The 264,203-nt window shown below is 44.9% G+C and overlaps 4 protein-coding genes, 34 non-coding genes and 10 pseudogenes across 38 annotated transcripts; 33 read left to right on the top strand and 15 right to left on the bottom strand.

Moving 5' to 3' along the window:
- The first annotated feature begins 1,234 nt into the window (after positions 1–1,234).
- On the top strand, positions 1,235–1,307 carry TRNAT-UGU. Its single transcript has one exon. It is a non-coding gene; the product is annotated as a tRNA-Thr (tRNA).
- A 6,628-nt stretch (positions 1,308–7,935) lies between these two features.
- LOC120933893 lies at positions 7,936–8,094 on the bottom strand. Its single transcript, XR_005748151.1, has one exon. It is a non-coding gene; the product is annotated as a U1 spliceosomal RNA (small nuclear RNA).
- Positions 8,095–21,834: 13,740 nt separating this feature from the next.
- Positions 21,835–21,907, top strand: TRNAT-UGU. The gene has a single exon. It is a non-coding gene; the product is annotated as a tRNA-Thr (tRNA).
- Positions 21,908–24,628: 2,721 nt separating this feature from the next.
- Positions 24,629–24,713, bottom strand: TRNAR-UCU. Its single transcript is given in 2 exon segments — positions 24,629–24,664; positions 24,677–24,713. It is a non-coding gene; the product is annotated as a tRNA-Arg (tRNA).
- A 6,711-nt stretch (positions 24,714–31,424) lies between these two features.
- LOC120930949 (ADP-ribosylation factor 1-like) lies at positions 31,425–32,833 on the top strand. Its single transcript, XM_040342082.1, has one exon. It carries the CDS (start codon positions 31,660–31,662, stop codon positions 32,236–32,238), a length of 579 nt encoding a protein of 192 aa, XP_040198016.1. The 5' UTR covers positions 31,425–31,659; the 3' UTR covers positions 32,239–32,833.
- Positions 32,834–40,604: 7,771 nt separating this feature from the next.
- Positions 40,605–40,678, top strand: TRNAT-AGU. The gene has a single exon. It is a non-coding gene; the product is annotated as a tRNA-Thr (tRNA).
- Positions 40,679–44,156: 3,478 nt separating this feature from the next.
- LOC120930948 (ADP-ribosylation factor 1-like) lies at positions 44,157–45,203 on the top strand. Its single transcript, XM_040342081.1, has one exon. It carries the CDS (start codon positions 44,491–44,493, stop codon positions 45,067–45,069), a length of 579 nt encoding a protein of 192 aa, XP_040198015.1. The 5' UTR covers positions 44,157–44,490; the 3' UTR covers positions 45,070–45,203.
- A 3,540-nt stretch (positions 45,204–48,743) lies between these two features.
- On the top strand, positions 48,744–48,817 carry TRNAT-AGU. The gene has a single exon. It is a non-coding gene; the product is annotated as a tRNA-Thr (tRNA).
- A 6,067-nt stretch (positions 48,818–54,884) lies between these two features.
- On the bottom strand, positions 54,885–71,976 carry LOC120933527 (zona pellucida sperm-binding protein 3-like). Its single transcript, XM_040346778.1, has 8 exons — positions 71,456–71,976; positions 68,985–69,097; positions 65,386–65,489; positions 65,140–65,317; positions 64,474–64,594; positions 64,289–64,380; positions 59,065–59,204; positions 54,885–55,132 (listed from the first exon to the last, which is right to left on the bottom strand). Exons 1-8 carry the CDS (start codon positions 71,927–71,929, stop codon positions 54,903–54,905), a joined length of 1,452 nt encoding a protein of 483 aa, XP_040202712.1. The 5' UTR covers positions 71,930–71,976; the 3' UTR covers positions 54,885–54,902.
- An 8,685-nt stretch (positions 71,977–80,661) lies between these two features.
- TRNAT-AGU lies at positions 80,662–80,735 on the top strand. The gene has a single exon. It is a non-coding gene; the product is annotated as a tRNA-Thr (tRNA).
- Positions 80,736–85,984: 5,249 nt separating this feature from the next.
- Positions 85,985–86,116, top strand: LOC120934151. Its single transcript, XR_005748301.1, has one exon. It is a non-coding gene; the product is annotated as a U8 small nucleolar RNA (small nucleolar RNA).
- Positions 86,117–93,492: 7,376 nt separating this feature from the next.
- On the bottom strand, positions 93,493–93,623 carry LOC120933998 (annotated as a pseudogene).
- A 470-nt stretch (positions 93,624–94,093) lies between these two features.
- Positions 94,094–94,270, bottom strand: LOC120933867 (annotated as a pseudogene).
- Positions 94,271–95,158: 888 nt separating this feature from the next.
- TRNAI-AAU lies at positions 95,159–95,232 on the top strand. The gene has a single exon. It is a non-coding gene; the product is annotated as a tRNA-Ile (tRNA).
- A 1,732-nt stretch (positions 95,233–96,964) lies between these two features.
- Positions 96,965–97,101, bottom strand: LOC120933943 (annotated as a pseudogene).
- A 3,763-nt stretch (positions 97,102–100,864) lies between these two features.
- LOC120934163 lies at positions 100,865–100,996 on the top strand. The gene has a single exon (XR_005748312.1). It is a non-coding gene; the product is annotated as a U8 small nucleolar RNA (small nucleolar RNA).
- A 247-nt stretch (positions 100,997–101,243) lies between these two features.
- Positions 101,244–101,372, top strand: LOC120933936 (annotated as a pseudogene).
- Positions 101,373–103,805: 2,433 nt separating this feature from the next.
- Positions 103,806–103,934, top strand: LOC120933927 (annotated as a pseudogene).
- Positions 103,935–107,766: 3,832 nt separating this feature from the next.
- TRNAI-AAU lies at positions 107,767–107,840 on the top strand. Its single transcript has one exon. It is a non-coding gene; the product is annotated as a tRNA-Ile (tRNA).
- Positions 107,841–111,973: 4,133 nt separating this feature from the next.
- Positions 111,974–112,105, top strand: LOC120934149. The gene has a single exon (XR_005748299.1). It is a non-coding gene; the product is annotated as a U8 small nucleolar RNA (small nucleolar RNA).
- A 268-nt stretch (positions 112,106–112,373) lies between these two features.
- Positions 112,374–112,477, top strand: LOC120933945 (annotated as a pseudogene).
- A 1,866-nt stretch (positions 112,478–114,343) lies between these two features.
- On the top strand, positions 114,344–114,417 carry TRNAI-AAU. The gene has a single exon. It is a non-coding gene; the product is annotated as a tRNA-Ile (tRNA).
- Positions 114,418–120,006: 5,589 nt separating this feature from the next.
- TRNAS-GCU lies at positions 120,007–120,088 on the bottom strand. Its single transcript has one exon. It is a non-coding gene; the product is annotated as a tRNA-Ser (tRNA).
- Positions 120,089–123,679: 3,591 nt separating this feature from the next.
- Positions 123,680–123,751, top strand: TRNAW-CCA. Its single transcript has one exon. It is a non-coding gene; the product is annotated as a tRNA-Trp (tRNA).
- A 3,508-nt stretch (positions 123,752–127,259) lies between these two features.
- Positions 127,260–127,341, bottom strand: TRNAS-GCU. Its single transcript has one exon. It is a non-coding gene; the product is annotated as a tRNA-Ser (tRNA).
- Positions 127,342–129,485: 2,144 nt separating this feature from the next.
- On the bottom strand, positions 129,486–129,567 carry TRNAS-GCU. Its single transcript has one exon. It is a non-coding gene; the product is annotated as a tRNA-Ser (tRNA).
- Positions 129,568–129,824: 257 nt separating this feature from the next.
- Positions 129,825–129,896, top strand: TRNAW-CCA. Its single transcript has one exon. It is a non-coding gene; the product is annotated as a tRNA-Trp (tRNA).
- A 5,559-nt stretch (positions 129,897–135,455) lies between these two features.
- Positions 135,456–135,604, top strand: LOC120933892 (annotated as a pseudogene).
- A 1,180-nt stretch (positions 135,605–136,784) lies between these two features.
- On the top strand, positions 136,785–136,933 carry LOC120933888 (annotated as a pseudogene).
- A 14,595-nt stretch (positions 136,934–151,528) lies between these two features.
- On the top strand, positions 151,529–151,600 carry TRNAW-CCA. Its single transcript has one exon. It is a non-coding gene; the product is annotated as a tRNA-Trp (tRNA).
- Positions 151,601–154,068: 2,468 nt separating this feature from the next.
- On the top strand, positions 154,069–154,140 carry TRNAW-CCA. The gene has a single exon. It is a non-coding gene; the product is annotated as a tRNA-Trp (tRNA).
- Positions 154,141–158,713: 4,573 nt separating this feature from the next.
- Positions 158,714–158,785, top strand: TRNAW-CCA. Its single transcript has one exon. It is a non-coding gene; the product is annotated as a tRNA-Trp (tRNA).
- An 8,371-nt stretch (positions 158,786–167,156) lies between these two features.
- TRNAW-CCA lies at positions 167,157–167,228 on the top strand. Its single transcript has one exon. It is a non-coding gene; the product is annotated as a tRNA-Trp (tRNA).
- Positions 167,229–168,841: 1,613 nt separating this feature from the next.
- On the bottom strand, positions 168,842–168,915 carry TRNAI-AAU. The gene has a single exon. It is a non-coding gene; the product is annotated as a tRNA-Ile (tRNA).
- A 721-nt stretch (positions 168,916–169,636) lies between these two features.
- LOC120934148 lies at positions 169,637–169,768 on the bottom strand. Its single transcript, XR_005748298.1, has one exon. It is a non-coding gene; the product is annotated as a U8 small nucleolar RNA (small nucleolar RNA).
- A 2,371-nt stretch (positions 169,769–172,139) lies between these two features.
- LOC120933869 lies at positions 172,140–172,316 on the bottom strand (annotated as a pseudogene).
- A 1,732-nt stretch (positions 172,317–174,048) lies between these two features.
- Positions 174,049–174,120, top strand: TRNAW-CCA. The gene has a single exon. It is a non-coding gene; the product is annotated as a tRNA-Trp (tRNA).
- Positions 174,121–180,764: 6,644 nt separating this feature from the next.
- Positions 180,765–190,601, top strand: LOC120933526. Its single transcript, XM_040346777.1, has 2 exons — positions 180,765–180,887; positions 187,678–190,601. The coding sequence occupies exon 2, from the start codon at positions 187,679–187,681 to the stop codon at positions 190,454–190,456; it is 2,778 nt and encodes a 925-aa protein (XP_040202711.1). The 5' UTR covers positions 180,765–180,887; position 187,678; the 3' UTR covers positions 190,457–190,601.
- A 12,883-nt stretch (positions 190,602–203,484) lies between these two features.
- TRNAS-GCU lies at positions 203,485–203,566 on the bottom strand. Its single transcript has one exon. It is a non-coding gene; the product is annotated as a tRNA-Ser (tRNA).
- A 1,025-nt stretch (positions 203,567–204,591) lies between these two features.
- On the top strand, positions 204,592–204,663 carry TRNAW-CCA. Its single transcript has one exon. It is a non-coding gene; the product is annotated as a tRNA-Trp (tRNA).
- A 14,920-nt stretch (positions 204,664–219,583) lies between these two features.
- Positions 219,584–219,781, top strand: LOC120933935. Its single transcript, XR_005748164.1, has one exon. It is a non-coding gene; the product is annotated as a U2 spliceosomal RNA (small nuclear RNA).
- A 3,221-nt stretch (positions 219,782–223,002) lies between these two features.
- TRNAS-GCU lies at positions 223,003–223,084 on the bottom strand. The gene has a single exon. It is a non-coding gene; the product is annotated as a tRNA-Ser (tRNA).
- A 539-nt stretch (positions 223,085–223,623) lies between these two features.
- Positions 223,624–223,695, top strand: TRNAW-CCA. Its single transcript has one exon. It is a non-coding gene; the product is annotated as a tRNA-Trp (tRNA).
- A 2,265-nt stretch (positions 223,696–225,960) lies between these two features.
- LOC120934178 lies at positions 225,961–226,095 on the top strand. Its single transcript, XR_005748325.1, has one exon. It is a non-coding gene; the product is annotated as a U8 small nucleolar RNA (small nucleolar RNA).
- A 1,658-nt stretch (positions 226,096–227,753) lies between these two features.
- TRNAS-GCU lies at positions 227,754–227,835 on the bottom strand. Its single transcript has one exon. It is a non-coding gene; the product is annotated as a tRNA-Ser (tRNA).
- Positions 227,836–228,119: 284 nt separating this feature from the next.
- TRNAW-CCA lies at positions 228,120–228,191 on the top strand. The gene has a single exon. It is a non-coding gene; the product is annotated as a tRNA-Trp (tRNA).
- An 18,149-nt stretch (positions 228,192–246,340) lies between these two features.
- Positions 246,341–246,412, top strand: TRNAW-CCA. The gene has a single exon. It is a non-coding gene; the product is annotated as a tRNA-Trp (tRNA).
- Positions 246,413–251,950: 5,538 nt separating this feature from the next.
- On the top strand, positions 251,951–252,051 carry LOC120933994 (annotated as a pseudogene).
- The last annotated feature ends 12,152 nt before the right edge of the window (positions 252,052–264,203 follow it).

The following is a 264,203-nucleotide window of genomic DNA, read 5'->3' as shown; positions in this document are numbered from 1 at the left end:
AATGTTAGAACAAAAGGGGATAGTGAATTGGATTATGACTGTGCCTAAGCACGTAAAGCAGTAGAAATTACTTGTCTGGTCTCTTGTGTTTGTTTTTCAGGGGGGGGGGGGTCATTTTGGGTTGGTAGATATTATGAGCCATGTTATGCTGCCAGTTCTATACAGTGAAAGATGTAGAGAATTACGTTTATAATGTATGTTTTTTATGACTATTTAACATGTTGTATTCTTGCCTTTTTAGAGCCATTTATACAACATTGGTTACTACTATTTCCCCTGAAGAAGTCAATGTTTGGCGAAACGTGTAGGGATTAATGAACTGTAACTGTAGTAGGCCATTAATATCTTGGCCAGTATTAAATGTATACTATTGCTCTGCTGTTTTTATGCACCTTTGAATGTATTGTATGTCATAAACAATTGTGTATAAAAATATGAGTTTTTACTACCATTTGTAATTTCTACTGCTTAGGCACTGTCATAATCCCAATTCCCTATCCCCTTTTGTTCTAGCAAATACTCAGGATGAGGTGCAAGATCTATGGAGGACACTAGATCCACGTTCCAATACACGAGTACCAAAAAGTGGAGGCAGAATGCCAAAATGTTTTAGGGCACAATATTCCAGTTGTAAGTGGAAATTCAAATGTAGGCTCTTATACCTGTACTTGGAGCAGTAGAAAAACTAAATAATTTGCTCTCCAACAACTAAGCCCCCATTCACACCTAGGCGTTTTGTCGCCTGTAGTGTGACGCCGCAGCAGCCCCGAGACGCTGGAGGGATGAAAACACATTGCCCTCTATGGAGATGGTTCACATCTCCACGCCGAACGCTGAAAGCTGTACGCCTGCCGCCTCAAAAAAAGTCCCGGACCTTTTTTTCAGGCAGCTTTCAGCGTTCGGCATAGGAGATGTGAACCATCTCCATAGAGGGGGTGAGGCTGCATTCACAATCGCGGCGTTTTGTCGCCGCAAATCGCGGTACAAAACGCCACAATTTGTCGCTGCAATTCGCGGGACAAAACGCCACGATTTTGTACGCCTAGGTGTGAATGCAGCCAAAGGCTCCATCACAGGAAAGCCGTCCGTCAGCTCTAAAAAACAGTCCAACGATTTGAAGCAGAAGGCCGTTTATATGCGTTATGTCAGCGTGAAGGGATTAAAAAAAAATTGACCTATACATTCATGGCCATGAGAAGTTAATGTATGTGTATGTTTGATAGAATGTTAACAGGGCTCCATAGCTCAGGGGTTAGAGCACTGGTCTTGTAAACCAGGGGTCGCGAGTTCAAATCTCGCTGGGGCCTAGCTTACTTTTGGCAACTGTATTTCGCATAGTAAAAGAAAATTGTATCAAATACCATAATTTTCCCTTCACTGGGCCAGTCCGATACATGTCACAGCATCCTGCCATGATTTCACCAGAAAAAATGGAAAATAGTCTCAAAAACTTACCCCAATTTTCCTTTCTTGGCACCAGTTTACAGCAGCATACTACCCCATGTATTGCCATGCTTGGGCCAGGAAAATCAGTTTCTTGAAAAGTCCACAGGAATGTTCAGATTGTAAATGATAAAAAGGCCTTTAGATTACGAAAAACTTGACTTTCTGGAAATATTGACATAGGAATTATCAACTGGAAACACTAACAGGACTCTGTGTTGAAGCAAAATTAAATTTGTGGTGAAATGTGATATCTTGTGAATTATAAGATGCAAATTTGATCTTGTATTAGGAAACTACTTTGTTTGTATTTGGAATCTTATGTAAGCCCTGGATGTCCGTCAGACTTTCGCAAAAGTGACAGCCGGGACTCCGGCAGCTGCTCCAATGTACAATTACATGTCATTCATATGTAGACAAAGGGATGGCCTTTCATCAATTAAAGTTAAAGTAACAAAAAAAAAAAAAATTGATTAAAAAAATGTTTTTCTATTTACCCCTTATTAACCGCTAATTTTACCCTAGTCAGCCCTTTTTTTTCCTTCCTACCCTTTTTTCCCCTAGCTATTATTTTTCAAATGAATTTCATAGTCTCATAGTCGGTAAGGCTGAAAAAAGACAATAGTTCATCCAGTTCAACCTGTGTAGGTGTTATGTGTGTCAGTGTCTATAATGATTTCCCATATGCCTGTATGTTGTGTCCATTAAGACGTATATCTAAAGCCTCGTACACAATCGGACAAACAAACTTTTCTGTGGCATTTTGTTTCGAAGGGCGTTGGCCGTGAACTTGGTATGCATACATACGGCAGGACTTTTTCAGAAAACGTTCCCAAAATCACGTGGTTTTTCAGCTCTTTACCACCACCCTTTGGTTAACTTCTGTATTGTTGTCTGATGTTTTGCATTAGTTCTGAGCATGCGTGTTTGTACTTTGGACTTAAGTCCGATGGATTTCTGTTGTCAAATTTGTTTATTGGGGTCCGATGGATTTCTGTACACATGGCAGGATTTTGCACCATAGGACTTTTGTTGCAGGAAAGTTTGTCCGTTTTCAGAGTGAACTATTGTCCGATGAAAACCAAAAAAGTTTGTCCGATGGAGCGTACACGCGGTTGGATTTTTTTAACCACTTAAGACCCGGACCAATATGCAGGTAAAGGACCTAGCCCCTTTTTGCGATTCGACACTGCGTCGCTTTAACTGACAATTGATCACCTCTGCCGGTTTTATTTTTTTTGTGCTATAAACAAAAATAGAGCGATAATTTAAAAAATTCAATATTTATACTTTTTGCTGTAATAAATATCCCCAAAAATATATAAAAAAACATGTTTTCCTCAGTTTAGGCCGATACATATTCTTCTACATATTTTTGGTAAAAAAAATCAGAATAAGCGTTTATTGATTGGTTTGCGCAAAAGTTATAGCGTTTACAAAATAGGGGATAGTTTTATGGCATTTTTATTAATATTTTTTTTTACTAGTAATGGCGGCGATCAGCGATTTTTTTCATGACTGCGACATTATGGCAGACACATCGGACACTTTTGACAAATTTTTTGGACCATTGTCATTTTCACAGCGAAAAGTGCTATAAAAATGCACTGATTACTGTGAAAATTACAATGGCAGTGAAGGGGTTAACCACTAGGGGGCGCTAAAAGGGGTTAAGTGTGTCCTATTGTGTTTCTTACTGTAGGGGGGCGTGGCTGGACGTGTGATGTCACTGATCGTCGTTCCCTATGACAGGGAACAGATGATCAGTGACAAGCCACAGAGAAGAACGGGGAAGGTTTGTTTGCACTCACCTCTCCCCGTTCTTCAGCTCCTGTGACCCGATCACCGACGACGATTGGGTCCGGGGGTCCCGCAGGCGCGGTCACGCGTTTACAACCCACGGCTGGGCTCTTGAAGGTGACGTACCTGTACGTCCATATGCCCAGCCGTGCCCTTCTGCCTTATATCGGTGTGAAGGGGTCCTTAAGTGGTTAAAGATATCCATACTCCCTGCATCCACCACCAATTGTGGGAGAGAGTTCTGCATCCCTTTTACCCTAACAGTGAAGAACCCCCTACGCAGTTTAAGGTTAAACCGCTTCTCCTCCAGTCTCATTGTGTGGCCTCCGTGTCCTTTTACACTCCCTAGGACTGAATAGTTTATTTCTTATGCTGGGATCCCCATTGACATATTTGTAGATTGATATCATCAAGCGTCTTTTCTCCAGCGATAATACATTTAGTGTTTGCAGCCATTCCTTGTAATTGAGGTCCTCCACTCTCCTTATTAGTTTTGCTGCCCTTCTTTGGACTCTCTCCAGCTTCAGCACATCCCTTCAGAGGGCTGGTGACCAGAACTGAATGGAGAACTTCAGATCTGACCAGAGATTTATAAAGTGTCAGAATTATAGTTTTGGAGTATATCCCTTTTTGTATGCATGCTAATATTCTGCCTGCTTTGGTAGCTGCATGCTGTTGCTCAATCTGTCATCTATAAGCACCCCTAGATCCTTCTCTATCCTTGATTCCCACAGCTGATCCCCAGCTGGTGAATATTTTTCATTCATTTATTTTGCCCCCAAGTGCATTACTTTACATTACTCAACATTAAACCTCACATGCCATTTGTCTGCCCACTCTTTAATTATGTTCAGGTCGTTCTGCAAACTTTCTATGTCCTGATTTGAGTTTATTACTCTAATTATCTTTGTGTCTGAGACTGAGACTGAACTAGTTATCCCATACGCTATATCATTTATGAATATGTTGAATAGAATTGGTCCCAACACAGAACTTTGGGGTACACCACTCGCCACTCCAGACCAGTCTGAGTACATGTTATTTATCACTACCCTTTGGACCCGTCCCTGTAATCATTTTTCTCAAATCGTCTTCCAGGACAGCACCCTGAGAGATGACTGGCTCCACCTGACAGGAAACACAATCAAAAAGAGGTTAAAAACCCAGCCCCTCCCGTGCTCCTCAGTTCTTGCGAAACATTTTTTTTTTTTCCTGACCTAAAGGCCTGGGGCTGGTGGTCCCCCCTGGAAACTGAACCGCAGGCACTGGGTAGCCTCTGGGTTTAGTGGATTTATCCCTTCCTAGAGGGTTTCCCTATTACTCAGGGGGGCCTCACTGAGTGAGCTGGAAGAACCCCCCTGAGTGCTGGAGTTTCCTGGGTTAGTGGCTAGCCTGGAAGCTCCAGGGGCTAGATTCCTCTCTCTCCCCCTTTGCCCTCTCCCTACCTTGGAGGTTGCGGATTAGGTTCCTTCTCCGGTGTTCCCTGGCTTTAGCCACGTGCTTCTCTTCGTGCAGAGGGGCCCCGGTGGTCGGGCATTCGTTTTCCCTGATCGGGCATTAGTTTCCCTTGCTGCAGCGCCATTTTTCCCGGCGTCTGTGCAGAGGGACCGGCGCAGGGCGGTGACGTCACGCGGCGCGTGCATCACTTCCAGGTCCAGCTCTGCCAAGATGGCGGCGACCATCGGCGTCCAGCACACCAGACGCCTCCCAAACGTTCTGAGGCAGCACCGGAGACACACACACACACAGACACAGCAGCAGAGAGATTGAGAAGCGCCCGACTTGTCCTCCTTCAAGCGAGACGAGTATCCCAGCAGGAGACTTCGGTCATCCTGAGTTTTCTCCAAGATGGAGTGGACCAGGGGCTAGTCACGAGGACCCTGAGAGTTCAGGTGGCAGCCTTGTCTTATTTTTTAGATAGACGCCTATCCCTGGATCCCCTAATTAAAAGGTTCCTAACAGCCAGAGATAGGATGTCCACAGTTCAGATTTCTAGGGTTCCGCCCTGGGATCTTTCGATTGTTTTGGATCAGTTGACCAAGGCTCTGTTTGAGCCAATTGATAGTATCCCTATTAGGTTACTTACCTTTAAGTTTTCCTTCCTTTTGGCGGTCACGACTGCCAAGAGGATAGGTGATTTGCAGGCGCTCTCTATTAAAGAGCCATTTTTTCGTTTGTTTGAGGACAGGGTTGTCCTAAGTCAGGACCCCCTGTACCTTCCTAAAGTAGTGACCAAGTTTCACAGGTCACAGAAGATAGTTCTCCCTTCTTTTTGTTCAAATCCCCAGAATTAGAAGGAAGCTTCCTTTCATTGTCTGGATGTGAGACGTTGTTTATTAGTTTATTTAGAGAGGGTTAGTGAGTTTAGACACTCTACCCATCTATTAGTTAATTTTTCGGGCCAGAGAAAAGGCCATCAGGCTTCCAAGGCCTCCATTTCTAGGTGGATAAGGCAGACGATCTCCTTAGCCTATATCCAAGCCGGTAAAGCAGCCCTAAGGTAGGCCTGAAGCTACTTGCTTCTCTCTCAGGGTGCCGTCCTGGAAGACGATTTGAGAAAGTACCAGTTACACTTACCGGTAGCTGGATTTCTAGGAGTCTTACAGGACGGCAGGCCTACTCCCCACCCTTGTGATACATAATTGGTTTGTATTTTTTGTGTTTTTTCCCGTGCACTGGTGGGTTCATACTTTATCTAAAACTGAGGAGCACAGGGAGGGGTGGGGTTTTTAACCTCTTTTTGATTGTGTTTCCTGTCAGGTGGAGCCAGTCATCTCTCAGGGTGCCGTCCTGTAAGACTCCTAGAAATCCAGCTACCGGAAAGTGTAACTGGTACTTTTTACCCAAGCACAAACCTTATGGTCCAAGCCTGCGGACCTCAGCTTGTAATTTTTTTTTGTTGGGGGGGACTGTATCAAATGCTTTTGCAAAGTCCAGATACACCACATCCAAAGGCCTCTCTCTATCTAGATTGCTGTTTTTCTTCCTGGTAGAATGTTAGCAGATTTTTCTGGCAGGAATGTCCTCCCATACAGGGCCAGATTAAGAACATCATGGGCCTGGTGCTGAGGATTTTGGTGGGGCCTTTTATAAATAATAAATAAATGCGTGGGAATGACATGAACGCAGCCCGGCCAAGGCAAGATGGAAGTGCCCGGGCCCCGCCTGATTTATCACAGCGCAGCATTGGAGGGCTCAATCTGAAAATTTAAGTGTACACTAATGTGCTAATATGCTGTGCATACTTGTACATTGTGGCATAACCTACCCCAGGGCCTCTAAAAAATAGTAATGTCAGGAAAGTTTACTACCGCTTTATTATCACAGGATCCCAGGAGCCTCTCATGGGGCCCCCTACTGACCCAGTGGCCCTTGGGCAGTGCCTAAGTGCACAGTTGCCAACATTTAAAAAATATTTTCAGGGACACTTTTTTATATAAGTGCTATATTTAGTGTAGCTGAGATCCCCGATGTTCCTCTATACATCATAGTAGTAATCACAAAATTAAATGAGTACTAATAATGGGGCAGGACAAATATGAGAACTGAGATTTCCTTTAGTTGAACTAACAAAAGTGTGTCCATTCTAGAGCTGGTAACATTGAGGTTTTTTTTTTTGAAAAGCCTATTGCGTGTGAACACACCCAAAAAACTCCACCCGGTGCAGAAAAAATGTGCACACACATAAAGAGTGTTCACAAAAACGTGCAGACGGGTGCAACGTCAAGTGATCCTCCTGTGAAGAGGGACCCAAACCCTGATCCCCCGGGGCGTTAGGCTCCAGACGGGGACTGAGGTACTGTGGTCCGAGCAACCGAAGCCGACACGGACCCAACTTCCTCGGAGGGACTGCCGAAACAGAACCCTCCCAGTACTAGGTGGGGCTCCCCCGAAGGGAGACCCCATGAGAGCAGGCGAACTAAGCCAGAAGGCCATGTCCACCCACTCCCAAGACGTTCAGGGCTGGCCCAAGGACCCGCACCCTACTAATCACACAGTGACAAAACGTGCACAACAAAAAAAGACAAAAAAGTGACAAACACAGGCTAAAATAAAATAAAGTGGGGGAAGGGATAGTGAAGAGAAGAGTGAAAGAAGTGGCCATTGTGGTGAAACAATGACCAGGCCCTCCGGCCAGGAATAAAAAATTCCTCCGGTCCTAGCCAAAAGGCCCGGCCCAGGAGGCAGGTGCTAAAAAAAAGCGTGTATCTGGTGCAGTGACCGTGGTATCTTAAATCAATGTGTCCCTCACACACAGTGATCTTCAGATACCCCTGGACTGCCACTCCAGGGGCACATGCACCATAGGCTTTTCGTTCCATATCCGACCCCCCGACCGGCCAGTGCAGCCCTCCACCCCTGCCAGCCAATCCGGCGGATTTGCACGGTCCTACCCCGTCGTACCCCAGGGCATTACCAGCTCCTCCAACCGGATCGCTGACAGAGATAGCACTTACACCAGCCAGCCAGAAGGCCAGACTAGAACTCGGCAAAAAGACCAAGACCAAGCGCAGTACCCATCCTCACCAGGAGCACCCTTCCAGATGGCTCAGACTCAACCATGGGCCGGCCCCCAGTATTCTGTCGGGCAGCACAGCGTAGTCCCTGCTGAAACCATCCTTCCAGGTGCAATGACGTCATTGGATTGCATCCACCCTCCCCATGTAGGAGGTGCTTCAGCGCTCCGCTGACAACTGATAAGGACAGATACCACACCCAGTCCCAGCCAAAAGGCCGAGAAGCGGCAGGGAAGACAATCACGATCAGCACGGCCTAGAGTGTGCAATAGCCGTGCCTCGCCCTGGGAGAACCACCTTCATGATCATGGTGTCTCCCCTGCCAGGTAAGTAACATTGAGGATATTCAGTATAATTTTAAAGACATGTTTTTGTGGGTAAGCGACATAGGGGAGGAGTATGGACAGTATATAAGTGGGAAGTATGTGCAGGTGAGGGAGAGGAATGTGGAGGGTCTAACAGTGGGCACTATGTACAGGAGAGGAGTACAAAGGGTACGGCAAAAAGCACTATGTACAGGAGAGGAGTGTGAAGGGTATGACAATGGGCAGTATGTACAGAAGAGTGTGGGGGTATGACAGAGGGTAGTACATACCAGAGAGAAGTGTGAAGGGTATGATGGGGCAGTATGTACAGGAGAGGAGTGTGGAGGGTATGACAGTGGGCAGTATGTATAGGAGAGGAGTGTGGAGGGTATGACAGTGAACACTATGTATAGGAGAGGAGTGTGGAGGGAATGACAGTGGGCACTATGTATAGGAGAGGAGTGTGGAGGGTATGACAGTGAGCAGTATGTACAGGAGAGGAGTGTGGAGGGTGCGACAGTGGGCACTATGTACAGGAGAGAAGTGTATGATAGCAGGCACTATGTACAGGAGAGGAGTGTGAAGGGTATGCCAGTGGGCACTCTGTATAGGAGAGGAGTGTGGAGGGTATGACAGTGGGCACTATGTACAGGAGAGGAGTGTGTAGGGTATGACAGTGGGTACTATGTATAGGAGAGAAGTGTGGAGAGTATGACAGTGGGCACTATGTACAGGAGAGGAGTGTGGAGAGTATGACAGTGAGCACTATGTACAGGAGTGGAAGGATATTTAGGGACTGCGTAGTGGTTAAGCAGGTCATACATGGATTGAAATTACGCCAATTATGCAGAGACCAGCCATAGTCGATCTATGTATGGGCTAGCTGGTTTTACACAATTCAATCTATTAATCGACTTGAGTACAACCAGCCTGTCAGGTTTTTCCCAAAACAATCAGTGCTGCCAGCTAAAGTTAGCAACACTGATCATTGTACGCACTGGCAGAACACAATAACACTGCAGGAGTGATTCCCCCATCCACAGGTCAGCAGGTGAGAGGGTGTGTGGGGACAGGCTGGGGAGAGATAGTAGTCAGTGGCTGGGTAGGCACTGGTAGTATCAGAGCCAGATACACACAGGTTACATACGCCACGATCGTTAGAGCGAGAACAATAATTCTAGTACTAGACCTCCTCTGTAACTCTAAACATGTAACCTAAAAAAAATGTAAAGCATCGCTTAGGATACCAAAAAAAATTGTGCTAACTTAACTAACTAGTGTTTTTTTAATGAATGAAACAGTTTTTTTTCCAAAAAAACATGTTTGAAAAATTGCTGCGCAAAGACAGTGCACAATTAATCGTTAAAAAAATTGTGATCTCGATTCAACCCTCCTGACGATCTCCAATGCAGAGTGTGCTGATTCTTTCATATAACAAGTGGAAAGACTTTCAGCTGTCAAAAGAAAATATCTGGGCAGTCTGCCAAGTTTTTAACAGGAAACATTGTAACTAACACTTCCTTCTTAGATCAAAGGGATGCACTTCTGTGTGTAAAGAAAAAAATCTCAGCAGTCTGCCAAGTTTGTAAACAAAATGAAACATTGTAACTAACTAACATTGTAACTAAATTTTACCACTTAAAGTCCAACACTTGTTTCTTAAGTTAAAAAGCAATATTATTTGCTAGAAAATTACTTGGAACCGCCAAACATTATATATATTTTAGCAGAGACTCTAGGGAATACAATGGCTATTGCTGCAATATTTTATGCCACACTGCATTTTCCCATTTCAATGAATAATAAAAACCATAAAAACAAAACAGTGAAGTTAACCCATTTTTTTTTATTTATTTTTTTTAATGTGAAAGATGATGTTAGGCCGCAACAATCGTGAGAGAATCGTGATCTATCTTCTAAGCAAAAAAATTGCAATTCTCATTTTAGCCAGAATCGTGCAGCTCTATACCCTGCAACATAAAAAGTGCAAAGACCACCATAGAGTAATTTTCTAGCAAAAAACAAATGATGATTTTTACATGTAGTACAGAAGTGTCAGAATTGGCCTGGGTGGCAAGGGGTTAATTACCATGAGTAATATACAAATAATTATTATAAGCAATGTGATCCTATCAGTCTGCTGCAGTGTGTCAGCTTGTATTTATATTGGCCGCTCTGAATGTAGCTTCTGACAGGCTGTGCAAGCAGGCCCGTATCTCCGGAACCATAAATGATAGCCGTCCCATATTTTAACCAGTTGTGGGGTAGCTCTTCCCCTGCCTACCCCCCAAATGTGGGGTTTCTGTGACCTCTGGTCGTCGAGCTACAACCCCCGAAGTCGATAAAATAAAAAAAATTAAGATTTTTTTTTTGGGCAAATGGGCCTATCTTGAGAAAGGGGCCTGGAGCTGCAGCTCCATCAGCCCCCTTGTTAATCCGGCCCTGCTCCCATAAACCCATGCTGATTACCACTAATGATATTCTTCTCCTCAGTAAAGCTTTGGATATAATCCCTAATCATCCCCTCCAATAATTGACCCACTATTGATGTTAGGCTGACTGGCCTTTAATTCCCAGGAAAAAGCCTCTGTCTTTTTTTGAATATTGGTACCACTTTAGCTTTTCTACAATCAGCTGGTACCAATCCTGTCAGTATGCTGTCAACAAAGATTAGGAACAATGGGCCATATCCTCAAAATGGATACGCCGGCGTACGCCGTCGTATCCCTGGTTCTAACTTTGGAACTGATCCACAGAATCAGTTTTCCAAAGTTAGGCAGAAGATCCGACAGGGACTTACACTGTCAGATCTTAGGATGCAGTACCGCATCCGCCGCTGGGGGCATTTCGAGTCGAAATGCCGCTTCGGGTATGCAAATTAGCACTTACGGCGATCCACAAAGCTTTTCAGCTTCGTTTTTTCGCCGTAAGTTTTAGTTTGTAAGTGTAAAATTAGGGCTGCTTTTACAAAGTGTAGAGTTAGTAACACCATGTAAAAGCACATTCAAGCAAGCGCGTCATAGAGGTGACGGGGATCCGACTTGGATTCCCGCCAATTCTAGCGTCGGCATTTGGTATGCATTCCTGAGGGAGAACTCCACGGCAATTTGTAAAATCAAAACCGGCATGGGTTCCCCCCCAGGGGCATACCAGGCCCTTAGGTCTGGTATGGGTTGTAAGGAGACCCCCCCTACGCCGAAAAATCGATGTAGGGGGTCCCCCTACAATCCATACCAGACCCGTATCCAAAGCACGCTACCCGGCCGGCCAGGAATGGGAGTGGGGACGAGCGAGCGCCCCCCCCTCCTGAGCCGTACCAGGCCGCATGCCCTCAACATGGGGGGGTTGGGTGCTCTGGGGCAGGGGGGCGCACTGCGGGCCCCCCACCCCAGAACACCCTGTCCCCATGTTGATGAGGACAGGACCTCTTCCCGACAACCCTGGCCGTTGGTTGTCGGGGTCTGTGGGCGGGGGCTTATCGGAATCTGGGAGTCCCCTCAAATAAGGGGGCCCCCAGATACCGGCCCCCCACCCTAAGTGAATGGATATGGGGTACATCGTACCCCTACCCATTCACCTGGAGGCAAAGTGATAGTTATTAAACACACGACACAAGGGTTTTTAAAATCATTTATTAGTCTGCTCCGGAGGCCCCCCCTGTCTTCTTTAGCTCTAATACCAGGGGGGCTTCTTCTTCTGCTCTCCGGGGGGGTCTTCTCCGCTCTCCGGGGGGGGGCTTCTTCTTCCGCTCTCCGGGGGGGTCTTCTCCGCTCTCCGGGGGTCTTCTTCTATCTTCGCCGCTCTCCGCTGTTGACTCTGCGCACCCCGGTTCTTCTCCAGCTGTCCGGTGCCTTCTCCTTCAGCGCTGGCTGCCTGCTATCTTCGTGTGTTAGCTCAATTACTAGCAGGCAGCCAGCACGGTCTTCTGTGACGTCATCTTCTTCTTTTCTCTTCTTCTCCCTTCTTCCGATGTTGACCCGACGCCTCTTCTCGCTGCAATGATGGAAGCGCGCCTTGCATCCGATTTATATAGGCCTCATCGTCCCATCATGCTCCGGTAGGTACCCACGTGGGTAGGTACCCATCATTGCAGCGAGAAGAGGCGTCGGGTCAACATCGGAAGAAGGGAGAAGAAGAGAAGAGAAGAAGATGACGTCACAGAAGACCGTGCTGACTGCCTGCTAGTAATTGAGCTAACACACGAAGATAGCAGGCAGCCAGTGCTGAAGGAGAAGGCACCGGACAGCTGGAGAAGAACCGGGGTGCGCCGAGTCAACAGCGGAGAGCGGCGAAGATAGAAGAAGACCCCCGGAGAGCGGAGAAGCCCCCCCCGGAGAGCGGAGAAGACCCCCCCGGAGAGCGGAAGAAGAAGCCCCCCCCCGGAGAGCGGAGAAGACCCCCCCGGAGAGCGGAAGAAGAAGCCCCCCCTGGTATTAGAGCTAAAGAAGACAGGGGGGGGCCTCCGGAGCAGACTAATAAATGATTTTAAAAACCCTTGTGTCGTGTGTTTAATAACTATCACTTTGCCTCCAGGTGAATGGGTAGGGGTACGATGTACCCCATATCCATTCACTTAGGGTGGGGGGCCGGTATCTGGGGGCCCCCTTATTTGAGGGGACTCCCAGATTCCGATAAGCCCCCGCCCGCAGACCCCGACAACCAACGGCCAGGGTTGTCGGGAAGAGGTCCTGTCCTCATCAACATGGGGACAGGGTGCTCTGGGGTGGGGGGCCCGCAGTGCGCCCCCCTGCCCCAGAGCACCCAACCCCCCCATGTTGAGGGCATGCGGCCTGGTACGGCTCAAGAGGGGGGGCGCTCGCTCGTCCCCACTCCCATTCCTGGCCGGCCGGGTAGCGTGCTTTGGATACGGGTCTGGTATGGATTGTAGGGGGACCCCCTACGTCGATTTTTCGGCGTAGGGGGGGTCTCCTTACAACCCATACCAGACCTAAGGGCCTGGTATGCTCCTGGGGGGGGAACCCATGCTGTTTTTTTCTTTGAAAATTGGCATGGAGTTCTCCCTCAGGAATGCATGCCGAGCGACGCTGTCAATTTTTTTTATTTTTTTCCCCGACGCAACTTTTTTTTACCCGGCGCGATCATCAAAACTCGGCGTAACGTAACTTTGCGCATGCGCAGTACGGCCGGCACGGGAGCGCGCCTCATTTAAATGGGAATCGCCCCCTGATGAAGAGGAACGCCTTACGCCGGCCGGATTTAAGTTACACAGCCTGAAATTTCTAGGTAAGTGCTTTGTGGATCGGGCACTTAGGTAGAAATTTTAAGGCAGTGTAACTTAAATGGGATTTTTTAAGTTGCGCCGGCTTTTTGTGGATATGCCCCAATGGCCTGGCTATAACTTGACTGTTCTCTGAAGACTCGTGGGTGTAAGCCATCTGGTCCTGGTGATTTATTTGTGTTAAATTTATGGAGTCTTTAGTTGACTCCGGCCTCTGTTAGCCACGTGGGTATGTTGCATGTTGTGTCATTAACACTACAATCGCTGTTGGTAAACCCTTCTTCTCCCTGTGTAAAAATGGTGGAGAAGAAGGCATTTAGTATAGAATTTGGTCCCAATTATTGTCATATAGCAATGCTCGTAGCTCAGAAAAATTGTCTCACTTTAAATTTAGTGTTTTTGTACTACCCATATGCCTCTTTTGCCTATGATTTATGGTAAACGCGATCATCCTACGATCACTAGATCCCAAGTTATTGCGTATCTCCACATCTGAGATCATACTTGGTTCGTTTATAATTAATAGACCTAACAGGGCATTCTTTCTAGTCGGGGAATCCACCTTTTGGGACACAAAGTTGTCCTGTAAAACATTCATGAAGTGACGGGCCTTTAGTGAGTAAGCTGTTCCCTCTGCCCAGTCTATATCGGGATAATTTAAGTCCCCCATTATGATTACATTATCCTGTTTCCCTGCCATTTCTAACTGAGATAGTAATTCTAGCTCCTCCTCCTCCTTCATGTTGGGTGGCCTATAAAAATACGTATGTGTAGCGCTAAAATTAATAAATGAATATCAAAATACCAAAAAATGTGTATAGTAAAAAATAAAACACATATAACATTAATAAATGTTAGACACAAATTGTGAAACATGTGAGATTCCTCTGTAGCGAGGGGTGACAACAGTGCCAACTGGCACGTGAACTGATGCACCTAAGGTGGTATCAAACATAAAAACAAAGTCCAACAAAAACTCCTAAGTGTGATGATCCGAGGTATGTAGCAAAGTTCATCAACATCCACAAGTCATTCAAGTGAAAAGGTGAATAAATAGAAAAAGCGTGACTCCTTTAACGTGACAATCCCATCACCGGAAAAAGTGCAGGCTTACCGGAACTTGTTGACCACTGGTGGCATATGCCAAAAGAGGTCAGTCAAGGCTTTATATGACGATTGTCAAACAGCAATCCTTGGCAGGAAGCGTAGGTCCAACTGGTGGGTAGGTCCTTATATGGAATAGGTCCCCAGGAGTAAGCCGGAAGCTATACTGATGTTGGTATCCCAAAACCAATTGGCTCAGTGTGTTAGTGGTGCATAGAGAAAAATAAAGAGAAGTGGCCACATAGCGTAACTCCGTATAAAAGAAAAAATACGTGTTTATTCACAGCTAACAAACTTACATTTGGCTGGAAGTAAAAGAGCTCTTGCATGTAAATGGGGCGACAGTGGAGTCCTCCCGACGCGTTTCGTGGTCAAAAGCACATCGTCTGGGGGACGATGTGGGGACACCCCAGACGATGTGCTTTTGACCACGAAACGCGTCGGGAGGACTCCACTGTCGCCCCATTTACATGCAAGAGCTCTTTTACTTCCAGCCAAATGTAAGTTTGTTAGCTGTGAATAAACACGTATTTTTTCTTTTATACGGAGTTACGCTATGTGGCCACTTCTCTTTATTTTTCTCTATGCACCACTAACACACTGAGCCAATTGGTTTTGGGATACCAACATCAGTATAGCTTCCGGCTTACTCCTGGGGACCTATTCCATATAAGGACCTACCCACCAGTTGGACCTACGCTTCCTGCCAAGGATTGCTGTTTGACAATCGTCATATAAAGCCTTGACTGACCTCTTTTGGCATATGCCACCAGTGGTCAACAAGTTCCGGTAAGCCTGCACTTTTTCCGGTGATGGGATTGTCACGTTAAAGGAGTCACGCTTTTTCTATTTATTCACCTTTTCACTTGAATGACTTGTGGATGTTGATGAACTTTGCTACATACCTCGGATCATCACACTTAGGAGTTTTTGTTGGACTTTGTTTTTATGTTTGATACCACCTTAGGTGCATCAGTTCACGTGCCAGTTGGCACTGTTGTCACCCCTCGCTACAGAGGAATCTCACATGTTTCACAATTTGTGTCTAACATTTATTAATGTTATATGTGTTTTATTTTTTACTATACACATTTTTTGGTATTTTGATATTCATTTATTAATTTTAGCGCTACACATACGTATTTTTTTGGTTGTTTTGCTTTTTTGAATAAGCCGTGTCAGCAGCTACCATTTACGCACACCTGGCAGCGCAGGGTATCCACTCTCTCGTTGGGTGGCCTATAGCATACCCCCACTCACCTCCTCTCTTTGAAGTTCTACGCATACTGATTCCACCTCCCCTTAGTCCCATACATAGTGTCGCTCCTGATCCAGAGTTGGCGGATGGGCGGGCCAGTCAGCGGGTGAGTGAGCGGATGGGCTGGCCAGTCAGCGAGCAGGTGGGCGGGGGAGCAGAGAGAAGACATCACAGCTCACCCTGCCTTTCTGCAGTTTTTATTTTAAAATAAATACTGGAAAATTAATTAATTGTTTTGATACATCTTTTGTCCTTAGATTGCATAAAAAAATTATCTATTTCAAGACTATATATATATATATATATATATATATATACACACACACATACAAAAACTTTGATTGCTCCCCAAAAATGATGTATTTGTTACACTGTTGATTTCCAGGTATGGTTGATGTCCAGCTGGGGTCACTTTAAATATGCATGTTTCATACCTAGCTGATCCCTGTGGAAGCTGTTAATCACTATAGTAGGTGCTACTCTAGTGACTGCCGCTATCTTCCTAGTCCTGTACTTATTGATTGCACTGCTGCTTAGTGAACACACAAGGTTGCTCATTTGGCACAAGCACCATTCAGAGAATACTTTGCATTTTATCATTGAATGCAAAGTGTTCTGTGATTGGACGAGCTGGGCTGGATAAATGTAACTTTGCAAATATGTCTGTCCCTGACCTGCAGCTTTGATGCATGCACATGTAGTTCCATGTCTTTAACATGCAAGGTTCTTGTTACCTTTTATCCCACAAGACAGCTGCTGTTGAATCAATTAGCTACACACCCAGCCAGGTCATCTCCATTTCTATTGAAGCTAGTCTCATTGCCCCAGGCATGGCCACAACAGCTATTGATCCTAGTGCCAGGATCCTCAATGTCTTTGTATTTCCAAGAAGATTCCTAGTGATCCCCAGTACTTCCTAGTGTCCCTGGGTTCTGGAGAAAATTTCTTGTAACCCACTTGCACTTTTTTCTCCTGCCAGTGATAGGAAAATGTTGCCAGTAAAAAATATGACTGCAACGCTTGGCTCCGAACTACGCATGCACAGTTCTGGCCTGGATCTGGCTGAGACCATCTCAGTGTCTTCTACAGTGTGTTGGGGGGGGGGGGGGGGTGGGTCTGACGGAGGTGGTGCCTGAATGTGTTATGTGATGTCATGGTGCAAGGGTGCCGAGCAGAGTGGTGGCCGGAGCCTTGAGTGTGCGTCTGCAGGACAGTAGCAAGGCAAGCCAGGAGCAGGACTGTCAGTGTTGTTTGGATTGGAGTGGACTGAAGGTACCACCTGGCATTGAGAGAGACTGTCATTGTGACTGGGACGACATTTGGGAGTAATCCATGCAACAGTTGGTCTCTGCCAGACTGATTGGTTCAAATAAAAATTATCCATTGAGTATACTTCACCCTTCCTAGCCGACTATACAAATGCATTTTCTGCCCGCTCCTGTCACACTGACCCCTGCTGTCATACTGCCCCTGTCACACTGCCCCCTCCCATCACACTGCCCCCCTATCACACTGCCCCCCTCCTGTCACATGGTCCTCACTCCTGTTGCATTTCCCCCCAACTGTCACACTGCTCCCTACCTTCCCATCACACTGCCTCCCTTCGTGTCACACAGCCCCACTTCTGTCATATGGCCCACCTCCTTTCACATGGCCCCCCTCCTTTTAGGGGGTGGGTGGCCCTTCATGGTTTCTTGGACAAAGGCTCCGAAGATTCTAGTTACGCCTCTTGCTTGCTGAAACTAGTCTGTCAAAGCCAATAGGAAAGTGTCTCTTATATTGGCGGTCAGTGGTCAAAATACCAATTGTTATTCTACTAGCTCTGCCAAGCGGGGAAGGACCTTGAAATATGCAAGCACCATCAGATTGGAGGTCAACCTGACACTCTTCAAGGAACCCCAAGCAACATCTTGTGGAACCCTGGTTAAAAAAGGCTGCATTCGAGAGACAATGGGCTGGATTCAGATACATTGGCGTATCTGTCCGCCCGGCGTAACGTATCTGAGATACGTTACGCCGCTCTAACTTTGGGCGCGAGTTCTTTATTCACAAAGAACTTCCGCCCTTAGTTACGGCGGCGTAACGTATCTGTTGCGGCATAAGGCCGCGTAATTCAAATGTGGAAGGGGGGCGTGTTTTATGTTAATGTGTGTTGACTTGACGTGATTGACGTTTTTTACAAACGGCGCATGCACCGTCCGTGTACATATCCCAGTGTGCATTGCTCTAAATGATGTCGCAAGGACGTCATTGGTTTCGACGTGAACGGAAATTACGTCCATCCGTATTCGCGAATGACTTACGCAAACAATGTAAAATTTGAAAACTCGGCGCGGGAACGACGGCCATACTTAACATTATTAGCTACGCCTCATATAGCCCCCTGTGTTTTTGTATCATGACATAGAGCAGTTATCCCCTCACTTTAACGAAAACATCAGTTCCTTTGAAAAAACCTTAGGAGTTATGCTCTAAAACACTCCAACAATCTATTTCCTAAATGTGTGCTGCCATGGAGTTGTCAACATTAGGAAAAATACTTTTACATGTCATTTTCCTTTCCTGATTACTCTTTGTGGTAGCCTAGGTTTCTGCCCTTTTAGAAGGTATATTTATGGAATACTGTGAGGCCTAGTACACACGAGAGGATTTATCTGCGGATACGGTCCAGCGGACCGTTTCCGCGGATAAATCCTCTCGAGGATTTCAGCGGATTTGGATCCGATGGAGTGTACTCACCATAGGATCGAAATCCGCGCCGAAATCCCCTCGCGATGACGTGTCGCGCCGTCGCCGCGATGATGACGCGGCGACGAGCGCGACGCTGTCATATAAGGAATTCCACGCATGCGTCGAATCATTAAGACGCATGCGGGGGATCCCTTCGGACGGATTGATCCGGTGAGTCTGTACAGACCAGCGGATCAATCCGTTGGGATCGATTCAAGCGGATAGATTTGTAGACATGTCTACAAATTTTTATCTGCTGGAATCGTGAAATTCCCGCGGATAAATATCCGCAGGAATGTACACACCATAGAATCTATCCGCTGAAACCGATCCGCTGAGATTTTTCAGCGGATGGATTCTATGGTGTGTACGGGGCCTGAGTGTGGTCAGATAGAGAGCTAATCCTATTTGGTAGTAGAGGTGCATTAATGAGCCAAAGACATGCTACCATGGGGAATAGTCAAGAAAGGACAAATTCCGACTTTGGTAACAATGTTCCTAATTTCAGTTGACGATACACCTGTTGCAGGAGCCATGTGAAAAGACACCTTCAGCCATCTGGAGCTGTCTCCAATAGTTATCAATGACCTTGTGGCGCAATGGCAGATAAGAAGGTTGCATGTTCAAATCATGTCGGGGTCAGCTAGTCTGCTTTTTGTAACATGGCTCCAAAGTGGGCGTAGGAGCAACACCCCCTCTCTACTGCACCCGTCAATCAACAATATCTATTGAATCTATCTATTGTCGGCGCTGCCGCCCACTATTTAGGTGTCTGGCCCCTTTTCGAGCACCGGCCATCTGAATTCCAACGGTGGGGGTGGCATAGGCTCTAATAGGTTCCTGATTAGAGCCTGTAGGCTTGCAAATTGTTAAGCAGCGTGCGCACGGTTGTGCGTTCGCTGTTTAAACAGTGCTGGGTTAGGGAATTGCTTCCCTAACACTGACCCGCCTCTCAGCCAATCAGGTGCACCGGGTCTGGTTACCTGTCACCTGATTGACTGAAGTGACAGGCGCTGTGATTGGACGCCTATCAGGCGTCCAATCATAGCAGAGATGACATGAAGAGGACGGGAGAAGACATCGAGGACTCGGAGTGACCCGAGAAAGGTAAGTGCCGGGCGGGGGCAAACTGGCTGCATTTGATGGGGCAAGCTAGCGGCGTTTGATGGGGAAAACCGGCGCCGTTTGATAGGGCAAACTGGTGGTGTTTGATGGGGCAAACTGGCGGTGTTTGATGGGGCAATCTGGCATCGTTTGATGGGGCAAACTGGCAGCATTTGATGGGGCAAACTGGCGGCTATTGATGGGAACAGTGGCTGCGTTTGATGGGCACAGTGGCGGCAATTGATGGGCACAGTGGCAGCAATTGCTGGGCACAGTAGCTGCGTTTGATGGGCACAGTGGCTGCAATTGATGTTTTTTTTTTCAGCTTGTTTGTGCCCCCCCAAAAATGTTGAGCACCACCTGCCACTGCTTCTGTCGCAGTGGATGTACAAAACAAAAAACAAAAGCATCAGCTCTATGGGGCTATACATAAGGCATGTCACTGACTGTAAGTGATTTTTGTACTTTTTGCTCCCTGTGCCTTTTGTCACCCAACCGTAGGCTTTTCAATGTCGATGAGGCTGGGCAATATCCCAGTTGTTTACTATATCAAGGGCCGAGTTGGAACCTGAAGCTTTAGTCTACTAAGGTAGGCCATACATTATACCAGCGTGTTGAACAAATCATGCGAGAAGCACCTGGTTGTGGTCGGTTAATGGTGAAATGCTGTTCTTTCCACGTCCAGATTATGTGCTCCCTAGAATAATCAGAAGTTTAGAAGTCCTTCTGTAACTAATGCTATCAGTATGTTTTACAACAATAAGGTTGCAAAGGTCTTGAGGGAAATCTTTGCTTTTACCCATGATGTTTCTTATGTGACACCTTGGTAATGAGACACCTTTTTATAGGCCAACAGTTGAGACTGAACCAGCTGATATTAATTTGCACTGACAAGAGGCAGAATTGCTTTTTAATTACCAATCAATTTCAGCTGGTGTCTTGGCTTTCCATGCCTTTTTGCACCTCCCTTACTTCATGTGTGCATTACGTTTTCCCTGTGTCATTCCATTTTATTACACATAACTTCATTTCTGAACCTATTTGTTTTGGTGTCTTTGTATGTATGGATTGCATGAGTTATTACCGACATGTGGTGAACTTTTTATGTCAATAACACCTTTAGAAATATATTTACCTAGAAAAATGGTGACGTGTTGAATACATTTTTTTTACCCATTGTATATAACTGCACCATTATCTAGGATAGATAGAGAGAGAGTAGTTATTCCCTCAGCTGATAACACCTTTTCCATGAGTCATGAGAAAGAAAACTTTCAGCCATAAAGAGTTGTGTTCCGTGTCAATGAACTTGAGTTACAATAGTAGCATGTCTGAAGTCAGCTCAAAAGATTCATAGTGGAAATCATGTGAGCTTCAGCGTGCCCTTGAAAACGAAACGTGTCCTGCGTTAGGGATGGAAAAATCTGAATTAAAGTGGAGGTCCCATCAAAAAAATTATTTAGCTTTAAACTGTAGTTTAGACCTAAAAAAATAAAAAAAAATAAAACATTTTTTTACTCACCCTGAAATGCCTGTTGCTATGCGGTCCCACGAAATCTGCCTTCCTATTCACAGAGGTTCCTGACGTCCGCTCCCTCGGCTCCTAACAGCGCTAATGCTCCTGGGAACTGATGACTCATGATGCCGTGCGCCTCCCCTGTTCGAGAATCGCGTGACTAGTTACTATGAGTTGCCATCACAACGGCGCCGCCGCTCATTGTGATGGCAACCTAAGTGGTTTAGGGAGCGGCGCTGCAGCAGTCTTGCGCATGCGTGAGATTGTGGCGGGACGGGTGGCTCGTCAGAACGCGTCATCCACAGGATTCCCGGAAACAATTTCTTGTGGGCTTTACAATGCCCACAAGCAAAATGGGAATGCACAGCAGAGAGGAATATAAAGTATTCGTTTGAAATAACCTCGGCGGAACGGCGGGCCTTTGCACATAGTAAGTGACACTATAGAGCGATGTAAAACGCAAGATGAAAGGTGTTATTTTTAAAAATTGAAAAACGTAATGGGAACCCCGCTTTAAGAAGATGAGATTATGTTTTAAAGGGAAGTTGCCCCCTACCCAAATCTGTGGATCAGAATGGCTGAGCAGTCTATGGAGCTGCATAATCTCTCTCGAATCATAGAATTTTGTACGATTAGGTCACCAACAAATGATGACATGTGTAGGACAGCTTCATTTTAGTAAAATTTAGATTGAGCTCCTTGCACCACAGCAACAAACTGCTGAAATGGTTTTAACTATATTTGATTTATCTGCCACCTTATGCCTGCATCTGTAGAGAAATAAATACATGTTTTGAGTTATATGCATCTATACATGAGGCTCCATAGCTCAGGGGTTAGAGCACTGGTCTTGTAAACCAGGGGTCGTGAGTTCAAATCTCACTGGAGCCTAGGTTTGAGTTTTGCCAACTGTGTCCCCCATAGTACATAATATAATTTCCCGAAGAGTCCCAAAGTGGAATTCCAGAATACAACAAACTAATCTCAACCATTTCAGAGCCCGCCCATAGTCAAATGACATCCACAGATGGGGGGCCAGATTCTTAAACGAGATACGATGGCGTATCTCCAGAAACGCCGTTGTATCTCTGAGTTGCGCGGTCGTATCTATGCGCCTGATTCTTAGAATCAGTTACGCATAGATTTCCCGTAGATCCGACTGGCGTAACTGTGTTACACTGTCGTATCGTAAATGCATATTTACGCTGGCCGCTAGGTGGCACTTCCGTCGAATTCCGCGTCGAGTATGCAAATTAGCTAGATACGCGAATTCACAAACGTACGCCCGGCCAACGCAGTACATTTATGTCGTTTACGTTAGGCTTTTCCCGGCGTATAGTTACCCCTGCTATATGGTGGCGTAAGTGCGGCGTACCAATGTTAAGTAAGGCCGTCGTTCCCGCGACTAAATTTGAAAATTTTACGTCGTTTGCGTAACTCGTCCGTGAATGGGGCTGGACGTAATTTACGTTCACGTCAAAACCAATACGTCCTTGCGGCGTATTAGGAGCAATGCACACTGGGAGATTTCCACGGACGGCGCATGCGCCGTTCGTGAAAAACGTCAATCACGTCGGGTCACACAACATTTAGATAAAACACGCCCCTCTGTTCCAAATTTGAATTAGGCGGGCTTACGCCGGCCGATTTACGCTACTCCGCCGCAACAGATACGTTACGCCCGCACAAAGATACGCGATCGTATGTGAATCTGGGCCGGGATCACCCATCCTGGGTGGATGTCATATGACATCCTGGGCTTCCCGGCCATCTAGGGGGCGTGCTCGGGACACGGTGCGCGTGCCCGATGGCCGTGATGTCCGCCGGGCACACGCAATCACGGCAGGACCGTATACAAATTACATATTTTGCAAAAACTACTTGCAAATCATTCAAAAAAATATTTTAGTGTAAATATCTTTTTGACCCCTCATATTTAAGAGTTCCGCTCATGCTTTTTTTTTCTATTAACCACTTACCCCCCGGACCATATTGCTGCCCAAAGATCAGAGTACTTTTTGCGATTCGGGACTCTGTCGCTTTAACAGACAATTGCGCGGTCGTGCGACGTGGCTCCCAAACAAAATTGGCGTCCTTTTTTTCCCACAAATAGAGCTTTCTTTTGGTGGTATTTGATCACCTCTGCGGTTTTTAGTTTTTGCGCTATAAACAAAAATAGAGCGACAATTTTGAAAAAAATGAATATTTTTTACATTTTGCTATAATAAATATCCCCCAAAAATATATAAAAAAACATTTTTTTTCCTCAGTTTAGGCCGATACGTTTTCTTCTACATATTTTTCGTAAAAAAAATCGCAATAAGCGTTTATTGATTGGTTTGCGCAAAAGTTATAGCGTTTACAAAATAGGGGGTAGTTTTATGTCATATTTTTTATATTTAGTCTAGTATAGTAATGGCGGCGATCAGCGATTTTTTTTTCGGTACTGCGACATTATGGCGGACACTTCGGACACTTTTGACACATTTTTGGGACCATTGGGACCATTGGCATTTTTATAGCGATCAGTGCTATAAAAATGCATTGGATTACTATAAAAATGCCACTGGCAGTGAAGGGGTTAACACTAGGGGGCGGGGAAGGGGTTAAGTATGCCTGGGTGTGTTCTTACTGTGGGGGGGGGGGTGGCCTCACTAGGGGAAACACTGATCCTCTGTTCATACATTGTATGAACCGAAGATCAGCATTTCCCCTGCTGACAGGAACGAGAGCTGTGTGTTTACACACACAGCTCCCGTTCCCCGCTCTGTACCGAGCGATCGCGTGTGCCCGGCGGCGATCGCGCCCGCCAGGCACACGCACGGGAGTCGGGGGCGAGCGGGGGGGCGCGCGCGCGCCCCTAGTGGCGGCTGGGAGAGAGGACGTCATATTACGTGCTCTCGCCCAGCAGAGCCACCTTGTGGACGTATTTCGACGGTGCGGCGACGGCAAGTGGTTAAAAGGGATGTTTACATGCCTTGTAATAGGAATAAAAGTGATCCAAATGTTTTTTTAAAGGGACAGTGTAAAACAAAAAAAATAAAAAGTTAAATAAATAATAAAAAAAATTCAAGTGCCCCATCCCTCCGTGATTGCGCGCGGAAGCGAACACATACGTAAGTCGCCCCTGCATATGTAAATGGTGTTCAAACCACACATGTGAGGTAATTCTAGCCCTAGACCTCCTCTGTAACTCAAAACTGGTAACCTGTAGACATTTTGAAACATCGCCTCTGGAGATTTTTGAGTGTCAAAGTTTGTCGCCATTCCACGAGTGCGCGCAATTTTGAAGCATGACGTGTTAGGTATCAATTTACTTGGTGTAACATTATCTTTCACAATATAAAAAATAATTGGGCTAACTTTACTGTTTTCTTATTTTTTAATTCCAAAAAGTTTTTTTCTCAAAAAATTGTGTTTGTAAGACCGCTGCACAAATACGGTGTGACAAAAAGTATTGCAACGACCACCATTTTATTCTCAAGGGTGTCTGGAAAAAAATATATCATGTTTGGGGGTTCTAAGTAATTTTTAATTTTAACTTGTAAACACCAAGTGTAAAAAATGTGCTTGGTCCTTATGTGGTTTACTGCCCTTCTGAATCTTAAAAAGCGACTCTGGTGGGACTCGAACCCACAACCTTTGAATTGCTACACCCTCTAGAAGTCCAATGCGCTATCCATTGCGCCACAGAGCCCTTCCTGCCAACTCCACATCACCTCCATGTAGAGATATGCATAGTGGTAACAACATGGCCTCAGAAGCTAACAGGGGTCTTTCTTTCATCAAATCCAAAACACAGGCAGGGAAATCTCCCACTTACTGAACCATCTTTCAGCCTACCCCTCCTACACCATCCACACTAATGACTGTGAGTCCACATATTGCATCTCTGGATGATACCAGAGAACTTAAAGCGGGGGTTCACCCGAAAAAAATTTGTTAACATTAGATTGAGGCTAATTGTGGGAAGCACAATCGGGTGTTTTTTTTTTAAATCAATGCAGTACATACTTTTTTAGAGATAGATCTTCTCCGCCGCTTCCGGGTATGATCTTCGGGACTGGGCGTTCCTATTTGATGGACAGGCTTCCGACCGTCGCATACAGCGTGTCACAAGTTGCCGAAAGAAGCCGAACGTCGTTGCGGCTCTATACGGCGCCTAAACACCGACGTTCAGCTACTTTCGACAACTCGTGACGCGCTGTATGCGATGGTCGGAAGCCTGTCAATCAAATAGGAACGCCCAGTCCCGCAGTCCATACCCGGAAGCGGCGGAGAAGATCTATCTCTAAAAAGGTAAGTACTGCATTGATATAAAAAAAAACACCCGATTGTGCTTCCCACAATTAGCCTCAATCTAATGTTAAAAATTAGTTTTTGTGGGTGAACCCCCGCTTTAAAGTGTACGATCACCTTGTAAATTAACCCAAATTTGTAAATTCACAAATTCATTAATTTGAAAATCCAAATGTTCTTAAATTAGCAAATTTGAAAATCCGAAAATTTGAAAATTAGAAAATTTGCAGATTCCGAAATCAAAAGGAAAAAAAAATTTGTAAATTTGAAAATCCAAAAATTAGATTTTTTTTTAATTATTATTATTATTCATTATTATTAATTTGTTACATTCCATTTGCTTAGATACTGCATTTGTTAATTAGTAACTTCGGGTGAATTTGTATTCCTTACATTCACTAGCAGCCAAATTCGAAAGGAAATTCCAATACCTATAATTTAATAGATAAGTTATTATCAGTTAGTTATTATTTCAGATTTTCAAATTTTCAGATTTTCGAATTTCCAGATTTTCAAATGTACGAATTTTCGAATTTCTGAATTTTTGAGTTTCTCAATTTTCTAATATTCTAATTTACGAATATTCAGAAAAAAATCATTAAACAGGTTTTCGTTAATTTGGATGTTTACGAATTAACAAATTTGTCAAAATCGAATATAGAACAAAACTAATTGCATGTGTCTAGCAGTTGATTACTTCAGTGATTTCCAGGGGAATCCCACAGGTATGGTATACACATAGGTACATTGGTCCAAGCTAGATTAATGTAACTATATAAAACTATCTAATTCTTCTTTAAAACTGTTAAAACAAATGGGCTGGAGTTCCCCTTAAGACCCCTTTCACACTGAAGCGTTTTTACAGCGTTTTAGCGTTAAAAATAGCGCTATTAAAACGCTCATAAACGCTCTCTATGTATCTCAATGGACCCTTTCAATGGCCCCTCTCACACTGAGTCGCAAGCAGCATATTTGGAGCAGTTTTTAGTCACGAAAAAAAAAACGCCCCTCTCCATTGGAATGAATTGAAAGCGCTGTAAAAACGCCTTACCCTTTCACACTGAGGCGTTGCACTGGCGGGGCGTTGAGAAAAGTCCTGCAAGCAGCATCTTTGGAGCAGCTTTTCGGCGCTGAAAAAAATGCTCCAAAAACGCCCCTCTCCATTGAAATGAATTGAAAGCGCTGTAAAAACGCCCTGCCCTTTCACACTGAGGCACTGCAAAAACGCCCTAAAACGTTAGGGTCATAGCGGTGCTTTACCAGCACATTGGGATTGCAGATGAGGCTTCGCTCAAATAACGCTCGAAAAACGTTTAAAAAACGTCCCAGTGTGAAAGGGGCCTAAATGTAACTATCTGTTCTACTTTTGCTTTGATTTCTGCAGCTAATTCGTCTTTTTGATAAATTAGTATTTTAATTTTTAATCTTTTAACTACACAATTATTATCATATGTCATAAATTCTGTAAAACAGGTGTACTGATAGCTGTAGACGCTCCTTTTCAGTACTAGCCTTTATGTGTGATGTCACCTCTGATTCTGGGCTTAGAGAAAGGAAGGTCCTACCTGTTCTGTCACTCTGGTCTACGTTGGAACTTGGAAGATTTCCTCATTTTTATGTCTGACCCTGAAATGATTGTCTCTTCTGTGAGGTCACTCCCTTTGTACTGTCACCGCTGTTATCGTCAGCACAGTTCACTGAGCAATGTTCAAGCACAGTGCAAAGTACAGTCCCTGTAAATCAAACCAGTCCAACATTTTCATATTCCTGATATGGGTCTGTTGTACTGTGTACTTGTGTTTAACCACTTGCTTACTGGGCACATAAACCCCCTTCGTTCCCAGGCGAAATCTCAGCGTCCGGCACTGCGTCGCTTTAACTGACAATTGCGCGGTCGTGCGACGTGGCTCCCAAACAAAATTGGCGTCCTTTTTTCCCCACAAATAGAGCTTTCTTTTGGTGGTATTTGATCACCTCTGCGGTTTTTATTTTTTGCACTATAAACAAAAAAAGAGCAACAATTAAAAAAAAATATATATTTTTTTTACTTGTTGCTATAATAAATATCCCAATTTTTTTTTAAAAAACTATTTTTTTTCTCAGTTAAGGCCGATACGTATTTTTCGACGTATTTTTGTAAAAAAAAAAAAAAAATCACAATAAGCGACTGGTTTGCGCAAAAGTTATAGCGCCTACAAAATGGGGAACAGAATTATGATTTTTTTTATTATTTTTTTTTTTACTAGTAATGGCGGCGATCTGCGATTTTTATTGGGACTGGGATATTGCGGCGGACGTATCGGACACTTTTGACACAAATTTGGCGCCATTCACATTTATACGGCGATCAGTGCTATAAAAATGCACTAATTACTGTATAAATGTGACTGGCAGTGAAGGGGTTAACACTAGGGGGTGAGGAAGGGGTTAACTGTGTAGCCTGGGTGTGTTATAACTGTGTGGGGGGAGGGGGGTGACTGGGGGAGGGGACCGATGCTGTGTCCCTATGTACAAGTGACACAGATCGGTCTCCTCTCCTCTGACAGCACGTGGAGCTCTGTGTTTACACACAGAGCTCCACGTCCCTGCTGTCACCTGCCGTGTCACCGACGATCGCGTGTACCCGGCGGACATCGCGGCCGCCAGGTACACGCATCGGGTCTTCGGCGATGCGTCGGGACAGTTTTTACCCGCCGCGCGCCACCCAGTGGCGCGCGCGGGTAATGCACATAAAGGCCGTTTTTAAACGGCCACTTGGCACTTGAGAGCCGCGCTGCGGACGTATTTCGTCTATAGCGCGGATCTCAAGTGGTTAAAAGTACCCTGATCTCCTTGCATTGCTTCCTTTGTGTCATTGGTGTCGGTGAAAGGAATAGTGCCCCATCATTGGTGTCAGTGGGAGGAATGGTGCCCCATCATTGGTGCCAGTGGGAGGAATAGTGCCCCATCATTGGTGTCAGTGGGAGGAAAAGTGCCCCATTGTTGGTGTCAGTGGGAGGAATTATGCCCCAAGGGTCAAATAAAGGCACATTTGGCCCACGGGCCGCAGTTTGGAGACCACTGCTCTGGAGATTTAGGACAGAGTTCCACCCTATTTAGAAACTATGGCCTGACTGGTAGCTCACCCCTGTGCCTTTACTCTTTGGGTATTTTTTTATTTATTGTTTTCATTTTGTTTAAATACCTTTCTTCAAAAATCCCCCCATTGATAGACAGATCACCCGTCCAATGCCGAGACGTGTGACCTATATCAAAGTACCCGGGCCAGGAGGCGGGGCTGTATGTGACGGCGAGCGACGGGAACACTTGGCAATGCAAATGAAAGCTGTAACAGCGATGTTCCCCGCTTGGCGAACGCTGGGAGAATGGCTCCTATCCAACCCCGCCTGCCGGCAGTGCTCGCCCCCCTCCCAGGCAGCCCACGATCGCCAGACTTCTTTTTCTACTCGAGTGGAAAATTTGAGGGCTGATAAAAGAACATGCTGCAGCAAAAAATTTATTTATAAAGAAAAAAAACTGTCAAATCTCATTTAAATTGACTCACGGTTGCAGTTTCCGACCTACCGATGTAAATCCATTGTCAATCGCGCCGCCACATAGTACCTCTACCCATTCACCAAAAAAGTGTCAAAAGGTAATACAAACACAGGGACAGATTTTGACAATTCCTATGTAGCGCCCCCTTTACTTTCATTAAGGGCACTACGCTAAAGTTAGTGGGAGAATGAGAGATAAGTTGCTCTCATTCTTAATTTGTTAAATTTGGCTGTCGCCAAATCTGGATTGTTCTGTGGGTCAGTCTGCGTTCTAGTGATGCGGTTGAATCCCTGGGCGGCAGGTGGCGCCAGTGAGGTCCAGGCGGAGCCACTTCCTCTCAGCAGCCAATTGGAGGGGTTTTCCCTCGCGGGGCATGCTGGGGAGGAGTATTTCTGTGGCGGAGGCCGTTGTTCTGGGTTCTTTGCGGGTTCCTGGTTCCAGGTGCGGCACCCACCATTAGGGTGTGCGCACATTGCGGGCCCCACCACTATGGCCCACCTGGCCTGGGGTCACGCGCTACGTGGAGTTCCTGACTCTGGGCCCTCCTGGCCTGGAGCAACTGATGCTACCAAGGGGCCCCAGTGACTTATTGGGTCCCCCTTCTCCTGAGAAGATCCCAGGCTGTATGCCGTTCGGTGGGGGATCAGCTTGAGGAGAAACCGGAGGCAGGTTATCCAAAAGGGCTTAAACGAACCATTGGGGATCTGGTGACCGGAACATTGACAGGTACACTCGCACTGTCAACAATTACTGGGAGGATTTGCTCAACCATTTAGATCATCCAAGTACTAGGCCTGTGGCAGAGGTCTCACTAGAGCCAGGTCTGTGGCAGAGGCCTGCTCCTCCCAGCAAGTGGCGCTCCGGCTGCCAGGCCTGTGGCAGAGGTCTGTCAGGAGACACTTCACCCACTCTGGCTGGAGTGGCGACGAACTGTACTACTACAGAAAGCAAGATTGCTTTCCTTCTATCCAAAGCCTGATACTGCAAAGTTCCTTTACTTCATCAACCTTTTCTGTCTATCTCAAGTTGATGTTGGCCATGTTGGGCCGAGAAATAAAGCATTCAGAAAACCTTATCTGCTGATTGGACATTCAATTTCTGCTCTACTCACTACCTTCACCCCTAGACATCACATAGAGGTAACTTAATACGCCGATCCCAAAACAATCAGTGGCTCCTGAGGGGGTAGCGCTACACCTACAATGCATGAATCTATCTATTCGTGATAGAGAGGTGGCAGGAGAGAGGGGGCGGTGCCCGTGCGCCCATATGGATGCACCAATGCTGCATCTGATAAACTGCTGAAGTTATTTTTATTCATAACACTATGTAGCGTTACCCCCTCAGGAGCCGCTGATTGTTGTTGGGATCGGCGTATTAAGTTACCTCTTACTGTTGTCTAGGGGTGCAGTTCATGAGTACAGTAGTGAGCGAATGTCCAGTCAATAAAAAAAGGTTTTTGAATGCTTTATTCTCGACCCAACATAGCCAACATCAACATAAAGTAGAGAGAGTAGAGAAAAGGTTGATGAAGCGATAGAGAACATTGCAGTATCAGGCCTGGATATGAAAAGAGCAATCCTGCTCCCAGTAGCACAGTAGTAGTAGATACAGTTCGTCAGAGTGGGTGAAGTGCCCCCGGACAGACTCCTGCCACGAGCCTGGCAGCCGAAGTGTCGCTTTAGGTTGCTGGGAGGAACAGGCCTCTGCCACAGACCCGGCTCTGGGGATCTCTGCCACAGGTCTGGTACTTAGATGAGCTGAACGGATTGAGCGAATCCCCCCAGTAGATTAAGTCAGGGTCACCGGGTGACAGTTGAAGTTTACCTGTCAATGTCCCGGTCACCAGATCCCCGATGGTTCGTTCAAGCCCTATTGGACAACCTGCCTCCGGGTTCTCCTCAAGCCGAACCCCCATCGAATGGCATACAGCCTGGGACCTCCTCAATAGCGTTGGGGACCCAGTAAGTCACTGGGGCCCCTTTCAGCAACATGGAGCTCCGCGTAGCATGCGACCCCGGCCTGGTAGGCCATATCGCCCGGGTCCGTTGGATGCGCACACCCTAAAGGTGGGTGCCGCACCTGGAACCTGGAACCCACGAAGAACCAACAAAAATGGCGTCTGCCACAGATATATTCTCCCCCAGCATGCTCCACGAGGGAAAACTCCTCTAATTGGCTGCTGGAGAAAAGTGGCTCTGCCAGAACCCCTCTAGCGCCAACTGTCGCCCAGGGGTAGAATCGGCACCCCTGGAGCGCAGACTGACCTACAGGACAGATCAGGAATTACAGCAGCCCCAAATTTAGCAAATTGTGAATGGGAGCAAAATAACTCTCCCATTCCCCACTAACTTTAGCGTAGTGCCCATACTGAAAGTAAGGGGGCGTTAAAACTATTACAATATGTTTTACCTAAATTAATTTCTACATATTTTTTGGTACTTGCAAGTGCGTTGGTCTGTGAAAACAATTACAATGTTGTTTCATGCCCTTGTACAATTCAATGGTTGACGTATCTATCAATTAAAGTGCTTCTTTACAATAAAGTTGTTTCTGTTTTGAATTCTGTGCTAACAACATCACTTCCTGTGCTGCTGTCAGCTTCGACACTGTCACAGTGGGTTATAGAGGAATCTTCCAACATAGTACGGAACTAGAGAGCAACCAGGAAATTCCTTTCTTGGGTTTGGCCAGGGAAGAGATCTTGTGTATATATACGGTAATGGAGCTCACTAGGAATATGCAGAGCTACAGACATCAGAGCAGACAGATTTCAGAAGAAATAGATAAGGTCTACATCTGCAAATATGGGTGCCCTCCTCAGCAGCCTTTACCAAGCTCTTATGAGCTTCTCTGGCACCAAGGCTCGGATCTTGATGTTGGGTCTGGACGCTGCTGGAAAGACTACCATCCTCTACAGGCTGAAATTGAATGAGACAGTACGTACAATCCCAACCATCGGATTCAACGTTGAGACTGTGGAGCCCATCCGTAATGTGACCTTTACTGTCTGGGATGTACCCGGTCAGGGAAGACTTGTTAACCTGTGGAGACACTACTATCCCAATACAGATGGGTTGATTTTTGTGGTGGACAGTGCCGATACAGAGAGGTTTGATGAAGCCAGGACAGCACTCAGTACTATGCTGGAGGATGATAACATGAGAGGTGTGCCCTTCTTGGTGATGGCCAATAAGCAAGATCTCCCAGGTGCCAAGAAACCTATGGAGCTTTCGGAAGAGTTGGGACTGGTGAAGACAAAAGGACATCCGTGGCACATCCAGGGTTGCTCTGCAACCAATGGGGAAGGACTGGTGGAGGGGCTGGAGGTCTTCACCAACTTCGTGAAGCAGTTTCAGAAGAACAAGACTTGCCAAGAGGGCTAAATTCATGTCTATCCATATTATGTTGTCTTTTCTTGTCTAAGGACTCTGAGCTATATGAGTGTACAGCATTATTACACGGTTATCAACTTCTTCTTCACAAGCCGAGGAGCGGAGGAACCGTGCCGGCCAAAGAGCTCCAGCTCCTCCTGTCATCTCTACCATGTAAGACTATCAAAGGAAAGGTTTTGTGACTTCTGACTATCTGGTACTGTGAAAAACCACATTTAAAGGACTGGTTGTAGGTTCTAAAACAAATTGTAGTTCAAAAATGTAAAAATTTGTGATTTCACTGACAGATTTAACATTAATGGGTCTTACTAATTTAGCGCCTGGCTACTTTCAGAGCCGGTGCTATGTTAAATTTAGGGGGAGAATTTAGAGAAATAGTTAGATCTGAATTAGTTTGATTGTTTAAATTTGGGTCTCTGCTCTGGCTTGGCTGTACTGTGGGCTGGCCTTTCGTTCGGGGACTCCCGTCACCCCCGGAAGGCAGGTGGCAGCAGTGGGGTCAAGTGAGACTGAGTATCTCTCCTTGGCGGCCAGTCAGGGGTGGGCCGCCTCACTGTGCATGCTGGGGAGGGGTATAAGGGGGGCAGACGCCATTGCCTCGAGGTTCTTCCTCATGTGGCGCCCTCCATTGGGGTAGCCATTCCACGACAACTCCGCATATGGCCATCCTGGTCGGGGTGTGTGTGGGTAGCAGTGTTCATGGTTCCGGGGCCCCGTTGGCCCGGAGCAATTGATCTGCTGTGCGGGCCCAGTGTTTGACTGGGTCCCCAATTTGGAGGGGGTCCCGAGCTGTCCGTCAAATTGGAGGAGGCTGACCAAAGGATACTAAGCACGAGGCTGGTGTTCCAGGAGGGGCCTGTCCATTCATCGGGGGACTACCTGGGATCTGACAGGCTGGATGTTGGTCGCCTGTCAGTCGCTAACTTGCAAAAACTACCTGAAGGAGATTCGGGTGCTGAATCTACTGAGAGATTCTGGACCATAATTGTCTCCATTCTTTTGGGAGGGTCTGTGGCAGAGACTTGATCCTAAGTTCGAGTGACATTCTGGCTGCCAGGCTTGTGAGAGAGGCCTGTCCAGGTGCGCTACACCCACTCCGGCTGGAGTGGCGAAGTAAAGTGTTGTTGGAAGCAGGACTGTTTCCCCGTATGCAGTTACACCTGAATCTGCTGTCTCCTATTTGCTATCCCTTCACCTTTCTACTGTTTAACCACTTAAGGACCGCCGCCTGTAAATATACATCGGCAGAATGGCACAACTGGGCAGATGGACGTATCGGCACGTCCTGTACACCTACCCAGCAGTGGGTCGCGGGTGCGCACCCGCGACCCGGTCCGAAGCTTCGGGACCGCGGGACCCGCAGACCCGATCGCCGCTGGGGTCCCGCGATCGGTCCCCGGAACTGAAGAACGGGGAGAGCCGCGTGTAAACACGGCTTCCCCGTGCTTCACTGTGGCGGCTGCATCGACCGTGTCCTCCCCTTTATAGGGAGACACAATCAATGACGTCACTCCTACAGCCACACCCCCCTACAGTTGTAAACACACACTAGGTGAAACATAACCCATTTAGCGCCCCTTGTGGTTAACTCCCAAACTGCAACTGTCATTTCCACAAGAAATGCATTTTTTGCTGTGAAAATTACAATGGTCCCAAAAATGTGTCAAAATTGTCCGAAGTGTCCGCCATAATGTCGTAGTCACGAAAAAATTTGCTGATTGCCGCCATTAGTAGTAAAAAAAAAAAAAAAATAATAAAAATGCAATAAAACTATCCCCTATTTTGTAAACGCTATAAATTTTGCGCAAACCAACCGATAAACGCTTATTGCGATTTTTTTTACCAAAAATATATGTAGAGGAATACGTATCGGCCTAAACTGAGGAAATTGTTTTTTTATATATTTTTGGATGATATTTATTATAGCAAAAAGTAAAAAATATTGCATTTTTATCAAAATTGTCGCTCTATTTTTGTTTATAGCGCAAAAAATAAAAACCGCAGAGGTGATCAAATACCACCCAAAGAAAGCTCTATTTGTGGGAAAAAAAGGACGCTAATTTTGTTTGGGAGCCACGTCGCACGACCGCGCAATTGTTCGTTAAAGCGACGCAGTGCCGAATCGTAAAAAGGGGCCTGGTCCTTTACCTGCATTTTGGTCTGGGGCTTAAGTGGTTAATCGTTTTTACCCGGCTGGGTAATAAAAGCACAGAAAAGACATTCCCTTTATTACAACTCTCATCAAGTACCCTAGACAGCAGAGATACAGAGGTAGCATGCCACCCAAAACAAACCAGGAGCTCCTTCGAGGGTAGTGCTACACTAAGTAGAAAATTATATCTGCTATAGTCCAGTGGTCTCCAAACTGCGGCCCGGGGGCCAGATGCGGCCCTTTGCTTGCCTTTATCCGGCCCTTGGAGCACTATCCCTCCCACTGATACAAAACACTATTCTGCCACCTGACACTGACAATGGAGCACCATTTCTACCACTGACACCACTAATGGGGCACTATTCCTCCCTATGATACCAGCAATAGGGGAATATTCCTCTCCCTAATACCAGATGTTTACTCCCACTGATGCCAGAAAAAAATTTCACTCCCGCTGGCCAAAGTCTGGCCCTCCAAGAGTCTGAAGGACAATAAACCGGCCCTTTGTTTAGAATGTTTGGAGACCCCTGTGCTATACAGTGGAACCTCGGATTATGAGCATAATCCATTCCAGAAGAATGCTCTAATCCAAAGCACTCGCATATCAAAGCGAGTTTCCCTATTGAAGTCAATGAAAACTAAAATAATTCATTCCGCATTGACTTCAATGGCATGCAATACCGCATGCGGCCAGAGGTGGGGGGGCACCGAAGTGACTCGGGAACACACAGAAAGGCCCAAGGACAGCTCGGCTAACTCCAGCAAATCTCGGAAAGGTTCGGGAAAGGCATATTTCAGAGTCTTTCCGAACAGCGACAAGCGGCTCGGATTGGTTCCGTTCGGCTCCGCTCAGCTCTTGCGCCCCCCCACTTCAGGCCAAACGCTGTACTGCACACCGCTTTGGCTTGAATCCTGCTCGTTCCGCGAGACAACACTTGCAAACCGAGTTAGGATTTTTAAAAATACAGTGCTCGTATTGCGAAACGCTCGTTAACCGCATTACTTGCAATCCGAGGTTCCACTGGTACTGTGGAAAACCCCCCATTTAAAGGACCGGTTTTAGGTTCTAAAATAAATTGTAGTTCAAGAATGTAAAAATTTGTGATTTCACTGACAGATTTGACATTAGAGGGTCTTACTAAGTAGAAAATGATTTCTGCTATATTTGCAAGTAAAAGATATGTCTATTGTTTTAGATATTGTATTTATAAACTGTACTTCAATAAATATATATTTTTTAATAAAACAAGATATGTCTTGAGCAAATATTTGTTGTATTATTCATCCCTACTCCACTACTTTTCTGGGGCTTCATGTCTGACAGGCATTCCAGCGCTGCATTACCCACTCAGAGTGTTATCAAGGCCTCCTGTTGAAATTGTTAGACATGAGCACAATGTCAGGGAAATTAGGCTGCACATCATATCTCCTGTGCTAATAAGCACGCATTTCGTCTAACGATATAATGCATCTTACCTATCACTCTATTTCCCGTATATCCCCAAGTAAACAGACATTACTATAGCTCACGTTCTCAGCTCCATCAGCATGACTGCCCCAGTGACCAGTGTGCTTGGCTTTTTATTTGTAAATCACAAAAGCATTGACAAACAGGAAGTGATGGCTCCAGCAGCCAATTGCTTCCTCCATGGGAAATTACATCACAGGAAATCCTTCCAACCGGATGAGTCAATACAAACAACCAATTAATAATAGCTAAAGGAGTCTTATGAGCGTGTCTGAGCAGAGATGGGTGCATGCATGTTTTTCCTGTCCCCTGTACCTGGAAGCTAAACAAAAGAAGCCACATGGCATTCAAACATGGACTCCGTCTCTGACCATAACAACCCAAAGACTCCCGTATTTCCGCTGATAGGAATCCTTATTCTGCGTTGTTCCAGAGAACAACGCATACCCGGATTATACTACCGTTCCTTGTGGATAGGAGGCTATCTGCAGGTGTACGCTATGAGTCTCGACACGTGCTGATCAGACACAGCAGAGACAAGAGCGTATAACCGATAATGTCCTTGCAGAGTGAACATATCCCCCTCAGACGATCGTCTGTGCAAGGCACAGGGGCCTTTCGCTGGCGGACATACTCCCACTCTGCAAACACATCTCTCCAACCTCAAGAAGTCTTCCACTACCAGACGGGACTCAACCAGTGTTAGTATGCCCCAGTCATATCTTTAGAGCGGGCTGCGGGAGTACTAACACTGGGCGACACTATGACAATACACAGGGCAGGACTTAGGGTGGTGGGGGCCCCTGGGCTTGAGTGTTGAAGGGGCCCCCTGGAGCCGAGAATTGGGGAGGATCGAAGATGTTGAGCGAGGGGGGGATCATAGTTGTTGAGCGGGGGGTGCGCATTAAAGTTGTTGAGCGGGGGGGCCAATTGAAGTTGTTGAGCGGGGGGGGGGTGCATCTCACCTGTCCACGGAATGTGTCGGCTCTCTTCACTTCATCAGACAACCACACATCCACACACCGCTCCGGTTCCTCCTGGGGGGGGTTTGCAGTTGTTGAGCGGGGGGGGAGTGCTGTCGGCTTTCTTCCCTTCAGCAGCCACAGTCCTCCACACACACTGCTCCGGTTCCTGCAGTGCGGGAAAATTAACCCTTTTGCAGGACTGCGGGAAGAAGCTGTCTGTGCGTGAAAGTCCCGCAGAATCCGTGCTTGTTGGGAGGTATGCGCAGGGCCGCCATCATGAATTTTGGGGCCCCTTACACAGCTTAAGGCATGGGCCCCCTGGAGCAGAGAACCGGGGGGGGGGGGCTGCCGCCTGAAATTGAGAAGCGGAGGGGCTGCATATACTGTATAAAAAAAGGGGGTAGCCATCCGGGGCCCTGGGGACCCCTGGGCCCTTTAATAAAAATAAAAAAAGAAACCTCTGGGCCCTTTAATAAAAAAAATAATAAAAACATTAAAAAAAAGGGAGGTTGTCATCCGGGGCCCTGGGGACCTCTTGGCCTTTTAATAAAAAATAAAAATAAAAAATAAAAAAATAAACATTTATATAAAAAAAAAGGGGGGGTTGCCACATGGGGCCCTGGGGACCTCTGAGCCCTTTAATAAAAAAAATATATATATAAAAAAAAATTAACATTTTTTATAAAAAAAAGGGGGTTTGCCATCCGGGGGCCCTGGAGACCTCTGGGCCCTTTAATAATAATAATAATAATATATATATATATATATATATATATATATATATATATATATATATATATATATATATATATATATATATATATATATATATATATATATTACACATAAATATATAAAAAATTTTTTTTATAAAAAAATAAATGAAAAAAGGGGGGGTTGCCGTCTGTGGCCCTGGGGGCCTCCGGGCCCCTGAGGACCTCCGGACCCCTAAAAAAAGGGGGGTTTGCCACATGGGGCCCTGGGGACCTCTGAGCCCTTTAATAATAAAAAATATATATATAATTTTTTTTTAATTTTTTTATAAAAAAAAAAAAGAAAAGGGAGATTGCCATCCAGGGGCCCTGGAGACCTCTGGGCCCTTTAATCATAATAATAATATATATCTAAAAAAAATATATAAAAAAAACTTTTTTTTTATAAAAAAGAAATAAAAAAAGGGGGGGGGGGGTTTTGCCGTCTGGCCCCTGGGGACCTCCGGACCCCTAAAAAAAAAGGGGGTTGCCATCCAGGGCCCCCTATTGGGCGGGGCCCATGGGCTTGAGCCCAGTCAAGCCCAATGGTAAGTCCGGCCCTGACGATACATATTAAATATATCTTCATACAATTTCCACAACAACATGTACTAGGCCAGTTTAGTAAGTAGCCAAATAACCAACTGGCATGTCTTTGGAATGATGAGTACAAAGAGAACATATAGGGCCACATACATGTAGATCGGCGCAGTGTATCAGAGATACACTACGCCGCCGTACCTTACCTGGCGTATATTCGAATCCTCAGCGAGTTCGCGCCGTAAGTTACGGCGGCGTAGTGTATTTCTGGTGGTGGATTTCAAATTGGGCAGGTTGGGGGCGGGTTTCATTTAAATGAAGCGCGTCCCCGCACCGAATTAACTGCGCATGCGTCGTCCCGAAATTTCCCGACATGCATTGCGCTAAATGACGTCTCTAGGACGTCATTTTTTTTAACTTAGACGTGAGTTACGTCCATCCCTATTCACGGACGACTTAAGCAAAAAAAAAATATTTCAAATTTCGACACGGGAACGACGGCCATACTTAACATGGCAATTCTATCTCTACGCCGCAAAATACCAGCTTTAACTATACGCTGGAAAAAGTCGACTACAGACGACGTTAGAAAATGCGACGGCCGGGCGTACATTCGTGGATCGTCGTAATTCGCTAATTTGCATACCTGACGCGGAAAACAACGCAAACTTCACCCAGCGGGCGCCGAAGTATTGCACGAAGCCGTACGCCTGTCGGATCGAACCCAGAAGCCGTCGTATCTTGGTTTGAGGAAACTAAAGATACGACGCGGGAAATTTGAAAGTACGCCGGCGTATCAGTAGATACGCCGGCGTACTTTGTCTGTGGATCTGGCCCATAAACTCCATGCAGATTGTGTCCTGGCCTATGTTTGAACCATTGCCACAAACAACTGTGCTCGCCCCGTTTAATTATTTTAAGTGTTAAAGTGGGGACTACCTAAATGTAGGCTGTCTTGTAGAATAGCAATGAAAGATTATGGTAAGTATTTGGTAACAACTTTTCCATAATCTTTTCAGCTGATGATGACTCCTCTGCCAGGAATCATGTTATAGAAAAACTTCAGTTATTTGGCGCTATTACCATGCTTTATCAGTGATCGTGTGGTAGCACATCTGACTCAAGGTCACCTAGTTGTGTGTTTAATTCATGTTGGGGTCTGTAAAGCATTGGAAAGCAAACATGTCCATTGTGTAATGTCTTATTTCACCATAGAAGAGACATTGTGAACACATATGATGTATACTAGACATGTGCATTCGTTTTCGTTAGAATGCATTTTCGTCCGAAAATCTGTTTTTTTCGTTATCGTTTTAACAAACGATAACGAAAGTGCAAGAAACGAAAACCGAAAGATCCGACATAAAAAATGCTTTATTTTCGTTTTCGTTGCGGTAAAAATTTGATATAGAGAGATTCGACATTATAGGGAAAAGATTCGACATCATAGAGAAAAGATTCGACACTATAAAAATAATAGATTCGACATTACAGAGAATAGATTTCGATTTATGAGAAAATAGGTTCGACATTATAGAGAAAAGATTCGACATTATTACTAGTCATACAACATTAGAATTCTTGTAGGCGGAATATTCGAACGGAAATGTACGATTCGACGTAAAGATTCGACGTCCTGTCGAATATTCTTTTGACCATTCGACAGAAACCAAAAAAGATTCGACGTTCCGGCGAATATTCTTTTGACCATTCGACAGAAACCAAGTATTATTGGATTTTCGGACGAAAGCTATCCCCCAACGAAAAACGAAATAAATCAAAACGATTTTCGGGAGTAACTAAATAAATTTATTTTGCAAACAAAAAAGAAAAAAAGAAACTAAATATTCCAGTCTGCACATGTCTAATGTATACTATATTACCAAAAGTATTGGGACACCTGCCTATACAGGCACATGAACTTTAATGGCGTCTTAGTCCGTAGGGTTCAATATTGAGTTGGCCCACCCTTTGCAGCTATAACAGCTTTAACTCTTTTGGGAAAACTGTCTACAAGGTTTAGGAGGGTGTCTATGGGAATGTTTGACCATTCTTCCAGAAGAGCATTTGTGAGGTCAGGCACTGATGTTGGATAAGAAGGTCTGGCTCGCAGTCTCCACTCTAATTCATCCCAAAGGTATTCTATCGGGTTGAGGTCAGGACTCTGTGCAGGCCAGTTAAGTTGGCCTGGTCATTAAGGGTGCAAATCCATCTGGTCCTTAAGTTGTTAAAGGGATGCTGAGGCTGGGTTGGAAGAGGTTAACCTAAACCTGCAATTTTATATTTTGCGGCCTTCTAAGCATCGTGGTTAGAGCAAAAGTGGTTAAAGTATCTGAACCCAATACAGAAATGTTATATATTTCGATATATGATCACAGATATTTTTTTACAAAATATGTATACACACATAAAAAAAAAAAAATAGAGAGATTTACTAGATTACTTAGGCAAAGAAAGGCAATGCTAACCTACCAGCATGGGGCGCTGTGGCTTAGATGGTTAAAGCGCCTGTCTAGTAAACAGGAGATCCTGAGTTCGAATCTCAGCAGTGCCTGCCTTTTCTTAAAGAGTAATTCCACTACAGAAAAATGGGCTTTGTGGTTATAAAATGTCAATAGATAAAAACAAACTGTGTGCTGCTGTGAACAATATCCAATAATTTACCTGTTACTGTTGTAGGTTGTTTTCACCCCTCATCCACAACATACACTGCAGTTTACACAGTGCACTGTTTATGAGTATGTATGGCAGTGTTTCCTACATTATTACTGAGCTCTGCTGTACAGAAGACAGCAAGGGGAGTTGATTTAGGCTCCATTCACACTTGTACGACTCCTAAGCAGGGCCAGTGCTACCACAGGGCAAACTAGGTAGCCGCCTAGGGCGCACTGCTGCCTAGGGACGTCCGGCCACTGGTGTTCCCACTCTCTTCTGTCTGCAACATGCAACTAAGTCTCAGCATCGGTAGGCAACCGCTGCTCCGTTCGCACATAGTGTCAGAGGCACAGTGGCGGCGGAAGACTGTGTCTGTGTCCCAACTCCTGAATGAATGGAAGCAAGCAAACATTCATTGATGGGCACTAGTAGGCTGCATTGATGGGCGCTGGTGAGGCTGCATTTGATGGGGGCTGGTGAGGCTGCATTTGAGCTGGTGAGGCTGCATTTGATGGGCGCTGGTGAGGCTGCATTTGATGGGGGCTGGTGAGGCTGCATTTGATGGGCACTGGTGAGGCTGCATTTGATGGGCACTGGTGAGGCTGCATTCATGGGCGCTGGTGAGGCTACATTTTATGGTTGCTCGTGAGGCTGCATTGATGGGCACTGGTGAGGCTGCATTGATTGGCGCTTGCAGGCTGCATTTGATGGGCGCAGGTGAAGCTGCATTTGATGGGCGCTGGTGAGGCTGCATTTGATGGGCGTTTCATTAAAAAGGTGGGGTATACATAGGCAGGGCAAAGGGGTTGGAGTCAGGGGGGGTGCGGCAAAAAGAGGTTTCACCTAGGATGTCTAAAATCCTTGCACCAGCCCTGCTCCTAAGTTGCGCCAACTTTGGAGTGCAAACTTTGGATGGCTGACACTTCGGCCATAAATGTGGTTAGCACTTGATGGGTGAGTCAAACTAAACTAGTAGTTATCATCATGGGGCCAGATTCAGAAAGAGATACGACGGCATATCTCCTGATACGCCGTTGTATCTCTGAGTACGCTCGGTCGTATCTATGCGCCTGATTCATAGAATCAGTTATGCATAGATATCCCTAAGAACCGACAGGTGTAAGTGTCTTACACCGTCGTATCTTAGGCTGCATATTTACGCTGGCCGCTAGGTGGCGCTTCCGTTGATTTCAGCATAGAATATGCAAATTAGGTAGATACGCCAATTCACAAACGTAGGCCAGCCCGGCGCATTTTTTTACGTCGTTTACGTTAGGCTTTTTCCGGCTTATAGTTACCCCTGGGTCTATGAGGCGCAGCCAATGTTAAGTATGGCCGTCGTTCCCGCGACAAAATTTGAATTTTTTACGTCGTTTGCGTAAGTCGTTCGCGAATGGGGCTGGACGTAATTTACGTTCACGTCGAAAGCATGATGATTTGCCGACGTCAATTGGAGCATGTGCACTGGGATTCAGTCTCGGCCAGCGCATGCGCAGTTCGTTCGGTGCGGAGACGCGCTTAATTTAAATGATACACGCCCCCTACCCGCTAAATTTGAATTCCGCCGGGTGATTTACGCTACGCCGCCGCAACTTTACAGGCAAGTGTTTTGTGAATAAAGCACTTGCCTGAAAAACTTGCGGCGGCGTAACGTAAATGAAATACGTTACGCCAGCAGAAAGATCCGCTGATCTTTCTGAATCTGGCCCATAGAGTCTAAAATGTGTTGAGTCCGATTCCCATGCTTTTTGGATCAACCATTTATTGGATCATCAAGAACTTCAAGGAGAGGAGTTCAATTGTTGTGAAGAAAGCTTCAGGGCACCCCAAAAAAATCCAGCAAGAGCCAAGACCGTCTCCAACAGTGGATTCAGCTGCAGGATCGGGGCACCACCAGTGCAGAGCTTGCTGGAATGGCCGCAGGCAGGCGTGAGTACATCTGCACGCACAGTGAGGTGAAGACTTTTGGAGGATGGCATGGTGTCAAGATGGGCAGCAAAGTAGCCACTTGCATGGGGTGGTGTCAGAGCATTACTGGCGCTATGGCCCTGCCCCTCCCTGCTGGCTGTGAAATAATAGGTATCATTCTGCACAGCAAGGTACATCGCTGCCAGCCTGCCTCCCCTGTGTATCCATCACTCTCAGTGCCATCATGGGGCCCCCAATTTCGGGGCAGCGTGGGCTGAAGGACCAGCTGCTTTGGGGAAAGTGCAGCTGGGGCCCCTGGGCAGTGCCCATGTGTGCCCTCTCATTAAGACAGCCCTGGGGGTAAAGTCATTTTCTCCAGTGAATCCCCTTTTCCGATTGTTTGGGGCATCCAGGAAAATACCTTGTCCAGAGAAGAAAAAATGAGCACTACCATCAATCCTGTGTCATGTCAAAAGTAAAGCATCCTGAGACCATTCATGTGAGGGGGTTGCTTCTCAGCCAAGGGAGAGTCGCACTCACAATTCTGCCTAAAAACACTGCCATGAATAAAGAATGGTATAAAAACATCCTCCGAGAGCAACTTCTCCCAACGGTCCAAGAACAGTTTGGTGAGGAACAATGCCTTTTCCAGCATTATGGATCACCTTGCTATAAGGAAAAGGTGATAACTAAGTGGCCTGGGTAACCAAACATGGAACTTTTGGGTCCATGGCCAGGAAACTCCCCAGACCTTAATCCCATTGAGAACTTGTGGTCAATACTCAAGAGGCAGGTGAACAAAAAAAAGCATTTATAATCTGAAAACAATTCTAACCTTTTACCTTTCAAAAAATAAATACAAAATGGTTGAATGACACATCTGATAAACTCCTGAAATTATTTTTATTCATAATACAATAAAAAAGTTTTACCTAAATTAATATATATCGTACTTGCAAACAATTACTCTTTGCAAACAATTACGATGTTGTTTCATGCTCTTACCAAACGGTACCAAAAGCAGTCATAAAAACATGTAGCTAGGTATGATACTGGTATAAAAATGTGTACAACGATACCACTGCTGAATCCAGATGAGGAGAGGTTAACATCAGTCCGTCGGCATGTAGATGTCCCATGAAGGGAACTATCACAACTTCCATAGTGAGATGTGAAGGCACAGCAAAGGAGCCCTTCAGATGGACATGGCAAGCAAAGTGTCCGTGACGTTACTGGATCTCCGACGGAACTCCCTGAAGGCCCATAAGCCGGCGGAGAGGTGAGTACCATTTAAAAGAATTTTAATCGATTAAAAAGATTTTGATCGATCAAAAAAATTAAAGATTAATCAATTAATTAAAAGTTCATTTGCAAAGCCCTAATATATATATATATGGCAATGGAGCTTACTAGCTTACTAGGAGTATGCAAAGCTACAGACATCAGAGCATTGAGATTTCAGAAGGGACAGTTAATCTACATCTGCAAATATGGCTTCAATGGTTGACGTCTCTATCAATTAAAGGGCTTCTTTACAATAAAGTTGTTTCTGTTTTGAATGCTGTGCTAACAACATCACTTCCTGTGCTGCTGTCAGCTTCGACACTGTCACAGTGGGTTATAGAGGAATCTTCCAACATAGTACGGAACTAGAGAGCAACCAGGAAATTCCTTTCTTGGGTTTGGCCAGGGAAGAGATCTTGTGTATATATACGGTAATGGAGCTTACTAGGAATATGCAGAGCTACAGACATCAGAGCAGACAGATTTCAGAAGAAATAGATAAGGTCTACATCTGCAAATATGGGTGCCCTCCTCAGCAGCCTTTACCAAGCTCTTATGAGCTTCTCTGGCACCAAGGCTCGGATCTTGATGTTGGGTCTGGACGCTGCTGGAAAGACTACCATCCTCTACAGGCTGAAATTGAATGAGACAGTATGTACAATCCCAACCATCGGGTTCCACGTTGAGACTGTGGAGCCCATCCGTAATGTGACCTTTACTGTCTGGGATGTAGCTGGTCAAGGAAAAATTCGAGCCCTGTGGAGACACTACTATCCCAATACAGATGGGTTGATTTTTGTGGTGGACAGTGCCGATACAGAGAGGTTTGATGAAGCCAGGACAGAACTCAGTGCTATGCTGGAGGATGATAAAATGAGAGGTGTGCCCTTTCTGTTCATGGCCAATAAGCAAGATCTCCCAGGTGCCATGAAACCTATGGAGCTGGCGGAACAGTTGGGACTGGCAAAGATAAAAGGACATCAGTGGCACATCCAGGGTTGCTGTGCAACCAATGGGGAAGGACTGGTGGAGGGGCTGGAGGTCTTCACCAACTTTGTGAAGCAGTTTCAAAAGAACAAGACTTGCCAAGAGGGCTAAATTCATGTCAATCCATGTTAAGTTGTCTTTTCTTGTCCAACGAGCTGGAAGAGTGTACAGCAGTGGTCTCCAAACTGTGGCCCGAGGGCGGAATGTGGCCCTTTTCTTGCCTTTATCCAGCCCTTGGGGCACTTTCCCTCCCAATGATACGAGACACTATTCTGCCATCTGACACCGACAATGGAGCACCATTTCTCCCTATGATACCAGCAATGGGGCACTATTCCTCCCCCTAATACCAGATGTTTACTCTCACTGATGCCAGGAAAATTTTCACTCCCGCTGGCCAAAGTCCGGCCCTCCAAGAGTCTGAAGGAGAATAAACCGGCCCTTTTTTTAGAATATTTGGAGACCCCTGGTGTACAGCATTATTACACGGTTATCAACTTGTTCTTTACAAGCCAAGGAGCAGAGGAACCGTGAAATCCAAAGAGCTCCAGCTCCCCCTGTTGTCTCTACCATGTGAGACTATCAAAGCAAAGGTTTTGTGTCTGTGTTTAAAGTGGTTGTAAACCCTGCGAAAAAAAAAAACCTGGAAGACAAAGGCATAATGAGCAAGTATGCATAGCACTTACCTTACATCAAAGCCCCCGCAGCTGTCCTTGTCCCCCCTTCGGCAGCAACAACTCTCCTGGAGTGACTTCTTGGTATTGCGTGCTCTGGCACTGTGATTGGCCAGAGCCGCAAAGGCCGTCACTCCGGCGCATGTGCGTGGGAGCCGCCGGTAACAGCACACGGACTGAAGCAACGTGTCATTGCTTCAGTTTGCCCCAGTGCGCATGTGCTGTTGACATCGGGACATACAGGGGACAGGGGATATCTCCTAAACTGTACAGGTTTAGGAGGTATCCTGGGTGGCTACAGGTAAGCCTTATTATAGGTTTATCTTTGGCATTAAGTGGTCTGTAATGGTTTACAACTGTGGAAAACCCCATTGAAAGGACTGCTTGTAGGATCAGAAATTCGTGATTTCGCTCAAAGATTTAATAATAGAGGGTCTATTTTTTTTTTTATCCAAAACCACACAGATAAAATCACACATTGAAATAAAGGTTTAAGGATTATGGTTTTCATGCTTTGATTTTTCACTGCACACTTTAAAGAAATTAAATCATGTTGATGGCACTGTTTATATATTTTTGATTTGAATATAGATTGCAACAATTAGCGCAACTGTTTATTTATATATTCAACACTTTGTCCCATTTATATTGGGAGTGCACTACCAATACTTTAATTTTAATTTAATTAAAATTTTTTTTTTTTTTTTTTTTTAAATTGGAGGATTCAGTAACATATCTGTTCTACTGAGTCTATATTGATTCCCTATTTGAGCTATGCGGATAGAATGTTATTGATTTAAATGAAAAATTTGATTATGTAAGCCATTGCAAAGTGACAACAATGGAATTTGCTTCTAAAGTAACATACAGTATGGAAATACATTCGGTATTGGGTTGATTATCTGTGGTTTAACCACTTGCCAACCAGCCGCCGCAGTTTTACTGCAGCAGAATGGCACGGCTGGGCGAAACAACGTTACCTTACGTTGCTCCGCCTTTTTCGCCTGCAGCATGTGACCAGAGCCGATGCACCAGCGATCACTCGTGACTAGGGGTGCAACGGATCGTCACTGATCCGTGATCTGAATGGGTCACCCCGTTCGGATCGGCACACCACGCGATCAGCGGAGCGCTCCGGAGCCTCAGCCGTAGGGAAGTCCCCGGCTTCGGCCTAGCTCCGGAGCGGCAGCCATCTTGCTCCACCCCAACCAATCACAGATCGGCTGTGATTGGTTGGATGGGATGTCCCGTCTCTGCTCACTGATTGGTGCTGGCTCTCCTGTTACTGCCTGGCCCGCCCCTTACCTAGTACTTACTTTGACTGTAATATGGAATGCTCACATGAACTGAGATGTGGCAGTGAGGTCGCGGTTGTCCTTGCGGACATTGGCCCAGCGAGAGCCCAGACTTGAATCCGACTTTTTTCATAAATCATTATTTTTGCTGATCCGAAAATGATCCGATCCATGACTCCTGATCCGAGGATCGTTCTTTGATCCGTTGCACCCCTACTCGTGACAGAGCAAGAACCAGGATCTGTGTGTGTAAACACACAAATCCCAGGTCTCTCAGGGGAGAGAAGAGAGTTCATGTGTTCATACCAAGCAAAATGTCTGGGGGGGAGGGGGGGGAGGCATGCCGACAGTGACATGTCACATTAAAGATTAAAGTTGGGAAAAGGGGGGAAGAGGTGTTCTGCTGTTGGAAATAACATCTTACATTAAAGTGAGAAGCAGGGGGTGCTGACTTCTCACCTCTTCTCCCATGCAGCCAGCAAGTTGAAAAGCGGGGTGAGGGGCCGAAAATGACTTCTCACCAGGCGGGGCCTCTAGTAATTTGGGGGGGCCCTCCACAGCTTTGCGGGGCCCTAAGCGGCTTGCATAGTGAGCCTATATGGCAGATCGGCCCTGCATTTACACAGTAATCAGTGCATTTTTATAGCACTGATCGCTGTATAAATGCCAATGGTCCCAAAAATGGGTCAAAAGTGTCCGATATGTCCGCCAAAATGTCACAGTCCCGATAAAAATCACAAATCGCTGCCATTACTAGTAAAACAAATAATAATGTCATAAATCTATCCCCTATTTTGTATAGGGGCAGTGTATATATTTTTTAGCACTGATTACTGTAATAATGTCACTGGTTCCAAAAAAGGGTCAAAAGTTTCAAATATGTATCCGCTTTGTCCACTGCAATATTGCAGTCCCGCTAAAAGTCACTGATCGCCATCATTACTAGTAATAAAAAAAAGATAAGACAAAATAAAGACATTTTTTTTTATAGGGTGAACCTCCACTTTGATGTTGGTTGAGAGATGTCCAAAAAGTGTCATCAGAAAAGTGGGGGGAGATATATAAATTCCCTTTTCAGGTCCTAGTCTCACTTCGAAAAAAATTAATCCAATTTAAAATAACACATATGATCTAATATACACCATATAAGTTGTTTAAAATATTTCCATCAAATTCTCAAAACTGTTGGAGATATGCAGGTATTCCGGGAAATTTTATACATATATTCTGGACCTGCCCAAAGATAAGGTGGTTTTGGAGAGAGGTTTAGAAAATAATTGATGAAGTGACATTAGTTCAACTCGACCTAGAGCAGAGATCTGCCGGTTAGGTTTAATAGAGGAAATTAGGGCCCCTATAGAAAGAAGAATACAGGTGGGTCTGTTGCTCTTCTACGCAAGAAAGGCAATAGTGTTAAATTGGAAGAAAGTGGAAGCCCCCTCGGTGGCGCAATGGAAGAACTTGATAAATAGTAATTTGCCATTGTATAAAGAGACATATTATAATAGAGGAAATGGGGAGAAATATAAGAAAATATGGGCAAATTGGATAGAAAACGTGACAACAGCCTCAGGGTATGGGGATAGGGAATTGGGATGGAACTACACCAATGGAAGAAAAGGATAAAAAGGAGGTAAACGGAAGAAGACACAAATGTGAAGTATGTAAGGGAATGTGGCTATTTATGTGATTTTAACGGAATATGAAATGTGAAATGTATACTTGTATGTTGTATATGAGAAAAAATAATAAAGAGATTTATAAAAAAAGATTACTTAGACAGAAAAGCAAGGATTCAATCACCTGCACTGTGTAGGGCGCTGTGGCTTAGATGGTTAAAGCGCCTGTCTAGTAAACAGGAGATCCTGAGTTCGAATCTCAGCAGTGCCTGCTTTTTCTTAACCTATATGCAAACATGCGGCCTCTTGGCACCTGGTCCTTAGAGCCGAGGGGGCCGCATATTTGCGTCAATTGCTGCCACTACACCTGTGCTGAGAGCACGCACGCTCCCGGAACAGTTACCGCCGTCTAACCCGAAAGCTTGTGATTGGAAGTATTTTGATCATGTGACCACCGTGACAGCCAATCAAAGTGGTCACGTGATATTAAGCCGCACTCCCGCCTCCCAGTGTCATAAAACTCTTAAAGGGCCAGGAGGTGCTGGTGCTAAGAGGTTAAAGGGTTGCAGATAAAAACAACACACGACCGGTTCATCCGATGAGAATGGTCCGACGGACCGTTTTCATCGGTCCACCGCTGAAGTGGCCTGATGTGTGTACACACCATCGGTTCAAAATCCGATCGGTTCAGAACGCGGTGACGTAAAACACGACGTGCTGAAAAAAACGAAGTTCAGTGCTTCCAAGCATGCGTCGAATTGATTCTGAACCGATGCTTTTATGTACTAACCATCGGTTTGGACCGATGGTCAGCCATCCATTGGTTCGATTTTAAAGCAAGTGTGAAGGATGCTTCAGTTTAATTCTCCCTGCTCGTTATGCTGTGTGTGTTAGAGGATTTCAGGTGTGACTCATTCCTCGGCTAACAGGCTGTTGATATGGTAATGACCTTTCCTCAGCCAGTCCTAGTTCAAAGGGTAAATGGTCTAGTGTGTTGTGTGAAGAAGCCCTGTGGTTACTGTTTACTGTGATTAGAAGGGGCTCATGTTAATTATTCTGATTGCTTCATTGTGGTAATTACCTTCACTGATATCATTATCTAAAGAAAATGTGTTTTCAGAATCGGCTCCGAAATGTCTGCCCATGATCTGTATGGAAGCCCCAGTGTGAGGGGGCGGAGATTTGTCATTGTAACAGTTTGGAAATTACATATAAGCTCTGTGTTATAAAATTAAAGGCTGTCTTGTTCCAGCAGTAAGCGTAAGGCTGGGTTCACACTACGGTTTTCCCGTCCGTCAGCCGCATACGATTTCAGTATTGAAAACGTACGGGCCCGGACGGGAAAACGTATAGATAGAGAATGCATTGCAAATCGTATGCACTCAGATGCATCCGGGTGCGTACGATTTGCTGGCAAAACGTTTTTTAAACGTACCCAAAACCGTGTTCAACCACGGTTTTGCGGTCGTTTTTAAAACAGTATGGCAACCGCATACGTTTTCCTTTAACATTAATGTCAATGGAAAACGCACATGTGTGCGGTTCCATACGTTCCCGTCCGTTTCAGCCGCATACGTTTTTTCATATAAATCGTATGCGGCTGACGGACGGGAAAACCGTAGTGTGAACCCAGCCTAACCCATGTGTGGCTTATTGGGTGATTCCAGGAATATCCCTCCTCGTGGAATATTGGGGTGATTTTTTTTATGGGGAGAAGGGAAGACTTTGACGGGGATATCATTCTAATACCGTCACAGCAAGTTTTAAAATTTTGGTCCGAAGGACAAAAGACCGATGGGCCGTACACACAGTCGGTTTGGACCAATGAAACTGAACCTCGGTCCATTCTCATCGGTTTTGGAGCGGCCTTACTGTTGTAGGTTGTTTTCACCCCTCATCTACAACACACACTGCAGTTTACACAGTGCACTGTTTATGAGTATGTAAGGCAGTGTTCCCTATATTATAACTGAGCTCTGCTGTACAGAAGACTACAAGGGGGGTTGATTTACTAAAACTGAAGTTTGCAAAATCGGGCGCAGCTGTGCCAATCAGCTTCTAACTTCAGCTTGTTCAATGAAGCTTTGAAAATAGAACCTGGAAGCTGATTGGTTACTATGCATTAGGGTTGTCCAGATACCGATACCAGTATCGGTATCGGGACCGATACCGAGTATTTGCGGGAGTACTCGTACTCGCGCAAATACCCCCGATACCTAAATAGAATACTTCCCCCCCTTTCTACCCCCCCACCGCCGCTCCTGCCGCATCGTGCCGCCGCATCGAGGGACATGGCTAGAGGGACATTGCTGCATATGTGAGGGACATGGCTAGAGGGACATTGCTGCATATGTGAGGGACATTGCTGCATATGTGAGGGACATGGCTGCATATGTGAGGGACATGGCTAGAGGGACATGGCTGCATATGTGAGGGACATGGCTGCATATGTGGGGGACATGGCTGCATTTGGGGACACATTTAGAAAAAGTATCGGTATTCGGTATCGGCGACTACTTGAAAAAAAGTATCGGTACTTGTACTCGGTCCTAAAAAAGTGGTATCGGGACAACCCTACTATGCATGACTACACCAGATTCTGAGTGCTCCGATTTTGTACATCTCCAAGAGTCTGATACCAAGTGAGGATCGCCGTGTTGGAAGGTCATAGTTTCATTACTGATGATGGATTCACATTGTTGGATGATGTGACTGACATGTGTATAGGTCAGAGGTATTGAATTAAAACAAGAGCATTAAGCCTACGCGTTTCATCTACCCTGGATGAAGTCTTTGTAGATGAAACGTGTAGATCGATTCACCACCAGAGGAGGTGTTTGAATGGTTCATCTGTGGAGCTCGATTCAATATCTCTGGTTCCATGCCTGACAGAGCCACTGCCATATGAGGAGTTGGGTCCACTACTTTAGGCAAGAGTACCTTTTTCTCTCCCCCATCCCTTGAAGGTGAAGGCACTCCCAGGTGTGTTTAACCACAGCTCAGCACATCTATCCAAGAGACTGGCAAACATTTGCAGCAACCGTGTGTTTTTCTCATGTTACTCTGAGGCCTTAACCTCATGGACTAACAGTCTCCATCATAATTTGAATCAGCCCTGTGTTTGCTTGTTCATATATCTAGGGTCATACCTTGGTTTGTGTTACTGAACAGAGTCACCAATGACACAATATTTATGTTTTCACATTCATGTTCAAACCATGATCACATTGCGTCATTAGATTGTTTATAATATTGGTATCTTTATATCACCACTTCTTTTCGCGGCCTCCATAGCGCATGAGGTCCTTTACATATAATCATTGTTGATAAGAGTACATTATGAGAGATAGTAATAAAAACAAAAAGTGTAAAAATTCTGAGCCTGCCCAAGGTTTTGTAAGGTTGATTCATCTTGCACATTTCTAGCGCTACACTTTACTCGCACATTTGTTCACAATTAGTCTTGTGGTGTTGGCTGCTCACATTTGGGATTGGCGCAGTATTTTTCTATATTGAAATCTGCCATTTAGTGATGCCGGGTATAGGTTTAGACTAAGGTGACCAGATTTTTAAAATGAAACCAGGGGACTTTTTTACCTAGTAATGGCGGCAATCAGCGACTGCCTGTCTCCTGCCTCATAGCCTGTTGTAAACCCTTGTGTTTCATGCATTAAGGTGAAAAAACACCTTGCAGTGACTGGCCCCCTAGTACCTCTCCCCCCCATTTCTTACACAAGCCCCGTAATTCCCTCAGCAGGGACACGTCACCCCCCTCTCCACGGGGTCTCTGCTCTTGATTGGCTAGATTTACAGCAGTGGAAAAAAAAAATTGAAAAAAAAAACGCAATATTTTTTACTATAATATCCCCCCAAAAATATATAAAACATTTTCATCAGTTTAGGCCGATAACGTATTCTACCTTTTTTTTTCAAAAACACACCGCAATAAGTGCTTATCGGTTGGTTTGCGCAAAATTTATAGTGTTTACAAAATAAAGGATAGTTTTATTGCATTTTTTTTACTGCTTATGGCAGCGATCAGCGATTTTTTTCGTGACTGCGACATTATGGCAGACACTTCAGACAATTTTGACACATTTTTGGGACCATTGTCATTTTCACAGCAAAAAATGCATTTAAATTGCATTGTTTATTGTGAAAATGACAGTTGCAGTTTGGGAGTTAACCACAGGGGGGGCGCAGATGGGGGTTATGTGTGACCTTGTGTGTTTACAACTGTAGGGGGGTGTGGCTGTAGGTGTGACGTCATCGATGCAGCCGCCACAGTGAAGAATGGGGAAGCCGTGTTTACACATGCTCTCCCCGTTCTTTAGCTCCGGGGACCGATTGCGGGACTCCAGCGGCGATCGGGTCCGCAACCCACAGCTGGACAACAGCACAACAAGTACCTGTACATGCATGTGCTCAGCCGTGCCATTCTGCCGACATATGTGCAGGAGGCGGTCCTTAAGTGGATCACTTTAAGTCTTACTCTTCGGGCCCTGGCAGGTGGCTGGCCAGGACTTCAGCCAAGGCAAAAAGAAAAAAAAAAGGGTCCCTCCGCTCTGAGGATCATATGATCAGAAAGGGGCACAGATAATGGAAAAAATAAATCGTCCCCCAAGCTAGTAAGAGCGGGGGTGTGCAATTCAGATTTTTTTTTTCCTGCACCATCTTTGAGATTTCCCCAGCCCCTGTTCAATTCCAGTCCGGGGACTGGACCTGGAAACCAGGGATGTCTGGTCACCCCAGTTTAGAGAGTTTTCTCACTGAACTTATAGATGGTCTGTATTGCCAAGCCGTAGGCAGCGGCGATCGGGTCCTTTCCTCTCCTCGGCTGGGATACGAGTGAGGGCAAGATATTTTCTAGTTGTAATTTTTTTTGCATTTAAGTCTAAATATGGGATCTGAAGTCTTTTTGACCCCAGATCTCATATTTAAGAGGACCTGTCATGCTTTTTTCTATTACAAGGGATGTTTACATTCCTTGTAATAGGAATAACAGTGACCCATTTTTTTGTGTAAAAAAAACATTTTTAAAGCGCTCCTTCCCGACGAGCTCGCACGCAGAAGCGAACGCATACGTGAGTAGTGCCCGCATATCGTTAGAGCGAGAGCAATAATTCTAGCCCTCCTCTAACTCAAAAGATGCAACCTATAGAATTTTTTTTAAACGTCGCCTATGGAGATTAAGGTTAAAAGTTTGACACCATTCCACGAGCGGGCGCAATTTTGAAGCATGACATGGGTATCATTTTACTTGGCGTAACAGCATCTTTCACAATATAAAAAAAAAAAAAAAAAAAAAAAAAAAAATTGTGCCAACTTTACTTTTTGAATTTTTTTTCAAAAAAGTGTGCTTGCAAGACCGCTGCGCAAATACGGTGTGACACTCTAGGGTGTTTATATATATATATATATATATATATATATATATATATATATATATATATATATATATATATATATATATATATATATATATATAGTTTGGGGGTTTAAAGTAATTTTCTAGCAAAAATCTATTTTAATCTTGTAAACACCAAATATGAAAAACAGCCAAGGTCCTTAACCACTTCCATACAGGGCACTTATACACCTTCCTGCCCAGACCAATTTTTAGCTTTCAGCGCTGTTGCACTTGAATGACAATTGCGCGGTCATGCTACACTGTACCCAAAATAAATTTTTATCATTTTGTACCCACAAATAGAGCTTTCTTTTGGTGGTATTTGATCACCTCTGGGATATTTATTTTCTGCAAAAAAAAAAAAAAAAAAACGAAAATGTTGAAAAAAAATTTTTTGGTTTCTATTATAAAACATTATAAATAAGTAAGTTTTCTCCTTCACTGATGGGCACCGATGAGGTGGCACTGATAGGTGGCACGGCTGGGCACTGATAGGCGGCACAGGCGGCACGGCTGGGCACGGATTGGCATCCATTAGTAAAACGCATATAATAGTGCCTATCAGTGCCAAACAATGCCTGCCAATCAGTGATGCCCATTGTGGGGGCTGTGCTGATATTCGATCAGCACAAACCCGTCACAGGAGCAGCCGATCACCGGTTTTTCCTGTTTACATCGTGATCAGCCGTGATTGGACACGGCTGATCACGTGGTAAAGAGTCTCCGTGAGAGACTCTTTACCTTGATCGGTTTTGCGGGGTGTCAGACTGACACGGGGGGGCGCGCAGCGGCTCAGAATCCTGAGGACGTTATATGACGTCCAGTCAGGATTCTACAACCACTTTGCCGCCGTCAATTTGTCATTGGCGGGCGGCAAGTGGTTAAGTAAACCCCAGTCCTATGATAAACAGAAGGTAATCAAAAGCAGTAGATCTGTAGAGTTTTTTTATTGTTGCACAGATAGCACATACTGTGGCTTTTTCAGAGATTTCCCAATAAATATTGCACATACAAGGACAATAAGAAGACCGACACATCCAACAGCCACCCACACCCAGAGGTCCACAGGGGCAGACTCTTCTGTTTTCGTGGCAGCTGAAACATCCCTTTGTTTGGGCCCAATCACAAGCAGAGGTCCTAGAGTAGTCACAGATTGTCCCTCTTCTGGGCGGGGTTCTGTAGAGAAAATACACAATTCAGTTTTTCACAAGTGTCCAAAAGTTACCACCCATTATAGACCCAAGATTAGGGTGGCCAGACATCCCTAGTTTCAGGGGACAGTCACCAGAGTGAGGACACTGTCCCCGGACTGGAGTTGAACAGGGGCAATTTCAAAGTCAGTGCAGAATAAAAAATAAAATGCAATTACACTGCCGCTCCTACTAGCTTAGAATAGTTAGAATCCATGGGTGTTTAACTGAGCCTTTTAAACGCCATCCCGTTCTAATAGAACAGAGAGAAAGCCTCACCTGGTGCTACAATCAATAAAAAAAAAAAAAAGTCACCAGGGATCCAACCTTGCCCCTGTATTGTCACCCATGTCTTTGATCTGTTTCACTTGTCCTGTAAAGGGAAATTTGGGCATCTACGATTCTCCAACTGTTAAGTATACTTGAAAGCCTTGTCAAGACCCACCCAAAATGTGTCCCCTATTGGGATCTTTAGTTCCTGTAAGCAGAAGAGAGAAGTCAGGAATCAGAACATTCTATTGAAAGTTGCCTCACTTTCAACCATTGAGTGCAAGTCTTCCTACTGGAAAGGTACACAAAACTGTCAGTTCTAGCATTTCCTCACCACCCAAAGAGGAAATACATTGCTTTACCATTGCCGCACAAACACACGTCGACAGAATGGCGCGGCTGGGCAAATGTATATACATCCTTTTAATACGCCACCTGCGGCGCATCCACAACCCTGTCAGGAGCTCCGTTCCCTCAGACTTGATGTCCGTCGCAATCAGGTCACAGAGCTGAAGAACGGGGAGATGTCAGCGTAAACACATCTCCCCGTTCTTCCTAGCGACATGTCACTGATAGTCTGTTCCCTCTCACAGCGATCAGTGATGTGTCACTTGTAGCCACGCCCTTACCAGTTAAAAAAAAAAATAATAATTATCTCCCTAGGACACTTAACCCCTTCAAAGCCCCCACAGGTTAACCCCTTCACTGCCAGTGTAATTTTTACAGTAAAAAAGTGCATTTTTATAGCACTGATCGCTGTAAAAATTACAATGGTCCCAAAATGGTGTAAGTGTCATGTCGCGCACACACTTTGTAGATGCTATAACTTTCGTGCGAACCAAACGCTTATTGCGATTTTTTTTACCAAAATTTTACATTTCAGCCTAAACTGAGGGAAAAAAAATTTATATATATATATATATATATATATTTTTTTTGGATATTATAGTAAAAAGGAATTTTTCAAAATGGTCTCTCCATTTGTGTTTATAGTGCAAAAAACAAAAAAACTGCAGAGGTGAACAGATACCACCAAAAGAAACTACTTGTGGGAAAATAAAAAGTTTGGGAGCCATGTCACACAATTGTCAGTTAAAACAATGCAGTGGCGAATCGCAAAAAGTGGCCTGGACTTTGGCCAGCCAAATGGTCTGGGGCTTAAGCATTTGTTACCCCCAGAGCTTTTTTTCTCAGAAAATGGGTGCAGGAACTCAACCACGACCCGTTCAGATTTCACAAACAGTAGAAGCGTCTTCAAGGGGCATTAAATACCAGAATTGCATTACATACAGAGTGCAGAGTTCAGGGGGTTACAAAGCTGTCACTTGTAAACACATGTAGCGCCCCCTTTACTTTTAGTATGGGCGCTACGCTAAAGTTAGTGGGGAGGGTTAGTTTACTCCCATTCACAATTCGTGGATAATTTGGGCTGTTGCCAATTTCAGAATTTGTCCTGTAGGTCAGTCTGCGCTCCAGGGGTGCATTATCACCCCTGAGCGGCAGTTGGCACTAGAGGGGTTCTGACATAACCACTTCCCCCCAGCAGCCAATCAGGAGTTCTGCCCTTGTTGGGCATGCTGGGGGAGGATATATCTGTGTCAACCGCCTTTTGGCGGGCAGTTCTGTGCGGGGCCCCTGAGTTACAGGTGCGGCATCCACCTTCAGGGTGCACGCATCCATGGGCCCCGCCACCATGGCCTGTTTCACTGAGATCATGCACCATGCGGAGCCTCATCCTAACATTGAGAGGGGCCCCAGCGACTGGCTGGGTCCTAACCTTCTGCTGAGAGGAGCCTAAGCTGGGAGCTGCGCGATGGGGATCGGCTCGGGAGAACCTAGAACTAGAGGTTGTCCAGGAGGCCTAGACGAACCATCGGGGATCCAGTCACCACACCGTATGACAGGTATGCTCAAGCTATCAGTGGGTGACACTATTTGAACTGGGAGGATTTGCTCAAACTGATCTCCCAAATCCCAAATTGTCAAGCCTCTGGCAGAGGCCCGAGTCAGGCCTGTGGCAGAGGTCTGTTTCCTCCCAGTGATTTGCAAGTGGCGCTCCGGCTGCCAGGCCTGTGATAATCGCCTGTCCGGGGGCACTTTACCCACCCTGATTGGGGTGGCGACAAACTGAGTTATATTATTGCTGAGAGCAGGCTTGCTCCATCTTTTTTCATATCCAAGGCCTGATACTAAAAGTTCTCTCTACGCTCAACCTTTCTCTAGTGACGTCACCACGCTCGGGAGGAAGGGCTCCTACATGCCGGCCGGCATTTCCACATTTTAAAACACTGGCTGTTTTTTATCGTTTCTGCTGTAAGTAGATTATTTTTAAATAAATTTTGATACTGTACGTTATTACACTATATGCGTCCTCTTTTTTTATACACTCTCTCCATTGGAGCGACTGAGGTTTTACTGATCGTGACGCTGTGGACTCCGCATCTGAGATCCCTGGGGAAATAAAAGGCCGAGGCTGGGTTATAGCCATCCGCTTTGATTTCTTACCTTCTGGTAAGAGGCTTTAATTTCCAGGTGGAGGAACTTCACAAACTGCATGCATGTCACCGGGTGTTGGAGAAATTTATATCCATCGTTTCAATACTGAGCCACACTACATGGAACTTGTGTTTTTGTACTGCAATAGTGCATTCCTAGCCTCTGCATAAGAGCTCACAGACGTTTTCCCATTGTTGTTACTTCTACCTTGAGTAGGGGGATCTGTTCAACTATTTGTCTTGGCGCAGCTTTTTGTTTTTTTCTCTCTATTGTGTGCCATGTTGATGTTGGCCATGTTGGGCCTTGGAATAAAGCATTGAAAACTCAGTTAATTGTCTGAACACTGGCTCTTCATCTACACTCACAAACACCACCTCTAATCTACGCAAAAAGGGTAACTTAAAACGCCGATCCCAAACTAATCAGCGGCTCCTTTGGGGGTGAGCGCTACACACAGAAACCAGACTTCTGTGTTTACAAGTGATTGTAGTGAGCAGGCACCAATGGGTCTGAGCCAAAGGTGGTGGAACCGAGTTCCCCCCTAAAAAAAAAAGCCCTGTTACCCCCAACATTTTATATTCCCGATATGTGCTTGCTGTACCATGTACTTGTATATGAGAGTCTCCTGCCCTTTGTATTGTTTTTGTGTGAAAGCCCCGGTGTTCCTGTCAGTCCCATTAAAAAAAAAAAAAATACACGACCACACCATGGTCCATTCCCTAGCTCTGCTGGGAAGTCAGTGTTTCCCAATGAGGACTTGTCACGACCCCCCCCCCCCCCCCCCAGCTGCAAGCCATTCACTGGGAAGATCGGCATGATGTTTCTCCCCTCAGCTCTTATGCAGCTGAGAGAATGTGATCACATACTGTAAAGGAAATTAGGTTTTACCTTTCATTTTCATTTTAATTGTTTTACAAGGTGTAAAGCAGGAGTAATTTAGCAGTCAGTCAATCTGCCCTTCTGGTGGTTCACTAGCAGATATCTACCCCATCAACTGGTTCATCTTGACCTTTTAGAGAAAATGCCCAAAATGTGAAGTCATGTCAAAATTACATTGCAATGTGCTCACTGAAGACCCTTTTTACATGAAGATCTCACCTACTGCCATTGCAATTAATGTATATAGCAGCTGCAAGAAAACACAAAACTCACCATCCAAGGCTTCCCTCTTCCCAAACACTCTTGGTCTTCCAAATCGCCCCCTTCCTCCTGAAACCAGATTAGTAGGGTTGCTGCAGGTGCCTGTACCACAACACTGGCAGATACCGCTGGGGCCCTCAACTGCAGACCAACTAGAGAAGAAGGTAATGTCAGGACACTGCTGAAGACATACTTCTATTGGAGATTAGAGACACATACCTCCCAACTTTGAGATGCGAATGAGGGACACCTACTAGCAAATGTATGTCATCAGGACACGCCCCCTGGCACACCCCCCTTAGAGAATTAACCAAAAAAGGCCAATTAAACCCACAAGTGCTTTTTACCACCACTAGTCCTTTATATTGGCTGTTAAAAATTTACAAATGCAGCAATTTAGAAATTTGATGACAGGTTTAGCACTGGGAAAAATTTTGAAAGATAAAAAGTGCATTTCATATACAACTATATAGATCAGACCAAAATGAGGGGGAAAAGGGGACAGAGGGACATTGCTCCAAATCAGGGACAGTTGGGAGCCATGTAGACACTTGGACACTTCAACTGCCCCTGAACACATTCAATGTTATCCTATATGTCCATGCATGCAGTCTCATTTATTGCCATTTTTAGGCAGTTGTGTTTAACCTCGTTTTTTCCAGAAGCAAAAAAATAAAAATGGGTTCAGACGCAAAATGCGACCCATTTTTTTACTTTAGAAATCTCTAAATGGAACTACAAGCGCCACAGAATCCCGCGTTCGGTTATGACAGCGGCGCGGACCGAGGGAGGCCTGGCGTTCCCCGACCTGGTTAAATACTACCAGGCCTCACAACTCCGAGCGGTGGTATGGTATCATCGTTTCCCCAGAAGTCCTACAATAGGTGGACGGAGGTGGAAAAGATTTGGCTGGCACCAATACATCCTAATAATCTACTTTGGAATGCAAACGTGGTGATTTGAGCCCGGTCGATTGCTGGGCTCCATGCAGCAGCTTCAATGCCTATGGCGGAGGCTGGCCCAAGATTACCGACTTAAGTCCGACAGTTCCCTGCTGACCTCCTTTCATTATAACCCTAAAATACCGACGAGTCTTACCCGCCCGATGTCATGGCCCTGGGCCTCGCGAAATCTCTTTCACTTTGGTCATTTAGTGGACCCCAGGTCTCGTGCCTTGCTCTCCTTCACTGACCTCCAAGCCAAACATGACATCCCACGACAGGCCTTTTTCAGCTACCTACAGATCCGCCACTACGCCCACACAATAGCCCCCCGGCTCCTCTTCTCGAAACCAATCCCATTTGAACGTATCGTTCTTGAGGGCACAGCCCGAAGGGGCCTAATATCAGATATTTACCAAATTCTGAACGAGTATTCCTTACAAAATAAAGGCAAACACGCCTACATGCTCTGATGGGAGAGGGAGCTGGGGAGGAGCTCTCGGAGGAGGAGTGGGGAGCTGTGTGGAGGCAGGTGGCCAAGAGCTCGATATGTACCCTTTACAAGGAAAACACGTACAAAGTGCTGTTCTTTTGGTACCTGTCCCCGGACGTTATCCACAGGATTTACCCTTCCACCTCTGACCGATGCTGGCGGTGTAACCAGGCTAGGGGCACACTGTTCCATATATTGGACTTGCCCCCCGGATCGTCCCGTTTTGGACCCTGACACGAGAGCTCCTGTCTCGCCTCTTTGAGGTGCCCATACCCCTCTCCCCGAAGCTGTTCCTTCTAGGCCTCTCCCAACTCCACATAGCCAAACCTTACAAGAAGTTGCTTAGACACATCATCACAGCTGTGAGGTGCTTGATAGCACTCCAATGAAAAAAAAAAAAACAAAAAAAAAAAATCTCTAAAATGAAAAACTATAAAAAAAAAAAATTATTGCATTGTGGACAATCCAGAACTTGTGGCAGGTGACGTGGCCGGTGATGTGGCAAGTGACACGCTAAATACAAGTACACTGCTGCTCTCAGCTGCTACTCTGGTCTCACAAAATGGCCGAGATGGTTAAATACTACCGTTTGAGCTTAGGGAGGGTCTTATGATGTTTAACTAAACGCTTAGACGCAAACGCAGTAAAATACCACTAAAATCGTGGCAAAACGGGCGTTTCTAGATGCCGGTTTTAGCCTTTAAAAACATGCGCTCAGCAGAGGGGCCTAATAGAGTAGATCTCAGTTCTCTGCAGGGTGGATTTGATTTAAATCACTAGTAAAAACGCTTGATTTAAATCATAATTTTTAAAGAGCAACTATCATCTGCCCCGCAGGGACTCTTGACCGGCCGTTGAATCCAACATTCTCATTCACGTTAATGTGACTGCTGTTGATGTGGCAGTGACACAAGGTGAGGGATGTGGCAGCAGCAGGTGAGTGGATGCCTGCCAACAGGCACTGCCATGATGGATCTGAAATGACAGGTGCCCTTTAAAAACATAAAGGACTTATTTTTGCTGGTAGTTGAAATCTTTACAAAAGCGCTTGCAGTTCACCCAGGTGTGTTAGAACAGCTAATGAATATTCACTTTAACACTGAACTGCCTCTCCGCCAATCAGGTGCTTGGGTCTGTTACCCATCAACTGATTGGCTGGAACAGGGGCAGTGATTGACACCCAGGCATCCAATTGCCTATAGGAGAGGGGGCAACTAATGCCATGGAGGACACCTTGCCGTCACCCGCTGCCCCACTGAGACAGGGCAAGTGTGATCAGTGGCGGCATTCGATGGGTTTTTTCCAGTTTGCGCGCCCCCAAAAATTTTAAGCACCAGCTGCCACCGATTATGCATGTGTGCGTTTACAAGTTTAATATGGACCCCCTGGGTGTACAAACAAACTGATTTTTTTCTTGCTTGTTCAAAGTACCAGGAAAAACAAATAAAAATCCTGAAAAAAAAGTCAATCCATGCTCAGCTTGGGATGTCTGCAACAGGTACGACTACCTCAGGTTTTACTTTTCATATTTCAATTGTTGAGTCCAATACAAGTCTGTCCAAAAAATACCTTCACATGTCATCAAGTAATGAAAAAAAATAAAAATGGGATGTTTCAGCCTGCCCAGAGATTCCGCCGTTCTACATATATTGTGAAGACATCACCTCTTACCCAACCCACAGGTGGGTGCATAGGCAATTATCTGAATAGCAGCATAGGTCTATGGTGGTTCCTAGACCTGGCACCATTTTGTAGAGTGGCTTCTGAACACTATTGTAACAGCCACTTGGCTCAGATGCAGAGGGCCATAGACACTAGCAAGTCCAGTGGCGGCTGGTGCTCAAAATATTTGGGGGGCGCAAACGGAAAAAAAAATTGCAGCCTCACTGACCCCATCAAACGCAGCTACTGTGCTCATCAATTGCAACCACTGTGCCATAATTTATCGCCGCTGTGCCATCAATCGTCACCACTGTGACCTGTAAAATGCCCCGCCCGGCACTTACCTTTCTGGGGTCAGCCGTGCTTCTACCGCCCCTCGATGTCTTCTCCCGCCCTCGGTTACGCCTCAGCCAATCAGTTGGCTGAGACGCCTGTCACTCTTATCCAAGGAACGCACCCCCCCCCGTGCGTCCCAAGGATAAGCGTCTGGAAGCCGACTACAGCATGAGGGCTGTAATCGGAAAGCCTATCAGAGCCGCTGGCTCTGATAGGCACTTCCACAGCTGCCGGCCATCTGAATATTCGGCGGCAATACATAGATTAATGCAATGCATGAATCTATGTAGATTGTGATCAGTGGCGTGTGTGGGAGCCAGAGGAGGGGCGGCGCTCCGGCGCCCTCTATACACACACCACCACTGAGCAAGTCACAACTGTCCCTCCAATTTAAGAGGACTAGTGCATGGGATTCAGTCTACAACTTTGAAAATCTAGTCTCCGATGACAGGTTAACGGCATGGGGGATTTTTGGTCAACTGATGTGCCCATGTACAGTCTTTGTAAAAACTTCCAGGTCTCATTTTCTGGTATGGATTTGCCTGGTAGCAAATAAACCCTGTACCACCGTTGATACACTAGTTCCAGAAGGAAAGATTAGGCGCGGCGATATCAGGTCTCAGCACAGCTCATCTTAAAGAGGCTGCTCTAATCCCCTTACTGGAAACTTGCAGACACCAAAGGTATCTGGTCCCAGGAGACAGACGCATGGCACCACAGTGAAGGCATAGTTGCCAACATTGTAAAAAGATTTATAGGGACACTTTCTGTGGGTGGAGTCTTATAATTAGGGGGCAGAGCATTTGTCTGTAGGTGTGCCATAGTGGGGAAAAAATGCCGTGTGCGAAGAAACGAAAAATGCGCATGGTCTAAAGGGGCATGGTTAGAGTCTGAGATGAACGAGAGATGGAGGGAGAAACAGAGCGAGAAGGAAAGAAAGGGATGGAGGGACAGCAGGCCCAGATCCTACATCACAATGGAAATGTGTATTCCAGAAAATGTAACAATCGCCAAACACTTCAAACACCTGGTGTTAGTGCTTCAATCATCTCGGCACCATTGTTATGGTGTCAGGATGACTGAAGTGCATTATTAATATTATGACATTGTAATATAAAATGAAATGGTTCAACTCAAATGTCGAATCAGTGGGAGCCCCGAGTGTCACTTCTCACGTCGCCTGCCACCAGGTGTCCCCAGCGGAGCCCCTCCTTACATCTATTATGTATTCCAGCAGTGTCTGCCGCCATTACAGAAGAGAAGCCGAGGTGAACAAAATAGAGGCAGGGCCCAGCCACATGGTTACAATAGATATTGAGCTGCGATGCCTTCCACCCATCCCCCACCCCTTTCCACAACAGGTCACAGATTGGCAGCAGGGGGGTGGGTGGCACTGCAGCTCACCATTATAACCATGTGGCCAGCCTACTTCTGATCTGCTTTGAAAATGGCACCTGGGCGGAGACATGGTCCTCGGCTGTGAAAAACAATCAGGAAAAGGGTCTAAATTCTGGACAGTTGGCATGCATGTGAAGGCTCTCAAAAAAACTCCATGAACACAACTCTTAGATATCTCTAACAGCCAGAAAGCAATGTACATGGTATGAGAGACCATGAGACAGCAGGAAGTGGCCTGTACACCATTTTACATTTATCCATGAAAATCTCCAGTTTACCAGTTTCTGGTCTCTAGATCCAGTTCTTTTGCAGAAGTTGGTCTCCATTACACATTTGTTAGGCACAATTGCCATGGGGAACATGCAGCAATACATGGAACTACAGAAACCTTTGATCACCATATCACCTTTCTGTGGCTTTGCTATAGGAACAGGCCTTGTTCATGGCGTCAGGGACCTGGGTCGTTGCAGCAGCTCTCAGGTAACAGGTTATGTAGATCTGAATTGGGAAGTAGTAAAGGGATTGAGTTTAATTTGTGTTATTGCTTCTTACAAGGCACCCATCTGTTGCAACAATGCAATTAGTACTCACCAGAGAGGCATCATTTCCTAGGAATCGGAAAGCATCCACTGTGAACTGGAGCCTGTCTGGCTCAACCCTTGGAGTGATGAAGGCTGAAGAGGAGTCATCTTGCATGCCATCAATTAAACACCTATAGAGAATGGTCAGTTAGGGGGAAGGATTGCTATAATAAACCCACTCCAACTGTTCTGTCCACCAGATGTCTATGCTGATTATCTGTATTGGTAAAATTACATACAAGGTTTGGAATTTACATAAGACAATCATATGTGGAGTGCAGGCTCCAGCTAGTGTTCTTTTTTCGTATTGCTGCAGTCTTGTTTGATTTACTGTATGTGTAGTTAAGGAGGTTAGTAAGCAGGGAATTCTGGGTAGAATCTTCAGAGGAAGTGAAGCAGCCACCATTCTTTGAGAAGATACTGCAGGAAGCAAGACGTGCATTTCTCAATCACCATCACCCCTTAGAGAAAACTTACGTTTTTACCATTTCATCCTATATTGTAGATCGTTGTTTCTGTAATGTATGCAATATAGTACTTGAGGTCTTTGTTATTTTGTAGTTTCACCTGGCTTGTTCTATTAAAAAACTAAGAAATATGGCATCTAAAGCTTATGGGACAAGGTTTAGCTATACGTCCTTGAGACTGAACACCAACCACCCCTGGAAGAACATACCCATTGTATGCAATGATGTCATAACTAGGAGCAGAGGCGGGGTCAGGCGATATGGTGGTCACACAGCGGTCAATATACAGGATCAGTCCAACATGGTTCTGAGTATCCACAGAGGCCTCTATGTAGAGGATGTCTCCAAGCTGATAGATGGGAGAACTTCTAGGGCCACTCCAATTCTCTATAGACAAAACAGGGAATTAGATTGCAAAGTTCTAACACCTACCTCCTAATCTTTACACAACTCACCAGTCATTAGCCTCAAGGAGAAGGACAGCCTCTCTTCTAAGGACACTGTGCTGCTGAATGGAACCCATGTTGGCTCAATGGCCTTGCTGCTCACATTGGCATGCCTATACAGACAGAAGAGAGTGTCAGTAATGAGCTAGAAGGGCAATCATGTTAAAAATTCAGGAGATCCACATCAACCATTTTAATGGAAAGTGCTACTTCTAAATGTTAGAACATCAGTATGGTAGCATTGCCATCTTGTCAGCAGATTGTCGGTAATGGTAACTTGCTGGATTATTCTTTATCATGAGGACATAGTATGGAGGTTGGTAGTCAAGACTGGCTTCTTTTGCTGGGCAGCAACTCACAAGATGGCGATGCCAGATTCACTACAACATCCCTAAAGTTCATGCCTCCACATTAAAGTGAGCAATAGCAGCCATCATATTTGTCGCCAGATTACCTTAATACCTGGGTTCAGAGTAGTATTGACAAGATCCCTTTTGCAACAATAAAGTTGATAGATTCCAGATGGACAACTGAAGACTACCATTTTTACAATGGGGTCTAAAGCTACAAGGAGACTTATAGGTCAGTGTTGCCAACCGACCAGATTGAAATTTACTGGCGCAGCCACGTTTTTACTGGCATTTCACAAAAGTTACTAAATTACATTTTTAGGTGCAAATTTCAGTATTTAGGCTACAAATAAGTACACTAGGCAAATGGCAATGTGATTTAAGTTAGATATTATAAGGTAAAAAATGTTATTTTCGATATAATAAGGGCAAGTTATTTAGTCACATCACCCCCTGCCTCCATCCCCCTCTGCCACCAACACCCCCTGCCTTCACCCCCCCCCCCTCTGCGGTGCCACAATCTCCCCAGCCTCCAATCTCCCCCAGGCCCCCTGCCTCCAATCACCCCCTGCGGTGCCACCAACAACCCCTGTCTCTATCCCCCATCCTCTGCGGTGCCACCACCCGCCTCTGCAGTGCCACCAACACCTCCTGCCTCCAATCACCCCTGCCACTAACACCCCCTGCCTCCAATCTCTCCATGCCTTCATTACCCCCACCATCACTCCCTGCCTCCAATCTCCATGCGCAGTTCCAAGCCAAACTGATCTCAGCTATTTTTACTGGCACATTCCCGCAACCACGGACATTTACGAACGGGGGAAAAAAGTGCCGTTTTTTCCGAACTGTCCGTAAAAATATGGACAGTTGACAATAGACATGTGAAATTCGTTTAGTTTCTAATTCGTTTAACAAAAATTTGTTAATTTCGAATTTCACACATTTTTTTTATTTCCGAATTTTCGAACTTCCGAAATTTCCGAATTTTTTTATTTCCGATTTCCGAAATTCCTAATTTCCGAAATTCCTAATTTCCGAAAATGAAAAATTCGAAAATTCAAATAAAAATATCGGAATTTTCGAAATTGTGGAATTTGATTTTTATAATTTTCGAATTTTAGAAATTCCGAATTCTCATTTCCGAATTTCGTTTAATTTTTTTTCCCCCCGGAAATTTAGTTTTTCCCGTTTGTTTTTTGCTTTTTCGGAAACTAAAAATTTTCGATTTTCCCGAATAAAAAAAAAACGAAAACAAACAAAAAAACAAATTTTTTGGCAGTGCACATGTCTAGTTGGCAACACTGTTATAGGTGCAGCGGCAGTACACAGAACTTTATTGAAGTTCAGTGATGCACAACAAGCCTGCAAGGAAGACAACCCAACCGGTTCCCGGTACAGATGTACAGCAAGTAGTAGCTGTAAGTCTCAGATGCGCCATCAGCATTTGTCTCTAGGGTGGGGGGTTTGGGGGGCGTGCAGTATGGCATGTCCCTGCACTTGTCTGAAACCTCTCCTGAATGCCAAGCACTGAGACAGGTGACCCATCCCTACTCTAGCCACATGCAAAAATGTGCACCAAACCCAGGGTCTTGATAGACTGCCTGACTCAAAGTTGCCCCAAAGACACCATGTTAATGTGTAGTTCAGGTGTAACTGCAAAGACTTGAGCCCATTACAATCAATACAACCCAGCCAAACATTGAATTGCAGTGCACTGCTTTCATGGAGTAGAAGGCTTAGAGCATAGGTGTCGAACACAAGGCCCACGGGCTGAATCCAGCCCTCTGGGCCATTTCATGTGGCCCTCACACCTCTCCTGCAGCTGCAGGAGAGCTCCAGCCCTCATTTGATCCTACTCCAGACCCTTAGGCCGTGTACAGACGACCAAACATGTACGATGAAAGCGGTCCGCCGGACCGTTTTCACCGTACATGTCTGGCAGGGGATTTCTGTACGATGGCTGTACTAACCATCGTACAGAAATCCGCGCGTAAACACTACGCGGGGCGTGTCCACGACGACGTGGGTGGGCCTGCCAGTTAAATGCTTCCACGCATGCGTCAAAGTCATTCGACGCATGCGAGGGATGGCGGGCGCTCGGACATGTACGGTAGGTCTGTACAGTCGACCGAACATGTCCGAGCAGGCAGGATTCCAGCGGACTGTTTTAAAACAAGTCCAGGAATATTTGTCCCCTGGGAAAAGGCCCGGCGGGCAAATGTTTGCTGGAATCCTGCACGCTCGCGCCTACACACGACCGAACATGTCTGCTGAAACTGGCCCGCAGACCAGTTTCAGCAGACATGTTTGGTCGTGTGTACGGGGCCTTACTTTCAAGAAATGCATCCAGCTTCTTCCCAGCAGAAGCATAAGGAAATAGGAGAGTGGGGGACTCCACTTCTGATGGTGGGGTGGCTCTTGACATCTAATGTAAAGGGGAGGGGGATACACTGGACATCTAATCTTACAGTCACAACCAGTGTATTGTCACAGTTTGCTGCCTATCGTACAAAGCTCCGGAAGTCACGTGGCGGCCAACTGCGCATGCGCGATGCGTTCCAAATGCAAATACGATGCGTTCCAATGGATTCACGACCGTACACACCAGTGAAACCTCGGTCGGCATCCAGGCTCTTTCCTTAACATCCCCGTGGATTGGAGGATGTTAAAAAAAGAGCCAGGAGGCCGAGCGAGCCGTCCAAGCGAAGCGAGGACGTGAGGCCGACTGGCCACTTTCCTCTAAATCCACGTCGCCCTGAATGCCGGGTTCGCTGGTGTGTACTATCGTAAATCCATTGAAACGCATCGCATTTGCGTTTGGAGCGCATGCGCAGTTGGCCGCCACGTGACTTCCGGAGCATTGTACGATAGGCAGCAAACTGACACTACACCGGCCCTTTTGAGGGCAATCATAATGCCGATTTGGCCCACAATGAAATTGAGTTTAACACAAATGTTAGAGCTAAGCAAGTGTTTGCTGTCTAACCCCCAAGGAGGAGATTAGTAACCAGACAATGCAAGAAAAAAATATATAGTTTGTGGTGACCAAGATACATAAGTTATGCCAAGGGGCACTTGTTCAGGACTGGACAGATTCACTCTCCATTGAGCCTACAGAACAGGATGTGAAGGGAAATCTCTTGAATGGGACAGAAGCAAAAACTTGACTGTGTACTGTTCTCTGGTAAAATGTTTGTCTAGAGATTGATCAGTAAAAATGCATAGTTAGAGCCCACAGCACCCCTAATGTAGACTCACCGGTAATAATAGCACATTATGGGGACCACAGCCGAGTTGGTTCTAATGATTGGAATGGAGGAGGTTGGGCTGTAGGTCAGGTTGGTAGCATAGATCACCCAGTCTTGAATCATCTGTGTAGACAAGAGCAAAACATTATTACATAAACAGAGAAGCAGCACTACCCGTGAGACATCCATTATTGACCATCACTTCCATAGACTAGTCACCTAGCCATCAAGCCGACAAGGCTTAACCTTTTAGTTAGTTCAGCAACAGGCATTTTTAGGGGGAACCTTTATCTTGTAACAGGTCCTCTTTAAAAGAGGGTCGGGTTCTTGAGCAGTGGTGGCTGGTGCTCAATTTTTGGGGGGCACAAAAACTGAAAAAAAAAAAAAATTGCAGCCACTGTGCCCATCAAACGCAGCCAGTGTACCCCCAGCCCGGCACTTGCCTTCCTCCGCCACACTCCCTTGATGTCTTCTCCCGTCCTCGATGTCGCTTGCGCCAATCAGGTGACCGGTAACCAGACCCAGTGCACCTAATTGGCTGAGAGGCGAGTCAGTGTTAGGGAAGATATTCCCTAACAAAGCATGGTTTAAACAGGGAATGCACCCTGTGTTTAACCATTTGGAAGTCAATTAATTAGAGGCCACAGGCTCTAATCGGGAAGCCGATTAGAGCCAACGGCCCTAGTCGGGCACTTCCAAAACACACCCACCGCTGTAATTCAGATGGCTGGCGCTCAACAGGGGGCCGGACACCTGAATAGGGGGCAGCAACAATAGATGTATTCATGCAGTGCATAAATATATCCATCTATTGCTGAGTGGCAGGTGCATGCAGGAGAGAGGGGGCAGCGCTCCTGCGCCCACTATGGATGCACCACCACTGTTCTTGAGGTGACGACAGAAAGTTAAAAGTGCATTTCCTTCAGAAAGGTTTACTTCCCTAGCACAGCTCCCTCCTTACACATTGAAGCCCCCTCCTAAAAATGAGACACAGACACAGACACAGACACAGACCTCCACATTAAAGTGAGCAATAGCAGCCATCATCATATTTGTCACCAGATTACCATAATACCTAGGTTCAGAGTTGTATTAACAAGATCCCTTTTGCAACAATAAAGTCAATAGATTCCAGATGGACAACTGAACACTACCCATCTTTACAATGGGGTCTAAAGCTAGGAGACTTATAGGTCAGTGTTGCCAACCTACCAGATTGAAATTTACTGGCACGACACCCAAAAATGTACTGGCGCAGCCAAGTTTTTACTGGCATTTCACAAAAGTTACTAAATTACATTTTTAGGTGCAAATTTCAGTATTTAGGCTACAAACAAGTACACTAGGCAAATAGCAATGTGATTTAAGTTAGATATTATAAGGTGAAAAAAAACTTTTTTTTAAAAATAATAAGGGCAAGTTATTTAGTCACATCACCCCCTGCCTCCATCCCCCTCTGCCACCAACACCCCCTGCCTTCACCCCCCCCCCCCCCTCTGTGGTGCCACAATCTCCCCCAGCCTCCAATCTCCCCCAGGCCCCCTGCCTCCAATCACCCCCTGCGGGGCCACCAACAACCCCTGTCTCTATCCCCCATCCTCTGCGGTGCCACCACCCCCTCTGCAGTGCCACCAACACCTCCTGCCTCAATCACCCCTGCCACTAACACCCCCTGCCTCCAATCTCTCCATGCCTTCATTGCCCCCACCATCACTCCCTGCCTCCAATCTCCATGTGCAGTTCCAAGCCAAACTGATCTCGGCTATTCTTACTGGCACATTCCCGCAACCACGGACATTTACGAACGGGGGAAAAAGTGCCCGTTTTTACGAACTGTCCGTAAAAATATGGACAGTTGGCAATAGACATGTGCAATTCGTTTAGTTTCTAATTCATTTAACAAAAATTCAGAAATTCGTTAATTTCGAATTTTCACACAATTTCCGAATTTTTAAATTTCCGAATTTTTCAATTTTCGAAATTTCGATTTTTAATTTCGAATTTTCCAATTTCAAATTTTTCAATTTCCAATTTTCTAATTTTCATTTTTGAAAATAGAAAATTCAAATAAAAATATCTGAATTTTCGAAATTGTGGAATTTGATTTATAATTTTCGAATTTTAGAAATTCCGAATTAAAAAACATTTTCGTACTTTCAAATTCTCATTTCCGAAATTCAGAATATTCCGTTCATTTCCGTTTCATTTTTTTCCCCCAGAAATTTCGTTTTTCCCGTTTTTTTGCTTTTTCGGAAATCCGAAAAAACAAAATTCAATTTTCCCGAAAAAAATAACGAATTTTTTGGCAGTGCACATGTCTAGTTGCCAACACTGTTATAGGTAGGTAGGCACACACACACAAAATTCAGAACAGAGAAGGATTAGAGCAAAAACGAACAACGAGGACATGAAACCAGCACTGCAGTAAGGTAAAGGAAGCGAAGATTTGAAGTGTAATAATTCGAGATTGTAGAGGATTACCTGCACAGTGTTGCCACAATCCTGGAGACTAATCTGGAAGATAACATCATCAGCACTTTGGGTGTTGGGCTTGCAGCCTTGGGGTCCCAGGCTCAGATCAGAAGGTTTCACCAACTTTCCATTCCCATAAAAGTCCATCATGACACTGACCACCATGCTGTCCTCTTCACATTGGACACTGATGGGGGAAGTAGAAATTACAGTCGGGGGCTGCTGGCGGAGCATCCCACCAGGTGAACCCCACGGAGCACCACCTCTAGAAGCACCAAACCCAAATACAGGCTCTCTACCTCCCCAGTAAACATCTCTGGAACCCCCTCTTGGAGAGCCCTGGCTCTGGACAGGTACAACCCGTTGGGAATTCCTCCACCAGTCCGACTGGCGCCTATGTCTCATGCCATCTCCAAAAGCTGGCCCATAAACCAGGCCCAGCAGCAACACCCACCTGACATAACTCCTCTCTCCTAAACCCATCCTGCCAAAAAGTACAATGAGAGAGGAAAAGCGAGAGCTGCCCTTTATACCCCTCCTTCCAGCCAGTAATACCCCAGCTGGGGCAAATCATCACCACACCCAAATGGCTGCCTTCAGCACTGAGCTAGGCTACATACATGGTTACTCTCGGTGCTGAGAGAGTTAACAACTTGCTAGCAGCCACTTCATTTGGCTGGAGAATTTCAGTAGCTTAGTTCTGATGCTAAAATCGCTAGCGGGCAATCACTAGGAGTAGCAAATCATTTCAAAACAGATGACACACATGGCTCTCCATGGAGTACTGCAATGCTTCACTCATGTGCAACTGATCACTACAAGATGCTATTGCATACTACTAGTGGAGCTTACACCATAGGGGGCTATTTGTTTATATTTTTGTGTTTAATGAACATGCACCAACCTTCCTTGTGTTCAGGGCTAGTGCAAGGATTTTTGACACCGCTGCCACCCCCTGACTCCACCCCCTTTTCCCTGCCCTTGTAAACCCCATCTTTTTAATAAAGCGTCCATCAAATGTAGCCTCACCAGTGCCCATCAATGCAGCCTCACCAGTGCCCATCAATGCAACCTCACCAGCGCCCATCAATGCAGCCTACCAGCACCCATTAATGCAACCTCACCAGCTCCCCATCAATGCAGCCTCACTAGCGCCCACCAAATGCAGCCTACCAACGCCCATCAATGCAGCCTCACCAGCTCCCCATCAATGCAGCCTCACCAGCGCCCATCAAATGTAGCATCACCTGCACCCATCAAATGCAGCCTACCAGCGCCCATTAATGCAACCTCACCAGCACCCATCAAATGCAGCCTCACCAGTTCCATTCAATGCAGCCTCACCAGCGCCCTATCAATGCAGCCTACCAGTGCCCATTAATGCAACCTCCCCAGCGCCCATTAATGTAACCTCACTAGTGCCCATCAAATGCAGCCTCACCAGTGCCCATCAATGCAGCCTCAGCAGCACCCCATCAATGCAGCCTACCAACCCCCCTTTAATGCAACCTCACCAGCGCCCATTAATGTAACCTCACCAGTGCCCATCAAATGCAGCCTATCAGAGCCCATCAATGCAGCCTACCAGTGCCCATTAATGCAACCTCACCAGCGCCCATCAAATGCAGCCTCACTAGTGCCCATCAATGCAGCCTACCAGCTCCCATCAAATGTGGCATCACCTGCACCCATCAAATGCAGCCTACCAGCGCCCATCAATGCAGTCTACCAGTGCCCATCAATGCAGCCTAACCAGTGTCCTATCAATGCAGCCTACCAGCGCCCATTAATGTAACCTCACCAGGGCCCATCAAATGCAGCCTCACCAGCGGCAATCAAATGCAGCCTCACCAGCGCCCATCAATGCAGCCTACCAGCACCCATCAATACAGCCTACCAGCGCCTAACAATGCAGCCTACCAGCACCCATCAAATGCAACCTCACCAGCACCCATCAAATGTAGCCTCACCAGCGCCCATCAAATGTAGCCTCATCTGCACCCATCAAATGCAGCTTTACCAGCACCCATCAATGCAGCCTACCAGCACCCATCAATGAATGTTTGCTTGCTTCCATTCATTCGGGAGTCAGGATACAGACACAGTCCTTCCCCACCACTGCACCTCTGACACAATAGTGCGAACGGAACGGTGGCTGCCTGCTGATGCTGAGACTTAGTTGATTGCTGCAGAGAGAAGAGACCAGGAACCCCAATGGCTGGGCGCCCTAGGCGGCTTCCTAGTTTGCCTAGTGGTAGCACTGGCCCTGCTTGGGTTAATGCATCCTATTCTGTTTGCACCACAGAAGCAAAGCTCATTGGGGTGTCATTCAGAAGGGCAACACTTGTAAATATGGCCTCAGTGATCATTTGCTTGTCCTAGTGATTAATCCTTAGCAGTGTTAGTGGCAGGATTGGGTTTCTAAAGTCTCCTGTGTAGGTCTAGTCTAATCTTGTTTTTGTTTTTTTTAAACACAGATTTTTACATACTGTCCCTGGTTTTACTGGACTGGCAATCCTCATGGGCCCCCTAGTGGCATGGGGCCCTCGGGCAGTGCCTGAATGGTCAGTCCGCCCCTGGCTGTATATAAAATGCAATTTTTTCAGATCAAAAATTGTTTCCCAGTGCTAAATCTTTCATCCGATTTCAAAATTGCTGTGTTTGTAAATTCCAAAAGCCAATATAAAGGAATAGTAGTGGTAAAAAAAGCACTTGTGGGTTTAACCAATCTTGTTTTTTTGTACAGTTCTCCTTTAAGGGGGCGTGGCTGGGGGATGTCCTATGCCTGCATACTTTTGCTGATAGGTGTCCCTCATTCCCATCTCAAAAAGTTGGGAGGTATGCAAAAACTGCTGATCTACTGGGATTTTCACACACAACCATCCCTCGGGTTTACAGAGAATGGTACGAAAAAAAGAAACTATCCAGTGAGCAGCAGTTCTGTGATTGAAAATGTCTTGTTGATGTCACAGGAGAATGGGCAGATGATTGAGATAATAAAAGGTAGCAGTAGCTCAAATAACCACTCGTTACAGCCAAGGCATGCAGAATACCATCTCTGAACACACAATACATCAAACCTTGAAGCAGATGGGCTACAGCAGCAGAAGACCACACCGGGTGCCACTCCTGTCAGCTAAGAACAGGAAACTGAGGCCACAATTCACACAGGATCACCAAAATTGGACAATAGAAGATTAGAAAAATGTTGCCTGGTCTGATGAGTCTCGATTTCAGCTGCGACATTCAGATGGTGGGGTCAGAATTAGTGTAAACATGAAATCATGGATCCATCTTGCCTTGTATCAACTAGGGATGAGCTTCGAGTTCGAGTCAAACACATTGCCTGTTCGGTGAACAACGAACAATTGGAAAAACCGGACTTGCGGCTATAATGAATTGTAGGCTCCCGGCAATTCAGAAAGCATTCATTCATAAAAATAAAATAAAAAAAAAGCGTGGGGGTCACCCCAAATTCAATCAAGACCTATCAATTAGGTCTGGTATGGATATTAAGGGGAACCCCGCTGTCAATTTAAAAAAAAAATGACGTGGGGTTCCCCCCCCACCCCCTATGAGTCAAGGGGAAAGCCAGGCTTCCCCAGTCACGTAGCAAAGGGTGCGTTAGAGGGGGCGGGGTCACGTGACGGGTGGCCCCACCTCACCTATAAAAGAAATGTCACAGCTTCAGCAGCGTCATTCGCCAGGCTGTGTCCGGCGGAGAGAGGAGGCCGGCAATGTTGCGCTTTGAAGATCTTCTCATCGCTGGACAGAAGAGGAGATCACCCGTCGCTGGATACAGACAACATTGGAGCAGGGAGCCACACCTAGTGGATTACCATCCCTGGATTTTTTTTCTTTTTTTTTATTAATAAAGGACTTTTTTCTACGGTGTGTGTGTTTTACAACTATTTACACTTCCTTTGTGAAATGGTAGGGGTACAATTTACCCCATTACCAATTCACATAGGGGGGGGGCAGGATCTGGGGGTCCCCTTTGTTAAAGGGGTCTTCCAGATTCTGATAAGCCCCCCGCCCGCAGACCCCCACAACCACCGGGCAAGGGTTGTGGGGATGAGGCCCTTGTCCCCATCAACATGGGGACATCCTCCCCATGTTGAGGGCATGTGACCTGGTACGGTTCAGGAGAGGGCGGGGCCGCACTCTGTCTTCCCCTCTTTTCTGCGGCCGGCAGGGTTAATGTGCTCGGATAAGGGGTCTGGTGTGGATTTTTGGGGAAACTCCATGCCATTTTTTTTTTAAAATTTGGGGTGGAGTTCCCCTTAAAATCCACACCAGACCTGAAGGGTCTGTAATGGATATTTGGGGAGAACCCCACGTCATTTTTTTTAAATTGACGGCGGGGTTCCCCTTAATATCCATACCAGACCTGAAGGGCCTGGTAATTGAATTTGGGGGGACCCCCACGCTTTTTTTTATTTTTTATGAATGAACCCTTTTATGAATTGCCGGGAGCCGACAATTCATTAAAGTCCGGTTTTAAATGATTTTTTTTCTTTCAGAAATGACACTTTGTGCAGGGACAGTTCTAAGTACTGAAAACTTGCGCTATTTCACATGCTAACTTTACACCCCCCCCTAGGTATGAAATTTAAAGGAATATTTCACTTTTATTGTTTCACTTTTAGCATTATTAAATTCACCGCTCCTGAAAAAATTTCAGTTTTTAAAACTTTTTTTTTGCATTGATACATGTCCCCTGGGGCAGGACCCGGGTCCCCAAACACTTTTTAGGACAATAACTTGCATATTAGCCTTTAAAATTAGCACTTTAGATTTCAAATGTTCGAGTCCCATAGACTTTAACAGGGTTCTAAAGTTCACACGAACATTTGATGTGTTCGTAAGTTCTGGTGCGAACCGAACAGGGGGGTGTTCGGCTCATCCCTAGTATCAACAGATCAGGCTGGTGGTGGTGTAATGGTGTTGGGGGGATATTTTCTTGGCACACTTTGGGCCCCTTAGTACCAATTGAGCATCGTTTAAATGCCACGGCCTACTCAAGTATTGTTGCTGACCATGTCCATCCTTTATGACTGCAGTGTCCCCATCTTCTGCACCATGTCACAAAGCTCCAATCATCTCACCACTGGACAATAAGGGTCACTGGACTCCAATGGCCTCCACAGTCACCAGATCTCATCCAATAGAGCACCTTTGGGATGTGGTGGAATGGGAGATTTGCATCATGGATGTGCAGCCGACAAATCTGCAGCAACTGTGTGATGTTAGCATATCACTATGGACCAAAATCTCTGAGGAATGTTTCCAACACCTTGTTGAGTCTATTAAGTCTATGCCACAAAGAATGAAGGCAGTTCTGGAGGCAAAAGGAGGTCCAACCCGGTACTAGCAAGGTGTACCTAAAAAGTATATATATACACTATATTGCCAAAAGTATTGGGACACCTGCCTTTACACACACATGAACTTTAATAGCATCCCCGTCAATATTGAGTTGGCCCACCCTTTGTAGCTATAACAGCTTCAACTCTTCTGGGAAGGCTGTCCACAAGGTTTAGGAGTGTGTCTATGGGAATGTTTGACCATTCTTCCAGAAGCGCATTTGTGAGGTCTGGCACTGAGGTTGGATGAGAAGGTCTGGCTCGCAGTCTCCACTCTAATCCTGGAAATGAAGATATGAGGGCTTCAGATGCCCACAGCTAACATGGAACCTGCCTGCTTCGGAGATCAGTAAGTAAAAAACTATTTTTAAAGAAAGTAAAATTGCAACACATACAAGTGGGTTTGACATGTTGTAAATGTTAATGTACATGTTGCACCCAGGTGCTAAGTGTAGGGTTTTTTGTGTAAGCTGCCAGTAGAGGTAAATTTAAGCAGGCCTATGCTGCGAGCTAGGCCTGTTTGTTTTTGATCTGGGGGCAGGGTATTGGTTTAGTGTAGCAGTGGGTGACTGACATGTGCTTTGTTTCTTGGGTGCCTCCTCTGTTTCCAGGGAAAAGGTTCTGGAAGAGGGGCAGGGCTGAGAGCTAGAGTGACATGGAGTACATGTGAGGAGCTCTGACCAATCCCCAACTAGGATTGGCAGCTGGCAGGCCTCCTACATATACCCATTGTCAGCCTGCTGGGGGAGGAGTTATCAGCTGGGTTAACTGAAGGATGGAGTGCTAGACTGCCATGCAGGAGGGGGGGGGGGTGTAACTCCAGCGAAGGAGCTGGGAGGGAGCCTCTCCTTATACGCTCATGGAGAGGTGTCCTGAAACAGGAGCTGGAAGAGGCAGTTGGTTTGCACATCCAGAGAAAGTCCTTCAGGAAGGATCCAGGGCAGATGTTGGTGAGTGGAAAGCACAGGGGAGAGATCTGAAAGAGTCATGCCAGGGGATCTGGATGCAGAGCCAGAGGGAGAGACTGTGGACTTTGTGTCAAATCGATGCAGCCATGAGGGGAGGCAGGATTTGCAAGTCAGGCTTGCTGGGATCAGTAGTTCGTCACTATTAAATCTTTTCAAATAACCGGTTGCTGCCATGAAGGGGTACTGCAGGCCCAGGCCTACAACGGTTTCATCTACTAAATTAACTGGGAATTATTTAGTGTGAGGCCTAGTCATGTTCTGATGGCGTGACAGGATTACTAAGAGTGTGACAGAAAGTAGTGTGCTGGAGGGAGAAGTGTTCTGAGGTAAAAGTCAGTCAAGCTGTGTGCTGGAGGAAGAAGTGTTCTGAGGTAAAAGTCAGTCAAGCTGTGTGCTGGAGGAAGAAGTGTTCTGAGGTAAAAGTTGGTCAAGCAGTATGCTGGAGGGAGAAGTGTTCTGAGGTAAAAGTCAGTGAAGCTGTGTGCTGGAGGAAGAAGTGTTCTGAGGTAAAAGTCGGTCAAGCTGTGTGCTGGAGGAAGAAGTGTTCTGAGGTAAAAGTCAGTCAAGCTGTGTGCTGGAGGAAGAAGTGTTCTGAGGTAAAAGTCAGTCAAGCAGTGTGCTGGAGGGAGAAGTGTTCTGAGGTAAAAGTCGGTTAAGCAGTGTGCTGGAGGAAGAAGTGTTCTGAGGTAAAAGTCAGTCAAGCAGTGTGCTGGAGGGAGAAGTGTTCTGAGGTAAAAGTCAGTCAACCTGTGTGCTGGAGGAAGAAGTGTTCTGAGGTAAAAGTCGGTCAAGCAGTGTGCTGGAGGGAGAAGTGTTCTGAGGTAAAAGTCAGTCAACTTAGCTGTGTGCTGGAGGAAGAAGTGTTCTGAGGTAAAAGTCGGTCAAGCTGTGTGCTGGCAGAAGAAGTGTTCTGAGGTAAAAGTCGGTCAAGCTGTGTGCTGGAGGAAGAAGTGTTCTGAGGTAAAAGTCGGTCAAGCTGTGTGCTGGAGGAAGAAGTGTTCTGAGGTAAAAGTCAGTCAAGCTGTGTGCTGGAGGAAGAAGTGTTCTGAGGTAAAAGTCAGTCAAGCAGTGTGCTGGAGGGAGAAGTGTTCTGAGGTAAAAGTCGGTCAAGCAGTGTGCTGGAGGAAGAAGTGTTCTGAGGTAAAAGTCAGTCAAGCAGTGTGCTGGAGGGAGAAGTGTTCTGAGGTAAAAGTCAGTCAACCTGTGTGCTGGAGGAAGAAGTGTTCTGAGGTAAAAGTCGGTCAAGCAGTGTGCTGGAGGGAGAAGTGTTCTGAGGTAAAAGTCAGTCAACTTAGCTGTGTGCTGGAGGAAGAAGTGTTCTGAGGTAAAAGTCGGTCAAGCTGTGTGCTGGCAGAAGAAGTGTTCTGAGGTAAAAGTCGGTCAAGCTGTGTGCTGGAGGAAGAAGTGTTCTGAGGTAAAAGTCGGTCAAGCTGTGTGCTGGAGGAAGAAGTGATCTGAGGTAAAAGTTGGTCAAGTTGTGTGCTGGAGGAAGAAGTGATCTGAGGTAAAAGTTGGTCAAGCAGTGTACTGGAGGGAGAAGTTTTCTGAGGTAAAAGTTGGTCAAGCAGTGTACTGGAGGGAGAAGTGTTCTGAGGCAAAAGTCGGTCAAGCAGTGTGCTGGAGGGAGAAGTGTTCTGAGGTAAAAGTTGGTCAAGCAGTGTGCTGAAGGGAGAAGTGTTCTGAGGTAAAAGTCGGTCAAGTAGTGTGCTGGAGGGAGAAGTGTTCTGAGGTAAAAGTCGGTCAAGCAGTGTGCTGGAGGGAGAAGTGTTCTGAGGTAAAAGTCGGTCAAGCAGTGTGCTGGAGGGAGAAGTGTTCTGAGGTAAAAGTCGGTCAAGCAGTGTGCTGGAGGGAGAAGTGTTCTGAGGTAAAAGTCAGTCAACTTAGCTGTGTGCTGGAGGAAGAAGTGTTCTGAGGTAAAAGTCGGTCAAGCTGTGTGCTGGCAGAAGAAGTGTTCTGAGGTAAAAGTCGGTCAAGCTGTGTGCTGGAGGAAGAAGTGTTCTGAGGTAAAAGTCGGTCAAGCTGTGTGCTGGAGGAAGAAGTGATCTGAGGTAAAAGTTGGTCAAGTTGTGTGCTGGAGGAAGAAGTGATCTGAGGTAAAAGTTGGTCAAGCAGTGTACTGGAGGGAGAAGTTTTCTGAGGTAAAAGTTGGTCAAGCAGTGTACTGGAGGGAGAAGTGTTCTGAGGCAAAAGTCGGTCAAGCAGTGTGCTGGAGGGAGAAGTGTTCTGAGGTAAAAGTTGGTCAAGCAGTGTGCTGAAGGGAGAAGTGTTCTGAGGTAAAAGTCGGTCAAGTAGTGTGCTGGAGGGAGAAGTGTTCTGAGGTAAAAGTCGGTCAAGCAGTGTGCTGGAGGGAGAAGTGTTCTGAGGTAAAAGTCGGTCAAGCAGTGTGCTGGAGGGAGAAGTGTTCTGAGGTAAAGGTCTGTCAAGCTGTGTGCTGGAGGGAGAAGTGATCTGAGGTAAAAGTCTGTCAAGTTTAGGGTCAGCCATCTTGTCCTTTTTGAGAAGCGTGACACAGTTACTATATTTCTTCAAGAGTACTAATCTGTTCTATGGGCATCCCATGTCCCTTTTCCCCAACCAAGTTCAATCCCCTAATAAAATAACAAAAACAAGCAAGAGACTGTTCATTGACTAAAGGAGTGTGTCTAATGGATGTCTGGCAGCAGGGTGAAATGTGTGGATGTTGTAACTTGTAGCAACCAACCGCTTTATAGACGTTTTGGACAAATGCAAAGCAGTTTAAAAAAAAAAAAAAAAAAAGAAGGTGTTTGGGGGGTTGGAACTCTGCTTTAATATAGTATAAACATAATGTATTTTTTTTATGTATAGTATAAATATAGTATAAGGAAAAAGGGCTTGAGGCATGTAAATTGTACCAATGCAGGGCGCTGTGGCTTAGTTGGTTAAAGCGCCTGTCTAGTAAACAGGAGATCCTGAGTTCGAATCTCAGCAGTGCCTGCCTTTTCTTAAAGGTTTAATTCACCTTTGCACAAAAAGTGCCTATATAGGGGCCACAAGATGAAACAAAACTGTGCTGCTATGAAGAATATTGAATAATGCAGCTGCTATTGCTTCATGCTATTTTCACTCTTCCAGAAGCCTTCCCGAAAAAGTCCCATAGCCGCCGGTTTTTCCATTCCTGTTTATAATACTATGATGCTTCAGCCGATGCTCCAGCCATTAATGCTTACATCCGCAACACAAAAATACACTCTTTCTTGAATTTAAGCTTTCAGGAAGCTTTCAAATTCTTATATGCCCCTGTCTGTATTTCTCCTCCACCAATTGGGCCAGGGTCGTGGGGAAGAGTCTTTTGACATCGTCAACATGAGTACAAGGTGCTTTTCCAGGGGGGCTCCTGGCAAGGTTTCCTCACCATGTTAAAGGCATGGGCCTTGTGGCATTTAAGGTGGCCCCTCACCTTTTATTTTTGGTCCCTCCCAAATCCATAGCAGACCTCAATCTAGAATAAGGGTCTGGTATACATTTTGGGAGGAACCCACATCCTGAGTTCGAATCTCAGCAATGCCTGCCTTTTCTTGAACACTTAGTTCGCAGCAGAAAAACTGGCTATATAGTTATAGGGAACCAGCAGATAAAAACAAATTGTGTTGATAATTATTGAATAACAATGTACCTGCTTTAGACGTAGGCCATTTTCGCCTTCATGAAAAACTTCAATACCGTGTTTGCCCAAAAATAAGACCTACCCTGAAAATAAGACCTAGCGTTATTTTCCAGGAGGGCTGCAATATAAACCCTACCCCAAAAATAAGCCCTAGTTTAAAATGCTTGTAAAATCCTATAATCCACTCTATTACAGTGGTATATAATGTACAATGTGTGTGTTCCTGTAATATAATTGCGAGGAAGAGAGCTCCGGTGGGTCATAGAAGCACAGAGCAGTGCTGTAATGAAGGTATTTGGCACAATTATATTACAGAAACACACACTTTGTACATTATATAATACTGTAATAGAGTGTATTATAGGATTTTACAAGCATTTTAACTCAGTTCACACTGGGGATTGATGTCAGGCAGGGAGGGAGAGGGGGAGAGAAGACAGCATATTACATGGTAAGACCTACCCCTAAAATAAGCCCTACTGTGTTGCCAAAATTAATATAAGATCCGGGCTTATTTTCGGGGAAACACAGTAGTTGGTGTTCTCCCATCCTGTAACATTGCTAGAATGTTATTATGACGTTTCAGAAGACCCTTCAGCTATTGATGCCCCCCTCCGACATCACAAGAGCACACTCTCTCTCTCTCAGGTGGGAGCTGAATCGCATGCATAGTCATGGTAGAAATGCAGCTACTATCCATGACGGCTTCCTTGCTGTCAATGGGTGCTAAGGAAGCAGCAAGTGCCAACCTGCTTAGCAACCAGTGTTGTCACCCTATTCCATTAATTTATTTGCCATCAATCCCCAGCCATGTTAAGAAAGGGGTGGAGTTAGCATGACAATACTGATCAAATATCGCCACATCACCACATGATAAAGGAGCTTCTCAAAGGCAGTAAGGGTTTGCCCATCATCGCTACCCAACTGAGGGTGTTCTTTGCTTGCAACGGCATCTGCAGGACTTTGATCAAACAGTAGACTGTGGTGGAAGCTCCATGTCCTATTTTTTCCTCTTCCCTGCTTTCTTAGAAGTCCTTTCATATGGGTCAAATTTGACAGCTCCATTCCCATATAATTGGGACACCCCATCCCCTTATATTTTTTTTTTTTTGAAAAGCCTATGGCATGTGAACACACCCAAAAAACTCCACCCGGTGCAGAAATAATGTGCACACACATAAAGAGTGTTCACAAAAACGTGCAGACGAGTGCAACGTCAAGTGGTCCTCCTGTGAAGAAAGGACCCAAAACCCTAACCCCCCGGGGCATTAGGCTCCAGACGGGGACTGAGGTACTGTGGTCCAAGCAACCGAAGCCGACACGGACCCAACTTCCTCGGAGGGACTGCCGAAACAGAACCCTCCCAGTACTAGGTGAGTAGGTGGGGCTCCCCCGAAGGGAGACCCCATGAGAGCAGGCGAACTAAGCCAGAAGGCCATGTCCACCTACTCCCAAGACGTTTAGGGCTGGCCTAAGGACCGGCACCCTACTGATCACACAGTGAGACAAAACTCCATCCCCTTATAATTGGGACACTCCTGATATTAATTGGGGCTACATGAGATTAACCTGGACTTGTGGAAGCCAAATACTGCCCACAAGTTGATCAGAGACAAGTCACTGTGGAGTCTGTTCATGACCTACCTCTAACCACTTGAAAGGTGGTCTTGATGAATGTTTCTTCAAATAGGCTCACCAACAGGCACACAGATCTGACATTGATGGAGGTCCAAGGGGGGTTACCTCTTAGGACATTCATGTATGCCAGGAACCTGTGCAGATACAAGCAATACCCCATTTGCATCATCCAGGAGTAACCTGATTTCCATTTTTGGGATAGTTTCCATTACCATAGTTACATAGTTGGTAAGGTTTAAAAAAGACAACCTTACCAATATCCTGTTGAAGTCCCTGGAACCAAAACTACTGTGTTTCCCCGAAAATAAGCCCTGGGCATTTATTAATTTGGGCAACAAAAGACACAGTAGGGCTTATTTTCAGGGTAGGTCTTACCATGTAATGTGATGTCTTCTCGAGTTAAAATGCTTGTAAAATCCTATAATCCACTCTATTACAGTAGTATATAATGTGTCTGTTCCTGTAATATAATTGTGCCAAATACCTTAGTTATAGCGCTGCTCTGCGCATCTGTGACCCGCCGTAGATCTCTTCCCTGCAATTATATTACAGAAACAGATTTTAGGGTAGGGCTTATATTGCAGCCCTCCTGGAAAATAATGCTAGGTCTTATTTTCAGGGTAGGTCTTATTTTCGGGGCACTGATAGCGCTGCATTGATGAGGCGGCACTGATGAAGCTGCACTGGTTATCCGTGTAAACAATGTGCTGACAGGTTTGCCAGTTATCGGCACTCCTTTCCTCTCACAGACACAGCATGTGAGGAAAGGACTGCTGATAACTAGCAAGTCTGTTTACATGTGATCAGCTGTGATTGGACACAGCTGATCACATGGTAAAGGGCTGCTTTGATTAGCCCTTTACTCTGATTTGTAAAAAGCTATGTTCAAAGGACAATGCGGTCACAGATTGTGCCCAACGGCGCAGCCCAGGGGGTGGGGTTCTGGGAGGTCATCTATGGATCTATAGTACTATCTTGTAGCCCTTGTTTGGCTATAGCGTGGTACTAAAGTGTTTTTTTGGGGGGGGGTCATTTGTTGATTGAAATTCATTATTTCTAATAAATTCGTGACTTCGCAAAAATTTGTATTAGTTATGTTATGTTTAGATGCGGCATGTGTAAATTCAAAAATTTGTAAATTAGAAAATGTGGAAGTTCAAAAATTAGAAAATCCGAAATAATAACTAACTAATAATAACTAACTACAGTGGAACCTCGGATTACAAGCATAATCCGTTCCAGGAGTATGCTCGTAATCCAAAGTACTCTAAATCAAAGTGAGTTTTCCCATTAAAGTCAATGGAAACCAAAATAATTTGTTCCGCATTGACTTCAATGGGATGCAATACTGCATGTGGCCAGAGGCGGGGGGCGCCGAAGAGCCTCGGAAACAGCCGAAAAGGCCCGAGGACACTTCGGCTGACCTCGGCAAACCTCGGAAAGACTTCCTACCCGATATTTGCCAAGGTCAGACGTGCTGTTCTCGAGCCTTTCCGTGCATTTTCGAACGGCGCAGATTGCCTGGGATCGGCGACATTTAGCTCTGCTCGGCTCCCCCCACCTCAGGCCAAAAGCGGTACTGCACACCGCTTTGGCCTGAATCATGCTCGTATTGCGAGACAACACTCGCAAACCGAGTCACGTATTTTGTTAAATACAATGCTCGTATTGCAAAACGTTCATTAACCACATTACTCGCAATCCGAGGTTCCACTGTATTAAATTATAGGTATTGGAATTTCCTTTCAAATTTGTCTGTTAGTGAACGTAACGAATACAAATTTATCCAAAGTTACGAATTATCCAAATGAACGAATGCCGCATCTAAACGAATGGAATGTAACTAATTAATAATAATAAATGATAATAATAAAAATATTTAAATTTTGTTATTATTATTTATTTATTTATTACATTCCATTAATTAAGATGCGGCATTCGTTATTTTGGATAATTCGTAACTTCGAATAAATTCGTATTAGTTACGTTCATTAACAGCCAAATTTGAAAGGAAATTACAAAACCTATAATAGTTCGGAATAGTTATTATTTGTAGTTAGTTAGGTATTATTTCGGATTTTCGGGTTTACGTTCTTCTTTTCGGATTTTCATTCTATCAAATTTTGGGAATTTTCATTCTTATTTTCAGATTTCGTTCTTATTTTCGGATTTTCGAATTTACGAGTTTTCGGAAAAATTCGAATTTTTGTTAATTTTAATATTTCCAAATTAACAAATGTTTAAAATTTTGTTGAAAACGGATTTTGGAACGAAGGGAATTGCACATGTCTAATAAATTATATATATATATATATATATATATATATATATATATATATATATATATATATATATATATATATATATATAATGTTTTTTTCAAAAAAAGTAGTTACCTGTATTGCTATCATGCAACTTTGCCTATTATTGCTGGTCTTCTGGCGCCACCTGCTGACATTTCATATTACACTTCAGGGCTAAGTTAATTTTTAATAAAGGACTTACTGGGGTGAGGGGGCAGCTGTGTGACTTTCTACACAAATGTCAGTAAAAAAAATACAAACACACAATCATGCTCTGATGTCGAATGATACATAAATGTGTAATCTTCCCATCTACCTCTTCTGGAAAAAAAAAGTCACACTGCCAATTACAAAGATGGCCACCACTGCAGACTGATGAGCAAATTTGGCCACACCCTCTTGCTTGTCACTTCCTGTATGCAAATATCACACAGGAATCATGGGAAAGGAATCCTGTGTCATTTATATTAGATCAGTTTGGATTGTATTTAAAGGAATGGACTCATTAAAAGTTTTACAAAGTGGAATTTGTAATTTTTAAAAAGAGAATAAATAATATAACCTATCAGTAATAATGTCTCCCTGAGCTGAGTGATGATGTCATAATATTGGGTGTTGTGTGAGATCATTACATTGTATTGTCAGTGAGGTCAATCCTTACCTGTTCCTCCTTATGGAGAAACAGAAATGATGAATGGAGGAGGATGAGTGCTGATTACACAATCTCCCCCACTGCCTTGAATGACAACTCAGGGTGGTGTAATTCTGATACTGACAATCGCAATCTTTAATAGTTTAACAACATAATAACCTGGCACACTGCTGTCTTAAAGTGGAGGTTCACCCGGAAATTAAATTTTTAAGATTAGATTGATGCTCATTTTGTCAAGGGGTATCAGGTAGTTTTTTTTAAAATCAAAGCCGTACTTACCGTTTTAGAGATACATTTTCTCCGCCGCTTCCGGGTATGGGCTGCGGGACTGGGCGTTCCTTCTTGATTGACAGTCTTCCGACGGTCGCATCTATCGCGTCACGATTTTCTGAAAGTAGCCGAACGTCGGTGCGCAGGCGCCGTATAGAGCCGCACCGACGTTCGGCTTCTTTCGGCTACTCGTGACGCGATAGATGCGACCGTCAGAAGCCTGTCAGAAGACTGTCAATCAAGAAGGAACGCCCAGTCCCGAAGACCATACCCGGAAGCGGCGGAGAAGATCGCTCTCTATAAAACTACCTGATTCCCCTTGACAAAATGAGCATGAATCTAATCTTAAATTTTTTTTTTTAGGGTGAACTCCTGCTTTAATAGAGTAAGGCTGAGGCAAGCTTGTTTGATGCTGCAATCACAGTGATTCCTGTGTGGGTTCCCGAATCGCAGACAGTTCTCTATGAGCTGCTACAGATGTCAATATAAAGTTGATGATTCCCCCCATTTGGTTTGCAGATGGGATTGCACGAGTGTGAAAAATTTGATTCCAATGGACAAAAAAAGGGCCCAGCACAATTTTGGTGCGAATGCGATTCCAGCTGTACAAACCGTAGGGCTGAATTTGCATCACACAGACATCACATGTGATGTCTGGCAACGCATAAGTGTTGACCCAGTCAGGTAAAACGTTTTTTTTTTTTTTGCTATCTCTGCTGTTTTTGGGGGACATTCCTTCCTATTGGGGGGATTTTCCTTCATATTCCACAGCTGGTTCGCACCACCAGTTTGACTCGTCATGTGACTTGATGGTTTTATGTCACACCACGTGACAAGTCGCACCCTGTTTGCGGCAAGGGAACCGTTCAAATTGCTGCAACTTTGAAAAAGGTTCCTGCTCTATTTATGCACAATTTCAGTGCGACTTGCCTTGACACTTGTTATGTGAAGCCGCACGGATATCAGCAAGCTGCACATGAAATTGAACTGCTTTGAAGTAGTGCGACTTCAAAACCGCACTGGTGGGAACCAGGGCTAAGGGCTGGTTCACACCACAAAAAACGCACGCTGGATCTGATCCGAAAGCATTTATGCATGCACATTCTGGTGCGTTTTTTGATGCATTTCTGGATGCCTTCCAGATGCTTTTTTTCAGTTTTTTTTTACTGTACTGGGGTCCAATGCGTTTTTTTCTGGTGCGTTTTTTATGTGTTTTACTGCATTCCAGTACAGTCCCATGCAGGTAAAATACAGCATGTTCTATTATTTTCTGGAATTGACCACACTGGTGTGAACTATGCAATTTAAAACCATAAAACCTACTATGCATGCATTTTTTTTTGTTCATATGATTTTTATTAGTTTTTTTAACAATACAAAACATAAAAACATTTCCTACAAATAACCCCGCCCTTACACACCTCAAAAAAAAAAAAAAAAGAGCAAACCACACACTGGCATTACAAATGCATGCGTTATTTATTTGAAAACAAAAAAAAAAACACACTGGACTGCATGTGGTGTGAACCGGTCCTAACAGAGGAAGTGAAGGACTCCATAATTGTCACCTGAGCTGGTGTCCCCATTGGAAGATTTCTCCTCTATTTCTGTCCTGGGGACAACTCAAAATGTGTTAATGGTATGTAGCGGTGCACTCTGGGCACAAGTTCAAAAGATCCACACATCACCTTGTTGTCTGACCCTCCATTCATCCATCTGTCACACTTCCATTTCTTTAGGCATAATGAAGAGTCACTTGCTTTACCTTGAGGTATTTTTTGTACTATAAAAAGGGATTTCTTGGGTATAGTTGGGCAAGGGTGCGATGACATGGGTTGCCCATAGAAATTAGCACTTAGTAGATTAGATTCTGATGATAAGGCACAGCAAAGATTGTATTTTAAGTGACCTGTGTCACTGCAGACTATTGCTCCCTTCATGCTGCCCTGTTTAGGATAAGTCACTCTGAATGACTGTTGTGATGAACAGTTACCCAAATGCCGGCTATGTGTCCAGAAGGTATCCTCATACACCCCCCTCCGACCCCACAGTCTCTATAGTGCAAATGGTAACTGCCAGACTACTAGGCAGAGGGACAGTCAGATGGACAGGGGGACCGTGGGATGGACAGGGGGACCGTGGGATGGACAGGGGGACAGTGGGATGGATAGGGGGACACTGGGAACATTCTGAAACTCATGGGACAGGGGCGGACTGAGCTGCCATAGCGCTGGGACAGGCAGCCTGGCTCCGCCTCATCCTCCACCTGACTGTACTACTCCTAATCACTGGTTGCTATAGCCGCCTGGCGTCTGGCAACCAGAGACGTCACGGCCGGGACTCCCTCCCCGCCCACCACCTTCAAGGCTGCTTACATCCTCCAGGTTGAGTTCTGGTATCATCTGCCTGCGTTTGTCCCAGCCTGTCAGCCCACCCATCATTTGCATTGCCTTTGTATTATTAGCCCTGTCACTGTGCCTCTGTCTAGTTTGAGTCCTGGCATTTTCAGCATCTTATGTCACCACCCACCGGCCCGCCCACTCCCTATTAGACTTGTAGAACATAGTCTAGGGAAGAGCTACAGGTGGTGGGCGGGTCAGTGGGTGGGGATAGAAGTCAGCAGAAGATGCAGAAAATGTCAGGACTGCATCACCAACAGAGCTAAGAATACTAAAGCAATGCATGTGGTGGGCTGACAGATGGGGACAGAAGGAGACTGAAGATGCAGAGACTAAACCCAAGAACAAGAAGAACTACAGGTACAATGCCACTATGTTCTGCTCTTTCCAGCTGAGTCTGCGTCCCCTATCCATCCCACTGTACCCCTATGCATCTCACTGTCCTCCTGTCCATCTCACTGTCCCCCTATCAATCTCACTGTCCCCCTGTCCATCCCACTGTTCCCCCGTCAATCCCACTGTCCCCCTATCCATCCCAATGTCCATCCCACTGTCCCCCCGTCCATCCCACTGTCCCTCCCGTCCATCCCACTGTCCCCCCCCCGTCGATTCCCACTGTCCCCCCCCGTCGATCCCACTGTCCTCCCCGTCTATCCCACTGTCCATCCCATTGTCCCCCTGTCCATCTCACTGTCCCCTTGTCCATCCCACTGTCCCCCTGTCTATCCCACTGTCCCCTGTCCATCCCACTGTCCCTCTATCCACCCCACTGTCCCCCTGTCCATCCCCCTGTCAGTCCCGCTATCCATCCCACTGTCCCCCCGTCCATCCCACTGTCCCCCTGTCCATCCCACTGTCCCTCTCTCCAACCCACTGTCCCCCTGTCCATTCCACTGTCCCTCTATCCACCCCACTGTCCCCCTGTCAGTCCTCCTGTCGGTCCTGCTGTCCATCCCATTGTCATTCCGGGACACTGTATTGTCCCGGAATGGAGGTGTCCGGGAAAAGGGACAGAGATGTCAATTACGGGATCATCCCGGGGAATCCAGGACACGTGGGCACCCTAGCCGTCATGTACCCACTGACCTGTTCCGTGGCCCCCAGTCCATGAAAGAGACATGGTTCAACCGCACAGTTCAGCAGTAACAGTTCCAGGTTTCTTTTCTTAGTATAGAATTCCTATTTTGCAGTGTTAAAGAAAGGTGGTCCTCCATCAGGACTTTCTCCTCAGCACCTTGTAGGCCCTTAGGCCTGGGGCCCCCTACACAGAGACTACTACCCCATCTTCTTCTCTCTCACAACTCTCCCCAGTGGCATGTTACCTCAGCTTATATAGCAGGCCCGCCCCAAGTTGGGGATTGGCAGAGCTGCCACACAAGCTGCTTGTCACTCAGAGCCTCCAGCTCCACCCCCCTTCCAGAAGATTCTCCTGAAGGCAATTACAGTAATATGTAAGTATAATACATTAAAGAATAGCAATAAGATGTAATATTGCCAATATGAATTATGATGATATAATAAAATATATAATTATTTAACCACTTGCCGACCGCCCACCGCCGTTATACGTCGACAAGTTGGCTCGGCTGGGCGAGAGCACGTAGTATGACATCCTCTCTCCCAGCCCCCGACTCCGGTGCGTGTGCCCGGCGGGCGCGATCGCCGCCGGGCACACGCGATCGCTCGGTACAGAGCAGGGACCGGGAGCTGTGTGTGTAAACACACAGCTCCCGGTCCTGTCAGCAGGGGAAATGCTGATCTTCGGTTCATATAATGTATGAACCGAGGATCAGTGTTTCCCCTAGTGATGCCACCCCCCCCCCCCCCCCACAGTAAGAACACACCCAGGCATACTTAACCCCTTCCCCGCCCCCAAGTGTTAACCCCTTGCTGCCAGTGGCATTTTTATAGTAATCCAATGCATTTTTATAGCACTGATCGCTATAAAAATGCCAATGGTCCCAAAAATGTGTCAAAAGTGTCCGAAGTGTCCGCCATAATGTCGCAGTACCGAAAAAAAAAATCGCTGATCGCCGCCATTACTAGTAAAAAAAATATAATAAAAATGACATAAAAATACCCCCTATTTTGTAAACGCTATAACTTTTGCGCAAACCAATCAATAAACGCTTATTGCGATTTTTTTTTACGAAAAATATGTAGAAGAAAACGTATCGGCCTAAACTGAGGAAAAAAAATTTTTTTTTATATATTTTTGGGGGATATTTATTATAGCAAAATGTAAAAAATATAAATTTTTTTCAAAATTGTCGCTCTATTTTTGTTTATAGCGCAAAAACTAAAAACCGCAGAGGTGATCAAATACCACCAAAAGAAAGCTCTATTTGTGGGGAAAAAAGGACGCCAATTTTGTTTGGGAGCCACGTCACACGACCGCGCAATTGTCTGTTAAAGCGACGCAGTCCCGAATCGCAAAAAGTACTCTGGTCTTTGGGCAGCAATATGGTCCGGGGGGTAAGTGGTTAATATCTATAATATAGATAATATTAGTAATATTGTTGCAATTTCTTTCTACTATATACAGTACAGTAAAACCTTGGTTTGAGAGTAACTTGGTTTGAGAGTGTTTTGCAAGACAAGCAAAATGTTTTAATAAATTTTGCCTTGATATACAAGCGATGTCTTGATATAAGAGTAGTGTCATGTCACAGCTGAGTATAAAAGAGAAGAGAGGCACCTCTAAGAGCCGGTTCACACTGGGGCAGCACGACTTGCCAAGCGACTAGGCAAGGCGATCTGCCCACGACTTCAGAGGTGACTTGCAAAATGACTTCTGTATTGAAGTCAATGCAAGTCACCTTAAAGTCATCCCAAAGAAGTACAGGAACCTTTTTCTAAGTCGGAGCTCCTATTAGAACGGTTCCATAGTACAGAACAGAGCGCGACTTGTTAGGCGGCTAAGTCACCTGATGAGTTGCCCCTGTGTGAACCGCTCAAAGTGTAGCAATATGGTTACATTTAATGAAGGTACAATATTTAGCAACTTATTACTACACTTAGAGGTGCATCTCTTTTCTTTTATACCCTTTAAAAAATGCTTTGGATTACAAGCATGTTTCTGGAACAAATTATGCTCAAAATCCAAGATTTTACTGTATACAGGCATTTTTTTTTTTTTGAAAAGCCTATGGCGTGTGAACACACCCAAAAACTCCACCCGGTGCAGAAAAAATGTGCACACACATAAAGAGTGTTCACAAAAACGTGCAGACGGGTGCAACGTCAAGTGGTCCTCCTGTGAAGAGGGACCCAAACCCTGATCCCCCGGGGCGTTAGGCTCCAGACAGGGACTGAGGTACTGTGGTCCGAGCAACCGAAGCCGACACGGACCCAACTTACTCAGAGGGACTGCCGAAACAGAACCCTCCCAATTCTAGGTGGGGCTCCCCCGAAGGGAGACCCCATGAGAGCAAGTGAACTAAGCCAGAAGGCCATGTCCACCTACTCCCAAGACGTTCAGGGCTGGCCCGAGGCCCGGCACCCTAATAATCTCACAGTGAACAAAACGTGCACAAACAAAAATTAGACAAAAACGTGACAAACATAGGCTTAAATTAAATAAAGTGGGGGAAGGGATAGTGGAGAGGAGAGTGAAGAAGTGGTCATTGTGGTGTACAATGACCAGGCCCTCCGGCCAGGAATAAAAAAAATTCATCCGGTCCTAGCCAAAAGACCCGGCCCAGGAGGCAGGTGCTAAAAAAAGCGTGTATCTGGTGCAGTGACCATGGTATCTTAAATCAATGTGTCTGCTGGACTGCCACTCCAGGGTCACATTTTTTTTTTTCTGTTGAAAAGCCTGTGGCGTGCAAAACACAACCCAAAAACTCCACCCAGTGCAGAGAAAAATGTGCACACACATAAAGAGTGAAATCACAAAAAACTGCGACGGATGCATACGTCAGTGGTCCTCCGAAGAGGACCCGTCTCTGATCCCCCGGGGCGTTAGGCTCCTGACAGGGACTAGAGTTACTGTGGTCCATACAGCCGAAGCCATATGGACCCATCTTGGTCCAAGCAGCCGAAGCCACAAGGACCCAACATCCTCGGAGGGACTGCCGAAACAGAACCCTCCTCGTGAGGCTCCCCCGAAGGGAGACCCGGCGAACTTAGCCAGAAGGCCGGGTCCACCAACTCCCAAGACTTTCAGAGGCAGGCCCGAGGACCAGCACCCTACTCGCAACACATAAAGTGCCAAGCACCAAACAAAAAAAGTGACAAAACAAACAAACACGGGGTAAAATAAAAAAGGAAAGTGGGGAGAAGGAAGATGGGAGAGTGAGGTAAAGTGACCAATGTGCAATACATTGGCCGGCCCTCCGGCCAGGAAACAAAAATTCCTCTGGTCCTAGCCAAAAGGCCCGGCCCTAGAGGCAGGTGTGAAAAGTGTGTTGTGGAGATCAGTGACCTGAAGGTGCCACACGATGAGTGCCCCTCAAACACTCGTGCAATGTATGGCACCCCTGGACTGCCACTCCAGGGGCACAATGTCCACGGGCTTTTCAACAGTCCCTAGCCCCCGGTCCGGACCGGCAGCACCCTTCCCAGCCAGGAAGGTGGGAGAAGAGGTCGGGGAGAACCCACCTAAGCAGGCTCTACCCACAATCCCTATCTCTCCCACCTAATCACATTCTGGAAGTACTACCCGCTCCTTCCCGGTTAAAGGAGAAGCAAGGGTTCCCTCCAGAACAACTGACTGGGGCAGATACCACCAAATCCAGGCCAACGGCCAGGGACCCGGCCTCTTGGCTTCGACCTCATGCTTCTCTGTCCCGATCAGAAGGCTTCCACCTCCACGCCAACAGGCTTAGCGTCCGCCGACTGCCATCCCTTTCCCCCTGCCACAGGGTACCGGGGACAGTCAGCTTAGCACCACCTATTGGCAACTGATAAGAACAGATACTACACTTGATCTTAGGCAAAAGGCTGAGAAGCGACTCCAGGGGCACATGCACCATAGGCTTTTCCTTCCAAATCTAGCCCCCCGACCAGCCAGTGCAGCCCTCCACCCCTGCCTGCTAGAGAGCCCTTCAAGGTTTTCTTGGGGAGAACTGCCGCTCCAGTTAGCAGCCTCCGCCAATACTAGCCCCTCCAGACTCTCCGTCAACCCGGCAGATTTGCATGGCCTTACCCTGTGTCTACTTCAGGGCAGTACCAGCTCCTCCTACCGGATCGCTGACAGAGATAGCACTTACACCAGCCAGCCAGAAGGCCAGATTAGACCTCGGCCAAAAAGACCAAGACCAAGCGCAGCACCCATCCTCACCAGGAGCACCCTTCCAGATGGCTCAGACTCAACCATGGGCCGGCCCCCAGTATCTGTCGGGCAGCACGGCGTAGTCCCTGCTGAAACCATCCTTCCAGGTGCAATGACGTCATTGGATTGCATCCACCCTCCCCATGTAGGAGGTGCTTCAGCGCTCCGCTGACAACTGATAAGAACAGATACCACACTCGATCCTAGCCAAAAGGCCGAGAAGCGACAGGGAAGACACCACGATCAGCACGGCCAGAGTGCAATGGCCGAGCCTCGCCCTGGGAGAACCACCTTCATGATCATGGTGTCTCCCCTGCCAGGTAAGTATACAGGCATACCCCACTTTGAAGTACACAATGGGACCAGAGCATGTATCTAAAACTAAAATGTACTTAAAGTGAAACAATACCTTTTTTCACTTCTAGGGTATTGTGGGGGGTCAGGGGCTGTAGTGGGGTGTCAAGAGCTGTAGTTGAGGTCCCAGCGGCTGTAGTGGGGGTGTCAGGGGCACACTGGAACAGGGCGGGCTATGCTCTCCGAGCTTTCAGATCCTTCTACTGCGGTTGCAAAATGTCCGTAGAGTACTTGTAAGGCACTTTACATACACTCGCGGGTATGTCCATACATGCGAGTGTATGTAAAGTGAGTGTACTTAAAGCGGGGGTTCACCCCAAAAAATGTTTTTAACATGACATTCAGCCGAGTTGTCAGAATGACAATCAGCTGTTTTTTTTTATTTCTGTGCCGTACATACCGTATTTTCACCGCCGCTTCCGGGTATGTAAGCTGCGGGACTGGGCGTTCCTAATTGATTGACATCCTTCCGACCGGCGCATACAGCGCGTCACGAGTTGCCGAAAGAAGCCGGACTGCGAGTCCGCTCTATACGGCGCCTGCGCACCGACGTTCAGCTTCTTTCGGCAACTCGTGACGCGCTGTATGCGCCGGTCGAAAGGATGTCAATCAATTAGGAACGCCCAGTCCCGCAGCTTACATACCTGGAAGCGGCGGTGAAAATACGGTATGTACGGCACCGAAATAAAAAAAAAAACAGCCGATTGTTATTCTGACAACTCGGCTGAATGTCATGTTAAAAAATGTTTTTTTGGGTGAACCCCCGCTTTAAAGTAGGGTATGCCTATATGTTTGCTATATGAACTATATAGATTACAATTAAAAACAAACACCAGACGACTTTTTGACACCCTTTTACACTGGCCGGTTAGCTCAGTTGGTTAGAGCGTGGTGCTAATAACGCCAAGGTCGCGGGTTCGATCCCCGTACGGGCCATGTTTTTCACACAGTCCAGTAACTTCTGGGGACTTACATATAACAATATGTTCTCCTTCACTGTACATTCCAATACATTTGCAGGTTTTTTTTAACCTAAAAAGGTTTGTGTTTTTTCACCTTAAGGTTCCCCTTTTTTTTTTTAAATAACAAACATGTTAATACTTACCTCCACTGTGCAGCTCGTTTTTGCACAGAGTGGTCCCGATCCTGGTCTTCTGGGGTCCCTCGGCGGCTGTCTCGGCTCCTCCCTGCAAGAACTAACCCCCCTTATGAGAGCTCTCTCCCATGGGGGTTAGTTTTTGCGGGCGCTCTCCTGTCATACAGCCTGCGGCCATAGCCACCGACTGTATCACTCGGCCTAGCCCCCCGGCACGCCGCGTCATTGATTTTATTGATAGCTGTGGGAGCCAATGGCTATCAATCAACCAATGAATGAGCAGAGAAACCCAGCGCTTTCACGGGGCAGGACTTTTGAGGGGTCAGGTCAGTAAATGGGGGCTCAGAGGGGGGGGGCGATAATCCTCTGATGTTTGTAGCGCTACCCCCGGAGGAGCCGCTGATTAGATTTGGGATCAGCGTATTTAAGTTACCTCTGTGATGTGTCTAGGGGTGTTGATGGTTGTGAGAGCAGTGACGGAATGTCCAGACAGTTGGTTGACATTTTTCAATGCTTTATTTCTGGTCCAACACGACCAACAGTCAACTCAAGGTGTTGAAAAGCCTGTGGCGTGCAAAACACAACCCAAAAACTCCACCCGGTGCAGGGAAAAATGTGCACACACCTAAAGAGTGACATCACAAAAAACTGCGACGGGTGCATCGTCAGTGGTCCTCCGAAAAGGACCCGTCTCTGATCCCCCGGGGCGTTAGGCTCCTGACAGGGAAAAGAGTTACTGTGGTCCATACAGCCGAAGCCATATGGACCCATCTTGGTCCAAGCAGCCGAAGCCACAAGGACCCAACATCCTCGGAGGGACTGCCGAAACAGAACCCTCCTCGGTGAGGCTCCCCCGAAGGGAGACCCCATGAGAACCGGTGAACCTAACCAGAAAGCCGAGTCCACCAACTCCCAAGACTTTCAGAGACCGGCCCGAGGACCAGCACCCTACTCGCCACACATAAAGTGCAAGCACCAACAAAAAGAGTGACAAACAAAACAGAACACGGGGAAAAATAATAAAAGAAAGTGGGGAAAAGGAAGATGGGAGAGTGAGGAAAGTGACCAATGTGAAATACATTGGCCGGCCCTCCGGCCAGGATAAAAATTCAACTGGTCCTAGCCAAAAGGCCCGGCCCAAGCGGCAGGTGTGAAAAGTGTGTTGTGGAGATCAGTGACCTGAAGGTGCCACACGATGAGTGCCCCTCAAACACTCGTGCAATGTATGGCACCCCTGGACTGCCACTCTAGGGGCACAATCTCCACGGGCTTTTCAACGGTCCCTAGCCCCCGGTCCGGACCGGCAGCACCCTTCCCAGCCAGGAAGGTGGGAGAAGAGGCTGGGGAGAGCCTACTGACGCAGACTCTACCCACAACCCCTATCTCTCCCACCTAATCACATTCTGGAAGTACTACCCGCTCCTTCCCGGTTAAAGGAGAAGCAAGGGTTCCCTCCAGAACAACTGACTGGGGCAGATACCACCAAATCCAGGCCAACGGCCAGGGACCCGGCCTCTTGGCTTCGACCTCATGCCTCTCTGTCCCGATCAGAAGGCTTCCACCTCCACGCCAATAGGCTTAGCGTCCGCCGACTGCCATCCCTTTCCCCCTGCCACAGGGTACCGGGGACAGTCAGCTTAGCACCACCTATTGGCAACTGATAAGAACAGATACTACACTTGATCTTAGCCAAAAGGCCGAGAAGCGACTCCAGGGGCACATGCACCATAGGCTTTTCCTTCCAAATCTAGCCCCCCGACCAGCCAGTGCAGCCCTCCACCCCTGCCTGCTAGAGAGCCCTTCAAGGTTTAGGAAAGATTGTTGAAAGAATAAACTTTGCAGATACAGGCGATAGATAAGCAAAAGCAGTCCTGCTTTTGATAGTAACTCTTTCCTCGTCGCCACTCCAGCCGGAGTGGGTAAAGTGCCCCCAGACAGACCTCTCTCACAGGCCTGGCAGCCAGAGCGCCACTTAGAACTTCTGGGAAGGAACAAGTCTCTGCCACAGACTTGGCTCTGATGGCATTAAGGTTTTTAGATGAGACCTCTGCCACAGGCCTAGTGCTTGAACGTTTGGATGATAGAGCGAATCCTCCCAGTATATCACTTGGGGACACTGACAGTTTGCTGCATACAACCTGTCAGTGTCCGGTACCCAGATCCCCGATGGTTCGTTCAAGTCCCGTTGGATCACCTGCCTCCGGGTTCACCTCAGACCGATCCCCAACCGAACAGCACAACTCGCTTGGGATCTTCTCAATAGACATGGGGGACCCAGTGAGTCACTGGGGCCCCTGTACAGCATCAGATGCTCCGGGCCATGAGGGCCCAGAGTCAGGAACTCCGCGTAGCACGTGCGCTCCGGCCTGGTAGGCCATTTCGGGCCTGTGATGTGCGCACCCGGAACCAGGAACTCGCGAAGTACCCTGAGCAATGGCCTCCGCAAGGGAAAACTCCTCTAATTGGCTGCTGGAGAGAGGCGGCTCCGCCCGGACCCCTTTGGCGCCACCTACTGTCCAGAGATGAAACGGCATCTCTGGAGAACAGAATGACCCAGAGAACAGTTCAGGATTGGCGACAGCCGAATTTAGCAAATCAAAGTGAATGGGAGCAAATAACTCTACCATTCCCCAACTCAATTTAACCATAGCACCTGTACTGAAAAGTACACAGGCGCTACATGTTTTTTCACCTTAATGCATAGAATGCATTAAGGTGAAAAAACATGTACCTTTAATCCTATGCATTAAGATGAAAAAACACCTGGCAATCACAGGCCCCCAACCCCCCTGTTTTACTTACTTGAGCCCGTTCACCTGCTCGGCTCGTCCCCGGTGTCCTCTTCTCCACGGAGTCTCAGCATTGATTGGATAGATTGATAGAAGCGCAGCCATTGGCTCCCGCTGCTGTCAATCAAATTCAATGATGCGGCCACCGGGTGGTGGGACAGATTCATACACTTAGCGTCTATGGACACCGAGTGTATGACACGGGAGCATGTCCACAAGATAACCCCCTCGGGAGAGAGCTTTTCAGAGGGGGTTATCTATTGCGGGGAGGAGCTGAGACAGTCACCGTGGGACCCCAAAAGACGAGGATCGGGGCCACTTTGTGCAAAACTAACTGCACAGTGGAGGTAAGTATTTGTTATTTAAAAAAAAAAAAATTTACCTTTACAACCACTTTAATGCATTCTTTGTATTAAAGCAAAAAAAAAAAATTCCTCACTACTTACTGACCAGCCGCCATCGTTATACAGCATCAGGTTGGCTCCCCTGTGAGAATTGCTGTAGCTGTACGGCGACTGCTTTAAGGGGTATAAGGGGCGCATATGTGCCCCCTATATGTGCATATGTACTCTTTTAATGTCTCTTTAAAGCGGGGGTTCACCCATTTTTTTTTTAATCCTTGCCATACATACTGTTTTATATATATATGTTCACCACGGCTTCCGGGTATAATCTGCGGGACTGAGTGCCACGAGTTGCCGAAAGAAGCCGAACGTCGGTGCGCAGGCGCCGTACAGAGCCGACTCGCAGTCCGGCTTCTTTTGGCAACTCGTGACGCGCTGTATGCGCCGGTCGGAAGCATGTCAATCAATTAGGAATGCCCAGTCCCGCAGATTATACCCGGAAGCCGCGGTGAACATTCATATATAAAAAGGTATGTACGGCAAGGATTTAAAAAAAACAGGCGATTGTCATTCTAACAACTCGCCTGAATGTAATGTTAAATTTTTTTTTTTTGGGTGAACCCCCGCTTTAATATTACTTTACGTTAAAGTGACTCTGTCATTAGAGACGTATGGGAGGGGCTGCTATTACAGCCTTCCTTCTGAAAATGCTAAATGCCTGGCTGTATCTGTAACAGCATTTTTTAGTCCCAGTCCTTTGCTTGCCTTTATTTGGCCCTTAGAGCACTATTCCTACAACCCACAGCAATGAAGGGAAACTATTCCTCCCACTGACACCAATGAGGGGGCACTTTTCCTCCCACTGACACCAATCAGGCGACACTTTTCCTCCCACTGACACCAATGATGGAGTGATATTCCTTCCACTAACATCAATGATGGGGCACTATTCCTCCCATTGACACCAATGATGGGGCACTATTTCTCTCACTGAGACCAATGATGGGGTACCATTCCTCCCACTGACACCAATGATGGGGCACTATTCTTCCCACTGACACCACTGCTCAATTGTTAACCTTTGCAGTGAGGGGCACTGAAAGGGTATTTTATTTTTTTAGTTCTGGACATCAGATTTAAATGTATAAAAGCAGAGATTTGTGTAGTAAGTAAAATTAATACAATACATTAAAGTGGTTGTAAACCCCTCCTTACAACTTGCACCTACAGGTAAGCCTAGATTAAGGCTTACCTGTAGGTGCAAGAAATATCTCCGAGACCTACATGGTTAAGGAGATATTTGCAGTAAGGACTGCACCGATGTCTACTGCGCATGCCATTGACAACGTTACAGGCGCAGTGAGCGTGCCGTTTTTGTGAATGTTGGGTTGATGCCGCAATCCTGCGCATGTGCGGGAGTGACGTCATTGCCGCTCCGGCCAGTCACAGTGCCGGAGCGGCGATACAAGGAAGACATGATGGCGGCGGCAGAGGGGACCGAGGAGAACTTCGGGGGCTTCGATCTCAGGTAAGTCAATCATAATGAGCTAGTCATTATGACTTTCTCTTGCAGGTTTTTTTTTTATGTTTGAGGGTTTACTTCCTTTTTAATGAAGTAATATTAATACAAGCAATTACATTTTTTTAAATAATGTTTTTAAAGCATGACTGCAGTCAAGATGCCACACGATCAAAGTCTCAGCTGACTCTATATTGCATTGTAATGAGATGAACAAATCTACTTGGTTTGATTAGTCTTGGGAATCTCAAATGAAGGAACCTTTGTATAAAATATTCACATATTCAGAGCAAAAATTGCTGTATTTTCTCTGATGTACACAGTTCCTATATCATCAGTGCCGTCTAGTGGCCATAGTGCTTTTTTCACCTAGAAATTGGCCAAACAGTAGAAAAACACATTACGACCACTAGATGGCGCTGATGATATTGGAGATAATCATATTGGGGAAAACACAGCAAATTTTTTATTCTCACTGTGTGGAGTTTTTATACATAGACTCCTTAGTGTCATATTTATTTGGGGGGGGGGGGACATTTTTAGGGGTAAAAGTAATATAACAAGCAATTTGGCCTCATCATCTTGCGTGTCACTTCCTGTATGCAAATATCACACAGGAACCATGGGAAAGGAATTCTGGGTCATTTATACTAGATTAGTTTGAATTTTATTAATAGGAATAGACTCATAAAAGTGTAAAAAAAGGAAGTTATTTATTTTTAAAAAGAGAATAAAAAATAGAACCTATCAGTAATAATGTCTCCCTGAGTTGAGTGATGATGCTATAATATTGGGTGTTATGTGAGATCGTTACATTGTATTGTCAGTGAGGTCAATCCTTACCTGTTCCTCCTTAGGGAGAAACAGAAATGATGAATGGAGGAGGATGAGTGCTGATTACACAATCTCCCCCACTGCCTTGAATGACAACTCAGGGTGGTGTAGTTCTGATACTAATCACTGACAATCACACTCTTTAATGGTTTAACAACAGAATAACCATACTGTGTGGGATCCCGAATTGCACAGCCAATCTCATGATTAAGTCTACACGATGAAACATGTCGGGGTGTGGCTGTGCTGCAACCGTCTGAAGGAACGTGTGACATCACAAAGTCAAACTAGGCAGTGGAGGTTCAGGGGGACTGCAAGGAAAGTGACCATCGAGCCTCGAACCTCACATTACACCCAATAATATAATCGCTTCTCTGCCTTTTGGCTAAGATCAAGTGTAGTATCTGTTCTTATCAGTTGCCAGTAGGTGGTGCTATGCTGACTGTCCCCAGTACCTGGCGAGGGGGAAAGGGATGGCAGTCGGCGGACGCTAAGCCTGTTGGCATGGAGGTGAAAACCTTCTGGTTTGGACAGAGAGGCATGAGGTCGAAGCCAGAGGGCTGGGCCCCTGGCCTCTGGCCTGGATTTGGTGGTGTCTGCCCCAGTCAGTTGTTCGGGAGAGAACCCTTGCTCCTCCTTTCGCCGGGAGGGGCGGGTAGTATTTCCTGAATGTAATTAGTTCGGAGAGTTGGGGGTTGTAGGTAGTAGCCTGCTTAGGTTTGCTCTCCCCGACCTCTTCTCCTACCTTCCTGGCTGGGAAGGGTGCTGCCGGGCCGGACCGGGGGTTAGGGAAGGTTGAAAAGCCTGTGGAGATAGTGCTCCTGGAGTGACAGTGACAGTTTGGCTGGGACTGGGTGAAGTATCTGTCCTTATCAGTTGTCAGCGGAGCGCTGAAGCACCTCCTACATGGGGAGGGTGGATGCAATCCAATGGCGTCATTGCACCTTGAAGGATGGTTTCAGCAGGGACTACGCTGTGCTGCCCGACAGAATACTGGGGGCCGGCCCATGGTTGAGTCTGAGCCATCGGGAAGGGTGCTTCTGGTGAGGATGGGTGCTGCGCTTGGTCTTGGTCTTTTTGCCGAGTTCTAGTCTGGCCTTCTGGCTGGCTGGTGTAAGTGCTATCTCTGTCAGCGATCCGGTTGGAGGAGCTGGTAATGCCCTGTGGTACGACGGGGTAGAGCCATGCAAATCCGCCGGGTTGGCTGGCAGGGGTGGAGGGCTGCACTGGGGGGTCGGATATGGAACGAAAAGCCTATGGTGCATGTGCCCCTGGAGTGGCAGTCCAGGGGTATCTGAAGATCACTGTGTGTGAGGGACACATTGATTTAAGATACCACGGTCACTGCACCAGATACACGCTTTTTTTAGCACCTGCCTCCTGGGCCGGGCCTTTTGGCTAGGACCGGAGGAATTTTTTATTCCTGGCCGGAGGGCCTGGTCATTGTTTCACCACAATGGCCACTTCTTTCACTCTCCTCTCCACTATCCCTTCCCCCACTTTATTTTATTTAAGCCTGTGTTTGTCACTTTTTTGTCTTTTTTTGTTGTGCACGTTTTGTCACTGTGTGATTAGTAGGGTGCGGGTCCTCGGGCCAGCCCTGAACGTCTTGGGAGTGGGTGGACATGGCCTTCTGGCTTAGTTCGCCTGCTCTCATGGGGTCTCCCTTCGGGGGAGCCCCACCTAGTACTGGGAGGGTTCTGTTTCGGCAGTCCCTCCGAGGAAGTTGGGTCCGTGTCGGCTTCGGTTGCTCGGACCACAGTACCTCAGTCCCCGTCTGGAGCCTAACGCCCCGGGGGATCAGGGTTTGGGTCCCTCTTCACAGGAGGACCACTTGACGTTTCACCCGTCTGCACGTTTTTGTGAACACTCTTTATGTGTGTGCACATTTTTTCTGCACCGGGTGGAGTTTTTTGGGTGTGTTCACACGCCATAGGCTTTTCAAAAAAAAAAAAAGACAGTCCAGGGGTGCCATACATTGCATGAAAACCTGTGCAGATACAGGCACTGCCCCTTTTGCATCATCCAGGAGGAAACATCTTATCATGTTTTCTGGGAGTGCCCCTTTGCACAGGGCCTGTTGACGGCCTTGGAACCAGAACTTAAAGACTTTGTACCACAGACTGCTATTACACACTTTGGTGTGTTAAACGGACTCTTCTGTGGAACTCATTCACAGGAGGACATTGACAGTGCCTGGCGGGTGCTGTGTTGCTTTAAAGACGCTTTATGGTACGCCAGGAACCGCCGCGTACACCACCGGCAGAGGATGTCCATCGAGGACTGTCGCAGACTGATCTTCAGTCTGCTGAGAGACTATACCTTCATGGACTTTAAGGAGGAAGAGGACGTCTGAAGATTTCCCCTTCCCCCTGACATTGACATTTCTTGACACGCTTTTTTGAACTACTGTTTTCAGGGTAATGCGGCGTCATGCACGATGTGATGTTTCGGGGTTTTCACAACTCTGCGCAACACATCAGGCATCATACCGCAGAATGGGTTGAATGAATGTAATTTAATTGTATGCTTGCAACTGTATTGATATGTAGTGTATTTATGCGCTGCGTCGCAGTACAGAGAATGTACCCTGTTGAAAGTATTTGATTTTTGTATATTTGCTTTGCAAAATAAACTTAAATATTGCCTTGAATGACAACTCAGGGTGGTGTAGTTCTGATACTAATCACTGACAATCACACTCTTTAATGGTTTAACAACAGAATAACCATACTGTGTGGGATCCCGAATCGCACAGCCAATCTCATGATTAAGTCTACATGATGAAACATGTCGGGCGTGGCTGTGCTGCAACCGTCTGAAGGAACGTGTGACATCACAAAGTCAAACTAGGCAGTGGAGGTTCAGGGGGACTGCAAGGAAAGTGACCATCGAGCCTCGAACCTCACATTACACCCAATAATATAATCGCTTCTCGGCCTTTTGGCTAAGATCAAGTGTAGTATCTGTTCTTATCAGTTGCCAGTAGGTGGTGCTATGCTGACTGTCCCCAGTACCTGGCGAGGGGGAAAGGGATGGCAGTCGGCGGACGCTAAGCCTGCTGGCATGGAGGTGAAAACCTTCTGGTTTGGACAGAGAGGTATGAGGTCGAAGCCGGAGGGCTGGGCCCCTGGCCTCTGGCCTGGATTTGGTGGCGTCTGCCCCAGTCAGTTGTTCGGGAGAGAACCCTTGCTCCTCCTTTCGCCGGGAGGGGCGGGTAGTATTTCCTGAATGTAATTAGTTCGGAGAGTTGGGGGTTGTGGGTAGTAGCCTGCTTAGGTGGGCTCTCCCCGACCTCTTCTCCTACCTTCCTGGCTGGGAAGGGTGCTGCCGGTCCAGATCGAGGGTCAGGGAAGGTTGAAAAGCCTGTGGAGATAGTGCTCCTGGAGTGGCAGTCCAGGGGTGCCATACATTGCACGAGCGTTGCTGGGCACTCATCGTGTGGCACCTAGGTCACTGATCTCCACATACACCTTTTAGACACCTGCCTCTAGGGCCGAGCCTTTTGGCTAGGACCAGAGGAATTTTTGTTCCTGGCCGGAGGGCCGGCCATCATATTGCATGGTGACCACTTTCCACTCACCATTCCCACCTTCCTTTTCCCCCACTTTCTTTTTTATTTTACCCCCTGTTTGTCACGTTTTTGTCTTCTTTTTGTTTGGTGCACTGCACTTTTAGTGTGATGAGTAGGGTGCTGGTCCTCGGGCCTGCTCTGAAAGTCTTGGGAGTGGGTGGACATGGCCTTCTGGCTTAGTTTGCCTACTTTTATGGGGTCTCCCTTCGGGGGAGCCTCACCGAGGAGGGCTCTGTTTCGGCAGTCCCTCTGAGGATGATGGGTGCTTGGGTCCATGTGGCTTTGGCTGCATAGACCACTCTTTTCCCTGCCAGGAGCCTAACGCCCCGGGGGATCAGAGCCGGGTTTTTTTGTGTTTCACTCTTTATGTGTGTGCACATTTTTTCCTGCACCGGGTGAAGTTTTTGGGTTGTGTTATGCATGCCACAGGCTTTTCAAAAGAGCCCCTGGAGTGGCAGTCCAGGGGTGCCATACCTTGTACAAGTGTTTTAAGAGGGATACTTACAAGTGTGGCACCTTGGGCACATTTCCACATACACTTTTTTACCACCTGCCTTTAGGGCCGAGCCTTTTGGCTAGGACCAGGGGAATTTTTGTTTCCTGGCCGGAGGGCCGGTCATCGTATTGCACGGTGGTCACTTTCTACTCACATCTCCCACCTTCCTTCTCCCCCACTTTCTTTTTTATTTTACCCCGTGTTGTCACGTTTCTGTTTTTTTTTGTTGGTGCACTTTGTGTACACCTAATGTGTGATTAGTGCCAGGATGTTGGCTTCGGCTGCATGGACCACAGATTACCTCAGTCCCTGCCAGGAGCCTAACGCCCCGGGGGATCAGGGCTGGGCCCTTTTCGGATGTTTGCACCCGTCACAGTTTTTTATGTATCACTCTTTGTGTGTGTGCACATTTTTTCTGCACCGGGTGGAGTTTTTGGGTTGTGTTTTGCACGCCACAGGCTTTCAATAGAAAAAAAATAACAGAAATGATGAATGGAGGAGGATGAGTGCTGATTACACAATCTCCCCCACTGCCTTGAATGACAACTCAGGGTGGTGTAATTCTGATACTAATCACTGACAATCACAATCTTCATTGGTTAAATAGCAGAATTATTATACTGATAAACAAATTGAGTAAAGCTGTGTTCATACAGGGGTGATGAGGTGCCATGGCGATTTCTGTTTACTGCAAGCTGCTTCTCGTGTTAAAGCGGATGTTTGCTCAAAAAAAATATTAAAAGCCAGCAGCTACAAATACTGCAGCTGCTGACTTTTAATATTAGGACACTTACCTGTCCTGGAGTCCAGCGGCGTCCGCAGCAGAGGACGAGCGACCGCTCGTCACCCTGCTGCTCCCCCCTCCATCCACGCTGAGGGAACCAGGAAGTGAAGCGCTCCGGCTTCACTGCCCGGTTCCCTACGGCGCATGCGCGAGTTGCGCTGCGCCCACCGATTGCCTCCCGCTGTGTGCTGGGAGCCGAGTGTTCCCAGCACACAATGGGGGGAACACCCTGAAAGGTGTCAAATGTGACACCGGAGGGGGGGAGGGTGCCGATCAGCGCGACTTCACTTTAGGGTGGAGAACCGCTTTAATATAGTTAGTAACACGCCCAAATCAGTTTACAGAAGGCAGTGCGACCTGTAAAAACAAATGGAATTGAGTCGCATGAGTGTGAAAATCCGATTCCAGCGTGGACAAAAAAAAAAGGGTCCTGCGATTTCAATGCAATGCGATTTCAGCCATACAAACCATAGGGCTGAATTTGTATTGCACAGACATCGTATTTGATGTGCACAGCAATGTGGTGCGAACCGCATGTGATGTCTGGCAACTAGGGATGAGCCCAACACCCCCCCGGTTCAGAATGCAGCAGAACAGGCAAAAAAATAGTTTGAACACGTGTACACCATTAAAGTGTAAGGAACACGAGGTGCCGTAATTGCACTAGTGTTTTTACCGGCACTTTTGGTTTTTGGCACCTTGGTCACGTCACCATACCACCTTTTTTACACCTGCCTCTAGGGCCGAGCCTTTTGGCTAGGACCAGAGGAATTTTTAATTCCTGGCCGGAGGGCCGGCCATCGTATTGCACGGTGGTCACTTTCCTCTCACTCTCCCATCTTCCTTCTCCCCCACTTTCTTTTTTATTTTCCCCTGTGTTTTCACAGGCTTTTCAATAAAAATAAAAAAAACAGAAATGATGAATGGAGGAGGATGAGTGCTGATTACACAATCTCCCCCACTACCTTGAATGACAACTCAGGGTGGTGTAATTCTGATACCAATCGCTAACAATCACAATCTTCATTGGTTAAAGAACAGAATAATTATATTAAGTTATAAGGTGGAATTAAAAGCATAAGAATTTTTGTTCTCATTTGGGGAGATTTACCTTATTTTTCTATTCTGTAGCTAGAAGAGGAAGTGAAGGATTCCCTGATTATCATCTGAGCTGGTGTCCCCATTAGAAGATTACTCCTCTATTCCTGTGCTGGGGACAACTCAACATTTTTGTATTGGTTAAAGGGATATTTAGAGAAGGCAAACACCTAATCCCTCTCCACTCCATCCAAAAAATAAAAATAAATTACCTTTTATTATCAATTGTAATTAAATTATAGAGTACTTGGGTCTAAGGTCCCCGAACCAAAGAGCCAAGAGGGAGCAAAAGGGGCCAATTAGGACTATAGCGGTACCGGTGTAGAATTACAAATTAAGATAGAAATATGTAAAAAAATGATACGTTTTTATTCCACAAAACATGAACATGACAGACAATTACAAAATTAAAATAGTCACAACCGAACAACACCAAAACAGAGGTCCCCGGTAGGGGAAAACATTGCGATGAGTTGAAGGTTGAGGCAGTATCTCAACTAGTTTCGCGGGTTATCCCGCTTCGTCAGGAGAAGATCTCAGGCAGGTCCGCCGATGGGGTACAGCAGGCGGGGCCAGACAAAACCCCCATGGTGGCCAAGGGGGGACACATATATGGAGGGACCTATTTGTCTTGTTAGTAAGAAAGGTAATGGTGAGTAAATGGGTCCCGGGAGCAGGAGCCCAAGCAAGGCACATATTGGGGTACAACTGTGCTACGTGAATGGGTGTACGTTGTTGAAGGGGATAAAACCTTGTCCCAACGGTGCATCAAGGTAATGATGCAGCCAGTTCACTAGGCTGTGTAAAGCCTCAGCCATCCCGGGGTCCAGCGATTGTCTCCAGCAATTGTAATTAAAACAAAGATCAAAGAATATATAATAACAGCTTTTTCACACTGAGAAATTGACATTGAAGATTGAAAACCACCTGTGCTGTGGCCGGTTAGCTCAGTTGGTTAGAGCGTGGTGCTAATAACGCCAAGGTCGCGGGTTCGATCCCCGTACGGGCCATGTGTTTTGTCAAAGTTGCTTTCAGTCATTTCTAGTGACTGAAAACAATATGTTCAACTACACTGTGCATTCAAATTTGCATTTTTTTTGCCTTAATGCATTTGTAGCGCCCTGCTCCCAAGGGGTGTCTGGGTCAATAGTTGGGCCCCGACCTGTTGAATTATATACAACTTTGCCTCTGTTCTGGCTATGGTACTGCCTGGTAGTATTTTTCCCTTGTTGCCTGTAGGTGGCGTTACCACTTCAGGCCCATGTTGGAACGCAGGTGTACCATGGTGTATCGGGTGTCCCTCCTCGGCAGCGGTGCAGTGGGAGTGGTGACCCTGCTGTGCATGCTGGGAGGGGATACTTAAGGGGCAGACGCGGTCTTTCGGGGCCTTTTGCCTCGTGGCCCTCCTGGCGCGAGGTGTGTGTCTTGTGATTATTAAGCCTTGGGGCCATGCTGGCCCAAGGCTGCATTTCTGCCTGGTAGGCCCAAGTTATCCTGGCTGGTGCCTACACTTTCATCGTTCGCGGTCCGCCAAACCGTCGGACATCTGGCGATGTTCGCGGTGGTCCGCAGTGTTACATGGGTAAGAACTTTGACCTATGACACATCCATCAGGTGGTGCAGGACAGCCAATTGAGACATTTCACCACATGGACATACCCCTACCTTATAAATAGACCTGATCTGGCGGCCATCTTACATTCTGCTGTTTGTCAGTGTAGGGAAAGGGTGCTGTGTTTGGAGCAGGGACAGGCTGTATCATTTCAAATAGCTATCTTAAGATCCACAAAAGTCATTTTAAGGACTGGTATAGGTGTGCTTCTTGCTCTAGTATATAGGTGTCTAATACATTCATATACTTTTTGTCAGTGTAGGGCGAGGTTGGCGTTTCCAGCAGGGACAGCATTTAGCGACACAAATCGCTACCTAACAGGTCCACAAAAGTCCTTTCAAGCACTGGTATAGGTGTGCTACTTGCTCTGCACTGCAGTACATGATAACCCCTGCAGACACACTTAACCCCTTCCCTGCCAGTGTCATTTACACAGTAATCAGTGCATTTTTATAGCACCGATCGCTGTATAAATGACAACGGTACCAAAATAGCATCAAAAGTGTCCGATATGTCCGCCATAATGTCGCAGTCACGATAAAAAATCACAGATCGCCGCCATTGCCAGTAAAAATAATAATAATAAAAATGCCATAAAATTATCCCCTAGTTTGTTGACACTATAATTTTTGCGCAAACCAAACAATATACGCTCATTGCGATTGTTTTAACCAAAAATATGTAGAAGAAAATATATCGGCCTAAACTGAGGAAAAAATCTTTTATTTTTTATTTTTAGGGGGTGTGAGGGATTAGCTCTTGGGGGTCACCTTTTCTGAAATCACAGTCTGTAAGCAGGCACTTTCTTTTAAGTCTGGCGGATGCCAGCTTTTATTTATAAACGGTTTGCAGATTAAAATAAACAAAACAATAAATTAAATCCTTGCCGTCCGGCGCTAAACTAAACAAACAGGATCTCCTCTCTATACAGTGTGGGGCTAGTCCCTGACACCCACAAAACATGCAGTAAAGCAAACCTTTTTAGTCCAGCACTCAGCGCTCCCCTCACTCAGGTCCCTTCCTGAGTTTCAAGCCAGAGCCCTGTTGTGCTCTCTTCCTGGACATTTAAAGTCCAGCTGATTGTGGACTCCAGTGGACCCAAACATCCGGACCGGAATCCTAGCCAGGCCCAGAGGCTGTAAAACCCGGAATGGATTCCGGTTCAGTCTCTCATGATAGAACGTATGCGAGGTGAAATGTACCTATGATCATGTATCGCACCTCGCATAGCGTCACAGGGGATATTTATTATAGCAAAAAAAATAAAACCGCAAAGGTGATCAAATACCGCCAAAAGAAAGCTCTATTTGTGGAAAAATAGGACTTCAAATTTGTTTGGGTACCACGCCGCACGACCGCGCAATTGTCAGTTAAAGTGATGCAGTGCCGAATCGCAAAAAGTGCTCTGGTCAGGAAGGGGGTAAATTCTTCCGGGGCTGAAGTGGTTAATAATGTTTAATTAATGTTTTTAAAGCATAACTATAGTCAAGCTGAGTAAAGATGTCACACGATCAAAGTCTCAGCTGACGTTATATTGCATTGTAATGAGATGAACAAATCTACTTTGATTTGATTAGTCTTTGGAATCTCAAATGTAGGACTCTATGCACGAAATACTCACATATTCAGAGCAAAAATTGCTGTATTGTCTCTGATGTACATAGTTCCTATATCATCAGCGCCATCTAGGGGCCATAGTGTTTTTTTTCCATTTGAATTTAGGCAAACAGTAGAAAAACACATTAAGGCCACTAGATGGTGCTGATGATATTGGAAATAATCATATTAGGAAAAATACAGCAAATATTCATTCTCACTGGGTGGAGTTTTTATAATTTAATTGTGGGGATAATTATGGCAATTTTTAGGTGTTAAAGTGATATAACAAGAGATTTTACCGCACCCTCTTTGAGTGTCACTTCCTGTATGTAAATATAACACAGGAATCATGAGAAAGGAATCCTGGGTCATTTATATTAGATCAGTTTAAATTAGGGTTGTCCCGATACCGATACTAGTATTGGTATCGGGACCGATACAGAGCATTTGCGCGAGTACTTGTACTCGCGCAAATGCTCCGGATGCTTCCCCGATACTTTCATTTTTGTGGCCGGAGAGGAGTCAGTGTCTAGGGAAGGTAGGAGAGGGCGGGCGGAGTGCAGGCGGAGTTTGGCTGTAGAGGGGGCGGGCAGCACACGCTGGGGGGGTGTCCGGCCGATTCTCCCCTTCCGCGACTGAAGAGGACAGTGGGCGGCATGGCGGTGACAGGGAGGCAGTGACACACAGGCTGAAGCCTGGCTTTGTGAGGGAAGTGCAGCACTTGTAGTATACACAGAGGAGGGGGAGGCGGCTGCGGTCTGCTCGGCTGTGTGACTGTGAGACAGTCACAGCCGAGATTTGTCAGAGCCGCGGCTGGGTCTCGGGTGTGACGACGGACCCCCCCTCCCCCGCAAAGCCAGGCTTCAGCCTTTGTGTCACTGCCTCCCTGTCACCGCCATGCCGCCCGCTGGTCATCTGAGCTGCCGAGGTGCACAGCATTACGGGTCTGAAGTGGGGGGATCTGTATTGTAGGAGGGGGGGTGTCTTTATTGTAGGGGGGTGTCTATTGTAGGGGGGGGGTCTATATTGTAAGGGGGAGGTCTGTATTGTAGGGGGAGGGGGTCTGCACTGTAGGGGGAGGGGTCTGTGTAACATGTCAGCAGCTGAATGTCCCTACACTCATATTGGTACACCCTGCACTCCGCTGCAGTAAGCAGCAGCAGACATCTTGTTACACCCAGCCTGAGCTATATGGGCTGGGTGTAACAAGATGTCTGCTGCTGCTTACTGCAGCGGAGTGCAGGGTGTACCAAGATGGGCGTTGCAGCATTTTTTTTTTTTTTTTATAAATTCAGTGTAAATTTTAGCAGCATTTCAGTGCCAGCTACCTGTCAGTGCAATCAGTGCCCACAAGTGCCACCTATCAGTGCAATTAGTGCCATCTATCAGTGCCCACAAGTGGCACCTATCAGTGCAATTAGTGCCATCTATCAGTGCCCACAAGTGCTACCTATCAGTGCAATTAGTGCCATCTATCAGTGCCCACAAGTGCCACCTATCAGTGCAATTAGTGCCATCTATCAGTGCCCACAAGTGCCACCTATCAGTGCCAGGCACCTATTAGTGCCCATCAGAGCCAGTCACCAGTCAGTGCCCATAAGTGCCGCCTATTAGTGCCAGTGACCTGTCAGTGCCACCTATCAGTCCCCATTTGTCAAACTTCCACATGACATTGAAAAAAAATATATCGTATTCGGTATCGGCGAGTACTTGGAAAAAAGTATCGCTACTTGTACTCGGTCTTAAAAAAGTGGTATCAGGACAACCCTAGTTTAAATATTATGAGAAGGAATAGACTCATAAAAGTATAAAAAGGGGCAATTTTTTATTTTGAAAAAGATAATAAATAATAAAGCCTATCAGTAATAATGTCTCCCTGAGTTGAGTGATGATGTCATAATATTGGGTGTTATGTGAGATTGTTACATTGTATTGTCAGTGAGGTCAATCCTTACCTGTTCCTCCTTATGGAGAAACAGAAATGATGAATGGAGGAGGATGAGTGCTGATTACACAATCTCCCCCACTGCCTTGAATGACAACTCAGGGTGGTGCAATTCTGATACTAATCACTGACAATCACCATCTTCATTGGTTAAAGAACAGAATAATTATATAAAATAATATGGGATACAGAGTTTTGTGCTCATTTGCAGAGTTTTCCCTTTTCTTCCTATTCCACAACCAAAAGAGGAAGTGCAGGATTCTCGGATTATTATCTGATCTGGTGTCCCCATTGGAAGATTTCTCCACAATTCCTGTTCTGGGGACAACTCAAAATGTGTTATTGGTAAATAGGATATATAGAGAGGGCAAATCTCTGTAACACCTAATCGCTTCTCGGCCTTTTGGTTAAGATCAAGTGTAGTATCTGTTCTTATCAGTTGTCAGAGGAGCGCTGAAGCACCTACATGGGGAGGGTGGATGCAATCCAATGACGTCATTGCACCTGGAAGGATGGTTTCAGCAGGGACTACGCCGAGCTGCCCGACAGATACTGGGGGGCCGGCCTATGGTTGCGTCTGAGCCATCTGGAAGGGTGCTCCTGGTGAGGATGGGTGGCTGCACTTGGTCTTGGTCTTTTTTGCCGAGTTCTAGTCTGGCCTTCTGGCTGGCTGGTGTAAGTGCTATCTCTGTCAGCAATACGGTAGGAGGAGCTGGTAATGCCCTGAGAGTAGATAGGGTAAGACCATGCAAATCCGCCGGGTTGACGGTCTGGAAGGGCTAGTATTGGTGGAGGCTGCAAACTGGAGTGGCAGTTCTCCCCAAGACAACCTTGAAGGGCTCTCTAGCTGGCAGGGGTGGAGGGCTGCACTGGCTGGTCGGGGGGTTGGATTTGGAGTGAAAAACCTATGGTGCATGTGCATGCCAGAAACCTGTGCAGATACAGGCACTGCCCCTTTTGCATCATCCAGGAGGAAACATCATATCATGTTTTCTGGGAGTGCCCCTTTGCACAGGGCCTGTTGACGGCCTTGGAACCTGAACTTAAAGACTTTGTACCACAGACTGCTATCACACACTTTGGTGTGTTAAACGGACTCTTCTGTGGAACTCATTCACAGGAGGACATTGACAGTGCCTGGCGGGTGCTGTGCTGCTTTAAAGACGCTTTATGGTACGCCAGGAACCGCCGCGTACACCACCGGCAGAGGATGTCCATTGAGGACTGTCGCAGACTGACCCTCAGTCTGCTGAGAGACTATACCTTCATGGACTTTAAGGAGGAAGAGGACGTCTAAAGATTTCCCCTTCCCCCTGACATTGACATTTCTTGACACGCTTTTTTTGAACTACTGTTTTCAGGGTAATGCGGCGTCATGCACGATGTGATGTTTCGGGGTTTTCACAACTCTGCGCAACACATCAGGCATCATACCGCAGAATGGGTTGAATGAATGTAATTTAATAGTATGCTTGCAACTGTATTGATATGTAGTGTATTTATGCGCTGCGTCGCAGTACAGAGAATGTACCCTGTCAAAAGTATTTGATTTTTGTATATTTGCTTTGCAAAATAAACTTGAATATTGCATGTGCCCCTGGAGTGGCAGTCCAGGGGTATCTGAGAATCACTGTGAGTGAGGGTCACTTTGATTTAAAGATACCACGGTCACTGCACCAGAACACACTTTTTTTTTTGTTTGTGTTTGTTTTTGTTTTATAGCACCTGGGCTTTGGCTAGTTACAGACAGAAGAACAGGAAGTGAGGATTTCTCAGAAGAAATAAGGACATTTAAAAGCAAAATGGAAGGATGAGGTAAGTGAAGGAGGACTGTACTGAGGTAAAGGAAGCTATTTAGAAAAAAAAAAAAAATTGTACCTTTACAACCCCTTTAAAGTGGTTGTAAACCCCACTTTTTGACTTTTACCTACAGGTAAGCCTATAATAAGGCTTACATGTAGGTATAAAGAATATCTCCTAAACCTGTACGGTTTAGGAGATATTCTCCTTGCAATGCGCAGGGTGGCCGGCCCTTGCTGGAATGAAATCTCCCGTGACGACATCGCCGCTCCAGCCAATCACAGCAGTGATGGAGCAGCGATACCCGGAAGACACACCGGAGCAAGATGACATCTCGCTCGGGGTGGACCAGGTAAGTTCCCTACACCTCGTTTTAAGGTAAGTATTTCATAATGAGCTAGTATGCGGTGCACACTAGCTCATTATGGCTTTTACTTTTCAGGTGTAAAAAACAAAAAAACAAATGCGGGTATACAACCGCTTTAAAACAAAGATCAAAGAGTATCTAATAACAGCTTTTTCACACTGATATTGACATTGGAGACCACCACTTCTATGGCCGGTTAGCTCAGTTGGTTAGAGCGTGGTGCTAATAACGCCAAGGTCGCGGGTTCGATCCCTGTACGGGCCATATGTTTTGACACAGTTAAAGTTTCTTTCAGTACCTTCTAGTGACTGATAACAATATGTTCAACTACACCCAAAATTCAAATACGTTTGCAGTTTTTTATTTTTTTTCTTATAGTTACATAGTAGCCGAGGTTGAAAAATTACACAAGTCCGTCAAGTCCAACCTATGCACTACTTGCCTTAATATCAATTCCAATATCATTTTAAGTTATATAGTAGAGGGGTGCCGGGGGGATGAGTGTGAGATAATTATCACCCCACAAAGGTACCTTCCCATAAAGAACATATACCAAACTAGAACACAACTGAGTGGGACTTTACATGTACCTTGTAGGGTTTAAAAAATGCACAAATCAAAGAGATTTAAAAGTAAAATTAAGCAAAATTTTATCTTACACATACAAGTAGTTAGGTTAAAAAGTTAAAGACAAAACTGGTTAAAATCACAGTTACAATTTGGTTGTCCAAGGTGTTGTTATCCTGGCTAAGAAATCCTAAAAATCGTCCCACGTGTTTCATGGGATTACCCGCTTCATCAGGGTCTCGGATTATAGTACAAATTATATCAATACTGTAGTGATACATAAATCCCTTTCATGCCTAAGCCTATTGCTTGCAAGTTAAATTCTGGATTTTTTGCTAGAAAATTACTTAGAACCCTAAAACATATATATTTTTTTAGCAGATCAGAGACTCTAGAGCACTGATGGCGAACCTTGGCACCCCAGATGTTTTGGAACTATGTTTCCCATGATGCTCCACTACACTGCAGAGTGCATGAGCATCATGGGAAATGTAGTTCCAAAACATCTGGGGTGCCGAGGTTCCCCATCACTGCTCTAGAGAATAAAATGGCGATCGTTGCAATATTTTATGTCACACGGTATTTGCGCAGCGGTCTTTCAAACGCAATTTTTGGGGAAAAAAGGCACATTCATAAATGAAAAAAATAAAAATAAACAGTAAAGTTAGCTCAATTTTTTGTGTAATGTGAAAGATGATGTATACCCAACATGTCATGCTTTCAAATTGCGCACACTCGTGGAATGGCGACAAACTGCTGTACCTAAAAATCTCCATATGTGACGCTTCAACAAAAAATGTGACGGTTACCCGGTTAGAGTTACAGAGGAGATCTGGAAATTTGCTCTCACACTGACGATCTCGGCTATACCTAACATGTATAATTTGAACACCGTTTCCATATGCGGGCGCAACTTACACATGTGTTTTCTTTGATGTGCGAGCTCGTAAGGACGGTGGCGCTTTAAATTTTTTTTTTTTTTACATTGTTTCTTTAAAAAAAAATTGTATCACTTTTATTGCTGTCACATCCTTTGTGACAGTAATAGGTGGTGACAGGGCGATTTTGAATACTGTGCCAATGGCAGCCGAGTAAACCGGAAGTGACGTTGTGACGTCGCTTCTGTGTTTACACCTAGGAGACACGATTGAAGTAGTTTCCGGCTTCCTTTCAGTCTTACTCTAGCTGGCGGCAGTGCCAGAGCACAGAGCAGGTCTCCCGTGGGACGGGAGGCCCGGAAGAGTGGCGGAAGGGGGAGACATCCCCTCCCTTTGGGATAACAGCCGAGTGGCTTTTAGCCGCATTGGTTATTATCCCTAAAAAGCCGACTGCCCGCTCTAAAAAACTTTACCGGGGTATTTATTAAACTCTACAAGATGTAAAGTCCCAATCTGTTTTGTTTTAGTTTGGTATATATCTTTTTTAGTTAACCACTTGCCGACCAGCCATAGTATATGTAGCACTGACCCCCGAAGGAGCTGCCGGTTTAATTTGGGCCTGCACTCTACCAATAAACCCCACTAACTTGGCTCAATCAAAAACAAAAACAAAAATAAGTGACAAAACTAGACAAACACGGGGAAAATAAAAAAAGGAAAGTGGGGAAGAAGGAAGATGGGAGAGTGAGGAAAGTGACCAATGTGCTATACATTGGCCGGCCCTCTGGCCAGGAAACAAAAATTCCTCTGGTCCTAGCCAAAAGGCCTGGCCCTAGAGGCAGGTGCTAACTAACTTGGCTCAATCCCCTTGGCACAGCTGTGATGCAATGCAATACAATACAATGTAAGACAATACAAAATACCTGTATTATAACCCCAGGATCCACTGACTGCACTTGGAGTGAGAAAAACAGTACGCCACAACAACTGGATACTTAACCAGAGATATATTTTACTGTGAAATATGCAAAGAAGTGATTACAGTAATTGTGCTGTCATCCCAACGTAAGACGACAGCACAATTGATTTAAACATAAGCTATTTGAAAACAGTATACATAAACATTTTATACCTGGGAGCTCCCCCTACTTTATTAGCTATGCGTGAGATCTCACTTAAAGTACTTGGTCTTGGATCTTCTTTTCTTCGCTAGCTAAAGTGATTTGTAATCCACAGTTTTGATGAGTCAAATTGAAGTGAAAATGCTCCTGGTGTAACTGCAACAACTATTTTAAAATCGCTTGAAACGTCAAATTAGATAGGCCTCAAGCCTTCTCAGTGTCAGTTTCTCTGCTCCTCTGTGGAACTATAAATCCCAGTGAGGCCTGTATATGAGTCTAACTGCGTGTAAACTTAGCAAACTGTGGGTCGTGACCCGCTCACCCACTGGATCGGAGCTCCGGGTAGTAACTTTTGTTCAGGGTCCTGTGACTGCAACTTGCTTCTCCGTCAGCTCCGTTCAGCTCCGCTGGATGGATCCGGTTCTCCGATGCTCGGATGAGTGTCTCTCGGTCTCTGCAATCCGGCCACCGTCCCTCAGGCACCCTCAGATCACTTGCCCCAACAACCAGGATTGTTTTCCCCTGTCTCTCCTCGTCTCCAAGGCAACCAAAATTTCTCAACCAAACATCTCTCTGCATTACCAGTATTTGGGTCTCTCCTCGTCTCCAAGGCAACCAAAATACTAAAACAAAACATCTCTCTGCATTACCAGTATTTGGTCACTAGATGGCTCCAAATACTTAAACATAGCAATGTCCATAGACGTTGTATTAAAGTATGCAAACACACATCAATATACAAGAATGTCAGCGCTACATATATATATATATATATATATATATATATATATATATATATATATATACTGTGACAGGACGGCTCTATTGCACGAAACAACGTACCTGTATGTCATTTCATGCAACTCGACAGTGGATCGTGCGGGCGCACCGCTGGAGGCGTGCGCAGATTGGCCAGAAGGGGAGCCAATCAGAGAGTCTGGAAGACACGATGTCTGCTGGCCACCCGCGATCACTCCGCAGAGAGGCAGAACGGCTATCTGCTTATGTAAACAAGGCAGATCCCCGTTCTGACAGGGAAGGTCACAGAGGTCATCTGTTCCTGCTAAGTGTGAACACAAATCTCTGTGTTCTCTGTGTTCATCCAGTGAGTTGCAAGTATGCACATTCCATGTGAGAGAAATAACCTATTAATATAACAATTTTGTGGGGGAAAAAATGGAACATTTATATTGCAAAGAATTGTGGGGAAAAAAAGTACAACTTCAAAAAACTCTCTATGCCTCTTAAAAAATACATTGGAAGGTCTACCTTCAAAGGTCCAAGTTCATTTGGGGAGTATTTGTCCTTTCCTGGCTTGTTAGACCCCTTTCACACTGAGGTGCTTTACAGGCGCTATAGCACTAAAAATAGCGCCTGTAAAGCGCCTCTCCTTTCACTCCAATGTGATAGCCTGAGTGCTTTCACACTGGAGCGGTGCGCTGGCAGGACGCTTAAAAAAAAGTCCTGCAAGCAGCATCTTTGAGGCGCTGTGTAGACCAAATAATATACACTGATTTGGGTTATTTTTGCCACAGAAATGTAGGAGTATAAATTTTGGTAAAAATGAATGAAGAAAAATTACTAATTTGCACAATTTTATAACAAGAATGAAGAAGATTTTTTTTTTTACAAAATTTTCGATATTTTATTATTTATAGCGTAAATAAAAAAGTGGTGATTAAATACCACCAAAAGAAAGCTCTATTTGTGTGAAAAAAAAGACACATTATTCATTTGGGTACAATGTTGCATGACTGAGTAATTGTCATTCAAAGTGAGAGAGCGCTGAAAGCTGACTTGGTTAGGAAGGGGGTATAAGTGCCCAGAGGGCAAGTGGTTAAAGCGGTTGTATAGTCTCAAAAAAATTGTCACCTGTAAGGCCCAAGGCATAATGAGCTAGTATGCACCGCATACTAGCTCATTATGAAATACTTACCTTAGAATGAGGCATCGGAAACTTACCTGGTCCACGCCGAGGTAGCTGTCTTCCGGGTATTGTGGCTCAAGCGCTGTGAGTGGCTGGAGCCGCGATGTCGTCACTCCTGCGCATAAGACTTCTTTCCGGCAAGGTCCAGCATCTGCCGGGCCTTCAGCTGAGAATCCCCTATGCGCATGCGCCGCTGCAGTCAGGGCTCATTGCAAGGGGAATATCTCCTAAACCGTAAAGGTTTAGGAGATATTTTTTTACGTACAGGTAAGCTTACCTGTAGGTAAAAGTTCCAAAAATGACTATACAACCACTTTAACCACTTAAGGACCGCCTCCTGCACATATATGTCGGCAGAATGGCACGGCTGGGCACAAGCACGTACTTGTACGTCCTCTTTAAGTGCCCAGCCGTGGGTCCCGGTCGAAAGCTCCGTGACCGCGGCCACGGGACCCGCGGACCCGATCGCCGCTGGAGTCCCGCGATCGGTCCACGGAGCTGAAGAACGAGGAGAGCCGTGTGTAAACACAGCTTCCCCGTTCTTCACTGCGGTGCTGTCATTGATCATGTGTTCCCTAATATAGGGAAACACGACCAATGAAGTCACACATCCAGCCCCGCCCCCTACAGTTAGAAACACATATGAGGTCACACGTAACCCATTCAGCGCCCCCTAGTGGTTAACTCCCAAACTGCAATTGTCATTTTCACAGTAAACAATGCATTTTTATAGCATTTTTTGCTGTGAAAATGACAATTGTCCCAAAAATGTGTCAAAATTGTCCGATGTGTCCGCTATAATGTCGCGGTCATGGAAAAAAACGCTGATCGCCGCCATTAGTAGTAAAAAAAATGTATTAATAAAAATGCAATAAAACTATCCCCTATTTTGTAAACACTATAAATTTTGCGCAAACCAATCGATAAACGCTTATTGCGATTTTTTTACCAAAAATAGGTAGAAGAATACGTATCGGCCTAAACTGAGGAAAAAAAACTTTTTTTATATATTTTTGGGGGATATTTATTATAGCAAAAAGGAAAAAATTTAGAATTTATTTCAAAATTGTCGCTCTATTTTTGTTTATAGCGCAAAAAATAAAAACCGTAGAGATGATCAAATACCACCAAAAGAAAGCTCTATTTGTGGGAAAAAAAGGACGCTAATTTTGTTTGGGAGCCACGTCGCACGACCGCGCAATTGTCAGTTAAAGCGACGCAGTGCCGAATCGCAAAAACTGGCCAGGTCTTTTACCTGCATTTTGGTCCGGGTCTTAAGTGGTTAACTAATGCTAATTCTAATGACAACAAGCTAAGTTCACCTGGAATCAGTAGAACAAAGCAACAAAAAACTATCACTCGACGAGGATGGGATTCGAACCCACGCGTGCAGAGCACAATGGATTAGCAGTCCATCGCCTTAACCACTCGGCCACCTCGTCTACATACTGAATGTTTTTAAAATTTTTGATTTTTTTTTTTTTAAATTGAAAAATGACCGGATTTAGAAAAGATTTTTTAGAAATAAATAGCATTCTATTGTGTTAAGTGGACATGCATACACCAAGAGAAGACTAGGAAGGGAAATCATTGTCTGGCAGACATTATGGAAGAGGATGTCACTGAGCTACTACCTCCTCCAGTAGCCATTTGCTGACCAGGCCTTTTCTGGCACTTTTTGTTTACAAGTTTAAATTATTTTCTTTTGCTAGAAAAATACTTAGAACCCCCAAACATTATTATTTGATTTTTTTTTAACACAGACCCTAGAGAATAAAATGGCGATCGTTGCAATATTTTATCTCACACAGTATTTGTGCAGCGGTTTTTCAAACGCAATTCTTAAAAAAAAAAAAAACACTTTAACCACTTCAATACCGGGCACTTCCCCCCTTCCTGCCCAGGCCCATTTTTGACAACATTTTTATAATTTTGTTGCCACACATAGAGATTTAATTTGGTGGTATTTGATCAGCTCAGTGGTTTTTATCTTTTTGCTAAACAAATAAAAAAAGACCCCAAATTTTGAAAAAAAAAAGTTTTTCTCTATTTCTGTTATAAAATGTTGTAAATATGTAAATTTTCTCCTTCACTGATGGGCACTGATGAGGCTGCATTGATAGACACTGATAAGGTGGCATCGCTGAGGTGACACCAATGAGGTGGCACTGACAATGGACACTGGTATGCAGCACTGATGGGCACTCATAGTCGGCACTGATGAGCGTTAATAGATGGCACTGATGGGCACTACCGATGGCACTGGCAGGCATTGCTGATGGGCACTGATTGGCATCAGCCTGGGCACTGATTGGTATATCCCTGGTGATCCAGGGTGGCATACCTGGTGGGCATCCTTTGTGGGCATTCCTGGTGGTCCAGGCAGCATCCCTTGTGGTCCTAAATGGGCATTCACGGAGGGTTGCGCTGATAAACAATTAGTGCAGATCCCCCCTGTCAGGAGAGCTGTTGTGTTAGTTTCGATCCTTTTCTTGGTTTGTTTTTCAGGTCATTCGTTATGATCACAATTCATAAATTCGTAAATTAGAAAATTCATAAATTTGTAAATTCGAACATTCGAAAATTCAGCAATTCTAAATTCCTAAAATAAGAAATAAAATCTGAAAATTCAAAAGAATAACTAACTTACTAATAATAACTAACTATTAAATTATAGGTATTGGAATTTCCTTTCAAATTTGTGAACCTAACGAATACAAATTTATCCAAAGTTACAAATTATACGAAATAATGAATGCTGCATCTAAACAAATGGAACAAATTATTATTTATTTATTATTTTTAAAACATTCCATTTGTTTAGATACGGCATTCGTTATTTTTGATAATTCGTTACTTTGGATAAATTCGTATTCGTTACGTTCACTAACAACCAAATTTGAAATGAAAATTCCAATACCTATCATTTATTAGTTAGTATCAGTTAAGTTATGATTAATTAGCTATTATAAACAGTAATTCACCCGCCCTATATATAGTAATTAGTGGTACAATTGCTGATGCTGTTCATGACATAAGTCAAACATTTGAAAGAAAATGTGAATACCACAGCGCAAACAAGTTTAATTGGGTAATAGTAAAAGTGCTAATATAGACTAAATGTGCAAAAAAAGCTTTACCGAGTGCTAGGCTTTAACTAAATATTATTTATTTTATTTATATTTATTTTTTATAGGTTTTTTTTGGCACATTTAGTTCAAGCCTAGCACTTGGTAAGGCAATTTCGTAATTGGAGTTGTATATATGCATTTTTGCACATTTTGAATTTTCACTGGCTACATGCTTCACTAATTCATTGTGTTTTTTGCACATTTAGGGGCAGATCCACAGAGATCTGCACCCGCGCAGCGTATCTGAGATACGCTACGCCGCCGTAACTTACCCGGCTTTGGTTCGAATCCATAAAGATTTTGCGAAGCGGCGTAGTCCATCTCTCGCGGCGAAACGGCGCGTAATTCAAATCGGCGAATAACGGCGTCGAACGAACTGCGCATGCTCCGTTCCTAAATTTCCCGCCGTGCGTTGCGCTAAATGACGTCGCAAGGACGTCATTTTTTGTGACGTGGACGTAAATTACGTCCAGCCCGATTCACGGACGACTTACGCAAACAATTTTTTTTTTAAATTATACGCGGGAACGATGGCCATACTTAACATTGAGCCGACTAGAGACGACTTAAAAAAATGCGACGGCCGCTCGTACTTTCGTGGATCGTCGGAAATAACTAATTTGCATACTCGACGCGGAAAACGTCGGGAATGCCACCCAGCGGACGCCAAAGTATTGCATCTAAGATCCGAAGGCGTACGAAGACATACGCCTGTCGGATCTAACCCAGATGCCGTCGTATGTTGTTTTGAGGATTCAAAACAAAGATACAACGCGGGAAATTTGAAAGTACGCCGGCGTATTCTCTTTGTGGATCTGCCCCTATATAGTCTATATTAGCACTAGCACTTTACCCAATTAAGCTTGTGTGGTATTCCCATTTTCTTTTACATTAGTTAGTTATTATTTCAAATTTTCAAATTTTTGGATTTTCAAATTCACAAATTTTCGAATATTCTAATTTACGAATATTCATTTAAAGAGTGTTTTTAAATGGGGTTTCGTTAACTCTGATATTTCCAAATTAACAAATCTGTTGAAATTCCTTCAAAAACGAATTTGGAGCGAAACAAATTACACATATCTACAGGTTACCTGTTTAGAGTTACAGACGAGGTCTAGCCTAGGTCAATAAGACCCAAAATCTCTCCTTTGCTTTTAAAGGTAAAAAAAAAATGTTTTGTAAAAGTATGTAAGGTTTTACATTTGTATAAAAATTCTATAAAAATAAAAAAAAGCTAAATAAATAAATACAATTGTTTACTCCCACCCTAGACCAGAAGTGAGGTCATGTCGTTGCTCTGGTCCTCCAAGAAGACCATAGAGGCAATCAGAAACTATCTGGTCTCTAATAACCTTTATTGGAAGCTGTGTGACCGGTCGGATCATTTCACATGCGTGCTGGTAATAATGATAAGCCTAAGAAACACCGCTAAGCAGCGGGAGGGATCCAATGGCCAATTAGCCACTCAAACTGCTCTGATGAGAAAGCCAGTCGCTGGTTAAAAAAATAAATACCAGGGTTATGGCTAATAGCTTCAGCCATAACCCTGGTAATCCACTTGCAAGCCACAATGTATATAGACATATTTCAGTCGGCGAGACAGAATTAGAAAAAATACAAAGGTGGACACAAAAAGATTAAGAATGTTACAGCACAAACAAATTCAACTTCAAAAATGTACATAGCTTTTATAAAGCTCTAACCAGAAACCTTGGCATTATTACTACCAGGGCTAAATCACCAGAGTTTGCTGAGTTTTTCATGGACCATCAATGAGTATAAATGATTGGATGTCCCATCTAAATGCTACTGGTCTACATAGCAAGGGTCTTATTGGTAGACAAGGACAGCTGGTGTTCTAAATTTGTAAAACTGGTGTGACAAGCTTTCATTCAATATGACTCTGTGGCGCAACGGTAGCGCGTCTGACTCCAGATCAGAAGGTTGCGTGTTCAAATCACGTCAGGGTCAAGTGGCCTTTTGTTAAGGCCTGCTACTCAAAGTGGAATGATGACATAAAGGAAATGCGAGCAGGCAGTATTTTTAATGCAGAAGAGACATACTACGTCTCTTCTGCATTGATTTTCCTAACCTGCGTGTACGCACCGTAAACTGACCAACCCCTTACCAATGACAGCTAATCACGTGATGTAAACAGAAGATCAGTAATCATTTTTTTTCTCCTGAGGCGTTCACCGCCTTCTGTGCAAGGGACATCGGTCCAGAAGAGGAAGATGCAAAGCCGCCTAATCTGTGCCAACCAGTACCGCCTGCCAGTGCCCAAAGTGCAACGAATCAGTGCCCACCAGTGCATAACAGTGCCAGCAATCAGTGGCACCTATCAATGTCCATGAGTGCCACCTATCAATGCCCAGCAGTGATTCCAATTAGTGCCTCATCAGTGCCATGCAGCAGTGCTGCCTTTCATTGTCACCTACCAGTGCTGATCAGTGCCCATCACTGCCACCCATAAGTGCCCATCACTGCCATGATTAAGCACTAGCTCAGTGCGAAACGCATCGGCTATCTACCTGTTCCTTTGTTGCACCTTGTGAAGTGATGTACTTGCTGTGTTTTTTTGAATAAAAGACAACCGTTTGGTCATTGGAGTGCGGCTATCCATCCTCTTTTTTTGTATCTTATGCCCATCACTGCCAGCTATCAGTGCCACTTCTCAGTGCCCACCACTGCCAACTATCAATGCCCTTCGGGTGCCACCTCTCAGTGCCTCTTCTCAGTGCTGCCAATCAGTGCCCATCAATGCTGCTTATCGGTGCCCATCAGTGCAGCCTATCGATGCCCATCGGTGCAGCCTCATCAACGTACATCAATGAAGGAGAAAAATTACCGGTTTTCAAAATTTTATAACAAAATATAAGACGGTTTTGTATTTTTTGTTGGTCTTTTTTACTTTTTTTAACAAAAAAAACGCAGAGGTGATCAAAAAAAATAAAAAGCTCTATTTGTGGGGGAAAAAGTTAAAATGTCATTTTGGTACAGCGTTGTATGAACGCGTAATTGTCATTCAAAGTGAGACAGCGCTGAAAGCTGAAAATTGGTCTGGGCAGGAGGGGGGTTTAAGAGCCCAAACTGAAACCTGAGTGAATCAATACAGCACAGGAACAAAAGCATCAATATTCATGGAGGATGGGATTTGAACCCATACGTGGAGATAAAATGGAGGTACAGTGCATCACCTTAAAGCGGAGGTTCACCCATACCTTACACATTTTCCCCTTAGCTTCATGCTCGTTTTGTCTAGGGGAATCGGCTATTTGTATTAAAATATGATCCATACTTACCCGTTTTCGAGATGCATCTTCTTCCGCCACTTCCGGGTATGGGCTGCGGGAATGGGCGTTCCTTCTTGATTGACAGTCTTCCGAGAGGCTTCCGACGGTCGCATCCATCGCGTCACGATTTTCCGAAAGAAGCCGAACGTCAGTGCGCAGGCGCAGTATAGAGCCGCACCGACGTTCGGCTTCTTTCGGCTACGAGTGACGCGATGGATACGACCGCCGGAAGCCTCTCGGAAGACTGTCAATCAAGAAGGAACGCCCGCTCCCAAAGACCCATACCCAGAAGCAGGGCCGGTACAAGGCAGGGGCGGGCGGGGCGAGTGCCCTGGGCGCTACCATTCCGTATAGGAGGGGGGAGCAGTTCTGACAAACAGGCAGCCGCGACCGCCGCCCGCCAGACCAGTACACTTGTGTGTCTAGTACTAGTAGTAAGCGCGGGCAGCGGCTGCCGAGTGCGCTCCTCACCTCCTGGCTCCCTTTCCTCTTTGTTTACTAACTCCCCCTATGGAGTCAGTTGGTCCATTCCAGCGTCGTGAGCCGCGTGACGTCACGGCCGGAGGTGGGCTGAGAGAGAGGGAGGACTCGGAGCAGCACTGCGCAGGGAGCTGTGTCTGCTGAGCTGGCAACTGGCAAGGACTAGTCACGAGGAGCCAGAGCGTGCCTAGGAACTTAGCAGCAGTGTACTACGCTAAAGTACTGCAAAGAAGACTTATTGACTACTAAAAAGTAAGCAGAACAGAACAGAACCTGTTAAAGCAAGTAATTAAATGACTGTATTGGGGGGGGGGGGTAAGCTGACTGAGGTGATCAGCACTTTGTGTTAATTGGAATCATGCCTTCTCTGACTAGCAAAAAAAAAAATCATCAATTGCAGCCTCACTATGCCACCAAACGCAGCCACTGTGCCAACACACGCAGCCACTGTACCATCAATTGTCGCCACTGTGCCAATCACACGCAGCCACTGTGCCAACACACGCAGCCACTGTGCCCATCACACGCAGCCACTGTGCCAACACACGCAGCCACTGTGCCATCAATTGTCGCCACTGTGCCAATCACACGCAGCCACTGTGCCCATCACATGCAGCCACTGTGCCAACACACGCAGCCACTGTGCCATCAATTGTCGCCACTGTGCCAACACACGCAGCCACTGTACCATCAATTGTCGCCACTGTGCCAATCACACGCAGCCACTGTGCCAACACACGCAGCCACTGTGCCCATCACACGCAGCCACTGTGCCAACACACGCAGCCACTGTGCCATCAATTGTCGCCACTGTGGCAATCACACACAGCCACTGTGCCCATCACATGCAGCCACTGTGCCCATCACACGCAGCCACTGTGCCCATCACACGCAGCCACTGTGCCAATACACGATCAATTGTTGTCAGTTTGCCCCATCAATTGCCGCCAGTGTGCCCATCAATTGCCGCCAGTGTGCCCATCAATTGCCGCCAGTGTGCCCATCAATTGCAATCAACGCAGCCACTGTGCCCATCACACGCAGCCACTGTGCCCATCACACGCAGCCACTGTGCCCATCAAACGCAGCCACTGTGCCATCTAACACAGCCACTCAGCTGTGCCATCACTGATGGCACAGTGGCTGCGTTTTATGGGCATACTGGCAGCACACTGGCGGCAATTGATGGGGCAAACTGGCAACAATTGATGGTTACAGACTGTGTGCTGCCAGTGTGCCCATCAATTGCCACCAGTGTGCTAGTGGAGGAGGCTGACTGAGGTGACCAGCACTTTGTTAATAAAAAATGGCAGATAAAAAACGGGGGGGGGGGGGGCGCAGTTTGCCATCTTCGCCCTGGGCACCAAATGGCCTTGTCCCAGCACTGCCCGGAAGCGACGGAAGAAGATGCATCTCGAAAACGGGTAAGTACGGATCATATTTTAATACAAATAGCCGATTCCCCCTAGACCGAACGAGCAGGAAGCTAAAGGGAAAAAAAAAAAAAAAAAGGAATTGGTTGAACTCCCGCTTTAACCACTCAGCCACCTAGTTGAGATAATCCTAACAATTGAAATGTTTTAATTTTTTTTAAAGTTAAAATTGCCAGATTGAGAAAGAATATTTTTACAAATTAATGTTGTACAGAAGACAAAGGGAAACCATTGTCTGCTATCAGACACATATTGACAGAAAAACAACCCAATCGACGAGGATGGGATTCGAACCCACGCGTGCAGAGCACAATGGATTAGCAGTCCATCGCCTTAACCACTCGGCCACCTCGTCTAGCTGCATGATTTCACAACACAAAACAAAACAAAACAAAACAACACAAAATAAAACAAAACAAAGCAAAATAAAATAAAACAAAACAAAAACAACAAAATTTAGAAGTTTTTTTTTAAACAAACTTTATTTAAAACTTAAAATATATACATAGTAACATTACTTCATTTGAATAAAGTCAGTTACAGAGATTTGTACAATGCCATTTTACATACTTTAGAAATTTAGAGTTTACAGTAGGGAGGTAAGCTGTAGAGAGATCTAACTGGAGGCCCAGGTGTCACTAGACCATATTATCATTATGTCACATAGTTAGTGAGGTTGAAAAAAGTCCACCTGGTCTAACCAACAGATAAAAAATCTAGAAAACCTTCACATACACAATTCTCTACTTGGACTTAAAGCGGGAGTTCACCCATTTGTTAAAAAAAAAAAAATTTCCCCTTAGATTCCTGCTCGTTTGGTCTAGGGGAATCGGCTATTTGTTTTAAAATATGATCCGTACTTACCGTTTTTGAGATGCATCTTCTCCGTCGCTTCCGGGTATGGGTCTTCGGGAGCGGGCGTTCCTTCTTGATTGACAGTCTTCCGAGAGGCTTCCGACGGTCGCATCCATCGCGTCTTTCGTAGCCGAAAGAAGCCGAACTTTTGCCTGGGACTTTTGTGAGGTAAGTAAAACGGGGGCTCGGGGGGGGGGGGGGGGGGGGGGGGGGGGGGGTGCTGTCAAAAACTTTTACAACCCCTTTAAAGAAAAATATTCTATGCAAATCTGTTAACAACATGTAGCACTACCCCCGTAGGAGCTGCTGGTTAGTTTTTGGGTGGGCCGCTACCCCACTGTTCACCATCAGCGCTAGGGGTTACATTGGAGAGTTACCCACAAATGTCTGCACCAACACTTTTTCCGATGCGTTTATTAACAACTTTAAGTAGAGGGATGGAGGGTTAGGGGAGATTCAGATACCTTGCTTTGTGGATCACGGGTACTCTCTTGAATCAAGAGGACAAAACGTCTCCACACTGGATCTAGCAACCACCTGCTAGGCCTCTCTCACTGACCTAGCAACCGATGCATCGCTCGTCAAAGTCTCTGCCACAGACTTGCTGAATATGGTAAAGTCGTTGTACAATCCTCTGCCACAGGACTGTCCAACCCCCTGGTTAGTTTTTGGGTTCGTCACTACCCCACTGTTCACCATCAGTGCTATGGGTTACATTGGAGAGTTATCCATAATTGTCTGCACCAACACTCAGTCTCTTTTTCCAATGCTTTCATTAACAACTTCAAGTAGAAGAATGGAGGGTTAGGGGAGATTCAGATACCTTGCTTTGTGGATCATGGGTACTCTCTTGAATCCAGAGGACAAACAGTCTCCACACTGGATCTAGCAACCACCAGCTAGGCCTCTCTCACTGACCTAGCAACCGATGCATCGCTTGGTCAAAGTCTCTGCCACAGACTTGTTGAATATGGTAAAGTCGTTGTACAATCCTCTGCCACAGGATTGTCCAACCAAATAATCCCTTGTAAAGTCAAACAATAGCTACACAGTATCCGTTTCTTTCAGCCATCCAGCGATACTGCGTAGCGGGATGCGTCCTCCAATTGAGTTTCCAGGCTCTTCCTGAGATACCAGCCTTTTTGCTCGGTCCTTTCTGGGAAAAGTCCTCCCCTGGTTCCTCCAATTGCTCGGCTTCTCCCCGCAGGCAAGACAACACAGAACCACCCCTGGATCAGTAGGCCCCAGAACTAAATAACATAATATCTGTGGGAGTCTACGTCACTTTCCGGCTTCTCCGCTGTCTTCTGGGAGATACACGGGTCCCAGAAGACATCAGGGACCATTTGGATTGCTCAGCGTGACTCGCGCATGCGCAGTAGGGAACTAGGAGTAGGGAACTAGGAAGTGAAGCCGCAAGGCTTCACTTCCTGATTCAATTACCTAAGATGGAGGAGCCAGCATCCGAGGACCGAGGGACGGGTCGGCCTCGGGTGCCGACATCACGGGCGCCCTGGACAGGTAAGTGTCCTTATTTTAAAAGTCAGCAGCTGCAGTATTTGTAGCTGCTGACTTTTAAAAAACAAAATTGGGCGGACCTCCGCTTTATAGGTTGAATCACTGGAGCACAGGAAGAAAACTTTTCGACGAGGATGGGATTCGAACCCACGCGTGCAGAGCACAATGGATTAGCAGTCCATCGCCTTAACCACTCGGCCACCTCGTCAAGACATTTGGCTAAGCCGAAATGTTTGAATTTTTTTATCTCCTCCAATACTGGGCACCTTCGTTCCTTTCCTTCTCAGACCAATTTTCAGCTTTTAGCGCTCTCGCAGTTTCAATGACAATTGCGCGGTCATGCTACGCTGTACCCACATGCAAAAACCAAGAGAAGACATTGTCTGGTATCCTGACACATATAGAGACAGCAACCAAGCTAAAAAAATTACCTAAAAAGAGTAGGGCAAAGCTACCCTTATACAGGACTCTGTGGCGCAACGGTAGCGCGTCTGACTCCAGATCAGAAGGTTGCGTGTTCAAATCACGTCAGGGTCAACCTTTTTGATAAAAAGGATATAAACTAAAAGTGACTGTTATCGGAAAAAAAACACACAAGCTGGAAGTCTACATTCACATGTGTTTATTCATGAGTTTCCAAAAATGTCACACCAAAAGAAGTGCACACACCAAATCACGTGGAAGGACATTACATAGGTCTGAATGGGCCCAATAGACAGTAATGGGATTCCACTTATTATGCATTGCCACCTAAATAGACAAAGCTTAGTAAGCCCCCTTTGTTGCAGCCATAATGTAAGCCTGCTGTGAGTTCAGTGCTCCTTTCTTGTTTGGGGTGATTTTCATATCCAGTTCCAAGTGTTTTGGTGTTCTACAGTTTTAATTTACTGAGAGCATGATAGATCTTGTTGGAGGTTCTGTAGCTTAGTGGTTAATAGGGATGAGCCTAATGTTTGCGTCAAACATAAGTTCGACTCAAATATCAGGCGTTCGCCGAATAGTAAACAATTTGGGGTGTTCGCGGCAAATTCAAAAACCGCGGAGCACCCTTTAAAAGTCTATGGGAGAAATCAAAAGTGCTAATTTTAAAGGTTAATATACAAGATTTTGGAATAAAAAGTGTTTGGGGACCTGGGTCCTGCCCCAAGGTACATGTATCAATGCAAACAAAGTTTTAAAAATGGCAGTTTTTTTTAGGAAGCAGTGATTTTAATAATGCTTAAAGTGAAACAAAAAAAAGAGAACATTTTCCTTTAAATTTCGTACCTGGGGGGTGTCTATAGTATGCCTGTAAAGTGGTACATGTTCCCCGTGTTTAGAACTGTACATCCTGCACAAAATATAATTTCTAAAGGAAAAAGGTAATTTAAAATACTCAGAGCTATAATGAATTGTCGGGTCCTGCAATACAGATAAAAGTAGTTAAAAAACTGGCATGGTAATGGACAGCAAGTGGTCTCTGCTGCGGATTCGCTGCAAGGTCACTTTTATCGAGGGGCCATGCTCTGATCATCTCTGCCACTTACCAGAGCCATCGGTAGCAGAGGAGATGATCGCATTCTTTCCGATGACAGGCCTGGAACCGAGTGCGGGAAAGATGTCCCCCACTCGGCTCCATAACATTAGATAGCGGAAGTGACGTCAAACGTCACTTCCACCCAATGGTCCTAAAGGGGATTTTTTTTTACATAAAAAAGGTCCTGTCATGTTTTTTTTCTATTACAAGGAATGTTTACGCAATTTTGAAGCGTGACATGTTGGGTATCAATTTACTCGGTGTAACGTTATCTTCCACAATATAAAACAATTGGGCTAAGAGTCGGTTCACACTGGGGAGACTTGGGATCCGACTTGAGGTCGCCTCAAGTCGTCCCAAGTCGCGCTGTAGAGAAAAACAATGCAAGTGAATGGGAGCGGTGTTAATACACACTACTCAAGTCGCTCCGACTTCAGAAGAGGCTCCTGTACTACTTCAATCCAACTTGTAGGCGATTTGTACCCATTGATTTCAATGGAAGTCGCCTCCAATTATGATCACTGTCTTAACTGAAGCGACTTTCCAGGAAGATAACATACATTTCTCAGGCAAACCTCTTTTAACTTGTAAACAACAAGTTTCAAAAAGAGGCTTGGTCCTTATGTGGTTAATCATGGATATTTGGTATTCCCAGGCCCGGATTTACTCCCTTTGCCGCCCCAAGGCCGGGTCCTTCAATGCCGCCCCCGCCTGCGCTGTACAGGGAGGGGGGGGCCTTTTTTCGCCGGGGGACTTTTTCGGCAGGACACTGGGAAACAGGGGGGATGCTGCTGCCAAAAATGACATTGAGAACTGGTGGGGGGGGGGGGGGATGTTGCTGCCAAAAATGACATTGGTCATTGGGGGGGGGGGGGCTGCTGCCAAAAATTACATTGAAAACCATCTCACCTCCTCTTCCCTCTGTTTTCTTTCCTCTCACCATCCGTGACATGACAGGGGGGGAAATGAAAGTGTCCTCTCCTGTCAGCTGCAGTGCCGCCCCTGCACCCACTGCCGCCCCAAGGCCTGGCCTTGTTGGCCTTGTCTAGAATCCGGCCCTGGGTATACCCAAGTGTTTGCCTGACTTTTATGTTTGGGATGGGATAAAGGGTGAGCAGTGCAAGTGACTATATATGAGGCAATTCAGGTGCCCACCTATACTGACACCAAATAGGACTTGTGATAATGAGTTTGATTGCCTTGGGTACATAATAGGTAAGCCATAAGCCAAATGTCTGAGAAGTAATTTTAATCTGTTTAAGGCCCTTCATCTGCAGGTGACCAACGATGCCATGTCATCATAGTTACATACAAGATTAAAGGGTATTGCCTCAGTTAAATGGTTGAACAACTAGGGGTGGGTATCATCATCCTTAAAGGGGTTGTAAAGGAAATTCTTTTTTTTTATAATAAGCATCCTTTACCTGCAGACATTCCTCTTTTCACTTCCTCATTGTTCGTTTTTGCTCAGAAGTTGCTCTATTTCTTCTCTGTTTTGTTCACTTCCTGCTTGTCTGATTTTACTGACCACCGTGAAGGGAGGCTTTACTGCGGTGGTCAGTGACGTGCTCACCCCCTCCTGGGAACTACATCTGTGCAGCAGGACGCTCTCTACGTGTTAGAGACTTCAAGGAGGTGTGAATTACTGGGCGTGACGCAATTCATAATGGGAAATGTAGTTCTTACATGAACGAGCGCCGCAAACCAGGAAGTGAATGAGAGAACAGAAACTAGAATGCCGGAGGTGATATAGATGAAGGAATTTAATAGGTATTTACTTGTTTTTTTAACAGAATCATTACACTATTCTGTCTGTCTACCTTGCAGACATTAATTTTACGCAAAACATTTTTTTCCTTTACAACTCCTTTAATTTAGAGAATTAAGCCATTCTTAGAGAATTAAGCTACATCTTTGTGCCCCACATACCAGTGGGGTCTTTATGTTCTCCAAGTGTGAACTGAACAACATTTTATACAACAACCACTTTCAAAGTATTGTTGTACTTAATGTTCTTTTATGGAAATTTGTCTTAAATAAATGTATATTTTTAGAATTATCTTGTTCTAATCCTTGGGTACCAAAATAGTCCTCAACACTATTGGTGTCGCAGGGCAGCATGCTGGAGTAGCCCCCGACAAATCCCTTTCTCTCCATAGTTACATATAAAATATAGTACTTTTATATTTTTGCATGTAAATAATATATACAGTACATGATTTATATAATTCAAAATCGAACTAATGACGTCTGTCCCTTAAGTACTGCTCCCCAGCATGCACGATCTCCTCCCTCTGATTGGCTGCTGAAGGGGAACACCCAAAACACCTTGACCTGACTGCTGCCACCCTCGGCCTGGGATGGTAACAACACCCCAGACAACAATAGTGGTCACTCACAGTACAGCCATGGCTGGAACAGAGGCCCAATTTTTGTGAAAAATCATACAGTCTGAGTCAACTAACTCTCAGACTACCCTCTAAATTTAAAGCAGCGCCGGCTAGAAAGTAGCAGGCCACTACAATTACATTACATTATTCATATGATTGTGTTGCAGAGGTTACATGGGATTTTGCGTTCTTGGTGTTCAACTGGCATAAAATGGGATGGGTTTGCCCACTATTTACAAAAGAATGGCATGCCAATAATGTAAAGGTGGTGGGTTCAACCACTGTATGGGCACAATTTCTTGTATCTTGGAAGGGACTTCATGTAAAATAAATGTGGTATAACCATTCTGTTTCTTATTGTATATTATATAATACAGTATGCAATGTAGAAAAATTGCAGAGCTCCAGTGATTTTGCAGGTCTACTGGAGGCTGCCATGAGCACAGGTACTCATTGAAATGAATAGAACCACGGCATGCATGTGCAGAATGAAGAACAGCTGACCCACATTGGCAGTAAAATTGCCATATTGAGGCTGTAGGTTAGTATTATGTTCACTGCCGAAAAATTTGTTTGTTTTCATTTTGGCTTCGTTCGCTTCTTAGCTTTTTTCGGGAATTCGGAAATTTGAAATCCAAATTTCCGATTTTCGAGTTTCCGAAATTCGGAAATTCAAAATTTCGAAGATCCAAAAATTTGGAAATTGAAAAATTTGGAAATTCTGAAATTTCGGAATGAACTAATTTGTTAAAATTCGTAAAAAAAAATATTTGGAACTTAACGAATTGCACATGTCTAGTTAGTAAAATCCCAGGCTGTGGGACAGACTGATCCCGTTGAAGGTGTTACCGCACCTGCTGAGTTGAGAGGTTCTGGCCTCCTGAAGTGGTCGTTGGTAAATGATCCAGCTGGTTCTGTTGGGATGGGGTTAGAATTTCCAACATCCGCGCATCGTCTCAGTCAAAGCAAATATAAACACTGCATGATTGTCATAGGCGGGATCCATATAAGGCCCTGTTCACATGGCAATATTTGCTCTGTACCCATAGGGTAAATGGACCAGCTGGTTTGGATGGATTGGGGTTAGGATCTTGAACATTAGCTCATCATCCTGTTACAAGTTCATATGTTGCATGATTGCCACAGACGGGATCCATACAACTGTTTTGTCTGGCTGTGGTGGTTCAGTACAACCCTTTCTGTAATCAATTCTGATTCAACTCTTGCATTCTGTTCCGTTTTTACTCACCTGGTGTGTTGGGGTCACTTGACTACTTAATTTCAGTTACTTTTATCGATATTGGTTGAAGGTTTGTGGGTGCTACTGGGTGGGTTCCAGAGAATATGAATCCTCCACAAAAAATGGCCACAAGCTTCAACCTGAGTTGAGATTAATAGCTAGATTCAGAGAGACTTAGGCTGGCGTATCAGTAGATACACCAGCCTAAGTCAGAATTTGCGTCGGCGCTAATTTAAGCGTATTCTGGTAACCAGATACGCTTAAATTAGGCTCAGATACGACGTAAGTGTCTTACACCCTCGTATCCTAAAGTGTAATTTTTAGGCTGACCGCTAGGTGGCGCTTCCATTGCGGTCGGCGTAGAATATGTAAATCAGTAGATACGCCTATTCACGAACGTACGCCGGGCCGACGCAGTACAGATACGCCGTTTACGTAATGCATTAGCAGGCCTAAAGTTATTCCATCAAATAGATGGAATAGTAATGTTAAGTATGGCCGCCGTTCCCGGGTCGAAATTCTAAAATTTTACGTCGTTTGCGTAAGTCGTACGTGAAAAGGGATTTACGTCGTTTACGTCCACGTCAAAATCAATAGGCCGGTGCGGCGGACTTAGTCGCAATGCACACTGGAAAAATGTAGGCGCACGGCACATGCGCAGTTCCAAAAAAACGTCAATCACGTTGGGTCAAGCCTAATTATCATAAAACACGCCCCCTCAGCCTAATTTGAATTAGGCGCCCTTACACCCGTCCGCTTTAGGCTACGCCGCCGTAACTTAGCAGGCAAGTACATTGTGAATCATGTACTTGCCTCGCTAACTTACGGCAGCGTAGCCTAAATGCCATAAGCTAAGCCTCTGCAAGTATGCGCTCGCCATCCTGAATCTAGCTATATGTCTCTTTGGAACTAGGGATGAGCTTTGTGTTTGAGTTGAACATGAGTGGAACACCCTTACCTGGCAGGGGAGACACCATGATCATGAAGGTGGTTCTCCCAGGGCTCGGCTCGGCTATTGCACTCTGGCCGTGCTGATCGTGGTGTCTTCTCTGTCGCTTCTCGGCCTTTTGGCTAGGACTAGGTGTGGTATCTGTCCTTATCAGATGTCAGCGGAGCGCTGAAGCACCTCCTACATGGGGAGGGTGGATGCAATCCAATGACGTCATTGCACCTGGAAGGATGGTTTCAGCAGGGACTACACTGTGCTGCACGACAGTTACTGGGGGCCGGCCCATGGTTGAGTCTGAGCCATCTGGAAGGGTGCTCCTGGTGAGGATGGGTGCTGTGCTTGGTCTTGGTCTTTTTGCCGAGTTCTAGTCTGGCCTTCTGGCTGGCTGGTGTAAGTGCTATCTCTGTCAGCGATCTGGTTGGAGGAGCTGGTAATGCCCTGGGGTACGACAGGGGGTAGGACCGTGCAAATCCGCCGGGTTGGCTGGCAGGGGTGGAGGGCTGCACTGGCCAGTCGGGGGGTCGGATATGGAATGAAAAGCCTATGGTGCATGTGCCCCTGGAGTGGCAGTCCAGGGGTATCTGAAGATCACTGTATGTGAGGGACACATTGATTTAAGATACCACGGTCACTGCACCAGATACACGCTTTTTTTAGCACCTGCCTCCTGGGCCGGGCCTTTTGGCTAGGACCGGAGGAATTTCTTTTATTCCTGGCCGGAGGGCCTGGTCATTGTTTCACCACAATGGCCACTTATTTCACTCTCCTCTCCACTATCCCTTCCCCCACTTTATTTTATTTAAGCCTGTGTTTGTCACTTTTTTGTCTTTTTTTGTTGTGCACGTTTTGTCACTGTGTGATTAGTAGGGTGCGGGTCCTCGGGCCAGCCCTGAACGTCTTGGGAGTAGGTGGACATGGCCTTCTGGCTTAGTTCGCCTGCTCTCATGGGGTCTCCCTTCGGGGGAGCCCCACCTAGTACTGGGAGGGTTCTGTTTCGGCAGTCCCTCCGAGGAAGTTGGGTCCGTGTCGGCTTCGGTTGCTCGGACCACAGTACCTCAGTCCCCGTCTGGAGCCTAACGCCCCGGGGGATCAGGGTTTGGGTCCCTCTTCACAGGAGGACCACTTGACGTTGCACCCGTCTGCACGTTTTTGTGAACACTCTTTATGTGTGTGCACATTTTTTCTGCACCGGGTGGAGTTTTTTGGGTGTGTTCACACGCCATAGGCTTTTCAAAAAAAAATAAAAAATGCGCTCGCCATCCTGAATCTAGCTATATGTCTCTTTGGAACTAGGGATGAGCTTTGTGTTTGAGTTGAACATGAGTGGAACACCCTTACCTGGCAGGGGAGACACCATGATCATGAAGGTGGTTCTCCCAGGGCGAGGCTCGGCTATTGCACTCTGGCCGTGCTGATCGTGGTGTCTTCCCTGTCGCTTCTCGGCCTTTTGGCTAGGACTAGGTGTGGTATCTGTCCTTATCAGATGTCAGCGGAGCGCTGAAGCACCTCCTACATGGGGAGGGTGGATGCAATCCAATGACGTCATTGCACCTGGAAGGATGGTTTCAGCAGGGACTACGCTGTGCTGCACGACAGTTACTGGGGGCCGGCCCATGGTTGAGTCTGAGCCATCTGGAAGGGTGCTCCTGGTGAGGATGGGTGCTGCGCTTGGTCTTGGTCTTTTTGCCGAGTTCTAGTCTGGCCTTCTGGCTGGCTGGTGTAAGTGCTATCTCTGTCAGCGATCCGGTAGGAGGAGCTGGTAATGCCCTGTGTGGTGGAACGGGGTAGGACCATGCAAATCCGCCGGGTTGGCAGGCAGGGGTGGAGGGCTGCACTGGCCGGTCGGGGGGTCGGATATGGAACGAAAAGCCTATGGCGCATGTGCCCCTGGAATGGCAGTCCAGGGGTATCTGAAGATCACTGTGTGTGAGGGACACATTGATTTAAGATACCACGGTCACTGCACCAGATACATGCTTTTTTTAGCACCTGCCTCCTGGGCCGGGCCTTTTGGCTAGGACCGGAGGAATGTTTTATTCCTGGCCGGAGGGCCTGGTCATTGTTTCACCACAATGGCCACTTCTTTCACTCTCCTCTGCACTATCCCTTCCCCCACTTTATTTTATTTATAGCCTATGTTTGTCACTTTTTGTCTTTTTTTGTTGTGCACGTTTTGTGACACTGTGTGATCAGTAGGGTGCCGGTCCTCGGGCCAGCCCTGAACGTCTTGGGAGTAGGTGGACATGGCCTTCTGGCTTGGTTCACCTGCTCTCATGGGGTCTCCCTTCGGGGGAGCCCCACCTAGTACTGGGAGGGTTCTGTTTCGGCAGTCCCTCCGAGGAAGTTGGGTCCATGTCGGCTTCGGTTGCTCGGACCACAGTACCTCAGTCCCCGTCTGGAGACTAACGCCCTGGGGGATCAGGGTTTTGGGTCCTTTCTTCACAGGAGGACCACTTGACGTTGCACCCGTCTGCACGTTTTTGTGAACACTCTTTATGTGTGTGTACATTTTTTCTGCACCGGGTGGAGTTTTTGGGTGTGTTCACACGCCATAGGCTTTTAAAAAAAAAAAAAAAAAAAATTAGTGGAACACCCTTTAAAAGTCTATAGGAGAAATCAAAAGTGCTAATTTTAAAGGTTAATATGCAAGTTATTGTCATAAAAAGTGTTTGGGGACCCAGGTCCTGCCCCAGAGGACATGTATCAATGCAAAAAAAGTTTTAAAACTGAAGTTTTTCCGGGAGCAGTGATTTTAATAATGCCTGAAGCAATGGATATTTTCAAGTACCACTTGTAAAAAAAAGAAAAAAAGTACAGTGGAACCTTGGATTACGAGTAACATAGTTAGTCAGGTTGTAAAAAGACACAAGTCCATCCAGTTAAACCATAAAAAAATAACAATAATAACAATAATAATATCATACAATCCCATATACCCAATTCTATACCCACAGTTTAACCAGAAATATTACTTTACATTTCAAACCTGGGGGGTGTCTATAGTATGCCTGTAAAAGTAGCACATGTTTCCCGTGTTTATAACAGTAGGTGCACAAAATAAAATTTCTAAAAGAAAAAAAAGTAATTTAAAACTGCTCGCGGCTATAATGAATTGTCGAGTCCCGGCAATACAGATAAAAGTCATTAAAAAAAATGGCATGGGTTCCCCCTTAGTCCATTACCAGGCCCTTTGGGTCTGGTATGAATATTAAGGGGAACCCCAAAACAAAATATTTTGTGGGGTCCCCCCAAATTCCATATCAGGCCCTTCAAGTCTGGTATGGATATTAAGGGCAACCCTGCGCCAATTTTTTTTAAAGAAATGGCGTAGGGGCCCCCAAAAATCCATACCAGACCCTTATATGAGCACGCAACCTGGCAGGCCGCAGGAAAAGAGGGGGGGGCGAGAGAGGTCACATGCCCTCAATATGGGGAGGATAGCCTGCCAGGTTGCATGCTTGGATAAGGGTCTGGTATGGATTTTTGGGGGGAACCCTACGCCATTTTCTTTTAATTTTGGTGCATTTTTTTTTATTTTGCTTCGGGGTTCCCCAAAGGGCCGGGTAATGGACTAAGGGGGGAACCCAGGCTGTTTTTTTTCAATGAGTTTTATCAGTATTGCCGGGACCCGACAATTCATTATAGCCACGAGTAGTTTTAAATTACTTTTTTTCCTCTAGAAATGTCATTTTGTGCAGAGACTGTTATAAACACGGGAAACACGCACTACTTTACAGGCATACTATAGACCCCCCCAAGGTTCTGCTGTACTTTTTTTTACAAGTGGTACATGAAAATATCCATTGCTGACTGTTGATCAAATCTCCACTAGATGGCATACTAACCTAATTTCACTTTTATTGTTTCACTTTAAGCATTATTAAAATCACTGCTCCTGAAAAAACTTCCGTTTTTTTTTTTTGGAATTGATACATGTCCCCTGGGGCAGGACCCGTGTCCCCAAACACTTTTTATGACAATAACTTGCATATTAACCTTTAACATTAGCACTTTTGATTTTTCATGTTCGTGTCCCATAGACTTTAATGGTGTTGGCATGTTCTGCTGCGAACCGAACCGGGGGGGGGGGGGGGGGGCGGAGGGTTATGTTCGGCTCATCCCTATTTGGAACATGTTTTACATTTTCTCTCAGTTATTCTTATGGCTTATTGGCACAATACATCAGAGCGAGGGTGAGTTTCATACCGTTTTCGTGTTTGTGGGCATTACTAGGCAGCCTCATTATGACACAATATTATTTTTGAAGAGTGACAGAAGGTTTGCGTGTTTGAATCACGGCAGGGTTATCTGTTTTGTTGTCTTTGTTATTTGAATAAAAAAGACACAAGCTGGAAGTCTAGATTCACGTGTGTTTATTCATGAGTTTCCATTGAAATCTATGGCACCAAATTCCAAGTCACATGGACATTGCATGGGTGTGAATGGGTCCAATAGACAGTAATGGGACACCACTTAAAAAGCCAAAGCATGGCAATGCACAGGAAACCCCCTTTGTTACAGCCACAATGTAAGCATGCTGTGAGATCAGTGCTCCTTTCTTGTAAAATGAATGTCATTAGAGCTTTCTTTTGGTGGTATTTGATCAACACTTTGTTTTTTATTGTTAGCATTATAACCAAAAAAAGGCAGACAATTAAAATAAAAAAACAATTAGGTGGATTCAGAAAGACCGCCTTAACTTTGCGGCAGCGTAGTGTATCGTGTTTACACTACGCCGCCGTAAGTTAGCAAGGCAAGTACATGATTCACAAAGTACTTGGCTGCTAAGTTACGGTGGCGTAGCGTAAATCGGGCGCGCTTAATTCAAATTCGGCTGAGGGGGCGTGTTTTATGTTAATGGAGGGTGACCTGACGTGGTTGACGTATTTTACCAACGGCGCATGCGCCGTCCGTGTACATATCCCAGTGTGCATTGCAGCAAAGTACGCCGCACGGTCCTATTGGTTTCGACGCGGACGTAAATTACGTCCAGCCCTATTCACGGACGACTTACGCAAACGACGTAAAATTTTCAAATTTCGACGTGGGAACGACGGCCATACTTAACATTACTATTTCAGCTATTTGATGGAATAACTTTAGGCCTGAAAATGTGTTACGTAAAGGCGTATCTTTACCGAGTCGGGCAAGCGTACGTTCGTGAATCGACGTAACGACTCATTTACATATTCTAGGCTGACCGCAATGGAAGCGCCACCTAGCGGTCAGCCTAAAAATTACACTTTAGGATACTACGGTGTAAGACACTTACGCTGCTCGTATCTGAGCCTAATTTAAGCGTATCTGGTTACCAGAATACGCTTAAATTTGCGTCAACGCACATTCAGACTTAGGCCAGCGTATGATACGCCGGCCTAAGTCTTTCTGAATCCACCTAAATATGTTTTACTTTTGTAGCATTACTCCCGGAGGAGCTGCTGGTTGTTTTGGGTGGCACATTTACCTTGTGGCTCTTCCGAATTCCTAGGGGTGAATGGTGCATATAGCAATCGTAAAGGAATGTCCGCAACAAGCGTCTTTTCTGTGCTCTTTATTACCCAGCCGGGTAAAAACAATGAACCGTTGATGAAAAGATAGAGTTTGGAAGAAGAAGGAGAACAGCAGATTCAGGCGTAGTATTTGGAACAGTCCTGCTCCCATACGTAACACTTTCCGTACCACTCCTGCCTGAGTGGGCTTAGCGTACCCGGACAGGCCTCTCTCACTGACCTGGCAGCCGGAGTATCACTCGAACCTTTTGAGGAAAAGTCTCTGTCACAGACCCTCCTTTAAAGGAGTTCTCTGACCTAAAACTTTTAACCCCCACTGTGCCCGGGCTGTAAAAATATACAAAATAAACTTTCACTTACCTGCCTACGATCCCCCGTTGTTCCGATATCGCCGTCCCGTTCTCCGGTCCCGGGCCCCTTCCGCTTCCTGTGTGTCGGTGACTCATAGTGCGCTCAGCCTATCAGTGGCCTCAGCAATGTCCCGTCGCGGCCGCTGATAGGCTGAGCGCACTATGAGTCACCGACACACAGGAAGCGGAAGGGGCCCGGGCCCGGAGAACGGGACGGCGATATCGGAACAACGGGGGACCGTAGGCAGGTAAGTGACAGTTTATTTTGTATATTTTTACAGCCCGGGCACAGCGGGGGTTAAAAGTTTTAGGTCAGAGAACTCCTTTAAATGAACTTCAGGGAGACACCTTTGCCACAGACCCTCTCTGATTGCAAATGCTGAGGCAATCCTCCTAGTAAGAATTACGCCTGGATCTCCTTCTTAACGTCGCCCAGGTACCGACTGATAGGTGATCAACCCTTCAGTGTCCGGCTACCTTGATCCCTGGTGGTTTGTCAAAATCCTTTTGGAACGCCAGCCTCTCATTGGCGCTCCTCAGACGGACTCCCCACCGAACAGCTCTACCGCTTGGGATCTTCAAAAGTGGGAACCCAGTCGATCACTGGGTCCCCGCCGTTGCTCAAACGTTCCGTACCAATATGGTCCCGGAAACCAGGAACACCGCGTGGCACACGCACCCCTGCCAGGTAGGCCATTATGCCGGGGCGCCGTGATGTTTTCACCCTAAAGGTGGGTGCCACACTGAAAGAAGACCCAGACTCAATATCGTCTGTCCCATAAGTACTCTCTCCCAGCATGCCCAGCGAGGACACTCCCTCCTGATTGGCTGCTGGAAAAGAACACCCAAGTCTCGACTCTGCTGCTGCCACCTGTCGCCCTGGGGTGGGATAGCACTCCAGTAACAACACAACAGTATGAGCCCCACAGCACAGCCAAGCTGAAACAGAGACCCTATTTGAACATTGTAATTTGGATCAGAGTCATTAGTACTCTGATCGCCCTCTAAATTTCAACAGCACCGGTACTTGGAAGTAACCAGGCGCTACACTTTCTTCTATACAATATATTCAATTATAAAAATTTAAAACATTACATTTCTTCATAAATGTAAGCAAATATGTTATCTGCTACATATTTTGGGTAGCAAATCCCAATAAGCGTACATTGATTGCTTTGCGCAAAAGTTATAGCGTCTAAAAACGATGGTATATATGCTGGAATTTTTTGTTTTTATACTAGTAATGGCGGTGACCTTATAGCGGGACTGCGATATTCTGACACTAACTGACACTTTTGACACTTTGCCGGAACCAGTGACACTAATACAGTGATCGGTGCTAAAAATATGCACTGTTACTGTACTAATGACACTGGCTGGGAAGGGGTTAAACATCTAGGGTGATCAAAGGGTTAACTGTGTGCCTAGCCAGTGTTTGTGTGTACTGTGTGTGCAGCTTTTACTAAGGGAAGTGATGGAAAATCCATCCCTTCCCCCTGTCAGAATGAATCACAATAAGTGTGTATAGATTGGTTTGCGTACAAGTTATACTGTCTACAAAATAGGGAATAGATTTATGGCAATTTTATTATTATTTTTACTAGTAATGACAGTGATAAGCGATTTTTAGTGGGACTGTGACATTGCGGCAGACAGATCGGACAGTTTTGACACTTTTTTGGGTTCTTTGACATTTATACAGTGATCAGTGCTATAAAAATGCACTGATTACTGTATAAATTACACTGGCAGTGAAGTGGTTAACACTAGAGGCGCTCAAGGGGTTAAATGTGTTCCCTGGGAGGTGTTTCTAAAGCCTCATACACATGATCGTTTTTTCCGCGGACAAATTGTAGGACTTTTGTCTGAAGGCATTGGCCGGGAACTTGTATTGCGTACAAACGCCAACAAACAGGAAACTATGTGTTTTTTCAGCTCTTTAGCGCCACCCTTTGGGCAACTTCTGCTAATGTTGTGTTATGGATAGCATTGCTTCTGAGCATGCATGTTTGTACTTTGGAGTTTTGTCCAACGGACTTATGTACACACGATCGGATAATCCATCAACACACATTTGTTGGCAGACAATTTTAAAGCATGCTATCTCACATTTGTCCCCGGAAAATCAGACACCAATTGTCAGATGGAGCATACAAACAGTTGGATTTCCCAACAGCCTGTCATCACACAATTCTCGTCAGATAATCCGATCGTGTGTATGAGGCTTAACTGTGGGGGGAGTGGACTGACTAGAGGAGAAGTGAGATCGCTGTTCCTAATCAAAGACGATTACTCTCTACTCCCCTGACAGATCCCTGTTCTGCCTCTCTGTGGAGAAATCGTGATCGCCGACCACATGCATCAGCTCCTCCTTGCCTACTATAGCTGTTATAAGGACCGACGTACAGCTACGGCGATTTACAGGAACGAGCCGACCTGCCGCAGTATAATGATGGCGGTTGGGTGGCAAGTGGTTAAAAGACTGCAGATAATACAGCAGTGAAAAAAAAGTTCCCAGCAGCAGAACATTTTTAATGTGAAAGAATAGGCCCAAATGTATTAGAGACAAAGACAGGCTGGGGTTTACTACAAGATTTAAAGATGCAGTAGAAGAGTCTACAGCAGCAATTTTAATCATGGATATAATGCCGCGTACACACGATCATTTTTCGGGTTGTAAAAAACGAAGTTTTTCAAAAATGTCATTTAAAACGATAGTGTGTGGGCTTCAGAGCATTTTTCGGGTTCTGAAAAACAACAAAATCTTTTTTCGAACATGCTCTATTTTTTTACGACGTTTCAAACTGTCGTTTTTCGGGTTGTAAAAAATTATCGTGTGTGGGCTTTAACGACGTGAAAAACCCGCGCATGCTCAGAAGCAAGTTATGAGACGGGAGCGCTCGTTCTGGTAAAACTATCGCTCGTAATAAAGTAAGCACATTCATCACACTGTAACAGACAGAAAAGCGCAAATCGTCTTTTACTAACACGAAATCAGCTAAAGCAGCCCAAAGGGTGGCGTCATCCGAATGGAACTTCCCCTTTATAGTGTCGTCGTACGTGTTGTACGTCACCGCGCTTTGCAAGAGCATTGGGCCAAATCCACAGCCAGCGGCGGAAATTACGTTTTTCAAAACTTATGTCATTTAAGTTACGGCGCCCTAAGTTGGTCTCGTAAGTGCCGTATCCACAGCGCATTTGCGCACAAAATTGCGCTTACGTAACTTAAATTCCGAGGCGTAAGGCGGGGTTATTGCAAGTGGGAAGGAAGTGGGCGTGCTTCATTGTAATGAACCGTAACCCCATGCAAATGAAGGGCCGGCCGTACTGCGCATGCGCGCACGAATCTACCTCTCACTGGGCATGTGTAGAACTTTGCTCGGCGCAATCAGTGAGATAGGTAAAAGGCCAAGCATACTTAGTTTGAGGATCGCCCTGTGTGTAAATAGCCCCAGTCAAACACACTTCCCTTGCAAAAGTATTTCCCTGTGTTCCCTTCCTAGAGCAAGTTGCTTCTGCTCTGAACGTTTGTCAGTGTTTGTTGGTGAGTTGTGTGTGATAGAGAAGTTTTGGAGGAGTATTAGATAGTAGTTGTTGTTTGTTTCTGATAAGTGTATTTTTTGTTTGATTGTTTCTGCTAAGTGTTTTTTTTTTTCCTGCTTGGATTTTGTGTTTGTTTTTTTCTGCTTGTATTTTGTGTTTGTTTTTTTCTGCTTGGATTTTGTGTTTGTTTTTTGTGTGTTTGTTTTTGACTTTGTAGTAGCTGTCTGCTTGTGTGTTTTGATTTTTGTTTCTTTGTTGTGTGTGAATTTTTGTTTGTTTGTCCTGTGAGTTTTCTTGTTGCTGAGTGGTGTCTGTGATGGCACCCAAGCGCAGGAAGCTTAATTTTACCCATGTGGAGAAGCAAATCCTTGCCAGGTCCATCATCCGATATGGGCGCTATTTACATGGGCCTGAGAGCCGAAACACCTCCCTGGCCCAAGGGAAGAAGATCTATCAACAAATTACAGATCAGATAAATGCGGCGGGGGGGGGGGACGAGGACCCCCGCTGGCATACAGAAAAAGATCAATGATCTGAGGAGCGTGGTCCGCAATAAGGTGGCCAAGCTCACTGCCCATAGGAGGGGCACTGGAGGAGGGGGACCATGCCCCATCCGGCTGACTGAGGAGGAATGGGCAGTGGCCCGGTGTTTCCAGCCAGAGCAGGTGGTGGGCCTGCGTGGCTTTGACTCTGATGTTCCTGTGGGGCCAGGTAAGTTTTGTTTTTTCTATCTGGTGATTAGCATGTGTGGGTGGGGGAAGGGAAGATGTGCCAAGTGTGTGGATCCTCAAACCTGTGATTGTTTGGTGTTCTCCACAGATGACCAGGAGATTGCTGGCCCATCAGGCCAGGAGGTTGCAGGCCCATCAGCCCAGGAGGATGCTGGGCCATCAGGCCAGGCTGCTGCACCACCCCAAGGACAGGAGGCTGCTGAGAATTCCCCAGGGGAGGGGAGTGGCCAAACCTCCCCTCATGAGGAGGATGAGGGGGAGGAGGATGAGGGGGTGGGGGAGGAGGATGAGGGGGAGGAAGAAGAAAACCTGCAGCTTGGCAGGGAAATCCTTCTGGCCTCTGAGCTAATGACATTTGAGGCTACCCCAGAGGCTACCCCAGAGGCTGGCAGCAGTCAGGCCACCATCAGGGGTAGCCCCTCCCACTCCTCCCCCAACAGGCTGCAACCCACAAGGGTCACTCTCTCCCCTCCTCCAGAGCCACAAGCCTCAGGGGCAGGCAGGATGGCGACCCAGGAGACCAGGGGGGTGTTTGAGCATCTGCCGGCCAGTCTGCAGAAGGACAATGCCCGGCAGACCCGAAGTCTGGGTGAGATACAAAAAAGTATTAACAAGATGGAGCACAGCCTGGGTGCAATGAGGGAGTCACTCGGTGATGTGGCCACAAACTCTTTGGGGGTCATCACCTGTTTGTGGGACCTGAAGACCGCCACAACAGGCGTGGCCCAGGAGGTGACTGCCCTGACCCAGGCTGTGCAGGACAATACCCGGGCTGTGCAGGACAATACCCGGGCTGGCCAGGCAAATACGGCTGCCATCACTGGCTGTCTGAACAGGATAGCAGTGGCCTTGGAGGGCAGGCCAGCAGGAGGACAGACACCAGGGGAGGCTCCTTCTTCCCCTGCTCACTCACCCCCCCATGAAGATACTCCCTCCCCTGCTCACACCCCCCCATGAAGATCCTCCAGTTGGCCGTGCCCGTGCCCGTGCCCTTGGGCAGCCCAGACGGAGCACTCGCCGCAGGAATTAATTAGCAGGGGTACTTTTGATTTTGTTTTGTTTTATTTTTTTTATGATTTAGTTTATTATACTGTACTTATGATTTGGTTTATGTGTGTGAATGATGTGTGAATGTGGGGGGGTGGCATTCCTGATAAAATAAGGGTCTCACCCTCAGTTTTGGTGGAGAAGGGATCCCCAGGACCAGGGAGAAGTGATCCCAGGTTCCTGAATGGTGTATGAATGCACAGTGACATAATTGGAGCCGTGGCGTGGCGTTACTGCTCCCAAGTACCAAAGGGGGGGGTACTTGGATCTAATCCAATTCGATGTGCATGTGATGTGTCTGTGCTAGGGACCACAGTGGTGTGCATTCATGCATTCTCATTGTGACATAATTAATCTGCGTTTACTATGAATAAAAAACATTCTCAATGTGACATTATTCATGTGCGTTTACTGTGAAAACAAATATTATCATTGTGACATTATTCATGTGCGTTTACTGTGAAAAAATGCCTTCTGCGAGGCGTCTCCTGGCTGCTGTGCCCTCAGCAGACCGGGTAGAGTGGGTTAGGGGGGATTGCCTGGGTGGGGGGTCAGGTCAGCACGTATGTCAATCTGCAGTCCCCTTCTCATGGCAAAGTTGTGCAGCACGCAACATGCACCGATGATCTGGCACACAAAGTCTGGCGAATACAACAATGTACCCAGGGATGGACTGGCCATTGGGACTACAGGGAGTTTCCCGGTGGGCCGATGGCTCAGTGGGCCTGCTTCAGTGACAGCGGACCGCTGCCCCCCCCCCACTCCTCTGTCGCTCCCCTACCGTAGCGCTCACCTCCTCTACCTTCCTGCAGCGCTCAGCTGGGGGGAACAGAGAAGCAGGGGGAGGACCAGAGGAGCATGGGGGAGGGGACAGACAGCTGACTCAACAGCTATGGCCTGGGAGTTTCTCACTTCTGCCTAATCTTGTCCCATAAGGGGGAGCACCTAACTAATTTCTTGCCCCGGGTGAAATAATGTCTAGCTTCCCCACTGGTACTGCCTATAAGAATACCAGTACCAGCCATTCTAATCTAATAAAGTAGAACGGCTAGTGGCTAGTGAAGGGGGAGAGGGGGCTTTGGTGGCCGGGGGGGGGGGGGGGGTGCAGGATTTGTCTGGCCGCCATGAGAGAGACCTGTCAAAGTGGGCCAGTCTTGATGAAGTCCAGGGCCAAATTTTTGTCCCAGTCCAGCCCTGAATGTACCCCCAGACTTATCCAGGCATCTGAAGCGGGACTTCAGCAGCCCAAATGTGCACTCCACAACTGCCCGGGTGCGAATGTGAGCCTTGTTGTAGCGTTGCTCTCCTGGGGTTTGGGGGTTCCTGAATGGGGTCATCATATGTGGTCCCAGGGCATATCCAGAGTCACCTGTAAGGGAAAAGACATAAGGATGTTAGTCATGCATGTGCCCCTTGTGATGTCTGCATCATGGGGGGGGGACATACCTGACACCCATGTCACTCACCAATCAGCCAGCTGTCTCCATACAGGTTCAGTTCCAAATCTCTGGAGATTTTGGTCTGCCGAAATATATAGCTGTCATGGCAGGATCCAGGGAATTTTGCACAGACGTGCCAGATGAGGCCATGGGCATCCACGATTACCTGGACATTTATGGAATGCCAGTGTTTCCGATTCCGGAACAGGTGCTCTGTCTCATGGGGGGGGCTGTAGTGCCACATGGGTACAATCAATGGCCCTGATGGTCCGTGGGAATCGGGCAATGTTGTAAAAGTCCGTCATGGTTTGCAATCGCTGGTCCTCCTGGGTGGGTTTTTGAAATTGATTGGCCATGCGTCTCAGTATTGCAGGGACTACTTGATGGACACACCTGCTCATGGAGGATTGTGCCATCCCAGACAGACCTCCACATGTGCGTTGGAAAGACCCAGTGGCAAGGAAATAGAGTGTTGCCATTACTTTGATGAGAGGTGGCAGGGCATGGGATCGTTGGGTTGGGGTGGTGAGATCATCCTGCAGGATTCTGGTTAATTCCAGGATGGCTTCCCGGTTAAAACGGAAGTTGCCATAGACCTCAGAAGCAGGCATGCCAAAGAGATCTCGGCGTGGGCGGTATACCCTCTCCTGTGCCCTCCTCCTCCTCCTCTGTGCCCTCCTCCTTCTTTGTGCCTCTAAAGTAGCGAGTGCTGCTAGGATCATGGATGGCCCGGGCATGTTGGCAGACAGTTTGAAGTCCAGCAAATATGTGTGCTCAGCTTTTCCTCAATGCTGTTGCTTCAGCAGACCTTTACACAGCATGTGTAAAATTAGGGCTGCTTTTATAACGTGTAAATTTGCGCAGGGAAACTAACAGGTGCGCACAGGGCGTAATCTACAGCGCACACACTTAATTATGTGGATCGCCCTATCTCCCTCATTTGCATCTTTGCCTATCAAAAACAGCGGCGTGACTAGCGTAATTTGCGTCCGTGTAATCATTTTAGGTAGGACGGAAAATCCGGATTTTAATGCGTAACTCGTTTTGAGGATCGGGCGCAAAGATACGCGCGGAGTAAAATTAGAAATCTCGAGTTAAGTCGGCGCATCTGCTTTGTGGATTTGGCCCATTATTTTTAAATGATGGTGTGTAGGCAACGTCGTTTTAATGATGAAGTTGAAAAAAACATTGGGCCAAATCCTCAAAATTCCTGCCTAACTTAACTTTTCCCATTTAAGTTACACTGACTTAAAATTTCTACCTAAGTGCCCGATCCACAAAGCACTTACCTAGCAATTTCAGGCCGTGTAACTCAAATGTCTCCGGCGCAAGGCGGTCCTCTTCGATGACAATTTAAATGAGGCGCGCTCCCGCGCCGGCCGTACTGCGCATGCTCGTGACGTCATTTTCCCGACGGGCAGCGCGCGAAATTACGTTACGTCAGGCTTTGTGGATTGCGACGGGACAATAAAGTTGCGTCGGGTAAAAAAAAAGTTACGCGCCGGGAAAAAAAATTCAAAATTAAAAAAAAAACGCGGCGATCGAAAAAAAGATCTGTTTTTACAAGGTGTTACTAGTTTACACTTTGTAAAAGCAGAACTAATTTTACGTATGCAAATGTAAACTTACGCAGAAAACACAAAGCTGAAAAGATTTGTGGATCTCCGTAAGTCCTCATTTGCATACGCAAAGCGGCATTTCGACTCGAAATGCCCCCCAGCGGCGGATGCGGTACTGCATCCTAAGATCCGACCGTGTAAGTCTCTTACAGATGTCGGATCTTCTGCCTATCTTTGGAAAACTGCTTCTGAGGATCAGTTCCAAAGATAGGCACAGGGATACGCAGGCTGAACAGCAGTTCCGCCTGCGTATCCCTTTTGAGGATTTGGCCCATTGTTTTTTCGAGAGCCTGAAAAACTTTGTTTTTTACAACCCGAAAAATGATCGTGTGTACGCGGCATTAGGCCTTCCCAGTGCATGCCTAAGGCCCCTTTCACATGTCCGTTCCGCCTGTCCGTTCATTACAAGTCCGTTAACGGACTTGTAATGAATCCCTATGGGAACACGTCCGTTAGCGGATGGAGCATCCGCTAGCGTCCGCGTCCGTCGGGATCTGGTTTTCGGACGGAAGAAAACCCTATTTTTCTTCCGTCCGGCGGAACGGAACTGATGCAGACGGACACACGGTCCATCTGCATCCGGTTCCCCATAGGGGACAGTGGAACAGAGACAGGGCGGTCCCTGCACTGTGTGCGGGGACCGCCCTATCCGCCTAGAGCTCAGCAGGAATCCCCGCTGAGCCGACGGAGCGGACTGAAAAACTGAAAGGACGTCTGAAAGCACCCAAACTTTTATTTTTGGGATGGGATAAAGGGTGAGCAGTGCATGTGACTAATTTTGAGGCAATTCAGGTGCCCACTGTTCTTATACTGAAACCTAATAGGACTAGTGATAATGATGATTGATTGCCTTGAATACATAATAGGTAAGCCATTGCAGGTCTGTATTCATTAAAACTTTAGAAGCCTTAGATAGAAGAAAAGGTCTAAGAAGTGTTTTGAATCTGTTTAAACAGATCCTTTATTCATGAGGCCCTTCATCTGCAGATGACCACTGATGTCACGTCATCATAGTTACACATATAAAAATATAGTACTTTTATATTGTATTTACACATGTAAAAATTTTACATGATTCATATAATTATCATATGTTTGCTATAAATTATATTTGAGAATAGTAGAATGACCAACTTGAGAATGTCAAAGAGGGGTGGTTGAGTTTAACTAAAATTGTAAAATTTCATATGATAGTGTTGAGGAGGTTATGTCGGATTTTGTGTTCTTTGGTGTTCAACTGGCATAAAATGAGACGTTTTTGAATCCCACAATGGTGCTCACACTTTAAAAATGAATTGCATGCCAATAAAGTGAAGGTGGTGTGTTCAACCACTGTATGGGCAATATTTCTTGTATCTTGAAAGGGACTTCATATAAAAATCTAAATATTATAACAATTCGGCTTTTCACTGCATAATATAATATAATACAGTATGTGGTGAATGACTAAGTGGAAAAATTAGTGATTTTGTAAGTCTACTGGAGACTGCCATGAGTACAGCTACTCATTAAAATGAATAGGACCATGGCATGCATGTGCAGCAGAGTGGGTCCTGTTGCTGTATTGGGCCGAAGGTAAGTATAATCCCAGGCTGTGGGACAGACTTATTCCCTCTGGCCAATGCCCTTGCAAGGTGTTACCTCACCTGCTGGGTGAGGTAACACCAGAGTTTGTTAGGTTTTCTATTAACCTTTAATGAGTATATACCAGTCTGCATGTTTAACTATTGGAACCATTTCTAAATACTACCAGTATACATAACATGTCTTCCTAAGGGGTAAAATTAGACCATGTGATAGATGCCTAAAAATAGTACAAAGCCTACCTAGTAGGTGACTCTGTGGTGCAACGGTAGCGCGTCTGACTCCAGATCAGAAGGTTGCGTGTTCAAATCACGTCAGGGTCAAGCATTTTAGATTTTTTTTTTTTTAGAAATTAGGGTTTACATAACCTGTACAGCAGTGGTTCTCAACCTGGGGGTCAAATGATGATTTGCCAGGGGTCACTGAATCCTGGGCTGTTCCTGAAGCCTGCACCGCTCTCCCAGCCACTTCACAGCCGCTCATTCAGTTCACGGCATGGCTGGGGGGGCAGAGACTAGAGGTCAGCTGACTGGTGAGGAATGTGAAGTGGGAGGGGCTAGAGGAGACCCTATCTCCTGATTTCGGCATAGGTGTCACTGCTACGAGACACCACAAAGTCGGAGACACAGTGAGTAACACTACCTGTGATTATAGTTGCCATTAAAAGTCCCCACTACAGTTCTCAAATCAGCAGATGACCTTCATCCAAAGCACCCAAGTTGGCTGATCAGCAAGTTGGCTGATCAGAACTCCCCCCCAGCATTGCCCCTGATCCCAACTCCCCACATGCAGTGGCCCAGCACTGCCACTGAGCCCAACTCCCCGCCAGCCCTGCCACTGATCCCAACTCCCCACCAGCACTGCCACTCATTCCATTCCATTCCACCCCCCCCCCCCCCACCAAGGAGTAAAAATAGAGACTACATGGAAGGGAGAGGAAAGAGGGGGAGGAACAAAGAAAGGAAGAGAAAGAATAAGAAAAAACAAGAAAGATGGCCACCCAAGTTGGCTGATCGGCATTGCCCCTGATCCCAACTCCCCACCAACATTGCCCCTGATCCCAACTTCCCGCCAGCAGTGGCCCAGCACTGCCACTGATCCCAACTCCCTGCCAGCACTGCCACTGAGCCCAACTCCCCGCCAGCCCTGTCACTGATCCCAACTCCCGCCAGCACTGTGACTGATCCCAACTCCCCGCCAGCACTGCCACTCATCCCATTCCCCGCCCCCCAACAAGGAGTAAAAAGAGAGACTACATGGAAGGGAGAGGAAAGAGGGGGAGGAACAAAGAAAGGAAGAGAAAGAATAAGAGAAAGAACAAGAAAGATGGCCAGAGCGAGGGATGGGGGGAAAAAAATTAGGACAGAGAGTGGTAAAATAGAAAGAAAGGAGAACAAAGAGTGGTAAATCCTAAAATGTACCATAAGAGGGTTCAATACTGTACGAGTGGAAGGAACTCAGGAAGCGCTAAATGTCCATGGGTTGGGGGCGCAAATTACTTGTCTTGCCTTGGGTGCTGACAACCCACGCTACGAAAATAATTTTACCGTTGGGGGTCCCCACAACTTAGGAAATTTTATCAAGGGGTCACGGCACTAGAAAGGTTGAGAACCACTGCTGTAGAGAGATCTAACTGGAGGCCTTGGTTCACATGTGTTTATTCATGAGTTTCCATTGAAGTCTATGGGACTGAAAATAGTGCATGCACCAATTTCCAAGTCACATGGAAGGTCATTGCATAGGTGTGAGCGGGCCCGAAAGACAGTACTGGGGTGGTCATGAGAGCACGGTACTGGGGGGTCAGGAGAGTATGGTACTGGGGGATCAGGAGTGTTGGGGTCTCAAGAAAGCATGGTACTGGGGGGGACAGGAGGGTATGGTATTGGGGGGGATACGGAGGGCTGGGGTGTCAGGATGGTATAGTATTGGGGGGATCAGGAGGATATGGCATTTGGGGGGGGGATCAGGAGGGCTGAGGTTTCAGGAGGGTATGGTATTAGGGGGGTATCAGGAGGGCTGGGGTGTCAGAAGGGTATAGTATTGGGGGGGATCAGGAGGTCTGAGGTTTTTAAGAGGGTATGGTATTGGGGGGGGGATCCGGAGGGCTGCGGTGTCAGGAGTAGTATTGGGGAGATCAGGAGGGCTGGGGTGTCAGGAGGTTATGGCATTTGGAGGGGATCAGGAGGGCTGAGGTTTCAGGAGGGTATGGTATTGGGGGGGGGGGGATTAGGAGGGCTGGGGTGTCAGGATAATATGGTATTGGGGGTCCCGAGACATGCACTTACCCCATCTAGGTTGCGGGCAGCACTTCCTCCGGGCAGTGGCTTTCCCTGCGTCTCCTCCTTGGCATCCTAGCAGCTTCTGCCGTGTGTCTCCTTCCTCCCTCCTCCTAGGCGGCCAATAGGATCACTTCTCCTCTCAGCCAATCGGGTGACGGGTCTCATGACCCCGCTTCCTGATTGGCTGGGAGGAGAATCAGGAAGACAATAGGGTACAGTGCTCTGTGCCTCAAGCCCACCCTTTTTTGAAGCCAATTAGAGCCTCAGGTCCCCCTGAAGCCTGAAGGACACTAAACTGTGCCTCAAGCCCACCCTTTTTTGAAGCCAATTAGAGCCTCAGGTCCCCCTGAAGCCTGAAGGACACTAAACTTTGTTTAGAAAGTTTTAAGGCCCCTGTTCTATAATATACTCTTCAATAAGAATACAATATACATTTTTCAGTCTACCTAATTTAAGGAAGGACAGACCGTGTGGTAGATGTCCAAAAATAGTGCAAACCTTAGCTTGTAGGTGACTCTGTGGCGCAACGGTAGCGCGTCTGACTCCAGATCAGAAGGTTGCGTGTTCAAATCACGTCAGGGTCAGCTCTTTTGATAAGACACTATTAAACTAAAAGTGACTTTGCTATTGGAACTTAAAAGACACAAGCTGGAAGTCTAGATTCGGGTGTTTATTCATGAGTTTCCATTAAAGCAGGGGTAGGCAACCTTTGAGACATGGAGTTCTACCTGGACAACATTGAAGAGACCAAAGATCAGCGAGGTGCAGCGCCCCCCTCCCTTTTAAAAAAAAATGAACTAGCAAGCCCCCAATAAAAAGTAAACACTGCGTTAAAAAACATAGAAAAATCGACTAAAACTAATGTCACTGTAAAAATATAAACTTAGCCAATCTTAAAAGTTAGCTTCATTGAGAAACTCAGCATTCGTTTTCATTCACAATTTTTTCATGTCTGGGAAGTAATTGGTTACCTCCATAAGTCTGATGCCAGGGATCTTAAAGGGGTGGTTCCCCTAAAAATAAACTTTTAAGATTGCATTTCCCACATTAATCACAATTAGAATCGGTTGGTTTTATTAAAAAAAAAAACGTCCGTACGTACCGTTTGCTATATACGTTCTCACCGCCACTTCCGGGTACGATGCTGGGCGTTCCTAATTGATGGACAGGCATCCGACCGACGCATACATCGCGTCACGAGATGCCGAAAGAAGCCGAACGTCGGTGCGCATGCGCCGTATAGAGCCGCACAGACGTTCGGCTTTTTTCGGCATCTCGTGACGCGATGTATGCATCGGTCGGATGCCTGTCCATCAATTAGGAACGCCCAGCCCCAGCATCGTACCCGGAAGTGGCGGTGAGAACGTATATAGCAAACGGTACGTACGGACGTTTTTTTTTATAAAACCAGCCGATTCTAATTGTGATTAATGTGGGAAATGCAATCTTAAAAGTTTATTTTTAGGGGAACCACCCCTTTAATGAAGGCAGAACATCTAGTACTGCAGGCTGATTTTCTTGACTAATTTCAGGCCTGGCTATCTGCTCTGATTTCTGGCCAGTGAAAATAGTATGTAGAGCAGTGTACAGAGGTCAGTAGTATGTAGCTGTAAAAAAAACAAGGACAGAAGGTGCACCAGCCTTGCACACTACCTTTGCAACACTGAAAATGATAAAAAATTGAATAATGTACTCACAAACGAGTGATAAAATCAAACAGATGATGCAATGTCCATCATTGGCCTCATCCAGCAGGGATGAAAAAGTCCAAAGTAGGCTATATTGCAGTGTACAGGGGTTAGTAATATGTAGGGCAGTGTACAGAGGTCAGTAGTATGTAGGGCAGTGTACAGAGGTCAGTAGTATGTAGGGCAGTGTACAGAGGTCAGTAGTATGTAGGGCAGTGTACAGAGGTCAGTAGTATGTAGGGCAGTGTACAGAGGTCAGTAGTATGTAGGGCAGTGTACAGAGGTCTGAAGTTTGTAGGGAAGTGTACAGAGGTCCGTAATATGTAGAGAAGTGTACAGAGGTCAGTCGTATGTAGAGAAGTGTACAGAGGTCAGTCATATGTAGAGAAGTGTACAGAGGTCAGTCGCATGTAGGACAGTGTACAGAGGTCAGTAGTATGTAGAGAAGTGTACAGAGGTCAGTCGTATTTAGGGCAGTGTACAGAGGTCAGTCATATGTAGAGAAGTGTACAGAGGTCAGTCGCATGTAGGACAGTGTACAGAGGTCAGTAGTATGTAGAGAAGTGTACAGAGGTCAGTCGTATTTAGGGCAGTGTACAGAGGTCAGTAGTATGTAGAGCAGTGCACAGAGGTCAGTAGTTTGTAGGGCAGTGCACAGAGGTCAGTAGTATGTAGGGCAGTGCACAGGGGTCAGTAGTATGTAGAGCAGTGTACATAGATCAGTAGTATGTAGAGCAGTGTAAAGATGTCAGTCGTATGTAGGGCAGTGTACAGAGGTCAGTAGTATGTAGAGCAGTGTACAGTAGACATTGGCACTGCCAATAAATTAGTTTAGTTTAGTTCCGTTTTTTAAAATTAGTTTAGTTTCGTATTGGCCGAAAATTCTTATTTTCGTTAGATTCGTTACATTTTCGTAAAAATTATGAACATTGGTTATGATGAATTTAAAAAGAAAACCCAGGAAGTCAGCAGTGCTGCTGACTTCCTGGGTTTGCTTTCTAAATTCTTCATAACGAATGTTCGCAATTGTTACGAAAAGTTATTGAACCTAACAAAAATTCGTATTCAATCCAAATTAAATTTCGGACACGAATTATGAAATACAAACTAACAGGCTACAAACAAACCCGGCAGGAACTTAGCACAGAGAAGGGATGGTGGGAGCCCCTCATAATGAGCACAGCAGTGGTAAAACCCACTGGAGGAAGTCAGCACAGTACAGGGATGGTGGGAGCCCCTCTTAATGAGCACAGCACAGGGATGGTGGGAGCCCCTCTTAATGAGCACAGCACAGGGATGTTGGGAGCCCCTCACAATGAGCACAGCACAGGGCCATGTAAGAGTCAATGGTATGGTATTAAATAACAGTATTAAACAATACAGGCTGGAGCCAGACTTAAGTAAGTACGCAATGAAGGGATTTCCCCAATGCAGTAATGTCAGCACTGGAGTACCTCTCCACCAGGTCTCACCCAGCCCTCGGAAATAACAATGACTGTACAGATGAGAATAAATAGTTATATTATAAGTGTGAGTCTCTATGCCCTTTGGCTCCCTCTAGTGGTCAGGTCCACAGACACGTGTCCTACTGCGTTAGCTCAGACAGACAAACTGAATTCTGTAATTGTTCCTTCCGGTGAGAAGTAGTCTTCTGCTAGCCTCAGTTGGTGCACATTAGTAAATTGTAATCCAATGGGATGTGTAAAGGAGGAGAAACAAACACCCAAGGTGTATAGCGTGCTGGCACACAAACGCCAATCATCTCAAAGCACTGTCGCTGCCGGAGGCAATGTGTCCCTGCACGTGGCGTGTTAATTTCCTAAATAGTATAAGTGTGTCTAGAAGAACCACCTTCCTGGGATACAGTTATTTATATCGATGGGCAGGTGCCCTCTCACCAAATGAGGCCTCGCCTCGCCGGTACGTTCCGTCTGGAGTGTCTCAGTTCTCAGCCTCTCCGCAGCTTGCAGTCCCTGGTCCTCCGCGCAGCCATCACAAGGTGCTGGTGGATTGGCGACTGGTTTCTGTGAAGTGTAGATCAACCCTGCAACAAGGATCCCTCACGGATTAAGCGATCCACTCTGGTGACTGTAGGCCCAGGCTTCTCGGGCCTAGGCAAACCTGTAGCAGGCTTCCTGCTGGCGTCCCACGAGACCGGATGCACGCCTTCACTTGCCTTAAAAAGCTCCTCCCAGAAGGCTGTGCATGATGCAATGCACTCTGGTAGCACAGTGGCACTGTGGACATTGTAGTCTATTTAACACCCAAAGTAATGGAGTCTTCATCTCCCTGTACTTCAAGGTCCATAATGCATTGTTCTATAATAATAAAACCGAACAGGTTGCAGCAATATAATAATTGAACACCGGAGGGAGCTAAGTTCCTTCTTAAAGCGGGAGTTCACCCCAAAATTTTTTTTTAACATTAGATTGAGGCTAATTACGGGAAGCAGAATTGGGTGTTTTGTTTAAAATCCATGCAGTACTTACCGTTTTAGAGATGGATGTTCTCCGCCGCTTCCGTGTATGATCTTCGGGACTGGGCGTTCCTATTTGATTGACAGGCTTCCGATGGTCGCATACAGCACGTCACGAGTTGCCGAACGTCGGTGCGGCTCTTTACGGCGACTGCGCACCGACGTTCGGCTACTTTCGGAAACTGGTGACGCGCTGTATGCGACGGTCGGAAGCCTGTCAATCAAATAGGAACGCCCAGTCCCGCAGCCCATACCCGGAAGCGGCGGAGAACATCTATCTCTAAAACGGTAAGTACTGCATTGATTTTAAACAAAACACCCGATTCTGCTTCCCGTAATTAGGCCCAATCTAATGTTAAAAATTCACGACGTCCATACTTAACATTGGCTATGCCTCATATAGCAGGAGTAACGTTACGCCGGAAAAAGCCTTACGCAAACGACGTAAAAAAATCCGCCGGGCGCACGTACGTTTCTGAATCGGCGTATCCAGCTCATTTGCATATTCTACGCTGAAATCGACGGCAGGGCCACCTAGCGGCCAGCATAAATATGCAACTAAGATACGACGGCGTAAGAGACTTACGCCAGTCGGATCTTAGCCTAATTTCGGCGTAGCTTGTTTTCTGAATACAGAAAGAAGATACGCCGACGCAGCTTTGAATTTACGCGGCGTATCAATAGATAAGCCGGCGTAAATTCTTGCTGAATCCGGCCCTAAGAAGAGAAAAAAATTGAAGGAAAAGGTAAGAGAACCAACAATGCACTAGCTTAAAGGAACCTATTTAGAAAATAAAAAAATGAACCTTTACAACCCCTTTAATCCTATTAATAAATTCTGGCCATTTTTAGCCCAGGCATTGTCATAAGGTACATGTACCAATATAGGAGAGGGTATTTTCATGAGGCTTCCAAAGCAACACTGAACATACACACAGCCTTTAAATTACAAGCTTGGGTGGTGGGAGAGAAGAGAATGCCAAGAACACATGCGACTCTGTGGCGCAACGGTAGCGCGTCTGACTCCAGATCAGAAGGTTGCGTGTTCACATCACGTCAGGGTCAACTTTTTTGGTAAGAAGCTATTAGACTAAAAGTGACTTTGTTATTGGAACAAAAAAGAAACAAGCTGGAAGTCTGGGTTAACATGTATTTATTCATTAGTTTCCATTGAAGTCTATGGGGCCAAAAATGTCACACCAAAAGAAGTGCATGCACCAATGGAAGGACTTTGCATAGGTGTGAATTTTCCCAATAGACAGTAATGGGATTCCATGTATCATGTATTGCCACTTCAATTGACAAATCATAGGAAACCCTTCAGTTGCAGCCATAATATAAGCATGCTGTAAGTCCAGTGCTCCTTTCCGGTTTGGGGTGACTTTCATATCCATTTCCAAGTGTTTTGGTGTTCTACTTTAAAGGAACACTAAAGATTCACGTTTTTTTTTTAAAGTTACAAACATGTCATACTTACCTCCACTGTGCAGCTTGTTTTGCACAGAGTGGCCCCCGATCCTGGTCTTCTGGGGCCCCTCGGCGGCTGTCTTGGCTCCTCCCCACATCAGCTAACCCCCTTCATGGGAAGCTCTCTCCCATGGGGATTAGCTTGCGGGCGCGTTCCACGTGATACAGCCGGTGGCTATAGCCGCCGACTGTATCACTCGGCCCTGCGTCATTGATTTGATTGACAGCATCGGGAGCCTATGGCTGTGCTGCTATCAATCAACCAACGAAGGAGCCGAGAAGCCAGCGCGTTGATGGCGTGGGACTTTCGAGGGGTCAGGTAAACGGGGGGGCCGCTAATCCTCTGATGTTTTTTCAGCTTAATGCGTAGAATGCATTAAAGGGGTTGTAAAGGAATATTTTTTTTTTCATAATAAGCATCCTTTACCTGCAGACATTCCTCTTTTCACTTCCTTATTGTTCGTTTTTGCTCAGAAGTTGCTCTATTTCTTCTCTGTTCTGTTTACTTCCTGCTTGTCTGATTTTTACTCACCACCGTGAAGGGAGGCTTTAGTGACGTGCTCGCCCCCTCCTGGGAACTACATCTGTGTGCCAGGACACTCTACGTGTTAGAGACTTCAAGGAGGTGTGAATTACTGGGCGTGCCACAATGCATACTGGGAAATGTAGTTCTTACATGAACGAGCACCGCAAACCAGGAAGTGAATGAGAGAACAGAAACTAGAACGCCGGAGGTGATATAGATGAAGGAATTTAATAGGTATTTACTCGTTTTTTAACAGAATCATTACACTATTCTGTCTACCTTGCAGACATTAATTTTAGGCAATTTTTTTTTCCCTTTATAACTCCTTTAAAGCGGAGGTTCACCCTAAAAACAATTATATACCATTACATTCAGCATGCTTCCGACATGTACAGTATGCTGGTTTTTTTTTTATTCGCTGTACATACCGTATTATTGTTCTTTTCCCCCCGGCTTCCCACTCCCGCGGGAGTAGGCGTTCCTATGCAGCGGCGCAATGTCACCTGGGACTTAGGGACCTGGGATAAGGCGCGTCACGAGTTTCCGAAAATAGCCGAACTGTGAGTCAGCTCTATACGGCGCCTGCGCACAGACTAGGAGACGTGTAGAGCTGACTGCGCAGGCGCCGTATAGAGCCGACTCACAGTTCGGCTATTTTCGGAACTCGTGACGCGCCTTATCTGCCGGGGGAAGTTTTTATCAAGCACGCGGGAGTGAGAACCCGGAAGCCGGGTGGAAAAGAACAATTATTATTATTATTATACAGGATTTATATAGCGCCAACAGTTTGCGCAGCGCTTTACATCAGTAATAATACAGTATGTACAGCGAAAAAAAACAAACAAACATGTCGGAAGTATGCTGAATGTAATGGTATATACATGTTTTGAGGGTGAACCTCCGCTTTAAGGTGAAAAAACATGTACCTTTACAACCCCTTTAACCAACTCTATTACCTAGATTCATAGACGACGCCGCCGCAACTTTAAGGCGGCGTAGCATATCGTATTTACGCTACGCCGCCTTAAGTCAGAGAGGCAAGTACTGTATTCACAAAGTACTTGCCTCCTAACTTACGGCAGCGTAGCGTAAATGCAGCCGCGTAAGCGCGCCTAATTCAAATGAGGATGGGGGGCGTGTTTTATGTTAATTACTTGTGACCCAACGTGATTGACGTTTTTTGTGTACATATCCCAGTGTGTATTGCGCCAAAGTACGCCGCAAGGACGTATTGGTTTCGACGTGAACGTAAATTACGTCCAGCCCTATTCGAGGACGACTTACGCGAACGACGTAAAATTTTCAAATTTCGACGCGGGAACGACGGCCATACTTAACATTGACTACGCCTCCTGGGGGCAGCTTTAACTTTACACTGCGAATCTCTTACGGAAACGGCATATCTTTACTGCGACGGGCGCACGTACGTTCGTGAATCAGCGTATATAGTCATTTACATATTCTACGCCAAACTCAACGGAAGCGCCACCTAGCGGCCAGCCTAAAAATTACACTTTAAGATACGACGGCGTAGGAGACTTAGGCCGCTCGTATCTTAGCCTAATTTAAAGCGGGAGTTCACCCGAATTTTTTTTTTTAACATTAGATTGATGCTCATTTTGTCAAGGGGAATCGGGTAGTTTTTTTAAAAACGAAGCAGTACTTACCGTTTTAGAGAGCGATCTTCTCCGCCGCTTCCGGGTATGGTCTTTGGGACTGGGCGTTCCTATTTGATTGACAGTCTTCCGACAGGCTTCCGACGGTCGCATACATCGCGTCAGGAGTAGCCGAAAGAAGCCTGCGCACCGACGTTCGGCTACTTTCGGAAAATCGTGACGCGATAGATGCGACCGTCGGAAGCCTTTCGGAAGACTGTCAATCAAATAGGAACGCCCAGTCCCGCAGCCCATACCCGGAAGCGGCAGAGAAGATCGCTCTCTAAAACGATAAGTACTGCTTCGATTTTAAAAAAAACTACCCGATTCCCCTTTAAGCGTATCTGGTTTCCAGAATACGCTTAAATTAACGCCGGCGTAGATTCAGAGTTACGACAGCGTATCTACTGATACGCCGGCGTAACTCTCTATGAATCTGGCTATATGTCTTGCCTCCAGTTATCAGTCCTGCACCTACAGTAAGTTTTCTAAAGTCGTAGGTTAATTCCTGTCACAGATGGGGGTTCAAGGGTACAGGGACAAGGCAGACCAATCAATTTGTGGAAAATGAAGAACAGGGGGGCATGGCTTGGCACGCAGCATGAATAGCGGCATAGAGAAGGAGCTCCGCTGTACCCACAGCCTTCCAGCCTAACACTGACCTGACGCGACTCGGCTACGGGCAGACTCACCCAGCATCAATCCAGGTCTCGTTCATGATGATCTTCTTTGGTACCAATAACCCGCAACATACCAGATCTATTCAAATCACAGACCATCCTTTCAAAGCCTGGCGGCAATAATCACCACTTTCAGATGCCAGCATAGACAAATAAACAACCTCATCAGCATTTAGGTTTGTAAACAAGCTGAATCAAAATGGTTCTCCGGTGCAGCCACTTCTGATCAGGGATGGCCTTGGCTTTCTGTCATGAATCAGATGTGATCAGAACTGTGAACCAGATGTATATAGGTGAAGAAAGTACCGTATTTATCGGCGTATACCGCGCACTTTTTTGCCCTGAAAATCAGGGCAAAATCATGGATGCGCGATATACGCCGATACCCACATCCCGTGCTGTGTTTGAACCACTGCGCCGGCATATATCGAGCGCAGTACACTCAGGTATAGTCGGGCAGGCTCGGCTCCTCTTGCGGTCATGTCCTGTGCGTCCTGTACGTCCTTTACGCGAGAGGAGCCGAGCCTGCCCGACTATGCCCGAGTGTACTGCGCTCGGTATATGCCGGCACAGTGGTTCAAACTCAGCGTGGGAAGCGGAGATCGAGCAGGGAGGACACCACGATGGCCGCAGAAGGACGCCGGACCGGACGAGGCCGCCGATGGACGTGATGGACCACGGGCAGGACGCGATGGACGACGGGCAAGACACCGACGAGGGGCATCCAAACTGTAAGTATTTTTTTTTTCCAGGAATTTTTCTTCAAGTTCGCGGGTGCGCACAATACGCCGGGGCGCGCAATAGGCCGATAAATACGGTAATAATTTATTAAGAAACGTGAATAATATGTAAATGCAACCAATATCACACAGTGCACAACAAACCAACATTAGACAATAATCAGACAAGTATATATATATATAGCCAAAAGGGAATACCGGAATCGTAGTCTCAGCCAAGCCAGGGTCATAACAGGAGATCAGCAGATGGGGGACAGGGAGAGGGTGGAAGGGATCCAGGGATACAGGACTGACAGGAACAGGTACAAACAGGTTTAGGTTTAGGATCAGAGTCAGGGTTTAGGTTCAGGGTTCAGTTCAGGGCACAAGACGAAGCCAAGGCAAAGTGTGTTTGAACTTGTCAGGTTTTTACACCATTACCTGCTATCAGGTTCCGGTGATTCCTAACTGCAGGAGGAGATATCTGCTCCATACTGCCAGGATCCACCCGCTGGTGGACGCCAGGACTGCGGCCCTAAGATCACATAACACCAGCAGGGAAAGGCTCTCCTGACAGTTCCAAAATGCCAGGAGACACCTGCTGGTGGACATCAGTACTGCACGCCAAGGGCCAGATTCACAGAACAAATACGCCGGAGTATCTACTGATACTCCGGCGTATTTTCTAATCTGCCGCGTTGTATCTTAATTTGTGATTCACAAACAAGATACGACGGCCTTTGGCTAAGATCCGACAGGCTTACGGCTTCGTACGCCTTCGGATCTTAGGCTGCAATACTTCGGCCGCCGCTGGGTGGAGTACGCGTCGTTTTCCAGCGTCGGGTATGCAAATTAGGTTTTACGGTGATCCACGAAGGTACTCGCGTGCGTTACGTCGTCGCAAGTCGTTTTTTCCCGTCGAAAAGTTAGTCATGCTTTTTCATGCCTTAACTTTACACCAGCCATGTTAAAGTATGGCCGTCGTTCCCGCGTCGAATTTTAATTTTTTTTTTTCGGCGTAAGTACGTTACGCACGTCGCCATTCACAAACATGTCGGGGCGCCGTAATTTCGCGCAACGCACGGTGGGAAATTTACAAACGGAGCACGCGCAGAACGTTCGGCACGGGAGCGCGCCTAATTTAAATGGTACACGCCCCATTTGAATTAGGTGGGCTTGCGCCGGACGTCTTTACGTTACACCGCCGCAAGTTTACAGGTAAGTGCTTTGTGAATCAGGCACTTACGCTGAAAACTTGCGGCGGTGTAACGTAAAGACGATACGTTACGCCGCCGCAGTTATTGCTGAATCTGGCCCCAAATATCAGATAGTATTACCAGCGGGTGGAACCTTTCCTGACACACATGGAATTCTTCAGAATAAGAAAATGTAGTAATCTGCAACAAAGTTTGTAAAAATTCTTGCAATGTACAGAGATCACCCAGAGGGGAATGTTTTTTTCTCAACAAAAGTGGAGTTACACTTTAACTGCTTGCCGATCAGCGCACGACTATATACGTCGACTGCATGGCACGGACAGGCAGAAGGACGTATATATATCCCCTTTAAGAAGCCGGCATTGAGGGCGCGCGCACCCGCCGGGAGCTCCGTGACTGTGACCGCGGGTCCCATTGACTTGATGTCCACAGGCATACCCGCGATCGTGTCACGGTGAGGAAATGCTGTTGTAAACAAGCCAGTCTTCCTAGTGACAGGACAGTGTACACAGCTTCCTGTAATCAGTCATGACTAAAATTGCTGATCGCCCTTATTACTAGTAACCCTTATTACTAGTAAAAAAAATATTAATAAAAATGCCATAAAACTATCCCCTATTTTGTAGACGCTATAACTTTTGTGCAAACCGATCAATAAACACTTATTGCGATTTTTACCAAAGATATGTAGAAGAATACGTATCGGCCTAAACTGTGTAAAAAAAATGTTATATATATTTTTGGGGGATATTTATTATAGCAAAAAGTAAAAAATATTGATTTTTTTTTCAAAATTGTCTCTCTATTTTTGTTTATAGCGCAAAAAATAAAAACCGCAGAGGTGATCAAATACCACCGCGCAAATGCCAGTTAAAGTGACGCAGTGACGAATCGCAAAAAGGGGCCCGGTCATTGACCAGCATAATGGCCTGGGGCTTAATGCCGCATACACACGATCGGTTAAACCGATGAGAATGGTCTGATGGACCGTTTTCATCGGTCAAAATTGATCGTGTGTGGGCGCCATTGGTTATTTAACCATCGGTTAAAAAATGCCAATTTGTTTTAAATTTAACAGATGGATTGATAACCGATAGGTCAAAACCGATCGTTAGTAGGCACAACCATCGGTTAAAAATCCACGCATGTTCAGAATCAAGTCATCGCATGCTTGGAAGCATTGAACTTCGTTTTTTTTGGCACGTCGTTGTGTTTTACGTCACTGCGTTCTGACACGATCGTGTGTAGGCGCGACGGACCATCAGTGAGCTTCATCGGTTAACCGATGAAAACGGTCCATCGGTCCGTTCTCATCGGATGGACTGATCGTGTGTACGCGGCATAAGTGGTTAAGACAGGGCTCGACAAACCCGGGTGCTTGGTCGCATTTGAGACTAGAATTAGCAAACTGGCGCCTGGGGCGGCACAGCTGGGCTAACCTGTCTCCGTGCGAACCCCCCCGCGATCGTGCTGGACGGTAATTGAGGCCACGGCTTTGCAGCCTTCTGCAGGCCTATGCTTTCTGGAATCTGGCGCCCTCTTGTGGTGGCCGTTGGTATTACAAGACAACCAGCAATGCTAATGGAGCTTCCCTCCCTGTTTTTATTGCCCAACAATCTCTGTCTCTTAGAGCTCCCAAACATTATATATATATTTTATTCTAACACCCTAGAGAATACAATGGTGGTCGCTGCAATACTTTCTGTCACACTGTATTTGCGCAGCGGTCTTACAAGCGCACTTTTTTGGGAAAAAATATACTTTTTTTTATTAAAAAATAAGACAGCAGTAAAGTTAGCCCAATTTTTTTTATATTGTGAAAGATAATGTTACGCCGAGTAAATTGATATCCAACATATCACGCTTCAAAATTGCGTCCACTCTGGCTGGGAGTTAGTCAGCCAGAACAGCTACTGAGCAGGAACAGGAAGTGAGAAATTTAGACAAAGAAAACAAAGAAAAAAAAAATATTTAGAAGGGAAATCGAAGGAAAAGGTAAGTGAACCAACAATGCAACCCCTTTAATTAAAATATACCAGTTTGCATGTTAAACCACTTCAATACCAGGCACTTTCGCCCTTCCTGCCCAGGACAATTTTCAGCTTTTAGTGCTGTCACACTTTGAATGACAACTGCGCGGTCATGCTACACTGTACCCAAACTAAATTTTTACAATTTTCTTCCCACAAATAGAGCTTTATTTTGGTGGTATTTGATCTCCACTGCAGTTTTTTTAGTTTCTTTAATAAAATGTTGTTTTCCCCTTCACTGACAGGCACTGATGAGGCAGCACTGATGGGCACTGATGAGTTGGCACTGATAAAGTGGCACTGATGAGGAGTCACTGATACGTAGAATTGCTGGGCACTGATAGGCGGCACTGATGGGCACCAATAGATGGCACTGATTTTCAGCACTGATGGGCACTGATAGGTGACACTGATAGGTGGCACTGACGGGCACTGACAGGCGGCACTGATGGGCACTGACAGGCAGCTGTGATGGGCACTAACAGGTGGCACTGATTGGCAGTACTGATTTGCACCGACATGTGGCACTGATGGGCAGCACTGATGATGAGGTTACTGCTGGGCAGTGATTGGCACTGTGGTGGGCAGTGATTGGCAATGGTGGGCAGTGATTGGCACTGTGGTGGGCACTGGCATACTTTATTATGGGGGCACTGATTGGCAGGTGATTGGTACATTGGAGGGGGCTGTGCTGATAATCAATGTGCTGATTATCAACACAGACCCCCCCCCCCTGACAGGGAGAGCCCGCCGATGGGCTCTCCCAGTCAGCGCGAACTGAGAAATGCCGTTTAACGGCACTTCCTGGTTCACGCGATGATCAGCTGTGATTGGTCACAGCTGATCACGTGGTAAGAAGCCTCTGACAGAGGCTTCTTATCACGATCGGAGATGCGGCGTGTCAGATTAACATGCCGCACTCACCACGATGCGCGTGCCGGCATGTTATCCTGCTGGACGTCAATAGACGTTCTGTCAGGATAACAGAACCACTTCCCGAACATCAATTTGCTATTGACCGGGCGGGAAGTGGTTAACTGTTGGAACCATTTCTAAATGCTACCAGTTTACATAGCATGTGTTTTCCAAAGGGGAAAATACAGACCATGCACTAGATACCTAAAAAAGTTAACCTTTTATATGACTCTGTGGCGCAACGGTAGCGCGTCTGACTCCAGATCAGAAGGTTGCGTGTTCAAATCACGTCAGGGTCAACCTTTTTGATAAAAAGCTATTAAACTAAAAGTGACTTTGTTATTGGAACAAAATAAGACAAGCTGAAAATCTAGATTCACATGTGTTTATTCATGAGTTTCCATTAAAGCCTATGTGGCCAAACATGTCACACCAAAAGAAGTGCACACACCAAGTCCCATGCAAGGAGTAATTTTTTCTATTGAAAAGCCTATGGCGTGCAAAAAAGTGCAGATGGGTGCAACGTCAAGTGGTCCTCCTGTGAAGAGGGACCCAAACCCTGATCCCCCGGGGCATTAGGCTCCAGACGGGGACTGAGGTACTGTGGTCCGAGCAACCGAAGCCGACACTGACCCAACTTCCTTGGAGGGACTGCCGAAACAGAACCCTCCCAGTACTAAGTGGGGCCCCCCGAAGGGAGACCCCATGAGAGCAGGCGAACTAAGCCAGAAGGCCATGTCCACCCACTCCCAAGATGTTCAGGGCTTGTGTCTTAAAAATTAAAGCGCCACCGTCCCAGCGAGCTTGCACATCAAAGAAAACACATGTGTAAGTCGCGGCCGCATATGGAAACGGTGTTCAAATTATACATGTTAGGTATAGCCGAGATCGTCAGTGCGAGAGCAATATTTCCAGATCTCCTCTGTAACTCTAACCGGGTAACCGTTACATTTTTTGTTGAAGCGTCACATATGGAGATTTTTAGGTACAGCAGTTTGTCGCCATTCCACGAGTGTGCGCAATTTGAAAGCATGACATGTTGGGTATACATCATCTTTCACATTACACAAAAAATGTAGCTAACTTTACTGTTTATTTTTATTTTTTTCATTTATGAATGTGCCTTTTTTCCCCCAAAAATTGCGTTTGAAAGACCGCTGCGCAAAAACCGTGTCACATAAAATATTGCAACAATCGCCATTTTATTCTCTAGAGTCTCTGCTAAAAAATATATATAATGTTTTAGGGTTCTAAGTAATTTTCTAGCAAAAAATCCAGAATTTAACCTGCAAGCAATAGGCTTAGGCATGAAAGGGATTTATGTATCATTACAGTATTGATATAATTTGTACTATAATCCGAGACCCTGATGAAGCGTGTCATCCCATGAAACACGTGGGACGATTTTTAGGATTTCTTAGCCAGGATAACAACACCTTGGACAACCAAATTGTAACTGTGATTTTAACCAGTTTTGTCTTTAACTTTTTAACCTAACTACTTGTATGTGTAAGATAAAATTTTGCTTAATTTTACTTTTAAATCTCTTTGATTTGTGCATTTTTTTAAACCCTACAAGGTACATGTAAAGTCCCACTCAGTTTTGCTCTAGTTTGGTATATGTTCTTTATGGGAAGGTACCTTTGTGGGGTGATAATTATCTCACACTTATCCCCCGGCACCCCTCTACTATATAACTTAAAATGATATTAAAAGTGATATTAAGGCAAGTAGTGCATAGGTTGGACTTGACGGACTTGTGTCTTTTTTGAACCTTGGCTACTATGTAACTATAAGAATGCATTAAAGCAAAAAAAAACTGCAAACGTATTTGAATTTTGGGTGTAGTTGAACATATTGTTATCAGTCACTAGAAGGTACTGAAAGAAACGTTTAACTGTGTCAAAACACATGGCCCGTACGGGGATCGAACCCGCGACCTTGGCGTTATTAGCACCACGCTCTAACCAACTGAGCTAACCGGCCATAGAAGTGGTGGTCTTCAATGTCAATATCAGTGTGAAAAAGCTGTTATTAGATACTCTTTGATCTTTGTTTTAAAGGGGTTGTAAAGGTACAAGTTTTTTTTTCTAAATAGCTTCCTTTACCTTAGTGCAGTCCTCCTTCACTTACCTTGTCCTTCCATTTTGCTTTTAAATGTCCTTATTTCTTCTTTCCAAGAATGTAAAACAAAATTGCCTTTTATTATCAATTGCAATTAAAGGGGTTGTAAAGGTACAATTCTTTTTCCCTAAATAGCTTCCTTTACCTTAGTGCAGTCCTCTTCCTTCACTTACCTCATCCTTCCATTTTGCTTTTAAATGTCCTTATTTCTTCTGAGAAATCCTCACTTCCTGTTCTTCTGTCTGTAACTCCACACAGTAATGCAAGGCTTTCTCCCTGGTGTTGAGTGTCGTGCTCACCCCCTCCCTTGGACTAAAGGAGAGTCAGGACGCCCACTAACACACAGCTCCTTTCTCTATCTGCAACGTGGAGAGCGTCCTGACTCTCCTGTAGTCCAAGGGGGCGGGCGAGTGGAGTGTCGTGCACCCCCCCTCCCTTGAACTACAGGAGAGTCAAGATGCAAAGGGAAAATGGGAGGAGAAGAGAAAACTCTGCAAATGAGCACAAAATTCCTTATCCTGTATTATTTATTATAATTACTCTGTTCTTTAACCAATGAAGATTGTGATTGTCAGTGATTAGTATCAGAATTGCACCACCCTGAGTTGTCATTCAAGGCAGTGGGGGAGATTGTGTAATCAGCACTCATCCTCCTCCATTCATCATTTCTGTTTCTCCATAAGGAGGAACAGGTAAGGATTGACCTCACTGACAATACAATGTAATGATCTCACATAACACCCAATATTATGACATCATCACTCAACTCAGGGAGACATTATTACTGAAAGGCTCTATTATTTATTATCTTTTTCAAAATAAAAAATTGCCCCTTTTTATACTTTTATGAGTCTATTCCTTCTCATAATATTTAAACTGATCTAATATAAATGACCCAGGATTCCTTTCCCATGATTCCTGTGTTATATTTACATACAGGAAGTGACACGCAAAGAGAGTGCGGCCAAATTACTTGTTATATCACTTTAACCCCTAAGAATTGCCATAATTATCCCCACAATTAAATTATAAAAACTCCACCCAATGAGAATGAATATTTGCTGTATTTTCCCTAATATGATTATTTCCAATATCATCAGCACCATCTAGTGGCCTTAATGTGTTTTTCTACAGTTTGCCTAATTTCAAATGGGAAAAAAGCACTATGGCCCCTAGATGGCGCTGATGATAGAGGAACTATGTACATCAGAGACAATACAGCAATTTTTGCTCTGAATATGTGAGTATTTCGTGCATAGAGTCCTACATTTGAGATTCCAAAGACTAATCAAATCAAAGTAGATTTGTTCATCTCATTACAATGCAATATAACGTCAGCTGAGACTTTGATCGTGTGACATCTTTACTCAGCTTGACTATAGTTATGCTTTAAAAACATTATTTAATTTTTTTTTATTGTTTGTATTAACCACTTCAGCCCCGGAAGAATTTACCCCCTTCCTGACCAGAGCACTTTTTGTGATTCGGCACTGCGTCACTTTAACTGACAATTGCGCGGTCATGCGGCGTGGTACCCAAACAAATTTTAAGTCCTTTATTCCACAAATGGAGCTTTCTTTTGGTGGTATTTGATCACCTCTGCGGTTTTTATTTTTTTGCGCTATAAACAAGAAAAGAACAAAAACCAGAGTATAATATACAATAATTGGATGCCACTTAAATAGACAAATCACAGGAAACCCCCTTTGTTGCAGCCATAATGTACGCATGCTGTGAGTCCAGTGCTCCTTTCTTGTTTGGGGTGACTTTCATATCCAGTTCTAAGTGTTTTCGTGTTCTTTTTTTTTTTTGAAAAGCCTATGGCGTGTGAACACATCCAAAAAACTCCACCCGGTGCAGTAAAAATGTGCACACACATAAAGAGTGTTCACAAAAATGTGCAGACGGGTGCAACGTCAATTGGTCCTCCTGTGAAGAAGGGACCCAAACCCTGATCCCCCAGGGCGTTAGGCTCCAGACGGGGACTGAGGTAGGGCTCTTTCACACGGAGCGGATCCGTATTGATCCGCTCCGTTAGCCCGTTTGGCTCAGCGGGGATTCCTCCGTTAATCCCCGCTGAGCTGTCGGCAGAAAGGGCGGTCCCCGCACACAGTGCAGAGACCGCCCTGTCTCTCCTCTGCTCTCCCCTATGGGGAATCGGATGAATACAGACCGAAACTGCCGAAACAGAACCCTCCCAGTACTAGGTGGGGCTCCCCCGAAGGGAGACCCCATGAGAGCAAGTGAACTAAGCCAGAAGGCCATGTCCACCTACTCCCAAGACGTTCAGGGCTGGCCTGAGGACCGGCACCCTAATAATCACACAGTGAACAAAACGTGCACAAACAAAAATAAGACAAAGACATGACAAACATAGGCTTAAATTAAATAAAGTGGGGAAAAGGGATAGTGACGAGGAGAGTGAAAGAAGTGGTCATTGTGTTCAACAATGACCAGGCCCACCGGCCAGGAATAAAAAATTCCTCCGGTCCTAGCCAAAAGGCCTGGCCCAGGAGGCAGGTGCTAAAAAAAAAGCGTGTAGCTGGTGCAGTGACCGTGGTATCTTAAATCAATGTGTCCCTCACACACAGTGATCTTCAGATACCCCTGGACTGCCACTCCAGGGGCACATGCACCATAGGCTTTTCCTTCCATATCCAACCCCCCGACCGGCCAGTGCAGCCCTCCACCCCTGCCAGCTAGAGTGCCCTTCAAGGATTTCTTGGGGAAAACTGCCGCTCCAGTTATCAGCCTCCGCCAATACTAGCCCCTCCAGACCCTCCATCAACCCGGCGGATTTGCATGGTCCTACCCCATCCCACCACAGGGCATTACCAGCTCCTCCTACCGGATCGCTGACAGAGATAGCACTTACACCAGCCAGCCAGAAGGCCAGACTAGAACTCGGCAAAAAGACCAAGACCAAGCGCAGCACCCATCCTCACCAGGAGCACCCTTCCAGATGGCTCAGACTCAACCATGGGCCGGCCCCCAGTAACATGGTCGGGCAGCATGGCGTAGTCCCTGCTGAAACCATCCTTCCAGGTGCAATGACGTCATTGGATTGCATCCACCCTCCCCATGGAGGTGCTTCAGCGCTCCGCTGACAACTGATAAGGACAGATACCACACTCGATCCTAGCCAAAAGGCCGAGAAGTGACAGGGAAGACACCACGATCAGCACGGCCAGAGTGCAATGGCCGAGCCTCACCCTGGGAGAACCACCTTCATGATCATGGTGTCTCCCCTGCCAGGTAATTCTGTTGTTAAACCATTAAAGTTTGTGATTGTCGGTGATTAGTATCAGAATTACACCACCCTGAGTTGTCATTCAAGGCAGTGGGGGAGATTGTGTTATCAGCCTGTTCTACTGTTTTGATTTACTCAGAGCTTGATAGATCCTGTTGGAGGTTCTGTAGCTTAGTGGTTAATCCATTTTGTAAATTAAGGCCATTTTTAGAGCTAAAAAAAAAAAGCCCCAGAAAGCCCAGGCACTGCCATAAGGTTCATGTACCAATATAAGAGAAGGTGTTTTCATGAGGCTGTATGGGGTTTAAAGGGGTTGTAAAGGGTTATTTTTTATTTTCTAAATAGGTTCCTTTAAGCTAATGCATTGTTGGTTCACTTACCTTTTTGATTTCCCTTCTAAATGTTTTTTTTCTTTGTTTTCTTTGTCTGAATTTCTCACTTCCTGTTCCTCCTCAGCAAGCTGAAGAGAAACAGGAAGTTAGAAATTCAGACAAAGAAAAAAAACATTTAGAAGGGAATGCTTTTTTTTTTTATCAAGCTGTAATAGGCCCGATTTACTGTCAAATAGAAATTGACAAGTAGTTCATTCACATTATCCTTGATCTCACGGATGGTAAACTGTCCTTCCATTTGTCAAGTTTTATCAAAATGTCTTCAAGTATTAACCACTTGCTTAAAGCGGGAGTTCACCCTAAAAAAAAAATTAAGATTAGATTCATGCTCATTTTGTCTAGGGGAATCGGCTAGTTTTTTTTAAAAACGAAGCAGCTCTCAACGTTTTAGAGAGCGATCTTCTCCGCCGCTTCCGGGTATGGTCTTCGGGACTGGGCGTTCCTTCTTGATTGACAGGCTTCCGACAGGCTTCCGACGGTCGCATCTATCGCATCATGAGTAGCCGAAAGAAGCCGAACGTCGGTGCGGCTCTATACGGCGCCTGCGCACCGACGTTCGGCTACTTTTGGAAAATCGTGAGGCGATAGATGCGACCGTCGGAAGCCTGTCGGAAGACTGTCAATCAAGAAGGAACGCCCAGTCCCGCAGCCCATACCCGGAAGCGGCGGAGAAGATCGCTCTCTAAAACGGTAAGTACGGCTTTGATTTAAAAAAAAAACTACCCGATTCCCCTAGACAAAATGAATCTAATCTTAAAAATTGTAATTTCCGGGTGAACCTCCACTTTAATGGGCACATATACCACCTTCCTGCCCAGGCAAAATTTCAGCTTTCGGCACTGCGTCGCTTTAAATTAAAATTGCGCGGTCGTGTGACGTGTCTCCCAAACAAAATTGACGTCCTTTTTTCCCCACAAATATAGCTTTCTTTTGGTGGTATTTGATCGCCTCTGCGTTTTTTTTTTTTGCGCTATAAACAAAAAAAGAGCGACAATTTTGAAAAAAAAAAAAACACAAAATTTTTTACTTTTTGCTGTAATAAATATCCCCATTTTTTTAAAAAAAAAAAAACTATTTTTTTTTCTAAGTTTAGGCCGATATGTATTCTACATACTTTTGCTAAAAAAAACAAAAACACGCAACAAGCGTATAGTGATTGGTATGCGCAAAAGTTATAGTAGCTACAAAATAGGGGATAGAATTCTGACATTTTTTTTATCTATCTATCTTTTTTACTATTGGAAGCCCTTCTACTGAAAATGCTGCTAGTCTACATAGCAAATATCTTGTTGAATGACAAGGACAGCCGGTGTGATAGATAACTAAAAATAGTGCAAACCTTACTTAGTACATGACTCTGTGGCGCAACGGTAGCGCGTCTGACTCCAGATCAGAAGGTTGCGTGTTCAAATCACGTCAGGGTCAATTGTATTTTAAGAAACAGCTACTACATTAAATTTGTTTAAAACTTTATTCTGCACTATAGCCTACGCTGACTTTGTTATTGGAATGAAAAAGAAACAACATATAAGGCTACATGTGCAACAGTATTTTCATGCATTTATTTTGAGTGTTTATATATGTTTTTTTGTTTGTTTTTCATGCTCATGGGGCCAAAATTATCACAGGAAAATAAATAAATGCCTATTTCCTAGTCATATGGAAGCACATTGCATAGGTGTGACCAGGCCCCTTAGACAATAATGGGATTCCCTTTGTTATGCATTGTCACTCAATGGCCGAATGTGACAAATCATATCAGTTTGTATGAGACTAAAACAAATAATGAATACAATTGTTTTGTTTCGATTCGTTATTATTATTATTATTATTAAAAAATGCTTATAGATGCAGTCTTACCCATGGGCCTCGATGCGTATGACTATAATGAGCAGGGAGATTCTGATCTTCTTAATCTAGCCCTCCCGAGTCCCTACTGGCCAGAATGCAGTGATCTATAAGCCCCCATAACACTTCTGGAAGAGCATCTTTAAACTCTTCCTGAAGCATAGCAAATTGGTGGTGTTTTTTAGGACCTATGGTAAATCGTTCCATACCTTACCCCCCCTGTACCGAGAAAACACGTCCTCCTCGTCTCTGTATCCTCACCCTAGGGACAACGACATGTGTTTGTCCCGCTGAACGTAGTGCTCTACTAGGAGCATATCATGTGAATTTTTTCCGGAGGTACTCTGGTCCACCTCCATGGACTATCCTATGCATAAAACAGCCAATCTTATCAGAACCCGCTCGTGGGTTTCTGCCCATGTTCTTTATCTCCATGGCCAGGGCACGATACGGGCAGATCTTGCGGTTCATGCACTTCAACGACAATGAACACTGTCGTCCTCGTGGAGACCCTGAATTCGATCGGCTCTACAAAATCCACTCATAAACCACTGCAACGAACGCTTTGCAGCCTTGTTTGTCTGCGTTGATGAGTCCCTGATTAAATTTTCTGGCCGCTTGTCTTTCAAACAGTATCTTCTCAGCAAGCATGCCAGATATGGGGTCAAGATGTATAAGCTCCGTGACAGGGCAACAGGCTATACATCTAGTTTTATGGTTTATAAGGTAAAAGATAGTCACGTAGACCCGGAGAACTGACCAGATTACATAGGGATCACTGGCAAGATAGTGTGGAACTTGGTGTCACCCTTATTCGGAAAGGGGTACCATTTGTACGTGGACAATTATTACACAAGCGTGGGTATGCCCACCATTACCATTGCCACTTTTTAGTCACTTGTTTGATCATCAAATTGTGGCACAGTGCGACCTAATCGCAGGGGCTTACCCCAGTGGCTTGTAGATTCCCATCTTAGGCTGGGGGTAAGGCCAGAAGCTGGTACAAAAAAGTGTCTGTAAACTTATTTCAATTGGCTTTGCTGAACGCTCATGTGCCATACAGAGCTTCAGGACAGACTGGATCCTTCCCTAAACTCCAGAAATATATCGTTCAAACCCTTCTGTATCCAGGCGGTGCTGCACCTCATCATCCCCAATCCAAATGCAGTAAGCCTGCTGCACGCAGGCCCGGATTTCCCACAAGGCCATCGAGGCCAGGCCTCAGGGTGGCAGGGTGCCGAGGGGCGGCAGTGGCATGGAGTCCGCTCGCTCGTTAACAAGTGATTGCGGCGATGTCGCCGAAATCACTTGTAAAATGTAATACAGCTCAGCACTCATGTGCTGTGATGCTGAGCTGTATACTCCTGACACTATGAGTGGAAGCAAGTGGAATACAGGGGACGGAGTGGGTGTATTCTATAGGGGGTGTGGCTTATGAAAAGTGGGAGGGACCAAATGTGGAGGGGTGGGGTCTTGCGCCCCCCCCATCCTAAATCTTCACCAGCCGCCACTGACTCCAACGCTGTAGAAGTAGAATTTACTACCACAGTTAAAAAAAGAACATATATGCCGAAGCATGGGGGCAGCAGGGGCGGAGGAGCGGTCTGCTCCTAACTTTTGCGGGAGGATGCCCCCATGCTTCGGCATATATAAAAGGTGCATGTATGCCCATCGTTAGAAGTGGGTGGATGAAGGGAGGTATTCTAATGGTGGGCATACCCAAAAGAAAGATTACAATATATGCCCAACAAGGACCAGCAACGTACTGGTATGTTGCTGGCTGGGCCGGATTCCAGACAAGGCCAACAAGGCCAGGCCTCGGGGCGGCAGTGGGTGCAGGGGCGGCACTGCGGCTGAGAGGAGAGGACACTTTTACTTTCATATCGGGAGTGCCCCCCTGTCATGCGGATGGTGAGAGGAGAAAAAACTGAGGGAAGAGGAGGTGAGATAGTTCTTGGCAGCAGCAACCCCCCTCCCGGTTCTCAATGTCATTTTCTCATTTTCGGCAGCAGCACCCCCCAATGCTCAATGTCATTTTTTTGGCAGCAACACCCCCCCCCCCCCCGCTTCTCAGTGTCTTGCCGAAAAAAAAGTCCCCCGGTGGATAATGTCCCCCCTGTACTGCGCAGGCGGGGCGGCATTGAAGGACCTGGCCTTGGGGCGGCAAAGGGAGTAAATCCGGGCCTGGTTGCTGGACTTTGAATGGTTATACAGGCATACCCCACTTTTAAGTACACAATGGGACCAGAGCATGTATGTAAAACGAAAATGTACTTAAAGTGAAACAATATATTTTTTCACTTCTAGGGTGTAGTGGGGGGTCAGGGGCTGTAGTGGGGGTGTCAGGAGCTGTAGTTGAGGTCTCAGGGGCTGTATTGGGGGTGTCAGGGGCACACTGGAACAGGGCAGGCTATGCTCTCTGAGCTTTAGCTCCTTCTACTGCGGCTGCAAAATGTCTGTACAGTACTTGTAAGGAACTTTACATACACTCGCGGGTATGTCCTTACTCGCGAGTGTATGTAAAGTGAGTGTACTTAAAGTGGGGTATGCCTGTACCAGAATGATGCCTGCGGTTTAGGTATCATCTTGGCATCATTCTCTTCAGCCAGCGGTGGGCTTTCATGTAAAAGCAATCCTAGCAGCTAATTAGCCTCTAGACTGCTTTTACAAGCAGTGGGAGGGAATGTCCCCGACACCATCTTCCATGGTTTTCTATGGCTCTCCTGTCCCAGCAGGGAACCTGAGAATGCAGCCGGTGGTTCCGCCAGCTGACCATAGAAACTGGAAGATATGAGGATTTTATGACTTAGATTTCGCCTGATATAAACAGCGCCATTGGGAAATTGGGAAAGCATTTTATAACACCGATCTTGGTGTGGTCAGATGCTTTGAGGGCAGAGGAGAGATCTAGGGTCTAATAGACCCCAATTTTTTCAAAAAAGAGTACCTGTCACTACCTATTGCTATCATAGGGGGATATTTACATTCCCTGAGATAACAATAAAAATTATAAAAAAAATGAAAGGAGCAGTTTAAAAAAAAAAGCAAAATAAATAATAAAAATACAAAAATAAAAGCACCCCTGTCCCCCCCTGCTCTCACGCAAAGGTGAACGCAAGCATCGGTCTGGCATCATATATAAACAGCAATTGTGCCATGCATGTGAGGTATCACCGCAAAGGTCAGATCGAGGGCAGTCATTTTAGCAGTATACCTCCTCTGTAAATCTAAAGTGGTAACCTGTAAAGGCTTTTAAAAATGTATGTAGTTTGTCGCAGCTGCACGTTTGTGCTCAATTTTAAAGCATGCCGTGTTTGGTATCCATGTACTCAGCCTAAGATCATCTTTTTTATTCCATCAAACATTTGGGAAATATAGTGTGTTTTAGTGCATTAAAATTTAAAAAAGTGTTTTTCCCCCAAGAAATGCATTTGAAAAATCACTGCGCAAATACTGTGTTAAAAAAAAATGCAACACCCACCATTTTAATCTGTAGGGCGGCTGCTTTAATAAAATATATAATGTTTGGGGGTTCAAGTAATTTTCTTGCAAAAAAAATATATTTTTCCATGTAAACAAAAAGTGTCAGAAAGGGCTTTGTCTTCAAGTGGTTAGAAGAGTGGGTGATGTGTGACATAAGCATCTAAATGTTGTGCATAAAATGGCAGGACAGTTCAACCCCCCCCCCTCTAAATGACCCCATTTTGGAAAGTAGACACCCCAAGCTATTTGCTGAGTGGCATGTCAAGTCCATGGAATATTTTATATTTTGCCACAAGTTGCGGGAAAAATATATATATTTTTTTATAAGCAAAGTTGTCACTAAATGATATATTGCTCAAACATGCCATGTGCATATGTGGAATTACACCCCAAAATACATTCTGCTGCTTCTCCTGAGTACGGGGATACCACATGTGTGAGACTTTTTGGGAGCCTAGCCGTGTACGGGACCCCAAAAACCAAGCACCGCCTTCAGGCTTTCTAAGGGTGTAAATTTTTGATTTTACTCCTCACTACCTATCACAGTTTCGGAGGCCCTGAAATTCCCAGATAGCACAAAAAAAAAAATGACCCCATTTTGGAAAGTAGACACCCCAAGCTATTTGCTGAGAGGTATGGTAAGTATTTTGCAGATCTCGCTTTTTGTCACAAAGTTTTGAAAATTGAAAAAAGAAAAAAATACATTTTTTCTTTTCTTTCTTCATTTTCAAAAACAAATGAGAGCTGCAAAATACTCACCATGCCTCTCAGCAAATAGCTTGGGGTGTCTACTTTCCAAAATGGGGTCATTTTTTTTTGGTGCTATCTGGGAATTTAATGGCCTCCGAAACTGTGATAGGCAGTGAGGAGTAAAATCAAAAATTGACACCCTTAGAAATCCTGAAGCGGGGATTGGTTTTCGGGGTCCCGTACGTGGCTAGGCTCCCAAAAAGCCTCACACATGTGGTATCCCCGTACTCAGGAGAAACAGCGAAATTTGGGGGGGGGGGGGGGGTTTGTGCTATCTTGCCAATTTATGGCCTTCAAAACTGTGATAGGCAGTTAGGAGTGAAATCAAAAATGTACGCCCTTAGACAGTGGCGGCTGGTGCTCGAAATTTTTTGGTGGGGGGGAAATTGAAAAAAAAATCATTTGCAGCCACTGTGCCCATTAAACGTAGCCACTGTGCCCATCAATTGCCGCCAGTTTGCCTCATCAAATGCTGCTAGTCGTGAAAGTCGTGACGTCAAGTATGCGTCGGTCGGAGGAACGTCAATCAACTAGGAACGCCCAGCCCCGAAAGAATAATACCCGGAAGCCGAGGGATGAAACGGCGATAACAAGTTATGTACGAAAAAAAAAAAAAAAACCAGCATACCGCAGTGTAATCAGTCTTCTCAATGTATTGTTAGAATTTTTTTTTAGGGGGAACCTCCACTTTAAGCAGTTAACCACTTGCCGCCCACCATATAGCAAAATGATGGCGACAAAGTGGTCGCGATATCCTAACTGGACGTCATATGTTGTCGGCAGGATATCAAGCCGCTGCGTGAGCCCGCGGGCGTGCATTGCAGTGATCGGTGTTGCGGTGTGTCAGTCTGACGGAGACACTTTACCACGTGATCAGTCGTGTCCAATCAAGGCTGATCACAATGTAACGCTGATCGGCTTTTCCTCACTCGTGTCTGACAGATGCGAGTAGAGGAGAGCCGATCGACTGCTCTCCTGACAGGGGGGTCTGTGCTGATTGTTTATCAACACAGCCCCTCTCAGACCTCGCCCAGGACCAACAGGGAAGCCGCCCAGGACCACCAGGATGGCCACCCCACTGGACCAACAGGTATGCCCCCTAGACCACCAGGGAATGCCAATCAATGCCCAGGCAACTGCCAATCAGTGCCCACACACAATGCCTGCCAGTGCCACCAGGGATGCCTACCAGTGCCGCATATCAGTGCCCATCAGTGCCACGTATCAGTGCCACCCATAAGTACCTATCAGTGCAGCCTTTCAGTGCCTATCAGTGTCACCTATTAGTGCCAATCAGTGTCCACCAGTGCCACCCATGAGTGCCCATCAGTGCTGCATATCAGTGCCCATCGTCAGTGCCACCAAATTGTTGCCACCTCATCGGTGTCGCCTCATCAGTGCCCGTCAGTGTTGCCTTATCAGTGCCCATCAGTGAAGGAGAAAACATACTTATTTACAAACTTTTATAACAGAAACAAACAACAAACTTTTTTTTTTTTTGTCTTTTTTTTATGTGTTTAGCAAAAAAATAAAAACCGCAGAGGTGGTCAAATACCACCAAAAAAAAGCTCTACTTGTGGGAACAAAACGATAAACATTCTGTTTGGGTACAGTGTAGTATGAGCGCGCAATTGTCATTTTTAAACAGCGACAGCGCTGAAAGCTGAAACTTGGCTTGGGCAGGAAGGTGTTTAAGTGCCTGGTATGGAAGGGGTTAAGCTAGTGCATTGTTGGTTCCCTAACCGTCCATTTCCCTTCTAAATGTTGTTTTCTTTGTCTGCATTTCTCACTTCCTGTTCCACCTCAGTAAGCTTGCCCCCATCACCCGAGCTGTTCTGGCTGGGGGTTGGTCAGCCTGCTCGCCCCCTCCCTTGTGACTACATCCCTACGTTCACAGGCATTGGAGGAAGGGGGTTGGTGGGCGTGTCTAAGACGTTGTAGCTCTGCCCCCTGTGCCTTGTTCTTGTACTGAATGGCCATCTAACCAGCACATCCCGCCTTAACCCCGCCCCCTTACTAGCTGCATTGAGAGTTGGACTCAGGCTCGTCTGCTCGGCTGCAGAGTTTGTTAGAGAGGACAGAAGGAAGCTGAAAACGTTATAAACCCTGAGGTAATGTTGGAGCAATAGTTCTCATAGACGACTATACAATGACTGGCAATTATACTACAGGAAATGTATGTAGATCAATGTTTACTGTCATCACTCCCCATCATGCATTGTGTGTGTCTTCCTCCTCCTGTACAACACAAACACCCCCTCCCCCCACAACATTGCCTAAGACATGGGGGATCAACCTGTGTCCCTCCCGCTGGAACTACAAGTCCCATCATGCCTCTGTCTGTGGGAGTCATGCTTGTAACTGTCAGCCTTGCAATGCATCATGGTACTTGTAGTTTCACAAAAGCTGGAGGGACACAGGTTTGGAGCCCCATGGCCCCAGGGGTAGGCAACCTGTCGCACTCCAGCTGTTGCAGAACTACAAGTCCCATCATGCCTCTGGGAGTACTTGTGACTGCCAACCTTGCAATGCCTCATGGGAAATGTAGTTCCACAACAGCTGGAGGGCCTCAGGTTGCCTACCCCTGGCCTAAGCCATCACATTTCTCCCTTCGCCATCTATTCATCACATTTCTTGTTCACACATCCCTCTGTCTCATTTCTCCATTCATCACATTTCTTGTTCACACATCCCTTCATCACATTTCTCTCTTCTCCATCCCTTCATTACATTTCTTGTTCCCACATCCCTCTGTCTCATTTCTCTCTTCATCAAATTTCTTGTTCCCACATCCCTCTGTCTCATTTCTCTCTTCTCCATTCCTTCATCACATTTCCTGTTCACATATCCCTCTGTCTCATTTCTCTCTTCTCCATCCATTCATCACATTTCTTGTTCACATATCCCTCTGTCTCATTTCTCTCTTCTCCATTCCTTCATCACATTTCTTGTTCACATATCCCTCTGTCTCATTTCTGCCTTCTCCATCCATTCATCACATTTCTTGTTCACATATCCCTCTGTCTCATTTCTCTCTTCTCCATCCATTCATCACATTTCTTGTTCACATATCCCTCTGTCTCATTTCTGCCTTCTCCATCCATTCATCACATTTCTTGTTCACACATCCCTCTGTCTCATTTCTCCATTCATCACATTTCTTGTTCACACATCCCTTCATCACATTTCTCTCTTCTCCATCCCTTCATTACATTTCTTGTTCACACATCCCTCTGTCTCATTTCTCTCTTCTCCATCCCTCCATCACATTTCTCTCTTCTCCATCCATTCATCACATTTCTTGTTCACACATCCCTCTGTCTCATTTCTCTCTTCTCCATCCATTCATCACATTTCTTGTTCACACGTCCCTCTGTCACATTTCTCTCTTCTCCATCTATTCATCACATTTCTTGTTCACACATCCCTCTGTCTCATTTCTCTATTCATCAAATTTCTTGTTCCCACAGCCCTCTGTCTCATTTCTCTCTTCTCCATTCCTTCATCACATTTCTTGTTCACACAGCCCTCTGTCTCATTTCTGCCTTCTCCATCCATTCATCACATTTCTTGTTCACACATCCCTCTGTCTCATTTCTCTCTTCTCCATCCCTCCATCACATTTCTCTCTTCTCCATCCATTCATCACATTTCTTGTTCACACATCCCTCTGTCACATTTCTCTCTTCTCCATCTATTCATCACATTTCTTGTTCACACATCCCTCCGTCTCATTTCTCTCTTCTCCATCTATTCATCACATTTCTTGTTCCCACATCCCTCCGTCACATTTCTCTCTTCTCCATTCCTTCATCACATTTCTTGTTCACATATCCCTCTGTCTCATTTCTCTCTTCTCCATCCATTCATCACATTTCTTGTTCACATATCCCTCTGTCTCATTTCTCTCTTCTCCATCCATTCATCACATTTCTTGTTCACATATCCCTCTGTCTCATTTCTGCCTTCTCCATCCATTCATCACATTTCTTGTTCACATATCCCTCTGTCTCATTTCTCTCTTCTCCATCCATTCATCACATTTCTTGTTCACACATCCCTCTGTCTCATTTCTCTCTTCTCCATCCATTCATCACATTTCTTGTTCACACATCCCTCTGTCTCATTTCTCCATTCATCACATTTCTTGTTCACACATCCCTCCATCACATTTCTCTCTTCTCCATCCATTCATCACATTTCTTGTTCACATATCCCTCCGTCACATTTCTCTCTTCTCCATCTATTCATCACATTTCTTGTTCACACATCCCTCTGTCTCATTTCTCTCTTCTCCATCCATTCATCACATTTCTTGTTCACACATCCCTCTGTCACATTTCTCTCTTCTCCATCCCTCCATCACATTTCTCTCTTCTCCATCCCTTCATCACATTTCTCTCTTCTCCATCCCTTCATCACATTTCTTGTTCACACATCCCTCTGTCTCATTTCTCTATTCATCACATTTCTTGTGCCCACAGCCCTCCGTCTCATTTCTCTCTTCTCCATCTATTCATCACATTTCTTGTTCACACATCCATCTGTCTCATTTCTCTATTCATCAAATTTCTTGTTCCCACATCCCTCCGTCACATTTCTCTCTTCTCCATTCCTTCATCACATTTCTTGTGCCCACAGCCCTCTGTCTCATTTCTCTCTTCTCCATCCATTCATCACATTTCTTGTTCACATATCCCTTCGTCTCATTTCTCTCTTCATTCATCACATTTCTTGTTCACATATCCCTCTGTCTCATTTCTCTCTTCTCCATCCATTCATCACATTTCTTGTTCACACATCCCTCTGTCTCATTTCTCTCTTCTCTATTAGGGATGAGCGTCGAGTTCGACTCGAACGTCGCCCGTTCGCCGAATAGCGAACAATTTGGGGTGTTCGCTGCAAATTCGAAAGCCGCGGAACACCCTGTTAAAGTCTATGGGAGAAATCTAAAGTGCAAATTTTAAAGGCTAATATGCAACTTATTGTCCTAAAAAGTGTTTGGGGACCCGGGTCCTGCCCCAGGGGACATGTATCAATGCAAAAAAAAGTTTTAAAAACTGCAGTGTTTTCGGGAGCAGTGATTTTAATGGTGCTTAAAGTGAAACAATAAAAGTGAAATATTTTAAATTTCGTACCTGGGGAGGGGTGTATAGTATGCCTGTGAAGTAGCGCATGTTTCCCGTGTTTAGAACTGTCCCTGCGCAAAGTGTCATTTCTGAAGGAAAACAAGTCATTTAAAATCACTCGCACCTATAATGCAGGGGTCGACAAATCCCGGGCGCCAGGTCGCCATGGCGACTAGAAATAGGGTCCTGGCGACTTGGCTTGGAAGGGGGGGCACTTTTTTGGTGAGCTGGCGCCATCTGGTGGTGGCCGTTGGTATTACAAGTTATTACCACCAGATGTGAGCTGGCGCCATCTGGTGGTGGCCGTTGGTATTACAAGTTAAGCATTACAAGTTAAACAGCAATTCTAATGTCATTTTTCACTATTTTCACTGCCATCTTCTTCCCTCTAATTAAAACCCCCAAACATTATATATATTTTTATCCTAACACCCTAGAGAATAAAATGGCGATCGTTGCAATACTTTCTGTCATGCCGTATTTGCGCAGCGGTCTTGCAAGCGCAGTTTTTTGGGGAAAAAATTACACTTTTTTTAATTAAAAAATAAACAACAGTAAAATTATCCCCATTTTTTTTTTATATTATAAAAGATAATGTTACGTCGAGTAAATTCATACCCAACATGTCGCGCTTCAAAATTGCGTCCGCTCGTGGAATGCCAACAAACTTTTACCCTTTAATATCTTCATAGGTGACGTTTAAAAAAAACTACAGGTTGCATGTTTTGAGTTACAGAGGAGGTCTAGGGCTAGAATTATTGCTCTCGCTCTACCAATCGTGGTGATACCTCACATGTGTGGTTTGAACACCGTTTACATTTGCGGGCGCTGCTCGCGTATGCATTCGCTTCTGCTCGCTCGACGGGACGGGGTGCGTTTTCTGGCTCCTAACTTTTTTAGCTGGCTCCTAGATTCCAAGCAAATTTGTCAAACCCTGGGGTACATTGTACCCCTACCATTTCACAAAGAAAGTGTAAGTAATTGTAAAAAAAAACGCACAGACGCACGCACACCGTGGAGAAAGTCCTTTATTAAAAATAAAAAAATTCAAATAAAAAAAAGATTCCAGCGGTGGTAATCCACTCTCGGTCTCCACTCCAACGCTGTCGGTATCCTGCGATAGGTGATCTCCTCTCTGGGGTCCAGCGATGAGATGATCTCCTCTTCATCCAGGTCCAGGATCCAATGATGAAATGTCCAATTCATTATAGCCGCATTATAACTGCTCCCAAAAAAATGCATTTTTTTTTGCATTGATACATGTCCCCTGGGACAGGACCCAGGTCCCCAAACACTTTTTTGGACAATAACTTGCATATTAGCCTTTAAAATTAGCACTTTATACTTCTCCTATAAACTTTAACAGGGTGTTCCACGGCTTTTCGAATTTGCCGCGAACACCCCAAATTGTTTGCTGTTCGGCGAAGGGGCAATGTTTGAGTCGAACTCAACGCTCATCCCTAATAGAGAAGAGAGAAATGAGACAGGGAGGTACGAAATTTAACCACTTGACCACCGGGCCTATTCTGGCACTTCTCTCCTTCATGTAAAAATCACAATTTTTTTGCTAGAAAATTAATCAGAACCCCCAAACATTATATATATATATATATATATATATATATATATATATATATATATATATATATATATTTAAGCAGACATCCTAGGGAATAAAATGGCGGTTATTGCAACTTTTTTTCTCGCACGGTATTTGCGCAATCATTTTTCAAACACCTTTTTTTGGGAAAAAAAACGGTTTCATGAATTAAAAAATAACAAAACAGTAAAGTTAGCCCAATTTTTTTTTGTATAATGTGAAAGATGATGTTACGCTGAGTAAATAGATACCTAACATGTCACGCTTTAAAATTGCACACACTCATGGAATGGCGCCAAACTTCGGTACTTCAAAATCTCCATAGGCGACGCTTACATTTTTTTTACAGGTTACTATTTTCGAGTTACAGAGGAGGTCTAGTGCTAGAATTGTTGCACACGGCAATACCTCAAATGTGGGGTTTGAACAGCGTTTACATATGTGGGCGGGACTTGCATGCGTGATCGCTTCTGCGCGCGAGCGACCGGGGATAGGGGCGTTTAAAAAATATATATATATATTTTTATTTTACTTCATTTTTTTATTTTTACACTTTTATTTTTTATTCTTATTTTTTTTTTATCACTTTTAGTCCTATTACAAGGAATGTAAATATCCTTTGTAATAGGAATCAGTGTGACAGGTCCTCTTTATGGAGAGATGTGGGGTCAATAAGACCCCACATCTCTCCTCCAGGCTTACAAGCATGAAAGCGGTGAAAAAACATTCACCGATCTCACACCGACAGCCGCGATTGCGGCTATAATTACTTCCGGGTACCGGACGTGACGTCATAACGTCGCGCCCGGGCCTCCGACGGTCATAGAGATGACTGTGACCGTCTGGTCACCTGTCATCTCTATGGTTCTGCAGCGAGCGCCGGCCGATTCGCTCTCTGGGACCCCGATGGCACGGGAGAGCCCGGAGAAGCACAGGATGGCGGCGGGAGGGGGGGACGTCCCCTCCCGCTGCCTATAAGAACGATCAAGCGGCGAAACTGCCGCTTTGATTATTCTTATTGTGCACAGAATCGCCGGCTGAAGACGGTGATATCTGAATGATGCCTGTAGCTGCACCCATCATTCAGATATCACCACACAAACAGAGGACGTATATTCTCGTACTGCGGTGGGCAAGTGGAATATTTAACTTTTATTTTTTTCCATTTAAGAATTATTAAAATCACTGCTCCCGAAAAAACTGTAGTTTTTTAAAACTTTTTTTGCATTGCTACATGTCCCCTGGGACAGGACCCCAGGTCCCCAAACACTTTTTAGGACAATAACTTGCATATTAGCCTTTCAAATTAGCACATTAAATTTCAAACGTTCGAGTCCCATAGACTTTAACAGGGTTCTAAAGTTCACTCAAACTTCTGGTCTGTTTGCAGGTTCTGGTGCGACCCGAACGAGGGGTGTTCGGCTCATCCCTATTCTCTATCCCTTCATCGTATTTCTTGTTCACACATCCTTCTGTCTCATTTCTTTCTTCTCCATCACTTCATCACATTTCTTGTTCACACATCCCTCCATCACATTTTTATCTACTCCATCCCTCCATCACATTTTTCTCTACTCCATCCCTCCATCACATTTTTCTCTACTCCATCCCTCTATCACATTTCTCTCTTCTCCATCCCTTCATCTCATTTCTTGTTCACACATCCCTCTGTCACATTTCTCTCTTCTCCATCCATTCATCACATTTCTTGTTCACACATCCCTCTGTCTCATTTCTCCATCCATTCATCACATTTCTCTCTTCTCCATCCCTTCATCTCATTTCTTGTTCACACATCCCTCTGCAGAGCTTTTTTCTCAGAAAATAGGTGCAGGAACTCAACCACGACCCCATTCAGGTTTCACAAACAGTAGAAGGGTCTTAAAGGGGCATTAAATACCAGGATTGCATTACATACAGAGTGTAGAGTTCAGAGGGTTACACACAGAGTTCAGAGCTGTCACTTGTAAACACAGAAACCAGACTTCTGTGTTTACAAGTAATGGCGGTGAGCAGGCACTAAAGAGTCTGAGCCAAAGGTGGTGGAACTGAGTTCCCCCAAGTTCCCCCTGAAAAAAAGCCCTGTCCCTGTCCCTCTGTCTTATTTCTCCCTTATTCATCACATTTCTTGTTATCAAAATGTTACTGATTTCCAATTTTTCTATATTTCAGAATGCCCAGTTGTTTCGTCAAATCGTGCTCCTACAATTGGAGAAATGACAACATTACTCTGCATGCTTTTCCACGCGATCGAGATCGAATCAAAACCTGGCTCGAAAAAATCAACATTCCTACGGAAGAATTAGAATCGTTGGTCGAAACAATTTCACAATCTAAAATCTGGAAATTTAAAATTTGTTCGAGACATTTTACAGAAAAGGATTATGAATTAAAAGGGACACAAAAACATCTAAAGAACACAGCGTACCCTTCTTTACTATTAGGAAAACGCTTGGAAATCTGTCATGCCGAATATGAACACAACTACCCAAAACGTCGAAAAACAGAAACTGAGATGCCTTCAGAGTCCTCAATTGATGTCTTTGACGCTGGCTGTGGAGCAACTCAAACATCGATGGAAACAAGTTCTGAACTAAATGATAATTCGAGGGCTTCCGTATCAGAAGTTAGTGACTGTGACGTGGTAGCCTGCCCACCTGCGGACTGTGACGTGGTAGTGTGCCCACCTGCGGACTGTGACGTGGTAGTGTGCCCATCTGCGGACTGTGACGTGGTAGTGTGCCCATCTGTGGACTATGACATGGTAGAGCATCCATCTGCGGACTGTGAAGTGGTAGTGCATCAATCTGTGGACTTGAACTTGGCAGAAAGTATAATTTGCAGTTCTGTTGAAACTGAACCAATGGCGGTGATTGATCAATCTGGGAAACAAGGAGGAAAAGCAATTACCACTACTATTTCCTCACATGCTCGTCAAATCAAGCAGAAACGAAAAGTTACGAAAATACATCGAGGCATCCAGTGTCAACTAAAAAAGGACGTTAAAGCCAAAAATATCCAGGTCTCCATAGCTAAGCCAACAGTCTCTGTTGCCGTACAATGCTCTCTGGTTAAATTACCTCCATTGACCCGAATACCAAAATTGGAAAGAAGTATGTTAGAGTTTGTGACTAATGAAGTTATTCTACAATCCGCTTTTTCTGAAAAGTTTACACTGAAAACAAACAGAAAATTACAACATCATGTGCCTACAATACATCACGATCCAAATGTCTTTGTTCTCGGATCATCAGCACCTAAAAGTTCCTTACAAGAATCAATACCATCGGTAGACACTGATTTTGAAATTTCATTCAATGCCCGAAAAAAGGATAAAGAGCAATCTTATCGTCCGTCTGAAGAAGAAGACGAAATGTATTCTGAAGAATCGGAGAATGAACACTTAAACTTCGATTCGAATGAACCAGACCCTTCGTTTTTATATTTGCAAGAAGAAAAGGCCGACGTGGCGAGCCAAAAAACATTTTTGGTGTTTGAAGAATGCCTCGATCAATTATTGATGCGATCTCGTTGCTTGCAAGATCCGCGTTGCGCCGGGAGCGTTATCGCTCTTAAAAAATGCGTCAACGGATCTGCGTTGATCGTGCAGGCGGAGTGCAGTAAACATCATAGATTTGAACTGTGGAGAAGCCAACCCTTTATTGGGCGAATGCCAGCAGGAGACTTGATGATTTCATCCGCGATCGTATGCAGCGGATCAAATTATTTGAAGACAAATTTATTTTTTTCAGTTTTAGGAATGTACAGTATTTCGGCGAGCACGCATTACAGCAACCAAAAAAATTTCTTATTTCCAACGATTGAACATCATTGGATGACTGAACGAAAGAAGGTCATTCAAATAATTGGTGACAATAGCGTAGCGTTGATTGGTGACGGCCAATTGGATACGCCTGCAAAGTTCTGCACCTATACATTGATGGATTCAGAAACGGATTACATCATAGATTTCCAAGTGGAGCAACTACAACCCGGTCGGACCTCGGCGTCTCTAGAAAAGTTGGCATTTGTTGAGGCCTTGGAGCGCGTTTTAGGGGATCGAGTTCAGGTCAAAGCCATTGCAACCGACAGACGTGTCTCCATCCGAAAAATAATAAGGGAGAAATTTAAGAAAATAACGCACGGATTTGACGTATGGCATATGGCGGAATCGATTGGAGCAAAGCTTATGGCTGCGAGTAAAAAAAGTAACAGTCGAGAACTTGCTGGTTGGGTTCTTTCAGCAAAAAAACATTTATGGTGGGCATCCAGTACTTGTCAGGACAATCCTATTCTACGCAAAGAAAAATGGCTTTCAATGCGTTATCATGCAGCTAATGTACACGAATGGCACGGAAATTGTCTATATCATCGCTGTTCGCATACTCCAAAACCTAGCGATGAAGAAGGGAAATACGATTGGCTTAAACAAGGATCTGCAGCTCTAAATAACCTAAACGCCGTAATTCAAGATAGGACACTGCTCAAGGACCTCGATCATCTTTCTGGTGTTTACCATACAGGAGCAGTCGAAGTATTTCACAGTATGGTGTTAAAATATAGATCGAAACGGCATCATTTTAATATGGACGGCGTGGTGGCAAGAACACAACTTGCTGCCCTCGACCACAATCACAACATTAATAGGCTGAAAGCGGTTGTTAGAAAAGCAGAAAAAAATTGGGAAAACAAAGGCTCCTCACGTCACCCTTATGGCTTCAGTAAGGCGAATAAAGACTGGGTTGTAAGCAAAGTATATGAACCAACTTCTCAGGGATTCATGAAAGAGATCATCCATGATGTCATCGACCTTGCTGCCGGAATCAAACATTTTGCATGGAATTCTAGACAGGAAAATGTTTCTCAAAACATTGCTGGATTTCCACGACCACAAAAAGAACTGCTTGCGGCAAAACGCGGTAACCCGCGTTTAGCAGCGTTTCGTTTATAGGCGTTTTTTGTTTTTGCCCATTTAAACATTTTTTTTTCCTTTGAAACGCTTCTAAAAGTAAAACGCCACTAAATGCGGCAAAACAGAGCAGTTGTAAAAACGTCCATGGAGCCTTAAAGTGGATGTAAATCCGAAAAAATAAAATTCTGATGTCGCAATGTACAGTATAAGATTTCCTATCATCTGTGACCAGTCTTGCCACACAGGGTTAATCCAGCTCTGAGCAATCCTCTTTTATTGTTCAGTGAAATAAAACGGACTTGCAGAGAAAAACCTTAGTCCATTCCGCCCCCTGTGAGTGACAGGTTATTTACATATCTCATGCACTAGCCTGGAGACAGGCATTATTTTTTAATTCCCACCCCCACTTCTTTTCTGAAGTCATGTGGTTACTTTTCTGGATGTTAGTGATCATAGCAGAATTTAGTGTAAGGAATACACAGGAGAAAATGCATGTTGACAAGGGGAGTGTAGAGGTGGGAGGTGGGTGGGGAGTCTACTGACATCACGACTGACATCACGACTTTTCAGTTTTTCAGTTCTTGTAACAGACAGAGGGGAGATATTTGATAGGTAAGGATACATGCAGGAGGTATCTATATCCCTATAGATCAGCACTATGGCAGTAGTTTAGAAAGGATGAGAGTGGCTTTACATCCACTTTAAAGGGGTTGAAAAGGTGTTTTTTTTTTTTTTTTTTTTTTTCTAAATGGGTTCCTTTAAGCTAGTGCATTGTTGGTTCACTAACCTTTTCCTTCCATTTCCCTTCTAAATGTTTTTTTTCTTTGTCTGAATTTCTCACTTCCTGTTCCTCCTCAGTAAGCTGTTCTGGCTGACTAACCTCTGGAGTTTTAAATTTGACACTTATTTATTACAGTAAACTGAGGTTATATAGTAAAATACAGTACTTAGAACTCCGTCCGACTGTTTACATGTTGAATTTTAAAAGCAACAGACTTCTGTCAGATCTCCCCCCCGTTCTTCCTAGTGACATGTCACTGATCGTCTGTTCCCTCTAGGGGTGCAACAGATCAAAAACCCCACGGTTCGGATCGTTCCTCGGATCAGAGTCGCAGATCGGATCATTTTTCGGATCACCACCATATATAGTCCCCACTGTAATGTCCACGTCATCTCCCCCACTGTAATGTCCACGTCATCTCCCCCACTGTAATGTCCACGTCATCTCCCCCACTGTAATGTCCACGTCATCTCCATCTGACTGTTTACATGTTGAATTTTAAAAGCAGCAGACTTCTGTCAAATTAGCAAACCTGTGAGATCAACGGGCTTGCCGCTGCTTTTAAAATTCAACATATAAACAGTCAGACAGAGTTCTAAGTACTGGATTTCACTATATAACCTCAGTTTACTAAAAATAGTGGGTGATCTGAATCTATGCACCCTCCTGATCATCCACCGTTGCGCTGATGGAAATAAGAATAAACCTAGCTGCTGCTATGTGACGAAACATGTCGGGGCGTGGCCACATAGTCAGTCTCTGAAGAGTTTTTGAACTAACGTGACGTTTGAGTCGTGCAGCATTTCAAGCTTGGCGATTATTTTGAAGCATCTTTGCCTCTAATATTCACTTATTCTTTAAGCGCTGTTAATATTGCTTTGACACACTATAGAGGGTGGTGTCACCATATTTATTTGTTCACAACCTCAGTTTACTGTTATAAATAAGTGTAAAATGTAAAACTCCAGGGGGTGTATAAAGATGTTCGCTTGTCCCCTTCTCACTGTATCCTTAGTGTGGAGGAGTGCGGAGTGTAGCAAAATGGCGGTGTTTCATCACATTCGGCTACCCATCGCTGTTTTAGTGTTACGTTTTGTCGTAAAAGTGTTGGAACGCATTTGGCTGCATCACGCATGCGCAGTGCAAACATTTTCAGCGGAACGTCACTTCCGGAGCAAACTGTGATGGGTAGCCATATGTGACAAGACACGGGCAAGCTTACTGAGGAGGAACAGGAAGTGAGAAATTCAGACAAAGGGGGAAAAAAAACATTTAGAAGGGAAATCGAAAGAAAAGGTAAGTGAACCAACAATGCTCTAGCTTAACCACTTAAGGACCGCCCACTGTATATATACGTCCACAGAATGGCACGGCTGGGCAGATGGACGTACCAGCACGTCCTGTACATCTACCCAGCCGTGGGTCGCGGGCGAAGGACCGGGACCAGGGGACCCGATCGCCGCTGGGGTCCCGCGATCGGTCCCCGGAACTGAAGAACGGGGAGAGCCGCGTGTAAACACGGCTTCACTGTGGCGGCTGCATCGATTGTGTCATCCCCTTTATAGGAAGACACAATCGATGACGTCACTCCTACAGCCACACCCCCCTACAGTTGTAAACGCACACTAGGTGAAACATAACTCCTACAGCGCCCCCTGTGGTTAACTCCCAAACTGCAACTGTAATTTTCACAATAAACAATGCAATTTAAATGCATTTTTTGCTGTGAAAATGACAATGGTCCCTAAAATATGTCAAAATTGTCCGAAGTGTCCGCCATAATGTCGCAGTCACAGAAAAAAAATCACTGATCGCCGCCATTAGTAGTTAAAAAAAATTATTTATAAAAATGCAATAAAACTATCCCCTATTTTGTAAACGCTATAAATTTTGCGCAAACCAACCGATAAACGCTTATTGCGATTTTTTTTTTTTTACCAAAAATAAGTAGAAGAATACGTATCGGCCTAAACTGAGGCAAAAACATTTTTTTTATATATTTTTGGGGGATTTTTATTATATAAAAAAGTAAAGAATATTGCATTTTTTTTTTTCAAAACTGTCGCTCTATTTTTGTTTATAGCGCAAAAAATAAAAACCACAGAGGTGATCAAATACCAACAAAAGAAAGCTCTATTTGTGGGGAAAAAAAGGACGTCAATTTTGTTTGGGAGATTGTCTGTTAAAGCGACGCAGTGCCGAATCGCAAAACCTGGCCTGGGCCTTTAGCTGCATTTTGGTCCGGGGCTTAAGTGGTTAAAGGAACCCATTTAGAAAATAAAAATCAAACCTTTACAACCAGGTCATTGATATAAGATTGCACTGTTAAAATCAACAATTATTTTTGTTATATATTTTGTAAAATAAAAAAAGTTCACAATCAAAGTTAATATATTAATTTTGTGTAATAAAAAATAAAATGTATTATTATTGAACTGCTTAAGGACCGCCGCACGACTTTTTACGTCTGCAGAATGGCGCGGCTGGGCAAATGGGCATACAGGTATGTCCCCTTTAATTTGCCACCATGTGGTGGTCGCGCGGACCACACAGGGTGATCTCCGTGACCCTGCCCGTGGGACCCACGGACTCGATGTCTGCTGGTGTCCCGAAATCGGGGTCATGGACGTTCTTCCTAGTGACATGTCACTGATCGTCTGTTCTCTCTAGGGGTGCAACAAATCAAAAAATTCACGGTTTGGATCGTTCCTCGGATCAGAGTCACGGATCAGATACTTTTTCTGATCACCACCATATATAGTCACCACTGTAATGTCCACATCTCCCCTACTGTAATGTCCACTTCATCTCCCCCACTGTAATATCTACGTCATCTCCCCCACTGTAATGTCCACGTCATCTCCCCCACTGTAATGTCCACGTCATCTCCCCCACTGTAATATCCACGTCATCTCCCCCACTGTAATATCCACGTCATCTCCCCCACATCTCCATCACCCCCACTGTAATATCCACATCTCCCCTGTCAGCGCGCCACTCTGGGGAGCTCACCTATGCCGCCGCTGGGTGTACCAAGATGGCCGCCGCTCTGAAGCTAGGCCGAAGCCTGGTGTGCCGATCCGAACGCAGCGACCCTTTCGGATCATGGATCAATGATGATCTGTTGCATCCCTAGTTCCCTCTCATTGGGAACAGCGATGTGTCACTCATAGCCACGCCCCCTAACAGTTAGAATCACTCCCTAGGACACACAATTAACCCCTTTATCGCCCCCTAGTGTTAACCCCTTCCTTGTCAGTCACATTTATACAATAATTAGTGCATTTTTAAAAGCACTGATCGCTGTAAAAATAACAATGGTCCCAAAATGGTGTCAAAAGTGTCTGATGTATCCGCCATAGTGTCACAGTCCTGATAATAATCGCCGCCATTACTAATAAAAAATAAATTCATAATAAAAATGCCATAAAACTATCCCCTATTTTGTAGACGCTCTAACTTTTGCGCAAACTAATCAATATAATCTATATATATATATATATATATATATATATATATATATATATATATATATATATATTTTTTTTTTTTACCAAAAATATGTAGAAGAATACGTATCGGCCTAAACTATGGAAACATTTTGTTGTTTTTTTTTTAAAGATTTTTTTGAGGATATTTATTATAGCAAAAAGTTAAAAAATATTGATTTTTTTTTTAAATTGTCGCTTTTCTTTTGTTTATAGCGCAGAAAATAAAAACCGCAGAGGTGATCAAATATCACCAAAAGAAAGCTCTATTTGTGGGAAAAAAAAGTATTTCAATTTTGTTTGGGTACCACGTCGCACGACCGCGCAATTGTCAGTTAAAGCGACTTCTTACGGGGCTGAAGTGGTTAAAGTGTTTTTATATTTTTTTTTTCGTCAGTTTTTCGTGCATTTTTTCATGTGTTTATTCCTGTACTTGCATTGAAGTCTATGGAACCAAAAGGGTAGGTGTAGGGAACGATTTTTCTTTTTTTCTCCTGTTTTTTAGCAAATACTGCAGCCACATTTGTGTATGTCCTTTTTTATTTTTTTGGATTTTTGAAATTTTTACCGTTGTACATATTTTCATGCACTGCCCTCCTATGAATATTAAATGATAAAATGAATAAGTATCTTCTTTGTTCATGCTTCCAGAAAGATTTATGCATTATGTTATTAGTGCCTGTATGGCCAGTATAAATTGGTTGTTAATCTGCATTGTGTGTTTTCCGAATGGTGTCAGTGTATGTTAGATAGGCCATAGACCAGTAGTCTCCAAACTACGGCCCGGGGGCCAGATGCGGCCCTTTGCGTGCTTTTATCCGGCCCTTGAAGCACTGTTTCATCCACTGATGCCAGCAATGGGGCATATTTACCCCGCACTGACACCAATTAAGGGGCACAATTCCTCCCACTGATACCAACAATGGGGCACAATTTTTCACAATGACACCAATGGCGGGGCACATTTTCTCCCAATTATGCCAACAATGGGGCCCAATAACACCAATGATGGGGCACCATTTCTCCCAGTGACACCGACAATTGAACCCAATGACACCAATGATGGGCATAATTTTGCCCCAAGGATGGGGCACAATTTCCCCCAATGACACCAACGATGGGGCACAATTCCTTGCACTGACACCTTAGATGGGGCATTGTTCCTTCAATCAATTCCAAATGGTTTCAAATTTGAAAAGTTTGCGAATTTGAAAAAATGAAAAGTTGAAATAAAACAGAATACAAAATAAAGGAATAGAATAGAAAAAAATATTTTATTTCTATTCTTTTCGGAAATTTGAAAACTATTTAAATTCGAAAACGTTTTAAATTTTCAAAAATAATAAAATAGAATAGAAAATTAAAGGAATAGATTATTATTTTTTTTATTTTATTTTCTATTCTCTTTTTTTTTTTCTCTCTTTGGAAATTTAAAAACGATTTGAATTCAAATTTCGTCCGGATTCAAATTTTGTTATTTCGGATTTGTTTAAATTCTGTACTATTCTAATTCAGAAATTCAGGATACATATGAATAACGAAAATTTGTCCAAATTTTAATTCGGAACTAAATGAACCGCACATGTATAGTGTGAATTTAAATAATTCCCCCATCAACACAGACAGTGTCAACAGGAGAATCCCTTCTGGCTAACAATTGTCTGCTCTCGGTGGGGAGGCGGATGGGGGAAGACAGTGATTATTCAAACAGTCTATGGCTGGCCTAAGAATCCCACACCACCTCACAGACAAGGGTGGCAGTTCCCTTACCAAACAGTAATGATCCTCAAATGATAATAGAACAACAGTGCAGAAATCATCCAATTCGGGGGTCACTACTTAGGACTAGAGGTCGACCGATAAATCGGCCGATATTTGGCCATTTTGGAGAAATCAACATCGGCCGATTATTATCCAAATCAGGCCGATATTAAAAAAAGCCTGCACCTGTGTTACCAGAGTGTGGAGAAGGGAGCAGCGCCGCGTGTGTGAAACCTTAAGGAGCGAGAGTGAAGGGAGCTGTCATTAGCGAGGTCTGATGTTGGGGTGGGCGGGACCCAGCTATCCAACACCAGCCAATGGAAAGAGATCTGGGCAGACCGCTACATGTGGCCCCGCCCCTTTCTTTAACAGCCCGATCATTGGCTGGCTAGCTGCTGGGGCCCACCCCGACATCACTCTAAATCTGCAAACTCTCCTTTCTCTCCCCATACAGTTTTACAGCTGCAGAGAGCAGTTTCATTATCGGCTGTGAAACCTGTCATTGCCTGCTAGTGCCAACCTACCAGTGCCAACCTGCCATTGCCATCCAGTGCCACGTGCTAGTGCCACCTGCCAGTGCTAACTAGTGCCATCTGCCAGTGCTTTCTATTGCCAACCAGTGCCACCTGCTAGTGCCACATGCCAGTGCCACCTGCCAATGCCATCCAGTGCCATTGGCCGCAAAAATCGGCATCATATATCGGCATCGGCCGCCCAGATTTCTAAATATTGGCATCGGCCAGAGAAAAACCCATATCGGTTGACCTCTACTTAAGACGCCACTGACTCTATCACCTCCACAGTCCTGCACTGGTTATCCAAAGCCAGCACCTCAAAGTAATAATGGGTAGGAGAAAGAACTAATGACCATACAGTAGTATCCGAACACCACATGGTTTATTAAAAGTAGATATACTCACAAAAGTTAGAATAACACCAGCAAAACACATCACACTAGGGATCAACACTTTATCTATTGAAGACCAGACTAAATGTGTGTAGGGTGTTTTTTTTTTTTTTTTTTGGAAAAGCCAGTGTCATGTGAAACACACCCAAAAACTCCACCCAGCACCAAAAACAGTGCATGCACATAAAGAGTGACACAAAAAAACATGCAACGGGTGTTACACTGTCCTTCACTAGGAAGGACCTTACCCTGATCCCCCGGGGCGTTGGGCTCCAGACTGGGACTGAGGTAATCACTAGGTACGACTGGCCGAGACCAGATGGCCCCCTTCTCTGGAGGGTCTGCCAAAACAGACCCACCCAAGTACTCGGTGGGGCTCCCCCAAAGGGAGATCCCATGAGAGAGGGCTAACTAAGCCAGAAGGCCATATCCACCCCCTCCCAAGACTTTCAGGGTAGGCCCAAGTACCCACACCCTACTAATCACACAGTGACAAACCTGTAACAGCAAACATAAAAATACAAAAAGGTGACACACACGGGTAAAATAAATAGAAAGTGGGGAGAAGTGAAAGTAGCCATTGTGCAAAACAACAGCCAGGAATCAAAAATTCCTCTGGTCCTAGCCAAAAGGCTCAGCCCTAGAGGCAAGTGTGAAAAAAGTCAAGTTAGACTTACCGGTAACTTGTTTTCCATGAGTCTTTCAGGACAGCACCTTGAGAGCGTGGCTCCACCCACTTGACAGGAAACACACCTCCACCAAACTTCTTAAAAGGGAGGCTCCTTCCACTTATCAGTAAAGAAACCTCCGGCCGAAGCTGGAACACATAATCAGAGTATGGTTAGTCACAGCATAATATTCAAAACAATAAGGGCGGGTTGCTGCTGTCCTGAAAGACTCATGGAAAACCAGTTACCGGTAAGTCTAACTTGACTTTTTCCTTATCGTCTTTCAGGACAGCACCTTGAGTGGATAACAGAGACTTACCCACTTAGGGGGGGACCACAGCCTGCAAGACCTTTCTGCCAAAAGCCTGATCGCTTGCTGACAGAAGATTTAGTCTGTAATGACGGACGAACGTAAGGTAACTTGACCACGTAGCGCCTTGCAGATCTGATCTGGGATGGCACCAGCTATTTCTGCCCATGTAGTGGCCTGAGCTTTTGGAATTGGCGTTACATCTCCCCTGACGGGTTAGAGCAGAAGGTCAGTATGACAATTTCCTGTGACCGGTTGAGGGCTGATGCCACTTTCGGTAGAAAGACTGGATCAGTCTTTAGTACAACCCTGTCCGCATAGACGGATAGGAAGGGTTTCTTTATTGACAGGGCATGAAGCTCACCGATTCTTCTGGCTGTCGTAATTGCCACTAGGAACACCGTTTTGAGAGTAAGGTACTTCAGAGAAATGTCTTAGCGGTTCAATGGGTTCCTTAGTGTCTGAAGAATCACTGACAAATCCCAACTGAGGAAGTGTCTCACGGGAGCTGGTCTGGATCTAGAAAGCACCTTGAAAAATCTTGAAACTAACGGCTCTGAAAATATAGGACTTTCCAGAAAAACTCCCAATGCGGCTATCTGCACTTTAAGTGTACTGACTGACAAGCCTTTTTCTGCTCTATTCTGAAGAAATTCCAGAATTGACACTAGATTTTTCACCACTCTTTTAGACGAGTGACACCAGGAGTGGTAGACCCAGGGCCGATCCGCCCTATAGGCTCACTATGCAAGCCGCTTAGGGCCCCGCAAAGCTGCAGAGGGCCCCAAAATTACTAGAAGCCCCGCCTGGTGAGAAGTCATTTTCGGCCCCTCACCCTGATTCTCAACTCGCTGGCTGCATGGGAGAAGAGGTAAGAAGTCAGTACCCCCTGCTTCTCACCTTAATGTAAGATGTCATTTCTGACAGCAGAACACCCCCACCCCCCGCTTCTCAACTTTAATCTTTAAGGGTGCATTCACACCACGATTTTGTCATCCTACCTTGTTCTCACGATTTTAGCTTTAAAATCGTACAAATCTGTATGGCAAAACGTTTCCATTCATTAATTTAGGTCCCCAAGTGCATCCGATTTGATCCGCATCAGATTTGATACGATTTAAAATTGCATCAAAAATCGTGTTTGACCACGATTTTTGGTCCTGATTTGAAATCGTATTAAAATCGTGTCCGATTTTTTTTATATTGTGGTCAATCTAAATCGTACTAAATCGGATGACTGTGCGATAAATCGTACCCGATTTTTTTATTACTAGGGTTGAGCGAACCCGAACGGAGGTACCCTTTAGGTCTGGTATGGATATTCAGGGGAACCCCGCCGTCAATTTAAAACAAAAATGACGTGCGGTTCCCCCTAAATATCCATAACCAGACCCCTTATCCGAGCACGTTGACCTGGCCGGCCGCAGAAAAGAGGGGGGGACAGAGTGCGGCCCCCCCCCCCTTCCTGAACCGCACCAGGCCACATGCCCTCAACATTGGGAGGGTGCTTTGGGGTGCCCCCCAAAGCACCTTGTCCCCATGTTGATGGGGACAAGGGTCTCATCCCCACAACCCTTGCCCGGTGGTTGTGGGGGTATGCGGGCGGGAGGTTTATCAGAATCTGGAAGACCCCTTTAACAAAGGGGACCCCCAGATCCTGACCCCCCCTGTGTGAAATGGTAATGGGGTACACTGTACCTCTACCATTTCACGAAGGAAGTGTAAAGTATTGTAAAAAAACACACTGACACCTTAGAATAAAGTCCTTTATTAAAAAAAAAAAAAAAACACTTGTTCCCGGCTTCCAGCGTTGTCCTGATCCTGCGAGGGCTGATCTCCCGCGATGAGAAGATCCTGCGACGGCCGGGTGTTCTCCGATCCAGCGCTGAGAAGATCCATCCGGAGCGCAGCATCCCCGACCTCCTCATCGCCCGACACAGCCCAGCGGAATGACGCGCTGGAGCTGTGACATTACTTATATAGAGGAGGCAGGGCCACCCGTCACGTGACCCCGCCCCCTCTGACGTACCCTCTGCTACGTCACTGGGGAAGCCCAAGAAGAGGGAAGACTATGGGCTTCGCCAGTGACGTAGCAGAGGGTACGTCAGAGGGGGCGGGGTCACGTCTGCAGTTCTGTCGAGCACTGCATCTAAATCGGGGCCAAACAATAAATAAATAAACTCCACACAGCTTGTTTTTAGATGCCCTCCTCACTGAATTAGTAAGTGCCGTGGATCTTGCCATCATTCTGATAGACTCTGCTGATGCATCTGAGGCCTCGTACACACGACAGAGTTTCTCGGCAGAATTCGGCGAGAAACTCGGTCAGAGCCTGATTCTGCCGAGAAACTCTGTCGTGTGTACACTTTCGCCCCGATGGAGCCGCCGAGGAACTCGTCGAGAAAATAGAGAACATGTTCTCTATTTTCTCGTTCCATGGGAGCTCTCGGCCCGCCGAGCTCCTCGGCGGCTTCAGGGCTGAACTCGCCGAGGAACTCAATTTGTTTGGCACGTCGAGTTCCTCGGCCGTGTGTACGAGGCCTGAGACATAGGCTACAGCTGCTGACAGGGTTGAAAAGGAGTCTAGGATTTCTTGCTTTGGAGAATCAGCTATTATATGATCCTTAAGGTGGTTCAACCAATACTCCATATTTCTGGAGACGCAAGTAGTCGCCATTGCTGGCTTAAGGTTGCCTGTGATGGATTGCCAAGCCCTCTTTAATTGCCGATCCATCCTCTTATCCATGGAGTCTTTCAGAATCCCCATGCCCTCAAATGCTAGATCTGAAGATCTTGAGACTTGAGAAAAGGCTGCATCGAGTTTTGGAACTTTATTCCAGGGAGCTGCTGGGTCTTCATTAAAAGGAAACCTTATCTTGTGTGCCTTAGCAAAGAAAGGTTTCTTTTCAGGATCAGTCCATTCTTTCTTGATCGCTTCAGAAATTACTGTATGGACTGGAAAGGTACGTATCATGGGCTCACTGAGTCCTGCATACATCCTGTCATGTAAAGATAATTCTTTAAGTTCCTCCTTTTATCCTAAAGTTGCATGAATAGCTTTTAGGAGGCCATCAACTTGTTCCAAAGACAATTTATATTTTGAAGACATATTCTCCAGCTCACCCTCCTCCTCATCTGATTCTTGAGAATGTGAGGGGGGAAGGGCCTTCCTGGTTCAGAAGACTCTCTTCTGCCTCCACTACCGGGACTAACAGTGAGTCTTGTAAGGATTGTGAGGTAGAGGTCTGTCTCACAGATGGTTTTGTGAGTGAGGACTTAAAGGACTGAATATTAGCATCCAATTCTTTTTTAACAGATGTGATTATGTCGCTGCAAGCGGCAGACGCTTCCTCCTTCACTAATGAGTCAATACCTGTCTGACATTAAGCTTTTTTCCAGCCTTCGGCTAACAAGGCACCAGACCTGTTTCTCCCTCATCCCTCAGCGCTTCCTGGCAGAAATGACGTCCATGCCCTGCGTCTGCTCATAGGACGCCGCCCCCTTCCGGTTACCTCACTTCCGGGGGAAGCAGCCTGTCTGACCTTCCCAAGATGGTGGCGGCGTTCGGCTGCCTGGACCGGGAAAAAAAGATGTCCGTGCCGTCTACCTTGCCGAGGAGCAGTATCCCGAAGCAGTCCCTGGCTACACTGAGCACTGAGGAGCCCATGCAAGGAGCCCATGCACAAGGCACTCTCTATCCAGTGAATGGGAGGAACAGACTCTCTGAGGTAAGAAAAACAGGTGGAGTAGGGAGATATGACCTATCAGGTAGTACCTAGAGAGCTCATAACCCCCACATGTGTTCCCGCTGGAGGAAACGCAAAGACTGTTGATAAGTGGAAGGAGCCTCCCTTTTAAGAAGTTTGGTGGAGGTGTGTTTCCTGTCAAGTGGGTGGAGCCACGCTCTCAAGGTGCTGTCCTAAAAGACGATAAGGGAAAAGTGTGTATGTGAAGTGCCCCTCAACACTTGTGAGAATGGAGGAAGAGTGGAGAGGCACAGAATCCAAGTTGCATTAGTTCCAGTGTGAAGTTTCCACAGTCAGCGATGATTTGGGGAGCCATGTCATCTGCTGGTGTTGGTCCACTGTGTTTTATCAAGCCCAAAGTCAGTGCAGCCCTCTACCGGGAAATTCTAGAGCACTTCATGCTTCCCTCTGCTGATCAGCTGACCAGGGGATGCTGATTTCAATTTTCAATAGGACTTGGCACCTGCCCACACTACCAAAGCTACCAATACCTGGTTTAATGATCATGGTATTACTGTGCTTGATTGGCCAGCAAACTCACCTGACCTAAGCCCCATAGAGAATCCTTGCCCGGCCTGTTAGGAGCTGGCGATGTGTAATGCTCGTGTATACCGGGATGTAGCGGCCATTTTATTGGTTGGGAATGTTGTTTTCAAACCGAGACAAACGTGTTTTTTTTACTGTTGCTATGTGGGTATGTCTTTAATATCATGCAATAAATTGGATAGAGATAATTCACCATGAGGTGTGTATTTTTTGTTCCTCTATGTGGGTTATCTAGGCTTGGCGGATAGGATTGGAGTATATTAAGACTAATATTACATCTGACTGCTGCCCCGTGCAATGAGGGTCTAAGAGAGGATTTGGCTGTTACGATTGGAATATCTGCTAACCTACGCAAAGACTGATGTTATATCTGGCTGCTGCCCATGCGTGTTGACCTTTGTAATGAGGGTCTAAGAGGAGGTAAGAGGCAGTGTGTTTGGGTGTCGGTGGTGGATTCCTCACACGAGCAAAGTGGCGATTAAGCAGGCAATCGATCAAGCGACTGGGGGGGGGGGGGGAGTAAGGGGGCCAGGTTTGTTTTTCCACCCCCTAAAAAAAATTGAGCCCCAGTCGCCATTGTTCAAGCGGGAAATCAGCAGTGGGGTGGGTCTACAGTGTCTGATCACTGTGATAGCCAATCAGAAGCTATCACAGCAATCAGGTGTATGAGACCCGCGAGTGCTGGGAGTGCGCTCCCATCACAAACACATATATGTGGCCCCATGGGTAATGACCCACTTCCTTGAGGACACATATGTGTATGCTTGTTGGGAAGGTGTTATGTGAAATGAATGTAACTGAAAACATATTTAGTTTACCTCAATAAAATACAGTGGGCACAGGAACAAGAGAAATCAAACCGACGAGGATGGGATTCGAACCCACGCGTGCAGAGCACAATGGATTAGCAGTCCATCGCCTTAACCACTCGGCCACCTCGTCAAGATTTGAGCAAAATCCTAATTTGGGAAATGTGAAAATTGACATTGAATTTTGAAAAAATATTTCTAGAAATAAATGGCGTTTTATTGTGCCTAGGTGCACATGTAAACACCAAAAAGGAAGGAAACTAATTGTCTGGTATACTGTCACATATACAAACAGAAATCAATCTTATTTGATATTATGGTGGAGAAGATCACTGAGCTACTACTTTTGGGAATTGGAGAAAACACAAAGGTGGACAGAAAAAGATTACGAATATTACAGCGTAAGTTGCATAGCTTGTATGGAGATCTAACTCTGAGGTTTTTAGGACTGTGTATTAACCAGCCAGTATTTGCTGGGTTTTTCATGAATTATCAATGAGTATATACCATTGTGCATGTTCAATCTATTGGAAGCATTTCTAAATACCACTGGTCTACATAGCAAGTGTCTTCTTAAAGCGGGGGTTCACCCTTAGAGGGCACTTTTCCCCCTTAGATTCCTGCTCGTTATTACTAGGGGAATCGGCTATTTATTTTAAAATATGTGCAGTACTTACCCGTTTACGAGACGCATCCTCTCCGTCGCTTCCGGGTATGGGCTTCGGGAATGGGCGTTCCTTCTTGATTGACAGGTTTCCGAGAGGCTTCCGACGGTCGCATCCATCGCGTCACGATTTTCCGAAAGAAGCCGAACGTCGGTGCGCAGGCGCAGTATAGAGCCGCACCGACGTTCGGCTTCTTTCGGCTACGAGTGACGCGATGGATGCGACCGTCGGAAGCCTTTCGGAAGACTGTCAATCAAGAAGGAACGCCCGCTCCCGAAGACCATACCCGGAAGCGACGGAAGAAGATGCAGCTCGAAAACGGGTAAGTACTGCACCTATTTTAATACAAATAGCCGATTCCCCTAGACCGAACGAGCAGGAATCTAGGGGAAGAAAAAAAAAATTTTTAGAAATGGGTGAACTCCCGCTTTAAGGGGAGAGGACAGACAGGGTGATAATTGTCTACCAATAAGGCAAGACTTGTTTTGTACAGGACTCTGTGGCGCAACGGTAGCGCGTCTGACTCCAGATCAGAAGGTTGCGTGTTCAAATCACGTCAGGGTCAACTGATTTTTGATAAGCAGCTAAATTTGTTTAAAAAGCAAACTACAACATATAACAACATACATGGCGTGAAACAGACACAACCTGTAGGCCCAGATTACGGGACATACTAAAACATTTAATGTGAAAATGGCTTAATGTAGCTTAACAAGCAAAAAAGTGCCTAAACCTCAATCAATTGCCCTGAAACTTTGTACAGCCTAAAATCTCGACCTTCCAAACCTATCCTATACGTTTTGTGCAATTTGGTGTTCCAGAAGGCAAACTAAGGACATTAAGCTTGTTTTTTGGGGAGCTTAATGTGGCTTAACGTACAAAAAAGACCTTAAATGTTAACCAATTTCCCCAAAACTTCACACAATAGAAGACTCTATCTATGCCAACATATTCTGAAAATTTCAGCTCAATTGGTTTATCACACCAAAAGTTATTCACATTAAGCTATATTTTACAATACTAAAACATTTAATGGGAAATTGGCTTAATGTAGCTTAATGAGCAATAAAGTACCTTAACCTTAATCAATTGCCCTGAAACTTTGCACAGCGTAAGATCTCAACATTCCAAACCTATCCTATGCGTTTTGTGCGATTTCGTGTTCCACAAGGCAAACTAGGGACAATAAACTTGTTTTTTTGAGAGCTTAACGTACAAAAAAGACCTTAAATGTTAACCAATTTCCCCAAAACTTCACCCTATAGAAGACTCTATCTATGCCAACATATTCAGAAAATTTCAGCTCATTTGGTTAATCACACCAAAAGTTATTCACATTAAGCCAATTTTACATTTAATGTGAAATTGGCTTAATGTAGCTTAATGTAGCTTAACGAGCAAAAAAGTGCCTAAACCTCAATCAATTGCCCTGAAACTTTTCACAGCTTAAGATCTCAACATTCCAAACCTATCCTATGCGTTTAGTGCGATTTGGTGTTCCACAAGGCAAACTAGGGACATTAAGCTTGTTTTTTTGAGAGCTTAACGTACAAAAAAGACCTTAAATGTTAACCAATTTCCCCAAAACTTCACACCATAGACGGATCTATCCATGCCAACATATTCTGAACATTTCAGCTCACTTGGTTAATCACACCAAAAGTTATTCACATTAAGCCAATTTTACATTTAATGTGAAATTGGCTTAATGTAGCTTAATGTAGCTTAACGAGCAAAAAAGTGCCTAAACCTCAATCAATTGCCCTGAAATGTTGTACAGCCTAAGATCTCGACCTTCCAAACCTATCCTATAAGTTTTGTGCAATTTGGTGTTCCACAAGGAAAACTAGGGACATTAAGCTTGTTTTTTGGGGAGCTTAATGTGGCTTAACGTACAAAAAAGACCTTAAATGTTAACCAATTTCCCCAAAACTTCACACCATAGAAGGCTCTAGCCATGCCAACATATTCTTCAGCTCACTTGGTTAATCACATCAAAAGTTATTCACATTAAGCTGTATTTTACAATGCTAAAACATTTAATGTGAAATTGGCTTAATGTAGCTTAACGAGCAAAAAAGTGCCTTAACCTCAATCAATTGCCCTAAAACTTTGCACAGCTTAAGATCTCAACATTTCAAACCTATCTTATGCGTTTAGTGCGATTTGGTGTTCCACAAGGCAAACTAGGGACATTAAGCTTGTTTTTTTGAGAGCTTAACGTACAAAAAAGACCTTAAATGTTAACCAATTTCCCCAAAACTTCACACCATAGAAGGATCTATCCATGCCAACATATTCTGAACATTTCAGCTCACTTGGTTAATCACACCAAAAGTTATTCACATTAAGCCAATTTTACATTTAATGTGAAATTGGCTTAATGTAGCTTAATGTAGCTTAACGAGCAAAAAAGTGCCTAAACCTCAATCAATTGCCCTGAAATGTTGTACAGCCTAAGATCTCGACCTTCCAAACCTATCCTATAAGTTTTGTGCAATTTGGTGTTCCACAAGGAAAACTAGGGACATTAAGCTTGTTTTTTGGGGAGCTTAATGTGGCTTAACGTACAAAAAAGACCTTAAATGTTAACCAATTTCCCCAAAACTTCACACCATAGAAGGCTCTAGCCATGCCAACATATTCTTCAGCTCACTTGGTTAATCACATCAAAAGTTATTCACATTAAGCTGTATTTTACAATGCTAAAACATTTAATGTGAAATTGGCTTAATGTAGCTTAACGAGCAAAAAAGTGCCTAAACCTCAATCAATTGCCCTAAAACTTTGCACAGCTTAAAGCGGGGGTTCACCCTTAGAGGGCACTTTTTCCCCTTAGATTCCTGCTCGTTTTCTGTAGGGGAATCGGCTATTTGTTTTAAAATATGTGCAGTACTTACCCGTTTACGAGATGCATCCTCTCCGTCGCTTCCGGGTATGGGCTGCGGGAATGGGCGTTCCTTCTTGATTGACAGTCTTCCGAGAGGCTTCCGACGGTCGCATCCATCGCGTCACGATTTTCCGAAAGAAGCCGAACGTCGGTGCGCAGGCGCAGTATAGAGCCGCACCGACGTTCGGCTTCTTTCGGCTACGAGTGACGCGATGGATGCGACCGTCGGAAGCCTCTCGGAAGACTGTCAATCAAGAAGGAACGCCCGCTCCCGAAGACCCATACCCGGAAGCGACGGAAGAAGATGCAGCTCGAAAACGGTAAGTACGGATCATATTTTAATACAAATAGCCGATTCCCCTAGACCGAACGAGCAGGAATCTAAGGGGAGAAAAAAAAAAAATTAATACATGGTTGAACTCCCGCTTTAAGATCTCAAAATTCCAAACCTATCTTATGCGTTTAGTGCGATTTGGTGTTCCACAAGGCAAACTAGGGACATTAAGCTTGTTTTTTTGAGAGTTTAACGTACAAAAAAGACCTTAAATGTTAACCAATTTCCCCAAAACTTCACCCTATAGAAGGTTTTATCCATGCCAACATAATCAGAACATTTCAGCTGATTTGGTTAATCACACCAAAAGTTATTCACATTAAGCTATATTTTACAATGCTGAAACATTTAATGTGAAATTTGCTTAATGTAGCTTAATGAGCAAAAAAGTGCCTAAACCTCAATCAATTGCCCTGAAACTTTGTACAGCCCAAGATCCCAACTTCCCAAACTTATCCAAGAAGTTTTGTGTGATTCGGTGTTCCACAAAGCAAATTAGCGACATTAAGCTCCTTTTTTAAGGAGCTTAATTTAGTTTAACGTACAAAATAAAGACCTTAAATTTTAACCAATTTCCCCAAAACTTCACACAATAGAAGACTCTATCCATGCCAACAAATTCTGAAAAGTTCAGCTTATTTGGTTAATCACACCAAACGTTATTCACATTAAGCTATATTTTGCCCTTCCCTGTCTCAGTGCCCAACAATTCAGCAGCTGTCAAAATAAATAAAAAAAGAAGCAGGCTGACAAATTTTATCAACAAACACTTCACAGAAAGTTACATTGAAACATTGTATCAATTGTAATGCTCTGTGTTCTGAACCTATATAGGGATGAACTTTGATTTGCAGGTGAAGAGAGTTAAAGCAACCACAACCAATTAAACGTTCCTCTGTTGAACCCCTTATTAACCCTTTAGTTTTCTCTAATCAGCACTGATTAACTCTATATTCTATATTTTTTTCTTTTCTTTTTTATTTATCTAATAGTTAAAGCGGGGGTTCACCCTTAGAGGGCACTTTTCCCCCTTCGCTTCCTGCTCGTTATTACTAGGGGAATCGGCAATTTATTTTAAAATATGTGCAGTACTTACCCGTTTACGAGACGCATCCTCTCCGTCGCTTCCGGGTATGGGCTTCGGGAATGGGCGGTCCTTCTTGATTGACAGGTTTCCGAGAGGCTTCCGACGGTCGCATCCATCGCGTCACGATTTTCCGAAAGAAGCCGAACGTCGGTGCGCAGGCGCAGTATAGAGCCGCACCGACGTTCGGCTTCTTTCGGCTACGAGTGACGCTATGGATGCGACCGTCGGAAGCCTCTCGGAAGAATGTCAATCAAGAAGGAACGCCCGCTCCCGAAGACCCATACCCGGAAGCGACGGAAGAAGATACAGCTCGAAAACGGGTAAGTACTGCACCTATTTTAATATAAATAGCCGATTCCCCTAGACCGAACGAGCAGGAAGCTAAGGGGAGATTTTTATTTTTTTTTTAAATGGGTGAACTCCCGCTTTAAACTTATTTTTTGGGTTGTTGTTTGCTTTGCTTATTAATATTTTTTACAACTTTATACATATATTTACTGCTGAAAAAAATGCCTTTTGTTTAGTTTTATTACATTAAATTGTCTAAGGATTGCAAAAAAAAAAAAATATTGTTGCAGGACAATATTCACAGAAAGAAAGCCTTGTTTGACCTTAAATAAAAATTGTATGTATTACGGTGTTATCTTAAAGCGGAGTTACACATAAAAATGGAATTTCCATTTTTCGGAATCCTCCCCCACTCTGTCACATTTGACACCTTTCAGGGGGAGGGGGAAGCTGATACCTGTCTAATACAGGTATTTTGCTCCCACTCCTGGGCATAGATAGCCGCAGTAGCCGCGGATATCTACGCCATGTCCGGCGCCTCCTCCGTCCCCCCGCTGTCTTCTGGGAGACACACAGGTCCCAGAAGACAGCAGGGACCAGTGGGATCGCGCAGAGCGACTCGAGCTTGCGCAGTAAAGAGCCAGGCTGTGAAGCTGCAAGGCTTCACTTCCTGATTCCCTTACCAAAGATGGCGGCGCCTCCACCCGAGAGCCAAGTGACAGATGGAGAAGAGAGAGGCGGCTCGGCTCGAGTGCCCCATAGCAAGCTGCTTGCTGTGGGGGCAGTTGGCAGGAGGGAGCGGCCAGGAGCGCCAGGGAGGGAACTGAGAATAGAAGGATCAGAACTGCTCTGTGAAAAAAACACTGTACAGAGGAGGTACAGTATCTCACAAAAGTAAGTACACCCCTCACATTTTTGTAAATATTTTATCTTTTCATGTGACAACACTGAAGAAATGTCCTTTAAGAGCCATAGCAGGCGTGTGCCCACTGCACGGTGAGGGACCCAATGCGCATGGCCAGCAGGCGCGTTCGCCACCGTAACCAGCAATTGCAGGCATGAGAGCCAGGATGGGGATTTGTGTGTGTAAACACACAAATCTCTGTTCTGACAGGGGAGGAGAGACAGATTGTCTATTCCTACTAAGGAGGAACAAAGATCTGGCTCCCCTTCTTGTCATTCCCATCCCCTCACAGTTAGAAACACACTAAGGACACATTTAACCCCTTGATCACCCCCCAGTGTTAACCCCTTCCCTGCCAGTGACATTTGCACAGTAATTAGAGCATTTTTATAGCACTGATCACTTTATAAATGTCAATGGTTCCAGAAAAGTGTCAAAAGTGTCCAATCAGCTCACTGACATTACTAGCAAAAAAAAAATAATTCCATAAAAATGCCATAAATCTATTCCCTATTTTGTAAACGCTATAACTTTTCCCAAACCAAACAATATAAGCTTATTGCTATTTTTTTTTACCAAAAATATGTATAAGAATACATATTGGCCTAAACTGATGAAGAAATTGTTTATAAAACATTTTTTGGGGATATTTATTTTAGCAAAAAGTAAATTCGCTCTTTTTTTGTTTATAGCGCAAAAAATTAAAACCGCAGTGATGAGCAAATACCACCAAAATAAAGATCTATTTGTGGGATAAAAGGACGTCAATTTTGTTTGGGTACAACGTCGCACGACCATGCAGTTGTCAGTTAATGTTAAAGTTAAAGTCAGTTAATGTTAAAGTGGTTAATCAATAGCTTTGAAACTTTGCACAACCAAAGTTTAAGGGCCCTTTCACACGTACGGACCGTATGTCCGCATTTTCATCCGTCCGTTTGCGGATGAAAACGGGACATACATTGGTCCCTATGTGATTACGGGTGTCAGCGGATGAACATCTGCTGACACCCGTAATTTGTCCGCCTCCGCAAAGATCCGCATTTGCAGATGAAAGAAACGCGGAGGAAACACAGGGCGGTCCCTGCACAGTGTGCGGAGACCGCCCTGTCAGCTGCCAGCTCAGCGGGGATTTTACAGAGATCCCCGCTCATTACTGATCCGCTCCGTGTGAAAGGGCCCTTAATCTTCCCAACCCTATCCTGAAAGTTTTATGGATTTTGGTTTCCCACAAGGGAAATGATTGACATTTAGCTTAACCACTTCCATACCGGGCCTATTCTGGCACTACTCTCCTTTATATAAAAATCATAATTTTTTTGCTAGAAGATTACACAGAACCCCCAAATATTATATATATTTTTTTTAGCAGACACCCTAGGGAATAAAGTGGCAGTCATTGGAACTTTTTGCCTCGCACGGTATTTGCGCAATAATTAAAAAACAACAAAACAGTAAAAGTTAGCCCAATTTTTTTAGACCCCCCTACGATACAGACCCCCCCTACAAAACAGTCCCGCCTACAAAACAGACCTCCCCCCTACAAAACAACCCCGCCTACAGTGCAGACCCTCCCCCCTACAATACAGCCCCCCCTACAATACAGAGCCCCCCTACAATACAGCCTCCCCTACAGTGCAGACCCCCCTAAAACAGTGCAGACACCCCCCCCCTTCAGACCCGTAATGCACCTCGCTCGGCTCAGATGATCAGCGCGCCACGTGCTGCACACACAGCAATTGTAGACTACACGGAGGAGGGGGAGGAGGCACGGCTTCACTCTGCTCGGCTGGGTGACTGCGAGACAGTCACAGCCGAGACTTATCAGAGCCGCAGCACGGCCACGAGAGAAGGGGATCTTTGCGGCCGGGTCCCGGGTCTGCCGATGGGATGGGTATCACTCGGGTGCGGCTCGCACCCCCCCTGCAAAGCTAGGCGGCTTCAGTCTGCTGTGTGTTACCTAGGCTGCCTCCCTGTCACCACGCCATGCTGCCCGCTGTCTCTGCCAAGTCTTCAGTCACTGAGGGGGGCACCGGCCTGACACCCCCTGGTGTGGCACGCCCCCCCCGCCCCCGACTTAGTACGCCACTGCATTATGCTCTTTTTACACTAAGCCACATGTTTTAGGGTTGTAAAATGTGACTGACATTTGGTGTGATTAACCAAATGAGCTGAAATTTCAGAATATGTTGGCATGGATAGAGCCCAACGGCGGATCCAAGGGGGGGCAACAGGGCAATTGACCCCCCCCCCCCGAGACAATCATGTCACATTGGCTTTAAAACAAGCATTTTTAAAAAAAAACTGCCTTGCGGTGCCTGCAGCTGCCGAGTCTGTCTCTCTCATCACCAGGGCCGGACTGGCCCAGTCCGGTAGGCTGCCTGTCCTGAGGCTGCTTTGAGCTGTAGCTGACTGCAGCACTCCCCCTCTCTCCTGCGTGTATGACACCGGGCATCTCTCGCTGTGTGTGAGAGCTGGGTCTGTGTTCGGCTGTGCTGCCTTGCTAGACCTGCTTGTGTGATAGTAGATGGAACTATCACACAAGCCCGTCTAGGGGGGGACCTTGCTAGAGCACACTGCCCTGCCGAACACAGACCTACAGCTCCTGTTTGTTCCATGACACACTTCGGGAGAGGAGATACCTGCTGTGTGTGATCGAGGCAATGCCATGGTGAGTGCCATGCACAGTGGGGCTTCATTCATATACAAAAGTGGGGCTGCATTAATATACAAAGTGGGGCTGCATTAATATACAAAGTGGGGCTGCATTCATAGACAAAAGTGGGACTGCATTCATAGACAAAAGTGGGACTGCATTCATAGACAAAGTGGGACTGCATTCATATACAAAAGTGGGACTGAATTTATATACAAAAGCGGGACTGCATTTATATACAAAAGTGGGGCTGAATTTATATACAAAAGTGGGGCTTCATTAATATACAAAAATGGGGCTTCATTAATATACAAAAGTGGGGCTGCATTTATATACAAAAGTGGGACTGCATTTATATACAAAAGTGGGACTGCATTAATATACAAAAGTGGGGCTGCATTCATATGTACAGTGAGGCTGCAATGATGGGCACTGATGAGGCTGCATTGATCTCTTGTACCATGACCATCCCTTGTACCACGTCTGCAGTCTCTGACCATCCGTTGTACCATGTCTGCAGTCTCTGACCATCTCTTGTACCATGTCTGCAGTCTCTGACCATCTCTTGTACCATGTCTGCAGTCTCTGACCATCTCTTGTACCATGTCTGCAGTCTCTGACCATCCCTTGTACCATGTCTACAGTCTCTGACCATCTCTTGTACCATGTCTGCAGTCTCTGACCATCTCTTGTACCATGTCTGCAGTCTCTGACCATCCCTTGTACCATGTCTGCAGTCTCTGACATCCCTTGTACCATGTCTACAGTCTCTGACCATTTCTTGTACCATGTTTGCACTCTCTGACCATCTCTTGTACCATGTCTGCAGTCTCTGACCATCTCTTGTACCATGTTAACAGTCTCTGACCATCTCTTGTACCATGTCTGCAGTCTCTGACCATCCCTCGTACCACGTCTGCAGTCTCTGATCATCTCCTGTATCATGTCTGCATTCTCTGACCATCTCTTGTACCACATCTGCAGTCTCTGACCATCTCTTGTACCATGTCTGCAGTCTCTGACCATCTCTTGTACCATGTCTGCAGTCTCTGACCATCTCTTGTACCATGTCTGCAGTCTCTGACCATCTCTTGTACCATGTCTGCAGTCTCTGACCATCCCTTGTACCACGTCTGCAGTCTCTGACCATCTCCTGTATCATGTCTGCATTCTCTGACCATCTCTTGTACCACATCTGCAGTCTCTGACCATCTCTTGTACCATGTCTGCAGTCCCTGACAATCGTCTACAAACTATGGGATAGATTTATGGCATTTATATTTAAATATTTTTTACTAGTAATGGCGGCGATCATTGATTTTTTAGCGGTACTGCAACATTGCAGCGGACACACCGGACACCTAATTGAGTTCTGTAAGCAACACCTTATTTTCTGGCAGTGCCCCTCCCGAGACTAGACTCTGGATCCGCCCTTGATAGAGCCTTCTATTGTGTGAAGTTTGAGGGAAATTGGTTACCATTAAGTACGTTAAGCTCCCCAAAAAATGCTAGTTGTTGCTAGTTGCCTTGTGGAACACCAAATCGCTTGAAACTTATAGGATATGTTTGAAAAGTTGAGATCTTAGGCTGTGCAAAGTTTCAGGGCAATTGATTGAGGTACTCTTTTGCTCGTTAAGCCACATTTAGCTACATTAAGGCAATTTCACATTAAATGTTTTAGCATTGTAAAATATAGCTTAATGTAAATAACTTTTGGTTGACATTTAAGTTCTTTTTTGTACGTTAAGCCACATTAAGCTCCCAAAAAAACAAGCTTAATGTCCCTAGTTTGCCTTGTGGGACACCAAATCACTGGCAACTTCTTGTATAGGTTTGGAAGGTCGAGATCTTGGGATGTGCAAAGTTCCAGGGCAATTGATTGAGGTTTAGGCACTTTTTTGCTCGTTAAGCCACATTAAGCTACATTAAGGCAATTTCACATTAAATGTTTTAGCATTGTAAAATATAGCTTAATGTGAATAACTTTTGGTGTGATTAACCAAATGAGCTGAATTCTGAATATGTTGGCATGGATAGAGCCTTCTATTGTGTGAAGTTTGGGGGAAATTGGTTAACATTTAAGGTCTTTTCTGTACGTTAAGCTCCCCAAAAAACAAGCTTAATGTCCCTAGTTTGCCTTGTGGAACACCAAATCACATGAAACACATTGGATAGGTTTGGAAGGTCGAGATCTTGGGATGTGCAAAGTTTCAGGGCAATTGATTGAGGTTTAGGCACTTTTTTGCTCGTTAAGCTCCCAAAAAACCAAGCTTAATGTCCCTAGTTTGCCTTGTGGAACACCAAATCGCACGAAACACATAGGATATGTTTGGTACGTTGAGATCTTTAGTTGTGCGAAGTTTTAGGGCAATTGATTGAGGTTTAGGCACTTTATTGCTCGTTAAGCTACATTAAGCCGATTTCACATTAAATGTTTTAGCATTGTAAAATATAGCTTAATGTGAATAACTTTTGGTGTGATTAACCAAATAAGCTGAAATTTTCAGAATATGTTGGCATGGATAGAGTCTTCTATTGTGTGAAGGTTGGTGGAAATTGGTTAACATTTAAGGTCTTTTTCGTACATTAAGCCACATTAAGCTCCCCAAAAAACAAGCTTAATGTCCCTAGTTTGCCTTGTGGGACACCGAATCGCACAAAACTTCTTGGATAGGTTTGGGTAGTTAAGATCCTAGGATGTGCAAAGTTTCAAGACAATTGATTGAGGTTAAGGTACATTATGGTACGTTAAGCTCTGTTTTAGCATTGTAAAATATAGCTTATTGTGAATAAATTTTGGTGTGATAACCCAAATGAGCTGACATTTTCAGAATATGTTGGCATAGATAGAGCCTTCTATAGGGTGAAGTTTGGGGGAGATTAGTTAACATTTAAGGTCTTTTTTGTACGTTAAGCTACATTAAGCTCCTAAAAAAACAAGCTTAATGTCCCTAGTTTGCCTCGTGGAACACCAAATATCACGAAACATATAGGATAGGTTTGGAATGTTGAGATCTTAGGCTGTGCAAAGTTTCAGGGCAATTGATTGAGGTTTAGGCACTTTATTACTCGTTAAGCTACATTAAGCCATTTTCACATTAAATGTTTTAGTATATCCCCCAGATTACACATATGCAACTGCTTTTTCATTATTCATGTCTATGGGGCCAAAAATATCACCCCAAAAAGAAGCACCTGTTTCCAAGTCGCATAGAAGCCCTTTCCATAGGTGTGAACAGACTCAGTAGACAGTAATGGGATTCTTCATGTCTTGTGTTGTCACTCAAAGGCCCAATATGACAAACCGTTTTGGTTTATTTTATAGGTTTTACTATACATATTAAAGCCGTAGTAAACCACTGAAAAAAAAACCATGGAGGACAATGGCATATTGTAACAGAGAAAAAAATATGTAAAAATGTGCTCAAAGCACAAAAAAAATCTAAATCAAAAACTACTGCAATCAAAATATCCCTGACTAGTGAGGAAAATGTGAAATGTAGACATGACAAAAAAAATTTTTTGTTTTCTTTTGTTTCAATTCGTTAATCTTTTTTTAAATCTCTTTATAATAATTCCATAAAATTACATTAATAATCATTTCATCACAACCGCAAAAACACTTTCTTCCAGTGGTGTGGTTTGCCCTATTTACGTATCCTCCCTACCCTGAAACCATCATAGCACTCTCTATCCAATTTTCCCATATTCTTTCATATTTCTCCCCGTTTCCTCTATTACAGTATGTCTCTATATACAGTGGTAAATTACTATTCACCAAATTTTTCCAATGTGCCAACGAGGAGGATTCAGCCTTCTTCCAGTTTAACACTATTGCATTCCTTGCATGGAAGAGCAACAGGCCCACCTGTATTCTCCTTTCTATAGAAGCTATATTTTCCCCTGCTAATCCTAATAGGCAGATCTCTGCCTTTTGGTCCAGAGAGACTGATGTTACTATAGCAATTACTCTCAAGACCTCTCTCCAAAATGTCACTATCTTCGGACATGACCAGAATATATGAATAAAGTTTCCTGGAATATCCGCACATCTCCAACAATTTTGAGGATTTGATGGAAATATTTTATGCAGTTTATACCAGGGCTGTGGAGTCGGAGTCGGAGTCGAGGAGTCGGAGTCGGGGGAAATTTTGGGTACCTGGAGTCGGAGTCGGCAAACAATGCACCGACTCCGACTCCTATACTAAATTTAGATTGGAATTAAAAAAAAAAAAGCAAGTTTAAATGTCCCAATTCACAAAAAGTTATAATTAATGACTTCTCTACTGTAAGAATAAAGACCAATGCATGCAGTGCCTCACGTAACCGCAAAACGTACACGATAAGTGACCGTGAAGAAGCATGCTTTTCATGTGCTTCACTATATGGCACGCAACGCACAATTAGGAGCTGCAATACTTATACTTTCCATAGTGTTGTGTTCTGCTTTTACAGGGAACGCAGCGTCCATGTGTAACCTAGCCTCTCACTGATAAGGGATTAAATAATAATGTTTTTTGCAGGACTAGAGAGTGAGACACTTGTATAAGTGAAGGGAATGGAGGGCCAATAGTTCAAGACTGAAGCTGTAAACCATTGGAAAAACTGCTGTCATTTAGCTAAGGCTATAAAAACTTGTAAACTCCGCTTGTTAGCTTAAACTTTAAACATGACTATGGAATTCTCCTAGGAAAATCATGTTTTAGAATAAATGCCCTTTCCTTTGTCTTTGTCTTTTGCTTAACCACTTGCCCACCGGGTTAATTCTGGCACTTCTCTCCTTCATGTGAAAATCACAATTTTTTTGCTAGAAAATTAATCAGAACCCCCAAACATTATATATTTTTTTTTAGCAGACATCCTAGGGAATAAAATGGCAGTCATTGCAATACTTTTTGTCACACCGTATTTGCGCAGCGGTCTTACAAGCGCACTTTTTTTGGATAAAAATCACTTTTTTGAATTAAAAAATAAGACAACAATACATTTTGCCCAATTTTTTTATATATTGTGAAAGATAATGTTACGCCGAGTAAAATGATATCCAACATGTCACGCTTAAAAATTGCGCCCGCTCGTGGCATGGCGTCAAACTTTTACCCTTAAAAATCTCGATAGGCGACGTTTAAAAAATTCTACAGGTTGCATTTTTTGAGTTGCAGAGTAGGTCTAGGGCTAGAATTATTGCTCTCACTCTAAAAATCGCGGCGATACCTCACTTGTGTGGTTTGAATACCGTTTTCATATGCGGGCGCTACTCGCGTATGCGTTTGCTTCTGCGCGCGAGCTCGTCGGGACGGGGCGCTTTAAAAAATTTTTTGGGGGTTTTCTTATTTATTTTTATTTAGTTTTATAATTTTTTACACTGAAAAAAAAAAAATTGATCACTTTTATTCCTATTACAAGGAATGTAAACATCCCTTGTAATAGAAAAAAGCATGACAGGTCCTCTTAAATATGAGATCTGGGGTCAAAAAGACCTCAGATCTCATAATTAGACTTAAATGCAAAAAAAAAAATAAAAAAAAAAAATGTCATTTTTTCAAATGACAAAAAAAAAAATGTTTCTTTAAGAGGCTGGGCGGGACTGACGTTTTGACGTCACTTCCGCCCAGCAGAGCTATGAGGACGGGTGAAGGAGATTTCTCCTTCAGTCCCGTCCCCGCTCAGCTGCCGGACACATCCGATCCCCTCCGCCGCTACCGACGGCTCCGGTAAGCGGCGGAGGGCGCGGGAGAGCGGCGGGAGGGGGGGGGGGGCCCTCTCCCGCCACCGATAACGGCGATCTCGCGGCGAATCCGCCGCGGAGACCGCCGTTATCGTGTACACCACCGCCCCCTGAAAAGATGAATATCTCGGTTGTGGCAGCAGCTGCTGCCGTTATCGAGATATTCAACTTTAAAAAGAGGACGTCTTTTTGACATGGGGCGGTGGTCAAGAGGTTAAACTATGCAATACAGTAGACTGCTGGCTTCCCAGCCAGTAGTCCTGTGGTAGGTTGCGTTTCTTTCCCTCAAGGAATGTATAAAATACATTTGCATATTAATACAGAGGAGTCGGAGTCGAGGAGTCGGAGTTGGAGTCGGGGTCGAGGAGTCGGAGTCGGAAGTACATAAAACTGAGGAGTCGGAACATTTATCTACCGACTCCACAGCCCTGGTTTATACGGTGTATAATAACTCCTATGTGTTATTTTAATTTGGATTACTTTATCCCGAAATGATACTAAAATCTGAAATGGGAATCCATATATCTCCTCGCAGTTTTCTGCTACTAATTTTGGGACATCTCTTATCCAACATTCACGTCATTTATTAATATCTGACGGTTCTGTCTTTGATATGAAGGTATATAAAATTTAGATTATCTTTTTTTCCCTTCTTTTTCTTACCGTTTGTTTTCCATCGGATAGAAACCAAACCTGCCTAAGTTCCAAGGTAAAAAGGCACATTTGGATCTCTTAAAAGAAATTTGCACAAATATATATCATGTTTAGTGTCTAACAAATCATAATTACATTTTGTTAAATAATATGTTGGGTGTTGAATTATGAAACCTTGTCATGTGGAGTTAAAATGTATTTACTTATAGTTGGCTTTAAGTGTGTGTCTGTTGTATATTATTTTACTGTTTGTGAGTTTTATTAGACAGCCTTGTCATTATTCTATGATACCTCTTTTTAAAGATCGACAGTAGTCTCCATAACTTAAAGCGGGGGTTCACCCTATTAATACATTTTTTTTTTTTTTTTTTCCTCTAGCATAAAATTCGGCATAGTAGCGCGAGCTACAGTATGCCTGTCTTTATTTTTTTATCCCCGTACTCACTGTGTAATCGTAGAGACAAGATTCCGACTCCCCTCGGGGAATGGGCGTTCCTATGGAGAGGGAAGGTGATTGACGGCCGGCTCTGGCACGTCACGCTTCTCCGGAAATAGCCGAAATAGGACTTGGCGCTTCACGGCGCCTGCGCATAGTCTGTGCGCAGGCGCCGTATAGCGCCGTGAAGAGCCGAGACCTGTTCCGGCTGTCTTCGGGGAGCGTGACATGCCAGAGCCGGCCGTTAATCACCTTCCCTCTCCATAGGAACGCCCAATCCCTGCGGGGAGTCGAAATCTTGTCTCTACGATTACACAGTGAGTACGGGGATAAAAAAATAAAGACAGGCATACTGTAGCTCGCGCTACTATGCCGAATTTTATGCTAAAATGTTGTCATGGAGGGTGAACCACCGCTTTAAGTAAAAAACTCCCATTCTTGGGTCTCTGCTGGACCTGTTGTAGGGTATTATCAGTGTGGTTAATCCTTACCTGGTTTTCCTTTGAGGAAGTAGGCTTCTCTGCCTTTTGGCTAAGATCAAGTGTAGTATCTGTTCTTATCAGTTGTTAGAGGCGTGCTGAAGCACCTCCGTTGGGAGGGTGGATGCACTCCAATAACGTAATAGCACCTGGAAGGGTGATTTCAGCAGGGGCTATGCCAGGCTTCCCGACAGTACTGGGGGCAGGCCACTGGTCGAGTTTGAGCCATCCGGAAGGGTGCTTCTGGTGAGGATGGAGAGGCATTTGGTCGAAGCTGAAAGGCCGGGCCCCTGGCTTTCTGGCCTGGATTTGATGCAGTTCCTAACCCTGCTTCGCCAGTTTCTCGAGAGGGAACGTCAGCCCTGCCTTTAAGGGGGGGCAAGGGCGGCTAGTACCACTCGAGTATAATTAGGCTAAGGAGCGAAAGAGGTGCAAGGGGGGCACTCACCCCGAGCCCTCTAGTAGCCCCCGATCCTTCCTGGTTGAGGTGGGGAAGGGGACTGTGACTGTCCGGGCCGTGGGTCAGGGTCCGTTGAAAAGCCTGTGGAGGTAGTGCCCCTGGAGTGGCAGTCCAGGGGTGCCATACATTGCACGAGTGTGGGGACACTCATCATGTGGCACCATGGTCACTGATCTCCACATACACCTTTTTAACACCTGCCTCTAGGGCCGAGCCTTTTGGCTAGGACCAGGGGAATTTTTGTTTCCTGGCCAGAGGGCCGGCCAACGTATTGCACGTTGGTCACTTTACCTCACTCTCCCATCTTCCTTCTCCCCCACTTTCTTATTTATTTTACCCTGTGTGTCACTTTACGTCTTTTTTTGTTTGGTGTACTAGCACTTTTATGTGTGATGAGTAGGGTGCTGGTCCTTGGGCCTGCTCTGAAAGTCTTGGGAGTCGGTGGACATGGCCTTCTGGCTTAGTTCGCCAGCTCTCATGGGGTCTCCCTTCGGGGGAGCCTCACCGAGGAGGGTTCTGTTTCGGCAGTCCCTCCGAGGATGTTGGGTCCTTGTGGCTTCGGCTGCTTGGGCCATGGTGGGTCCATGTGGCTTCGGCTGCATGGATCACAGTTACTCTTTTCCCTGCCAGGAGCCTAATGCCCCGGGGGATCAGAGCTGGGTCCTTTTCGGAGGACCATTTGACGATGCACCCGTCACAGTTTTTTGTTGCACCTCTTTATGTGTGTGCACATTTTTCCTGCACCGGGTGTAGTTTTTGGGTTGTGTTTTGAACGCCACAGGCTTTTAAAAAAAAAAAAAATGAGGAAGTAGGCATGATGAATGGAGGAGGATGAGTGTGTGATTACACCAATCTCCCACTACTCTGAACTGACAACTCTGAGTGTGTGGTGTTCTGAGATTAATTAATGATAGTCACTATGTATTTTTGGTATGTTTAAGAATAGAAAAACAATATACAGTGGGGGAAATAATTATTTGATACCCTACCAATTTTATAAGTTTGCCCAAAATGAAGGGTTATTGTCATAGGTGTATTTTAAAAAATAGACAGAATGTCAACCAAAAATCCAGAAAAAAAACACAATACAAATGAACTGCAACTCAATTTATTACATTTGTATCATGTTTTTTTCAGGAGTTTTTTTTGAAGCACATGATTAGAGCCTGAGGCTCTAATTGGCTTTAAAATAGTAGGCTCTGGGCACAGAGCACTGTGCCCTGAGCCCACCCACTTAATATTTGCTAATTACATAGCTACATAGTTAGTCAGGTTGAAAAAAGACACAAGTCCATCAAGTTCAACCACAAGAAATAAAATAATAATAATATCGTACAATCACATATACCCAATTCTATACCTACAGTTGATCCAGAGGAAGGCAAAAAAAACCAGCAAAGCATGATCCAATTTGCTACAGCAGGGGAAAAAAATCCTTCCTGATCCCCCATGAGGCAATTGGATATTCCCCGGATCAACTTTACCTATAAATGTTAGTACCCAATTATATTATGTAAATTTAGGAAAGAATCCAGTCCTTTCTTAAAGCACTTTACTGAGCTGGCCAGAACTGGAGGGAGTCTATTCCACATTTTCACAGCTCTTACTGTGAAGAAACCTTTCCGTATTTGGAGGTGAAATCTCTTTTTCTCTAGACGTCAAGAGTGCCCCCTTGTTCCTCAGTGTAGACTGTAAAGTGAATAACTCAACACCAAGTTCACTATATGGACCCCTTATATATTTGTACATGTTGATTATATCCCCCCCTAATCTCCTCTTCTCAAGAGTGAATAAATTCAGTTCTTCTAATCTTTCCTCATAGCTGAGCTCCTCCATGCCTCTTATCAGTTTGGTTGCTCTTCTCTGCACTTTCTCCAGTTCCCCAATATCCTTCTTGAGAACTGAAGCCCAAAACTGAACTGCATATTCCAGATGAGGTCTTACTAATGATTTGTACAGGGGGGCAAAATTATATCTCTGTCTCTGGAGTCCATGCCTCTCTTAATACAAGAAAGGACTTTGCTCGCTTTGGAAACCGCAGCTTGGCATTACATGCCATTATTGAGCTTATGATCTACCATAACCCCCAGATCCTTTTCCACTACAGATCCCCCCAGATCTACTCCTCCTGGTATGTATGATGCATGCATATTCTTAGCCCCCAAGTGCATAACTTTACATTTATCAACATTAAACCTCATCTGCCACTTAGTCGCCCAACTAGACAGAGCATTGAGGTTGGCTTGTAAATTGGCGACATCCTGTAAGGATGTTATTCCACTGCATAGCTTGGTGTCATCTGCAAAGACAGAAATGTTACTTTTGATCTCAGACCCAATATCATTTATAAAGATATTAAAAAGTAAGGGTCCCAGCACTGAACCTTGGGGTACACCACTGATAATGTCTTCCTGTTCTCTTCCTGGCCAATCAGGAAGTGGGTCCTGAGAACGATTGGCCAGGAGTCTTAAGACCTGATTGGCCAGGAGGAGAAGTGACTGCTGGGACTTGGGAGGAGATACAGGGGGGAAGCCGCTGAAGCAGTGAACTGGATGGGGTAAGTGCCGGGCTGGTGGGTGATGGACGAGCAAAGTGGCGATCGAGCAGGCAATCGATTAAGCGACTGGGGGGGGGGGGTAAGGGGTCCAGGTTTGTTTTTCCACCCCCTAAAAAAAATTGAGCCCCAGTCATCATTGTTCAAGAGGGAAATCTGCAGTGGGGTGGGTCTACAGTGTCTGATCACTGTGATAGCCAATCAGAAGCTGTCACAGCAATCAGGTGTATGAGACCCGGGGCTACCACTAAGAGCTTGTTATCTGTGCTGGGAGTACACTCTCATCACAAACACATAATGGGTAATGACCCTCTTCCTTGAGGACACATATATGTGTATGCTTGTTGGGAAGGAGTTATATGATATTGATTGAACTGAAAACATATTTAGTTTACCTCAATAAAATACAGTGGACACAAGAACAAGAGAATTTAAACCGACGAGGATGGGATTCGAACCCACGCGTGCAGAGCACAATGGATTAGCAGTCCATCGCCTTAACCACTCGGCCACCTCGTCAAGATTTGGGCAAATTCAAATTTTGTAAATTTTTTTAAAGTGAAAATTTACATTGAATTTAGAACAAATATTTCTAGAAATGAATGGGATTCTATTGTGCCTAGGTGCACGTGTAAACACCAAAAGGGGACTAGGATGGGAAATTACTGTCTGGTATCCTGTCACATATACAAACAGTAATCAATCTTATTTGATATTATTTAGGAGAAGGTCACAGAGCTACTACCTCTAGGGATATGGAGAAAACACAAAGGTGGACAGAAAAAGATTACGAATATTACAGCGTAAATAAAATCAGCTTCAAGATGTTGCATAGCTTGTATGGAGATCTAACCTTGAGGTTTGTAGGACTGTGTATTAACCAGCCAGGATTTGCTGGGTTTTTCATGAATTATCAATGAGTATTTACCAGTGTGCATGTTCAATCTATTGGAAGCATTTCTAAATACCACTGGTCTACATAGCAAGTGTCTTTTTGAGGGGAGAGGACAGACAGAGTGATAATTGTCTACCAATAAGGCAAAACATGCTTTGTACAGGACTCTGTGGCGCAACGGTAGCGCGTCTGACTCCAGATCAGAAGGTTGCGTGTTCAAATCACGTCAGGGTCAACTGCTTTTTGATAAGCAGCTAAATTTGTTTAAAAAGCAAACTACAACATACAACAACATACATGGCATGAAAAAGGCACAACCTGTAGGGCTAGATTACACATATGCAACTGCTTTTTCATTATTCATGTCTATGGGGCCAAAAATGTCACCCCAAAAAGAAGCACCTGCACCAGTTTCCAAGTCACATAGAAGACCTTTCCATAGGTGGGAACAGACTCAGTAGACAGTAATGGGATTCTTCATGTCTTGTGTTGTCACTCAAAGGCCCAATATGACAAACCGTTTAGGTTTATTTTAACAGTTTTACTATACAAATTAAAGTGGTAGTAAGCCCCTGGAAAAAAAAAAACTGCTGGACAATGGGATATTTTAACAGCTAAAAAAATATGTAAAAATGTGCACAAAGCACAAAAAAATCTAAATCAAAAACTACTGCAGTCAAAGAATTCCTGACTAGTGAGGAAAATGTGAAATGTAGACATGACAAAAAAATGTTTTTGTTTTGTTTCAATTTTGTTAATCTTTTTTTTTAAATCTCTTTATAATTTTTTTTCATATACATTTCACAACTTACATTTATCTACTCTCTCAGAAGCTTGCATAAAATTACATTAATAATCATTTCATCACAACCGCAAAAACACTTTCTTCCAGTGGTGTGGTTTACCCTATTTCCGTATCCTCCCATATCCTGAATCCATCATAGCATTCTCTATCCAATTTGCCCATATTCTTTCATATTTCTCCCCGTTTTCTCTATTACAGTATGTCTCTATATACAGTGGTAAATTTCTATTCACCAAATTTTTCCAATGTGCCAACGAGGAGGATTCAACCTTCTTCCAGTTTAACACTATTGCATTCCTTGCATGGAAGAGCAACAGGCCCACCTGTATTCTCCTTTCTATAGAAGCCATATTTTCCCCTACTAATCCTAATAGGCAGATCTCTGCCTTTTGGTCCAGAGAGACTGATGTTACTATAGCAATTACTCTCAAGACCTCTCTCCAAAATGTCACTATCTTCGGACATGACCAAAATATATGAATAAAGTTTCCTGGAATATCCGCACATCTCCAACAATTTTGAGGATTTGATGGAAATATTTTATGCAGTTTATACGGTGTATAATAACTCCTATGTGTTATTTTAAATTGGATTAGTTTATCTCAAAATGATACTAAAATCTGAAATGGGAATCCATATATCTCCTTGCAGTTTTCTGCTACTAATTTTGGGACATCTCTTATCCAACATTCACATCATTTATTAATATCTGACGGTTCTGTCTTTCATAGGTAGGTATATAAAATGTAGATTATCTTTTTTTCCCTTCTTTTTCTTACCGTTTGTTTTCCATTGGATAGACACCAAACCTGCCTAAGTTCCAAGGTAAAAAGGCACATGGATCTCTTAAAAGAAATATGCACAAATATATATCATGTTTAGTGTCTAACAAATCATAATTACATTTTGTTAAATAATATGTTGGGTGTTGAATTATGAAACCTTGTCATGTGGAGTTAAAGGGGTGGTTCCCCCTAAAAAAAAATTCTAACAATACATTCGGAAGACTGCTTACACTGCGGGTAGGCTGTCATTTTTTTTTTTTCGTACATACCTCGATCATATCGCATATCGCCGTTTCATCCCTCGGCTTCCGGGTATGAGTCTTGCTGGACCTAGTTGATTGACGTTCCTCCGACCGGCGCATACTGCGCGTCACGACTTTCCGACAGAAGCCGAACGTCATTGCGCAGGCGCCGTATAGAGTCGGCTCTATACGGCGCCTGCGCAGCGACGTTTGGCTTCTTTCGGAAAGTCGTGACGTCAGGTATGCGTCGGTCGGAGGAACGTCAATCAACTAGGAACGCCCACCGCCACAAGACTCATACCCGGAAGTCGAGGGATGAAACGGCGATATCGAGGTATATATACGAAAAAAAAAAAAAGCCAGCCTACCTGCAGTGTAAGCAGTCTTCCAAATGTATTGTTAGAAATTTGTTTTAAGGGGGAACCACCCCTTTAAAATGTATTTACTTATAGTTGGCTTTAAGTGTGTGTCTGCAGAACATATTAAAATAGTCTCTTGGCACAACACAGCAGAGCAAGGATGAGTTGTATATTATTTTACTGTTTGTGAGTTTTATTAGACAGCCTTGTCATTATGCTATGATTCTCTTTTTAAAGATCAACAGTAGTCTCCATAACTTATGTAAAGAACTCCCATTCTTGGGTCTATGCTGGGCCTGTTGTAGGGTATTATCAGTGTGGTTAATCCTTACCTGGTTTTCCTTATGGGGAAGCAGGCATAATGAATGGAGGAGGATGAGTGTGTGATTACACCAATCTCCCCACTGCTCTAAACTGACAACTCAGAGTGTTTCATGTTCTGAGATTGATCACTGATAATCACTATGGGCCAGTTCTCGTAGAACTGCGGCGGCGTAACGTATCTCCTTTACGCTACACCGCCGCAAGTTTTACGGGCAAGTGCTTGATTCATAAAGCACTTGCCTGTAAACTTTCGGCGGCGTAGCGTAAAGTCCACCGGCGCAAGCCCGCCTAATTCGAATGATCCAGGTAGGGGGCGTGGATCATTTAAATTAGGCGCGTTCCCGCGCCGATCGTACTGCGCATGCTCCGTCTCGAAATTTCCAGCCGTGCATTGCGCGAAATTACGTCGCAAGTACGTCATTGGTTTCAACGTTAACGTAAATGGCGTCCAGCGCCATTCACGGACGACTTACGTAAACGACGTAAAATTTTCAAATTGCGACGCGAGAACGACGGCCATACTTAACATTGGATACGCCACCTAGGGGGCATGTTTATCTTTACGCCGCGTATCTCTTACGGAAACAACGTAAATTCACTACAACGGGCAAGCGTACGTTCGTGAATCGGCGTAACTAGTCATTTGCATATTCTACGCCGACCGCAATGGAAGCGCCACCTAGCGGTCAGCACCCTAAGATAGACCGGCGCTGGCCATCGTATCTTAGGCATGTTTAAGTGTATCTCAGTTTGAGAATACATTTAGACATACGACGGGCTTAGATTCGGAGTTACGTCGGAGTATCTGCTGATACGCCGGCGTAATTCTATGTGAATCTGGCCCATATGTATTTTTGGTGTGTTTAAGAATAGAAAAACAATATACAGTGGGGAAAATAATTATTTGATACTCTCCAAATTCTATAAGTTTGCCCAAAATGAAGGGTTATTATCATAGGTGTTTTTTAAATAATAGACAGAATATCAACCAAAAATCTAGAAAAAAAACTCAATACAAATGAACTGCAACTCAATTTATTATGTTTGTATTATGTTTTTTTTCAGGAGTTTTTTGAATCACATGATTAGAGCTCTAATTAGCTTTAAAATAGTATGCTCGGGGCACAGAGCACTGGGCCCTGAGCCCACCCACTTGTGTGACATTAGGAAATTAATATTTGCTAATGTCTTCCTGCTTCTCTTCCTGGCCAATCAGGAAGTGGGTCCTGAGACCCGATTGGCCAGGAGTCCTAAGACCTGATTGGCCAGGAGGAAAAGTGACTGCCGAAACTCGGGAGGAGATACAGGGGGGAAGCCGCTGAAGCAGTGAACTGGATGGGGTAAGTGCCGGGCTGGTGGGTGATGGACGAGCAATGTGGCGATCGTGCAGGCAATCGATTAAGCAACTGGGGGGTAAGGGGGCCAGGTGTGTTTTTCCACCCCCTGAAAAAATTAAGCCCCAGTTGCCATTGTTTAAAAGGGAAATCAGCAGTGGGGTGGGTCTACAGTGTCTGATCGCTGTGATAGCTAATCAGAAGCTATCACAGCAATCAATTGTATGAGACCCGGGGCTACCACTAAGAGCTTGTTATTTGTGCTGGGAGTGCGCTCTCATCACAAACACATATATGTGGCCCCATGGGTAATGACCCACTTCCTTGAGTACACATATATGTGTATGTTTGCTGGGAAGGTGTTATGTGATATTAATGTAACTGAAAACATATTTAGTTTACCTCAATAAAATACAGTGGGCACAGGAACAAGAGAATTCAAACCGACGAGGATGAGATTGAAACCCACGCGTGCAGAGCACAATGGATTAGCAGTCCATCGCCTTAACCACTCGGCCACCTCGTCAAGATTTGAGCAAAATTCAAATTTTGTAAAAAAAAAATAAAGTAAAACTTACATTTACATTTAGAAAAAATATTCTAAACTTGAGGTTTGTAGGACTGTGTATTAACCAGCCAGGATTTGCTGGGTTTTTCATGAATTATCTATGAGTATTTACCAGTGTGCATGTTCAATCTATTGGAAGCATTTCTAAATACCACTGGTCCACATAGCAAGTGTCTTCTTGAGGGGAGAGGACAGACAGAGTGATAATTGTCTACCAATAAGGCAATTAGTGTTTAGTACAGGACTCTGTGGCGCAACGGTAGCGCGTCTGACTCCAGATCAGAAGGTTGCGTGTTCAAATCACGTCAGGGTCAACTGCTTTTTGATAAGCAGCTAAATTTGTTTGAAAAGCAGACTACAACATAAAACAACATACATGGCATGAAAAAAACACAACCTGTAGGGCTAGATTACACATATGCAACTGCTTTTTCATTATTCATGTCTATGGGGCCAAAAATTTCACCTCAAAAAGAAGCACCTGCACCGGTTACCAAGTCGCATAGAAGCCCTTTCCATAGGTGTGAACAGACTCAGTAGACAGTAATGGGATTCTCCATGTCTTGCGTTGTCTCTCAAAGGCCCAATGTGACAAATCGTTTAGGTTTATTTTATAGGTTTTACTATACAAATTAAAGTGGTAGTAAACCCCTGGAAAAAAATAACCTGCAGGACAATGGGATATTTTAACAGCTAAAAAAATATGTAAAAATGTGCACTAAGCACAAAAAAATAAAAATAAAAAACTGCTGCAATCAAAAATCCCTGACTAGTGAGGAAAATGTGAAATATTCGTTAATCTAGTTATTTAGTTTCGTTAAATTTGGTTGATTTGTTCAATTCGTATTCGGAATTCCTATTCAGATTTTTTTATTTTATTTAATCGATACATTTTTAATCAGTTGGATCGAAAACTTTTTTTTTTTATTCTAATGTGAACAAACAAAAAGAAAAATCTTCGTCAAATGATTACAATGACTCTTTAAATCACCTTTTGGCTTAAATAAAACAGCATTATTTCAAAATGGTACTCTAACCACTTGCCGTCGCCGCACCGTCATTATACGTCCACAAGGTGGCTCTCCTAGGCGAGACCACGTAAATGGACGTCCTGCCTTTTAGCCGCCACTAGGGGCGCACGTGCGCCGCCGGAGGCGCGCGCGCGCGCCCCCCCGCTCGCCCCCGACTCCCGTGCGTGTGCCCGGCGGGCGCGATCGCCGCCGGGCACACGCGATCGCTCGGTACAGAGCGGGGAACGGGAGCTGTGTGTGTAAACACACAGCTCTCGTTCCTGTCAGCAGGGGAAATGCTGATTTTCTGTTCATACACTGTATGAACAGAAGATCAGTGTTTCCCCTAGTGAGGCCACCCCCCCCCCCCACAGTAAGAACACACCCAGGCATACTTAACCCCTTCCCCGCCCCCTAGTGTTAACCCCTTCACTGCCAGTGGCATTTTTATAGTAATCTAATGCATTTTTATAGCACTGATCGCTATAAAAATGCCAATGGTGCCAAAAATGTGTCAAAAATGTCCGAAGTGTCCGCCATAATGTCGCAATACCGAAAAAAAAATCGCTGATCGCCGCCATTACTAGTAAAAAAAAATATTAATAAAAATGCCATAAAAATACCCCCTATTTTGTAAACGCTATAACTTTTGCGCAAACCAATCAATAAACGCTTATTGCGATTTTTTTTTACGAAAAATATGTAGAAGAATACGTATCGGCCTAAACTGAGGAAAAAAAATGTTTTTTTATATATTTTTGGGGGATATTTATTACAGCAAAAAGTAAAAAATATTCATTTTTTTCAAAATTGTCGTTCTATTTTTGTTTATAGCGCAAAAAATAAAAAACGCAGAGGTGATCAAATACCACCAAAAGAAAGCTCTATTTGTGGGAAAAAAAGGACGCCAATTTTGTTTGGGAGCCACGTCGCACGACCGCGCAATTGTCTGTTAAAGCGACGCAGTCCCGAATCGCAAAAAGTACTCTGGTCTTTGGGCAGCAATATGGTCCGGGGGGTAAGTGGCTAATAACACACACAGTCTTTGATTTCAGCAATATGTGTACAGTTAGAATTAGACTGGAATTCAATGTAAAATTTGATTTGAATTTCAGTCCGAATTTTCAAAATGTGGATGAATTCCATTTAGTTATTTAGAGAATTTTGTAAAATTCCTTTATATTGTAATTCAGGTATTTAGATATATCCCAATCTCTGAATAACGAAAAAATAATCTGAATATGTATGGAGGAAGTCTTCTTGCTCTCACTAGCAGCAGACATGATGCACTACATTATCTTTAGGACTGTCTCTAGCGTTTTTATGGTAAGAGTGGTAAGAATGTGGAATTTTACCGCAGTGATTTCAGCAGGGAGCATAGATAGTTTTAAAAATGATTAGATAGGCACCTAACCTACCAAAACATACAGGGATATACAGTAAAATGTAATATCGATATAAAAATGCACACACACACAGGTTGGACTTGATGGACTTTTTTCAACCTTACCAACTATGTAAGGCCCTGTGCACATGAGACGCTGGTAAACACGTGTTCAGAGGCATTTTGACAGCTTTTTCAACTGCCGTGATGTGGCCAGTGGACAATCCACAACTTGTGGCAGGTGATGTGAACAGGTGATGTGGCAGTTGACGTGGCCAGGTGACATGGCCAGGTGACGTGGCAAGTGTACAATCCACAACTTGTGCCAGGTGATGTGAACAGGTGATGTGGCCAGGTGACATGGCCAGGTGAACGAAATTCACGGCAAAAACTGGCGTTTTAAACGCCGGTTTTTGCGTTTGAAAACGTGTTTAGATGAGTTTGCATCTGCGTCTCGTGTGCATGGGGCCTTACTATGTAATTGCCAGGGCTGTAACAAAGTCTGTGCACTCACTTGTCAGCTCTCCTCCGACTGTGCAATATGTCTCCCTATTAGACCAGTGTGGGACAGTCAGAACAAGCTGAGCTGCACCTGAATACAATGAGCAGACCTAACCAATAGATCCTGCTCACTGGTAAGCAGAGAGCACTCCTGACCATCTTCCTGGCAAGCAGAAAGATAAGTAACTACACTAGGTATATATTATGTTTAGTGTCTAACAAATCGTAATTTGATATGTTGGGTGTTGAATTATGAAACCTTGTCATGTGGAGATAATAATTTATTTAGCATAGTTGGCTTTAAAGGGGTTGTAAAGGAAAAACATTTTTTTTCATAATAAGAATCCTTTACCTGCAGACATTCCTCTTTTCACTTCCTCATTGTTCCTTTTTGCTCAGAAGTTGCTCTATTTCTTCTCTGTTCTGTTCACTTCCTGTTTGTCTGATTGTTCCTCACCACCGTGAAGGGAGGCTTTACTGCGGTGGTCAGTGACGTGCTCGCCCCCTCCTGGGAACTACATCTGTGTGGCAGGACGCTCTCTACATGTTAGAGACTTCAAAGAGGTGTGAATTACTGGGCGTGCCGCAATGCATACTGGGAAATGTAGTTCTTACAAGAACGAGCACCGCAAACCAGGAAGTGAATATGAGAACAGAAACTAGAACGCCGGAAGTGATATAGATGAAGGACTTTAATAGGTATATACTTATTTTTTAACAGAATCATTACACTATTCTGTCTATCTACCTTGCAGACATTAATTTTTCGGCAAAAAATGTTTTTCCTTTACAACTCCTTTAAGTGTGTGTCAGCTGAACATAATAAAATAGTCTCTTGGCACAATACAGCAGAGCAAGGATGATTGTTATATTCTTTTACTTTGCGGGTTTTATTAGACAGCCTTGTCATTATGTAAAAATCAGGGAAAACTATCAGCGCAAACAACCAATATGAATGAATGAAATGAAATGCTAGCTAAACACAAATAGGTAATCACAAGCCTATAGTAACAATACAAAAATAATGGGTATGTGCAGCGCAAATAAAGTAATAAATGAAACAGTGATATGCAAATCACAACATATATATATATAAAAAGTCCCAATAGTAAGACCAAGGTAAGCATAAAGTCCCTCGTGAAAAAGGTGAGTTTGAATCCTCTGCTGGTGTGCATGACAACAGAATCCTCCACCACACACACAATGGGCTTACCAGAAAAGATGGACCTCTCTGTGGGAGAAGGTCATGTGAGCATGTATCCAACAAGGAATACTGTATTTGCTGGCGTATAGGACTACCTTTTACACTTAAAAAAACTGTCCAAAAAGCAGGGGTTGTCTTATATGCCGGGTCAGCTGCTTGGATGCCTGCTGGATGTGCGGTAATACTGTATGTAGCTTTGGCTACATACAGTATTTTCCGCTTAGCCAATCCCAGTGAGCGATGTATTCAAATAAATACAGAGCCTGCTCAGATTGGAGTAACAACCATCTACCATACATACAGTAGCCTGCTCGGATTGGCTTTGAGAGTCAGAGAGGCGTGGGCTGATGATGTTACAGCCTCTGCCAATCCAAGCAGGCTTTGTATTCATTAATAGAATACATCACTCGCCGTGATTGGCTCCAGCCGCCAGCAAAAATGAAGAAGAATATGGCTCCATAAGGAAGAAATATGAAGCGTTGGAAGCCTCGGAAGAGGGGGGTCGTCTTATACAGTGAGTACAGGCAATAAATCTTAAAAAAATGTAAAATTAGGGGGTCGTCTTATACGGCGGTCGCCTTATACACCGGCAAATACGGTAATACGAAATGATCCATGCAGCAGGAGTGTCTTCAAACAGGTGAGCAGCAAATCCAGGGCTGGCCTGCAGTGTCCGTAATCTCCACTAAAAGTTGCTGGGTGAAATCGCATTGGAATGCATGACCAAAGAAAAAAAGGAAACAATCTAAATGGCCTCTGTATGTTTATTTGAATAAAAGGAGGGGGACATATAAAAAGGTATATGCTGATGGTAGCACAGGGATAAAACAAAAATATCGAACAAGCGTGGAAGCTGAATATATCAATCCAGCGGAGAGATGGCAGCGGGTGACGTCCGTGCATAAGCTCTCCTTGCCGTACGCGGCGTTACGTCCTGGTTGGACTGCGTCAGCGGGGGGTGGAGCCTGAGTGTTACCCGACCTGTTAAGTAACAAGCTGGTGACTATAAATACCAAAAGCGGAAAAAGTCAGAGAAACAAAATAAAACGGCTGCCTTTCTCTATGGGGTCTCCAGCTCGCATGAAAGGAGGTAAAAAAACATAAGTAAATATGGCAATACAAATATATTACACATACAGTCCCTATATACAATAAAATGAGTAGTAAAAATTATATAATAACGGACATATATTAAAAAATACCCGCGGCCATCTCTTAACAAATATAAGCTAAAACATGAATTTATTAATAAAAAAGTCCCCCTAGGCACGGAAACTTTGGTCTAATGGATCCACAGAGATTCCTGTTGACTTAATTGTCTAATATAATTCCCTCCCCTCCAATGTTTGGTCACCTTTTCTAAGCCCCAAAACTTGAGGCATTTCGGATCTCTGTCATGAAATATTCTAAGGCCTAATACACACGAGAGGATTTATCCGCGGATATGGTCCACCGGACCGTTTCCGCGGATAAATCCTCTCGAGGATTTCCGCGGATTTGGATCCGATGGAGTGTACTCACCATCGGATCGAAATCCTCGCCGAAATCCCATCGCGATGACGTGTCGCGCCGTCGCCGCAGCGACGTGCGCGACGCTGTCATATAAGGAATTCCATGCATGCGTCGAATCATTACGACGCATGCGGGGGATCCATTCGGACGGATTGATCCGGTGAGTCTGTACAGACCAGCGGATCAATCCGTTGGGATGGATTCAAGCGGATAGATTTTAAAGCATGTCTTCAAATTTTTATCCGCTTGAAATCCATCCCAGGGGATAAAAATCCACGGAAACAGATCCGCTGGATTGTACACACCAGGGGATCTATCCGCTGGAGCCGGTCCGCGGATCAATTCCAGCGGATGGATCCTCTCGTGTGTACGGGGCCTAAAGTGTTTAGACACAATTTGGGTTTTAAGGCCTCTCTTTATGTTATTTACATGTTCTGCTATGCAGACCCCCATGGGTCTGGAGGTTCTCCCCATGTACTGGAGTCCGCAATCGCATTCTAGCATGTACACCACCCCAATGGTGTCACAAGTAATACGATTTTTAATTCCTGATACTTTCTTTTTCTTCAGATTGTGTTTGCATTGCCTGCATGCTGGACATTTTCCGCATGCATAGAAACCTGACAAAAAATTAAAAAGTCTATTTTCTCTTGTGACAGGGGGATCAATCACACTGGGGGCAAGTATGTCGCTCAGAGTGGGGGATCTTTTATAGATGAATTTCGGGCGTGGGGGCAGTGCTGCGCCGAAAATGCTATCTTTCTTTAAAATTTCACCAATGTCTCATAATAATTCTTTAAAAAATTTTGTGCTGAATATTATAATCTAAGATTATCCTATATTCAAAATGATTAACACCTCCCTTTTTATTTTTGTTAGAATCTGCGACTAAAATGGCTCGATCCATATTCCCAACTGTTTGGATATCACCTGCAATATGATCCTTAGTATATCCCCTTTGGAGGAATCGGTCTGCTAATACATTGGCTTGTGTATGATAATCAGACTCAAGGGTGCAATTTCGCCGCAAGCGTATAAATTTCCCCTTGGGGATGTTATATAGCCATGAGTGGTGGTGACAGTGTAGCCTGCTTGGATTGGCAGAGGTTGTTGCTCCAATCAGAGCAGGTAGCCTGCTCGGATTGGCAGAGGTTGTTACTCCAATCAGAGCAGGCTTAGCAGGCTCTGTAGTCATCAAGAGTGCATTAGGATTGGCTGAGCGGCGCATATACTAAATGCATACAGCTTTACAGAGCACCCGGCGGGCTGCGGCCTCTTTGGTTATTAACAGTGGCCCGGATTCAAGTAGATTTGCGCATTTTTTACAGAGGCGCAGGCCAACGTTTTTGCCCTGCGCCCCCGCAAATTTACTGCGCTGCCCTTGATTCACGGAGCAGTAGCTCTGTAAATTGTGTGGGCGCGCCAGCAAAATGCCCGGCGTAGGCGCGCGCAATTTAAATGATCCCGTAGGGGGCGGGAATCATTTAAATTAGGCGCGTTCCCGCGCCGAGCGTAGAGCGCATGCTCCGTCGGGAAACTTTCCCGACGTGCATTGCGGCAAATGACGTCGCAAGGACGTCATTTGCTTCAAATTGAACGTGAATGGCGTTCAGCGCCATTCACGATTCACTTACTCAAACTACGTAAATTTCAAATTTTGCGACGCCGGAATGACGGGTATACGTAACATTGGCTGCCCCTGCTAATAGCAGGGGCAGCCTTACGTGAAAACCGCCGTACGGAAACAACGTAAATTGCGTAGGCAGGGCTCGCGCAACGTTGTGAATCGGCGTTAGTATGCAATTTGCATACTATACGCTGAGCACAACGGGAACGCCACCTAGCGGCCATCGCAAGAATGCAGCCTAAGATATGCGGGCATAAGAGCAGTCGGCGTAACGAGGTTCCTGAATCAGGAGCATTCATTACGCCGGGGGAAGTAAGCAATTGCGCTGTGTAACTTATGGTTACACAGGCGCAATTGCTTCTTGAATCCAGCCCAGTGTTGCTCATATTACTTTAAAAAAGTAATTAGTTACAGTTACAAATTACTTCTCCGAAAAAGTAATTTCGTTAGTGACTCAGTTACTACATCGAAAAAGTAATTAGTTACTCAGCAAAGTAACTGTGACGTTTTTTTTTGCCGGCGTATAAGACGGCTGGGCATATAAGACGACCCCCTAATTTTCCAGCTAAAATTTTGGTTTTTGGATATACTCACTGTATAAGACGACCCCTCACTGTGCCGACAGCCCCGGCCGAGGGGACACTTCACAGCTACAGTAATCAAGAAAAAAAAATGTGCAGGCAGTGGAGCCATGGCACGGATTTCTCTGCAATGCATAGAATGGTTGTTGCATCCCCCCCACTCATGCCAATACAAAAGGCACTGAGTTTGCCTTCAAAATCTTATGTCAAATAAGTAATGTATGTCTCGTTGTAAACTGTACTAGGCTGCAATTGCCCTGCTTTATCACCAGCCAGTATAAAAGCAAACTTCGTTTTTTTTCTTTCATTACAAAGCTTCAGTCATCTACGATCTAATGCATGCATTTACTGTACTGGTAATTAATGTCTTTAGCTTTGTAATAATAAAAAAAAAGTTTGCTGGTGATAAAGCAGGGCAACTGCAGCCTAGTACAGTCACTTCACATTCAATCGCCCGCTCGATGGTGGATTGCTTACTGTCCGTCCTACGTCCTTGGCTTGGTGCCATGGCTAGGATGGCCGCTCCCTGCTGTGCTGTCGGTGACTCGGAGTCGGCGGGCGGCCTCCTCCTGGCAGCCCTGGACTGTGAGGGAGGGAGGAGAGGGAGCCATCCATTATTCAAAAGCCGCGCCTCCTTCTCAGGCTGTTCCGTGATAGGCGGAACAGTCATTTCCCAGCAGAGCCTCTGTTTATTGTTTAGTCTATCACGAATGTCCTCTCGTCTGAGGCCGAGGCTGAGGATGAGAAGGCATCCGTGATAGGCTGAACACTAAACAGAGGCTCTGCTGCGAAAATGAGTGTTCCGCCTATCACGGACGGAACATTCAGAGGGGGAGGCGCCTTTTTTTTAATAATGGATGGCTGACGGCAACGGCTGAGTCACAGGTAGGTGTAATTACGGTAACGCCGCCCAAGTAATGGGAACGGCGTTGCCGTGAGGGGAAGAGTAATCTGATAGATTACTCGTTACCCTCAAAAGGGGCATCGTTAGGTAACGGCGTTTATTTAAACGCTGTTACTTACAAAACTGGTTATTAAGCACATACGGTATTACTGCACAAGCGGGTCATCTTATACGGTGAGTAGAGCACAAAACCACAGTTTTAAACTGAACATTAAAGGGTCGTCTTATATGCACAGCCGCCTTGTACGCCAGCAAATACGGTACTCACAGGGGGGGCTGGGCACTACTATAGCATAGCAGGTATGGACCAATACAAAAAAATACCCTAGGGTAGAGAGGGTCTTTACAAATCAGCTGCAACAGCAACAATAAATATACACACGTCCTTTAAAATTTCAGCCTTGGGAGTTGCCTTAACCACTTGACCACCAGGCACGTAAACCCACTTAATAACCAGACCAATGACAATTACTCAGTCATACAACATTGTACCCAAATGAAATTTTCGTCCTTTTTTTCACACAAATAGAGCTTTCTTTTGGTGGTATTTAATCACCATTGGGTTTTTTATTTTTTGCGCTATAAGAGAAAAAAGACTGAAAATTCTGTAAAAAAAATGAATTTTTCTTTGTTTCTGTTATAAAATTTAGCAAATTTTTTATTTTTTCTTCATTCTTTTGCATAATGTGAAAGATGAAGTTACGCAGAGTAAATAGATACCCAACATGTCACCCTTCAAAATTGCACACGCTCGTGGAATGGCGCCAAACTTTGCTACTTAAAAATCCCCATAGGCGACGTTTTAAATATTTTTACTGGTTATATGTTTTTAGTTACAGAGGAGGTCTAGGGCCAAAATGATTGCTATCGCTCTAACGTTTGCAGCGATACCTCACATGTGTGGCTTGAACACCGTTTTCATATGTGGGCGGGACTTACATGTGCGTTCTCTTCTGCATGCGAGCACACAAGGACAGGGGCGCTTTAAAAAATATATATATTTTATTGTTCACTTTACTTTACTTTATTTTAGTTTGACACGTTTTTCCGCAAAAAATAAAACATTTTGATCACTTTTATTCCTATTACAGGGAATGTAAACATCCCTTGTATTAGGAATATGGCATGACAGGTCCTCTTTACTGTGAGATATGGGGTCAATAAGACCCCATATCTCACTTCTAGGCTGGGAAGCAGAGTATTGCGGGGTATTGCAGAGTATTGCGGGGTATTGCAGAGTATTGCGGGGTATTACAGAGTATTGCGGGGTATTGCAGAGTATTGCGGGGTATTGCAGGGCATTGCAGGGTATTGTGGGTATTGTGGGGTATTGCAGAGTATTGTGGGGTATTGCAGAGTATTGTGGGGTATTGCAGAGTATTGCGGGGTATTGCGGGGCATTGCAGGGTATTGTGGGGTATTGCAGGGTATTGTGGGGTATTGCAGAGTATTGTGGGGTATTGCAGAGTAGTGTGGGGTATTGCAGAGTATTGCACAGTATGGGTATGGAGCAGAGTATTGTTAGTATGGGGCAGGGATGGCTGAGCAGGGATGGATGGCTGGATCTGTGACTGCATTTGTCACAGATCCAGCTCACAGCACTCGTGCTGCATCTGCTCTCTCCCCTCTCCTCTCACACTGTACCGTTTGGTACAGAGAGGGGAGGGAGGAACCAGTGTCGTCACATGACGCCGGTTTGTTTACAAGTGATCGCTCCGTCATTGGACGGAGCGATTACGTGGTAAACCGCCGCTATCAGCGGACCCGGCGGTCACGGACATTCCCGTGTGCGCGCCCCCAGGCGATTCTGGGAGGACGTCCATGGACGTCCTCCCAGAGTTAAGGAACCGCCTTGTAGACATCTTTCGTCTATAGGGCGGTGATTAAGTGGTTAAAGCTGTATGGGGTATTATGGAACAGTACCTTGTTAATCGTCAGTCTCCGCAACAGTGGTGCATATTTGGCAGTGGAATTTTTTTTTTCTTTTACAGTTGTCTTGGCTTACATCAGTGGTTCTCAACCCTTCTAGTGCCGTGACCCCTTGATAAAATTTCCCAAAATGTGGGGACCCCTAACAGTAACATTTTCATAGCGTGGCTTGTCAGCACCCAAGGCAAGACAAGTAATTTGCGCCCCTAACCCACATACTTTTAGCGCTCCATAAATCCCTTCCACTCATACAGTATTAAAATCCCTCATGGTACATTTTAGAATGTACCACTCTCTCTCTTTGTTCTCTTTTCTTTCCCTTTTATCACTCTCTATCCTAATTTCTTGTCACCCCCCATCCCTATCTCTCTAGCCCTCTATCTTGTTCTTTCTCTTATTCTTTCTCTCCCTTTTTCTTTGTTCCTCCCCCTTTTTTTCACTCCCTTCCATGTATTCTTCATTTTTTCCACCTTCTCTTACTCCTTTCCTGGGGGGAATGGCATGAGTGGCAGTGCTAGCGGGGAGTTGGGATGAGTGGCAGTTCTGGTGGGAGGTGAGATGAGTGGCAGTGCCGGGGGGGAGTTCTGATCGGCCAACTTATGTCCTGTACACACGATCGGAATTTCCGATGGGGTAAAATCCGATGGAATTTTCCGACATAATTCCGTTTAAGCTGTCTTGCATACACACTGTCAGACCAAATTCTGACCGTCCAAAACGCGGGGAGGTAAAACACTACGACGAGCCGAGAAAAATGAAGTTCAATGCTTCCGAGCATGCGTCGACTTGATTCTGAGCATGCATGTTTTTTTCTCTGTTGGAGTTCCACACAGACGATTGGAATTTCAATCGGAAAAAATAAATAAAACATGTTCTATTTCTAAACTCCGACGGAAAAAAGTCTGAAAGGGCCCACACACGGTCAGAATATCCGATGAGAAAATTCCGTCTGACTTTTTTCATTGGAAATTCCGACCGTGTGTACAAGGTATTAGGTGCTCTTGATCAAGGTCATCTGCTGATCTGAGAACTGTAGTGGGGACTTTTAATGGCAATTCTAATTACAGGTAGTGTTGCTCACTGTGTCTCTTGCTTCACTGTGTCTCCAGCTCTGTGGTGTCTCGTAGCAGTGACACCTATGCTGAAATCAGGAGATAGGGTCTCCTCCAGCCCCTCCCACTTCACAGTCCTCACAAGTCAGCTGACCTCTAGTCTCTGCCCCCCAGCCATGCCATGACCTGAATGGGCAGCTGTAAAGAGACAGAGTGGGCAGCCTTGGGCTCAAGGAACAGCCCAGCTGGGCGGCCGCAAAAAGGCTGGGAGAGTGGTGCGGGCTTCAGGAATACCCCAGGATTCAGTGACCCCTGGCAAATCATCATTCGATCCCCGAGGGGGTCCCAACCCCCAGGTTGAGAACCACTGGCTTACATACACCAGCATCACTCCTTTTTTCTTTATGTTAGTTTTTACATTAATACATTTTTTCAGATAGATTTAGCAGCAATAAATGTTTTATTATCAAGCATTAAAGTGGTTGTAAACCCACTTTTTGGACTTCTACCTATAGGTAAGCCTAGAATAAGGCTTACCTATAGGTAGTGGAAATATCTCCTAAATGTGCGCCGTTTAGGAGATATTTCACTTGTAGTCCGCCAGAAATGCAAACGGCGTATGCAACGGGAAGAAACTAAGCTCTGTGCCGTTTCTTCCCCAGCATATGCTGTTTTTTGTACGCATGTGTGAAGTGACATCATCACCGCTCCGGCCAATCACAGCGCAGGAGCGGTGATACACCGGAAGTCACTCCGGGACAACATGTCGGCGGCCGGAGGGGGAGACGTGGACCGCTGTGGGGGCTTCGATCTGAGGTAAGTAATACATAATCAGCTAGTATGCTAGTATACTAGCTGATTATGCCTTTGTTTTGCAGGTTTTTTTCCCCCGTTTACTTCCTCTTTAATAGGGCTGCTTTGACCAGCAAATTGGCCAGTCATTGGCCAAGATTCATGCTATGCCTGATCTCACTGATAGAAAATTCCCTGCTACTGGCCAATTTCTATTAAAACTTTGTCAAGAATTAACCACTTAAGACCTGGACCATTATGCAGGTAAAGGACCTGGCCCCTTTTTGCGATTCGGCACTGCGTCGCTTTAGTTGACAATTGCGCGATCGTGCGACGTGGCTCCCAAAAAAAATGGGCGTCCTTTTTTTCCCACAAATAGAGCTTTCTTTTGGTGGTATTTGATCACCTCTGTGGATTTTATTTTTTGCAATATAAACATAAATAGAGTGACAATTTTGAAAAAATTCTATATTTTTTACTTTTTGCTATAATAAATATCCCCAAAAAATATATAATTATTTTTTTCCTCAGTTTAGGCCGATACGTATTCTTCTACTTGTTTTTGGTAATAAATCGCAATAAGCGTTTATTTATTGGTTTGCGCAAAGGTTATAGTGTTTACAAAATAGGGGATAGTTTTATGGCATTTTTATTAATAATTTTTTTTTTACTACTAATGGTGGTGATCAGCGATTTTTGTCGTGACTGGGACATTATGAGCTGGAGGAGAGGAAAGTAGATCCAGAAGGCCGGTTTTTGTTCTTGAAAGGGATCTTACAGGGAGTTAGGTATACATTGGTAAATGTTTACTGCCCCAATAAATACCAAAAAAGATATATTAAAGGATCCTAGACGCCATAGAGGAGTTTAAACAAGGACATTTGATTGTCGCAGGAGATTTAAACTTCTCAATGGATTATGGTCTCAACAGTACATCTGGTGCACCGATGAGAGAAACTAAACAATTGAAACCAAAAAAATGTACACTAACCAGCTATTAGATATATGGCGAATAGCAAATCCAAGTAAAAGAGATTATACATTTCACTCATCGGTGCATGACGTGTACACAAGATTGGATTACATATTGGTTGACCATGCAATCTTAGGCCCCATACACACGAGAGGATTTATCCGCGGATACGGTCCAGCGGACCGTATCCGCGGATAAATCCTCTCGAGGATTTGCGCGGATTTCCATGCGATGGAGTGTACTCACCATCGAATCGAAATCCGCGCCGAAATCCTCTGGCGATGACGTGTCGCGCCGTCGCCGCGATTATGACGCGGCGACGTGCGCGACGCTGTCATATAAGGAATTCCACGCATGCGTCGAATCATTACGACGCATGCGGGGGATCCCTTCGGACGGATGGATCCGGTGAGTCTGTACAGACCAGCGGATCCATCCGTTGGGATGGATTCCAGCGGATAGATTTGATAGCATGTCATAAAATATTTATCTGCTGGAAATCCATCCCAGGGGATAAATATCCGCGGAAACAGATCCGCAGGAGTGTACACACCATAGGATCTATCCGCTGAAACCCATTCGCTGGGATTTTTCAGCGGATGGATTCTATCGTGTGTATGGGGCCTTAGAGTCTGTAGTTGAAACCACAATAGAGACAATCTCGCATCTGAATAACGGCAGCTGGTTGGCTGTGTGGAAGTGCCTATCGGAGCCAGCGTCATCGAGGGCGGGAGAAAACATCGAGGGACGGTAGAAGCACGGCTGATCACTGAAAGGTAAGTGCCAGGCGGGGGGGGGGTGCATTTTACAGGTCACAGTGGCAGCATTTTACTGGGCACAGTGGCGACAATTGCGGGGCACAGTGGCGACAATTGCGGGGCACAGTGGCTACAATTGCTGGGCACAGTGGTAACAATTGATGGCACATACAGGTCACAGTGGAAGCATTTTACTGGGCACAGTGGTGACAATTGAGGGGCACAGTGGCGACAATTGCGCGGCACAGTGGCTACAATTGATGGGCACAGTGGTAACAATTGATGGCACAGTGGTAACAATTGATAGGCAGAGTGGTAACAATTGATGGCACAGTGGCGACAATTGATGGGCACAGTGGTGACAATTGATGGCATGGCATAGTGGTGACAATTGATGGCACAGTGGCTGTGTTTGATGGCATGGCACAGTGATTACGTTTGATGGCATGGCACAGTGGTGACAATTGATGACACAGTGACTGCGTTTGATGACATGGCACAGTGGTGGCAATTGATGGCACAGTGGCTGCGTTTGATGGCATGGCACAGTGACTGCGTTTGATGGCATGGCACAGTGGTTGCGTTTGATGGCATGGCACAGTGGCTCCGTTTAATGGCATGGCACAGTGGTGACAATTGATGGCACAGTGGCTGCATTTGATGGGCACAGTGAGGCTGCAATTGTTTTTCTTTTTTTTTTGTTTGCGCCCCCCCAAAATTTTTGATCACCAGCCGCCACTGGATGGGGCAATAAGCCAGGAAGATATTTAGCAAAAATGTCAAAAAAGAAAACCTTAAAATTATATTGAAAAGATAAAAAATTAAAAAGGAGAAATTAAGTATAAAACAGCGGACATTGCAAATATCTTCAAGAAATATTATAGCTCTCTATATGCAATTAGAAATAAAGAAACACTGCAGGAGGGGATCTATAGGAAACTCAAAATACAACAATATTTAACAGAAGTAAATCTACCAAAGCTAACAATAGAAAATGCTGAATTTTTAGAAAGTCCAATAACACAATAAGAAATTAATGAGGACCTTAAAAAAATACCAGGAGGGAAATGTCCAGGACCGGATGGTTTCACTATAAAATATTATAAAAAAATTAAAGAGCAAATAGTACCAGTATTATGTAGTTACTTTAACAACAAGAAAAAGAGGAAATCAGAAAATAATCTCTCCTAGCAGATATTACAATAATACCCAAAATAGGTAAAGACAAATCTATCTGTTCCAGCTACCGCCCCATTGCGTTATTAAACGCAGATGTAAAGCTATATGCAAAAGTGCTGGCAGCAAGGTTAAAAAACCTGATGCCAGACTTAATAAATGAAGACCAAGTAGGTTTTGTCCCTGGTAGGGAAGGACGAGACAATAGTATCAGAACTATGTTATGAATGCGCAGAGGCCAAAAGAAGAAGCCCCCAGTCTTGCTCATGTCAATTGATGCTGAAAAAGCATTTGACAGGATAGACTGGAGGTTTCTGATGGATACACTGCGAAGCATGGGGATGGGTACAAGATTTATGAGTTGGGTTGAAAATCTTTATAAGTACCTTACGGCTAGGGTTAAAGTGAATGGAGGTATGTCGTCTGCATTCGAGATGTTCAACGACACACGACAGGGCTGCCCGCTCTTGCCCCTCCTGTACGTAATCGCATTGGAGCCGTTGTTGGAAAAAATAAAGAAAAATGTGGATATAGAGGGGGTCAGAGTGGGAGATGAGGTACACAAGGTAGCTGCATACGCGGGCGACATAGTTGTCATTACCAAATATGATAAAAGAAATTAAAGATTATGGCGAGCTCACAAACTTTAAGATAAACCCTACTAAAACTGTAATATTAAATTTAGTAATAGAGAAGAATGAGGCAATAGCAATAAAACAGGAATTCCCGTTCTCCTGGGAGACAGAGGCATTAACTTATTTGGGAATAACACTGACCCCCACGTTGGGAAAAATTGCGCCAATTTTATCCCATTACTGAATGAAGTTAAAGAAGACATAAAAAAATCTATCGAGGAGACAGATTTCCTGGATGGGAAGGATAAATCTATTAAAAATGGTGATCCTACCGAAAATGGTATATAAATTTCATATGCTCCCAATAGAGATACCCCAATCTTTTTATAAAGTAAAAAAAAAACATTACCGTATTTTGAAATATTTTTGGCAGAATAAAAAAGCCAGAATAAGTAACATGCTCTTATCTAGGAAAAAAAAGAAAGGAGGGCAGGCGGTCCCCGATATTAAAAGATATCATACGGCGAAAATAATGGCAAGGTTTCTAGAATGGGCTAACACAAACACAAAAAAGAGATGGGTAAAAATCGAAAACACATTTTGTACGACACCGCTAAGGAAAAAAAATGTCACCAAAAAATAGAACATTAGGCACAAATATGCATGTTTTAACTAGAACTGTATTTAAAGTCTGGGATAAATTATATCGACAGGAGAAGTGGAGATATAATTCTCCCCTTATCCCATTGACAGGAACGAGTTTCTTTATTCCAGGAAATGGGACACGGATGGGAAGGCAAATGCCATCAATTGTCACCACTGTGCCATGCCATCAAACACAGCCACTGTGCCATCAATTGTCACCACTGTGCCATGTCATCAAACGCAGCCACAGTGCCCCTCAATTGTCGCCACTGTGCCAATTGTCACCACTATGCCCCTCAAATGTCACCACTGTGCCAATTGTCACCACTGTGCCCTTTAATTGTTGCCACTGTGCCCATTGTTGCCACTGTGCATGTCACTGTGCCCTTTAATTGTTGCCATTGTGCCCATTGTCACTACTGTGCCCTTTGTCGCCACTGTGCCCATTGATGCCACTGTGCCCTTTGTCGCCTCTGTGCCCATTGTTGCCACTGTGCCGTGTAAAATGCACTTACCTTAATCCTTCCACGTCCCTCGATGTCTTCTCCCGCCTTGGTGACGCTTAAGCCAATTAGGTTACCAATAACCAGAATCGGCGAACCTGATTGACTGAGATGGCCGTCAGTCTTATCCAAGGAACGCACCCAGTACGTTCCCTGGATAAGAAATCCGCGAAACGAGGGCTGTACTCGGAAAGCCTATCAGAGCCGCTGGCTCTGATAGGCACTTCCGCACAGCCAACCAGCTGCCGTTATTCAGGTGGTCGGCGCTCAATGTCCGGCCACCTGAATAGACCAGCGGCAGCTGGCAACAATAACATACATTCATGCAATGCATGAATGTATGTTATTTTCAGTGGCGGTGCGGAGCCAGAGGGGGCAGCGCTCCAGCGTCCTCTATGGACGGACCGCCGCTGCACCTGACCCCGGAGAAAATGAACCAATTTCAGCCAAATAGTTCATCACAGTGTTGGAGACAATGTAAACAGAGGGGAACAACAACTCATATTTGGTGGGAGTGCCTGAAAATAAAAGAGTATTGGCACAGTATATTAGACTACATAGAGGAGATAACAGGGGAAAGGATCCCACAAAATGCTTGGAATGTGCTGTTCCATGGGACCAATAAAACAAGAAAACAATATCAAGAATCTTTGGGCGGGGAGGGGTGGGGTGGGACTAGTTAATATGGATGTTATGTAAAGTATTGTTTTGTATGTAAACACATTTTGTATGGTGGAAATAACTTTTTATAACTCAATAAAATAAACTTTAAATTAAAAAAATGTATAAAGGGGTGCTCTGATGGGGACACCTGATGTAAAGGGGCACTCTGATGGGGACACCTGATGTAAAGGGGTGCTATGATGGGGACACCTGATGTAAAGGGGTGCTGTGATGGGGACACCTGATGTAAAGGGGCCCTCTGATGGGGACACCTGATGTAAAGGGGCGCTCTGATGGGGACACCTGTGACTACAATCTTTCTGAGTCATAGCACAGACTTGAGATTCGGACCTCGGCCCAAAGAAAATTTTGGCAACCGGACCTCCTTGAATTTTAATTCAGTACCCCTGCTCTAAGGGATAAAACACAAAGGTGGACTGAAAAAGATTATAAACAAAACCAGCTTCAAGAATATATACAGCTTGTATGGAGACCTAACTTTGGGGTTTTTATGACTGTGTATTAACCAGGCAGGGTTTGCTGTGTTTTTCATAAATTATTAATGCGTATATACCAGTGTGCATGTTCAAACTATTGGAAGAATTTCTAAATAGCACTAGTCTACATAGCAAGTGTCTTCTTGAAGGGCAAAGACAGATGCTTGTCTTGCATATGACTCTGTGGCGCAACGGTAGCGCGTCTGACTCCAGATCAGAAGGTTGCGTGTTCAAATCACGTCAGGGTCAGCTGATTTTTGATAAGCTGCTATTTCATGAAATTTGTTTTAAAAGGGGCAAAATGTATTATGCGTGACAGCATACAGCTATGTCACTATGTTATTGGAATGAAAAATACACAACCTGTAGGGCTACTTTACATGTGTAGCGGGCAGCTGTTTTTCTCTGCTGGCCCTGCTTTAGAGGGTAGTCAGAGGATTAGTTACCTCTGACCTATTTGTTTTCAAATTTGGGCCTCTGTTCTGCAGGTGACCACTATTGTTGTCTGGGGTGTCGGTACCACCCCAGGCCGAGGGTGGCAGCAGTCAGATCAAGGTGTGTTGGGTATTCTTTCTCAGCGGCTAATCAGTGAGGGTTGATTGCCTCGCTGTGCATGCTGGGGGAGAGTATTTAAGGGACAGACGTCACAGGTTTTGGGTCGTCGTCCACCCTGGGCAGTCATCCCACCACCCCTGTGTGTAGCCCTCCTGCCCGGGGGTGCTTGTTCAAAGTTCCTGGCTCCGGACCACGTTGGTCCTGCACTATCCGTCCTAGAGGGAGGAAGCCACCAAATTAAGTACCTGTTCTGGAGAGCACCGAGCATGAGGCTCGTACACTCAGAAAGGCCTGAACTTTATTGAAGGACACACTACTACTGAAAGGCTGAGCAGTGGTCGCCCGTCAGTTTTCCTGATTTCACAAGTAATTTCTTTAAGAAGAGATCCAGGTGCTTAATCCTAAAGTGAGAGGATTCAGGACCGAACGTATCTCCACCTTTGGGAAGGTCAGTGACAGAGACTATACCAAGGTTCCGTGTAGAGCCCTGGCTGCTAGGACTAGTGAGAGAGGCCTATCCAGGGGCACACTACCCACTCTGGCTACAGTGGGGACGAAAGTTTATGTCTGGAAGCAGGAGTGCTTCTTATGAAGTTCTACACCTGAACCCGCTACCTATACCCTATTTCACCTCTTCAATCCATTGTTCATTCTTTTACCACGTTCGGTAAATAAAGCAGAGAAAAAGAAACACAACGTGTGGACATTGACTTTGATTCAGCTCTCATCCAGTACCCTAGACAGCAGAGAAATAGAGGTAACATGCCACCCAAAACAAACCCACAGCTCCTTTGGAGGTAGTGCTACATATGTGTGCAACTGTTTTTTCATGAGCCGGCTCTCATGGGGTCTCCCTTCGGGGGAGCCTCACCAAGGAGGGTTCTGTTTCGGCAGTCCCTCTGAGGATGTTGGGTCCTTGTGGCTTCGGCTGCTTGGACCAAGATGGGTCCATATGGCTTTGGCTGTATGGGCCACAGTTACTCTTTTCCCTGTCAGGAGCCTAACGCCCCGGGGGATCAGAGCTGGGTCCTTTTCGGAGGACCATTTGACGATGGCACCCGTCGCAGTTTTTTGTGTTTCACTCTTTATGTTTTTTCATGAGCTCTCATTGATCTGTATAGGGCCTAAAATGTTGCCCCAAAATATGCATCTGCACGTTTCCAAGTCGCATGGAAGCACTTTTCATGGGTTTGAACAGACTAAGTAGACAGTAATGGGATTCCCCTGAACGCTACCATTGGTATAGGTTTGACTGGAAACTGAAGCCTCCAATGCTCGGCCTGAACCAATTGCCCATCTCTAGTAAGGATCAACCTCACTGACAATTGGGTGCTCCTGGGAAGGATGGTTGCTGCATTTGGTCTGGCCGAAGGGCTGGGTTTCCCCAGCCTTCTGGCTGGTATTGGTGTGGTCGCTGTTCCTGTCAGCGTCCGGTGGAGCAGCTGGCATCGCCCTGGAGTGGATATGGGGTGGTGATATGCAAATCTACCGGATTGATGGGGGCATGGAAAGGCTAGTATCGGTGGAGGCTGCTTTATAGTCGGTGGCTCTCCCTGAGAAAACCTGGAAGGGCTCTCTATCTGGCAGGGATGAAGGGCAGCACTGGTCTGGCTGAGGGTTGGGTCTGAAAAGAAAGCCTATGCAGGCCGGGGACTTGCCATAAAATCACTGTGAGTGTGGGTCACTCTGATTTGTGGCACCACGGTCGCTGCACCGTAACACATACTTTTTTTTCCCCTCACCTGTCTCATGGGCTGGGCATTTTGGCTGGGACCAGAGGAATCTTTTTTATTCCTTCCTAAGGGACTGGCCGTTGTATTGCACTCTCTTCTCGGACTTGGCCTCCACGGTTTGTTTGTCCTCTCTCATGGGGTTTCCCTTTGGGGGTGCCCCACCTAGTACTTGGGTTGGTCTGTTTTGGCAGACCCTCCAGAAAACGGTGTCCTTCTTGTTTTGTCCAGTCGCACCAAATGTAAAGTACCCCAATCCTCATCTGGAGCCTAATGCCCCGGAGGATTAGGGCAAGACCCTCTGATTTTAGATGGCTTGAGTACACCCATCTGCATGTTTTTTTGGCAGCGGGTGAAGTTTTTGAGTGTGTTTCACACACCATGGGCTTTCAAAAATAAAATAAAAAATTGTCTGTTTGCTCATTTGTTCGGCCTGCAGAGTGACCGCAATGCACTATGCCACTGCACAGTGCATTGAAAGCCCTGATTGGCTTAAGCAATAAAAGCTTTGCACGATCAGAGAAGGACCAGGGCCGAGCTCCGAGTCTGAATGGACACAAGGAGCTGTGGCTCGGCTCGGGTGCCCCCATAGCAAGCTGCTTGCTGTGTGGGCACTCAACAGAAGGGAGGGGCCGGGAGCATTAAAAAGGGACCAGAGAAGAGGAGGATCGGGGCTGCTCTGTGTAAAACCACTGCACAGAGCTGGTAAGCATAACGGCCCGGATTCACAAAGCACTTACGCCGACGTATCTCAAGATACGCCGCGTAAGTGTAACTATGCGCCGTCGTATCTGTGCGCCATTACCACAAAACTAGATACGCCTGAAAATAGGCTTCCTACGACCGACGTAACTTGCCTACGCCGTCGTATCGTGGGCGCATAGTTACGCCGGACTCATTTGCCGCTCCCATAGATGTTCAATGCACATATGCAAATGAGGGAGATACGCCGATTCACAAACGTAGTTGCGCCCGGCGCATCATTATATATGCGGTTTGCGTAAGTTGTACGTCCGGCGTAAAGTTATTCCCCATATATGAGGCGCAACTCATGCAAAGGTATGGACCAGGGAACACAGCCGTCGTATTTTACGTCGTTTACGTAGTTCGTGAATATGGCTAGGCGTAGGTTACATTCACGTCGTAGGCAGTGATTCGACGTATCTTAGGCAGTTGTTTCGACGTGATTCTGAGCATGCGCACTGGGATGCGTCCACGGGACAGCGCATGCGACCTACGTTATTCGTATCTTTATAACGCTCAATCCATCATTTACTTGGGGTCACGCCTCATTTGCATGGCTCACGCCCACTTCCACTTACGACGAGTTACGACTAAGAAACCCAGCGTAGATTTGGAGGCAAGTGCTTTGTGAATCCAGTTCTTGCCTCTGTGCGCTGCGTCGGCGTAGCGTATATTAGATATATAAATATGCACCGATGTCTGTGAATCCGGGCCCAAATGTATAAAGATATGCAGTGCTAGAAACACAAACATGAACTGTGTAAATAAATGTAGGGATGTAGTGATTTCCTAAATTATTTTTGCTGTGTATTGTGATCTGTTAGTGTAGTATTTGTCAGCTCAGCTGGCTGTGCACTTTTAAGGCCCCTTTCACACTGGGGCAGGACGTGCGGTGGCGGTATAGCGCTGCTAAAAATAATGGCGCTATACCATCGGAATTGCCGTGGATATTGGTTGCTAGCGGTGGGGTATTAACCCCCACTAGTGGCCGAAAAAGGGTTGCAGAGGCGCATTGCCAGTGGTTTTACAGCAGTGTCCCATTGTTTTCAATGGGAAGGAGCGGTGAAGGAAAGGTATACACACTGCTCCTCTCACCCCTCCAAATATGCTGCTTGCAGGAGATTTTTTTCTCTCCCGCCAGCGCATCGCCTCAGTGTGAAAGCCCTTGGGCTTTCACATTGAGAATGCAGTGCAGGAGTTTTTCAGGTGGTTTTTAGGCACTATTTTTAGCGCTAAACCGCCTGAAAAACTCCTCAGTGTGAAAGGGGCCTAAGTTAGGGTGACCAGACATCCCCAGTTTCAGGGGACAGTCCCCTGATTGAGGACACTGTCCCCAGACCAAGTCTGTCCCTGGTTTTGTCCCCAGATTGGATTTAATAGGGAACATGGGCAATTTCAAAGACAGTCCGTGCCAAATTAAAATAAAAAAAATATAATTACACCCCCCCCGCTCCACTATGCCTACTAGCATAGGGGGAATGTATTTTTTCCATTATCTGTGCTCCCTTCTGATGATCATGTGCTGGTCGGAGCAGAGGGAATATTTCTTCAGTTTCGGGCGCATGCCCATTCAGCTCCACTCGCATTTTCTTCTGCCTTGGCTCAAATCCTGGCCAGCCACCTGCCTATCTCCTTGCCTTCCCTGGCGGAGTAATCTTCCTCCGCTCCCCATCCAGTAGTAGCCGGGGGCCCAAAGAGTAAGATTGAGAGGCTGTGAAGCGGGCAGCGACGGGCAGAGAGTTGCGATTACTAGTAAAGAAAAAATATGTCCCCGGATTTCATTTAAAAAATCTGGTCACCTTAGCCTAAGTGTCTCGTGAATATTCTCAGTCACCTGCTGTGTGAGTGTTCTCCAGCAGGGTGTGCTAGAGATATGACTGCACATTATATATATTTAATACCTGGTCAATCAGCAGGTCTTGGGGAGCTTGCTGTGCATGCTGGGAAAGCTATTAAATATCTGAGTCACTTCCTGCTTTTTCTCTTTCCTTCCAAGGATTTCCCTTGAGAGGATGTCTGTGTGATCCACTTATCTAGGCCTCAGGCCTGGAGTGTTGAGGCATCTCTGGTCATGGGAGGTGTCCCTAAGCTGCTGGATGAGATGAAGTGCTACTGGCCATTGGAGAAGCAAAGCTGCAGTTGTCCTACCACAGGGATGGTAAGTGACTGACTAAGCTGGGAAGCACCACATGAACCTTCCCACTGCTGTCCTGCCTTGTATCCTAAGACCGAGACTACACAGGAACCTCAGTTGACAAGGTGGCACATTTATGAGATGAATTCCATCCAGCAGAGTTCTGTTACAGAAGGATTGCTATTAGTGAGAAGACCATGTATGAGATCAGAGACTGTGTAATGTTAATGGAACCCTCAGGTATCCTGTGTTCCCTCCACCCTCCTTCCCACGTATCATGAATGTTCATTATCAAAACCTTTAAAACATATTCAAAGTGACTGGCGCTCTCAATCCACCACCACCCGGAAAAAGGACTTTCACCCTGAGAAGGAATGTGCCTGGGACATTTATCACCAAGTAAGTGGGTCTGGGACATTCACATGTACCTATTGGGCATCAGTAGAGCCAAATGTGCCAGGACTGGTTACCGATAGTGTTACATAAACATCCACTGTCATTGAGCGTAAAGAGTCAATTTTCCAAGAAATGGCATCACACATAGTGTAAATATGACAAGCTGAGGTGACCTATGAAATCCTCCACCACACACCAACACACTGGGCCTCTTACCACAGAAAATGGACCACTAGGCCTTTTGGCTAAGATCAAGTGTAGTATCTGTTCTTATCAGTTTTCGGAGGAGCGCTGAAGCACTTCTTTAGTAGAGGGCTGAAGCAATCCAAAGATGTGATAGGCACCTGGAAGGATGGTTTCAGCAGGGGCTATGCTATTGCTACCCGACTGTACTGGGGGCAGGCCACTAGTCGAGTCTGAGCCATCTGGAAGGGTGCTCCTGTTTGAGAGCAGAGAGGCATGAGATCTTGGCGGAAGGCCGGGGCCCTGGCCTTCTGGCCTGGATTTGATGCGGTTCCTAACCCGCCTTACCAGTTTCCTTGAGAGGGAAAGCGGAGCTGCGCAGCTAGTACCTCTCGGGTTTAATTAGGTAGGGAGCGAAAGAGGTGCGCCTCCTGTAGCTCCTGATCCTTTCTGGTGGAGGTGGGGAGGGGGCCGTGGCTGTCCGGGCCGTGGACCAGGGTCCATTGAAAAGCCTGTGGAGATAGTGCCCCTGGAGTGGCAGTCCAGGGGTGCCATACATTGCACTGAGTGTGTGAGGGACACTCAACGTGTGGCACCTTTTTGGTCACTTATCTCCACACACACTTTTTTAGCACCTGCCTCTAGGGCCAGGCCTTTTGGCTAGGACCAGAGGAATTTTTGATTCCTGGCCGGAGGGCCGGCCAATGTATTGCACATTGGTCACTTTACCTCACTCTCCCATCTTCCTTCTTCCCCACTTTCTTTTTATTTTTCCCCGTGTTTGTCTAGTTTGTCACTTATTTTTGTTTGGTGCACTGCACTTTATGTGTGATAAGTAGGGTGCTGGTCCTCGGGCCTGCCCTGAACGTCTTGGGAGTGGGTGGACATGGCCTTCTGGCTTAGTTCGCCTGCTCTCATGGGGTCTCCCTTCGGGGGAGCCTCACTGTTGTGTCCGTGCTGGCTTCGGCTACATGGGCCTTGGATGGGTTCATGTGGCTTCGGCTGCATGGACCACTGACAACCTCAGTCCCTGTCAGGAGCCTTGCGCCCCGGGGGATCAGGGTCAGGCCCTCTTCGGAGGGCCTATTGACGATGCACCCGTCACAGGTTTTTGTTGCACCTCCTTATGTGTGTGCACTTTTTCCCTGCACCGGGTGAAGTTTTTGGGTTGTGTTTTGCACGCCACAGGCTTTTCAATAGAAAAAAAAAAAAGAAAAAGGTTATAGGTGGTCAGATAAGCATGATATTCAGTAGTTTGGTTTTTCCGCGCTAGGACTAGGTTATGAATGCTGCTGCCTCCCCTTAAGTACTCTCAAATGAGAGTTAATAAATATATGTGTTGACGTTTTGGGGTAGGTGGCGCTGCTGGTCTGGTGAAGGGCTATCTATCTTTAAATGATATGCAAGTATATAGGCAAATACTGAATGTTGGGTTCCTTCCTTTGGTTTAGCTTAAATATATAGCCACCATTAGGATGTGAGGTCCCCCTTTTTATTGATTGGCAGTGTGTTTCCACTCTCAATTGATGAATGGTTCCTGTGTATCCGCCAAGGACATTTAAAAATGTTTAAGAAAGAGGCTCAAATTAAATATAAAGAAACGATACGTTAGAGAAAGGGATATTAGTTGATGTCCCCTAGACCCAGTGTGATATTGGTAGGTAATATCAATTATATTTGGACTGGGAAATTTTCAATAATCCAATGTGCGAGCTTCTGTTGGTAATTAGTTCACTAAAAAATATATATAATGAATTATGTAAGTTGGCAGAAAAAATCTATATATATAAAGATGGCCCCCAAGTGAAAAAACTCTTATTCCGTGATAAACGCTAGTTATCTGTATCATATATAAAGTGTGTATCCAATATCAATGTTCAATCCAACAGAAAAAACAGAAAAAAAGGGGGAAAAAATAAAAAATTGCAAAAAATGTAAAAAATCCTTTGCAATGCAAGCTATTATAGCTTCAAACTGTGCCCACTTAAAGTGCTATGTGCTGCTCAAAATTGAGTAATAGTAAATGTGTCCTCAATTAAAATAATACAAGTTGAAAAAGGCAAAAAATGATATGAAGAAAAAATATATATATATCGTTCGCTAGATTTCACATTGGGCTTTAAGTCCCGCAATTAATGATTAGTTGCACTTTGGATTATTAATATGTTAGTATCCAAAAGTTTCTACTGCGATAAGTTGTATAGATGTTTAGAAAGTATTATTCGCAATTTCATTCAAAAGATTCCAATGCCAAAGTAAGGAGAATAAAAACCAAAAACATCAGGTGTTCCTTAATGGGGGTTAATTAAGCAATATGATCCCCAACATGATTAAACAGATAATTCTTATTCCGCTCTCATCAGTTTTCCTCTATTCACACTTTGATTTGACTGGCGATCCCCCCTGTTGTCTCCCCACTCACCGGACAGATGTCCCCTCAAGGGGGTGTAGGGCTTGTCTGAAATAAGCTTCAGGGAGCTATCAGATGATTACCTCTCCTCCTTATTTCAGTCTGGTGCGGGGCAGCTTTCTCCCAGGGTGCCGTGTCTTTTCTCATAAGTTTTCAATAGTATGAAAGATAAAGGAAATCCACATAAAGTAGTAGATTCTAGACTTGATGGTCAGTTTTACTAAAAAGTGATCACATCAAGTACATAAATGGTTTTAAAATTGCTACAACCCAGGCAAGAAAACGAGTAACATAAATAAAATATAAAATAAAATAAAATAAACCCATTCTTGTGCTGGCAGCAGCTGTAAGACTAGGTCCCAGTCCTCCAACTAATTTGTACACTCGCCCGGTGCGTTTAGTTTGGCCCAGCGGTATCTCTCAGCTTGTGTCGCGGCTGATGCTCCACGGCTCTAAAGTCCGTACCCGGAAGTAACTAGTAGCGGTGCGTGCGTGTGAGATAACAGACGCTGTAGGTCACCTGACTAGTTTCGTCTATGGACGTTTTCAAAGGTGATGGACGTCTGTCATTACACACTCATTTTTGTATGATATTCGGCAGCCAATTCCCTCCTATCAGGGAGGGGCCAAACCCCTTTGATCAAATCGAGGGTTTCAGATGCAATAGGGGAGGCATGTTCGCCAAATACATGCAAAGGACATGATCTTCTCAATCACCCAAGGGAATTAGGTAATTTAACCCTTATGGGGATAAACCAAAAAAATGGGAGTATATGGAATTGAGGATATTAAATATTTATACGTATAAGCCTAAACTTAGGTTGTAGCAGATATGCTTTTTATAGAGCAGGAAATTGGGTACCGTTTTACATACCATTTAATTGATCAACTTTAACTTCAAAATATGTGTTACATCATATTAGTCCCTCTATAAATCTGATAGTTGATGTTTAATAAATTTCACCGTTATATTATAAATTAGTGTGGTGCCTATAATGTATCGGGGGCTGTATTTTATTAATGAATCCAATAGAGGGTTGATATTAATAGTCTTTGTGTGTGGGAACATATCATTTAGATGGAAATAAATTTAGTTTTTATGTAAGCCCCTTAACCATTTGTGCCCTGGATGTAAATTGACCTAAATTGGGTATTGTATCAATTACCATTGTATATTAGGTTAAATGTTCCTACATAAGTTCAAGGATTTGGAGTAACCATGGTCTCTAAAGGGAACAGTGGACGGGTTGTGTACCATGCTTTCAGGATTGTCCCAGGTAGTGTGAAAAGACAAAAAGTTACCATGGCTGGGCTATTCGGTTATATAATATTTCTTTGTCTTCCCTTATTCTCTGTTATATTTTATATATTTGTATATATTACTCCCCTTCACTACGAGAATGAGTTTAAGAGGGTTGGTGTGGTAATTCCAGATGGGAATAGTTGCAACTGGTAAGGGCTGCATCCAAAGACTTATTTCACCTTATTGTATCCCAAAAGTTGTATGTTGTATAATTTATGTTATATCTTCCAGTGATACCATCAAATTAGCTGTTATAGGATCATTTTCTGGGTTTAGGAGTTAGTAGTTGGATATGTAACAGTTAAGATCAATGTCTATGTTCATTCCTTTTGGTGCCAAAGTCCCCATCCTATAAATCCACTCAGTTTCGTTTTGTGAAATTTGTATTTTTCTGTTTCCTCCTCTCCAGTGATCTTGTACTGTGTCTATGCCATAGAATATCATTTGGGAAGGGTCATTGTTATGTACTTCACTAAAATGTTTCGACAAACTGTGGTATGGGAACCCTTTGCGGATGTTTTTTATATGTTCCCTTATTCTGACTTTTAGAGGCCTTGTGGTTCTGCCTATGTATTGCAATTTACAGGGACATTCAACCACATATGTCACATGCGTGGTATTACAGGTTATGAGTTTTCTAATACGGTATTCTTTATGGTAAGTATTCGATGAGAAGGTGAGGCGTCTTCGCGTTTGTTTTTTGCTTTTTTTACATGGGAGGCATCTCTGACACCTGTAGAACCCTTTTAAATCCGGGCACAATTCAACTGGTTTTGGTGGATTCACCACATTGTGTACTAGTTGTTTCCTCAAGGTCGGTGCCTTCCGGTAAATGAAGTGTGGTTTGTTAGGTAGAATTTTTGCCAATGAAATGTCCTCTTTGAGAATAGGCCAATATTTTTTCATAATTTTCTCTAATTGCCGATATTGATTGCTATATTCTGTTATGAAGGCTGTGTCATATGTATTTCCCTTTGGTCTTGGATTTGTATTTAGTAACAGTGCTCTATCCATATTTCGTATGTTTTCTTTTAATTTTAGTAATGGTAGATGTTGGTAGCCTTTCTCTTCAAATCTATTAAGTAACAGATCCGCTTGTGTGTCAAAGTCCTCAATTCTGTGGCAATTCCTCCTTATTCTAAGGAGTTGGCCTTTTGGGATATTTGATATCCATTTACTGTGATGGCAACTAATTGTGGGTATATACCCATTTCTGTCTGTTTGCTTGAAGTATGTCTTAGTACACAATGATCCTTCATGCTTGAAGATCTCCAGATCTAGGTATTCAATAATTTCTTTATGCCATTTACCCGTAAATCTGATGTTAAAACGGTTCTGATTAAGTTTTTGCATAAAGAGTTCAAGTGTATCAGATGATCCTTCCCATAAGATGATAATATCATCTATATATCGCCTGTATAGTTTCATTTGTGGTATGTGTTGATTATAGATGTACTGTTGTTCCCACATATCCATGAATAGATTTGCGACGCTTGGGGCATAGCGAGCCCCCATCGCTACTCCCCTTGTTTGCACGTTATATTCTTTATTGTACCAGAAATGGTTGTGTTGCATTGCTAGTTGGAGTCCCTCTAAAATGTAATGGATTTGTTCCTGTCTCATATCCGTTTTTTCATGTAGCGCTTCTTCTACTCCTTTAAGGCCATCAGTTTGATTTATGCTGGTGTACAATGATTCTACATCTATGGTGGCAAGCAAAAGATTTTCTGTGTTGTCAAAGTTTTGAAGCTCTTTAATCAATTGTGTGCCATCTTTCAGATGTGATCTCCCCTGGGATACTATTGGTTTCAAGTACTGGTCAAGGTATTCACCTAGTCTAGAAAAGACTGAATTTATACCGCTAATAATGGGTCTACCAGGCGGATTGACTTGTCGTTTGTGAATTTTTGGTACTTGGTATATTACAGGAGTCTTACTTGCTTCAGTTACCAAATAGTCCGATTCCTTTTTAGTCAGGATCTGCATATCTCGGCCTTTCTTAACATACGTTCTGAGTAATTTTTCATACTGGAACTTAGGGTTTCCTTTTAATTTCTTATATGTTCCTTCCACCTTCAGTAAATTTTCCATTTCTTGTTCATAGTCTTTAATATTTAAAATCACGAGACCCCCCCCTTTGTCTGCTGGTCTAAAGACCACTCCCTTCTTCTTAGAGATTTCTTTAATGGTTTTCCAGATATTTCTTGTATGTTTCTTTCCTTTATTTTCAATCTGTTTTATTTCTTGTTCCACCATTTTCTTGAAGGCCGAAATACATTGGTTGCCTTTTGTTTGTGGATTGTAAACAGAGCGGTTTTTGAGTTTGGTTTGTTTGTAAATAGATTGTTGTTGTGTTGTTTCATTAGGGTTCAGGGAAAAATGTTTCTTCAAATTAAGTTTCCTTATAAATTTTTGAAGATCAATATACGTATTGAAGTGATCCAAATTTTTTTCCGGGGCGTATTTGAGTCCCAAATCAAGTACTTTCAGTTCATCTTCGGAAAAAATGGCTTCACTCAAATTATAAATTCCTTGGCCTAATGTTCTCGCTGTCTTTTTCTTCTTGCCCCCTCTCTTCCCTCTTGGTCTTCGGTTCTTTCTGAGGACCAATCTTCCGTTGTGATGTTCCTGTCCCATTGTTGTATTCTTCCTTGTCTCCCATGAGGGTCCTGAGTATGTTGATATGTCTGATATCCTACTCCTTCCTGTCCTCTCTGTATGTCTCGCGGGGTCCCTTGTTCGCCAATTTGTCCTCGTTGTCTCCACGTATGTCCTCTCCAATTTGGGTTTTTGTAAGAGGGTCTTATTTGCCATCTTCCTGGAGGTCTGTTTTGAGGGTTGGCCCTTTGAAAACCCCTCTGGTCCCTTTGGTTAGTTCTTTCACGCATTCCTGTATTGGTTCCAGCATTTAGTTCTCTTTCATAGGGGCTTCTATTTCTTCTCGGGGTATTAATTCTTTGGTAGTTAGGGTTCCTGGAGTGTCTTGGTGTGTTATTTCCTATTCCTCTATGTGGACTTCTCTGTTCCCTATATCTCGTAGTGTAAGAAGGGTTTGGAGAGCGATGCCTCCTTGGTGGGGGTGTTTGGAATCTTAATGTCGGTCGGCTGAATTCTTCCTCACTGTCAAATTCCTCAGTGTCAGCCTCGGAGCTTTCTTCCGTGTGTAATTCATCTATATCTAGGAGTTGTTCTTCTTCTATTTGCCATTTATATACCTTATTTGTTTTGTAATCAGTAATGTCCCTTTTGAATTTTTTCTGTTTTTTTGCTTGAATTTCCAAATCATATTTTTTAATTGATTCCTGTAGTTGTAGTTCTTTCTCTTTATAGTCTGGTTTCTCCGCAAAAGGTAATAGTAAGTTTTTTAATTCTAAGATATGAGCTTCTACCCCCTTCAACTTGAACTGCCTTCTTTTTGTGATAACTTGTAAAAGATCTCCTTCGGCTTTATTAAAAAACTGGTACCACTTCTCAGTTAGAGCCGGTTCTATCAAGTGGTCATTGGGATGAACATCCCATCTTAGTCTCCTTGGGGTGATTTTTTCTCGGACATAGGTTTCCAGGGTGGCTATATCCCACCATACACGTAATTGTTTCTCTAATGAGTGTTTGAGTTGCCTTAGTAATCCATCCATATCTTGCCTAGTAGTTGCTTGTTCTTGGTTAAAGATACCTCCTACGTCTATATTCCTATTGCCCATATATCCAAAAATGTCCATGTCTGCAGAATAGTTACACCCTAAGGTGTATTTATAAAAGTCAGTAGTTTGGTTTTTCCGCGCTAGGACTAGGTTATGAATGCTGCTGCCTCCCCTTAAGTACTCTCAAATGAGAGTTAATAAATATATGTGTTGACGTTTTGGGGTAGGTGGCGCTGCTGGTCTGGTGAAGGGCTATCTATCTTTAAATGATATGCAAGTATATAGGCAAATACTGAATGTTGGGTTCCTTCCTTTGGTTTAGCTTAAATATATAGCCACCATTAGGATGTGAGGTCCCCCCCTTGCATATCATTTAAAGATAGATAGCCCTTCACCAGACCAGCAGCGCCACCTACCCCAAAACGTCAACACATATATTTATTAACTCTCATTTGAGAGTACTTAAGGGGAGGCAGCAGCATTCATAACCTAGTCCTAGCGCGGAAAAACCAAACTACTGACTTTTATAAATACACCTTAGGGTGTAACTATTCTGCAGACATGGACATTTTTGGATATATGGGCAATAGGAATATAGACGTAGGAGGTATCTTTAACCAAGAACAAGCAACTACTAGGCAAGATATGGATGGATTACTAAGGCAACTCAAACACTCATTAGAGAAACAATTACGTGTATGGTGGGATATAGCCACCCTGGAAACCTATGTCCGAGAAAAAATCACCCCAAGGAGACTAAGATGGGATGTTCATCCCAATGACCACTTGATAGAACCGGCTCTAACTGAGAAGTGGTACCAGTTTTTTAATAAAGCCGAAGGAGATCTTTTACAAGTTATCACAAAAAGAAGGCAGTTCAAGTTGAAGGGGGTAGAAGCTCATATCTTAGAATTAAAAAACTTACTATTACCTTTTGCGGAGAAACCAGACTATAAAGAGAAAGAACTACAACTACAGGAATCAATTAAAAAATATGATTTGGAAATTCAAGCAAAAAAACAGAAAAAATTCAAAAGGGACATTACTGATTACAAAACAAATAAGGTATATAAATGGCAAATAGAAGAAGAACAACTCCTAGATATAGATGAATTACACACGGAAGAAAGCTCCGAGGCTGACACTGAGGAATTTGACAGTGAGGAAGAATTCAGCCGACCGACATTAAGATTCCAAACACCCCCACCAAGGAGGCATCGCTCTCCAAACCCTTCTTACACTACGAGATATAGGGAACAGAGAAGTCCACATAGAGGAATAGGAAATAACACACCAAGACACTCCAGGAACCCTAACTACCAAAGAATTAATACCCCGAGAAGAAATAGAAGCCCCTATGAAAGAGAACTAAATGCTGGAACCAATACAGGAATGCGTGAAAGAACTAACCAAAGGGACCAGGGGGGTTTTCAAAGGGCCAACCCTCAAAACAGACCTCCAGGAAGATGGCAAATAAGACCCTCTTACAAAAACCCAAATTGGAGAGGACATACGTGGAGACAACGAGGACAAATTGGCGAACAAGGGACCCCGCGAGACATACAGAGAGGACAGGAAGGAGTAGGATATCAGACATATCAACATACTCAGGACCCTCATGGGAGACAAGGAAGAATACAACAATGGGACAGGAACATCACAACGGAAGATTGGTCCTCAGAAAGAACCGAAGACCAAGAGGGAAGAGAGGGGGCAAGAAGAAAAAGACAGCGAGAACATTAGGCCAAGGAATTTATAATTTGAGTGAAGCCATTTTTTCCGAAGATGAACTGAAAGTACTTGATTTGGGACTCAAATACGCCCCGGAAAAAAATTTGGATCACTTCAATACGTATATTGATCTTCAAAAATTTATAAGGAAACTTAATTTGAAGAAACATTTTTCCCTGAACCCTAATGAAACAACACAACAACAATCTATTTACAAACAAACCAAACTCAAAAACCGCTCTGTTTACAATCCACAAACAAAAGGCAACCAATGTATTTCGGCCTTCAAGAAAATGGTGGAACAAGAAATAAAACAGATTGAAAATAAAGGAAAGAAACATACAAGAAATATCTGGAAAACCATTAAAGAAATCTCTAAGAAGAAGGGAGTGGTCTTTAGACCAGCAGACAAAGGGGGGGTCTCGTGATTTTAAATATTAAAGACTATGAACAAGAAATGGAAAATTTACTGAAGGTGGAAGGAACATATAAGAAATTAAAAGGAAACCCTAAGTTCCAGTATGAAAAATTACTCAGAACGTATGTTAAGAAAGGCCGAGATATGCAGATCCTGACTAAAAAGGAATCGGACTATTTGGTAACTGAAGCAAGTAAGACTCCTGTAATATACCAAGTACCAAAAATTCACAAACGACAAGTCAATCCGCCTGGTAGACCCATTATTAGCGGTATAAATTCAGTCTTTTCTAGACTAGGTGAATACCTTGACCAGTACTTGAAACCAATAGTATCCCAGGGGAGATCACATCTGAAAGATGGCACACAATTGATTAAAGAGCTTCAAAACTTTGACAACACAGAAAATCTTTTGCTTGCCACCATAGATGTAGAATCATTGTACACCAGCATAAATCAAACTGATGGCCTTAAAGGAGTAGAAGAAGCGCTACATGAAAAAACGGATATGAGACAGGAACAAATCCATTACATTTTAGAGGGACTCCAACTAGCAATGCAACACAACCATTTCTGGTACAATAAAGAATATTACGTGCAAACAAGGGGAGTAGCGATGGGGGCTCGCTATGCCCCAAGCGTCGCAAATCTATTCATGGATATGTGGGAACAACAGTACATCTATAATCAACACATACCACAAATGAAACTATACAGGCGATATATAGATGATATTATCATCTTATGGGAAGGATCATCTGATACACTTGAACTCTTTATGCAAAAACTTAATCAGAACCGTTTTAACATCAGATTTACGGGTAAATGGCATAAAGAAATTATTGAATACCTAGATCTGGAGATCTTCAAGCATGAAGGATCATTGTGTACTAAGACATACTTCAAGCAAACAGACAGAAATGGGTATATACCCACAATTAGTTGCCATCACAGTAAATGGATATCAAATATCCCAAAAGGCCAACTCCTTAGAATAAGGAGGAATTGCCACAGAATTGAGGACTTTGACACACAAGCGGATCTGTTACTTAATAGATTTGAAGAGAAAGGCTACCAACATCTACCATTACTAAAATTAAAAGAAAACATACGAAATATGGATAGAGCACTGTTACTAAATACAAATCCAAGACCAAAGGGAAATACATATGACACAGCCTTCATAACAGAATATAGCAATCAATATCGGCAATTAGAGAAAATTATGAAAAAATATTGGCCTATTCTCAAAGAGGACATTTCATTGGCAAAAATTCTACCTAACAAACCACACTTCATTTACCGGAAGGCACCGACCTTGAGGAAACAACTAGTACACAATGTGGTGAATCCACCAAAACCAGTTGAATTGTGCCCGGATTTAAAAGGGTTCTACAGGTGTCAGAGATGCCTCCCATGTAAAAAAAGCAAAAAACAAACGCGAAGACGCCTCACCTTCTCATCGAATACTTACCATAAAGAATACCGTATTAGAAAACTCATAACCTGTAATACCACGCATGTGACATATGTGGTTGAATGTCCCTGTAAATTGCAATACATAGGCAGAACCACAAGGCCTCTAAAAGTCAGAATAAGGGAACATATAAAAAACATCCGCAAAGGGTTCCCATACCACAGTTTGTCGAAACATTTTAGTGAAGTACATAACAATGACCCTTCCCAAATGATATTCTATGGCATAGACACAGTACAAGATCACTGGAGAGGAGGAAACAGAAAAATACAAATTTCACAAAACGAAACTGAGTGGATTTATAGGATGGGGACTTTGGCACCAAAAGGAATGAACATAGACATTGATCTTAACTGTTACATATCCAACTACTAACTCCTAAACCCAGAAAATGATCCTATAACAGCTAATTTGATGGTATCACTGGAAGATATAACATAAATTATACAACATACAACTTTTGGGATACAATAAGGTGAAATAAGTCTTTGGATGCAGCCCTTACCAGTTGCAACTATTCCCATCTGGAATTACCACACCAACCCTCTTAAACTCATTCTCGTAGTGAAGGGGAGTAATATATACAAATATATAAAATATAACAGAGAATAAGGGAAGACAAAGAAATATTATATAACCGAATAGCCCAGCCATAGTAACTTTTTATTTTTCCACACTACCTGGGACAATCCTGAAAGCATGGTACACAACCCGTCCACTGTTCCCTTTAGAGACCATGGTTACTCCAAATTCTTGAACTTATGTAGGAACATTTTATACAATGGTAATTGATACAATACCCAATTTAGGTCAATTTACATCCAGGGCACAAATGGTTAAGGGACTTACATAAAAACTAAATCTATTTCCATCTAAGTGATATGTTCTCACACACAAAGACTATTAATATCAACCCTCTATTGGATTCATTAATAAAATATAGCCCCCGATACATTATAGGCACCACACTAATTTATAATATAACGGTGAAATCTACTAAACATCTACTATCAGATTTATAGAGGGACTAATATGATGTAACATATATTTTGAAGTTAAAGTTGATCAATTAATTGGTATGAAAAACGGTATCCAATTTCCTGCTCTATAAAAAGCATATCTGCTACAACCTAAGTTTAGGCTTATACGTATAAATATTTAATATCCTCAATTCCATATACTCCCATTTTTTTGGTTTATCCCCATAAGGGTTAAATTACCTAATTCCCTTGGGTGATTGAGAAGATCATGTCCTTTGCATGTATTTGGCGAACATGCCTCCCCTATTGCATCTGAAACCCTCGATTTGATCAAAGGGG

This window comes from Rana temporaria, chromosome 3 (assembly GCF_905171775.1).
Source record: "Rana temporaria chromosome 3, aRanTem1.1, whole genome shotgun sequence".
Taxonomy (NCBI): domain Eukaryota; kingdom Metazoa; phylum Chordata; class Amphibia; order Anura; family Ranidae; genus Rana; species Rana temporaria.
This window is presented reverse-complemented; position numbering and strand designations above follow the sequence as displayed.

Bases quoted from the DNA above. Each gene is read 5' to 3' on its own strand.
- LOC120930949 (XM_040342082.1), top strand. From the start codon at position 31,660: ATGGGTGCCCTCCTCAGCAGCCTTTACCAAGCTCTTATGAGCTTCTCT.
- LOC120933526 (XM_040346777.1), top strand. From the start codon at position 187,679: ATGCCCAGTTGTTTCGTCAAATCGTGCTCCTACAATTGGAGAAATGAC.
- LOC120930948 (XM_040342081.1), top strand. From the start codon at position 44,491: ATGGGTGCCCTCCTCAGCAGCCTTTACCAAGCTCTTATGAGCTTCTCT.
- LOC120933527 (XM_040346778.1), bottom strand. From the start codon at position 71,929: ATGGGTTTAGGAGAGAGGAGTTATGTCAGGTGGGTGTTGCTGCTGGGC. The intron at 64,381-64,473 runs GTGAGTACTAAT...TTCCCAATTCAG, and splicing joins TAGGAAATGATGCCTCTCTG to ATCTACATAACCTGTTACCT. The intron at 59,205-64,288 runs GTGATATGGTGA...CTTCTTCTCTAG, and splicing joins TATAGCAAAGCCACAGAAAG to TTGGTCTGCAGTTGAGGGCC.